Below are 285,488 nucleotides of genomic sequence, written 5' to 3' on the forward strand. Positions count from 1 at the left end.
TTGATTGGAATATGAATGCTAATGGAAGTATGAATATTTTCACAGGACAATGATATAAATGGAACTTTAACACTTTTTTAAGTGTTACAGTGATATTTCGTTGGCCTCCGTATTAGCGCATTGCGCCGAACGCGGATAGCATGATGTTGTAGTCGCAAGGGAGCAATTGATTCGAATAGACGTATTGTACCGTACCGCATCGTATTGTATTTCAAACTTAAAGAAATCTCTATAAATAAGTACAATAATAAGCACGTAATTAATTTTCTTAATGAAAATGATATTTTAATTTATTCTTGTATCAACAGCCTGGAAACTCGTGAAACCATAGTCTCGGTTCATAAATTAATATCTATAATCTAAACATTACATGAATTGGTAACGCATACGTAAGAGACCCCGTGTGTTGTAGCGTGGGGTCATAGAACCCCCGTTGGAGGCGCCAGAGACCTCGCGTGGTGAGAGCGCGGGATCATAGAACCCCCGGTGGAGGCGCCAGAGGCCCCTAGTGGGGAGAATGTGGTGTGACAGAACCCCCACAGGTGGCGCCAGAGACCCCGTGAGTTGAGACCGTGGGGTCCTGGAACCCCCGGGGGTGGCGCCATTGCTCCGTCGGGTAAGATCGTGGGGTCATAGAGCCCCCAGTGGAGGCGCCAGGAACCCCGTGTGGTGAGATTTTAGGATCATAGATCTTCCGATGCACGCCGTATACAGTGAAGAAATAATTAGAAACAATGTAGAATAATGAATAATTTAATGATTATAAATTATAATCTACATGTTACCTAGAAAATCATTCTTTTAGAATTTCTTGTTTTTTCTACTGATTTTTACTAACACAAATAGTAACGTAATTCATCGGAAAATCATATTGAATACGTTTTTCTGTTTTTGATACTAGGTAATGTAACAACTAGTGGTGCTAAAGTAACATACGAAATACCGCTCTGTTCATAAAGTAGAAGTAAGTTAATAAAGTCCTCCAATTGGATAAGGGAGTACTAAGTTCGTGTAAATCAAAGATCCCACATCTGAAGATCAATAAATTGCGAGAGTGGCGCAGTCTAAGATTACCCGACTATTTAGAGTGTTAAAAAGTCGTTATAAATATCAGCCGACTGTTCATTAACGAGATATTGCACGCCATCTTCATCGCCAGACGGCACAAATGCGTGCATCTTGTAAATAAAGAAAAGAAACAGTTACGATACAATCGCTACACGCGGTACTGCCACCGTCGATCTATTTTTGAACGATAATTCTTTTCCCTTTCCTCTCGGTATTGTGCGATTAACAGAAGAAAATAGCCGTGCAAGGTACAAAAGTTTATTGCACAACGTCTTTCCTCATTGGGACGCCATTTTGGTTTCCAGCAACTTTCGAATTATAGAAAAATTTTTATTGAGCATAGTGTTACACGTTACAATAGTAATAATAATTAATAATAATCATGGTGAGAGAGTAATGATAATCAATGATATACCTTTCTTTTCAACAAATAAAAACTATCACGTTGTGTTACGCTTAATAAACGGTACTGTTACAAACTTCTGATTTGTATCGGCTTGACTAGCATATTAGAAGCATTTAACGTTACTGTTAAATTGTAATGAATTAGAGGAGGATCGAAAGCACGTTTAATGCAGAAAAGGGGCAGGTGGAAGGGGGGTGGGAGGGTGGAGGAGGGGGTAAATTACGATATACAGGTATTAAAAATCGCTTTCGTAATAAATTAGGTACGATAGAAGAAATGTACATTCAATAGATCGCTAATATCATTATTACACGTAATGTATCGAGGGCTACAACATCGTTTTCGTGACAATAACATACAAGGCTGATTTGTACGAGTTTTCAGTAGTAAAATATTTCGTTCCTCTCTCTTTCTTTCTCTCTCTCTCTCTCTCTTTCTCCCACTCTTTCTACTCTCTTTGATTACTTTTTTTTTCATTCTCACCCCGTCGAAAAACACTCGCTGTCGTCATTTTAATTAGTTTCACGCTCGTCTGAGAATTATTCCACAGCCTTTAAAAGATTGGTGACCAAATCAGCCTTGGCAGACACACACACCCGGGAACGGGGGGAGTACAAAGCGACAACGCGCGCAAGGAAACGTCCGACAGATATTAAAATATGTGTACAACTTCCAATAAATATGCGACGTCCGCCTTAAAGTACTGATTGCTTATCCAGTAATCCGCCGCGTTTCGTACAAAGTACTTAAAATAGAGTACCTAAACTAGTCTTTCGTGCTCCGAATCTAATTTAATTTGTATCAAGGAGTCTCCTACCAGTTACTCGGGTTATACTTCTTTAGGTTACAGCTAGCAAAAAGGGAACACCCGAATATGACTGTCGTTTTCTTTCAAGATGTTCAGTATTTTCGATGAAGGAGGTGCAAGAATAACAATTATATACTTTTATATCCTGTGTATTCTCTTCTTAAAGAATACTGAATCCTTTCGTTGTCTTTGCAACACTAATTTGGTTTAGCGTCTATATGACGTGGTTCTCCGATTTGAACTCAGATTTCAATTGATGGTAGGATTATTCATTTCAGAGATCGCAGACATTCAGGTGTTCCATTTCCGGCGGTCTCCCTTTCGAAAACGTACAATGGTTTCTCGGCGATAAGTTAGTCTCGAGAACATCCCACGATTCCTCGGATGAAAATTACCATCGTTTTCTGTATCCAAAAGAATCGTGCGTCTATCCTCGACACAAACCTCGCTCTCCTCTATTAATCTGGTTTTATCAGCCTCGTCAGAGTTCCACGAAATATCGAATACTGAATAACATACGATTTTCCTTACACCAATCGCGGGGAACGTGTTTCGAAACGATTTCAGTGCCAATAAATGAACCGATTGCACGAAACGGAGTCCCGTTCGGCCGAGCCGACAGTTCTTAGCACCTGCTAGAGAGTGAATTAAATCCGACTGAATGTTAATGTGGGGGGGGGGGGGGGGGGGGATGACTCGATAATCGATCCTTTAAGTCGGAGCGAATCAATTTAAACGAGAAACTTTCCTGGTTCGTTCACCAACAGTCGAAGAAAAGTCTTTTTGTAAATTTGGAAAAATGTTCGAATAAAAAAGCGACCAACTCCACGACGAATAAATAATACGATTCTAGATTCGATATCTAATCTCTCCTTTTATAAAACTTTGGTCACTCTTAAGTACTACTATTAATTCCCAATAAAAAAGAATGCATCTGTTTCTTCTCCGACAGCTGTCTAAGAATGAATCACGAGGATCTGCGTATTATCGTGAACACGCAGATGGGGTACGGAGCTACGTGCAATCGTGTGAGCCTAGAGAAGAATTCGCAATATCGTGCAGCAACGAAACTAACAACGGCAGTAGAAAAAACAATGTAAATAAAACACACACAAAGGTGCTTCAAACTCTGTTAGTTTCGTTACTATATTCTCACTATTCTCATAGAGAACGACATGGTTAACGCTATAATATGTGGTCTCGTGTTACGAGACCCATTAAGAACTGGTTCTCGGCCAGGCAATCTTGGCGTCGATTCGCTTGTAAGCGAAAAGGCAGTGAGAAAGCTCTTGGGGGCATTCGTGGTCACCGAGCAAGGTTTCTGTAACAGAAAACAATCGAAACGCGTCGATGGGCATTGTTGTACAAACGATATAAAATACTTGTACGGCACCGTGATTGAACAATTCATGACGATTCTTACCTTCTCCTTGGACCAACTTGAACAGACCGTAATCCTGGGGATTGGTACACCTTATCTTGTGCGCGAGAATGCGACAGATTTCTCTGGTGTTCATGTTTGGCCGTACAGGGAGGGTTCTGGTGTTCAGGGATCCGTGTAGTTCATCTGGCACTAAGATTCGTAGTACGGATGAACAGTCCGGCGTTCCGCATCCCTGAAGTAAAGTGACAATTTCATGGACAAATTCTACCCTATATATTACCTAGCAAATGATTCTTCTATAATTTGTTTTTTCTCCTACAGCTTGTTAAAAACACAAATACCAATTTAAATCATTTTCAAATCATACCGAATGTTTTTCTTTCTTTAAATAAAGATCACAGTGAACAAATTCATTGAATATAAAAAAATTACGTGATTCTGCGATCGCTGTTAGTGATTTTACACACCATCTCTACTACCCAAGCATTACAGAGATTGCATATACTAACGTTCAACGTGGACATGGTTCCCTGGCTAGACTTGAACGTCTTCAACACGTGAACCGCGCTAGAGAGCGTCGGCAGGTAGTAACCTCCCTCGCCAGTGAGGAGAGAGGGATGAAGAAGACCCCACATGTATTCCGCCTCCACTTCCGCGTCCACGACCTTCCCGCGGACCAGGACCCAGACGAGAAGAGGTAGAAGATCGTCCGCGCCCAGCGTCACGTGTCTTCCAGAATTCGCATGTTTCACCTGAAAAGTTATCGAAACAAGAACATTACCAAATATCCATAGACAACAGGCAATCACCAAGATTCTAAGGAGACTTACGGAGTTGAAGATGGCAGAAATGGCCGCTAGCAGGTTCTCCAGCTTGTCCAGGGGCGAGTCTGCTTTCTGGAGTCTGTCTATGTACTTCAGAATCCGATCCAGGCTTAAATCTGACGGGGGTATGATCTTTGGCTGCAAGCAAAGATATTGATTTATCAAAATTTCCCCAGGAATTCAATGGTAACAATCGTAAAACTGATAAATAATTTTGTGAACCATGAAAAATTCTTACAAAGCGGTGAATTTCAAAACGAACAGGTACGAAGCAATCTTTCGCTGGTGCAAATTCGCATTAGTATGGTATCTGAGGGTTAATATCGTAACTATTCCCATTGAAAGCTCCCAAGACCCTACCTAGAAACCCAAACAAACACACCGCCACTGGTGGAAATGCTCCCAAGTGGGGTCTACGAATAGCGTATAACAAAAACCGTCCCCAATAATCGTTTCATCGAATAGCTACTAACTCGAACACCGAGATCTTGAACGTGCTTCCCCTGGGCGTGCTGGATGCTTTCGGCGAGCGTCTGCAGCGATCCAGTGGTCGCGTAGTGATCGACGAAGAGTCTGTAAACGTGTTCCCTGAGCGGTCTGACTACCAGGCCCATCATCACGCCTTCCAGGATCGCGTCCAGGTTCAGAAACTCGTTCGCCTTCAGTTTCACCCGTTCCTTCTCCACTTCTTTCTCGAACTCCCTCTCGCCGTGCTTCACCAGGTAGTTCTTCATCCCCGACATGAACTGTCGCATGTTCCTCATGACCACATGTGGGCTGGCTTCTTTGCCCTCCTTCGTGCACTGGATGAAGTTGTCGATGTTCTGGGAGAAGGTGGTGGTCTTGTCGGCCGCGAGTTGAAGAGCGTAGGTCCTTATCGTGGACCCAGTCCCGGTGTTGTCGCGATTTCGAAGGGCTTGCAACCTTGGCGGAGCTGTAACGACAAAGAGATTGGATTCAGGGAGTTAAATCGGTATGAATTTGATACCGGTATTGTGCCATCAAGGCTATACCGAAACCGATATATTACCGAAAAACCGAAATAGGCTGATATAGAGTTATATAGGGCGAAGGTATAACCGAAAATACCGGTATAATATCGGTATTTTACGTTTCGGTAGAAGTCCCTGATTGGATTTGACATGCTACAGACAGGCTAGATGATTTGGTTCTTGGCGTTTCATCCCTCCAGCGACCGGAAGTGTGATAGGTACGATCCTGGAGATGAGATAGGACTATGTGTGAAGTACAATACTGAATGGTAGTTTCGTGATTCGATGATTGAGAACGTTTTTTAACCTGATATCTGCGTAAACACCCTGTCGTGTACCGACACACCTTATCTTATCAATAAAGTGAACTACTATTGGCACATGGGCGTCTAAAATAGACGAAGTGCATTAAAAACAGTGGGAACGAACGTTATCTGTATACACACCGGCTATGATAGTTCTTTGATTTTACTGTTCGTTATCGGGAAGCATCCGTTCGATAATTTTTCAAGGAAAATCATCGATAAAAACTTCGTGGGAACGATATGGAAGACTAGTCGTTGGGAGATTGTATATGCAGAATTTTTCATTGCACTTCAAGTGTCTGTTATTACGATTGGAAATTGGAATTTTTATTAATGGGACCGGAGCTTACGTTTAAAGACCTCAACACTGTTCTGTAGCTTTCTGCAGATGCATCGAAACCACCGTCCTATCTTCCGAAAGATGCCCCTAGTCTTCATAGAGAAGCTCCCTCGGATCTTCTGGCAGGGGACCTCCACCGAGCAATTGATCATTTTGCGCACGCAATCACGTCTTTTCAATTAATCGAATCTTCTTCGGTATATAACCTAATCTAGTTACTGACAGCAATACTGTTCGAGTTTAGTTAAAATTCGTCCGATATCGTTGAGAAAACATCAAAGATCCAGCTTCGTCCTCAAATCCAGACCTCCGTTACGTACAACTAAACAGTCTTTTAATATTTATCATTTCGACCAAAATGAAGTCTTTGGAAAAATAATATTCAAATCTCGTTGCCTCGATTCGTATCAGTCTTATATACCTCTCTCTCTCTCTCTCTCGATCAACAAGGTTTACAAATTAAAAATAAAAGAATTAAAGCTTCTGTCCGCCAAGAATCTTTACGATCGTCCATCAGCTAATTCTTGGGTCACTCGGATAAAAGTCGAAGTTTCCTTATTTTTCGTTTATTTTCTTCGGAACACACAGTCCAGAAAACGACTCGCCAATTATCCTTCCCGAGACACGAAGTGAATTTCCTCGCCAAAGTACCAGTGGAGAGATCTCACCGAGACTTATCTGGAAGAGTGCTTCACCCAGGGATTCCACGAGCTCTCGCGAGCTTATCGAGTGAATTCCGCATAAAATTATTGACGACGTTCACCCGACCAGGGCTCCCAGACGTCTTCAAGAGCCGACCGTTGCTTTATCTTGGCGACCGTGGAATCTTACGGCCAGATAGACGGTCCCTTCCACGAGAAAACTTTCTTCCATAGGGACGTTTCCAATCCACGATTTCACGCGCAGAAGATCCTCGAACGAGGGTGACATTGGATCGAACACAGGCTGAACAATTTCACAAAGTCAGATACTAGTTATTCGGAACTGGAATCACTAAATTCGGGAACTAGGATCCTCGGAGCAAAGAAAAATTCGTTAAAAACGTTATCACTCGTAATACCGTTCCACTGATCGTTTATTGGGTCAAATAGCCTTGGAATTTTCTTCCGTCCAATGGATCTTCCTCCACTCGTGACAAACTCGATTGGAACGCCGGTTGTCGAGCACACTTGCTCAAATAACAGGGGTAAAACAAAGCTTGCCGAGAGATTCAACTAGATACTTCCGCGTTCGATAAATTGCCCGACGAATTCACGATGACATTGTCTCTCGTGGAATTCCTTGTCGATTTGTCAGAAAAGTCCAGCTGCAATAAAGTCACTCGAACAAAAATATCTGTCGACTATGTCAAACTCTGACAGTCACATTCACTTTTCACTCGAGCAATCGTTCTGTCAACTGTCGGCCCGATTCTGACAGTCACTTCCACTTTTCAAATCGAGCAATCTGTTCTGTCAACTGTATGGTAGATTCGTCGACGTTCCGTTTTTCGTAAGAACTAGCGAGGGGACCGTCACAACTCGAACTGTTCCGACGAGCGAGCCAGGCCCAATAGAGAGCCTCTGCGAGGCTGCACCGACGATAGACTGGCAGACACTGAGGGATCGCGGTCGCCGCTATCGGGAAAGGTAGACCGGGAATACGATTCTATCGAGAAGCCTCTTTGTCGCTGGTGCATTTCTGTGTGACCAGACTCGAGGGGAGGTAACGCTGTTTGCGTTTGACCGTCGCGAACGTTCGCAATTCCTAGGCTTTGCGATTGGGGAATGGGGCCTTTCCCAACCCTAACCTCGCCCCCTGGGCCCCAGGTCACAAATTTATTTGAAAAAGGCCGCCCAGGGATTCCTCGAAAGGGAATACTCTAACTATCGAGTGACATTAATATTTTTAAGTAATTTCTTTGAAAAATAGAGTTAGACCAGTGAAGAATTTGGACGCCTATATGACAAACAGATGGAAAGAGATAAATTATAAAATAAAAAAGCGACATTAGCCAACAGACCTAACAATGGTGAAAAAATTTTCATCACGCCATAAGTGGTGTTTGTAGACAGTACCCGAGCCAGCAAATTAGCCCATAAAATTGTATTCAGATTGCTAATATAATAATAAAATAAAAAGAAAATTGAATCATTTGTTTTCAACCCTCTTGATCTTCTCGGATTCCCTCTTCGACCACATCAAAGATTATGCACTTTGAATCCTCTTTATCTGCAGTTCTATCTCCGAGCAATATTTTGACGTCTACAATCCTTTGTTCGGTTCTATCTTCACCCCAATAGCGCGGTTGCACTTTCAACCCCTACTCTCTCTCTCCCCCTCGACCTCCTCTATCGGCTCCCCTCCACTTTTTGTCACGTTAAAAGAAAAGAGAAGAAGACAAGAGGTCTCGATAAAAGTACGAACAGCTCAGATAAAGAGTTCATCGGTGGTGGATCGTTCACACCGTACAAGATGATTACAGTAGCTTCCGTTCCCTGGCACAGAGGCAATTTGTAAAAGAATAATCTCCGCCGGATATCTCTCGCGGTATCGCTACAGTGGACACGTGAACAGCCTGGTGGAATGCGTGTCTCACGTTGAGATTAGAACCGAATGCACCGGGGGAGACACTAATCCAGCTGCGGAGAGAATGCACTCTCCCCTTTGTAGATGTTACTTAACTCAAGACTGGCCTTCTAGGCTGATTACTTCACTTGTAAACACCTCTTTAAAAATTAATTTCGATCAATTTCGATTCCACTGTAGAACTTTCAACGTTATTACACGAAAAGTTACGATCTCCTCGACGAGATCATGTTCTGATTTAACATACCATCGACAAAGTGTTCAGGTGCTCGAGTTTTCTTCCGATAGAACGTTTTCCTATAGAATAGAACACCGAGAATCGGTAATCTATCCTCTAAAGGGGGGAAACTTCACGATTTGCATGCGCCGGACGTAAGAAACTATTTGGCCGGCTCGTTACAAGTTCTCCAGAGGGGGTGGGAAGTTCAGACTATGCGGAGGTTTCTGGGAACTCAGGAATATATGACGGACGAGGCAGCCTATAAAGCGTACGGTAATGGCCAGCTTTGCCAACAAATTGGAATAGTTTACGAGGTTTTCGTCGTTTGAATATTAAACTCTGTGTGGATGTCGGTTGCGCGCTTTGTTGCCCCCGGGGCGCGTTCACTGTGCTTTCGAGGGTTGAACTATCAATAGGGATGAATTTGATGCCTGATCCGTAATCACGTACGCCATATTGGAATTTCTTAACCGTGAAAAAAATTTCTTTTAGAAAAATTGGATAGGATTCAAAATTAATCCAGTAGAATCCCTTCCTCTCATTTAATTATATTTGTTTGGAAGGTATTGTCAGATTCCTCCGATGGGCTTTCGTAATCAAGAGGTGAAGTGTAATATAAAACCAGAATGTAGTTAACTAAATTTAAAATGCCCCAGAAATGGCATAAACGCGTAGAAAATAATGGAGAATATTTTCAAGACTAGACTATTTTGTTTTCTTTGTAAATAAACGACAAATCTATAAAAAAAAAGAGGGCCACGAATTAATTTCTACACCAAATACATCTTGTATAACCGCGTATTATAAACAATAACCAAAAATCTATAGTACAGTTATATTTTACCTACAGGAATAAATGTTACGACGCGATTAAAGATAAAGACAAAGGAATGCATTCGTTGAGGAAGATTTACAAATATTTTGTCCGGATATAATTACTGACAAAATATCTAAAAGTGACCACTGAGACATGTATGTCGTAATCAGGACCGTTATTGCATTTGCGATGAAATAACCGCGTGATTTAATAATATCGATGAGCTATATTCAGCAGATAATTTCCCCGTAAAAACGACGAACGAGGCTACGATATCGGGGATCGATCGAAGTGTAGAACGCTAATGAATCCCACTGGTGAAACCTTTTACGAGAGACGCAATGATAAACCACGTCGTGCAACGATAATACAATCGTTTCCGTAGCGCGTGTCGCCGTTAATACGTCATCTGCGAACGAGACAAAACAATTGGCTGTACGAAACGATTAACGCGCGTGCCGTTTCTTGTTACATCTCGAGAGCCTTTTGTGTGTTTTTCGGACGGCTCGACGATTCGTTGTCTCGCCACGCTTCCGTTCCACCCCTCGTTTTCCGTTCCTCAGAACGGGACAAAGAAAGAAAACTGTCTACAGAAAGAAGTAGGGGGAAGAGTAGGTCAGAATTTCTTGCTCGTTTATTGCACTGGGTTTTACAACCTCCCGAAGGTCTCTGCGTTAAAAGAAACGTTACGTCGATGGGGTGCTCGGTTGAAGAGAGTTTTCTGGAAAACGGGAATGCGCGAAAATAAAAGATTTAGTAGTGATTTAGTAGATTATTGCGGATCCTTTATGCAGATATCAATCTTTATAGATTTATTCCCAAAAACTGGGATTGGACAGAAATTTCGTTACTGCATTGACGATTCTACGAGGTTCCACGTGAAATGAAAATTATATTAAAATTTATTGAACTTGTTGATGTACTGAATTGTAGACAGATCGAGTATGATATAAATGCATAAAATCCGATGTCTAGTCATTTTTTCTCAAGGTAGATTCACTATACGGAAAATGGCAGATTTGAGTGATATTGGAGGAAAGACAACGATTCCATCGATACATTCTTTTCTCATCTATCCATAGAATTTACTATCCTCGCGATTAAACGTATCGTACACGAAGAAAGAGAGTAAGCAGCGATTATAGTAATACCGAGCCGAAACGCATCACCAGTGACGAATCGAATAATCGTAAAATCGGAGCACGGAAACCGTGACCGTATTTTATTACGCGTCGATCTTTCGTCTGGAACGAGGTCGCGCGATCGTCCGTCCGTCCGTCGATTCTATCCGATCCAAATCGTTTTTCTCCGCGGCGTATATTTCTCCGACGCAGATCGCGATTTCTTTTCTCCCCTATCGTAACAACGATGATTGTCGAGGGAGCTGCGCGCGAGCGTGCCAGGATGACCTTCTCGGGTGCAGTTTCCGATATATGCACACTCGACGCATGTGGCGATGCATTTAACGCTGTTTAATCGTGTAAATGACTCACTCACGAGTACAATAATTGTCGATAACAGTGGTGTTACGTTCCACACTGACAATAAGTTTCCACACTAAGATCGGCCGATCCATTCACGATCGGCAATTTTCAAGATCGAACATATATTTTCTGTTTTGTCTTCGAACGAAGCTAACTACAAATGACAACTAATTACACGAAGATCTTCGGAACAACAAGATAATACATCGCTCAATGAATATTGAGACTTATCGTGGTCGTTACGATCGTAGAGCATCCAAAATGGCGGGACTGTGGTGTACAAAATCGATCGCAGAAGATTGTAAATAATTTTCTTAGAGGGAAACTGGTAATTATTGCTTGGTTCTTTTTGAAATTATTATTGTTAGAAATCGGTCGTTTAGTTAAAAAGAAATTTTTACAGCGCCCAATCAATGAAATTTGACGAGGGAGGTTAGGTTCACTCCGATAAACCGATCGGCCGAAAAAAAGGTGTCAACTTGTTTTTCACCCTTGGCCGCCACGTGGTGCGAACGACTCACACTCCGCCTCGCGGCATTTGCATTACTTATCGGCCGTGAACTTTATTGTATAAGCCAGCTGTGGTGCAACACATTTAATTGAAGCGTTCGTCGGAGGCCCCATCCGTCTTCGCCGATTATTACCCGATCCGCGACCGTTCGTCTACCCTTGCTCTTTTGTGCGCTCGCGCGATAACAGTTGATGAACGTAATGCCCCGAGATTGAGAAATATTTCTCGCGAACCATAACGAGAACGATATAGAAATATCGATGATAAATTGGCAACTATAATACTGTGTATTTACAAGGAAAAATTTTCTGATATTTCTTAACACGTTAGGCGTCATTGGATAACAAAAAATAACATTGCTTTTGGACACTGTGTACAAAAATCGGAATTTTAATGAAGGACACAGTATCCAAACTAATATATGGGCCCATTAGGCCAGAATGTATTGTATTCGTATGGATACAAATGGCGCTAAACCCTTTAACGTTTTCAGTAGAGAAATTCAAGTATGCCCTCAAAAAATAAATAGACAAATAAAAAAATGAATCAAAAAATGGGTCTGTTGATTATCGTTATTTTCGACTTCAAAATAACTGGGTACAACGTATATGTCAGTCTCATAATTTTGAAATAACGATTTAAGGGTCTGGCCGTTAAAGAGTAATAAATTGGAACACTTTCCAACATCCATTTTGAGATCCTCCTCCATTGTCACTTCGAAATTCGATCGAACGGGGTGCTTATACGCAATAATAATAACAAAAATACTTACAGAGGAGGGGGTCCAGCCGCTCCTTGAAGCTCTTGTTCCTCTTCATCCTCTCCACGTCGCTTTCGTCCGTCTCGAGCGGCGTCTCCCACTCGGAGGAATCGTAGGATTGTTCTTTTCGCGAGTCCGCGGCGTCCTCCCTCTCGTTTCTCTTCTCGACGTTATCGTACGAGGAGTTTCTGTCGCTGTACAGGGACTCGGACGTGTCCGGTGGTTTCAGCAGCTGTGGGTACCTGTCGAACACACGCAGAAATATCACCTAATTATCGTTGTATGTCATCGTTGACATAAATCGTTTTTAATATCTTTCTTTCCTAATTCGTGATCTCGATTTAATTCTTTTCGACTTCTTGTATCTTTCTTGGACTGTTTAAACATGCAGAAATTTAGAAAGAAAGACCAAGAACGGAGGATCAGATACTTGTGGCTCATGGTAGATTGCATTTTAACTATTATAATTACGTTCCCTATACTTATGATTTAATAAATTAAGGTTGTCGAGTGCGCGATGTTTTCTAGTACAGCTTAATAAATTAAGTTACGAATACAGAAAAGAATCTACCCCAGTGACTGTATGATTTTCAATGGAAAGATCACGAAAACTGACATGTTATTTAAGATGGCGGATTGTCAGGCTACTCACCGTTGGAGAATGATACTCTGAACGGTCAAAGTGTTGCCAACAACGTCACTGTCGCATTCCTCGTCCGGAAACTTTCTGGCCACGTTATCGCCTTCGTAATCCGCATCACAGTCGTAATCTGGCTCGCAGTCCTCTCCCTCGTTTCCTGGAGAAGATAATCGCTCGATATTATCGGTCGTATCGCGGTATTTTGGCAGTTATCATTTTTACGCAGCTCCGAAAGATGGTTTGAACTCATTCACGAACTGATAACCGATAGAAGCTATGACACATAAAACTTTAATACATTTAAGGCAATCAACAATGGTAATTATAACTAATCGATGTGGGGCAAGAAATATTTTATAATATTCCTTCTGTTGCTCTTGTGTTTGGACCTCTGACGGATGTGCTTATTAAGATTTACGAATGTCGAAGTATATCATTCTTCATGACTTATCCGAAAAGATCTTGACCTACCAATAAACTCCCAGCTAGAATCCACAGCCCAGGAGGTATCGTTGAACACCTTGGTCCTGATCTTTGGTGGTTGCACGGGTTTCGCTCTCGGGATCTTCTTCACCTCTTTTGTGCTGAGTCGTTTAGCTAGATTGTCCACGGAGGACGATATCAGAGGCGTCTTGTCCTCCGTCTCCTCCGTTTCTTCCCAATCGATCGGATGAAGTTGATTCGAGTTAGCCCCGATCGGTGTCTGTAGCCAACCTGGCTCGCTGTGACGATATTTGTTCGTGGCTGGGTTGTTCCTGGGCCGTCTTCTTGGTATTATTGCTGCGCTTTGGGCGATGGCGTCCGCTGGTTCCGCGTAGAACGGACTACCTTGCTTCGACTCCGGTGTTAAGGGACTGTTGCTCTCGGACTTTGCCAGCATCAGTCCAAGCTTGTTCCTCGGTGGTGTTATTGTGCTTGGGCTGTTCAACGAGTTCGCGCTGCCTGCGCAGAGAACAATGTACAAACTGAATAATTTCTAAAACTGACAGGAAACGCGGACTAAGATTCTTTGAGTACTTGAGGGGTCAACACTTGGGGGATCAGTACTTGGAAGTCCCTCTTTTCCCTACGTTCCCACACTACCATTTAGGAATACATTAAAGTTTCACAAGTAATGTACAGATTTCGGACAGCTGATTCGAGAGTTGCGATGCAGTAAACCCGACAAGACTATATAAAAACCAGATTTCAGTTTCGAAATCGAACACTTACAAACTCGAGACAACAGGTCCGGTCTCCTCCCCATTCCAGTCTCCTCGGGCGTCCCGTGTCCCGGTTCACCAGCCTTCGATTCCTGAACAGGCTTGAAGCTGCTGAACTCTGGGCTGGTCATCTCCTTGTAGCTGAGTTTCTCATTGCCGTTCGACTTGTCGTTCCTCAGTATCATCCTGTCGTTCCTGACGATCAGCTCGTTCGTCGGCAACAATCGATCGTTGTAGTTCCTCTCGGGCTGGTTCACCGTCTGTCGGTCCAGCGGCATCAGCCGATCGTTCGAGTTCCTCAATCGTTCCAATGGATTCGTGGTCGCCGCGTCGTTCCTCGCTAGCTTGTCGTTCGGCGACCAGGTCGAGTGATTCGACTGGTCGGTCGTGTTCCAGATGTCCTCGTAGTCCGAAATCTTGTCGCCTGGCGAGCTACGGTAGTAGGACTCCAAGATGTCCGATTCTTGGTAATGTTGGGAATTCTTGCGGGCCTCACGGTCACGTCTCCGTTTCGATTTGCTGGTGCTCGACGGGGTCGTCGGTGAGAGAACGTTTGGCGTTTTGGCGCCGGTGTTCGGGACTAGCTTCGACATCGGTGATAGAACCGGGGTCGTTGGCGACAACGGGGACTTCACGGAGAAGTTCGACGTCAGGGACTTGTTCGATGTCGCGCTTTGGGGACTCAGCAGAGAGGTGTTCTGGTCCGACGGTGTGTTCTGTTGTTTGGAGGAGAAGAAACGAATTTGTTATAGGGGATATCTGGTAGAAAGTGAAAACGATACTGATATATTCTGTGTATTCCTCTTCATTTAATTGAGGGGCTCAGTGAAAAAGGGGCATACGCCACATTTACGTTTTTAGGTTTTTGTAGCATCAACAAGCTCTAGCCTTATCTTTCCTGAAAGTAGTTGTCGCGTAAATTTATAGCACAGAAAATCATCGATGAGCGTTCGAAAGCTCTTCGACATTGAGTGTTCAGACGACCTCTCCACCATTGAGGGGATCTTCGTGGAACCAGTCAAGCGCTCACTGGTGGGATGACGTCTGAACATTCATCGATGATTGACTGCATTGTGGTTTGGGCCCGTCTACCACTAAACCCCTGAATTTTCTATCCTTATTCATACTGTATTCCTATCGAAAAAGGTGATACAGGGGGAATATCCAATCAAACTTCTAATCCGTAATCAAAGAAATCACCTGTGAACTACTAATGTCAGTCGACTGGCTGACATTGAAGGTAACTGTGGTGGAAACCGTGAAGTTGTTCTGCATATGTCCCATCCCCGGTTTGGCCCATCTCGGCGGCGGCGGTGGCGGTGTCTTCACGTTCTGCCCAATCGCGTGATTCTCCCCGATGATGTTCCTGATCTCGGGCAACACAGGCGAATTCGTGCAGGAGAGATTGTTGAAGGTCGAGACGTTATGGAGGAAATTCGATGTATTGGTGGCGACTGAGGAGAATCTAGTCCTGGACAGTTCGACTATCGTGGATTTCGATGTCTCCGGGATGCTTTTCGCCTCGAAATTGATCTTCGATGTGTCCTGGACTGGGCTCAACACGTTGTTCTCCACGTTGTGGACCACAGGTGACGGGCAACGAACGCTTTGCACCAGATTAGGCGAGATCAACTTCTGAGAGAGCTTTTCACTCGGGGACATTTTGTCGTTTTTTATGTCCATCGGTTCGTTGAACGTCGTCAGATTGAGAGTGTTCGGAGGGGTTGGACGCGGCTGACGGGGCAACGAGGACGCGAACGTCGACGTCGTGAGAGCGGTGGTCGGTGACGAGCTTCCTGGAAATAAAAATACGAAATTATTTTCGTCCCAGGGGCTTGTAACGTGGTTCTTGATTGATGGAGGATTCATCGAGCGTTGTTTTGAAAGGAAGTCCCGTTAATTTATCTCCCGCGCTCGGAGACATGACGAACAAGACCGGATGTATCAAATGGACAGTAAAGATAACAACGACTGCAGTTTTGTTTCGTTGTATTTACACGTAGAATCGCTAGTTTAATTGGGACAAGCTATGCAGAAACCTGCTAACCATCAAAATGACAAAAAACTCTTACATTATACACTTATTAAAACTAAGCCATAGAAAGTTTAAAATACAATTAAAATCAATTATAGAAAATTTGCAATAATATTAATTACATTAGTCATTGTTAAGTAAGCCTGTAAAACAACAACAAGAAATGAAATATACTCAATAGACATAAAGCTGCTATTTAAAAAAAATTAAATTCTTCAAATTAAATTTACTTCATTTTAGATCATTGAGGATTGGTAGCTTTCTGCATAACTTTTCTCAGTTATGACTTACGTGTATCGTGCGACGATATCGGCGCAAGATTTAGCACAATGCTCTCCGTCGTCGGTGTATGGTGGTTGTTGTTATTATTGCTATGGTTATTGTTACCTGGAAATGATGAATTATTTATTAAAATCAATTAATAACGGATGTAGAAACGGGAAAATCGATTAGACACATCGTTGGTCCAATTGAACTTACCGCCACGGAAGCTGCTCAAGCTCGACGTGTTGCTGCTGCTGCTTTCCGGCGGTCTCGGGTTCGCCATCGGGTATCTCCAGAACTCCTGGCCCAACAACGCCAGCGAGGAGAGCTGTTGCCTATTCTTGGCATCCCGCATCGCCCTTGGCAGTGTCAATTGGACCGGCAATTCGTCACTGCTTGCCCAGAGAGGAAAACAAACGGATCGAGATGAATCTTTCACGCTCCGTAAAAAACAAATTTTCACATTTGCTTAACCTTTTGGGGGACGAATTTATTAAGACCACAAGGATTTCTTTTAATTCTTTGGCTGTATTAAATTGAAATATATTTATAAATATTAACGACAATCGAGTGATAGAATATCCTTTTTTTGTTGGTGAATTTTCCACTGAATATTTATTTACAATTTTGAAGTGACGTTTGAATGAAAGGAAAACTAAACGTACACATACGTGTCAATATCCTTAAAAGATTAACCCGTAACCGGTATCGTGGGGTCTAGCAGATTCCAGCAGAATTTCTTTTTTACGTCACATTTATTTTTGCGGTATTGTTGCTTTCAACTTTCCTGTCCACATCCTAGTTCCCACGTAAACGATAAATGAAAAGAAACAGCTCGAAATAGCTCGTATTATCAGGTCGGTGTTGGTTATTAACGATAACGCGGCCCAAAGCGGTAAAACCGCCAGAACGCTCCTCATGAATCATTAATCGAGCCGGTTAAAAGGAAAAACGGGCGCGTCGATTATCACGAAAACCGAGGCTTAATGGCGCGAACGTGGCTTTCCAGTGCTCCCATTAGCCGCCTAAATTATCTCGGGACACGATCGAGAGCCGACTTTCACCCGACAGGTTTCGTTCGCGGGGCTGCTCCCGCGAATCGACTTCCACCGTATGCTGCCTCGTGAATTCGATAAGTTATGCAACGCGCGCAAGAGATCGCCGCAGGTCTAATCCTCCAGCGACTTGGTTTGATCGGTGTGTAATTTCACTCCCCGATAAGAAAAACCGAATCTTCTGGCGAGACGACTAAATCGAGTCTTGTCGTCGAGGTACATTATACAGTATTTCTATAAAGAAATTCAATTATGCATGTTACACGTTAAATCTTTGAGCGGAGGTTTCACCCCTTTGAACCGAATATCCGCAGATGTAAAAAATTAAGCGTTATTTACAAGGGAAGGCACGGAAGTGTCGCCCTCTGATTTTGATGAAACTTCGTATGTCTGTTAAGCAGTCAAAAATAAGGGATACGTATTTTTTTTTATCGCCTGAGACGCGACTTTAAGGGATGAAACCACCCCTCGAAGTTTCTACCCGAAAATACTATCTTGAAAACCAGAGGAGACACATGAAAACTTCTAATGGACGAGGTTTGTGGTTTTTTATGTAGAATAATATAGGGGATTACTTAAAAAGGGAGGAAAATTCAATGGTCAGGATAATCGAAGCTTATACAAGTGGGAAGAGGGTGATCTTGGCGGCCTTGAGCAGTCAAATTGATTTCGTTTCTACTCTATGTCGGATGATCTCGATGTAAGGAGAAGAGATGAACCACGTAAAAAGGCCACTCACCAGCACTGGGAATAGTGGGCGATCAGCGAGGGGATGTTGTCGAACCTGTTCTCGCTGGTCTCCAAGCTCAGCTTCCCCTTGTTGGCTTGGATCAGGTAGTGCTCGATGTACGGTCCCTTACCTGGCGGCAGCCTCACGGACAGGGCCATCGTGTCGCTCTGGCTCGATTGCCTAACGACGAAGTTCTGTGAACAGAACACACAGAATACACTTCAGCTCTTTTGCAGGTACTTCGAAATACCTGTTCAACTTAATTTAACAATTTACTGAGTTTCAAAATCGAAAATTATCATTTTCTGACTTGGGACAAAGTTACCGAGTCAAATTTACCCCGAAACTTACGGTATATCTCAAACTCCAGACTTTGAGGACAGTAACGAAGCGAAATGTCTGTTCCCTGAGCCCACTTTCCACGGTTCAAGCGCGGATAGCGGCGGAAACGAAAGAAGAAACGTAGAGTCATATCGCCCCATAAATTTCCGCGGGCATAAATCCTCGTTTCCAGACGACAGAGAGAGAGAGAACGAGTCCTTGTAGGACGGCCCGTTGAAAAAAGAGCAAAAAAAAACAGGGATAATACGAAGATCTCCCAGAGAAGCCACGGTGAAACTGCAACACAATAAAACACGATTGTGTAATTCTTTGGCGTTTCTCTAGGAAATCCGTAATCAGAGGCACCTCTGTGTCGATCCCGTTTTCCACGCGTTGCTCGTCGCCGTCAACAGAGAAAGAGAGAGAGAGAGAGAGAGAGATAGACAGACTTGGGAATCGGCTAAAAAGACAAAAGAAACAAAAGTCAGTGGCAAAAGAAAGGCAGGAAACGGCCGTGGCTCACTTGGGAACCGGCTAAAAAGACAAAAGAAACAAAAGTCAGTGGCAAAAGAAAGGCAGGAAACGGCCGTGGCTCTTTACGCTCCACTTTGCGGCCGCGAATTCATCCCCACAGCGCATCTTCCGCGTCCCTCCTCGCGGATCTCTTTCTTTTCCGGGGGAGGGACAAAACACCCTCTAGGTCCATTCAAGCCGAGTTCACTTTAATCGTTGGAATGGACTGTCTCCCTCCTCTTTTTGTCTATGTTCGGTACAATGTATTTATTCTCGGGGTGGAAGTTCCGGTGTCTAACCACCATCCCCTTTTTCCATCACGGAACTACTTCCCTTTGTAGATCCATTTCTCTATGATTCCTCGAGGCACACTTTCATTTTACACGATTATTGAAGTAATAACCAAAACTGAATATGGATTTATCTTCTATCACCCTGTACTACCTGAACATATAGTAGAGTCTCGATAACTGTTGGGAAGGATCTCTACGTTAAATGCTTCCTGCGTCATCTTTACAATTGGACGATTCCCCTCAGGAAGCTCGGCTCGAAATTCCGTGTTTATGAAGTGACAATTCACAAAGCGCAGAGATCTTTTGCCCCTCTACGATAATTGCTTCAAAGCGGCGTGAATCGAAGATTTACTGTATTTTCGTTATTTTACTAGAAAGTATGGAAATGTCTCGGTCGATGAGTTCATTGGGATTCAAAGCCACACCACCATTGGACTGTGTGTTTTCAACCCCTTCATTCGCAATCACCAACCCCGTGTTGTCGACGCCAGAGGGGAGGTGGAAGGGGTGTGTCTCGACTACGGTGGAGTAATTGCGAGAGGCATTGTTTTTCGACCGTGCAATTCGTCCGTGGCCGCCGATGAGACAGGGGGGGGGGGAGGGGGATGAAAGGGCGAGCGGAACGATTAACAAAGCTGGAAAACAATGAGCCAACGGGAAAACAATGCTGCCACAATGCCACGGCTCGTTCCAAGTCCTCCCCCCCCTAGCTGATTACGGAACCACCCTTTTCCGCACCCCCCGACGCCATCAGGTTTTCCTTGTTCGGGTAGGAAAAAAAAAATGTTCGGTGAGAAAGTAGCTTCCGATTGGAACACTCGTAGGTCGATATTGGTCGGGACTTTCCTCTTGGGATGGTTCGGAGCTGGATACCTTTGATCTATCGGTTGAAAGGATGCTAGTGGTCTGATTACTTTTAATACGTTGATTCATAATCATCGTGAACTCTGGTCCCATACCTTTAGCCGATAGTGTATATCGTTAAAGAATATTTCACGATAATTTAACCGCTGAATTTACACGGAACAGTAATAAACTGATTATTTTTAAATTAAAATCTTGTGTATGGAAGATCATAGCTCCTGCTGTCGTAGTTTTTTATTTAAGATTGTTACCAGCACTCTGAGCAGGGTAATGGGTGAATTGGGACAAGATCCCAATCAATCTGCTCCTCGGTGAACAGGCTCCTTGACCCGATCTCGATTCTCCATTTTCCTCGTTGCAACGTTATCTTCTAGCATTCTTGACCCCGGCTTCATATTTTCATAAATCTTCTATCCACGCTTGATCTCATTCTCAAGCTCCTCCGTCGATTCTGATAGTCTCGAAAGAAAAAACGTCCCGACCCTTGCTTCCACGATGAAGTAGCCTTGATTGCATCGGGATACAATTTTCTAGTGGATCTTGACCTCGCGCGTTCTCGTGAAAGTCTAATGGTGATCTCGTTTTGAAAGTGATCCTCGTATCGTCTTGACACGGACTTCGAATAATTGAAAAACGGTCTTCGAATAATTAAAACATGATTTTCGTCGCTGTTGCTATTTATATACGACGTAAACGAAATAAAACAGAGATTTCTATCTTGGATACGTACAGGAAGGAATATCGACGGAAGCAACGGTATTATTTCACCGACGTTGTTACGGAGACAGATGGGACCGATATTGCGGAGTACTCGGAGAACTAAACGACGTCGTCGGAAACAAAGAAACTTTTTAACAAGAACCGATCAAACTTCTCCATCTGAGAGCTGCCTCCGCTTCCCGGCTACGAGCATTGTTTCCACGGAGCGGTTGAATCTTTCGTTTATCTACCAATGCATCTGGCACACGACGAACAATCGAGAGGAGCTCCGTGCATGGTCTTATCTAATGCGAGGATAATGGCCGGTCGAGGGTACTGTTCCCAGATGGAAAATCGTGTCAATGTCTGCTGACATGCCCCTAATCGTCATTGGGAATCTACAGTCGTCCCAGAAGCGCTGCTTTTCGATGTTCCATCGGCGAAGATTCGGAAAAACAAAGTGAATGCAACATACAGTATTGTTCTTATTCCTTTGTGTTAGAAATTTTTGAAATTTCAGTTCCTTGTACAATTTTTGCAGTGTAAATTCAACTTTCAATACATTTACATTTGATTTTATTTTCATACAGAAGCTTAAGAAAACAATTTTGTAGAATACCTTGATTTGAAAAAGGTTGACTTTGATTTGTAAAAGGGTAAATGTCTCTGCAAAAGGTTGAATTTGATTTGCAACGGGGTGAATTTCACCTGCAAATTTTCATTTGCAAGCAAGGTGACTTCGAAGTGCAAAATCTGTATTGAAATAGCACAATTCAAAACCTATTTAACAAAGCAATTTTATATCACAAGATTCACATAAGTGGAGTCTACAAGTTCCACCATTTCAATCATCCTACAATTTTCAACAACTCGGATAAAATAAAAGAAAGTGATATAATACGTCTCTGTCGGAAGTCATTCCACGCTCTTTTGTCTCCCCGAGTATGAATAAATTCCCGAACGACTACTTTCTCCCGGCGTTTTCGCGTTCAGAGACTAATACATAGTTACAGCGCTTTTTGCGACCGAACACGATGGGCACCGGGACAATTAGCGTTCTAGTTACGCCATTAGATGGTATCGCACCGACCGGCGGATCAACCGTGGGCCAAGGTATCTCCCGGTGCATCGGCCATTTGGCAACCACCAGCAGCGTGCACTGGCTTAATATGCAGTAAATGCAAACGGCAGACGTTGGCCCTTTCCCCCTGCCACCCCATCCCTCTCCAACGACGAAATGTACGTCGGCTTCGACTTCTGGCGGGGTTCCAGACCGCGACCCCGCTGAAAATACGCATAACAAGTGGCATTGTTAGCATGCTGCCTCGTAAAAGTCCGCCCCCGTGCCGGGCCGGTTGGTTTTTCGCGAGATTTAAACGTTTCTTCGGCGGCGTGCCACTCGTATTTGTCGCCAGACGGGTGACAAAGTGGTTTTGTCGTGTACCCTGACACGACAGACTTGCTGGCCCACATTTCGTTTTTAAGCCTTGTTTGATACCCGAATGATTGACTGATTCGAGAGAATCATAATTGATCGGAATGTTAATTCCTTTAGAGGCTCTTTTCTGAAGGTGAAAACAGGGGAAAAGATTCGTTGATATTTATTACTAGACTGCGGATTTTAGTACAAAATTATATTTTATAAAGTGATTCATAAAAACGAGAGCAAATGCAGGAATTGTGTTCACATATTAAGTATCTTATTTGGTTCAAAATAAAATAGAAAATTCGTTGTATCTGATGAAAGTTTGGCCTTTCACTGTATTCTATAGGGCTCTGTAAAGTTCAATGATTTCATATTTCACTGATAAGCTTTTAAATGGCATATCGAAATCTTCTATTTTGTAATTTATAAGACGTAGTCATCACGAGGCTACAATGCTAACGAAAGGGTTAATTCGATTTTACCTCAGATCAAGTTCAACTCATGGAATTAGTGGTAGAACAATTTCTTGAACAGTGCACGTGGATCAAAGGTTCGATTTTGTATATTCATGTAAATATCTACGTGTCTTTCGATTGCAGATGAATTCTTCCCACAGAAAGCAGAATATTAATGCTTAAAATATGAAATACAGAATGGAAACAGACATGTCTTACCTCGAACCGAGATCACAGAGGTTTTAATATAAAAAGGTCCTGATAAAGCGACAAAACGTTTCCAACGAATCGCCCCTCTCTTCCCTTCCCTCATTTGTCCCCGTGGGGAACAATGTAGATAGAAAATATTCGAGGAATCAGACGCTGATCAAAGGCGTCGGAAAAGCCCCTGCGCACGCCGGGGGTGGTTTTTCCCGGTGAAAACCGCCGGTCGGACAATCCGCTCGCGCAATATTTCATATTCTTTGTCTCCTCGCGGCGGCCGATTCAACGGCGGTGCTGGGCTTTTCCCTTCGCGGGCTCTACTTGAACAGCTTCTTCAGACGGTATTTATTACCTGGATGGCAATTGTTCCCCGTCTTTGCCCCTGCATTGCGAATGCAAAAACACCCCTGCAATAATGGCTCGTCGCCGCTGTAAATTTCGCGCCGTTGGGGAATTTTCGAAGGTGAATTGATCCGGAATATCCTTCAAGAGATTTCCAATGGTGCAATTTAAGGTAGAGGCTATTGACCATCGAACAATAAAAGTAAATGTCCGATCTATGTGGATCCGAATGGATTTTCTGTAATTTGTATCTTTGTAGTAATTTCAATATATCTTTTTAAAAAAAATTTTTAAAGTAAATCGTGTAAACAGAAATGTTTATGACATGCATTTTTAAACGTAAAGATATTTTTTTTACGAGGAAAAGGTTCGTCGACGAGCCTTTTCAAGGAAAATCCACCGAGAAATTTTCCGCAACGATAGCCCCTTTAGCCATCGACCAGGTCTATTTCCGCGGAAAACTTGCCGGTCGACCCGTGGAGAGATTTTCTTACGCCTAATCGATTCGTTTAAAGTGCACCACTCACCCCTTCCTCTTTGCCTTGCAACAAGTGGAAAGCGCCGGCCCTTTGGATGCCAGGAAGGAACCAGATCGGATGCGATCGTATAAGCCTCTCGATCAGAGTGATGTCGCAGGCGACCTCGCTGCCAGAATCTTCCGTGGAGCTCGAAGATCCACCCGAGGTCGCCGAGCCCTCCGAGGAGAGCGACTCCTCGCTCTGAAAAGGAACATTCTGTGGTTAATAAAGGCGAATAAAATAACACTCTATACAGTAATTTACAAAAACAGAATTAAAAATAAAGACTATAAGTTTACTGCGTGTAGAATTAAATGAAAAATGCAGGATGAGTCACTAAGAACTGCTATCTAAAACAACTCGTTATCTATTGGTTGTATAAAACGTTTTTTTGATACAACCAATAGTTATTTTAGATAGTACCCAAATACATTTCAAATACGCCTTTAAGTTACAAATGCATAAACTCCGCAGTCTATTAATGAATAACTACTCCATAATTAAATCAGAAAGAAAAGATCAGTCGTTTCATCACTGTGAACAGAGACAAATCAGCATAATTTCAGATCCTACTGCCTCGTTATTTACTCCTGGTTCAACTCGCTGCTTTCAAAAACCAGCGCACCATTTTTAACCAAGAATACTAAGAACCATTCAACGACTCGAGTGAAAGGAACCGGGGCAAAAAGAGGAGAGGAGGAACGATCGGACGAAGAGGAGGATTAAAAAATACATCTGGACACGGTAGGGAGAGCAGCACGAGCGTGGAGGCAAAAGGAAAGTAAAAAAAGGGAAGGGGGAGAATGGACAGTAAAGTCGAGAGCCCGATTAAACGACGGCTAAATAAACGATGGCCGGGCATTGGCTGCAAATTGAGATAACCGGCGAAAGACCGTTCTCTCGCCACGGCTCCCTGGCACGACGGTATAATGCTGCATTAGAGTGTATTGTATGACGACCGGCTAGAGGATTTACACCCTCAGAATTGCGGCTTAAGGGAGCCAAGAGAAATTTCCATATTCCTGGCGAGGGGCACCTGCCGAGCCCCGCGACTTTTGTCCACTGGTTCCCGATTACACCGACGGAATTGGCCGTCTAAACGTTTTATATCAGAACAGAAGAACACGATTCTGGGATTACTTTAGCTGTATCTGGAAGGTAATTGCTCCTGAACGTCCTTGACAGATGTATCGTTGTACAACTTGCTTGATCAAATCTTTCTAACGAAGACCAGTAACTGTAGGTGTAATTGAGAACCGTGATATTACAAGTATGATTCCTACAATATCCAGGTAGTTCTAGATATTATAGAATTTTGTTAAAAATTCCATAAAAAATGTTCAATTCCATTATGCATTGGGTCACTGTAAAACCTTCTTGATCAATTTATTTTAATAGAACCCAGTAATTATGTAATTGAAGAAGTGATGTTACAGGTAGGTATGTTTCCTACAATAGTTAGTTTGATTTCAATATTATAGAATATTCTTCAAAATTTCTTAATAGAACATTTAACTCGATTATGTATAGGACCACTGTAAAACAATGATTCATTTAAAGCACCGAATCCCCTGTCAATCACGAGTGTGTTTAAAAAAAAAATCCTTCATCAGAGCCACCCCTGGCTTCTTTTCACCGATTCAGCCCTTCGACGAACATCAACGACGATTTCGTCAGGGATAATCAAGCCCGATTAGTCCAAGAGCAAAAGCGTTTCGCATGCATTTCCACTCGTATAGGTCATTCTGATCGATGCTGACCGATCGTCGAGCCATGCTTTTTTCTCCCCCTCGGTAGTCAGTCCTTCTTTTCAATTTTTTACCGCGATTCGTCAACGTCCGTTTCCTGTCGGTGAAAACCTGGACCCCTCTCGCGCTTTTTCACCCCCCCCCCAGGGTATTTAGAGGGATATATACGGATTATTCGGATCGGAGAGCCTCGATCGACGCACCCGTTTGATTTACTGCCGCTCATCGACTGGCGCGAGTTCAACGGTTCTCGGATCCGTTTATCGATTATTTTGCGTAGATTACTGGGGCAGTTTCAGAGATTTAACGAGGGTTGTAGTGATTTTCTTAGGGGAACAGGTCGAGTTATTCGGTTTCTGGTATCGCGCTTTTCGTGAATAAAGGTACTGATCCCGGAAATAATTGCGAGGCTGAAGTTGAAATTGACTTTCGAGGGGTGAAAACACTTCGAACGAGTGTTTCGCGCTCGTGATTTTCCGGCAAGTGGCTTTTCTCGGGACTCTGTGCTTGGCATCGTTTGTGGAACTCGATTGCTAACGGAATTGGCTTCGTTTATTCATCAGACTCGAGGACAATGATACAACCTGAGGATCTGAGTTGGCATTTGGTAAAAATCAAATAAAAATTGTCATTTCTCGTGAAGATGTCTACTATCTCACATCGAAGTCGAGGAAAGGTTTCAAAAATAACGAGGACTGCGATTAATCTCTGTAAAATTAAGCAGAACTTACGTATCCATCCTCAATTTATATTTTCTAATTTCCCTTGGGGGTGAATTTCCTCGTCGACCCCCTAAACAATTGGAAGACACCAAAGACAATTTAAACAGTGGGTTGAAATCAAAGTGTCGCAGAGTATCGTCACGATCGGGTGACGTTTTCAATTTTTACTTCCCCATTTCTCCGCGGGGGTGAAAGAGGACGGTTGGCCCGGATGGCGAGGGGGTTGAAGAGAGTCCGCGAAAAGGGGTTTGCCGCGTGCTGGCGTTTCGAGTGTAATTTAATTTGAAATGCAGACTGACACACAACGGCGTTTCGGGTTAAACGGATTAAACGAGGACGTGCGACGCGTGCTGAACACCCTTGCAGCTAATTGCGAATCCCTTAATTGCTCGTCGCGAAAAGTATTCCCCGTGGCGGTCACGATTTTTGGACGATTCGACCGTTCGTCGGCAGTTTTCGAATCATTCATTACGGAAGAAGTGACACGAATCGATAATAGAAACCAGCGTGTAAAGAATTAATTTGGCAATGGAAAAGGGTGTAACTGAACCTCTACTTGGAAAGTTTCAATGTAGTACAGACTGTAATTTAACTTTTAGAGAATCCTTTGATACAGAAGGATAAAGTATAATAAACATTCATTGAATTTGATTCAGCTCCTTATTATGTTAAATTAGAAACATCTGAGCATACTATAAAAGTATAAATACATAAAAGCTGTAGTATAATAATGAACATTTTGCTTCTGTGATAATTAAACCGAACAGTTTCTGATTATATCACCGACAGAAATATCACACGTATTGTGTAATAATTCGTGAAACCCAGACCTAACACTCTAATAAAAACTTCAAAGTCGATTTTCTCGAAATAGCGTTTTGGCGTATGTGCGATATCTCAATTCTTTAACCATGTTCAGGCTAAATTGACAATTGTCCAACGGTCGAGAAAATAACTGAAAGTTTATCGATTTACGTGTTACGGAAATAAAATGTTAATAATATCCGTACCTTGTACGGCAAGCCACAAGCAGTCACCCGTACCTTTTTCATGGCTGACACTTACTAAAAAAATAAAATAAAACGTTCGAAAGTAATCTTGTCTGACTCACCTGTACATGATGTAGCTGCGTAAGCTGATGATGCTGCAGCGGATTTGGCGGAGGCGTGCTCGGTGAGCTGACAACCTGAACGGTTCCGTGCTGTTGCAGGTACGGTTCCAGGAAGACATCGCTCCTGCAACAGTGAAATCGGACATTTTGATTAGCGAAACGTCCACCGCCCCCTGTTCGAATCAACTTGGTGAATTGTTCGGCGTTTCACAATAACCGTGCCACGTGACGAATCCCTGTTTTTCAGGCACAATAATGTGCAGCGTAAAAAAATCATATTTCGTGACGTGATTAGATAACGAGACAGTCGGACAACCAGGTTATAGGATCCGTGACGGAAAAGAATAACGCGACAGTCAACGGTACAGGAAATTGCGTGCTTCCCATCGTTATTCTCCCAGTTGGATTAGTGCTTTCACTGGAGCAAATAATATTCATAGTCTCCTGCAAACTTCATAAATTTCGTACTTGGAATTAGAGATTCCTCAAACGGAAAATTCCTTCATTAAAAAAAAACTGATTGTATGTGTAAACCCCTAAATATAATAAATCTGACCAAGGTGCATAAAAGACAGTAAACCTAATTGTATTAAAGTCCCCATTCTGCTCAAGCCTCAATTTCATTAACCCTCAAACACCACACTAGTGCGAAATTGCACCAGCGAAACATCGTTTCGTTTGTCCATATTGAGATTTACCATTTCTTTATAACAAATGTTCATAGTTAAAAAAAATTATTTCTCACTTTTACAATTATTAGCATTAAATTTCTAAGAAAATTTTACCCTAAAAAATATATTATGAATTCAATTCGCGTTTATTCTCTTTAATCATAAAAAATTCAAAATTAGTAGATATTTGTACTAACTTTATTTTCCTAATCCAACTCAGGAAATACCATCCCCTATCTACTGGTCAGAATAAATACGATTAAGGATCTATGCACAGCTATTTACGTGTTTTGGACTCTGCAAACGTGTCTTTCTATCGGCTATTCTTCCCCACTTCAGTTTCTTCCGTGTAATTTCCCACGAATACAGGTGAGCCGAGGGAACTGATTCAGAGGGCGAGGGAAGAAGGAAAGGCTCGCGAAAAAACATCCCACACCATCATCGGTTCGGCGTTACGGACGAAAGCCGCAGACTCTCGTTACCTACGCTCGGCTGCAGGACCGCTCTTATACAGGTAATCGCTTAGAAACTCGCAGATAAATCCTCTGCGGCGTTGCCTGGACCAGCTCCATCTTCGAGGGGACAACGTACGCTTTTGTAAACGGACCACCCCCGGTGTAATTTCCGTCAAGTTCTCTCGGTGAAACTCCCTTATTGTGAGAGCAACTTTCGTAATTGATTCCATGGATCCTTAGGGAAGATGATGGTTGGAGTGCAATTTCGGAAGACTGGGCAAAAGGTTCCTTTTCGTGACTGTTAACGATCTCGGATTTTCAACCCCCAGGGTCTTCCTCTTGGATCACTTGGACTTTGAAAAGAAGAAACTTTGAACATGGACATTCCGAATATGAACTTTTGAACACTGTCATTTTAGTTTTTATATCAATTATTGATATTCTGGATAAGAATACTCACTCCTAGAATTCTCAAGAATCAAACGAGACGTTAGTGAATTTTCATCTAAGTACGCTGGGTTTCGAGGACTTCCACTACCAAAAAATCTCCTAATTCTCTTTCTGTAGATTCTGACTGATTAGTTTTCGTTGAAAATTGGTCAACGCTGGTCCTCGAATGTCTCCAAAACCTCGAACGAGAGAGCTCCGAATATTTCCGTTCCCAACTCTCTTCCAGCCGCTTAATTAAATCGATAGTGGCCGCGGAACGGAAACAGAGCGCCGCTTGCCACCGAGAACTTCGAGCAGTCAATTAACTCGCGGCGGAAAATTAGTCAGTGACGGTCCCCGGCTACTGGGCGGGATATCGCGACCGGGGAAAATCGATACGTCGCGACGTAACAAATCGTCCCTTGATGCGCGACGTGGCGCACACTCGGGAAGGAAGAAGGACGTGAAACATCGGCCGTGGACACGTCAACACCGTTTGCCCCGTGGATGATTTATGCCGCGCTTTCGTCCAAGTCGAGAGCTTTTTAATTGCGACCGAGCGGAGACACGATCGCCGGCTGAACAGCTCGAGGCGTTTGGGGGGTGAGTTTGGGGACAGAGTTGACTAGACTGCGATATACTTCGTCAGACTTCGCCCTTTTACCTCGAGAAGTTGATTGAGAGTGTAATTAATGAATGCAGAACACTTCTGCATTCACTTAGCTGAATTTTAATTTGATTAAAAGTTTAAATACACGTCCCTAGCACTGTAATCCGTAAACACACGTTTTTTGCAAATATAGTATGAAAATTGGTGAGTTAAGACTGGTATTACCAGCTTTAAATGTATACTAAATTAAATTGAATAATATATCAATATGTACAACATATAACTAGACTGCGAATGTTTATGCGAATTCGCAATTTCGCAATTTCTTCTGTACAAGATGTCCTGTTATCTTGTTATTAGTTCTTATGATCTCGTTAACATAAATCCCGATGAAAGCATCTTTACGATTTTAGTAAATTGTAAAACAGGAAATTTGATATCTGTCATTTTGCTGTGTTCGGTGGTTTCTAGTGTAAAGTGCTTAAATAACTTGAACTGACTTCATCAAATCAGTCTCTCGAAATTAATCAAAAGCTCATTAACCATTCCCGTCAACCCTTCCGGCAAACGTTGCACACAACACCGTCGAAGAAATTTCAATCATAAAAGAGCTACACCGTACCGAAATTCAAACTTCCTCGAATCTCCAAAGCGACCAGAAACTCCACGGAAACCTCATCAACCCCTGAAACGACCCCCGTGTATACTGGAGGGGGATGGCGGACACAAACGCAGCTTCCGACGTGCGGATCAGGTCCGAGACAGGCCGTCCAACTGTCAAACGCAGGGGACAATAGTGTGTGCAGGACGTGTACGGGATGGTGGTGGCCACCGACTTTGCATACGTCAACATCCCTTTTCCCCATGCAACCCCCGTATACGATATACTCAAGCGGCCACGATCGCGACAAAGTTTCCTCGAAATAATAGTGGCCCGTTGCGCTCGCTGCTATTAGCTTCATAAATTAATTGCCTTCTATTCATAGATTTGTTGTTTATGTACAAAAAAAATGAAACAACAAAATACAGTCTAGTTTTGAAAATATTTCCTCTCGAAAAAATCATAGCCGGTTTGAGTCGATAATTAATTGTGTTTAATTATTGATGGTTTTTGGATACAATGTTTAAAAAAGCAATTTAAACATTGTAAAATGGTTTTTAATTATTGATAATGGTTGTGCCACGAATTACTTTGTACACCTTAATAAATGGAATACGTACAACCACGACAATTATTCCGCCGTTGTCCACGCAATTACAGTTGCGAACGCACCAGAAACCTGGCCCCGTTCTGAATCGACGAATATTTGACGGTGACTTGTGGAAACGAAAGGGGAGAATTTGTTTAATAATAAGAGAGGAAAGAGAAATCTGGAACGCAGGCCTTCACGAGTAGTCTTCGTCGCGAAAGAGGTCATTAGGGAACTTTTCGGCAACGGGGGTACCTCTAATGAGATCGTTAATTAAGTCTACCCCGTAGCTCTGGATAGACCTCGAATCGTTTTACACGAGCATGGATTATCGGTATAATTAGCGGATACCCACGGAGTCGTTAATTTCGTGATGCAACAACACCTCCGTCGCGGGTTGTTAAGTAATGTTTTCTCAGTGCAGTTGGAGGGAGTATCGACCTGGTCTGCGTTGGCACCGATCGGGTCCCCGTATCGCGAAATTATCTTACAAATTGTTATGTAAAGTAATTGCTGAGAACCAGACACATTCCTGTTGACTTGAATATCAATTCAAACTGTCGCGAATTTAGTATAATACACTTTCTGTCATCCTCCTTTTTGCAGGTTCTTGGAAGTACACATGAAATACACCATCCGTTGGTACCGTCAGTGCCAGACTCTTTTTCATTTTATTTTCTTTTTATATTCTTCTTCTATTACCTTGAAATATATATATTTAGCACAGTTCCCCTTCAACACGGTCTATAGAAATCGATAACTCAGTATCACTGCGATCACGTACGTGAAAAGAATTTTATTCCCTGCAGAAGAAGAGACGCGACAATAGAGGCATTGAAATATAGAGGAACCTCAGCCGCCCTCTTTATCGGGTTTCAGACTACAATCTTCCCAGAACAATACATCAAATAGAAACAATACCTTCATTCTGAAACTTTCGAAATAAAACACCATCGAGACAGGGGAATATAGAGGGTGCGTCACGCATCGATTAAACAGTGATCCAAATAAGCGGAATCCACTGCATATGCATGAAGTGGAGTCATAGAAAAAACAGACATTACCATACCATTCAATTATTCCGTCTATATTTTTACTCTACCTGTTAACAAATAGCTCATTACCTATTACTTGTATCAAAAAATTTCAACTGTAATGAATTATATAACATTTTTAACGTAACGAGTTCTTTTAGACAGTAGTTCATATTGACTCACTCCATAGAACCCATCTCAACTGCATAACGCATCCTGTTATCACTAGCTACTAACAAACTATTCGATGCAGTCAATTTTCTGCACGCCAAAGACGGTTCTGCATCACGATTATGATCGGAAAAGAGACACATAAAATGGGAGGGAGATCGGGATCCACGGCGTCAAATTGCCACCGTGTCCAGCCGAAAATAACAAAGGGCCAGCCAGCCGGAAGTTACGTTCCTGATTCGCGAACGACGAGAACGGGTCGTCGTCTGCAAGGATCGGACCACCGGGGGTTGCCATGACGACTGGGGAGGTTCTCAACACGTGGTCCGGCGGGTGGCTTGCAAGGGGTAAAAGAGATTTTTACGTATTAACGAGGCAGCCTTGCATCAGGAGGGATGCGTTCCTCCTACTCGAGGAACGCATTCTCAAAGGATCGCCCCGTGTGTCTGAAGCCTCAAAGGAGCACACGACGAAGACTCCTACCTCCCCCCACGTCTTCCATTCATTCTGCTCGCTTTCTTCACGAGTCTCACCGTCTGAAGATGATAATTCGCTGCAGTCTCTCTCCGGGGGAGAGGATAATTGTTGCACTGTCTGGCGTTATTGGCCTTCCAGCATTTTATTCCGTGGATTGTTGCTCCGCTAGACTTGAAATTCTCGCGTCCCTGGGCACCTTCGCCGACTTCTTTTTCGTCTGTTTGAAGATAATGAGCAGTTCTTTTTCGCAGTTCCTCGCTCGGGCAAACGAGAGGAACTTGGAGTTAATTGGATACAATTTTGCGCTTTTATTTTTATATGGGAAGTTAGTTGCTAGGACCGTTGACTCTCAGAATTCTATTCCTTTTATTGGGTCGTTCGGAAAGTTTGTAGTGTTTTGAACTCAGTGTCTTTGTTACCTTTTTATCGAGGATATGTTAATTTTGTAAAATTACTCTGTCGTGTTTGGAGATTCTTGGTTATGCCGTTGGTAGACCCGATCCTCCGGGTCTGACCAAATATCATTTCGGTTCCATTCACCGATTCGATTCCCCTTGACGCTGATATTGAACCGCGGCCAATAGGGACTCGCATTCTTGCGACACCTTGAACCGAAGCCAAGCGGAGCGGTCGTAGACATCACGAATACTGAGAATGAAACCTCTAGCTTCTTCCATTCGTGTTTAATACTTGAATACCAGTCGAGTAATTTCTTCTACCAAGGGTGTAGTGATTTAATTAATCAGAAAAGGGGTGAAAGATGCACGAGGGGATGCATTTTTCTCGGGCAAGCATTCAACTGACTGTTCTCTGAAGTCTGAGAAGGTAATAGCAGAGAAGTTGAAAGAAATTTCCAGGATCAAAAAGACTCTCCCTTTTTTCTTTGCGCCCCTTGCGCGTAAAAAGGGGGAGGATTAGTGACGGTCGAGACAACGACGATCCTCGTTGGGAATTAACGTCGAGGATGGGTGTCGTAACTTCGAGTAAATATTTACAGGAAGTAATTCGTCTTAAGAAATCGGAGTCATTTAAACAATTTATCATCGACAACAGAATCTTCCAAATCTGCATGCTATATCGACTTTCTGATGCTCCGCTTCGTCTTCATACTTCTCATCATGGGAAAGGGATGACTCGTAAATTTATCCACAAACTTTTACGATCACTTTGATCTCCTCGTTTTTCGAATAGGAATATGTATTTAAATGTTTTCTCTATTCACCCTTCGCCGTATTTCCGGAAACCAGAGATGCTTTCAGTATTTTAATGACAAGACTCCGCCTCGTACCGTTTCGAACCGGAAGAAAGAATCGAGCCACGGCTTATTCCGAGCAAACGATCAAAACGATCAAACGTAGAGACGCTGCGGAACGTTCACGAGCGGAATAACGCCCCGCTCGTAAAAGGAAACGTCGAGCATCGTCGAATACTATCCTCCCCGTTCAATGAGCGTGTTTTCCGCCCGGTTCTTCGCGGTCATATTTCGGTGTGGACGAGGGAGAGGAGCCCTTTCACGCTTTACACCGATCTTTAACCCTGTAACTGCCGCCCATTTGGTTCCTTCCTCTCATGAAACGACGTTCCAGGAGTCAACATCTTCGTGACGCCGAGGATCGAGCGTAAATATAGAATCGAGACTCGTAATCGACGTTGCAAGGGATGTTCGACACCGATTCGATTCTTCAGAAGATCGATTCCTTTGGGTAACACGTCACTGCCATTAAAGAAAGAGGAAAATATTATTCTACCAAGAACTAATGAATTATACTTTAGGTTTTTCTGAAGAATATACTGGGGGATTTTCTGAAGAATTGAATGAGAATCGAACATTCCTACCTTGCAATAATTATAAATAGAAATACAGAGGTGGTGAAGTGTATCGATCTCCTGTTAATACTTTGCACACGAAATTTCCTAATTCCCCATATATTCCGTCTCTTCAGGGGGGCAGTAGAATGCAAAGGGTTAATTTTATATGAATATTAATCTTCCACTGATTTCATTCGATTCTTTTCTTCCCTATGGCCTTGTACCTATTCCTTCCTTCAACGTAAGGACATTACCTGAGTCAATGGTAGGTGCACACGTGTACATACGTATTTTTCCGGTCAGCGATCATCGTAATCGACAAGGTTTCCAATCGCGTCGAGCGTGAAACCGCCTCTCGTGACTCGACTCAGTTAGCCCCGTAGGTTTCGTGCTTTTTCGGAGGATCCGTGTGTCCGAAACCGTGAATTATACCTCGGTCGATTGTTTCGTATTGATTAAATGGAACTCGAGAACTCTTCTTAAAAAAGAATATTAAAAAAAACCGGAAAGTATGTATGGATGCCGAATTGCCACAAGCACGTTATATTAAAATCTTCAACCCATTAACAGTCGAATAAAATAACGAATTGTGATAAAAAAATGTATACTTTAATATATAATACTAATAATTGAATATATACTGTATGCTTTTTTACTACAATAAAGCTAAACTACTTCTATCCATGATAAAAAAAAGTAAAATGTTTTACAGGTATCTTTATAATAATAACGTCGTGTATGATAAATGCGGCGTGCCCGAGTCTCACTCGGGATAAACTGTTAATGCGTTAAGAATACTGCAACGCTGAGTAATTGCATCTGTTTAAACCAGTAACTGGGAATACTTTATGAACAAAGTGAACGTTTCTCCATGATTAAATCACTCTTGAAAGGGGATTCTGTCTCTTTTACACCGGTCCGTTGCGCAAGTTTCTCCGGATAAAAATGAATTATCATCGTCATCAGGGAACCACGTCTCGATGGAGACGAAGACATTCCGAGTTCCCCCTTTACGCATCGTCTTAAGCAAATTCCCCCATAACAATAGCCATCAGTTCAGCTTAGGTCCATCTCGCGGATTACGGTCAACGGAATATTTCCAGGGTGGCTTCACGCACGCGGAAGAAAACGGGAGATCCTCCACGAAGAGAGAACGAGAATAACCATAATCCTCGCTATGGTTTACTATGGGCTTCCATTTGCAGTGTCGCGTGCGCAAGACGGAACAAAGTCGGACGAACCGAGAAACTTTCTTATTAGTGGAACTTCCTAACCGAGTTATCAGCACCGTTCGAAATCACGTGGCTACACGGTGGAGATTAAATCGGCCGGAAGCGGCGTCCTCCTTCCGAGGAGCAGAACCGGATATTGCCGGAAGTCAGGTCCTCCTTCCTCTCACGAGGATAATTAATTCTCCTCGCGACGAGTGAAACGACGTCGTAACCGTTTTTCAGAAAATTTCGAACGTTTGGTGGTAACAAGTCTTCAGGAAATTTCAAACGTTTCGCTGAACGTAATTTCGCTCGACTGAACTTTCACGTGTGTTGAAAAGGCTGTTGAACCGAGACAGATCATCCTTTAAAGACCATGAATGAAGGAAGACACGTGGTAAGACACTACCGTGGATATATTGTATAAAAACAGATTAAACATCAAATAAAGAATGTCTTTTAAAAACTACGTAAATATACAGTGTTCCACGATAAGTGCTTGAAATGTTGATACAGAGGAAACTGAGAGATAAGAGGATACGAGACGAGCAGAACAAATGTTGTTTTCGACGTTCTCTGCATTTCGTTGGTTATTTTCGTTACCCTCTGTGGCGGAGAAAAATGTTGTGTAATTTTTTTCTCTAGACTGGCCAGGTATGAGCACACTTTTTTACGGTTACACGTAAATATTTTCCGTCCATGCTTACGAATTCGTGGGGGAATGTTACCTTCGGGGAAATCCATTTTCCAGGGACGTAATTTCACGAGGAAACCATTGTGAAGTAAACGAAGAGGGATTTTATCGCGGTGAGAAGAATAATTCCAGAAATTTCGTAGAAAATTAAGAGAACCGTTCGCGACACATCGAGGAAACGGGGATGCATCTCAGCCGAAAATTTGCTGTCTGGTAGCGACGACTACGAAGAAAACTTATCTCGACGGCGTCGACGTAATGATCCTGTCAAGCTCCATCGCGCTCGGAAGAAACAGAACCGTTCCCGAGGAAAGCACTCTCTTACATTAAGACTAATAGGATGCTTCCCCGTCGCTTTTTCCTAGTCTCGACAAACAACAAAGCTAGGGGAACGGAGAGACGCGTCTTTCTTCGAGGAAAATTGCGCCAGTTAACGGTTAAATGCATCGCGTGAAATTAAACGGAAATTGAAGAAGAAGTTCGGAACGATGATCCGGAATTGGCACTGCGATAGATCGAATTAATGGAACTTTTCATCGTGAATCTAGAAAGAGGAGGAAATAAATCGTTTGTGGCAAAATTTTGGCTACTTGGACTTATTGACTTATTACAAAGGTAAAAGGCAAGGAGACAAGAAAGCCAGAGATTAGTAAACCATGAAAAACTGAACCCATTATCGTAACATTTAACTCGCAATTTTTTTTCAGTGTATTTACATTATAGAATCCTGGTTTTCATTTTCTGGCTTTGAATTTTGAAGAAACTGAAGTACTTATAGCACTATGATACACCAATTTTTCTTTCGTGAATCAAGGAAATTTTGTTGGTGTAATTTTCTCATGTAGTGGGTTTCTATAATATGGTCTCTAGTATTATAGTGCATTTTTATACTTCGACAAAATAATATAAGTTATTTTACTTACGGTTTTTACTAAAAAATAGCTCAAAGTTGCACGAAGACAACATTTTGATACACAATCAAATGATTTCTTCGATAACATTTATATTCACTTAATAAAAAAGACTTCCATAAAAGTCGCCCTATTTCACTGCTTGGAACTTAACTTCTTTTATCTTCAAAAAAAGGTGCTTGCATTTCAATCTTTCCAATGTAGGGAATAAAAAATGTCGCAAGTGTTAGCTGCCCCCGAAGACCAAAATGGCGTCGAAAGCCAGAATAATAGACGAAATTAGACCTCGACGGTGTTTAGACGCGGAAAGTGGCCAGGCGAGTGTCGGTACGCAGGTAAACGGACGGAGATCAGGAAAGGAAGGTGCAAGAGAACGGAGGGAGAAGGAAGGAAGGAAGGAAGGAAAAGGGTTCCTCCGAAGGCAGCCAAAGTGCGACTCCCGTGGCAAGGCAACCTTATCCGGTTTCCCGGCGGGCGAGCGAAACCGAAGCCAAAGAGCGACCTCTTGGGTTACAACGGCGGGAGCAAGCAAAGTGGGTTTAAGTTACTCAATGTAACACGCGACACTTTGCTAAGTACCTTCTACGCTCTGTTTCGAGCGTACAACGGTGACGTCACCCGTTATATGTATGTGTACATGTCCGCCTACGAATTCGAGAGGGTGGTCCACGGGGTGTGGCCAAACAATGGGAAAGCTCGAGAGAGAATTCATAAATACATTTTTTTTCCCTCCTTCGTCCATCGAGTTCTTCGTTTCTTGATCTCGTCCCACCCTGTTTCTGTTACTTTTTCAAAGATAGATCGTATATTACCTCGCCCGAGGCTGAGAATTATATAGTTGGATCGTTTCTTCTTTCCAACAATCTCTTTGGACGTTGATAGGAATTAAAGAGCTTGGAAGTTAATCTTTTTTAAAATTCACGACTGGAGCCGCCGTCGAATTTAATCCCCGAGCATCCATCAAGACAAGGGTAGTTCTAGTTGGACCGTTTTAAAGGTTCGAAAAATCCAATTCTTGTTGAAGTGAGAAAATTTCCGAAAATTCGTCTAAAATGAAGGGAGATGTTGGTTGATCTTCGACTGTATTTATTTTCACGGGCTTTGCGACTGGTAGGAGGGAGGTTTAATAAACTCGGAGAGCAACGAGTGATATTCCATTCGCGAAATTGGCCGGCTGAGAACGTGCCGGGCAAATATAGTAATTAAAGGGTACATAATTGCGGAACTACGGAAAGGTCGTTGATCAAAGGTGAATCGTTCGCCCTTTCTGTCCCTCTGACGTCACACCGCCGCGTATATTGGGCTTCCCTGTAAAACATTCCACAGAGAATCCTGCACGAAGGGCTCACGGAAACTGCCGTTCGTAGCTCTGGTTTCTAGTTCCAATTTAATCGCAGTCGTTCAAAACTTTCGAGTATTTTTTTTTTTTGAAATAAAACACTCGAATCTCTGTTTCGAAAACACGATATAAAATAGAATTTTCTGAGGTTCCACGAGGTCCAAAGATCCCATAGACGACCCTTCTCGCGTCGATGATTCCCGTCCGAACCCAGAAACTCGATTTTCCCCCCGACGTGAATGGCTTCTTGGTGTATACATCGACGTGACTGCGTCGAGATGTACTTCTACCGTCCCGAGTATCGTCTATTTGTCACGAGAGCTGGCTTTATCCTCTCTAGAGTGTCCTGGAACGGACGAGGAATTCATTTTTCCTGCTTCGTTCTGGACATCCAGGAGTTTAGGACTCGAGGGAAATTATGAAGTTCTTCGTGGACGACATTTCACTCTTATCATTAATTCTAATGATCAATCCCTAATTCTAATGATCAATAGGGGATCCAGGTCTGGGTTAGGTTTTCTCTCTTATTTAGATACTTCGCCTTAGTAAGAGTTGGGTTTACTGGGTTAATGTAGAAAACGAAAAATATAATTTCAAGGATGTTGTAGTCAATTTGTACAGTATGTGAAGATGTGAGAAGCCCGAGTAACTTAAGAACCATCTATTTAGGGGCATAATAAAATTAAATTATTTAGTTTTCATTTAGATGATAACCAAACTGGGAATAATATGAGTGTGAGCACCAACAGTGTCAATTGGAACATGAAATAGGAGTGTTAGTCAATAACAGGTTGCCTTCTGAAAAGACAGAGTCAATCTTTAGACTGATAACGAAGCAAGAACCTGCTCCTTAGCCAGACAATCCCTTTTAATTGATCCCTCTGGTCAGCCAGCAGCGTCCCTTTCACGCAAAGACAGTTTCTCGCGAATCAGGACCACAGCGAAATTAACCGATTCGTCGAGCTTGTACCGGCGTGTGCAAACGTCGCTTTGTATCATGGACCCGTTATCAAAGCGACTCACAATACCCTATCCTGGTCCGTCTTTGACGACGCCAGTCGGGGACCTGGGGATTCGATGGATTCCGCGACGTTTCAAAGGACACCAGTCGATATTCATCGCGAAAGGAGGATATCTTGCCGTCTCCCCGGAGGATTTCGGGGAGACTCCGTTTCTCAACGGTGCAAAGGGCTTCCTCCTCCCACTCATCGCTTCGAGCCGAGAATCCGTCGATCTTAGGGCTCGCCTTGATATTATTATCCCTTTCGGCTGCGAGTATGCGGTGGCGTTCATGCGAATCCGCGGTTCGAGGGAGGAAAATAATTTTATTTAAAGATAGATGTCGCCTGAACGAGTCGTGTTCTCGTTGGCCTTTTGTGGGGGTTTTGATGTGGAATGGATTTTTCACGAGTCAGACATCCCTTTTCTCCCGTCTTAACAGAACTAATGAAGATGAAAATATGCAAGTTGAATAGCCTGTTGAAAACCAAAATAAAATCTAGTTTCTAAAATACTCCCGATCACATTCTAGATATTTACGTCATTTCTCTAACAGTTGGCAAATCCCCTCTCGAAAAAAAGATGGCGATTTTGAATCAATAATAAATTGTGGGGGCCACGAATTAATTTGTACACTTAATACAAGGTCTTCTGTGTTTCTATTCAAAGGAACAAGAAAACAAATGTATATTTTCAAGTTTCATCGAGGGTTTGGAGGTTCAAATGGCATATTAGAGGACACAGTGGCAATTGAGAGCCACTGAGCCAGACGTCAGCCGCTCGATTTTCGTCGTGGGCTGATTCTTCCCGGAGCCTTTTCCTATCGTCCGTCCGTGTCACAGTTTCCCGGTGATTATCGGGGCGCGGAAAATGAAAGGAAAAGTCGATAGCGATCGCCGCCGCAGGATTAAACGTTCCTCCTGGCCCCGTGGTCCCGTAACATTAGACCGAAAGTGGCGTATCGTGTTTCGCGTGGTTTCCTCGATTTACTCGCGGCGATGAGGTCGAGAGGAGCTTTCTGCCTCGGCACGCTTCGCTGCGAGAACGAAACACGGTGTATTCCCTCGATTCTTCCGTACGATAAGCCGAAAATTGATTCGATCGTATCGTGGGTACTAGACTGATTCACGGATACAAGACTGTCCGTGAACCGTAGTATACAGGGTGAACCACGAATCGTGATCAGTAGAGATTATTCTGTTATTAGTAGCAGTTCGATCGAAAATGTTTTTATCAGGTATAGCATGGTTTCAAGAGAGCTTTAACGTGATTACAGCAAATTTTTAGTCAACTCTTTTTTTTATGATTTGCAAGGTCACCTTCAAGCTTAAAAAAAATTCAATTACAAACAAAAGTAACACATGTTATTTTATGATACTTGTCGAATTCGTCTTGAAATCTTCTAACGGATAGACGTAATAAAATTATAGGTATATTTGCAAAAAATTGAAGGTGACCTTTAAAAATCGTGAAAAAAAAAGAGTTGAAAAATCTGATCGACGAACAAAAAGTGAAATACACGAACGGAACGATTGGTCGAGTGCACAACTGGTATTAAGTTGTTGTTCGATTGTTTCGATGCACGATACACCGTGGGAGAACGCTGTGACGTGTCCACTTCTTGGACTGCCAAGGATTGTTATGTAAGTGGAACAGTGTGTACAAGTACCGTAAATGGAACGCAATGTGTTTTATGCATTTGTAATATTCTTGAAGTTGGTACTGTGAAAGTTTGATAGAGACACGATCGACGATCGGACGGTCCTGTGTGATTTCATTCGTCGAGAGGATGCTGTTCTCGGCGTTCCTTTCATCATCTCCGACTTTCCCAGAGCGAAGAAAAGCGCACGTGCACGTGCATATTCGCGTGTTTCACGCGCCGTGGGCACGCACCTCGAGTGGGCCGCATTAGAGCGAACACGGTGTGGTCGCTGTCAACTCGACGGGGTCGTAAGTGGCATTAACGCGACCCTTTTCGACGTACCCTTCGCCCCCTTGATTTCATCGAGCACCGTTTCATTGTTACGTGTATGTATACATACACTGGCACGCGATTCTTCTATTCGTCGGGAACATAATAGATCCTTGGTGTACACCGGTAGTGCATCGAGAAGGGTGGCATCGACGTACAAAGGTCGATAGAAATCGATTTTTTGATATGTTCGTATTCGAACGATTTCAAGTTCTCGGACTTCGATCTTGAAGATTTTCGATCAACATTAAAAGAAATAGAATGGAGCTCAAGAGATGGGTAAATTGATTCTCTAGATAAAGAGCTTTGAATAAGGCGTAGAAGACAACAATTTATTCACGATTAAACGTGAAATTACAATTTTTGTAACAGATAGCGTGCATCAACGGCATTTCGATCATATTTCGGACGTGGGAGAGACGATAACTGGCACGCGCACGAGTTAATGATAAGATAGGCGGGTTTACGCGCTAATTATTGATCAAGTGAGCTCACGCGATGATTAGACACGAGACAAAAGGTTTCCCGTTTTGAAATCGTGGATGAGGCATTCCGTTTGCGAAACGTCCGTGTGTTTGTAATCGACAGCGTGATAGATTGGTACGCTTTCGATGCTAAAATTAACTAGCTTACAGTCACTGATAAGTTTCAACTATTATACTATTTATTGTACTATCTATTTTTATTTTACTATTATAAAGTTTCGTTGCCACGTCTAAAAAAAAGTGGTTCGACGATTAAAATAGAAGTATGATTAACCCTTTTGGTACCGATTTATTTGAGAAAAATGTTGCTTAACAAATGCATGACGAGTTTCAGGTGTTAAAGAATTCACTGTTTTAATTGATTCAGACGATCTATTCGTCTGAAGAATTGGCAATAATAAAGAATTCGAGGAAGTTCCAATTTGGCGGAATCACTCTCTGGATAAACGTTAACGGGACAGGTTGACTATTCGAGGATTCCCGCGAAGTGACTAAAACCAGCCGGGTTTCTGGGGATCACGTTTTAGTCGGAAGTGCAAACAGAGGCGTTCAGAGTCTCATCGCGGCTCAATGAATCATACAGTGATATATCTATGTAACTGCGTATATGTGTCCAACGTGTACGAGAAATTGCAGCGTGACGAGGTCGATGCTCATGTTGCCGTCATCTTTACACGCGACGATAATACTGTTAATAATACTAACAGACATAAACAGTAACCATTCAAACGTTAATTAATTCAAGAGTTAATACAAATCTTTATCTCTTAGTATCACTGTTGTTAAATAGACTAAATTGAAAGTATGTGTGAGATCCATTACACGACATAGTCAAAATTTTCAGAAAGAAGAGTACAAATTTTACTTCCCTTTGGACACAACGAAACCTTTAATAAAGGAAACAAATTCCTGACATGATTTCAATTCAGTAAATTAATCTACAAAAATCAGAATTTGCATAAAAATCTGCAGTTGTTTAGATGATCAAAGAGGACGAATCACTTTTTTTTTATTTTTTATTCGTTATTGGGGACTCTTCATCCAGATAATGAATTTGCCCATCTCTGCTCTCAAAGGCACATCCTCTCGCGCCAAAATCGTTTCCCCACCCCTTCTCGGGGGCATCGACGCGCGCGTAAAATCGCGAATGCAAATAAACGCGTCGTCTCTGTCAAAGGGGCTCTCCGGCACAGTGAAGGAAGCCAAAGGGCCGTAAGTGGAATTTAAGCGAGCCCTTTCCCTGCCATTCGACGAGGCATCGCGTCTTTGATGCAACCAGCCTCGTTACCGTTTTTCCGCGTTTTACGCGCCTTTCGTCCTGGAAAAAAATACAGCTTTGAGAGCCACACCGGATAGAGAGAGCCAACCGATCGTGTTCGAGCGGCCCGCGTTGAATTAATTAATTCAGCCACCCCCTTCCACCCCCCCAGTCTGGCTCCTTGCCACCCTCTGTCGACGCTTTTCAACAGTTGAACAGAGGACAGTTTTCAGGACACATCTGCGAGAGGAAAGCTCGAGGGGGCATGTGTTTCGCAGATTCGAACACGCTTTCTCTCTCGAGCACGTACACAGGGTGTCCCACGCAACACTTACTACGATTTTTCAAGCATTTCCGGTGATGCCGAACAAGTGTTTTAAATAAAAATTGATCAGTTTTTAATCGGCTATATGTTACAAAACCTAGTGACCTTGAAATGATCTTGAATTTAGAAATGTGGAATCAATGAACGGAAAAAAAAATGTGACGTGTTTCAAATAAAAAATGTGTAATACCATTTTTAAAAAAATGAAGGTCACCTTGATCTTTTATCCAAAAAGATTGTCTGAAAAATGTTTTGTTGTAACATTTAGCAGATTAAAAATTTATCGACTTTTGTTTAGAATACTTTTTCGTCAGATCACCGGAAGTGCTTGAAAAATCGTGATAAGTATTACGTGGGACACCCTGTACAGCTTTGTTCGTCTGAGATTTGGTGAACACGTGGCACGGTGATTGCCCCAACGTTTTAGTAGCTTACACCCCCCGTCGGGGTTCCTTCAGGGACGTTTCTGGTCATTCTCCGAGGAAAGGTTCATTGTTCTTTACCTTGAATCCCATCCGGAGTGTTTCACGGAGACTTTCGCTTTTTTCTCTCGTCTTAGGGGATTCTTAGCCCACGTGTGCAGGGGGTGTGGAGAACAAAAAAAAAAGGGACGTATACGGGTCCCGGACCCTGTGATCTTTGTTTCTTTGGCTGATGTTCGGAAAGGTGAAGACTGTGAATGAAGATTGACTTATGGGATTCTCGTCCTGTTAACCCTCATCCGTCCCTTGGGTCAATTTGACACGCTTGTCTTCTACGAAATTATGTTATTCCGTTGTGTCCAGGTAAATTTAGTCGAGGCTCACTTAATCTTTAAAAAAAGAATTTGCATATTTTATTATTTATCTCTTCATGACATTAACCCTCTAGCGGTAAGGCTCGGGTCGTATGCGACCCAAGAGTTGTAGTTCCCCTTATGCTGTGCCCACTTTATTTTTCTATTACTTTTTTTTATTATTCTCGTTGAAAAATATTTGTTATTATTTAGTAAACGTTTAACACTTATATTTACAAACATAAAAGTTCAAGAAAATAACTTAAGAAATAAATAATAAACAACACACCCTTCCCAATTATGACCTTAATAGCCACTTTACTATTCGGGGGTTAATTTTTGGATGAACTGATCGGTTATTATTATTTGATTCACTACTATTATTAAGGAACAGTGCAGTTGTTTCTAGAATTTAATATTTCAATGTTCTCCTTCAGTTTAATAGAAACATTCCATCCACCCCGTTCGCGGTCGGACAGAGTATATCGATCGAGAGGGGGGTAAATCGGCGAGGAAGCACGACGAACGAACTGTCACCGCGGGGGGAAATCGATTTTAATCAGCGGTTAATATGAAATATGATACCAAAGTGGCCGACCGCGCGAAGCCCTTCGGTTTATTCTTACGTAAGCCTCTTAGCCGTAATCCGCTTGGGCCTCTGCGAATAGACCCCGGACGAGATTCATTATTTCCTTTTTTCTTCCTTCTCCTCTTTTTTTTTGGACGGGGACTACGATTCCGTTCGAGGATCGTGGCTTCGGTGTAATAGGGCTCCTCGAGAGTGGATCCCAATTAGAGGGGTGGTTCCACTGCGAAAATAAAACTCGAGCGACCATTTCCGAAAATTGCTTTCCACGCTAATCAATCCAAATACATACTATTCATTTCCATTCAATTTACAACTTCATCACTTTCAATCTAAACAGGTAATGAAATTTAACCTTCCTTCTTTCTCTAGAGTCTCGTAAACATCCAAATTAGAATTGTAAAAATTTAAATTGCACGTCTAAAAAAAGGGTGGCTAATACAGAGGGACTAAGTCTACATCTCAAGTATCAACGTAAATACATTTACTCTACGAAATTAAAACCGTAGGTATACATATACACTCTCTGATTACAATATTCAAGCTTCATCAAGAATTCTACCGAAAAAAAAGAGACAAAAAGCAGAGGGGTGTGTGGCGGGATAAATGTATAAAAAAAACACGACGCGTACAGGAGGGGCGGGGGGTTGAAACGCGACGCGCGTCGTCGCGAAAATTTCCATTTCCGGCGTTCCCCATCCGGTCCATGGTGGTCGTGTGGTGCCAGCGGCGGGATCAATAAACGCAGGTGCCGGGAACGAGGACTGCAACGAGCCCGCGATCCATAGAGTGTGCGACTGGCATCGATTAATAATTAACAAGCGGTTTCGCGGCTACGCAATCCGAGTCCGAGCTTTCCTTAACGGGTTAGAGACAGCTTGAAAATCATATGTGTAACTTTGTGAATTTTTTTCTGGAAACACAATAAACTGGAAATCAGTTGCAAAGCATATAATATATATGTATATGCATAATTGCACAAAATCCGACTCGATATTATAAGGGTTCAGGATATATGTATAGGTACACACAAAAAGTGACAGAGGAAGCTTGCAGCAATTGGAGAAAAGTTTACCTTTTGACGCCGATCTCCGCGTAACGGCCCCTCGTAGCCCGAGTGGCCACGCTCCTCCCGCTCCCCGGATTCGTGTACAGCGTCAATATGTTGCTGTTAATGTTGTTCAAAATCGGCGGCAGCATTATTGCGACCTCCGAACGGCACTATGCATTTCACGGGGACAAATCACACACAAAAGACTTCCTCCTCCCCTTTTCCTTCCTCTTTTCCTCGTCACTGATACGGACCCTCGATCCGTATCGTTTTTCCGCTCGACTCTCTGAGATCTAGGAAGAACGATTTCAGTTGCAGACATCCACGTGGTTGCCGTGCCTCGTGACTTCCGGAGGAGGATTACCGTCTTTGGAGATCCGTCGATTTTTCCGTTTGCACGTCGTCGAAGCTTTCGATCGGATGTTTTCTTTTTTTTAATTGTTATTGTTTAGGTGAGGATGAGTTCGGAGAGCCTTCGATTGCTGCGATCAAGATTCTACGCTACTGTAGCTTGATTCTACTTCTATTAGAGTGTCCCAGAATATAGTGTGCATTTTGAAGTCAATGTTAAGTGCAAAGTAAAGTCTATCGTCGAGATAGATTTCATTGTGATCTGTAGACTGTGGAAGTTTATGCAACTGCACACTTTTACGGAAGTAATTTATACAAAAGAAAATCAAAGAATCGTATCGATATTATTTAGGATTCTATCAGGATCCAAATGATGTTAAAATTATATTACGATTAATTGTACCTTTTAATTCAGTAAGCTTTAAATAAATTGCATAAAATCCGCTGTCTAGTGATCTGTGATTATCTGTTCTCGTTCTGTAATTAATGGTGGGACAACTACTGGGCTATGAAATATATTCTAGGACATTCTAATCGTTCAAATTCTACTTCTACTTCTAAGGAATTAAATACTTCAAGTCTTCTAGAGAAATCTGTACTACCAAGAGTAATCTGTACTACCAAGAATAATTTGTACTACCAAAAGTAACAAGTAATATTATTTAAGGTGTATATTACGAATATAAAGTGTATCAATTCTAAAGTGCCTGTGCATCGTGACCTCCATTCTATCTGCAACCACCCGGAAAATTCAAAGATCACCCTGTATACTCCAAAATCTTAAGTAAAAACGAACAAAAGTCGCCTCGAATCGACGGTATTCGTCGCAAGGGCAGCTTTCGGGGCGCAATAAAACCGTAAATCGTTTCTCGAACGAGACCAGGGCGTGCTAATACGAGAACCTGAAGAATTATAGCCGCGTCATAAATGACTTAATGGCCTGATAATTTATTATCGACAATTCTGTTTCGCACCCTAGGCGCGCACGCGCAATCGTTGGGAGGGATGTGATAGAAAATCGGCGTGAAATATCGCGCGAACTTCTGGCAGAATTAGTTTCGGGGTGAAACATGTGGCAATTATTTGTTGCCTTCCACTTGGCGAATGACAAGCGAAGAACGCAAAGTGTCAGGAAATAATTGCAATTCCGTACTTTTCTAATAAATCTGACCTATTCTGTACACTATTACTATATCATCTTTACCGACTAATGCAACAAACAGGCTACTCCCTTTATTCATTAATACCAGAACTATCGACGGTAAACGTATACCTACACTAATGACCAAAAGTATGAAACTAGGTCTAATAAATAAAAAAAGAGAAAAATATTATTCTAAAAAGATTCGATGAAATGAATGTGTTAAAACTAATTGATAATAATTTGTATTTGTAACTTTTATTATATCGTAAACGCAATAATAAGTTCCTGTTCTATCACTCGTGTGAAAAATTATTAGATCTTATAAATTTGGAAATTATCTAAAGTTACGAAATAACTAATTTCTTAATTCCTATATTGCAATGGAAGTTGCGAAAGATCCGAGTCAATGCACTGTTGTAACACTTCGATCATCGTCAAAAGAATGTACTGACCAAGTCATTTTGACAGCTTTGATAGTCGTCTAGCGTTAAAAATAACCAAGAATTCACGATCGTTCGTTCCATGCCAAAGAATTTTAACCGCTTCCAGAGAGACATGCAATCAAACCCAGCGGCGTTTAGATTCGAGATGGCCCAAGGATCCATCAGCTCCAATTGCGAGAAGAAAAAAAAAGGGGTTTCTCGTCGTCTCGAAATTTAACGGCAGGGGGATATATAGGAGCTGTACCATCGGAGTTCTGGCGGGATATAAACGAAGGGACCAATGGCCGTGGAACGCGCGTTATTACCGATAGCGGCGGAGATGATGAAGAAAAAAAAAAAGGAAGGAACGGCGGGGGCACACGCGATTTCAGAAACGCCTTCGATATTGGACCGACGAAAAATGGCCGGTGATGCGATGAGGTAAGAGAGACGAGAGAAACCAACCGTCTGTTCCACGGGTCATCGATCCTTAAGCGCTATTTGCTACCGAACGGTCGAGATTTCCGACTCCGTATCAAAGTTTTTTCTGCATTCCACCGTCGAGGGGGGACCAGACTTTCTCTGTTATTAGGGGACCCGATGGGGGATACGACCACTGGACGCGGGAATTATGTTTTGTAACAAATGGACGTACGGTGAGAGGGACGATAGAGTGTTTTTCCATTGGTCTGTGGGGAGGAAATTGGAATTCGTTCGTTCGAATTCAAGTTTTTGTATGGGAACCCCGAAATATAACTGTGCTATTCAAATTTGAAAGGTGAATATTTTATTTATATTTGGTAACTATAATCTAATCTTCATCCGAGATTAATTGGCGGTTAACCCTGCCATTCCCACAATATTTAAACAATGCCAAAGAAATATTTTCTTGTATTTTTGTGTATATTACGTGACAAAATATTTGAAAGGAATTAGAGTTTTCTAAGTTTCTGCTGTATTTGTTACAATGCTCAACACACGAGTTCCATCGAAAGAAAGAAACATGGGAAGAAACTATTTATAGTATACTCACAGATACGAAAAAATACACGATACTAAGATTTCATTTCGTAATTCAGAATACCTACGTAGACATATGGCAACAATGGGAACGAAAGGGTTACTGATTATTTTCTGGTGTCAAGTCGATGTTAGCGTTTCTACGAACCTCACCTATCTGTTATTGGATGTAAGTATCGAGTGTACCAACGAGTAGTTCCAAACTACTAGGTTTTCCCTCGACAGAGAAATTATCGAAACCAAACCAGATGCCAGAATTTCTCCGAATTCATCGACAGAGTACTCGAAATCGAACCACAATTTGCATCGCTGAGTGTTTGCCAGTAGCCACTGGTTACACGCTATCAACCTCCCTAAATCCTCCGTTATCGAGGCGATACATCGAATGTCGCGATTTAATATTAATGCCAACACGCGAGAGAGACCTCGTACAACGGCAACGATTCGCCAGATCGATCGCAATTAAGCCGTGTGTACGTGACACGTTGTTTCGCGGCCGATTCAGCGTGAACCGCAACAGTTCAAAGGCTGAAACGCCTACCCATCCCTCTCCACCCCACGACGACCTTTGTTTATCACCTGATCCCCGTGATTTTCAATCGACGCGCAACCTGTTCCCGTCGAAACGACGGAGACCCAGCTCACCGGATGTAACGGAGATAGGCGGACGGGTTTGTTGTTTCAATGCGTAACGATGGAGAAGATAATGGTGAAATCACGACAACTCTGATACTGGAAAGTTTGCGAATTTAGACGGTTAAACTAGACGGTTGGCTAGAGAAACCTAGAACGCACTTTGATGTTTGAATTGGAGTAGGTTGAAATTGAACTGTCGCAGTTCGAAATTTGAATTTCCGTGGTTGGTGGTTCAATTCGAGTGATTGGAGTTGACTTGCAGATCCTTCGAAATTTGAAATTCAAAAGACAGTTGGTTGACAGGAACTAGTTCAAACAAATTATTTTTTTAAATATTGTGAATTATAATATATATTTAAACTGGAAATTTAGAACTATCGAGTATGATTTAACAAAGGAGTAACCTGTGAATGAAATTGATGTCACACGCGACAAAGGAGTCCAAAGGGTTAAAGCCCAACAATTCCTAAAAGAATGTACAATTCGATCACATTAAATCATCAACTTTCCTACTTCACTATTTCAACAACCCATCCTCTTTCAAAATCTTCCAAGACATCGAGAGTTTCTCTTTTCTACGTCTCTCCAGCATCATACCTCAAGACATCATAGTTAATTCTGAAGGAGTATCTCTACTCGTTCAGTAATTGCCCTCGCCCAGATATCCGACCAAAAGATCTAAAATCGTTCATTCACGAAAAGACCACGACGTGTTCCACACAGTTCCCTTTCGTATATTTCGAAACTCTGCTGGTGTCCCTCTCTACTCTCGTTGGAAACAATTTTCGACAAGGAAACGATTAAACGAAATTGGGGGAGAGGCCCCTGTTGGCCACGCTTCAATCTCGAGAACGACGGGCTCTAGGAGACCCTAGAATCCACGGTGATGATCATAACCCGTGATCGAGACACGTCCCATTAGGGAGACTCGATCTCGGGTGCATTAAACGGGACGAATGCTGGATCCTCGTACAATAAACCGACCATAAAATCGTAACGGTACGAGCGATCTCGTTGTTTCTCCACCGTCGTTGTTACTCTCTTCTTCTCTCGATCGTTTCTCAAGAGAGAGAGAGAATTTACGAGGTTGATCTTTATGCACAGGTTCGCCCCGCGAAGTTATGCAACGCCGTGACACGTAACGAGCGTCAAAATGCAAGCGGTAGGAAACTGGAGCAACTGAGTCGTGTCAAAATCAAAGTCTCGACACGACGCCGCACGACTGTGCAGAAATTCCTCTGAGCTTTGAAAACAACTTCGCGAGAATTTACCTCGCGTTGAATGGAAACGGATGAAGATTCGAGTGTCGAGTGTTTCAAAAACCGAATTTTTTTTTCTTGTATTCTAGTGGAAACTATCTCGTAAAATAAATAAATAAATGATTAGTTAAATACTTGGTAGTTTATTCGCGATATTATAATTCCTCTACTGTATCTTCAAAATCCTAAAACTACAAAAAGGCCTTCTTCAAAGCGCCATTGATTTTCTCGTTTAACTGTCCATTAATAAGATATGAATACAATCTGTAATTAGATCATTAGAGGTTTCGTTTCTGGTAATAAAGCAATTCGTGACTGTAATTGCCAAAGAGTATATAATTTTATATTGCAAAACGTACGTGTTTAACATCAAGTGACGACGTTAATACGATGTTCAGAGAATGAAAAGAATTTCCAGTTACGAAACAAGGCTCAAGGATCCTTTCAAAGCTGTCGATCCATATATCGATTCCTCCTTTCTTCCGTCCGTATTCATACCCGAGACAATAATTTATCGTTCTCGGGATAAAATTCATTTCTCATGCGCCACCGTTTCAAGAAAGACACGCACACAGCCGGCTTCTCAAGAAAAACTTTTCCCACGTCACGGCACGCGATGAAAGAATCGCGCTCTCTCGATCGTCCTAGAATCGCGTGGATTATACACCGAATCATCGTGAGCCTGGTTTTTCGAAGGAGTTTTCTAAAATTTCTTCAACCAGTTGGTCGCATTTGGTAGCGAAACAATACAAACACGAATAATACACTTTGCACAATTGAACTGAATAAATTTCTCTACAAATGTTCATTTTGTACCTCACAACAAATAGGATTGTTATTTTTCCTTAATCTTTTGTGGACGCATTAAAAACTTGGTCTGTCAATTAACAAAAATCCCTCGACATTCCGTAAAATAATGGAATAAATTAAAACAAAAAAAATCGAATTAAAGAGAATAATCTAAATTCTTACTTTGCTCGCCCGAATCTCAAGATTTCTCGTCACGTTCGCAATCGATCTCGGTTTTTCACGTGCAAGGAGAGCGATTTGCAAGTTCTTGGGAAACTTCCGGCAAAGATCCATTGTCGTTCGTGGTTCTAATAAAGCGTGACGCGAAGATATTCCGCTCGATTACGTGGAGACTCGGGGGTGATCAATCGGCGAGAGGTATTTTTCGGAGAAAGTTCGATTCGACGCGATTTTACTAGACTCCCTCTGAGTCACCATTTCTCTTGCAAAGCAAATCAGTATTACCGGCTAGACTCACCTTGGTTTTGTCACTAACACGTTTCCATAATTCATCGCGAAGCAGACAGACTGTCGCGATAAGGCGAATTCCGCTTAATGCACTTCCAGCCGATTATCAATACGATAATATTACATTACTTGAGTGACACACACACACATCGAGTTGCACAATTGTCTTATCTTCAACTATAAACGACACGTCAGACATCTGTAGACCAAACGTGAACACGATTTCGTTCAAATGCTAGAGCAGAGTTGGGCAAAATGTAATCTAATTACAAAATCTAAATCGCAATTACAATGTAATTGCATTGTAAATGTGATTTGGGTTTTGTAATCAGATTACATTTTGCCCAACTCTGTGATACGGTATGTGTCCTAATTACGGTGGCTTTAAGTCAGTTTGCGTTGACAAGAAGTTCTATGAAATCACCGAAAGCGTGATGCATATATTTTAATAAATACTTATAACATTACAACAGGTTAAAATTGTCGTTTTTTACGTGATGCATACACCCTACTAATATAATAACTCACTAATTTAAATACGTGTCTGGCAAAATCACCAATTGGAACACGTGTGCAGCACAATCACTAATTCCATTTTTCCATCGTGTGTATTCAGTTTCTCCCGTCGAACTGGATCACTTTGCCGGATCGAACAAACAAGGGACGTTGAGTCGCGGTCGTAGACGATGAAGAAACGTCGAGGAAACGCGTATCACGGTGGGGAAATCCGCGAATAATCGCGTTTATTGAAGTCGGAACGGGATCGTACGATCGACTGGGGAACGACGCGGACGAGCATTGATCCCGGACCCTCTCGAAGCCGGGGAACTCGCGGTTGCACCACCCACGACGACGTCGAAGAAACGACTTATCGTTATCTGTCTCTGTGATAAGTGACGACGTGCAGTGCAGTGCGACGTCACTGATAAACGTCGTCGAATCGAACGAAAATCGCGAAACAATTCTGTAGCATTTCGAAAGGGGCATCTGTGGGCCGTTCAACGAAACGAGTCCAGTGAACATAACAATAAAAAAATTCGTGTGCTAAGCTCTGGTAGTGGCTGGCAACTGCCTGTTTCACCTGATTGGTCACTACCTGATCTTTGTTTATAGTTACTAAGTCGACTCTTTGGGTCAGGTATAGATCTCCCTTTTCGGTGTTTTTGATCGATGACTTTGACAACCGGGGGTATTGTGAATGAAGAGGGTTCGTCATTCATTTGTCTATTGTTATATTCTTCAAAGGCAATGTAGAGATTTAATAATTATTCTGATTGGAAACACAACTTTAAATTGACAATGTCATGTAGGGTAAATCAATGAATGAACGCTAAAACGATTTTGCTCTATCGAGTAGTAATAATGACGATAATATTTCATTACACATTGAAATACATGATAAGATGAAGTGAGTAAGGAATACAAGAAATTGATATAATGATACAGGTAAAAATAACTCTGCTGGACAATTATAGTTTAAATAGAACGGAGCACGATTGAAATTAGAAACAAGTCGACTGTAGACCGTAGTGTTGTTCGCGGAGTTTCTTGTGTTCGAAAAGGCTTCGTAACAAGCGGTTAACAACGGTCGCTTATCACCGCCGGTTGCAGCCGACCGATAGTGTCACTAACAGGGGAGATTATCGGTCTCTCCGACAACAGAATCAGATAATTCGTAATACTACTTCCTCGGAGATACCTTTAACACAGTCCACGAACGCATCTCGAAGTCTCTCTTACCAGATAAAAACTGCCCAATGTATTTTCTAGTATCCCAAGAATAATCCCTCATGGATCCATTCCCATTCATCAAGAGTGCGAACTCTCGCTAACGACCAGAGATTTCTATCGACAGGCCTTCTCGATGCTCGCTGCGAAATGATTGACTACTTTCTAGTTTAATCCTTAATTTAATTGCCCCCGTTCCGGAATTCCGATTTATAACACGGGCGTGGATAGAAATCTATCCATCAGCCATAAGACCATCATTAACGATTTCTACGAATAGCCTTTGACGTTTCTGGCACGATCATCGCGGAGACCATTGGTCGCGGTTTAGTTACACCGATCTCATTGCGGTTCAGATGTTTTATGAATGATGATCTACTTTCTAATCACTCCTGAATCCCAGCTATTAACTGAAAAATGAATTAATTAACATATATTTCCATTCATGGATCTATAGGCAAACTCTCGCTAGTTAAAGAATATTCCTGTTAATAGTGTTTAATATTCTACCTACTCCAATTTTATTGTGACTGACCTGTAAATAACAATTCCGATTGAACTGTCCCCCAAACTTGATAGTCCTGAAAATTGATAGTCCTTGCTGTGTCCTAATATTATACATTCTTCCTCGAATGTTCAACTACTTTCCATATACTCCAATTTTATCCCCAACTAACACCTCCAACAGAATCCTCACCAATCTATTCAGATTCCTCTCAAACCTACCCAAAACCTATTCTCATTGATAACGATCGCAAACAACAAGTCCCTGTTCTCTATCCTCACCCCATGGTCACGAATAAATCGACCACTGTCGCCGGCTCGTGGTGAATCCTTACCAATGACCCGGCTTCCTGACTCGTTCGCTCCGATCGGTAAGCCCACTACGTTGTCGCGAGACCATCATCGGAATAGGAAGATCAATCCTCTCTCGATGACAGGCCGTGACGTCACTGGTCACGATCGCAACGTTCTCGACGACGTTCGACAATCTCCTCCTCCGGAAGACTGAGATCTCGTTTAATTGAACACGGCGAACCGAAACTTTCACTTCCGGTGTCCACCAAACCGTTAAAACTCACCAATACTACCAGTAGATCGGGACAAAACACTTCGACTCGGACGATGTGATCGGTTGGTATTGCGCACACACGCGAGAAAATCGCACGAAATAACAGGGAATACACCACAAAACCGACGGCGAACGGCGCCGTGACGCCAGTCGGCGACGCACTGCCACCCGGCGTCGCGACGATACGTACAGGGACGCAACTGCCTGCCGGTGCTAGCGAGAGGAGACACCTAACCAGCCGTCGGCTTCGTAGTCACGGAGGTGGGGGATGGGTTAGGGAGAGATAGGCGCCTGCGCGTTCACCACTACCGCCTGTTTCCTTCTACGAGAGCCAAGCCATTGTACATCGAACTGTACCTTTCTAATTCTTTTTTTCTTTCGAAAAAATATGAACTAACATAGTAAATTCGTTTAAAGTTCTATGCTAGTGTGACGAACTGTAACTTTTAAAAAATACATTGTTTTTACTTTATAAAAATATAGCATACTTTACAAATATTATTTAGTAAATATATATATTATTCAAATTGATAAGTTCAATAGTTGTTCTTTAAAACATTCCCCAAAATTGCCTTGTTATATAGCCGCCACATTAGCATTGCCTCTTAATCGTTTTATGGGTTGTTTAACCTAAAAATCGTCTCAATTTGGTATACAATATTAACATTTCTTGCATTAAAAAAAATAGTTTTACACATTAAATATGAAGAATTAATTGATAACTAGGTAAAATCTGCGAGCAATTCCAGTGTTCATCTAACTGTCACCTCAAAGATTAAAGTAATTTTTATGTACTTTAACAATTCATTTTGTACAATAGATATAGGTTGAATATATAAGAATCGTGTTATGGGAACAATAAGAGTTACGATATGTGTAACTGTAATTCAAATTCCTGTTCCCTGTTTTACACCTACGGTCGCTACAACTGCAGAAAAATCTTCGTTAAATCCACTTGAAAGTTTCAGGCGATTAAATAAACATTTTTTCGTAATTCCTCGATATTAATATTCATCATTAAGAAAACGAAAGTGTGATTACGATGAAAGTTCCTCTCTGGAAGTGTGAACGTTGGAAGCGCAACGAAAGTTTGTTTTCTTCTCACAAAATGGAATCCAAGAGAAGTTTCGCGAGACCGCAGAGAACGTCAGGAACGTTCTTCCGGCGTTGTTTTCCGCGACGGAAGCGCTGAAAACCACGTCGATACCGGTGTTTATCCGCTGGTCGTGTCGACAAACGTTTATTATCGCGCGTAGTATTTTCACTTTAATGCCACGGGAAAGCAAAAAGGCTTCTCAACGACCGCGGAAAATACGCTGCATCGAGCGATGGGAATCGCGGTGTCGGAACGCAATCGGACCGGAGGTGTAAAGTAAGACTGGCCTGTAGCGGCGGCCCGTAATGGAAATCGGATGCTGCGCTACTTAATACTCGTGCAACTGAAGCGAACTGCCACCTTTGTGGTGGTGCTTGAGCCAATTTAACTGAATCGCCTAGATTACCTTGTCTCGAGAGTACATATAGTGAAATTAATTTCAGATGAAGTCTTCCTCGAGTTATGAACATTTAATCGACTACTCCAAAGGTCTCTATTACTATTAAAAATTGCTTTAGGGTACCGAGTTAAGGTAACGGTTACAGCACAAGTTTCAGGTCAAATTCTAGTTTTAACATATCTTTTTAAAAATATGTAATACGAACAACGTGATATACTCATATTTAGGATACATTGCTTCTTCAGATTTGGTGGTATTAAAAATTTTCCTGCACAAAAATAATCTCTTCTCCTATTTCCAAACTTTTGGCAGCCATTGTAAATAGACGGGGGGATGTTAATGCAAGTAGACATTTTCTCCACTAATTTACAGGAATGCTCAGGTCGTCTGTAAAAGGTTCTGATAGACCAAAAATTTTCTTTGTTCCTATCACATTCTTTATATCAGTGTCTTTTGGGAATTACTGTGCGCTGTAACTGCATGGACATCCACAGTCCAAGAATAAATTAAGCAAACCATGGCATACTTTAATCCTTCACTTTCAGTTTCTCCAAAAAAAAAAAAAAAAAAATAATAACCAAGAAATCCCTGCAAAGGTAAATTACACGGCGGAGTCAGCTTCCAAACAACCTTCAGCCGTTCCATTATTCCCCAGAATGATTAAAGTCACCGCATAAAAGAAACCACCCACACTCGTCCAGTGTCCAAAAAAGGCGTCCGTACAATAGACGCAGTCGGTTTCTCCCTCCCAGCTATTATCTATCATTCCTAGATCCACTCTCGCGAAACCGCAGAGCAGCTCTCGGTATCGCTACGACGGCCACGCGCGTTCAAGTACAAGTGAAAAAGGAAAGGTCCGATCGAGAGGAGCGGTAAGCTCGCGCTTACAGCGTTCATCGGACGTGTATACGACATAAAACCTGTTACATAACCCGACACCAAGCCCGCGGTTTCTCGAACCACACCTCGGCACGAGAGTCAGACCGCCGATGCCAAAGCTTCGACGGGGATCGTTACGCCTGTGGATCGACGGGATCCACGCGGGGATATTCTTCCTTGCGTCCGATGGACCGGTTTCCTGAGTCCCGTCGCGGGAGATCCAGGTTTCTCGAACGTTTCGACTGTGTTCGGTCTGCGTTCAGATAATTATCGAGCTGATATAGAAATTTAGGAAAAGATTCTGCGTTTTATAAAGGGTTAAATCGTGGAACAGCAATTGTTTAAACGTCGTATAATATCATTCATGTTAGTCTGAATAGTACACTATGGCAAAAAGTATGTGCGCTAGAGAAAAATTGTCGAAATTTAATGTACCATACTTTCTTAATCGTGAAAATTTGTTTAAACGAAAAGCAAGTTAAAATTTTATTTAACTTGATAGAAAAATATAGATTTTATTGAAGTAATTTACAAAAGCTGAAGTTTAGTAAATTCACATTTACCTTAATTAAGATTCTATTAGGCTTTAACCCCTTCGCACCGGTGGACGAGATATCTCGCCACGTGATTTCGTTAATGATATGCTTTGGACGATCTCGTGAAAGCATATCATGAACAAAATCACGTGGCGAGATATCTCGTCCACCGGTGCGAAGGGGTTAAACAATATGAAAACATCAACTGCAATTTATTAAACTTTCCAATGCACTGAGTTTAATGGACACAGCATTATTCACGACGAAGGGTACGTGGTCCTAAATATTAAACGATATTACCGAACAAGCTGAATTTTCGGGGACACCCGGTGCATCGATTAAAATTCCAGCAGCGGCGTGTTCCAAAGTCGGTCAGGAAAAGTCGACCGAGGAAATTCATTAACGTGCGCGGACGAATGCATTAAACAGCCGCGAGTTATCTCGTAAAGCGGAGCGGTTAAGTATCCGGCTCCCGGTGCATACTTATATCCAACGTCTCTGGTTTCTCACCGTATTCGTAAAATCAAGGACCTTGGACTGCGTCTTGTAGCTTGAGTCAATTGCCAGGCGACACTTACTCCTACGACTGGCTTTTTGCGTTCACGGGTGGAGGCGAACACTGTTCCCGAGGGACGTTTCAATTCGTCTGACCGAGATATCGTGCCTGAAGATCGTATGGAGCAACGTGAGACGCCGGGGAAATCATCGTGACAGACGGTTAACCTTCAGGAATGCTCGGTGGTTTTCTGGTGAAACGTCCATTTCGCGTGGAAATGCCCAAGATTGCATCCAACGTGAAGGATCTATAGGTGATGCTTCAAGAAACACTGTGAAGAGGGACCGAAGTCGACACGATAGGATCGTAATTTCTGTAACCTAGTTCTATTCAGATGTTCTTCGATCTTACTTCTTGAGATCTTCAGTTTGCAGACATCAAGGAATATTTCCTAATACAGTAAATCATCGATGAGTGGTCGAAGGCTCCTGAGTCTCCAGACGTCATCCCCACCACTGGAGTTCCTCCGTGGAACCAGTCAGGTGCTCCCAGTGGTGGGGGATGACGTCCGAACACTCGTCGATGATTTACTGTACCCCTTCCTCTAATATTTCAGATATTGTGTAGCGATCGAAATTCATTTGTGATGGCTTCAAGAATGATTCTAGATTTCCTTGAGTTAAAATTGAAGGATAAGTAATGTTCTAGTAGGTATTCGATGGTCACTCAACGTTATCCTTACCATAATGGATCCATAGCAGAAAACGTGATACTAGGAATTGAAACGTGTACTGATCCACCATAACTGCAGCTTGATAGACCCCAAAGTCTCAAACATCCTGAACCATTCGGTGCTAATCCAACGCGTTCGACTCAACAACAATCAATTACATAGATAGACAATGGTAGCACATAAAACGTGGCCTAAGAAGATTCACGGTTCCCATGATATTTCTCGTGCACCAGCTCACGAGGCCCCGGCGATAAACTTTTTCCCATCGAAACGATCGAAGTTTCTTCCCGTTTCGTGTATTTTTTTTGTTGCGTCGACAAACTCCTCCGCCGTCTCTCTTCTCTTCTCCCCCGTACGTTGGTATCCCAGGATCGCTTTTTCCAAAGGGCCTTCTCCACCCCGTCTTCACGGGGTCTAGGCACCGGGAGGGACGACGAAAAGTGGCGCTCCATCGCGGCAGTAAAATCCTCGCCGTTTCGCCACAAATCTCTTCCGCCACCTTTCCTTGCTTTTTCTTCCGCGAGGCTGGTGCCCTTTTACAGCCACTCGCCTAATACACTGCGCGCCCCTTTCTTTCTTCCCGTGGAGACTACGACCATGATCTGTATAGATCATTCTAGGTCAGACGACGGTCCACGTGGAACGAATGTCTGAAGTTTCTTCCAATTCGTTGGATCTCAATAAAAATTTCTTTCGAACCTCGATCCCCCGTTGTTCGAACAAGAATGGTCGATTGCTGGGTGCAAAAGATGAATTTCTATGATTAATTTTCTAAGTCCCTTTAGAACATCGCTGCTAATGACGGGGGGCAATAACGATGAAGACGAATTATCGAAGGGAGGCCAACGGTTCAGCGAAATGATACTTAATTAATTCATTAAACGACGTTCTCCACGGTGGCCGAGATACTCGCTCCCCTACCACCGGTTTTCATGATGCTTCGCCGGAGATTCCCCACGTGTAGTCGGAGCGTAGCTCGCAGACACGGTTCCCGGGAAAAGAGATACGTCCCACGGGAACCGAACTGAGACGCGGGATACAGCTATGCTATTAAGCCCACGGGATAAGACCTGGCACTTCACTCTGTACGCCTGCTAATTAAATTATTCCGGAAACGCACCGAGCCCAGTTCTAAAGGCACCACGCGCAATAACCCGTCGCGTTGGTATGGTTACTAGTCGACCGTGGTGCTCTTGATGGAACAGGACGATTGTGTCGCTGACTCGACTCTTTTTACTTTAGAATTATAATATTAAAGCTTGGTTCACATTAGCGATCAGGGTACGGCCAGATCACGTCAAGTTAGGCACTGGTCAATATCACTCACACGTGATCCAATGGGAGCGTTCACAGAGTACAGAGAACTTAGGTCCGCGTCGGAGCATTCATGGCAAGGTGGAAAGGTTTTTTCTTGAGATTTTTGCAATTTTTTAATATTATTTATAAATAGTTTAGCAAATACTAACAAGATGCATTTTATTACATATTGTATTTATTGAGAAAAAATCTCTGAACTTTTTCGGCCGTTAAAGTAGAATTACCCCTTAAGTCTGGTACACAGTTTTTCATGAAAGCTGTGAGACGAGTTTTCTGTTTCCTTCATATTATTAAGCCTGGTGCACATTTGGTATTTCAACTTTCAGAAAATTGACAACCTATTTCAGATATTCTATCTATATTCCCAAGAACGATTTATCAAAAATTGATTTCGAGGTACGGAAACGATCTTAAGAAGACTCGAGGAAGATGGACGTTCGTTCGAAGCCAAATCGGCCATCTCGAGGCAGGGCATTACTGACGAATACCCAGTCGATCCTTCAGCGTCGTATTCGCGACAATTGGCAACGGCAGCTCCCAGCCAGACGACTCCGTCTGGCGCGGTTTTATATCGGCCCGTATCTGCCGAACAATTTGTTGTCTGCCAGTTTCGCCCATTTTCCGTCTCCCACGCTCGCTATCCGTCATATCTGGAGCTTCGTCTCTGTCAAATTCCGACTCCCTGGAACCGCAGATGTTCCCCCCGCGAACAAGTAGTTCGAGGAAGGAAGCGAAAGGGAACAAGATTCCGTTTCCGGAAATCACGTCACGTACGTGCTCGCGCCCCCCTTACGTCTTTGGTCTTTTCTGATTGCTTTTCGAATCTGAAAGACGGCGTTCCTCGGGCATTGAAAATTGGGATCGGTGGATTTTTGTTCCGGTGAATGTGTTCGTTAACCGTGTTCCTTTCATCGATTTTCGGGATCCTCGCGACGGGGATAAATTCTGCAGGATTTTCTTTCGATAGAAATGAGTGTTGAAATTGGCAGATTGAACTGGATCTTTGTTAATTAAGCATTTATTGAATGCATATTTAGTAATTAGAAGTAAGGAATCAACCGTTGGGACGTTAAGAGAGACAGAATGTAGAGTGAGTTTTCCATGAATGAGATAGTTTAATGAAGTTCTTAAGAATGTATAGGATGGCCCTATAATATACGATCGAATCGTAGATATTTAAGCCAGATTCACACCAGCGGTCACAGGTACGGTCCGATCACGATCAATCTGAATTTAGACTATATCTTTCTTATTAGATTACGTGTGATTAACTAAGACCGCTGCCTGATTTGACGTGATCTGACCGTACCCCGACCACTAGTGTGAATCTGGCTTTATTCCACTTTCCAGATCGCTATAGAGTTATCCAGTTTTATGATATCCATGATTAAACTAAATTGATAGCCTCCTGTGAGATGATCGTACAGAGGAAATCCATGATTGTCGGAGCAGACAGACGAGATTGTAAATAGCCGTTTCACGTCGCAACGATAAGTTTCCTACGCAGCACACAGCGGAACGTTAATTACTTGCACCGTTAGCGCGATTACAAGGTGCAAATTGTTTCGTGTTTCTTTTTTGGCTGCACTCGCGTAGTCCCTTTCCGTTTCCTGCCGTGAGTGGGGGTAGAAATTTCTATTCCAGAATTCTCGGCAGCTATATTCTAACAATGACTGCAGTTGAATAACTCTTTTTTAACCTTCAGAATTATTTTGTCGATAATGATACTTTTTCACTTTCTATTTCCAAACAGAATTCTATATATAGTCACATTTAACCCTTTAACGCCCAGACCTTTCAATCGTTATTTATAAATTATTAAACTGACATATATGTTGTGTCTTGTTATTTTGAAGTCGAACATATCGATATCAAGACAAACTATTTAAAAAAATTATTTTATTTATTTTTAACCCTTTAATGCTCAAACATCTCTTTCGGGGGAAGGTAATTATTTCTCCTGATTAGTTAACTCAAAGATGGTTCCGATATTTGCACCTCGTCTGTATTTTCACGACAAAAGCCCCATATGATTTTCTAAATGTAACGTATACGTCATACTGAGCATTAAGGGGTTCAAATAAAATTTTATTCAACCACAGTACGGGCCACAAACTGAATTCGATTTTCGATCTCATAATGGAAAAGATTCCCAACGGTTCACTCTAAATTCGTGTCTACGTCTGTGCTTCAAGATTAAACGTTCCTCCCAACGGTTACACATTCATGTAAACCGAGAGAGAGGGAAAGAGAAAGCCGCTCATTCCCTCGAAAACTCGCCCCATTATCTCCCCCGGCCAAAGACATAATTCATTACAGCACCGTCTCGTTCCAACGGTCGCTGGGGGTGTGGTGTCCGAGCTATAAGCGCGCATTTCCCAAATTGTTTAGAAAACTACGCCCTGGCGAAGTATTTTGCATATTCGGTCGTCTCGCGAGGGGGAAGACCCGGTTGCAGGGGTGATTACTCAACGGCAACCGGCTCGCGCTGCGTTATAATTCTCCTTCTCCTACCCCCAAAACCCTTTCCGCCCGTCCCCTCGGGGACAATCGCGGCCCGCCGAGCGGAAAAAGGGGGAAAGTCGCGACTGGAAAAACTCCACCCTGGGAAACCGAGCGTCCACCATCCTTCCTCGATCGCCTCGCCCACCGTCCTCTGAACTTTCGCTGCTCGATTTCCGTGACTGTGACTGATTCACGCAAATGTGTATCGAACATTTTTTTCTATTGTAAATATTCAGTTGTTCGATTGCGCACTGGGTGTTTGTAGCAGCATTCTAATACCAACACTCGTCGTTAAATTTCTTGTCGGTGTCTTATGTCATTTATTATCTCTAAAACCACTACACCACGGACTTCTTGGATTTCTAAGTTAAACGAACTGTGTAGAATCGATAACCGTGCTGCTTGTCACGGTTTTAAAATCCGCCGTCTACCAACATCTACTGCAGATTTCCAAATTGTTCCTCCAGAAGATTCCTCTGGTACTATTATACAAGAAAATCCTAGCAACCGAAGAAGATACCATAAGAAAAGAAAACTCGACAGTCCAGTTTTCTCCTTCGACTTCCCGATCCTAAATTCTCATAAGGACGAAGGATTTTTATCTCTACCAAAAACAAAAAATACACGACTTGGTCAGACGTCTCCGCCATAATCCAGGGAATATACACACCATCGTTGCGATGAACCAGCATATGCCCATCCCACGTTTCTGGAAAGCTCCATGGAAAGTTTGAAAAAGTTCCATCGAAATTTCCGTCCGAACACCTGAGCTCACGAAAGTTGTCCGCAATTTTCACCACAGAGTTACCGCCCCCCCCGTAGAGCCTCGTCCTGGATGTACACGCTCGAGACGAAGGACGAACGACGCTTTTGCACACGCACAAAACAGCCCTTCGTTCGATCGTTCTGCGCGCCTTTCCCGCCCAGACGATTTTTTACGATCGCAATCTCGACGTTGCGTAGTCGATCGTTAAATGGACGGTTCTCTGATGGAACGACGAACCAGGACCGCGTGTTTAACGGGCACTTTATCGGTCGGTTTTGTTGCCCCGCGAGGGTGCACAGAGGGTAGAAGAAGGTAAATGATAGTCAAAGTACCTCACGGAAGGGAGAATCGAGACTTTTATGGCGTCTCCGATGAATATTTTAGTGACTTTCAATGGCATGATCGAGACTTATGGAATTGTGATTGCAAGCAATTAGTCGGAGGGGAGTGGAAGAATCTGCAGTCGAAAATTTAGGATTTAGGGTATCTTCGATTATTAAAATACTATTTTTATTATATGTTTGGAAATAAAGGACGACCGTGTTTCTACATACTAGTGATAAACTATTGGTCCAGATTATTTCTGACTTCTGAGACTTCCTAAATTTAAATTAACATCAGTGTATAATGCATAGAAGAAATTATCTCGATTTCATACCAAAATTCAAATCACCTAATTTGTAAACTATCGATACGTTAATGGGCATACAGTACTTTCCAAGAGGTCTTTCAACTCCCAAATGGAGACAGAATCCTACAAACAGCCTTCCACATCTGCCATCGTCGTTGCAACGGTCGTTTTCCGTTCAATTGTCCGCAGTCCGTTTTGCACCACGCGAGAGCGGGACCGCTAAGCAATTCCTTATTTCGCCACACGAAATTCGCGGCGGAACTCTCTGGCTTCGAAGCATTAAAGGCGAAACTTTTAATTAAAAAGTAACCATCGACGACGACGCACGGTACGCCGCGGCTTGCCTCGAGCAATTTGCGACGATATAAAAGTTCCAGTCGGTCGTTTCTGAATCGGCGGAAGCGACGAGGGTCTGTTTCCAACCCCTTATCCTCCTTTCTCCTTTCCTTCCTCGCTGGGAGAAACATGGATTGGCGAAACAGGCCGACATTACGAAAGAATTCTCATTCGACGATCCGAAGAAACAACTCGTGAAACGCGTGACGATAACAACGAATAAATATTAGAGGAGGTGGTAATAGCACGAAAAATAATGATCTCGCATCATGTATTTCTATATTTCGACGACGTGAAACGACAAACAAATTAATTACCTGTTTCACTGTTCTCGCACATTCTACTTCCGCTCCTTAAATCAATATACCCAACGGAAAATCAGTAAATATATTTCTTTATAGAGATACACAAATGGTCCAATCTAGGAGCCGGTCCAATATAGGCAACTCTTCCCGACATCGAAATGACTTGAAACTGATCTCACACAGGAGCTTTTTTGCCAACAAAACGGCCACCAATCGCGGCCATAAATGCACAGAGAGCAGATACCGAAATAAAATCACGAGAATGTCGTAGAGGAGGAGGTATACTCCAGCTACGGGAGTGCAGGGTGGTAAAAGAAGTCTGTCGAAAATGAAGAATATGCTAATGGTGGGGGAGCCGTGTGTCTCGTTGAATGTGTACGCCGGTCGTAAAAGGAAGACGAGAGAGGCCCTTCTTGCTGGCCACTCGAAGAAAAGTATCTCCCTGGCCACCGCGTACACCGTCTTCTTTTTTTCTCCTTTCCCTTCCCGTTTGGAACAGGTTGTGGAGATCAGGCCTGGAACCGTGCAGGGCCCTTTAAAAAGAATCCATCGCGAGCATCCTCTCCACCGCCGCCAGCGCGATACCTTTCGTTGATTTAACTACGTCGACGGTGCTAATGTCATTGGAGACTGTGTGACGAATAATCGACCACAGAATTTCCCTTTGTCCTGATAGAAGTCTGGATCCTGATCCGTATAACGTCGAAACAGATCGGAAGCTTGGGGCTCGAGGAGATTGTTCACATTTTTCTGGCCGAAAACTTATGGATACTTCCACAATTTGATGTTGTAGCTAGTACATTAACGATGTTAACGATTCCGATGAAATGAATAAACAAAAAAATAAAGCAATGTACCGAAGAATAAAGTTCAGTCAGAGTTTGTAGTAACGAAGTAATTACATACAGTCCAAAATATATCATTTTCACGAAATATTATATCGTCATCGTACAGGCCAGGTGTCCCAATACTTTTGAACGTTAGTGTATGTAGATCACAGTTGGACCAAAGCACCTTTGATTCAGGGATCTTCCTAAGCTATAATCTTCCCCTAGACCGCTATCGGATCCCATCAAGCTATGATCGAAGCTTTCCAATCCCATACCTCGCCGTATTCCACTCGAGTTCCCCGGAACCGTACAGATTCGTTTCACCAACGATCCGTGGTACATCAGGAATCAATTCCGCGCGTCGCTACAGGAATAGCAACGCGCGCAAAGGTCGCTGTAAATCTCCCGTGTTCCCGCGGTGGCTGCAGGACGAGAGGCCACTAATGAAAGAGAAAAGGAATTTATCGGCGGTATAAATTGTCCCCGGATGTCGGACATCCGGCGGCGTTCGCGATCGATCGCCGGTTCCCTGCGCTCGCCTCTCGCAAGGGAGAACGAACTTGGGAGAGGAGAGACCAAAAAAAAAAAAAGATGGAAGAAGTACGAACAAAAAAAAAAAAAAGGAATAGATGGAACCCATGGTCCTTTATTGGTTTTCCTTCGACGACCGTGAGCGCAGCACGTCGTAGCCAAGCAGCTCCTTTTAATTAGGCGATCCGGGATCCAGCCGAAAGATCGACGCGTGGCTAGCTACCCCGTGGCCAACCCGTTCGTATATATGCCCCGTTTCACTGCCATAACGAGCCCTCGTTAGGGAGCCTCGATGAGATCAACTGTTCTATTTGCCCACTGACAAACGACCGTTCTTCCCTGTTTGCGGTCTCGCTGGAACACCCGATCGAACTGTTTACCGCGGCCTCCGAGAGGCATGGTTTGCACGCTCGACGACGTGGACCCAACCAGCTTTTCTTGGGAAGCACCACTGTTCGAGTACTCTCTATCTCTACAAGAGTGATTGGATTACGCTCGACAGAGGATGCAATCGCTGCTTGAATTGACCGTCCCGTTCACGGGGCTGTGAGTCAATTTTGATTCTACTTTACGTCGAGTGCCGTGATATCTACGAGAGCTGTAACTGCTCATTTGTAAGAACATCATATATTTAGTAGACTAGGCACTCAGATTTGGTAAAAATGTAACTTTTCTTTGTAATGAATACAAATTGTGACTAGTACTTTTGGGTAATATTTGTTTTGGTAATATTGTACAATTTTTGTTGTATAATGTATACGACGTTACACAGACGTCTGATGTGTAAGCGTTTTTCCTGTGATTGCAGAAAAAAGGAGGTTCGAATCGATTTCAACAAAATTAAGCACATCTGAAACATGTCTAGTTAAGAACTGAACCTACGCATATCTCTGTAAGAACTCTTGTTTTAACGGAAAAAAATAGCCCTGTTTTTCCAGTGAAAAGTCACGCTTTTTTTAAAATCGTTTTACAGACGCCATTTTTATAATTTTGTTTTTTCTTCTTCAATATGTACAGTGTAGAATGGCGGTCTATAGACTGCCAAATTTTCCAGGATATTCCATAATCCAATTTTTTACAGCCACGATCACTGCAAAAGAGATTCCAGGACATATGCTTGTACATCAGACGACTGTAGCGCCGTTACTATTTACAGGATGAGTGAATAAGACCTACAGACTCTTCGCGATTATCGTCTCGACATGTACAACCACAACCTGTACAGCAATATACGATTGTCACCTTATTATATTCTCCTAGGTTCAGCGAGACATGTGTTTTAGTGCCGTTTTCGACGAGGGGTCGCACACTGGCGACGATAATTTCAACGAAATGAAAGCAGCGACGCAGACAGAACGAAATCATCCGACACAACGTCGTGCAATAAAATAGCGAACAGATCGACGAAATAACCGGGTACAATGAAACGATAAAAGCCTCGTAAAATCTCACGTTGTAAGGACGTTCGAAGAAAATCCACGAATGCACCGCGCTGCAATAACCTGCAGCAACGTTTCTCCAGCCGGGCGCTCTGTACAAAGTTATTTCTGTCCCCCATCAGAAGGATCGCCAAGAGATTCGGTGCAACGATCAAGCTTCTCGCCATTTTAGGCGGTTCCACGGGCCGTTCGTGCGTTGTATCGGCGGTCCCCCCAGTCGTACGAAACTCATTCGCCGTGAACTTCGGCGCGTCGTTCGATATCGTTGCGCGACATCTCGAAAAATTCAATTTGAAATTCAGGTCGCTCGATTATTTCTCGCGCGTGGATATTGAAACCGAGGCGCACCCGTATAAAAGCCGAAGGGCGAATTATATTACCACATATACAAGGTGAACCACGAATCGTGATCAGTAGAGATTACTCTGTTATTAGCAATCCGATTGAAAATGTTTTTATCAGGTACAGTATGGTTTCAAGAGAGCATTAACGTGATTATAGCAAATTTTTTGTCAACTCTTTTTTTTTTCATGATTTTTCAAGATCACGTACGCGTTCCGATGTTGAGCTTTTGCCTACTGTATGTAAACATTTCGTTCTGTACATTGGAACACATCTAATGATATCTACCGATCACGATTCGTGGTTCACCCTGTATCTATATCGGACTGGCAGCATATGCGAGACACGACAAACGAGTTTTGCATTGAGTCGCGACACAGCGTTTAAAAAGAATACGTCACCCTCGCGAGATGACGGTATTCTTAGGTGAAAGTCGTAAAAAGACAAAGAAAGTGGGTTACGACGGCGGGTTCGCGCTCACTTTTCAAACGGTAGGGCAGGCCCTTTAATAATAACTTCGGGTTACAATGAAAAGGGAACGTCTGAATGGGGTTCCAGGCGTGTTCGAGAGGACGCTCAAGGAGGAGGAAGCTCCTCGGGGTCGCTTGGTTAATTGACAAAAACTTTCGAGTTGTTGCATTGCAAGATGTTCTTGGGGAATTCAAAGACTGAACATTTCGTCGCGAGAAGTGAAACATTCATAAATCATAGTGCAAGGGGTTAATAGTCTACTGGTCAGTAAAGTGTTAAGATCGACGAGTTCAGTTCCCGAATGTACTCTGTTATGACTGATAGAAAACACTTCGAAAATATTTAATAATAAAATTCCAAATATTCTTTTCCGTAAATAAATCAGCTTTCAAGAATATCCTTATTTATCCCTACTTTATTTCCAACAGCTATTTTCCCTCACCCTGTCCTTTATGCCCACTCAATATTGTCTTGTTATAACGAGCACTATTATCGCCGTTAGAACTGTCATTATTCTAGAGAAACAAACACTGCCAAGGTTGCCTCGTAGTGCTCCGAAACCGCCACACGCTTCGTCTATTTCGGTCACCAGTGAACTCCTTTCTTTCAGCCCCGACCGCTGAAGACGTTTGATGTATCGTTCTATTCTTCTCGAAGACGCCGCTGGTACGACCGTGTTTTTCGGTCGGACGATGCATCCGCGCGTAGAAAATAGCCGGAGGGAGGGGTGCGAGACAAGGGAACGGTCGGATAAAACCGGCCGAATTTATTCGTGGTCACGAGCAGCACGCGGTGGTTGGTCCCCGAGACGTCTAGTCTTCGAAAGAGGATTCCCTCTCCTCCCTCCCCTCTCTAGGGCCGAGATTGCGCCGCGACGAATTTAATAATTCTCTCGGTCCACCCCCTCCCATCCGAGCCCTCGATTCGGTTGCTTAAATATGCAGCGAACGATTCCTGAATGCGAAATCCCCACGAAGAAATCCTCCGTCACAACCCCCGGCGAGAAGAATCGACGACACTCTCGGTCTTTTCACCGAGAACGAACCCCACTAACCACCCCCCTTCGGACTCGATTATCCTGGAGATTAATCGGTGAAAATTAAATCCACCTCCCCCAATTACGGCTCGCTCCGCGCTCCTAGAAGTTCGTATTAATTATGGAACCGGTAATTGTCAATCGACGCCGAGTCGGTTTTCTAGGGGGATGAAGACAAGTTTCGGGGTTGCGTGGGATCGACTGACACGCTGTCATGGATGATAGAGTCGTGTGCTTAATTAATTTTGTGAGTAGTCTGTTGATATATAACGTGGAACTAGTAAAATTGTTGGTGGTTGAAAGGGAAGGTGTCGAGAGGGAGCTATACCTAGCAGACCCTACTGGTGGAATTAATACACATTAGGCTACAAATATGTATGTATAACAGAAACCGACGATGGATTCCGTAGCTCCACGGAAGGTATTTACTCAGCAGCCCTCTAAAGCACAGTAAATCCTTTATGAAAGTTCGAACACTCATCGAGGATTTACTGTACCTATCGCTACAAAATGTTTTGGTGTAACTTCAATATGGACCATCCATCCTTACGTTCCCCCCACAATAGGTAGCTCACCTGATGATGTGCTGATTGGTGGACTGCAGCAGTATGGTGGTGTACTTTGTGATCAGCATCTTTCCAGGCTGGATAGTCTCCCAACGGAGTAATCGACGGAACGACGACCGAAGGGAGCAACGCGCTCGGTCGAGTCACTGGTCTGATTCACGGACAGCCGGGTAACATGAAACTCTTCGTCGTCGGTGACGACGTCCGGAGACGCGGCGGCGGCAACGGCGACGGCGTAGCCGCACTCGTTTCGCATAAATCGCGGTGCCTACGAAAATCGAGCAAAACTGTCCGCGAACCGCTCGACCGCGTGGATGCCACGAAAATTCTTCCGGCTATATTTAGCGGTCATATTCCCAGCGCACAAAGCGATCCGAACGGTTTTGCGTTCGGTTCTTTTCGGACACGTTCACGCGCTTCGGCTGTTTGCAATGTAAAACCGTTGACGTCACCGCGGCTGCTCACGGTGTTTCTCGGCTGCTGTAGGTCTGGGATCAACATCAACGCTTGAATGACCCTCTTGCTGTGTAAAATCTTCGTTTTCTGAATTTCCGGGCAAGAAACTTTGCCTCTAGATCGAAACTGTAGCCTTCTGAGGTTTTCTATTTAGGATACTCTGGTGAGAGATGACGTTCGTTGCTATCTTCAAGTCTTTATATCTATCTATTAGAATTTTAATCGGCAACTCCGTCGACTTGGTATCAAGTTCTCCGATTAACTTCTAATCTCAGCAGATGGACTTGAGAAACGCAGACCCCAACTCCATGAATTGTGTTCTCTAGCGGACCAGAGTTTTGCCGTCCTCTGCCCGTTGACATTCCAAGCAAAGAGGTCTCCCGTCCTCCTCTTTAAAGACACATATCACAAGGTTTACGACACAAACTGACGTCAGCCAGCTCCGACGAGCGATCTTCACTCTCTCTCTCTCTCCGGCTTGCCACGCGTCTTTCGGGGCGACTGGCGCTTATCAACGTCAAGCTTTATTGTTCCTCGCCTTTGTTGATCTTTTTGGACCTGAGCAGCTGCTCCCAGGAAACGGAAAGATGTTGAAGCATTCGTGTCAGGTGTACCCGGCCCGATGCTTTCACCCTTCTCCCCCCTCTGGTTCAAGTTGAGGACGTCGCTCAAGGTTTTGCCAGCGCGTGTGTGTTTACCAGCACGGTTGACTGATAGCGGCAGGTGCAACGATCGCGCTGACTACTCGCTCGATCGTTGGGGAACGGTCAAAGTGGCGCCACGGTTCGTTCTATTATTACGTGGACGCTGAATTTCGACGTCTTACCTCGCGAGATCTCGGCTTGATCCTGGTCAGGGAAGCCGGATGGACTCGAGGGGGGAGAGATCGTCGAACGGAGCTCGATTTATTTATGTTTTATCTTCGATCAGCCTCCGTCCAACTGGCTATAATCCTCCGGCGATTTATTCTTTACAATGTACACTCACCTTGAAAATTCTATGGTGAGCTCTTTGAAAATATTTTCAATGAAAACCACCTCCGATGAATCATTGGTAGCTCCGTCTCTGGGACTGCTTTGATTGATTTCTCGGCTGAACCAAGGAATCGCAATCGCGTCACTTCCAAGATCTTTCTGATCAACTTGTTCGGTGAATCGTGGTGTCACTGATCGTTTTTATTCAAGGATTCTGGTCACTGAAGTGGTACAACCTTGAAATTGGTGGGAACAAAGTCTGGTACCAGTTGGAATTTTTTAGATCGTAGACTTAGACAGTACCCTGACGATGAATCCTTTCACAGTCCACAAAATCCTCTTTGAATCTTCCCGAAATACACTCCTTTACCAGTAACACCACAAAATCGTTCACTTTCCCACTGGTATCTGGCGATGATCGTCAGTCACTCTATTTTCCGTGATTCACCCATGCCTTCCATCGGGCGAACACTTAAGTAAATGCTCGACAAGGATTATCAATCCGTCTAATAAGAATAATTGAACGATCAAGATCAGACGATCACTGTACCACGGATTTCCACTCGAAAGCCTCTCCAACCACCACCAGCAGGTGGCCACTAACTACGCTCTAAGTGGCTCCGACAGGAGCCGCTGCCAGTACGCGTCTGCCAGCTCGCTCGGAAGTGATCTATTCAATAAGCATTCCTCCAGCGACGCGCTTAATCGGTGTCAACGAAGGACAGGCGACGCGCGAACGATAAACAACAGTTCCCCGGACCACGAGACGTTGGTTTATCGATGACGCAGAGATCTTCTAGAAACCTCTCGGACCATCACGAGGACTGGAATAGGCTTGACGATCGCACGAAAACTGTCGCCCGTGGACAATACATCTCTAACGACCTCGAGTGAAGTGGGACCTCTAGAGATGACCCCAAGTATCGTCGACTTCTATCTGGTCCCGTGAACGGTGAACGACTCTCTCGATCCACCAGTGTGGCTTCGATCACGACGGCAATTCACGTTATCGATCCCACAAGATCGGTTGACCAGCCAGACACACCAGGGTTCTTTTCGTCTGCATGAGCTTTTCTCACGAGGATACTCCTCCGCGCGGGAAACGATCGAGATTTCGTTACCTACGGACGAACCACGGCGAGAGAATTCGTTCAGAAATCACACGACCACCGTCCCTGGGCTCGCGTCTCGCCGCCGCGAATTGATTTCATGCTCGATCGCGCCCGAGTCTGGGTCATCCGCGGTAACTTTCGAACACGCTCCAGCCCCCGGAGAACACGCAGGATCGTGGGGGGCATTCTAGCGTGCACTGGGGAACGCTCGAGACGCCATTCCCGGTGATCATCTCGCTCTGGGCATCGTCGAGGAATTGGAGTAGGTACAGACACACGCACACAGACACACTGTTCGAACGTCTGGCTGCGATATACCCTGGATACGTAATTTTTTTGTTCTCTATGCTTTCACACTTGGAGGCCTTCCTGTTGCTCTCGTATCTCCATCTAGAGAAGGATTAATCAATTACCACGTAGGTATCTCGCTTCAGCGTCCATCGCTGTCTACTTCACAAAGAAACCCAGAACAGCTCCGATTAACTTCACAAAGATCTATATCCTATGTCCATTCTCACACACCAAGGATGCCCATATTCTAGTTCGTATGAAGCTCCTTCCCGTCAAACTGGACCAGGCGTATTCTCCGAGGATCCAGGAAGACCTCCACTCACGTCACCTGGACACTCGCACACAAGAAACTCGCGAATCTTCCAGGTGTCTTCCCGTGAACGGATCTCTAATTCGAGAAGTCAGGTGACCTTGACCCAGGCGGATTATTGCTCTCGTGGAATCACACACTCGGAGGAGATCGACCCGAATAATCCTCGAGTCGATCCTTCCCGTTGGGACCGATGGTACCGCGCGCGCAGGATTATTTATAGACAGTCCAGACAAAGAGAATTCGAATGTGCTGCCTGGCTGCCGGTCGCGAATGGACTGGGGCCTCCGAGCTCAGCTTAAACACTATAGCCGAGGCTGCACTGCGTGGACTTTAGCTTGCACACACACACACATACACACACACGGGGGCCTTCGTTTGTGCACCGCCTATAGTCCTACCAGCCTGTAGGGAGAGACTGTAGGTATGTATACCGAGAATATATCCGCGGCGGTGGGCCTCGATCCTGGGCTCGAGGAGAGTTTCGAGAGAATGACGCGCGGAGCGGGACACGAAGAGTTCCTTCGTTCGCGGCTCGGTGTGTCTCGAGGGGGCCACGTGTACGAGCTTGGTGCACGCCCGGCGCTCTGCGACTGTGTGCCAGGGGGGGACTTCACTCGCGAGTGCGCACCACGAAGAGTCACACTACGGAGGGCACGTATGCACACACCGCGAGACGCCTACTCGTGTCGTCTGGCCAGGTGAGGGAGAAGGGGCCAGTGGTGATTTCGTGAGACTCGATCTGGAGGGAACATCGAGATTCCAGGGGTATTTTCGTTCGAGGTGTGGATTTTTCACAGGATTTCTTGGGTATTGGATCTAGTGGGAGAGTTACGACATCTTCGTACCGCGATACACTCGTACTTTTAGCGTTCGAATGGTTCCACGTGTGTACGAGTGAGTTGAAACTGTGGTCTGTGCAGTTTACCTTAATGCCTTCAAGACCGAGGACACTACCTACAGTCCCTGGATAATGAACTCTTTCAGACCAGAGACGAATACATTTATGCTTCGGGGAACGATCGTCGTCACGGACGGTTATCTTGGAGTGGATAAATGTTTTTTTAACGCTGGAACTAACAGAGCAATCGAAGTGACTGGCGTGGTACACGCTTTGGTGACGATGATTATAATGTTACGGAAGAATTTCTCGGATGGTTTACAGGTCTTATTGTAACATGAAAATGAAGGAATTGGTTTAAAAATTGGAATTTTTTCTTGGGAAGCTTCCAGCTTCTAGTGTTAATCTTTTTTTCTACAGAATTATAAAATCACTTGTATAGTTCTTATGTATAGTTATAGTGTGTATAGTTCTTTTTAGTGTGAAGTAATATACAGATTGTCCCACAATTTGTGCAAAGTTCAAGGAAAGTCTTGAAATTCCGTGGCGACACTTACGTGGGACACCCTGCAGACTGAAAGTCGTCTCCTCAGATCGATCTCAATCGACTACAAAAACTAACGAAAAGTGTGGAGTACGATCTGCTCGTTAAATTAAGTTTTTTTTTCCAATCAGGAAATCCCTAAATAGCGCTTGCTGTTACACGAATACCAAAATTACCTAATTTGTCCCCGTTCATCGAACAGGTCTCGCGGATAACCGACGATATTTATTTTCCCCTGGTGGTGAAACGACCGGTTATTAATCGCGCGATTTTCCCCCCTCTGGCCGCAACACGTTTGTCCAACGTGGTCGGTTTTAATGCCGAGAAATTGAAACCGAGCTCGCCTAAGAAGCTTACGATAAATTACGCGTATTACGCACCGTTCGTCGTGCGGCTGGAATTTTAACGAACCGAGGCGAGCTTCGCGGGCACCGCATCGGTTGATCGAAACGGTGGATCACGATGATCATTTTAGAACTCGCGAAAAACCGTTCTTCCATTTGTTCAGAATTATTCTTAACTACCGATTATGCTGGCGCCTGTAATCACACATTTACGCTGTCTGGATAATCGTGTCCAGGTTTCTCCTACTTTTCCCTTTTCTATACCGTCGATATCGGTGGCCGGTGTGAAATTAGATTAATCGTGGACTTGCGGCGAAAGGTGGCAGCAATTTGTCTGGTATGGGAGACACTTCCTCCCTGAGACCTGTAGGTAAACGAGATACGACTTGAATAATCGGGAGACAGACTGATCGAAGGAGTGATGTCAAATTAATATTGTCGTGCGATATTTCTTTGTCGTGGAAATTGCCACTCAATCGTCTAGTGATAACTGTTCTGCGTTTGGAAGATTGGGAAATGTATCGAGAAGATCTTATAGCGGACGAAATTCGGATAATTCATTTACCGTTTCAAGCAATTTGGAGCAATGCCTCTGCGCTGCAATTCTTTAGAACGATTCCCGCGGAAATGAAGTTCTCTCCGAGCATACTATAAAGTGTAATTAGTGGTCGTTCTACGGCAACGCAAAAAAGAAGCGAAACCGGATGACGACGTTTCGAAACTGCAACGCGTAGATAAACAGTTTGCCCATTGAACGCCGAGCGATCCGAGAACAGAGCGGGCTGCGTTTGGTACTTCTGTTATTCGTCGAGATCGATGCTATTCGAGAAGTCAGAAATAGAAACTGCTGCTTGTTGCTTCGCAATATCACGTACGGGGAAAAAATGGTGAATGGAAAAGTACCGGTGCTGCATCTGCTCTTTTCTCGCTGAAAGATTCACGTTGATCAATAATGACCCTTTACTAATAATACGTGGCAATTGTGCAAGCTTCTAAAGAAACCAATATTCTATAATATTATAGAAATAAGTGAATAATAAAATATTAAGACATTTATTAATCTGAAGAACTACGATCAAACATTTCAATCACTTCAAACATTTCTATCAGTTCAAACATTCTAAACACTTCAAACATGTCAAGTAGCTCAAACATTTCAAAACAGGTTGAAAACGTTTGAAGTGACTAAAAAGTTTGATTGGACTACAATCGTCTCGTCACGACCAAACTTCATTTGGACCGTACAAACTTCTCATAGTCAAAAAAATGTGTGGACCAGCGACTGTGGGTAGGTATTGTCATAAAACACAAAAGAATCGTAAAAGGTTTTCAATGAAAAAAAAATCGTCCTCGTTCAGACGATTTTTCAGCCAATAACGCGCCCGTATCAGTGTAACGCGCGAGAGCACTGGAAAAAAGCGGCAACGCCCGACGATTTAATAGGCGATGAAGCCGCGCGCTGCGATTGAGAGCGAAAAAGGGGGACGCGGAGACAATCGAGTCAACGAGCGGACGGTCCAGGCAAATCAACGCGTTTTCGTTCACGCTAATGCGGCTATCTGGCCGTTGCAAGCGGATCCACGCGAGATCGTCGAAGTCGTGAATTTACCGCTCGAGTAGTTCGAGTAATCCCGAAAAATGCGCCGACCGTGGTAAATAACTGGTATATACGAGACACGAATCGTTTCGCATGATGGCTAATACACTGGAATCGGCCGTGCAAGGTGGAATCGCGTTTTTTGGTAGTACTAAATAATATTTGTAAAGTATGCTATATAATATACTGGAATGGGCCGTGCAAGGTGGAATCGCGTTTTTTGGTAGTACTAAATAATATTTGTAAAGTATGCTATATTTTAATAAAGTAAAAACAAAGTATTTTTTAAAAGTTACAGTTCGTTTGTGAGAGCGTCTTAACGAAATTTCCTGTCCATGGCGGCCATAGTATAATAGACTCTTGTCGTTGTGTGAAATAAGAAAAACAAATATTTTCTTAATTTGTATGTGTGTGGCTATAGCCCGTATCAGAATAATTTAAAAAGTTTGAGAAATAAAAAAATGGCGCCTTCCCAAACACGAGGTTTAATTTACTTGCATAAAAATGGCTGGTTTTTTAACCTGCTAATTTGTAATTTTTAATATATCGAAAAACTCATGGTACATGCTAGAATGACACATCTGGTCAATTAGTTTTTAAGTTATCATGGCCGCCTATCCCAGGCCATATAAAATACCTTCCTCTTCCTCAAAAAAATTGTTGCAAATTGCAAAAAAAAAAAATCCGATTTTCTAAAATCGTCACACTAGCATAGCCCCTTAATATGCTCGCGGGCGATGTCTCTCCACGTCTCTGCGTCGCGATCTGTCACGCCTCCGCGTTGATCCCTCTTTCACGCGAATAAAAAACAAAACGACGGAGGAATCGGTGGTCCACGTACGTATTTACACCTGAAAATATGGATCGAGTGTCACGACGAGGCCGTCGGTCCCATAAACGTAGCCGATCGGGGATGATTCATCGGTGCGTGATCGGCGTTCGAAAATTAATATTCTCAAAGTTTGCTACGATGCGATGTCCAACGTCGTTCTTGGGTATCCGGAAGAAGAAGTGTCAAGGTGATCGACAGGAAATTTAATGCACAGTGCATACAACTTTGGAACACCGTCTGGAGTTTTGGAATATTCAAGGCTTTTTTTGTGAATACAGAGAACCGGTTCTCTCCTTTCGATATTTCTGCGATGAACGTTTACCTTCTTAGGGATTTCGTCTTCGAACAAAGAACTCTTGTTTGCATAAATATTTTCGAACGTGAAATGAACTGCTTATGGTTCGAAGGACACGCTTAAATGAATTTTAAGTGTAGTATTTGTAATACAGGGCATGGCATAATTATAAAACTAGCCTAAAATTTGCAATTTTTCTGTATTGTGGTTAAAATAGAAACGAACCAAGTATGCCATATCTGAAATCATGTTGAGAAATAGTGTTCCTCTAGGAATGGATAGATTATATTCCCTAGAAAAGAAATGATTCGTTTTTATTTTAACCATAATACACAAGAATTGAAAATTGTAGGGTCGTTTTATAGTTACGCGACGCAGTGTATTAAAGCAACAGTGATCACTAAAGTAGAAAAGAGAACTTAGAAATCAACCAAAGACAATTCTTTTGTTAAGTACTCTGGAGTAAAGTGCTCGTACAAATTGGGAACTATTAGAGCCAGGTAGATTTTACTACGCAATAAATTTATTATCGCTTATAACGGAACTACCAAATGGAGAGAGGGACGAGCTACACCGAGCGGAGCATCCGAGAGCTTCAGTTCCTCTCTGTTCTTCGTATTAAAAACACGTTCGCCAGTCGTGTTCCCTCATTGTATGCTAACGACGCGCGATTTACGATGCAATTTGCACCACCGTGTATACTCCTACGATTAATTCACCTCCTCCGATATTACGCAATTACGCTTCGTTTGTCCTTTCATTCATTATTGGTCGACGGGCCCTGAAAGCTTGTACGTCGATGAGATTTTCAGAGGAAGTCGAGACGTATCAAACACGCACATACACATCGTTAGCTTTTTACCGGGACGTCTGATCGCGTCTGGATACGACCACTTGCCGTTCCAAGAAGGATATTTTCCACGATGAACCTGTTTCGATTTCTCTACTAGCCGCGGTTCTATTTAAAGACAATGGCCAACCGTGAACCCCGCGTCACGCTTCTCCCTCTGATCAATTATACTTTAATTGCCTGTCTCGATGAGTGGACATCTGCTGCGGATTACCAACTTCGTGACTGCTCCGCACTGGAGTACCCTTGTCTCGACGTTCACTGCATTGGATGACTTTATCTGAATAACAGTTATAACTAGACTGCCGGTCTTAAACGATCTTGGCGAACGACAGTACCCGAGGCGTGATACATTAACACCTAGAACTACCGAACCTGTCACTATGACGGATCGCAGATTTCTTATTTTACGATTAGTGAAATTATGATAGCACTTTTGGCGGAATTTATGCTGACTTTTAAGTCCTGGCCGACTTTAACTATGGAGACGGATATTCCATGATAAAACCGGTAGACCATTCAATAATTTATAAATGACGATAAAATTACCCTATATGTGTGGTGAAATTTTTGAAAAAACTTGCCCAATTCTAAACAATACATCGATGAACCCGTCTTATATTGATTGACCCGATCCACTTCTTCCTCGAGATCTCAGTCGACGAAGGACTCGAGGGACAGGTCCCTGGAAACCGTTCCGACTTCAGGATCCTCCCAATAATCCATCCCCCACGAATTTCTCCAGTTTCTTTTTTACCAGACCGGCGGCCGTCCTTCGTTTTTCAACTTCCTGTCCCGGGTACGTCGATAGAGCAACCAAGAGGGGGGAAGAGGATGTGGCTCTCACTCTCTCGATTTCTCCAAAGCGTGGCCAACGCTTTTGAATCGGACCTCGCGTCCCGGGCATCTTCCTTCGTCGATAAGTGAATTCCTTTCGCCGAAGGGAAAATCCAATTAGGAGGAAAACCCGCGGCCTGAATAAACGTCCCGGCCTCTTCGTTTATAAACCGTTCGCGGAGCGACGTGAGCCGCGAAGACGTCTGGCTTTTCAATGAGGAGTCATTGTCGCCGGCTGACGATCAGATCTATAGGGTGTCTCGAGAAATTACTACTATTTTTTGTAATAGGAGACCTTGTAAACCTTGTAATACAGATGATTTGGGTAATTTAAAGTAGCTTAAATTTTCGACTAGTTCTTTGGATCCCCAAGGGTACCATATTTCATCTTGAGTCCTCCTATGCCTAACTCTACAGAGTGTCGCCAAAAAATACTACCTACACCGAGAAACCAATACGGTATTGTGTAAACTTTGTGATACGGATGATTTCAATAATTTAAAAATGGCTTAAACTTAATTTTCATCGACAGAATGATTGATTTCGACTACCTAGTTCTTTAGATCCCCCAGGGCACCATCTCTCATCTTGAGCGCCTCGCGAACATTACTCCCCAAAAATTCCCAATCAACATTCACAACTGGACTCGTTGTCCCTGGGACGAAGCACCTTCGCGCTTCCTCATGGTCAGAAACAATTCGCGTTTCTGGGACCAGTCGCGGGAAAATAAATCGCGTTAGATCCCCGAGCGTGGCAGGTCTGGCCGGTCTGATGGAAAAGAAGAATCGAGGAAAGGGAAACCGTCGTCGTCGAGAGGAAGAGTCTCCTCCTCAACGTGGTCTCGGGGGGTGGCACATCGAGGCGGCCCCCGGTGCGCCTCTAATTGCTTTCTCGGGACGATTAGCGAACAAAGAAGGCACAGTGGGACGACGACGACGACGGCTATTTGTGGAAACCGGCCAACTGCACGAGCGGTTTTACGCTCCCCGACCTTCACTCGCGCCGACAGCGAAACTCGGAGAACGGCTCCCGGTTACTCGCGAAGGTTGCGCGCACACACCCCTCCTCGTCGTCTCTTCGTCCTCTTCCGTTCGATTTTTCATCCGGTGAAGCCTGTTCCATCGGAGGCAACGTCGACGGTAGAACAATCCGCCTGGGATACGGTCTCTGTTTCCCGTCGACGTTGGGAAGGTTGACCGGTATATCCTCCGTCGATCGATCGGCCGCGGTTCGACGCCTTCCGATTCAGGGAGAAAGATAAAGCGATTCGATCGGGAGTCGTTGACTCCTCCTCGCCGAATAGGGTAACAAGGATGATCGTTCGATCGGTTTTTCTCGTAAGGTAAACTGGATTCGGAAGCAAGACGGTTTTTGTTACCTTTTTTAAGGCTTTCAGAGCGGTACACGGGTATACACTGCGTGGGATAATTATGAAAGCACTCGAAAATTTTCCATTCTTCTGTATTGTGGTTGGAATACAAACGAACCAAGTATGTCATCTCTGAAATCGTGGTGAGAAGTGATGTTTCTGCAGAAAAGTATAGATTGTATTTCATAGAAAAAATAGTGGTTTGTTTTTATTTGAACCACAATACGTAAGGATTGAAAATGTTAGGGTGGTTTGGTTGTTATGCCAGGCAGTGTAGGTGAACGCTTTTCGTGCACGACAGGAATGTAAATTTTATGCGTTTATAGCACGACGGGTGGTCGTGGAAAGAATGTAAAAATGTAATGACTGTTATTAACAAATAAAAAATGATTTATAAGAAACTGGTTTCGTATAAAATAAACATGTCATTTTTAATGAAAGATTGACTTACGCTAATTGGCTTCTAAACCCTCCATATAACGACAGGTTGTTCGGCAACAACTGCCAATGAAAGTTATCTAAAAATCAGGGAGACGTCAGCCTATGAGAATAATTACCCTTTGATCGTCAACGTTGGAATTTCAATAATACAACCGCGGGGCGATGATCCAACGATCGCCTTTTCCTCGTTAACTCAATTTCCCGCGGTCTCGTGGTCGACGCGGTTCCGTCTCGATTCGAATCATCTAATCCGCGCTGGTCTCAAAGAACCCACTCATATTAACTCATTAAGGGCTAATGAGCTTGCGGCGATTCTGTTGCGTCGGCGCTGCCTCTGAGCATTTCGATCTGCCGTTGCCAAGTCGAACGGAAAACAACGGAGCTCTTGCAAATACACGGCTTGCAACGCGGTAAGACGTAACAATTTCGTAGACTTAACACTAGAAGTACCGACGATAAACGTATATTTCTTTATATCTGATCAATAAGCATGATAAACTTTTGAAAATATAAAAAGTCAGTAATTTTAACAACTTTGGTAGTTCTAGTGTTAAATAACTAAAGTTTCATCACGTTTGACAACTTTATCTGCCTATTAATGTGTATCATTCTTTCTACTCAGACTGATTGAAAGGAATTGTTTCTGTTAAAAATACTGTCACGATACCATGTCCTGCACAATTTCTCTTAATCTACATCGTTCCTTCAGTTGTCGGTTCTCTCCAATTGCCAGAGTTTAAAACGGAACGATGTGTGCTCTTTTTTTGAAAGAGCTTCAATTCTTCTTCTCGGACGATCGTGCACGGGTTCTCGAGGAAGAACCGTGGCGACGTAAGCGGCTATTTATAAACCACCGTGGAATAATTAGCTGGCTGGAGCCGAGTGTACGCTTAACGATTATTCCCCCCGCGGCCTAATTAATTGATGTACATTCGTATTTAGCGAATCGTCCACCGTGGTTATATCTCGTGTGACGAATCTCCTCGATCGCGGTGCAACGTTGGTAAAACAGTACTACCGAAACTGTACAGAAACAGTTGACAGAAGAGAAAAAAATTCCCAAAAAACTTTTTTTTTTTGGCCTCCTGAACATGACCCCTTAATATGTTAAAGAAAAATGGGAGACCCTGATGCAGACACAATGTTTCAAAGGGAATTAGTTTCGATTTATCGAATTTATATTCCCATCGTAGGAGTCCTCGATTTCTGTACGTTCCACAGTTCCCAGGGCCGCGGAGCGTCGGTGCGCGCTCAATTTCCGCCGGTAATTCGCATTTCCATTCTAATCGAGGCCGGTTCGCGTCATCGGGATCGGCGTCGTGTGTGTATGTACCTACCCCGCTAATAAGAGGTCGCGGCGATTAATCTCTCGTTTTTCGCGGCATCGAGAGCCCCGTGATTACGGGGGGGCCCCTACACGTTATTACAACGCTCGATCCCACCCTCCATAAATTCGACGCGGGATCCCGCCGCGCGGCGCCATTATGAGCGGGAAACCTCTTTCTTTTTTTTTTTACCCACCTCGATCGAGAGGGACGGAAGAGAGAGAGAAGGGTTTATTGCGAGGATCCAACCCTCGAACGGGTATTAAACCACTCGTCGCGGCGGAATTTCCTGTATAAACAATGGAAAAAACGTGTACGGCACGAGGAAGAAGAGTAAATAGAACGATCGGTGTTTCACGAGAAAACGCGGCTGCGCAACTGCGCTGAGTGGAGAGAGATTCAATCGAAAGAATTACACGGTACAGTGATGCAGGGACTGTTCAGGATCGGCTGTGCAGTTCGATCGTTCAATGGAGCCCATCTGGATTTGCTCTTTTAATGTTTGGATGTTCTTTTTCTTTAACAGACACTATCGATCCTGACTCGCGTACGTCAATTTTTCTCGGGATATTTCACGCACGAAAGAACTGCGACGAATCATTTCTGCATCCCCACATTCGTTCTACCCCCAATGATTAATTTTTTCCATAAGTCTCAATAAGATAGTGCTATTCAAACTTTTACAATCGATACCACGAATTCCACTGACAAACGGGAACAGACATCGGTAGAGAGCCGCGTAAGATGTTCCAGTAGCGGGACAGGAAGCGTTTAAAATGGACTCCGGGGTGATTCTATTACAGTGCACGTTCGCGATAGGTTGAAATGCCGTACGTGGAAGAGTACCTTTCGGTTTTATACGGACGATAAAGGACGATAAATATTACGGCCAATGACGTCTGCCTCTGCGGTCGCCGGAGTCGATGGGTTCCATTTGCGATGCCCCGCTCGTAAAATTAATTGTCCGTTTCTCTCTCTCCCTCCTCAATCCGGATACCCCTCTGTTCCATTCACCGTTGGCGGGAGAGAGCTTTCATTAGCCGGCCGTTTAAACCGACGAAGAAACCCCGAGCTACAATTCCGCGGATCAGATAGGGGCTAATAGGGACTTGAATTCACGGGAGATCGCCTCAACCGAGTCGTTTTCACTCGCTTGGACTGAATACGCCCCGGCTGGGGAAGCAGCGAAAGCGGACTGCATTAGAGAAGCTTTTATTGCCGCGGTGAAAGAACAAGTAAAAAAAAAAAAAAAAGAAAAGGAATTAAAGAAGAAGAAGAAAAAAGAGAGGCTCACGCCATATTGTTGCATTGAACAGCCACCATTAACTGGAACTGCTGCTCCATTTTTTCCTGTGGATTGTTGGACACGGTCTGTTGAGAAACAGAGACTGAATGCTCAACGTTAGGCGCCAGGTAATCGCTGCTAGGTACGTGATCCTAGTAACAACACACTGAAAACCACTGTGCCCGCACGTTCATTTGATTCCCGTTTTGTTTTCTTTCGGGGCTCCCGTGAATGCGCGATAAGCAGGCCTAGTTCGTTTACGACTTAACATTATTGGTCATTTAACCTGAAATATGGGGTATACTGTAAATCTTCGATGAGTGTTTCAAGGCTCCTCGGCACTGAACCATAATTTTTCATAATTAATATGCTCCCCAGACAATAGTGGGTTTCATTGCCATTTTTCCTAAATTTTCAAATTAATAATCTACAGTAGTATAGTATGTACCGATACACTAGAATATTATATTTATATGGCTCTTGAACATTGAAAAATGTATCAAAAGTATTGTAACTGGAATTTATTCTCAAAGATCACGTCCACCCCTGTTCTAGATAATAAATCCACCCCTTCTCTGTTTTCATATTTTCGCGAGCTAAGAATAAAAACCGCGAATAATTTTCCGATCGGTAGATTGCGTCCGCAACTGTGGACACTCGTAAACTTTCTACCCACTTCTCTGCAAAGTGTCCACTGAATAAAGAACACACCAGACCGCTCGCAGGTCTCTCGACATCGAGAATTAACGTCGCAGACATATCTCTCCACCCTCCCACCTTGCGACTACGACGACGATTTCCCATCCCCTGCCGTTTTCGTCAGGATCGTGGCCGCACGCGTTACCTCGCGCCTTAATGCACGCTGAATTATTTACAACGCGAGGCCGCGAGCAACGCGGCGTTACAACGTCGCGCGCGTCTTTCTCATCAGCAATCCTCCTGGGAAAGGTTCTCTGGCGCAGGTAGATATATACCCACGGCTCCCACTCCGAACACAACGGATTATCCACACCTTGGGGCCATGATATACAATCTCCATAAATCGACGGGTAAGCGCCACCTTTTTCCACGCTTTCGCCCTACCCGCGAACGCAGTGTCTTGTAAGATTCATGCAACTCTGAGGCCACGACACACTCTTCCCTCGATAATCCACCACCCCGAGGATCTACCACCCTTTCGTGAAATATTGGAAATTGACGTATTCACGTGTATCCAAAGAACAGATCCTGGGTATACAGTTCTTAGTCTCGTCAATGTCTTCGATAGGTTTGACAATAAGTCCTGGAGGAACAGTGGAGGTCCTCTATTTGGACCACCTTCTCTAATGCAGCTAGCTTCATTGAGAGATCGAACAACACAGTGATACTAGTGTGTGACTTGTAGGGCTCCACTAATATACTGAAAAAAAGATTTTTTTAATTGGTCAAAAAATGAACAATTAAAGAACTGTTAGGAGGGAACTCCAGTTTGTGTTAAAGTGGTGGGTATTGTTGATGTTGTTACGGTATTCCATTATCTCTAAAGTTTCTCGGTATTTTCCGGGAGACTATCATCTGGTACTTTATAAATAATGGAAGACTCGTTGCCTGTGGCCATCGCGAGGGTGTCAGTTGCAGAGAGGTTGCATCCAGAGATGGACACCCTAAAACGTTACTTCTCGACGCGGTTTCGAGCGTATAAATCGCAAGATAGAACGCAAGGAGGTATCACAATAGAAGGGGAATGGAATTCCAGCAGCGAGGGACTTGAAGCTTGCCTCGAGACCGTCGTATTGCGGAGAGATTTTAATCAGACTCCCGGCGCTGGGAGCAGGAAACGGAGCAACGTCTCTCCTCGCTTCGAAAAAGGGCTGCCAGGGATCTACGTTTTTTTTTTCACGCGACAAAGGGAGCATCGCGTGCCGTCCCCGGACGACAATGCTCCCGGGCTGGAGGGATGGGAAGAGGCGCACGTGCTATTGTCCCGGCGTTATGAGGTGAAAAATGAAAGATAACGATTTCGCGGTGTCTTCCTGGCGATAACGTTTTCGGTCGCTGCGCAGTTCCCTTCGTATTCCGGCGCCCTTAATCCTCTGCCCGCCACCCCTTCCGCACCTTCGGAGGAATCCACGGCGAGGCAGCCTAGGGGTTCGCCAAACGGTCCCCTCGTAAATTCGAGGGACGACATTTTTTTCTATATTAAGGGAGCGAAAAAATCGTCGTACGGGAACGAGAAACCGTCGGGACATTAAGGGAAGATGGCTCTCGGAGGGATGAAACACGGGGATTGGAAATTCGGATCGTAGAGGGTTTCTGTTTAAAAATCGTTCGCGACTTTTCGGTGCAATTTGAACTTCTGGTCTCGTTCGTGTCGACCGTAGAACACATAACGTATAGGGGGTGGGGTGCGGGGGAAGTCTTCTAAAAACGAATGAAAAAAACTTTCACTATACACACGTCACGGTACTTTCTACCGTGAACTATAACCGGAAAATATAACCGTTTAACTATGGGTTAAGTATACATTCACGAAACTGATCGTCCAAAGGCAACAGAAATATGACAACAACACTAAAATAATAATAACAGTAAGTAATAAATAATTTCCCCATCACCATCAACACTATTCGAATCACTGTCCATTTCACTGTCACCACTTTCACCATTCGTACCAATATACAAAAATATTTCTTCATCGTCCATCAACAATATCCGTACTTACTCGAAGGGTTAAACACAACGAACCAGCCAAACAATCTACCTTCACAAATAAACAAGATATTTAACCGAACCACCGTTACTCATTTAAACCCCGCCGATATCTACCGTTGAATTCCACCCTCCCCCGACAATCTTCACCCTTTCATCAGTCAAGAACACCGTCCACGTCGAGCGTGCAGCAACAGTTTCCTCGTCGTTGTCGATTATGTCCCGAATTATCAGCCGCGCTCCATGTCCCGCTATCAGAGGCCGACCGGATCGATCCCCCAGCGCAGCCTGCAGCCTATCTAGTCCCTTGCAATATAGACACTATCGGCTCGGCCCGATACAATATCGTGATCCACACGTCGCCCCGTGGACCGTGTAGCCGCCACAGGGGGTGAGGTGGTCGACGATGGACCGCGGGGAGGGGAAGGGGGAGCTGCAACGAGAACGTCGCAACCCCCGATGGAGCTATTGTGACCGGTGACAAAGACACGCACTTCATGCACCTCGAGTTAGGAGGTGGCGGCGGATGCCGAGAGCCAGAAGGAGGTCGGGGGACCGAATAAAGAGAGAAGGAGGAACGGTGAACACCCCTTCTGGGAGCAACCCTCTCGCATTGTAAAACGCAGAGATCGATTTTCCCGGCGCGGCGGCGGCGTCGCCCGAGCGCTTTTGTAAATGGTGTAAATTGAGCGGGAAAGACGGACGGAACGGAAAACGGGGGCGCCTCCAGGCGGTTCAAGAAAGTGCATTAGTGCGACGAAATAGTGACGGTGGGGATCGAGGGAGATCCGCGCCTTCCACACCCCCGGACAGGCTTTCCCTGGCGAACGGTGCTGCTCGAGACGATTACGTTTCCTGTGACGTGTTTCGTGTGCCTTGCCTGGGCGTTTTCGAGTACGATACTTCTGGGGGAGTTCAGAAAATGTGGAGTACACGTTTCGAGGAGTATTTCTAGTCTTCTGAACTGTTTTTAGCTGCTAGAAGTTTCCGAAGAATATTTAAATCGACGGGGATTAGAATATTTCAGCGAGTTGTTGGAATGGAGGCGACGGTCGATTCGGTTCGAGGGAACGGATTTTACGAATCGAACCGTCACGAGCTCTCTTATTCTCCCTTTTCGCGGTGAAAATAACTTTCACACCTGCCGGTGAGAGTGTCCGCGATTACGTGTGCCCGGTTGTTACGCGTGATCAAGATCGAGTACCGCTATTGATCATCCGAGCGTCTAGATCGTTATTTATGCGGCGAACTTTCGCACGTCTCCGACTCGATTTACATACTTTCGGAGCGCGTCGTTGACAAAGTGCATTTATAACGTTGCGGTCGCTCTTACACGCGTTTACAATGCTATTAATAAAGCAGCCGCGTAATATTCACTGCACACACATTGCAATACTGTTAACCTTTTAACTCTCAGTATTGCACCGGTGCAACAGTCATTTTAAAAATGCGTGAAATTCTGGCACCAGTAAATATGAAACTTTCGTCAGCGAGGATCTGTAGTTCCACCGACACGAAGAACACCTCAACGTTTTCGGTTGAGAAATTCAAGTGATGCCTCGAAAAATAAATAAGAAAATAATAGGTCGGTTTACTATCATTACTTTCGACTTTAAAATTATAACATACAATATTTATATATCAATCTTTTAATTTTAAAGTCCTAAACCTCCACAGGAATCAAACAGAAATTCGTATCTCCCGTTGTTTAAAGAACAAAATTCATATTTTATCCAGGCTTCGTTAATTCTGTTCTACACACACACACACTCACAACGAACACAAAAAAACCCACAGTCCATAGATTACAGGGGAATACAATATTATAATATTACAAATCAGAGTAAGAGATCGCTCGAGCGTTGCACCGTGAAACAAGGTTATCCCAGCGGGGAAACGCTTATTCAGGCTTCGTTGGTGCACGAGTCGTTAAAATCACTCGGCGAGGAGGTTCCGTTACGTACCCACCCGTCTCTCCAGCCACGCACGGCGCCCGTTTAACGGTGCATAAAGTGTCTTCGGGAACGCACAATTTATAATTATTATCGGCCGATCCGCGGAAAGGAAACGGCCGCAAATATTGATTTATAAAACGTAACTGGAATATTTTCGATCCCCGCCTCTTCGGAACGGGCATTAACGTGGATTCAGGGTCTCCGGGTATCCAGGCGGTTAATAGCCGCTATCCGGCCGTCGAGGAATCGCCGATAACTTTTCTTTACGCGGTGGTTCACGTCGGTTTTCGTTCGGGTCCAGGAATCACGGAATTATAGTAACGCCCAGCATGCAGCGGATTTATCGGTTGCGTGGCGCGAGTCACGGGGTCTCGAGGGTTTTTTTTTTGCCCACAAGAAAAGGAGTATACGAAGAAGGTATGTGAATTATTCCTGTGCTTTGGTCCATTAGCTTGGTATATCATAAACTGAGTCTGAATCCGATCAATTTGATTGATTCGCGTGAATGGCGGCGTTTCATTACGTTCTATTTATACTCGCAGTACACATAAGGCACGGTTAATTTAATGAAAAATATCATTGGTGCCTCTAATAAGTATTAGGTCGAGTCACGAATGACTTTCGTTATGGACACTAAAACAATGACTAAATAACGATTCAACGGCAATGGTCATAGGACTCATTATTAGGTCGAGTCACGAATGATAACTTTCGTTATGGACACTAAAACAATGACTAAATAACGATTCAACGGCAATGGTCATAGGACTCAGCTAAACTGAACATCGATAATTCAGTTTAGACGTAATTTAGAATATTGCATAGATTCATATTAATTGTTAAAGTGCTTCGAATAGGCGTAAATTTAAAAAAAAACCAAGGCAGAAGTTATACATATTACAAAAACTGGCATTAAACAGAGATTTCTTTACCCTACTAGAAATTCTATTAGGTCCCAAGTAAAATGTAGACCTCATGGAACTTCATTAAACTTACTTTTGTACATATTGAGTTTTCAATCATCACACAAACTATAAACGCATCAAATCTGCAGTCTACTATTAATACACTATTGAAAGATATCAATGCCACATTTGAAATTCAAAAATTTAGAAATATAATTACTAGTTATATAGAAGTATGATCGAAGAATCACCTTTTTCTCCTAGGATCCAGAAGACCCAATACCACGTCGCACAGGACCAGCATCCTCGATGATTTTCTTCCTCTTTCTATCGTTATTCACTCGTCTATCAACCCCCTGAATCGATCGACACACCAGATTCGTTGCACTCCCGAGGAACAGACGCGATCATCGAGACGAGGGATCACGGATCCGCGTACGAAAGGTGTTTCTCGCGATCGACGACACGCGACTGGACAATGCACCGTCGGGTACACTGCACTCGGCCACTGACGGTCTAACATTAGACAAAAACAGAAATAGACGATAATTTGCAAATCGGTGGGAGGATAAGACGACGAGGGGGGAGAGAGGAGGGGGTAAGGCGAGGGACGGAAAACGAGCGAACCCGCTGGATGTGGGCCAAAAGAACGACCCGTGGCAGAGGGGGAGGGGCACCTTACGAGGGACACGTGATTTCGGGAAAAGCCGCGATTATTATTATTATTTCGCGACGTCTTACGCGGAACACCAGACCAGTTCCCGTAAATGTTAATTGTCGAGAAGAAACGCGGACTCAGGTGACAGCTGATTCATTAACCATTAATTACTCTTCTGCGTTATCAGAGGATTCGAAACAATCAAGTTCTTGTTAACCCCTGCTGTTCTCCTCATTAATTTTTCGCGTTTTTATCCCTTCGAATAAAATTATTTCAAACTCTGAAGTGTATTGTTCTTAAAAAATGTTTCTTCTATCTTCGAAATAATACACGAGCAATGGATGCAAAATTTAAGTACGTTGACTGCTAAAAAGAAATATTTAATAACATAGCGCCTACCTATTGACATATATGTATAATCTTCATTTCGGATCTTATGAACATGAGGGGAACAGCAGGGTTAATTAGATCGGGAATTCGACGCAATAGAAAATTATCAGTTTATGGCTTGTGTATTTTTGCATACCTATGTAGACTTTCCAAAATTCAAAGAATTTCAAACAGGCCGTTCGAAAGTTCTGAAACAATGAATACAATAATAATTTTGAGAACAATTTTTATTTTTTAAATGATACTTTAAACCCAATATTTATTTAATTCGTCAAGTCTCCACACAATTCTGCTCGAATACGGTCCAAATCCACTCATGTGGGGTTAAAACAGTACCTCGATGGTTTACGTTCGCGAATTATTCATTTCATCGAAGCATCATCGTTCAAACTACAGCTTTCGTGCGTCCCTCGCCAGCGTTGCGGTTTGTATCGAGCTTGTAAAACCGTGTCAGAGGTCCGTGGTATCGTAAATTTTTGCAGCGGTCTCGTAAAACCGAGAAAAAAACGAGTCCCGCGAATGAAGAGCGAATCGTAACGCGATTTATCGTTCTCCCCGCGCGCCCCTCTTCGGCTCATTCAATTATTCACGAGGGGTTGAATTGAAACTCGGCGAGGGCCTATTAGCCTTTTGAGAACCGGATTTCCCAAACCCTCGGAAACAATGATATAAAATCCAGCGGACCGTTGCCGTCGCTTTGAAACCGAATTAAAAAAAAAAGATTCGAAGAACACAGAGAATTCGCTGTTTATTTTGTGATCATTGAAACGTGACGGTCTTCAATTTCGCCGTTCTTTTAAGACAGAGGTAACGGAGGGTGAGTGTCTTCAGAGAAGTTTTAAGACTTTTTATACGAAATAATTAGTCTAGCATAAATTTCTACGTTTACTAGGAATATCGTGCTGATAACCCTCTTCCTAGGATTTTCCACAACTACGATGACATCTTGTTTAATCTAACAATTTTGGTAAACAGACAAAAATTGCTACACATTTTTTCCGTGAATGGGATTCTCCTTGGCCGCGTGAATAGATCGGAAATTGTTGAATTACTAAATTGTTATGTACCACCTCAAAACACTCGTTATGATCAACTTGGTTGTTTCGACCGTGCTTTGAGGTTGATCGACGATTTTTCTAACTCTGTCAACATGTTCAGTCAGTATCGTTTATTTTCATTTTTATGCAAGTGCTTCTTCCCTTATGGTAACTTGTCTACTAAAGGGTATTATCCAGTTAATAAATAAATAACAGAGTATAAATAAAGGTCCGATGAAACAAAAAGGATAAGAGAACAAGGAAGACACCGTTCTGTCGAGAGTGAATCACTCTTGGCCACCTCGTTTCGACGTCCGTTCGGGGGACGCGCGACGAACGGTCGTCATCTTGTGGTGGAAAAAAAAAGAAAAAAAAAAGTAATGTCCCGTGCAAGACGACGCCCGGCGCCGACCGACTGTTTATTTTACCGCGGTTCGAATCGTACCGGCCAATGCACCGTGAATCGCGATTAATCCTTTCCACGGGGCAATTAACAGGGTCGACGACACGGGACAACTTTTTTCGCTGCCCGCGTTGCTCGACGGCTTGAAACTGGCAGCCAACGCGACAACAAGAATAAAACGAACACAGACGACAGGGTTAAAGTGGACTGTTGTTGATTCTACGGCTAATATTTGACTTTCCAAAAGAATCCTCTTGGAACTTTCGTGATGTTTGAATTATATTTGAACATTTTATTTGCTCGTGTACGTGGAATGTATATGGGTCTAGCCCTACGTTCTTTTAATAGGGGATGGACACCCTAAGAATTCGATCTGAATAATTTTGAACGCTTTATGTGCTCGTGGACGTCGAATATATAAGGACGTATATGGATCTTTTATCCCTACGAACTTTTAATAGGGGATGGACTCCGTTAGAACGTGATAGCATAGAAATAATTACAATAAATTATTATTATTGAAGGCAGAGATTTTTAATGTTTCTTTCTACGAAAATAAATATAACTGGTTGGAAGATACTGGTTAATGAATCTTTCCACCAGCACCGAGATTAATGACCCTGGCGTATTTAAAGGCGCGTATAAAAGAAACAACAGCACGAACCATCATCTAAAAAAATGCGTCGCTTTATGGGTGAGGAAACAGCGAATTAAATGACACTTTTACAACCAGATACGCGAGCATGAATATTGCCGAACGGGAGATCAAAGGTTTTAACTTCGAACATCGTTACTCGCTATCATAACAAGCACTATATTCCGTAATGTTGATTCAAGCCGTTTATCTTCGGTTTTATAGCCGAAGCTATAACTACTATCGTTGCCGATACTTCGAACAATGTTTCTTTAACCTGGGCGTGGAAAAGAATAATCAGAGTACATTAAACCACATTTAATTACTAATCAGCGATTTCTCATTCCGTGGGATGCTTAATGACGTTTCGTAGCAGCTGCAAGTTCCGTCCATCAGCCCAAATTTCATATTAATCGCCGCATTAACATTAATCCCTGCATTCGGAACGCAATCGACGTTACGAGCGCATCCCCCTCGTGAATTCATCGCGTTTGCAACTTTGTTGTACACAGAAATTTTCCCAACGGAGGAACAAATATTCGTTAAAATAGGCGAAAATGAATTCGCGAAATTACGTCGACAAACTCCAGAAGAAGTTCAATGCACCTCTTATACGACTATTAATTCGCGAAAATACAAATTCCCAAAATAATCCCCACAAACTTCAAAGGTTCGAATTTTCCGTTCGCAATGTCCTTGGTTCCCAAAACCCACGAAAACTCTGCTTTCCCCAAAAAATTACACGCTGAATCAGCTCGCAAAAGCACTCCTGGAATCGTTCTCCGAAACTCGGCCAACTCACGTCGCAAGGGAAAAATAAAAGCGTCCACTCATTCCGGCAAATTATCGCGCGGCTAATTACGAGCTCGTTAACACGCGTCGGTATTAATTACCGGGACTTTCTCGGGAAAGCTAAGCGCGTCTCGAGTTTTCGTGTTTGGCCTCTCGGACACACGCTTTATCGTCGATAATTGGCCGAAGCCGAGGCCCGGGTTCGAGCTGATTCCGCGAGCAACCGAGACAATACCGATTGGATCGAGCCCTCGTATTGTTCCCGGCGATTGTACGAACTTTTGGGGGATTTTGTTTCGAGGTAAAAGATGGAGACCGTTTCGAAAGGGGGAAAAACTCGGTTGTTCGTTCGATCGTTGCAAGCACGTTCGTTCGCGATCGAAACCGGCCGTGCGTTCACGTGGCACACGGTATGCAAACGAATACTAATTTGCACCGGTGAACAGGATAACGGGACTGGGTATACGTGTCCACCGGGTCCTGCCGCTCCGATTTTTCAATCGGCGAACGGTTTCGGGGCCCTTGGTGACCAACGATGAAACTACGATTTGTTTGCTTTAATTCAGCACTCGGACAAACATTTTCTTTTCTGCGTGAATCACAGAGGTGCATTGTGCTTCGTGCACTCGGACCAGTTTTGAGGATTTGGAAAACCAGTTTTTCCATAGGGTATTTGGAAAACACTGTGGTACATACAGGGTGATAAAAAAAGAGGTTCGATACTTATAGAGATTATAGTAATCACTAAGGAGTAAGAAATGTTTAATTAACGTTGGTTCTAAAAGTAATCCTTTCTCTGTAAAATCAACTTTTATTATTTATTAGCGTAAGTACTACTTTTTTTTATCGCCCTGTATAGACTGCATCCTCGATAAGTATTATCGAGTATAAGCAGTAAATGTTAAGCACTACGTAATCGCTGGAAGTCTGAAATAAATATTGTTTAAGAGATATGAAAGCTAAATGGTCGACGTTTATGCTGATATGAAGCCATACACGTGGCTTGAAATATATCATTTTTGCGGAACCTCGCATGTTCTTCATACAGACCAGGTGTCCCAACAGTTATGGAACGGTCGCGGACGTTTGAGTTTGATTCTGTGAAACTTAATCTTGAACATACTCGAAAAACTAATTAAGAAATTGGTAATATTTTTAAATTAATAATTAAAGAACTAATTAATGTCCTATAAATTCTCTAAGAGTTCCAATATCTGTAATAGAGGAAGTGGCTGTAATCTCTGTTATAGTTTGTCTAGACAGGTTAATTGTTTCCCAACAGTTTTATCACAGTCTTAAAAGGTGTAATAAAAATAATATTTACACAAGAAATCTATCGATGATAAGTTACGATACTGTGCAAATTCTGTCTTCAATTCTTAATCAAGGTATATCTTCGACCAATACCGGTTCAAACGAATTCCTTTCGGAGCTACAGAATTAAGCGGGCTCTCCCGGAGGAGAAACTTCTTCCCGGGGAACAATAAACGGGCCGGGCTAAGAAAAAGGGGAACGTCAGATAAGAAGTTGAAACGCGTATCCGAATGGAATATTAAGTTAAATGGGAAACTCAGTGGTCTGCGAGGCTCGAGTTCCAGGCCATTCCGCGTCTACTAGCGTCCTTAAAATCCTCTTCTGCTTTTCTTCTCGAGCTCATAATGTCCACTTGGATCTTAGAGGAATTAATTTATATGGAACTTCAAGTCGGATTCGACTGGCATCCAATCTCTTTAATAATATATTTATTCCAAGTTACATACACGATCGGTCGATAAATCTCTCCCGACTTCAACGTTATTCCATCAAACAGATTGAGCCTAGTGTTCGGAAAATCGCACGTGCCCGGACGTTCATATTTTCGTGTCAATCGGAAGCGTAATCGGACGTCGCATCGAATCAGTCATCGTCGAACGCCTCTTTCAGCCCACGCAATCGACAAAGCTTGTCCGTGCAATTAGAATCACAGATACGCGAAATTCGTTCGAAACAATGCGTTCTCGACCGATTGGACAATCGATAATCGGATAATCATTGGACCGAATGCTGTTCGGTGAATCTGTTGCGATTATTCTCTCATAAATGTCTTTATCGGCGCTCGAATGAAAAAAACGTTCAAAACATCGGTCGAAAATTTGAATTGTAAGTTAAAGGAACGTTTTTCAAATACTCGCATATACAGGGTGTCTTACCCGATTTTAACATCTTGATTTTCTCGCTATTGTTACTCGTAGCAAAAAATGTTTCAGCGGAGGCTTGAATGGTATCGAGTGGAGCATATTCTGTTTAAAATTGATCGACGAGAGTAGGCGGAAACGAAGCGAACGAGCGACGAAACGGTTCCAATAATCCCAACAGTCGTGCGCGCACGTCCGCGTCAAGTTTTGACGTCCTCGAAACGCAGAACGGCATTCGATTCGATTCAATTCCATCCGGAGTGTCGTCTGCAGCCTGTGTGCACCTGTTGCGAGATAGACGGCCACCGAAATAATGGCTGGGCCCCTCGAACAACTGACACGACCGGGGACGCGAGTAATCGCGTATCGAGGAAGCCACTTTACGGCTTGCTCGCGGATTCAAATAAACAATATTCTCCTTTGTGTGCTCGTGTTCCCCCTAGACGATTGTTAATTATTATCGCGAACGACTGTCGCCTCGGACGACGAGTCTATAATTGGAACGAAATCAAGTGGACCCTCGGGAACTATGTATTCCATATACCCGCGATTCTGGTTGACTGTTTCGTTACCGTTGATTTGGCTCGTGATTCTCCATGCGTACGGTATCCCATTTTACTATTAATTATTGAACCGTGTATTACGTTATTACTAATATTACTGGTAGCAATCCTAGAACTGTTATTTATCCCTTGAACACCCAGTGTTGCACCGGTAGAACATTCATTGTAATTAAGAATCTTCTTGAAGTTTTTGTATCAGGTGAGTCTGAGCTGAGAAATTACTTGCTCCATGGAGATGATATGTACCTTATGTACCGAGGAAAAAATCCTTGAATTGAGTTTCAATGTTTGGGCAGTCAAAGTAGAGTAACACCTTTACAAGTTCACTACCACAGGGAAAAAAGTCGTCTGTAGCCAGACACTTTTTTTTATAATAGAAGCTATTAGACATCGTATAAGAACGGTATTTAAATATCTAATTCAGCCTCTTTGCAATGTATATACGTGTCCCTATATTTTGATGACGTGGCAATCAAAGTGTTAACTTAAATATCTGATCCACTTATTCCATGATTTCAAGATAGTTTGAAGCTGCCTTTCTCTGTAACACCAGGTGTTGCAAAGCGAATAAATGTCGTGAAAGTTGCAAAAATATGTGCAAAACCGACTCTGTCGGAGGATCGTATATACCAAAGTGCCATTATTTTCGTGTGGTAAATCACCGACGAAGCGGTGGACCAATCGCAGGACACCAGGCCAGATCGAATCAGGCTTTCGATCGTCGAACCCTCTGCGTGAGCGGCGATACCGTGGCGATGCCCGTACAAACGCTGACAAATTCGCCAATTTGTTTCCACCGTTGAAATCGCGAAATTTCGTGCACACACCACGAAAGGGACATCATTTTTCCCGTCCCCCCTCCCGGGCCTGGAGCGAGGCGACAGAGGAATTTTGGGGATGGCATCAGGTGTTTCGGGGACGAAGACGATTTCGGTGTAAATTGCAGAATTACAAATTAGGGTCGAGGGCATCGGCCCCTTCCACGTGGATAACGAGGCGATTTGATACCATTGGCAGCTGACACGCTCGAATAGAAATTCTCTGAATACCCCCCGGTGAATGATTGTAAAACGACGGAAGATACTCCGAAACACATTCGTCCCGCATCTGACTGAACGAATAACGACAAAATGGCGGTGGCCGGCTTGTTCGTCGCGCACAGGCGTATTAGTATTCCCGGGCACGACGCCACAGCGTCAAATTACGAATGCAATTTATTTTGTAAATTAGACGGCAACAACGGACGAAACGGTTTGCACGTGTGCGATCGATGATAAAACCGTGGACAGCGATGAGAGGCGAAGCAATATCGAATCAATAGCTGCCGCTCGGATAAATGGATTGGGTACACTAATGAGTAACTATCTTCCTTTTTTGGTTATTAAATCATTGTGTTATCCGATCAAAGTAAAAACTACATTTTTATTTGAATAATATATTATTCGTTGGTACACGGAAAAAATGTTTTAACGATAGGTACTCAATAATTACGTTCTTTGTTTCTTCTTGAAAAATTCAATCTACGTTACAACTTGATCGAATCACTAGTGTATCGTGCCAGAAATAACGTTTTCCGAACGGAGAAGTGCATCGTAGCCGCTGTTTAACGATGCAAAGATTACCAGCCAGTTCCGGATGCGTTCGAACGAAGCAGGGTGCCCTACCGTGGGAGGCGAGAAATTAAATTCACCGAAAGTAAATCGAGTTTACCCGCACTCTCCCCCGGTACCAAAGGGACTAACGAACCAAAAAATCACGTTGCCGCGCGTCCGCCAAGAAGAAGAGGAGAAGAAGGGCTCGTCGACTGGCTAAGGAGGCCCTCTCTCGTGGTTCCATGGTACACGGACAATTTAAATGGAAATCCTGATTTGAATGGCTAACAGAAGGAAAACCTTGATTTCGACCGGCAGAAAACCTTTGCATTCTGTTCGCGATACCCAAAATGTCTGCTTCCAACCCCTTCGAGCACCCTTCGACCCTTTTCTGAAAGATCTCACCTACGAGTTCAGACGAAGATCAAGTATTTTAGGAACAATGTATTTTTTAATTAACAATATCACTGTACTCCAAAGAGTTTGGGCTGTTGCATCCGAATTCGGAGAAAAATTAATTGAGGAGTTGGGTTGGTACAGTTCATATTAGATACCATAATATTTATACAAGAAGGGATTAGTTATTTGAAGCTGATAGCGATATTACATATACCTGTGATTCGAAATGTTACACAAAGAGTTCGATTCACAAGTGCACGAAGGCAGTGTGTGAACGGACCTTAAAGGAAAACGGTTCGTTTCCTGTTGGGCAAGTCGGTGTGCATAATTCAAGGGTGGGCCGGTATCGATTGAACCGCTTTTCTCCGCTGCACCGTTTCCGTTCCAGCTTCCCGTTGAGAGAAGCAAGAAAATCGACGGAAAAGTCGAGAGAAGAGAGAGAGAGTGGGGTAGAACAGTTGAAAGATTCACGAGTGTCCTGCACGAGGAACGGAGTTTGTCAAGTATTCTCGAGGAAGGTGGAGAATTAGCGAAACACCGAGGCAAGAAAGTGGAAATGTTTCTCGAGTTTCTTTTCCCCGGGACAGTTCTTTTCGAACATTCTATGGGGATGTACACGACAGGGAATTCGAATCGAATATACAGAACGGAATACTTTTTGAATTATTAAATACACCCAGTATAATATTTTCGACTGATCGCAGAGTTGTCAACGATCTTTTATCTAAATTAATGTTGAATTAAAAATTCTCCTTTATAATTAATTCTTTACTGTATACTATGTTGCTGTATCTGCTTGCATTTTTACTTTTACTTAATTGTTATGTATGCACGCTGGGTAACACCTGTATAATAACTAAATAAATCATATATATTGTAACCATATTATTTACTTTAAAACTCTACGAATCGTTGAATGCAATTAGATTCCCTGCTTCCCCATACGCTCGTCGCTGGCCCTGATTCACGAACCACCAAAGAGGCATTACAGTATTTAATCAGTATCATTCCTGACGCCCCTGCGAGAGGGTCGCGTGTGAATTCAAGTGGAACGATAGCGTCGATAACTCATCTTTTTACTTACACCGCATCTTTCCCCTTCGAGGAACATTTTTTTCCCCTTTGCTTCCGTGCCGTTGGTAGAGAAGAAAAGGCCGGGTTCTCCGTTGTGTGGAATTTTTCGCGCACGCGAGCGATTTTCCGCCGCGACGCGTGTCCCCGCGCCATAACGTGTTCCGGTTCGATCGAAGGAGAACCGGGATAGAGAAAAGTGGGCGTGGGGGTGAGAAAAGAGAAAAAATAAAATTGCCTGTGGGTGGCAACGTAAAAGAGCCGGGCACGGATGAGATCGACCCTCTGGATTAGTTCGACCATCGGGCATTCCGCTAATCGTGTTCGAACCTCCAGAGGAACTAGCTGCTGGACCGACAAAGTGTAATCATCCCAATTAGGTTTCCCAGTGGTTCCTTCGCTTCTATTTGCTCCAGGCGAACCTGGTTATCGAAAGTGACCGGTTCATACTTTTTTCATAGGACTTGGAGAATCGATTCACCTGTGTTCTCTTTGTACTACCTGGATTATCGTGGAAAATTTGGATTCACCTGTGACTCATCGCTTGAATCATTGCATAGATTCTGGTTATTGAAATTACTAAAGTTATCGAAGATTTAACTTCTACACTCTGGCAATGACGGTAATTGGGTATACTTCGCCTACAAGACCAACTCTTGGGATATTCACCTATCTGCCCCAATAATCGTGAACCCTAATCATTAGAATTTCTAAAGTTATTGAAGTTTTAACATCTACAGCTTGGTGGTCACGGAAGTTCGGTACTTTGGTTACAAGTTCGACTCTTGAGATATTCACCTATATCCATTCCAACGACCAAGCATCCTAATCATTTGAATTTCCAAACTTACATTCTACAGCTTGATAATCATGATGGGTACTTAGCTTACAACATCAACACTTGGGATGTCCACCTATGCATCCCTATAATAGTCAACAATTCGGTACGAACCCCGTGACTATTCGCAAACCCTCCGAGAACACTCTGTATAAGCTAATTAGCGTTCTTTAATCGGCAAACATCGGTAAACACCGGTGTCCGTAGGCCATCCAGACTAGGTCCACCGGTAGCGAGTAAATAGAGGCAATCAGCGAATCGCCGTGGCAACCGTCGGCGGTAACGCTGAAAGATACAAGTAAATTTGCATATTCATCGATCATCCGCGGGGGCCCAGAGTCAATGTAGTATTAACATTCAAGCGGTTCCCAACGAACTCACTTTGTCCTCTATCCTGAAACCCTCGCGGGTCTGAGAGGTAGCCAGCCGCGAAGATTAATGGACCGTCCTTGCCAGATAACTGACAAAAGATTCACTTTCGAGCGTTCAGGCTGCATTAACCGCGCGGGGAGACTTTGGGGCTCTAGTACGACCGCCATAAATTCCTCGTCCCCTCTCGGTCGTGTGTACTGGGATACCCTGAAGCATCATGGCCTGAACCCTGGTTTTGCAGACCAACGAGGGGGACCCAGGATTCCGGACCAGATTCCGCCACGGATCCCATCGAATTCGTATAAATTCGACCCGACCAGACCCGCCGCGCGAGTTCCCGCGGTGAATCGACTGGAGTGGCCTGGCTCTGACTGGTCCTTGCTCCCTTCGAACCGAAGGTGATCTTTGCACTATGCTGATAAATTTTGTACTTCGACAAGTAATGTCCATTCGACGAGCAGAGTCGGTGGAAAGAAAGAAAATAGGCCACGAGACAGGCCTAGATATCAACTGGTCCTTGTCCCTGGACCAACTGAATGGTCATCATTAGCCTGAGGATTTTATGCATTTATCAGTGTGCGTGATTGTTTGGAATTACACGTGAGTATTTAATGGAATTCTATGAGAAAGTAAAATCTTGAGAGTGAAGTAGTAAAAGAATTCGTACGGTAAGGGGTTAAATACAAAAAGCAATTGCCAACGTTGACAATACTGAATGTCTCTGTAGCGGAGACACCAGAGTTACGAAACAAATGATGGAAGTCTCCGTAGCGGAGAGAACGGAGCGTTAAGGGTTACAATTATTAGCAACTGTTGTGGATGAGAAGTTCAAGTGTTCCCAGACAGAGTGGACTTCATTCGACAATCAAGGTTCATCGCGGAAAGGTAGCCGAGGGTCGGACGTATTCACCGGTGTTACGGTCTCTGAGTTATGTTAATCCCCCGTAATTCGCTCGTAGCGCAGCTCCTGCTAGCCAGATTCGCCTGCTTTAATGTCCACGCTCCATCACGCAGCGCGTAGTCCGCAACCTTGGGTGCTTAGGTGTGCAGTTCCACGGACCGCAAGGAAACAACCCGTAGGTTCTCTTCCTGCACGCCGGTTATATCTATTTGCGTGCGTAACCACGCCTACGAGTATTCATCTTGCGGAATCTTCGGCTCGTAGGGGGATCGTCCCCGTGGAATTTATGGGAGAGCCGTGGGGCTCTGCGGCTGACAGTTTTAGAAGGCTGCCTGGAAGAAGACCTTAGACGCCATCGAGACACCGGCTTCAACGGAGTTTCTTGGTGGTTTTGGGCTCTGCGGGGATGAGTGGCTCGATCTTGTTCGGTTATTATGAAGCCTGGGTTTCGGGTACAACCTTCAGTTTACCGCGAATAACGATGATATTCTAAAAATCATTTCTCTTTTCGGCAGCACGTGTACCGGGTGAACCACGAATCGTGATCAATAGATATCATTAGATGTGTTCCAATGTACAGAACGAAATGTTTATAAACAGTAGGCAAATACTCTTTGTAATATTACAGTTCGAATATTTCTTTAATCTTTTCTCGACGCAGATGAAAAAGAAAGTAACACATGTTATGTTATGATACTTAGCGAATTCGTCGTGAAATCCTCTAATAGATAGGCGTAAACGACAAATCTCGAAAATTTTCGAAAGTTCATACGATTGTTAGTTAATATACCGATTGCTATTTAATTTGGCACTTGACTCGGAGAGAGAATGATAATTTGGCTCCAGAACCAGGAAAGGTTGCTTATACCTGATTAAAACAGTTAAAATGATTAGAAAGAAGGTGGTCTAACATCTTCCTTGGGATTGATATTTGTGAGGAAAACGTATTGATAAAATTTTCATGGCTTCAACGAACTGTCAGATCGAATTTTGAGAGGATCACCCGGTATATGCCTGATCCGCCATCCACCTCATTCAATTTTACCCGTCCACTCGTACCTTTCGCGATGCTACGGCGATACCACGATGGTTATTCACCGTTCCCCGGCACCATATTCGCAACATCTGACATCTTTGCGCGATTCGTGCGTGAAACGAGGCAACACCTGGCGCTGACGCGCGCCGGAAATGAACCAATTGTCAGATTTCTGAAGACAAGAGGGCTAAACACGATGCGTGGCCCTCCTAGTCGTAGAGAATAATTTCGAACTGCCTTTCCACACGGTTCTCCAAACACAACATATGTAATTATCTTTTTCCAATCTGTAAATATTACAAGTATGACGTCTCCCCTGAATGTACCGTATTACAAGCGGAAGATTCCGGTCCCCGATATCTCTTTCTTCCCTCGCACAATTTCTCCAAAGTGTCCAGCACACCGAAAGATCAACCATCCATTCATAACTTTTCAAGCGAATCCAGCTTGAATTCTCCAAACTTTCCACCTATAACGTTACACCCGCAGACTCTCTCGACTCTCGATTCAAAGGAGTCAAACTACTCCCGTTTCAGAACGACCAGAGAACTCGTGACGGACGTGTGTCTAGGCCAGCGTTCCATCCTGGTTCGGATTAAAAATCGTGCAGTACAGTTCTCTATAAAGCTAGACGTTCAGTGAAAGTAGCAGTCGCGAGGAAAATTCATCCAGTCCAGGGAGAAAGGAGAACGAGTTTGTCATACTCCTCCCGCGGGAAGAAACGGTCGATCGAAGCGGCGCGCGCGATAGGGTAGACGCGGAACGAACGACGATCGAATTATCGGGGGAAACTCGATACAAGAGAGAGAGCGTAGGAGGCACCGCGGGGGATTCCCCCGGGTCGGTTTCTCCGGCTGCCACCGGATATCCCCCTGATTTCTGACGACTAACGCGAGTCTGATGTTTGCGAGGGTGAGCCCACGTACCCAGCAACCCTTATCCGAGTACTGCCTCCCCCCCACGTATCGTTAGCCATAGACAAAGGGTGTGTCGCCGAAATACGTGGGCCCAGGGCGACGCTAATTCCGTCGATAATAGATTTCACCCCCGTGGCCGTTCGCGGGATTTTCCTCCGACTTTTGCTGGTCTAACAAGGGATTCCTTTCGTTTTATGGGCTTTCATTCGAGTCTATGGGGTGCGCGACGTTTCTGGTATCTTGTCGGATACCAGGGGGCGAGAAAGCTGGTCATCGATTGTATTGCAAAGGGTTTTCTAATAAGAATGATATGATTTGGAAGTGAAATGGCAACCATTTTTAAAATGTTATAGCTGTCACTAGTTGTTATTTGTGTTTAGTATACTCCGCGCAATTTATCATGGCTAAATACACCATCGCAGATCCATGCGTCTCTGTTGGTACGGATCGATTAATAAGGGGGTCTGGCTGAAGACCACCGGGGTAATACAATAGTTAGGGTGCCAATAAGTCACCCATTTACAGGGAACGTGTCCGAAACCGTCGTACTCGAGGACCGTCTGACACTCACCTGCACCAGTCGCGATGATTAACGACACGCGGACCAATTATCAAGATCGAACGCCCGATCGTTATCGATCGTAAGTGCGACCGAAGGACACCAAGGGGGAGAGAATGGGAATCCGGGTGGAACACGTAGTCGCCGGAGGGAACCTCCCCCCTTCCCTGTGTATCCAATTTATGGGTCTACATCGATTACGATACCCCTCAACCGTGGTGGCCGACACGGATGATTATCTTAATGATTATGTAGACAACGCGCGCGTCCCGACGAGCGACGCCTGAATTAACGAGATCGGGGGGGAAAGAGAGAAAAAAAGGGTTCGCGATAATAAATTGGAATCCAGACGAGGTCTAGCGACCATCGCACCGTGTCGACCAGTCAATGTGGTTCGTTCATGAACTCGGAGGAAGGCGGTGGAAAGAAACTTCCTATTTGCTTTAGGAAAATCGAGATGAAGGTCATTTATGAGCATTGTAATAGAATTTTGTAATCGAGCTTTTTGATTGACTTGATTGACACGATTGAGCGAATTGGTAAACACCTTCAATATCTTACTTGATTGTGAAGATACACAAAAATATGAGGGAAAGTATTATTTGGTTAGGAGGAGCAAATACTATGATAAGCAAAAATTTTTCTCAAGGTCATACTTATTGAAATTTGAGGGTCATCGATATTTCTTTTAAAATCAAAAGCAAGCAAGATATTAAAGGTGTACAGTAGTATAGTATGCACCAATATTAAAAAATTTTATTTCTGTGGCTCTTGAACATTCAAAGATGTATGAAAAGTATTATACATGGCTCGTATTCCATTACTATTCTATAGTAGGCATTGATACAGGCATGATTGGGGTATATAAGAACGACTCAATCTCGATTAAATTATTAAATTGCTCCGAACTATATATAGCACTCTTTAAGAATTCCCTCCTTCATCAACATCCTCTCCATCACTACTTCCCTTATACCCCATATATCCTCCAAAATCGTTTCTTTGTAGCGACAAAATGGAAATTAAAGCACACTATCTACATATAAATACAATGAATATCAAATCACGGATCATAATTCAAACTCGAAAGACTCGTTACCCAGACACGGTGTAATCGTTGCCAGTCCAGTTTTCCGATTTTTTTACAGACGAACTAATTACACATCGAGTACGGCGAACCCTCATGGACAGCCTTGCGCGCGTATAATCGACGAGATTTTTTCCGCGCCACTGGACGTTCCCCGGCTACGAAATCTCTTTCCACGCGTATTATTGACCGACGACCACGCGTACATACATGTTTCTCGGACGGTACGTGATCCACGAATGTTACGCGAGCTTTTGCCCATTAAACGCCGTTCTGGTCCGCGGAGGATTTCGCAATGGGGGTAAATCCGATTTTAATGCCACTGGACGGAGGTATCAGGGGCGTGTGCAGACAGACAGAGAGAAAGAGAGAAAAATAGTTCGTTCCTTGGCGGACAACGTGGATGTTCTCAGATCCGCATTAGATTCGCGTTAGACCGGACGAAATCGTTAGAGGGGATACGGAAGAGGATGCTGGAAGCATCTTAGACGCTGCAAAAAGAGTGTTTACGGGCTAGTGGATCGATTTCTTTGCGTCGTAAGAAGGGAGAAGAACGGTGGGTACAATGTAATGGATATCGGATCGATTGGGAAGGTGTCTGACTGTAATCAGACGAGATCGTGAAGCACTCACACGTTCGTAGGAGTACTTTCTATTACTATCTTGATTTTGTATTAGCGTAAATATTAACTACTATGCTTTTATATTCTGTGGACAATATGTACTCCCTATTATCGATATTTTTGTAATGGTTTCACCTCAATTTCATATTGCCTGAAGGCTATATATTCGATCTATTTAATAATCTCTTATCCAACTCTCATCGAGTCTTTACTGTACAAATGTTCGAACTTGTATTCCGATGTTGCTCTGTATATTTATTGTACGATCCTCCTATCGAAAAATGATTTTGTCAGACAAAATTCTTACACCGATCCAACAAAATCTAGTTATAAAATGTATCGTATTATACCTTTCAAGAAAATAATTCACCTACAATTTCGATAAAATTAAAAATAGCTACCAAAATAGACCGAAAACGAGAGGGGATCCAATCGATCAAGTTACCAACCACTTTTTCGACTGATATACGCCCCTGTCACGGGTTGATAGCCGCACGCGAGCCTCCGCCGTTTAATCCAGCCGTAACGAGCGAAGAGACGACGCGAGTAATTTGGACAATCAATTATCTCCGATGACTTATGCGGCTCGATTAACGGCGAACCCGTGGAAATTGGTCCGAGACGCGTCAATTACAACACGCTGGTGTTGCTCGCACTCGACTTGGTGAAGACAACTGCTGGAGAAACTAAAAACAGGAAGAGGCTGGGTTCGTGGGAGAGGAACCAAAAAGAACGGCGATATTTCAACCGGGAGAGGGGTGGGGGTGAACTTTTTAGCGAGATTACCGGCCGATAATAATTCAACCGCGGGGCTGCGGCCTGGGGGACGGAATTTCATTTCAATTCCACGCTTCCCACCCCTTGCGGTGCCCGTGTTCTAGGGGCTGTAAGTGACAGTGGCGTGGGACCGAAAATCTGGCCGGGACGTCGAAAATCATGGATCGGAAACGGTAGTTTCGGATTTTCGGGGATCACCGAGCTCGCGAACGATCGAACAAAACCAGTCCTGAATTCAATCCGGAGTCCCGTGTTTTTATGGGAATTCTGAAGAGACGAGACAACTTTCGATTCGTGATACAATTATTGAATCCTTTAACACTTTGTCCGACACGTGAACCAAATATGGATTGACTTGTACATTGCAAAGATTATTTACCTCCCTAACTGCATTTGTCTACTGCAGTAGATGGTTACTTCATCGCTTTAGTGACAATATGTGGAACATTTTTTTGCCAATCGACAGTACGAAACTTCTTTAAATGACATCCAAACATATGAAAAAATCAAATTACATCCATTCGACGAGTCCCCATTAAGTGCAATATTTAAATGCATTTAAAACGTTTATTGATACAACCAATAGGTAATGAGTTATTGTAGATAATTATTTTTATTAACTTACCCTGTATTTGCGACGATTTATGACATAAAAAACAAAATAAAGTGTGTCTGGCTACGTACGGTTTTTTTCACTGTGGCAGTCAACGTGTTAAGTGGTATTTTTTTTCCTATTTATTTGTCTAACAATCTTTGCACCTCACTGCGTCCTAATGTCTGCATTGATGAAAATTAGATTGTTTAAAGAATAGTTAACACTGCGTAAAAAGTTCCGCAATACAAATTAGAGAGTCTATTAAATCCAGTAAAAATTATGCGACACATATTTACGAAAACTCCGAGTTTCATGTACGAGTCTGCGAACCTTAGAATTACCAAAAACACCCTCATCTCCCAAGGATTGCACCGAACAACCCCTTCACCTCTTCTCTCGCGCAATCATTACGCAGCCTCGTAAAAGCATTCCCTCCTCGACAAACAATTTCCACTACTCAACCTCATTTTGCATTATCAACTGTCTCGTCGTCGTACAAAAAATTACCCAACCGTTTCCACACCACGCTAGTGAAATATCCAACGGAATAACTCGTTCCCTGTCCAAAGGGCCGAAACAGTTGATCGCGAGGCGAAAGGATAAAACAAAAAGACGAGAATGGCGAAGGGGCGAACGAAAGCGGACAGGGAGAACATTTCCGGCGTTGCTCTCTCTCTCTCTCTCTCGACACCGGGGAAACAAGTCTGGGGGATGGAGTGTGTGCGATGAGAAAAATGGAAATTTCATTCGCGTCAACAGCGAACGATACACGGCCCTGGGAGCAGCGTAACTCGACGCGCACATGTCGTTATCGGGCCGCGAATACTCCCGGTATCGGGTTGATCCTCTTTTTACATCGTTTTTCGCGCCCTCGTCTACGCCCCAGCGACCTGCGTTGGCTCTCGGAAATTTCTCCCGAGCCTTGAATAAAAAATAATTCGAGCGTGCAGTGGAAGCCCACGTCTCTCGCCTGACGAGGGAATTACGCTCTCCACCGAGGCAACGCTTGCGAAAAAAAAAAGCTTCGAATTCTAAGCAGGATGCTCGCCCGGCTTCCGATGAAAGCGGACTGAATTGGACCTTTGATTCCGCGAACTTTTCACCGGGCGAAGTCGTTGGAATATCAACGGCTCCGCGAGACGTTACGCATCATCGTTCTTCGTTGGTCCGCGAATCGAGGAACTGGAGCGTGGTTCGAACTTCTGGGATTTTTATTTCCGTTACGGAAAAATAGTCTAGCCGAGTTTCATACGGAAATCGGGAGAACGTGGATGGTATAAAATACAGATTCACGAGGGATTTATCAGAAAGCTGTAACGAGAACAGTGAATGCTGTGGAATACCAGAGTTGGGCAGAATTTTATTCGAGTAATCGTATCGTATAGTTTAAGTTTTTTCTGTTGGATGCATACACTCTTGAAAATAATATTTATTTTTAATTTCCCTGTTTTTCTGACATCCTAGACATAACTATATGCAACAATGTTTTTTTTTTGTTTGAAAGAAATAATTCAGGTCGTCAAGTCTTAAAAATGGTGAAACACTTTTTTTATCGTTTATTCGTTACTCGAGACCCTTTACCCAGATAATGAATTTCCCATTTCTGTAGAATAAAACGCAGAAAATGGGTAGGTACAAAAGGTATGTTTTTGACAATTTAATTGTACCTCTAATAGCAGAATATTCCTGTAGAGCGTGAAAAATTTCGTCGAGCTGTACGGGACATCGGAACGAGGTGGATGAAATTTTGGTAACGAGCTAGGGCTGTTAGAGACAAAAACTGCTCGTTACGCGAATGCAGATATTAGGAGAGCCCTTGCAGCCTGCGAGGATGATCCTGGGTGGCAAGAAACGACAGGCAGCTGGCAGACGAAAGCTATTACGCATAATATTATAGCGGCTTGATCCCGGACACATGCCGCGAATTGGCTCGTTTGTACGCGGAAATGCTAATCCCGCATCGTATTTATTGTCCGTGCCCCGTTCGGTCGTTTAATTTTCCGCGATTGCTCCGTCTCTTTCTTCGCGAGACGAGTACCATACCAGACGAAGATTGATGCGAAAGATTTCCTGCGCGAGAATTCTTGCCGGGAAACTATTCGAATTAGAAGGGGGGCGACTGATAAACGTGAGTCGAAGGAAACTTTTGTCATTAAAGACCGTTCGTTAATTTCTATGTCTGTGTATCTCGTTCACAGTTTTTACGAGAAATACATAGAGAGACGACAGTATTCCAACGATTAACAATAGAACTACCGAAGATGAATGTGTTTCTATTTCTATCACGTTGGTAAAAGGGGCAGCTTGTTAAAAATACGTAAATCTTTAAATTAACGAACTACTTCACTTATATACACTGTATGGCATAACCATAAACCTATCCTGAAATTTACATTCCTTATCTATTGTGGTTAAAATAAAAACGAACTACTTGTTTTCTAGGGAATATAGATAATCTATTCTTTTTTGGAGAAAAATTATTTCTCAATAGGATTGCAGACATGGCATACTTGGTACATTATTTTAACCATAATAAATAAGAATTGAAAATTTTAGGATGGTGGTATAATTATACCACGCAAGGTATTGCAATTAAAGCTGCAAAGAATCTCTGAAAATGTACTGTCACGACACTTATAAATAATTTCTACGAAAGTCCACGGAACAGTCATGTCAACTGCTTATTAAATTTATTCTAGAATTAATTTACAATCGTCGACAAGCCAAGCGTAAGAGAACTAAATTGAAAGAGAGTGCTCGAGTTAACGGGATGATTCATTTTGTTCTCGCTTCGAGACTCGAAACGATCTGTTGAATCACATTCGAGAGCATTAGTAATCGCTACGCTTTGTACTGGTAATATGTACAACTAATACGATCCGGGGAACAAACGGTGATTACGTTTCACTGTTCCGCGAGAGATCGAGCACACACAGAGAGTCGATTTAATATTCGAGAACAAACAGAGGACCGGAAGCGGAGGTACAAGCGCACGCGAACCGTTTCTCGATTAACAATTCCGAGACAGCCAGGCGCGAAATAAAACGATGAAGACGGTATAAATCGCGCTGAACGAGCCCCGGCCACGCAATAACGTCGAAAGTTAGACGCGCAGCATTTAATCCGACGAGGCGGCCCGTTACCACGGTGTGTCCCATATACCATCGCGGATATTGTAGGCGAGGTCCCCCTCCACCCCCACATAGATCACCAGGAAAGCCCTTACGATATGGAAATTATTCCGCGTGCGGTGAGGCCACGAGGCGTCCGGGAAGATTTCCATCATAAATTACGGGAATTCGTGATTTAACCGTGGTCACGCGAAAGGGGTGACTCCACCCAACGATGCTCGTTCGATGGTGTCACCCTCCTGGTTCGAGAGACTTCGACCAATCGACTACACGTTGCTCGATAGTAAAAGTATCTACCCATCGTATGATTCACGGTATACTAATAAAAAATGAGACTTTAATAATCAGACTTTGTTGTTCGTTTGAACGTTCTCAAGCTATCTTTCTGTCTCTCTCTCTCTCGGAACATTATCGAGGGCGATTGCAGGGAATCTATCGAATCGATCGATCCAGCCAGCCCTGCTCTTGACCTCGAGAGAAGACGAGGAGAAATAAGAAGTACTCACCGGTCGTCGGAATTCGGGGTCGTGCAGAGCTCGCTCAGCATGCAGTCCAAATCGGTCGCCAGGGAATTAAGCAGCTGAAAGAGAGACGGAAAGGGGTTAGGGCTATCGGGGCACAGCACTTCGCTTCGCAGAGTGTACATCAATCGCCTTTTACGCTTTAATGAATACACGCCCCGAGCGGCCCCCACGGAAAATATCTGTCACCGTGACAGCAATTCGAAATGTACTTCCAATGGAACTCGAAGAAAACAATCGTAGGTCTTATCGTAGCTATTCGGATTTAAATAAAATGTGTATTAAACTGAAGCTACTAATTCTTGCGTAAATTAGTCGGCAGTCAACGTGTTAAGCTAAATCAAAAGGAACTTCAACTCAGAACACAATTATTCGTCGTTCAGAAACCATTTAACGCACAACATCTCGATTGAACCATAAATTACAGTTAACAGAGCCTTTCCTCCGAATTAACGGAACACGTTAAACTACAAAATCGTATCATTCTCCGCTAATCGAAAATTACGCAACGAGAAGCGCAGCTATTAAACATCGAACAGCACGAATTTAATTTAATTTTCCACCGGAACTCCGTGCCATTAACGGAACACTGCCGCGTCAACTCGTGGAATTAGTATATCGCGATACCAGCGTGTCAGCCACCTGCAATTAAGTTAATCCTTAATTGGACGAGTTACAGGTACAAACGCCTCGTAAAATCGTTCACGAAAGCACGACCAATCTCGCGGTAACTGATTCGTCGAGGGGTAGCATGTCGTAACATCGACGTTTCCGACTGGAGAATTCAAACAAGCCTGAAATCCTTTCGACAGAAAAGCACCAAGAGATCATACGAAGTTGAGAAAGTTTTCGTTAGAATTGTCCGAGGAACCCGAAGAATCCATGGGTTCAGGAAGTTTAGGAGACTTCGTTTTGAAAGAATCGACTGAAAGTTGACTGGGGAAGTAGTAACGACACCATTCTGAAGTAAAGTAGCCCTACTGTATCTGGATACCGAGGAGAAAAACATTTTCACTTCGGGAAATTTTCAAGAAATCGTCGAGAATTTTGCTTGCTTCATGGCCTTCGTTGTAAAGAAAACCACCCCCTTTGAAAACTTAGTCACATTTTTATGTGAACCAAATCTGACATGGATAGGCGAATACTTATGAGAGGTAGGTGATCCAGACTTTTTCCAACGATAAACGTGGAACAATAGCAAAGGTTACAGGTAAAAATTGGAGGAACTACGGTGTGACTCTGGTCCATGGAAATTCATATCCTGTCTCATTCCACTGAATCATGAAGTCTTTTACAGTCCAGACGTCTCCCAGAGGTTTATGAGCGTGGTTTAAACCTGCAGGTCTAGCCGGTGCAAGGTCCACATCCATCCAAGATGAAAAATATATTACCAAATTTCATATTCCTTTGCGAGGGAACGGTGGTGGTTTCTCCGAAAGAAGCGGAAAGGTTTCCTGTACCATCGAAGAAGAAATGAAGTTTGCACGAGAGCATCCCTCCCGTCCCTGGGATACGTCACCCTGTCTCTCTCTCCTGTACACCGAATGCCTCCTCTATTTGCATTGCATCATGGAATCGGAGCCCGGAAAATTAGAAGGTTTCCATCCGGAGGCACTTTCGCAAAGTCAATATTGAACGTGGAGGAAGACGTCCGATAAAGTTCCCGCGCAACACCGGAACGGTTATAGGCCGTAGGAACGGGGGTGGAATTTGTTTATTGCAAATCCAATTTACGACTTCGTGACTCGGTTTGGGTATTGTTCAATACTCCAATAGCCATTGGTTCCCTATAATTTCTGTAAACTGAAAATATCTTCTGATAAAAACCATCAGAAAGTAGTTATAAATAAACTGCGGATTTTATGCATTTATAGCCTACAGGGGTCTGTAAAATACACTAAAGAACAAAACTTTCATCGGATCCAATAAGCTTTCTAGTGTATGCGGAATCCAATATGATACTTGAGCAAGAAAAGAAATTCCTACATTTATTCTACTCTGTATGAATTGTTTTAGAAAATATCATTTTGCACGAAAATCCGCAGTCTAGTTATGAATATTAATGGGTTTCAAACGAAATGAGTACTAGATAAAGTTTGTGCAAAACTAGTGGATCAATCACAAATACGTCTGCCAACATTCTAAATACAAATTCGGTATTGAAACAAAATGTTTTCTCGCCTAATATTATGCTGACCCATTTGCGAATCACCCTAGATTCTTCTTCCACCGAAGTAATCCTGAATCAACCAATCTGTCACCGGGAGCCAGGGTTGTGAATATCAAAGGGTGCCTCGAACCAGTCAGGATTAAAGATATCAAAAATACTACTCTTTCAGCACGTTAATTACAGTCGTAATTAGAGGAGGAAGACTCCTCGTCGTGGTCGGTTTTAATCCCATCGGACTGGCTAACAATTTACGGTCGGTGAGGTTCTCGTTTATGAAAAAAGTCCACCAACGCTCAGACGGGGGTGTTATTTTTGATGGTGATCCCCCCGGTCGAGAGGGGATTTTTGTAATAAAGTAACTTCCCTCCTCGTCTCGAATCCACCCGAGGAACAGGTCTCGAGGAGCTGCGCTCGCATTTGTATGTGTGTAGGGGAACGTGGGTGAATCTGTAAGCTCGTCGAGCTTACGTCTTATCACGTAACGCCTTGACATTAATACGGGATTATGCAATAGTGATGTCGAGAACGAACTCGTGAGTCATCCACCATGGGACCGGATACGTTTTCTCGAGTCACGTTTTCTAAATAAATACAACTTCGCAAACTACGTCTCTAGGGATAAAATGAACCGTTCGAATAATTTATAGGATCTAAGAGTATCGCTTGCAACGAACAAATTAAATATCACAGTTTTCTCTTGCTTTAATAAGAACCTGTGACAAACGTTGTATCTTTGACATTCAGATAACGCTTTCGAAGAAGTAAAAACACGAATAAGTTAGAAATTGAAGAACAATAATGGGATTGAAAGAATAGAACTACAACTGGGCCAGAAATGGCTAGAAAGTAGTAGAAGGGTTAATCATCGACTAAACTGGACAATCGAGTTCCTCGGTGACGGGATCAATTGTCAGAGCTCCAAAGCGATTCATCTGCAAACAAGGTTTCCAGTTCCACTCCGAAATTGAGCAGATCACAGTGATGGAATCGGACAAGAGTAGGAAAAAGTAAAAAAAGGAACACGCGTCGAGACTCACAAAATACAATGACACGTCCTGGTTACCTGTCAACGGAGACACGGCTGACGGAGGGGAGGATATGAAAATTTCAGAAACAGTCTGAGATTCGACATGAGGGTACCCGTGTCACAACGAGTCTCGATACTCGTATCGACAGATTGCGGTCCGCGACGCGGAGGGTTCGGGCGGTGGCAGCGGGAGGGTGAATTGCAATTACATTCTCACGATGACCCTTTAAGGTCGAGGCATCCCCGTCACGAGGGTTCCCGTGGTATTTAAATTGCGCTCGAAAATGTGCGTTACAGCGCTTCCTAACGCGTTATTGCCTCGCGTAATATCAGCCAATTCGGTAGCTACTCTATAAGATACGCATCGAGTCAGTTATTTTTTTTTTTTCCAAAATTCGTGTTTCCAATTGTAGTAAGTTAAGGGAAATGTTTTTACAATCTATTGTTCGTATTTATTATGTGGTGAAATATTTTTTCTATCCCCTAATTAAGATTCTATATCTATTACTATCCCATTTTATCCCCAGGTAGCTGAATTAGATAAAGAAGGAACAACTGGCGAGGCATTACCGTGGTCCAGAACATCAATTCTTCGGTTGGCTTGGAACGGCAGAAGAAAAAGGTGTATACCATAACTCGTGCCTCGAGCACCCATTGCGCCACCCTTTTCACCGGTGGAACAACTCCCATTCACGGCTTTAATTACGCACGGTCATTGTGCAATACCGTATTAATGCCGACAGAGACGCTCGAGTGGAATTACATAAATAATGAACGGAAGCAAGTTCGGTTTCGTGAGTGTATCGCGCAATGGGCCGCTGAGGGACGCCAAACAGAGAGTTCGGCGGAGTTCTGAGATGGCAGAGTGAAAGAGATGAAACGAGAGGGTTGTAAATAATTTCGTTTAAATCGAGTCGAAGCGGAAGGGTGTATATGTATATGTATACGAGGAGCAAGAACGAAGGAGGAGAGGATTGTTAGCAATCGATCGGAACCACTTGTAACTTTCAGAAACGATCGAGAGTCTCGAAACTGAGAAACTCCACTTGGCGGGGTGGAGAAGTTTCAGGAACAATCACCTCGTCGTGTTGTAGCAACTTCGAGAAGTCTAGAATAAATTCTGGACAATAAAATCTTAGTGAATCATTATAACTAGGGGCCACGAAGAAACGAAGCAGAGGAAAGTGAAGCTTCTGGAGTTTATCGTTTGGATTAATGTTGATGATTAGACTGTGGTTTTTATTATAGCCTCTATAGGGGTCTGTGAAATACAATAAAAGGAAAAACTTTTCTCAGATCCAACGATTTTTCTATTTTATTCTGAACCCAATAAAGTATAAATCGTATAAGATACTTATAAGAAGAAAGAAATTCCTATCTTTGCTTTTAAATTCATGAATTACTTTAGAAAATATCAATTTCCATAAAAATCTGCAATCTAATGATGACGATCGATAGACATACTGGTATACATACGATTAAATAACTGATTATTTCAATTTCGAGTCGACAAATACATTCGTGTAAGCAAGATTCGCGGATATTCGGTTCGAACACGGAACCTCATGTATATTCGGCGTGAGTCACCCGCTCAACGAAGCATGGAACCCCATAGGACGCCGGGTAGATGTTCCGACAGTCGAACCTTTGCCGGCAAAGCCGATGGAAATCGATGGATTCGGTAAACCAACGGAGAGAACCGAGATGGAACTTGAAACTACGTGGGCGAACCCTTCGATCGTTACCACTGGAAAATTAATTAAATTTCTACAAGTGGCAGAGACTACGTTACACTAACAATGACGACACTCATAACTAGCCCAAATTTGACAAACCTACTCACCAGTATAGGGACACTTATCGAATATGCAGTAAAAATATTACAAAAAATTACTGAAAGTCTGATATAAGTTACTGATGTTAGAAAAAAATGTGTCAGACCAACTTACATGGTATCGAGGAGCACATAATTCAATATAAATAGTTTTTTATGGCCTGTTTTATATGCCTCACCCTGTATAACACTACACTTTCATCATGCAGATCAGGTTTTCCAATACTTACAAGCGGTGGTCTACCTAAATGAATATTCCTCAAGATAAACAGAAAACGTAATTAACCTAATAAATGCTTCCGTCCTAATCTTCCATCCTAACGCATAATCGCAGAAAGATGAAAACAGCTACCAGGGCCAAAGATCCACTGCCGTAGATCCCAAAGATAAATCGTGCACCCTATCAACCTCGTCCCATCGCAGAAAGATCAAAACAGCTACCAGGGCCAAAGATCCACTGCCGTAGATCCCAAAGATAAATCGTGCACCCTATCTAACCGCAGAGACAGAATTGGCACACAACAGGAGATGAAAATGGAGTTCAACGTCCAGCCACGAAAAATGTAATTCATCCGCGGGGGGCAAATCTTCCCCACCGCGAGAATACCTCGCTAGCTGCCGGTGGATTTAATTAAACAAAGGACAGAAATTGAATTAAACGCGTCGACAACGGTACAACGTGTTGCGCGACGTCGAGGACAGGCAGCCGGTGCTGATTGGATCTAATCCGTTTAATTCGGGGAATGAGTTTCAGCGGGCTATTTTAATTCGTCGCGTCGCGTTCGTTCTTCTTCTTGTTCCTCCTCCGCGGTAGCGACAGGGGATGGGGTGGATTGGATATCGTCCACCCTTTTCCGTGTGTGCTCGCGGCTTAACGATCGCAGGGGATGAGGTATCCTCCAGGGCGTTTGTCGCTGCAACACACCGTCGTTATTAGGAATTCCCGACGATGCAGCACGCCTTTGTGCCCGACAACATTCGGTTGCAAGTTGCAAGGGTAATGTGAACGGAGGAGAATGGCAGTTTGTTGAAAGCATACCAAGGATGGATTTGTGACTGCGGCTTCGAGAGGGGTTCGAGACTCTGGAGATTGAAAGTATCGCGAGATAGAGCCTTTCTCAGACGGGTACTCAGCGTCTGGTTTCCGGGGACATGTTCATTCGTCTCTTTTACTGTCAGCTCAGAGGAGATGGAAGATAGCCTGCTGGCGCGTCAAAACGGGACTGTATTGGAATTTATTAAGATTCCCTCGGAAAATCGCAACGTCCTCGTGGTACCCTCGATCTTCCACTGTCAGCAGAGATTTCTAATCTTTCGTCCTTAGATTCTTATCGGAAGTATACAGGGTGAGGCTCCTAAAACCTTTGCACCGGAATATCTTGGCTGTTACTGGCGATAGAAAGAAATGTGTCAAATCAAACTTGCGTGAGAGAAAGGGAAATTCCTTATTTTCGGAAAAATCTTAATAAATTCCCCGTGATATCGCGAAGCACGATCGTGGCGCGAGAAAACCGTGCGAGGAGGTAAAACGACGATCGATGTAGAAAGAGGAATGCATAAGTAAGCAATACAGAGCCACCCCCCAGTGCAGGGCGCATTGTCATTCAGAGGGGTGTACGCGGATGGAGGCTATCTTAAATGAAGATCACCGGAGCTTAGACTGGAAAAATAAAAAAAGGTGGACACGTGAATCGCGATCTTGGTCAGGGACGCACCGAAAATCGTTCCTGCATCTTTCATAGAGGCCGAGGGAGCCAGGCGCGAGTTGAAAAAGCCTTCCGGGGGGACTAACTCGGCCACACGAGCGACCTTGCCCGGAGACACGTTCAAGTTTTATCCTTGCTTCGGAAATAGCTGGCCTGACACGGATCGGATGTTCCTTTTGCCGCGAATGCTTCTTCAGTTTCGTGTTACCGTGGTGTTTATGAAAACATTTCCAGACCCGTCCATGGTCAGCTGGTCGCGGAGCTTTCATTGTCACGGACAAAGGCTCGAGTGCAGGGTGAAACACGGATGGAAATAATTAATGTGTACGGGATATAGCGCGAAATTCGAAGCTCGGGAATGAAAAGCGAGGGGTGAGTGAAAGGAATCACGGACAAAGGCTCGAGTGCAGGGTGAAACACGGATGGAAATAATTAATGTGTACGGGATATAACGAGGACAACGAAAAAGAAGTGACTATGGAGAATAAACAGTAGAAATGTTGGGTGATTTAAACTGACAGAATTTACATTTCTCTGGTCCTCAGTTTGTTTAATTTCGACATGATAATGAATTATAACCTGGACAAACAATTTTGCATTAACAAACTAGGGTCGTGTATGTGACGGAATTGGAACAGTATCTTTAGATGTCTTCAGTTCCTAAGCATCGGCCTCGTAACACCAACGGCCGTATAAAGCTTACAGCCACTAGGGCTTCAATTGATTCACACTATTGTACATTGGGCTTAATAACGTCGCTAGGAGACTGTCTTTCCGGCAGAGGCGGGCAAAGGAGAACAGAGTCATTCAGATCGCCGGTCGAGATAGCCCCCGGCAATATATGCCCCGCGACCCGTTCAATGGGTCTGTTAGCTTGCATAAGGCGGCCATATACACGAATCACCTCATATTTTACTACGGTATACGTTGCCTTCTACGTGGAGAACACACGCGGGGACAAAGAAGGACCCCGTGTCCCAGAGGTACCCAGTGGGCAGGACTTTGCGTAGGGAACCATCAGGCCACTGTCGACTAGCGCTGTGGAGGACATAGTCAATTAATCTTCGATCCATCAGGGGAGAATCAACGGTGTTCAATACTGGTGAACAGTACTGGCAACTGTTTTCGGTCGAGAAACAAACTTCACTCTAAGTCGGAACTTGGATAAGTCTATTATTATCCTATAATCGTATTATCCTCCATTATCCTAACTTTGCCTAGTCAAGAGAGATACTATATAAGCTACGTGTTGACTAAGTTCGTCTAAACAATATTCCTTGTACAATGTACCCTTCGGAAACACCTGCATTTACACTAACACCAATTGGTGAAAATGAGAAATAATCAGAAGTCCATTTCCTCTAGCAGACGTACTGCTAGGAGGTCTAGGAATGCATAAATATGCACAATCTAGATATGACAAACGTAGCCCAAGTTCTTCACTGTTCTTACTCCATTTTTCAAAAACATTTAGTTGATACGTGCGTCTCATTGGTGCAAAAATTGCCAAAGTTTTTTTTCCATACTAGTTGTATCTCCGAATACTACCAACAATTAAAAATTAATACTGATAATACTATAAAATTTTGTTAAATATTGTTATACATAACTATTCAATAGATAACATTATAGTGTGTTTGATTATTCCTCAATTTTCTTCCTCCTAAAATATTAACTTCGTAAACATTAACCTCAGTTTTCTCAATTCAGAAACTAATGTAGACAGAACACATAAGAACTAGAGCGACGAAAAGTCGAAACAGTCGTTCGAACAGAAAGGCTCCCAAGTTCTGAACACCAATCCAACCAGCCATACCCATGAACTCCTAAATTCCAATACCATCGTGAGTGTCCAGACAGAACGAAGCATTCCTGAAATTCATCCTGCTCATCGAACCAATCGCTATCTGTCGAGAGGACAAGTACCTTTGCGTCTTTATCAGCGCTCCAATATCGACTCGCCGGCGAACGTGGACAAAAGGAGGCTCTATCTGGCCGCATTTATAGCACAAGCACGACTCGACTCGGTTGTTTTCACCGCGCGAATGTTTATAGCGTCGGCGGCCAGCGCGATGGAGCCACGGAGGAGGGGGGCACGACAACGATTAGGCACCCGCAAACGACAATTAAACGGGCTTCGGAGCCGGCAGCTCGTTACCGTAATGGACCGTGCACGCACATAATGCAACCGACCGACAAATGAACCACGAATACGCGCGTCCGGTTAGGCGACGTGCGTCTCCCGCAAAAGTCGAATGTCCACTGCCGCTGTAAGAATTCATTTAATAGGGACACGACGGGCGGAAACGGGGAACGTACCGGGTGTCGCGGAAGAAACAACGGTACACCACTGCTTCGACGATTGCTCGTTCGATACACCTTCCACTTTTGGATATCGTTTATGCTCTACTTAGTCGCTGTATTTTGTTTGTTATTAACTCTTTAACGCCCAGACCCTGAAATGGGTATTTTATAAGTAGACTTTTATAAAATAAAAAATTCGGAGGAAGATTCGAGGATAGCCTTACGGATGACAGAGTTGGTTCATCGCAAAAAAAAACGAAAGAGAGAAAGAACACTGTCCAAACACTCGGATCTAGAGCCGAAAGCTAACACAATCCTGCCGGAGGCAGTGGGCCGCGGGGGCCACTCGACAAACACAATAAAACCCCGAAACAAAAAGCAACATTTCCCCCTCCCGGGTACACGCGACAAAGGAACCGTCAGATGGCCCTTCCCAGCGTACGACTTGTATAATTTCACCGTTCACCTGCGGGTCCGAAAACTGAAACTATCGGCGCACAGAGTGTGTACAGCGACAGCTGCGACTCGCTCGCTCGATCGGAGAATGTTACGGTGTTTCCCGTGTTCAACATTTATTTACCAGCCTCTGTGTGTGAGAGCCAGCCGGGGATGATAAGGCAACGAGAGAAAGGATACTCGTACACGCGTATCTTCGTGCACCAGTCAGCACGAACGAAGAGACATACAGATGTGGGGAAAGAAAAAGAGTGGTTCGACACGCCTGTGAGATCTCTCTGAGCACGCGATGCGAATATCGATCGCATTTACGATCGTTTTACGGAAGTCAATATCACTCGTAACGCTGGTATCACTGGAATGTTAATTTAGAAAAATTTATTTACTATTTTTTTAAGATCGCTTTGGTCTGCAATACCGTTTCGTTATTTCTGTTCAAATTACTTCTTAAGATTGACACCACCGCGCTCGATTTCGTCACGTGGGATACGTGTCGGGATAGGTAACACACTCTTGCACCAACGACACAGGTGAGTGAACTGAAACTTTAACACGAATGTGCAGCCACGTTATGGGTCGCGTGTACACTTGTGGCCGGGAATCGATACGTGCCACCGACCCACCGTTCAATTTCCATAGCAACATCTGATCCAAACAAACATGATTTTGTGGCACTTTGACCGGCGAAAGTGAGTCGGGGCGATTAGACGACGTTGCTGGGAAACTGGGAAATTTCTATATGTACCTGGTTGTACAGATGGATAGGATTTTCGAGAGTGTTCCGTTTACTTTATCGAATTGGACGCTGAATTTAGTGGTGGTACCTTCCAATCTTTCCAGAAAGTATGTAGGAAAAATGCGTAGGTGAATATCTTAGATACAAGTACATGCCTTAAATTCACGAAATGAAATTGGTGGTCCTTTGACGACAAGCAATTAATAAATTCCACAAATTCCATGCCGCCGAAAAAAAGAAATATTTCCCAACGCAAGTAGCTTCAGAGCCCCAAAAGTAAGCTAGTATAACGATAAAGAAAAAAAAAAAGGTAGCCAGATATCTCGAGAGGACGCGTGCAATTTCTCCCAGACTTTCTCGAGGAGAATTCGCGATTCTCGGCTCGCCCCGAGGGTGAAACCACCCCCATTAAGGCCGGTCTGCTTTAAGTCGTCGTATTAAAGGACCGTTCTCCACGAACCGCCACGTGCCCCCGAGAAAAGAAGCAGCAAAAAAAAGAAAATATATAATCCCAGAAAACGATTGCACAGGCCCGTACGTTCATGGTGGTTTCGACTTTTAGCGGGCGCCCTTCCGAATAATTTAGCATCGTTTTAACTTGATTGAACGAAGGATTTATCGCCGTGGTTTCGCCCGCGTTTCCTCGTCCGACTTTATTCCACGTGGATGGACCCACGGCCCCGATGAGGATCAGAGCCTCGGTCTGAAACTTTAACGCCGCCGTATTTTTTTCAGCCCTCTTTTTTCTCTCTGTGTGGTTCCGTCGATCGATGCCGCGACCGAGCAGCGATCGCGAGATTCAAGTCGCTCGAGTGTGCGATGTACTCCCGTCGCGAATCGATTCTCGAGGAATTAACCGGGGGTTCGATGACCCATTGAACTACCGACTAAAAATAAATACGATGCCGATGGTTACTGTTTTATGGATAGATATTCACTGAGCAGACTTTTATTTGATAATGAAGATTGGATCTTCGAAAGGGGAATAGCAGCCAGAGATGGGCGCAATTTTATTCGAATAATTCATAGGGAAAAACAACCGTAGATTAGAATTTATTTGACCTTTAAATAATTAATGAAGTTAAATAATTATTTGCCAAGTATCTACTCATTCAAGAATATCACTTTAATTATGAAAATTGGAATTTCCACGTTTAGTCGATGAAAAATTGATACTTTTCTATCGTTTATTCGTTATTCTAAACTTTGTATCTAGATAATGAATTTGCCCATCTCTGGTGAGGTTTGACAAAATTTCGTGAAATGGTAGCTTGTACCGTATGTGGAACGAGTAATGGGCCTCTGTTTATGGAACATTGTTCATTTCACGTTCCTCTGCCTGTCTCTTAGCTAACGTAAATATCAGGTGAACTGGAGGATTAACGTGTATTTTCGAGATGGCTGTGTTTCAAGGGGAAACTGGAAATTACGTTCGTTCCTCTTGGTAGACTGTGGAATTTCGTGCGAGTTCAAGGTTTTGTCGAGTGATTTATAGAGAAGGGAATAATCGAAACTGTGTATCTTCTATTAAGGACTTTGATATGAATTCAGATCATTATTCAGTAGCGAGAAATACATTCTATCAACTTTAATTGATGTATTTTCTTTTTGAGAACGTTCTGTCACGGTCAATTATGTGTAATTGTCGTGACTCGTCGTTCGGCCGAAATCGGATCAATTAACGCTGCCATATCCGTCCTGGGGAATGAAAGGAAACGACCAATTTCCTTCGACAGAAACCAGATCGGTCGAGCCAGAGAGACACGAAACGATTTCCCGTGTCGTGGAGACGGTTGATCCGATGATTAATTCAATTAACAACGACTACACCGATCGGCTTTCGCACTTCGAGAGATCACCAGACAGGGCCTTAAGCCTCCATTTGCATACCGGTTGATCCTCCGTCAACCAGCGGAAGCCGTTTTCGTCCTTGGAAGTACATATCCTCTTCCATCGCGTCTATGTACAGGGTGACGGAAAGTAATTTCCTTCGGGGAAGCTAAAATCAACTGTCTAAACTGAACACGAATTTGGAATCACTTTGTGATTTAAGTAGAATGATTTAGATAAAATTCAAGCAACTTGAAATGAATTAGAAAACAATTAGAATCAGAAGGAATTTTATTACACACCTGATTCTAGCGAAGATAGTAACTTTTGATTAGAGTGGCATTTATTACAAAGCTACAAATTGTAGCAAGTGAAGGAAAGTTTAGTGAATGAGCGAAGGAACACCACAAATTCGTCTGTCCCTCTCGGTCAATGAGAAAGAGAAGAAGAAAACGCGTGAAACTACCATTCCCTGATTAAAAGTTCCAACAATACGAGCCTCGAAACGATGCTTCCTCGACACCGGGACGCTCATCGATTCGGCCTCATCGAGGCATCCTCTCAGACACTGTTTCCGGCGTCTAGAAAGTTTCCTCTCGGACAACTGTCGATACACTTTCGATCCTCCGAGTTTACCACGTCGAAGGACATCTTGGTCGCAATTAACCGAACCCTTTCAGGCTTCGGCAAACCGTAACTACTTCCGAAAGTTAGTCCTCTTCCATTAAAACAGGCCAAGAAAACAACAATCCCCTACACTGTGAAATTTTCCAAAGAATTTCTTGAAGATTAACCCTTTCAAACTTGGCGGGTCACATTTGTGTACATGAAGTTTCTACGCTGATATTATTTCGGTGAGGATGAATACTTCGGAAATTCAAACACGTTCTGCTCAAAAAATACAGTACAATTCCATCGACCATTTGGTCGAGGATTCAGTGCAGAAACTGTAAAGTGCATTTGTGTCTCCAAGGGGAAAGAAACTGTTTCTTAAAATTTCACACAAAGCCTTATGTAAGTACAGTGTGTTGCAGATCCACATTTTTCTTAGAAATTTTAATTCTTTCATGCTCTTCCATTTGTGCTCTCTTAGGTGTCACGCGATATACTAGAGTCTCAATGTACACACGTGTGTCCATTTAATATTTACAAAACTATGGAACATGTAAACATTCTTTTAAGCAAAATATCATCCAGTCTACTGAGCTAAAATGTGTAATCAAATATTGTTTTTACTCTTAAAAGAAAAATCAGGTCTGAAAGGGTTAAAGGAAAGTCGTGCTCTGAAAAATACACATAGGCCACCTCTATGAAATATTCTACGGTCAACCCTCTCGCGTATTTCCGTGGGGGGAACAAAGGAACCATCTGTTCTTATCCGTGCGCGCGCGCAAAGTTACAGAGTAGTGTTTTTAAGCCGCCGAGGGTACCTAATCGCGGTCCATAAGGGTGAACGACGCGGGATGGACTTCGTGCTCTCGCATAATCGTCCAGACAGCTCGGTCCATTCAAACTCCGGTTAATTGCGTCGCTCGAGGACGCGGGGGAGTGTCTATACTTTGCCTAATCGTTCGTCGAGAATTAACACTTCTGATGATTCTCGGGGAGCGCCTGGACCTGAACAGGCCACGAACGGTAACAGGAATCTAAAATGATCTACGTAAATATGCGATCAGAAATTAATAATTAACACATTACCTAGCTGCTGCTATTTAATAGATTTAATAGATCTAAATTCCATAATAATGAACGATCTCCGATAAAAGGAATCTTTGTCAGTAGATCCAACGAAGCGATTTCGACGAATACATATTTCCAGAGGCACGGCTATGAATAGTACCGACGAACTCGAGTTCATCGTCAGTCGACACCTTCAAATTCGAGGAAATTTTTTTTTACGACGAATCGCGAACGATTCCGATTTTAACGGAAACGCGTGCCTCCTCTCGTCGCGAGCATCCTCTTCTCCATCGCGAGCATCTTTCACGGCAACAACTTTCTCGGTAGATATCGAGCGGGAGAGCAACGCGCGAGTGGAATTTTATAAAACGACGGAGAAATATCCGTCATCGAACCCGCCCCGCTCCAGTGGAACCCGAAAGGTATGCAAAAGGGGGGCAAGAAAAAGTGAAGTATCGTCGGTGGGTTGGAGGGTCGACAGGAGAAACGCCAAGTCGGCGGGATCCCGTTTAATGCAAATTTTCGCTCATGCACCAGGGGCGATATCGCCGCCGCCGTTCGAGAATTAATGCTCGCGGTGTTTCCTTTTCATTTCCGGCCCCGTCGCCCGCCGCGATTTTCAAAATGTGATGGATGACCGAAATTCCCGGCCCGCGACACGAATCCCCCTCTCTGTTTCCGAGACACCAGAGGGCATTTCGTCTCGGTGACGTTTTCATTTTTTTTTTTCACCCGTTTCGAAACAAGGCACCCTGGAAACACGACTCTTCTTCTGGTTACGTGTGCAATTAACTACAGGTTGAGACCTTTTTAGGTTCATAATGAGTTACGTTTATATTCTCATCGACGATCCAACGTTTTTCATTTACAGCTGCTGTTGTTACGTGTGCTATACATTCAAGAATTTCAGGACCTATCATCCGTCCAGTGAAGGATTTAACCCTTTAATTATGGCTGTCGTCAATAGACGACAACAGAACCTTCCGACTGATAAGACTAATTTAAGTTAAGTGCCTTTTTACAGTCGAAAAAGGAAGATCACTGATTTACCGATACGAGAAAGTCAAATCAGACATCATTTTTACGAAAAATTTCTCATTCGCAAGAATATCATGAACCCAAAATTATTCGCTGTGCAATTTCTTCGCCTGACAAAGCATCAATTCACAGACATCATCCCCTGAACGCGTCCTAAATTTCAATCTCGGTCGTGCAATCCACGGGGTCCGAGAAAGGTGTCGTAATCTCCGGGAAAAACCTCGAGCAGTTTCACACAGGGCCCGCCTTATCTCTGTCCAAATAACTTCTGATACGAGGATAACCAACGTAACCCTTGTCCTTATCACGAGAAGGTGTCCACGGATATCGCTGGGAATTGTGCCGTCGCGGGACAACGGCCCGGTCATTTTACCAGCGACCATCCAGAGAAGGAACCTACGCGAGCACATACATACAGGGTGAGTCAAGAAGAACTATCTAAAATAACTCGTTACCCATTGATTGTATCAAACAACGTTTAAATGAATTATGTAGCATATTAAGGGACGCATTGGATGGATGCAATTTCTTTTTTTGATATCTTATTTTTTTTTAGATATCAAGGTGACCTTGAGTTATTCAAGGTCAATGCAATTTTGTTTAATACCACGTTACTGTTGATGGCAGGACGAATTCAGCGACCTGTAGCATGATGGTATTAAAACAAAAATGCACTGACCTTGAAAACACTCAAGGTCACCTTGATATCTCGAAGAAAAATAAGATATGACGAAATCGAAATGCTACATATTTGATTAAAATGTTTTTAATACAGTCAATAGGTAACAAGTTATTTTAGATAGTAGTTCTTATTAACTCACCCTGTATTATGTGTATTCAAAGACGTAAAGGGTGGCCCACAAGGGCAGCGTCACGTATCCCGCCAAGGGATGTGACGTCATTTGTCACCGTAGGCACCGCGCAGAGGGAAATTTTTTATACGGTGGAAGGGACATTTTTTTCTGTCTTTCTCTTCACCCCACGCTCGCCGTTATTATCGTACATGCTTTGATTATCCACGCGTGTGTGTCCCGCGGTCTCCTTTCTTCCCGATTCTTTGCCCAGGCGACACGACGATTCATATTCGTCCGTGTCTACGAGCGCGGAATTTAAATCGACATGATACTCCGATTCCGTCACGGGAATTCATTTCTTATCGGGATGATCCGTATGGGGAACAGTTCTCTGATTTGTGATGTCGCTCTGTTATCCTTTTCATTTTGGAGGGGGGGGGGGCTCGTTCTGATTCAGATCGAGGCTGAGATAAATTAAAATAGCAAGAGAGAGTATTGCAGGTACACGAATTTTTAGTTATATCTGCTTTTAGGTTTATCCAGATCGTGAATTTTTATACAGCATGGAATGCGGTAACAAGAAAAAGTCTAGAATCCGTGGAATACGTGTCTGGTGGAACAGTTACGAGAAACGTTTAATTGGTCTGAATTGGACGAGCTGGAAGTTTCAGCCGTTAGATGTTCTCGGAGACGATCGGGTGGAATGACGTTCGCAGGCGGGAAGTAATGTCTAATTATTTGTAACGTCCCTCCCGATAGACATTTTCTCCCACGGAACGTACACTTATTTTATGACATCCCTCGGTTACCTCTAATCATCCCGTAATCACTACTTCTATCTCTACAATCATCCGCCTAATTGCTAAAATTGAAAATCTACGTTCCGTTCTTGAAGAGTTTAAGCGGTGACTATTTCGTAACAACGAGACACGTTTCTGTATCACAAAAATTTACGGTAAACAAAACCATTTCGATGGTTCACTCACCATGAGGTAGCTGGAAGCATTGCTGCCGGTCGATTCCCTCTTCCGCGGAGACCCGAAGTCCCTCTGTACCAACGAGGTCATCTTTTTGTCATATTAGTCATCCAAGCACGATACACCGACAATTAATTAAGGAAACCCCGTGAGAGCGGACACCCTAATTAACCACGACCCAACGAGCACGGACGTGTACGTACACTTATATACATATATATACATATATCACTGAGAACCCGAAAAATTGGATTCTCTCACTGGAACTCGTCACGCGACACAGAATACCGTATCTGTAACAGAAAACGAAAACACTAATTACTAGACTGCGGATCTTTCTGCATAGCATACAAGAGTATGTTGTTGAAATCAATATCAGACAAAACTTCCATTATGTTTAATACAATATTTATTTTATTCTGAACCTGATAAGCACCCTAAAAGAAAAGAAGAAATTTCTATTTTTAATACTGTCTCTGTAAATTATGTAACAAAATATTATTTCGCATAAAGATCCACAGTCTACTAATTACCCCTGATGAATGAAGTCCTCGTTGAATAGTAACTGGACCAGAACAATATAAAGACGTTAAAAAAAACGCAAGTAGGTACACAAATAGTTACACACAAGCTTCGTTATTTGACACTACCATTGGCCCGTTCTCGAAAGCACTAAAGTGTTTGCGTGTAATGCGTTGAAACCACCGTCTCCGGGACCCTTTTTACCGTGGGGTCCGGCACACCGGCAAATTTTCTCCTGTCGAATTTTTCGGCAGTAATTTGCGGCGATATTTCATCGGTTTCACGTGTGCAGCCCCGGGGATTTAAATCGTAAGCCCCGCTAAAGCGTCGGCTCACGGGGGCCTCGTCGCCGTTAAACTGCACGCGGCGGCCCTCCGTAGCTTGTTTCAGGATCTTCGGATTTACGAGCGCGGATTAAACCCCCGGTGAATACGGCGCGAAAGACATCGCGAGAAATTGCGCGCGCGAGCGAACCGTTTATTCAGCGGCCGCAGAGCCTCGAGACAATAATTTCGTCTAAAGGGAATCGAGACAGGGCCAGTCGGGCCCGTGAATGATGCGTTTCCAGGATCTGGAATTTTGTTTCGTCCATCGTTCGCGGCAAACTGACACAGAAATGATTTTTAGATTCTTTCAGGTGCAGCTGAGAAGCTTTGAATCTTGTCTAGAAATAGACGATGCAACGTTAAATGACTGGTTTGAAGAAGATTCCATTGTCTTTAATTGAAAGATCGATTGTATTAGACTTGTTGATTTTTGGGAATAGAGAACTGATATTAGGATAGGTACTTTTTGAGTGCAGAACAGGACCACAAAGGGAGAAGAAGCTCTACAGCAGAGAACAGTATAAAAAAACATAATAAAGTATATACCTCAAAGAAACAAATTATTCTTGGATTCCGATTTCCGTAACCCACAATCCACAAAAATCTATATCTGCATAAAAATCTGCAATTCGTAACCTTGCAGTTGATGCGACGTAAAATGCACAACAAGAACTGACTTATTACACCCTCCATTTCTAGAGTACTACGGTCAAGTAGCATTCGATATCACGGAACTTAAGAACGAGAAACATGGTCCAAGCTTAAAGGGTTAAGCTCTGGAAGCCCCAGTACACGTAGGCACAAGGTAATTCCTATAGAAACGAAGTAAATCTTCTTTTCCCTCGCGGCTGGAACGGTCGATTATTCCTTGTATCTGTTTATCTATTTAGTTGGCACACAAATCACAGAACGACGACACGAATCGCAGCACGCACGATAACAGGAAGAAGGGTCAGTTCGCTGAAATTTCACTTCCTAATCGTTTATTTTCGCGGGGTAAAGACAAGAAACGAATGAACCAGCGGTTCTCGGTGTTATCTACCATAATTTCGGGGCTTATCTCCGCGCGGACAGAAAGTGTCAAACTGGTGGGCAATAAATCCCCCTTTATCTTAACGAGCCCTCGAGAGGAGGCGATCTCTCGAAAAATCGATGCGGAATCCCAAGCATTATTGTAAAATATACACGTCGGTGTGAATGTCACGGGGAATGAATTAAAAAAGAAAAAGAAAGAGTCTCGTTTCTCGTTCATTGACTCGATAAATGTTACTTTATCATCGTTTCCTTTTTCCCGTATGGGCGATTCGAGTGAATTATTCATCGGGCGGCCCGTTGCGCAAAACCACGTTGGTTGTGTTTGCGTTACGTCGACCGTGCCACCACGCTCTTCTGCCCATACAAGCTTTCTTACAGCTGTCTGATGTCATCAGCGAAGATCGTTCGCGACGATTTCGCAAGTCGATTTTAATCGAGACCAATCAGGGCAATGACTGCCGGCTACCAATGAAGAATAACGTTGAACCGCCTCCTCTCCATGGGAACGCTAAAATTAATGGTTTATTCGCGGGTGGAAATCGTCGAAGAATGGGGCGAATGGTAAAATGCGACCGAACAAATGGTTCTTCCGATGAAACTTTAATGGTAAGTAGCACAAGCACGTTGAGTTTCAAAAAGTTAAATCTATTGAAGCTATCTATAGCAGGGGTGGGCAAATTCTTCGATAATAAGAGCCACATATAACTTGTCTGCCACATGTAACTGTTGCTTAGCAATATATTAAGTTAGTTACTGTAATCACCACTATCGTACAGAAATTGCAGTTAGTGGTCCAACCTAGACGATGGTCTAAATTTGGAAACGTTCCTCTAATACTTCTATCGTTTCGGCAACCGCACAGAGTATGTTTGGGAGCCGTAGTTTATATATTACTTTATAATTCTTTATATTCCTATCGTATAGATGATTCTGCAAAGCTTAATCATCCGTTCGAACCGAGTAACAATGTTCTAATAATTCATCAAAAGTTACACGACTATTTATATGTCCAAAGCTCCAACGACAGGAGCAGAACAATATATTCGCCCGTGTTGCACTCCAATTTCTTTCCCAAAATACACATCCACGTAGCTACCGTTCACCGCGGCCATTTTGGTTCCTCCGGGACCGAAGAAAGCATGGGGCTAGGCGGGGCGAGACCGCGGTAAAAAATTCGGCACAGACGTCGTGTAATTAAATAAATAAACCGGGCTGACGGTAACGCGAATACCTGTGCTCGACTTTTACGACGTGGAATGTCGGTTTACGTCCCCAACAGTGACATAACAGGACCGGGTACGGGTTCGGCCCCATGGGGGTCAAGGCGAGCCATGAATGTCGATGGCTTGATTAAAGCCGCGGAACTTCGATTGTCCGCCGCGAATATTCTCGTCGTCCATGGGGCATTATGAATTTTCGATGGGACGCCCGTCGTAAATTCGCGTCAAGAGTCGGGAGTTAGTGTTGAGGGCCCCCCTTGAATGTAACGGGTGATCGGTGGAAAAAAGAGAGAGCTCTTGTTGGATTGATATTACGAGACGAGGACAGATCCCGCGGGGACAGCGATACCGTTTCGAATTTATGGGGTCGATCACGTTTCTAATCGTGTCTAATGAGTTACAGGCAACCTGGGAATTCATTCACGGGGATAATTTGTCGACACTGTTGAGAGATTTAAACACGGTACTCGTGTCCCTCTATGTCTGATTAGCGTAATTGTAGAAGGGAATATATGTATGTACAGGATGTTCCATTTAAATCGATCGAGAAAAATATAAAAGGTTTTTAAAATCGGAACTTTCGATTGCTTTTCTTTTTTCGTATTGCTAGGAGACAGGTTAATTATCGTAGTTATTTATTAGGTACATATTATTACTGTGGCTATTACTCGGAGTAATCTGAGAAATTAAATTTTCCATTAATGGAATGGAATGGAGCGAAAATCACCCCCCTGTGTAGAGTGTATATCGGTACATTCATGTTTAACGTAGTTTACCTTTATCCATAGCCACTCGATGCTCCATGACTGAGCTTCTTGGCCTCTAAATTCAATTCATCGTCTACGGTGGATCGAACACGAGGGGAAGGTACCACCCCACTGTCCCGACAAGAAGCGCAGGGCAAATTCTTGCGTGAAAATCTTGCCAACAATGCGGCAAATTATGGACCTGTACATGCGTCGGATGTCGAGGGGCTTCTCTCTGTACGAGGAAATATAATTAAGGGGATATTAAATTCACGGCGGGCAATTCAATCTTCCGTTTTAATATGTCGCATTAACATGTAGAGTTACGAGTTAATAGAAATTTATGTAACGTTAAATTGTCCCGTGAATTCGTGTTGAGGGTTCAAAGCAACACTTCCGTCGACAATTAAATAACTGTCTTTAGATTCTATCAAGAAACATAAATGCAACTGTCTGTCAACATTCTATTATCATTATCTTTGTGACACATTACTATTATGTACAGAGATTTCAGAGATTATAAATATAAAGTCCCAGAATTTTACGAGTCAAAAAGATCAGCAGTACGAAAAACGAGATTAATTCGTCGACAAACATTAACATAAAACCATGCGATCAATAAAAATGGAAGTCTTTTCGCATTAGGTGCTCCCATGGAAATGAACCAAGAGGAAAAGTCGAGAATCCCCCCCACAGAGAGGGTGAAAATTGAACCATTCTAATAAACTTTGAAACTTGTCGTCGACCCTCGCGCGACGAACACAACGTCGAGCCTAGGATTCAATTTCGGCCCTTTTAGCGTCCGCCCGCCATTAAGAATGAGATTCGACGCGAAACTTTCGGCGGCGGAACTACTCGGGACGATGGGATGGGCCGGAGGGGGCTCATATTTTTCGTTATTGGGAACAAAGTCGCGTCACGATCGTAAGGCTTGACGGGGAAATTGCACGGTGACGTGTACGCCCGGATTTATCGTGCTTCGCCTCGACCAAGGAAGGGAAAAGGGATTCCTATTTGGTAGAAGAGATTCCCCCCAACACGCTCTCGAAGAAACACGCGTTTCGGGGAGTGCTCGAGACTCGACTGTTTCTTTGTTTCTCGACATCGTGATCGCAATATTGAGATATCCGAATTTGTATTATGAAATTTTATTAATACGCTAAAAGTACACTGAATACAGTAAAATTTTCAGTAAATAAGCACAACTATGATATTGCAGTTTCAGTCACCGAAACGAGGAACAAGACGGTCCTTTCTCCCAGGAGAAGTCATCCCATCTCGAAACCATCACTGTTTTTACCAGTCAGAAGGGGGAGGGGACTGCAAAGCGACGTCTACCGAGGGTTTAATAAAGCCGAGAGGAGAGCAGGTGTCACGGGCAAAACGTAAAAACGTCAAAAGTAATAAGCCTCGGAGAAGCTCTCCCCGGAAAAGCCGACGCCGCCGCCGCCACCCCTGTATATTTCGCGTTCGGTTTCATTCCCGCGAACAAAGCTGCAGACGATAGAACTGTCGATCAATCCTCCTGTCGTGGAGACGTAATCTCAACATTTTTGCGTCGTTAGAAATTCGTCGAGGCTCCACGGAGGGCTGAATGCGAATTCGAAACGATTCAGGAGGGATGAGGGGGTGTAGTTTCAAAAAAACGTACAGCATTAAAATCACGACTCTGCGTTTAACCGATATCCATAGAAGAGTTGAGCATAATTTTATTCGAATGATACATAGTGAAAAACAGCAATACCTAAGGGCGTCATCCTGAGCTATATTAAATAATTGTTTGTCAAATTTCGACTTATTCAAGAAGTATTATTTTATTATAAAAAATGGAATTTCGACGCTTAAACGATTAAAAATAATGAAGTACTTTTCTTTATCTTTTAGATAATTAATTTACTCATCTCTGATGCATAGTCGCTTAAAAGGAAGAAATATTCCCTAGAAGGGTAAAATTATTGTTAAAAAAAATCATCATGAAACAATTTACAAGATTTCGGGTCAATTTCGTCGCTGTATAATGCAAGGAAAGATTAGATCGTCCTAGCAACGCGGAGGAAACGGTACGACAGAATCACGATCCTCGATCACCGTTGGAAATTAGACTTAAATTGGCTCAACGGTCCAGCCCGCATGCCCGTATGCCTCTCGCCGTAGACGAGCCTTGACACGCGTCTCTTCTTCCTTCGATTCGCGTCACTTTCAAAAAAGAAAAAAACCTTTGAGAGAAACTTCGATGAAGAGTGAAAGTATCCCACTCTGGGAACCGTTTTCCTTGACAGTTATCGATAATCGAGAATTACTGCGAGGTACTCGTCACTTCGGACATTGTCCTCGAATCACTTCTGAATGAAACGTTTCACGGTAGTTTCTAGAAGATTGGATACTTTTTTCGGTACTTTCCAAGGAGACTGAAGATGGAACCGAAGATAAAAAAATTGCGTGACAAATTTTGTTCCAGAAATCGTTGTGATTCGATAAAGAGGCGACAAGGAGACTGTAATGTACGACGAGATCGAGGGTCCCTATCGTGGCACTGTACGAGAGCACTCGAGGCTCTCGTGGCAAGCGTCGATGTAAATTACCATTAATGAAACGAAACGTAACGGTGCAGCATCTAAATTGAGGCGATACGGCTTCTTTATCGCGCCACAGGGAAAGGAAGAGAGAGAGAGGGAGCACAGACCGTGGCCTGCCGGAGAGGACGGATGGAGGTCTAAGTAGGCAGAGGCGAGAGTGTTGGTGCCCCGTGGAACGATAAGTTAGCGAGCAACAAGCCCGAACAGACTTTAAAAAAGACCAGCGGTACCCCGCCGTTTTACGCGTGTACAAGACGATCCAGGAAAAAAAATAGGAGGGGGATCAACCGGAAATTTATGGGGACTCGTAAAGATGGACGAAAAGAATGGCCCTCGTCGGTTAACACGTGTCCTCGAATCAACGAACCGTAAAACAAATTGAGACTACCTTCAGTTCTCCGATCCGATCGTCCTTTCTAACCCGTTTCAATTAAAATGTGCAAAGTCTATGGTTCCTTATCTACAGGGTGATACGGAAATTCGATTGGAACGAGGATATAAAAGAATTCAAAAATACTCAAGGTATGTACCTACGGTGGCCAAAGTGTAGCTCTTCTAGACAATCTAGACCCTTACTGTAGCTTCAATATACTTTTATAGTATCTTTTTAAAAACTTGACACATAGTATAATACATAGACGTATACACGGATGGATTGTAAGCATAACTCACAATTTAATACCATTCCAATAGAAGATGCGACTCTTGAGTATTTCTAATTGGCGATATATGACCCCTATCCTGACAACATTTGACCACCACTGGTATACGGGGTGGCCCACGAAACGTGATCAGCTTAGATTATTCTACCGTTGGCTGTTCGATCGAAAATTTTGGAAAGTAGATTTTCCAGTTAAAAAGCACACCCTGTATAATCGAACCGAGGACTATAGTAACGTTACAAACATTTTTTATAATACCCTCCATCTTACCGGACCAATGTCTTCAGAATAACATTACATAACTATTCCTGAAAAAATCCGAATAATTATCGATGCTCTGCTGTTATTTGAATTTTATCACTTACTCAGTCTCTTCGCAGACCTGTTATATTAGACCCCAAGGTGACAGACACGATTTCGTGGGCCGAACCGGTGCCCAAATACATTACCAAGGAGCTCTCGTATCCTCGACACGACTTTCCCCCCCGTCTTCCTCGTTCGAAATCATCGTCGTGGGAGGATATTTCAGGCGTTTCTTCGCACGGTCGTTGTGGCTTCACTTCCCCGTTCGTCGTTTATACTTATCGAAAATGCGTATCAGTATTCCGCGGTGGCCGAAGACGAGGCACGATTTATTATTTCGTGGTGCCGCGAGAGAGCAATCAACGTAATTACACGCCCGGTGGGAAACGGGAAGCGCACGGCTAACTGTAATTACTCGAGAGTCCACGATAAATAAACACGATACAGATCACGCGCAGGATTCACGAATTCGAGGGTGAATTTTCGAAGAGGACCAACGGGCACACACCAGGCCGTAGTTCTCGGTTTGTTTCGTTTTCCAGGCGAAGTAGGAGAATTCCGTGGACGCATCCAGCGTAGTTCCTGTACGCTGAATGAATCGTTCCCTTTCGTTCGTCGCCGCGAGCAAAAACGGAGCCGTGGCAACACCTTCGAATTTATACGAGCAACGACTGTGATGGCCGATGGGCGATCAGAAGCTCTGTTCTACATGTGTCCTTGAAAAAAATCTTACTGAAACGATTATATTTCGATTTATTCGCGAGTGTGGTTCCTTTGATTCGGTAAGTGGTTACGTTCGAATAACAGCAGATCATTGGAAATTATTCTGATTTTTTAGGAATAATTATGAAATGTTGTTCTGATGACATTGGACCGGTAAAATGGAGGGTATTATAAACAATTGTTGTTAAAAAATACCTCACATCCCGATAGAGTAACTAATAAATCGACTAGTCCAAATTATGTTAAGAGTCACAACTCGAATGAAAATTGTAACAATCTCATTGACTTTTTCAGTGGTTCTATTGACTACTTTAAGGCATCCCCAGATAGAGTACTAAGAACACTAAAAATTTCCTATGGCGACTAATTCCATACTGTATAATATATTGATGTAACTGTTTCTAATCTTATTTTCATTAATTGTTATACATATATACTGGATTTATACCCGTTCAATTACTAAATAAATAAATAAACAATAATCAAAGAATTCCACCTTGAACAAGAATAGAAAAATACAAGTTACTGGATAAAAGATAAAAATGTGCTAGGTACTTATTAATATTTTAAACCATGTTTATACAAGTGTATACCACAAAGTAAACTCTGCTAAAGACTTAAAAGGAAATGCATGGAAAAATAAGCGACAATCATTAGAGTGGCGACTACGTACCCAGACACGTGGCCGAAACGCAAACACTCTAAGTGGCGGGGCCCTCTAATCCTTCGAATGTGCCACGTGTCACCCGCGTAACTACGCAAAGAAGCGCCCTCCTCCACCCCCTTCGCCGAGCGGTGGGAACAACGTGTCTTGTCCTCTCGTGCGTTCGTTCACGCGGAGACGCGATGAGCACCAGTTTTCGATAAAGGGACGACACACAAGTTGCGTGACACAACTCACTCACGACGACTTTACTCGACCACGGACACCGAGACACTAAACCGTACCAGCCGCAGTCCTTGCCCTCGAAAAACGTGTTCAGGTGCCTCTGCACCTCTGTCCACAACGTAAACAAAGAGGCCTGTTTGCGATTGACATTCCTTGTCTCGCCGTTGGAGAATGGTTTCTTGTGTGTCACCTGGTGAGTAATTGGCCGGGCCAGGTAATTCCCCTTTATCCGCGGGTAACGGAGGATCGGTTTCAAACGCGATCGCCTTTCCGTTCAAAAATACATACACACAGGGGTCTGGAGATGGGTCGAACTCGTCAACCGGAAGAAAAGATGAAATGGTCCATTCTATTTTTTTTTAATGTTAGAAAATTGTATTATTATATCAATTCGAGTGGATAGTATGTCTAGATAATTAGATGTTTTTCTATTTCTCGTATGGATTTATTCGAATGAAATTTAGGCCATCTCTAGGCTAGAGGCACCGAGCAATGAATAGATAGCAAAGAGAACGTTTAGTGTTTCGATGAACAATTGCAAGTTTAAACTGAGTATGTATGTGGTATTAACGATGTAATTGCTGAATTGATGTCGAGTGTAATGGGATATCGAAACGATATCACGAATTGCCGCACGTCGATCACGAGTTAAATTCAGCGAGACGCGACGAGAGGACGACGACCAGAGAAAGACTCCAGCACCACTGGTTGTAGCATTAACATCATCATCGCCATCAACCTCCTCTTCGTCACCACCACCACCGCCAACCATTACCACCAGCACCGCCACCAGCCACTGACAACCCGTGTGCCCTTAAAACCCGTCGACTTTCACGGAGAGCCCGCGCGCCTTACAGCCTACTCGAGCGTAAACAGTATAATAATTTGTTGTTTCGTGGTTGTTAACTCTCGCACGCGTAGATGAGATCATGTTTGCGTGTGCGTGTGCTCGTTCCTGCAGATTGTTCCCACTACAATGGACAGTATTTCGCGCGACTTATGTTGGTTGAAATGATAGTTTCAATGGATAATAATAATTCGTTAAAAAGGGAATTGCGTTAAGTGGATAAAAATATGTCTTGACTGCTTATTGTTTTACAAATCTATTTCAACTTGGTCCTTTCTTTCTTTAAGCATGATTACGGAATAGAGTAATTTATAAACGTAATAATGTGTAGTTACGAATTAGGAATAAAATATGGAATTATAGTCCATCAGTGACAATCGTGATTAACGTCATTAAATGTGTTCGCTCGAAATGAATACAGTTTTAAAAATCTCACAGGTTATATAAAGTATTCTCTGTTTCTAAAATGACTAAAGAAGAACTGAAACCTTCAACTTTTACTCCGAAAAGAAAATGACACATACCAGATAAGAAGAAATAAAAATTCCAATATAAACGAATAAGAACTTGCCTCGTCTCTATACACTGTACCTTGTCACGTTTTCGAGTAAAATCTTATTTAGTGTTAATGTATTCCAAATTACAGACGTAAATTATATATCGCATTATTTACGACCTTGCAATTATGTTACATAAAAACAGTGCAACGATACTGGTTGCAATTATTACCTCGTGTTGTACTCTGCGCATAAAAATTGCTTCTGAAATTAGCAGCAAATGTTATTTCCACCGCGGCGAAAGATTAACGTCTATAGTATTAACGGGATTACAAGCGATTGTTGCCGAAATTTTCGTCGGAACGAAATTTCCGTGCCGCAGTTCGTAACGAGATTCAATGCGGATAACAACCGCGTGAACATTAAAAATACAGAGGGCAGAGGGGGAAGAAAGATGCGGAGGCGCGTGTTTCGTACCGGCGCTGAATCATCCGGCGAAAATATACCGAGTGTACGTTTTGTACAGTCGCGGCGAGTACGTCTTCATTAAAAGAAAAATAGAAGGCAGGAAGGAACGGAACGGAGTTCCAGGCTGTTTATTAATAAACGAGACCGCGGTGAAAGCGTTTGCTCCGAAGCCATCACCGTATCTCCCGTGCAACGAGGAGACGAAATTGTCCGTAGGTATTCTCCTAAATCCATCACCGTCCAATAAATAACGAGAATTAATCGAATTAATTCAATACTTTCAAAGAAAAAAGTATTTTAATCGAAGACACTCGTGTCGAATTATTATTCTTATTACATACTTTATCAAATTATGCTTCTCTTGAAATTATTGTTGACTAAAAATCTACAGAATATCGGAGGATTTAAAGATCGACGAAAGAATCGCAAGAATTTCCTTCCGGGAGGATGTAATAGAAATTCTTAGACGTTACCTCGTAAAATGTATTATTCCAGGACAAAACACGAATTGTGGGAAGAATCTTGAAGATTAAAAAAACATACCGACAAATCTTCGAATGGTATCGCCAATTAACTGCAACGAACTACATATATGTATAATTATATTCGCTGCTTCCGTTAGACCGTCTTTGTTCGGTCGTTCGCGAGAGCATTTTTATAATTAAGGAAATTACAGTATTCTCGGTACACACACACACGCTCCCATATCGAATCAGCATTATGTTTCTTAAAAACAACATTTCTGAAATCCTGCATGCGATCGCGAAATCATCTTCCGAAATGTCCCGAAAATCAACGTTTCCAGACATTGTTTCTCGACATCTCTCGAACGACATTATCGTAAATTTTATTATAGTGCAGTGACAGACCATTACATCGTATAGTTATTACCTGTCGTTCAGGAGCTCGTCATTGTTACGTAATTGGTTATTGAAACTGCGACACAAAATTGTCCAGAGCTAATCATAGGCATCGTATAATGAAATACGTAATGACCAGTGTCTTATAAATTGGTATTAAAGCATTCGGAATGGAAAAACATAAAACAACTTTTACGTTTAGTTTCGTCGTCATCCAAATCATAGAGACGATGTTAAAGTCAGCCCTTCGACGCGATATCTGGAACGATGAAAGCCAGTTATAATGTCGTTACGGCTCGACATTCGGCGGCAATTAAATCAAAAAACGAGCCGGACTCCCGCTAATTGCCCGGTGTCAGGCTTCATTACGATCCACCTTTGTTCTTCCCCCGGTTCAATCCCCTTTGTTTGAGTTAAGCGTCATTGATTGGTCGTAATATGCAAGGATTCCATGCTACTCGCTAATGCGATCAGAGTGCCTCCGCGAGGCTCCGAGTGGCTAGGGATAAATAAATCTCAGAATCTTAAATTTCCTTATGACGATCATTACAATAATGATGGAAATTTTACTTTGACTAATTGTAGCTGTAACAGAAACATTAATAACGAAACAGAGTTCAATTTTACATGAAGTGATCATTAAGTACTCGTTAGTACTTGTGCAGAATGTACTTATTTCGTCAATTCACGAAGGTATTACAATAGAATCGTTATGGTTGTTATTCCATTATTAATTACAGAACACCCAGTACACCTTCTACGCGGCGAAATACTTTATATCATTCACACTCCATGTTTCGTTATTCCATAAATCATAAATTCATCCAGAAAACTGTCGTTCATTCTGTCGAATACGAGCAGTAATGTAGTTTAATAAATTAAAATTACGTTAAACCAGTATATAACTGTACTCAAAGTCGTGTTTAAATTCGAATAGACGCAGAGGCTCGTTCGACGTTTCAAGTGGAGTTTATTAAACCATTAAAACGGGCTGGAGAGGATCGTCGGCTGCCGTGAAAAATCGTAGGGAAAAGGGGAACACGCTCGGAGGTAGAAAACTGTACGATGATTATTTTGAGTAGCGCTACGATTTCAGTTTGTTTATCGTCAAATGGACGTGGACCGAGCTCGAAACCCAGGAAACGGATACGATTATGCCACGCGTCTCTGTGTGCACGCGGTCTCATACACACGGAGCAAGAAGTAAAAACAGCAAAGAGCGATACGAGTCGAAATCGTCTTTTTTTTCGCCGACTCCGTTTCCTATTCCGGCTGTGGAAAATATTCAGCTTGGCGGAAATTCACGCTCGAAGCGATACGTCCACGAATATGAAATTAAAATAATCCGTATCCCGAGCCTACCTACGGCGACGTGTATGTACGGTTTAATTGCTCAACATTTTCTTTTTATACAAAAGCCCTGGGCTCGGATTCCGAGCTCTCCCTCATCGTGACGTCCGTTTTGCATCATCGGACTCCAGCCAAGGAGCCTGGATTTTTTAAGCAATTTGCTTTAAATTTCCCGCAGAAAGTAAGTTCCTTCGAATCGGCGCGGGTTGAGAAGCTAATTCGAGCGACGGGTCCGAAGACACCGGGGTTTTAATTGAACGGTAATTAGCATCACAAAGGGCGGCCTTTAATCGCGACAGGTCACGCGATTAATTTATTAGGCGGACGGGAGAAGTTTCCGCCCGTCCACGAGAACGCGTTTCACGTCCGAACTGTTCATTTACTTCGCGTTTTTACGAGCTACGGTTTACGGGCCCCGCCGCCATTCTGACAACGGAACGGTTGCAACATTGTGCCGAAGAGCGTAAAACGTGTGTATGTGTATGGAAAGACGATGACTCTTCGAAATACAAACGCGTTTGATCATTTCTTAGCGAATTGTTCCTATTTTAATATTTATTCTCTATGATATTGAGCAGAAATAGTCGTACCCATGGCGCATTTCGTTTCTTTGTCTCTAATTAAAAGCTCGTAAGCAAACTCACGATGTTATTCATAGTACAGACTCCTCTCGATTATCGTCCCGAAATCAGGTCCGCACTGGGACAATAATCGTATACGGAGAAATGTTTCGGACCCTCGTAAATTCGTTTTTTGCCCGAAGCCTCGGCAACAAACATGGCAAAAAAACTGAACAATAATCGTGTAGAATAAGCCAGACGATAAAATCAAGAGAAGTCTGTATCTATTTTACCATACCAAAGCCGAGAGACAAAAGTTAGCTCGATCTTAACGAAACGATATCATACTTAACTAGAAATATAAGTTACGTTTATTCGCATAATAATGACTTCCAATAACGATCATCTAGTTTGTGCCAGCTAAACAGACTTAAATCTCACGTAATACTAAAAAAAAGAAAAAATAACAGACTAGGAAGGATGAGATCGGCTATATCCTACACCGATAACATCTTCCATCCAATTTGATGCGTCCGCGGCCGCACGATTATTCCGAGGCTGTATTATTGTAATTCTCGACGAAAGACCGGCTTATCGACAAGATGTTCGTTACGCAAGATCCTCGAGCTGCCGCGAGACGCAAGCTCGCTTATTATCGCTAATTAAAGGCGTTTAATTAGACCAACCGGGCGGGGGTCACGTTATTCTCATACTTCGTTCGCTGCCCTTCCTACTTTCCACGATTCCCCGCGAATGTTTTGTTGGCCCTATCGTTCCCGTTTTCCCCCCGTTTTTTTTCTACCTTGTGCCCCAACAAGATTTTCCTTCCGTGTTACCCCTCCATGGATCAGGATGAAGGTCATAGTTGCGTCGAACACGAGCTGAGATTGTCGGCTCGTTAACGGGCAAGGAAATAGAGGATCAAGGGGAAGTGAGAGAGGAATCGGTTTTCTTTGTTGTTTCAACCCTTCCGCGGACACGAAGGAACTTCAACGACAAAGCCGTTATGCTTCTTGGGGAGCATTTTCGCCTCTTCTAATTTGCCCGGGTCTCCTGTGAAGCAGGTAATAGGATTTCGTAAATGGTGGGCGGTTCGATGCGCAGCGTCGTTTGGGCGGTAACTTCAAAAAGTAACGGGAAGCAGGATCCTTGTCTAACAGTGGGGCGAAATCTAACGAATTGAGAGGACTTTCACAGTATCATTATTAGTTACTTTACGTTTGTCTTGTAAGATCATATTCATTTCTTCGGGTGTTTTGGATTCACTCGTGAACGTGATCTTCAGTCGAATTTCACGCAATCGGCGATAATTCACGTCGACTAAAAATACACTCGGCAATAACGGGGTTTCGTCACGAGGCGACATCGTGTGGAACCCGAAGAATTCGATCGCGCAACAGACCGGGCTTCCTTCACCCACATCTGGCTCCTGCGTGCCCGTTTTCCAACGATACAATCCGCGAAATCGTGATGTCGACTTTCGCTGTTATCGGAGATCCTTGGACGCGTATCGATTCGAACGTGTTCATCCTTCGCCGGGTAACCTATTTCACCGAGATCGAAACCGTATACAAAAACGTCGCTCAAAATGGTCCCAAAGCGACGCACACGATAGAATCGAATGTTAATCTACGGAGAGACGAATCAAAAGGTATCCCAGAGACAACCATAAATCGTCTAATTCTAAAAAACAAAAACAAGGAGACAAAAAACAAAGAATTGGCTCGACCCTCACGAACCCCAGGTCCATTTCGGATAAGAAGGAATAAGGGTGGAATCCGGTTGATCGTGACAAAAGCTCTTCAAGACGAAAGAAGAAGAGCACGAGTGGGTCCCCTTTGGATGGACGATAGACGATCAGGTGGAAATTAATCGCGTGGAGACGACGTGGGACGATCGAGACGGAAGAAAGGGAGACAGAAAAAAATGTAATTATCGAGCCGACGTTGAGTGGCCCTCGGACTAATGGCGACGTCGTGGAGGGTCGGTATCTGGGCAGATGGTCCTGTTTTAAGGGTGTCTCTCGAGATACAAGGGTTCGACATTCACGCGAGTCACAACCAGCGTTCGCGGATGGAAGTCCAGGACGGAAACGAGCAAACGTTCACGAACTTGCTTCTCTGTTCGTTATAACGCACGAAACCGCGGGCCAAAGGGACGATCTGGCTCCGAAGACACGCACCGGATCGCACGGGCAGGTAATATAAACTGTGTGTATCGGTTGCTCGAAAGCGAATCCAGTCGGCAGTTTCGTGCTTAAATGATTTACACGTTCGTTACGCCTCCGCCACGTGATACGACGAAGATTGCGCGCGCGTATGGTTCAGGATGAGTATTCTATCTAACGGAGAACAGTTTGTCGCGCAGACGTGCCCACAAGTTAAGTAGAAATGGGACATATGTATACGATAATACAGGATGATACGGAGGGTCCGTTGAATTAACGATGAAACTCTTAACCCTTTCGTTTTCACTGCTGTCGTATGATTAAGTATTTTAAATTATGAAATAAAATATTAGTATCATGTATTTTTTCGTATCTATGAATATATATGAATATGTATAAAAATCGTTTTCTTTTCTCTTAAAACGAAAATTCAGGCGTTATAGGGTTAGGATTACATCTATTCGGATGGAATTCGAGAAAATACGACCGCCAGTAATCCGCGAAACTTTAATTGCACGATTCCTATTCCGGAAGTAAGCGGGTGGTTCATATAACGATACATAAAATCAGCTAACTTGTCATCGGGGCCGAAAAACACCGGTTTCCATCGTAATTTCGTTGCGAACGTCCAGTCATCGACATGCAAATGACCAACCGTGGGGTTTTATAAGGCCGAGGACCGAACAAAAACACGCAGATCTTTGCACTTTTAGTCCCGGTTTTCTGATTCCGGTCGCGAAACTCGAGAAAGATGGGCTCGTCGCAGTTGTTCGTTGGAATTTCGTTAGTAATCGCGGCGTTGACCCCTGTGGAAAGTGTAAGTTACGTGAACGAATCGATCGTACGAAACGTGAATGGATCGATCGAAAAAAGTAGATTCGTTTCTAGGATTTGGTGTCGTTATTAATTTTGTCGATCCGTAGGCCGTCAGTCAGGAACAAATGGAGAAAATTGCCAAGAGTATGCGGAACGCATGTCTGCAAAAGATCGACACGACCGAAGGTAATATTAAACAATTTTAATTTAATCATAGTATAACGCGGTGCAATTTTTCGCCATTGATCCATAGAGTCTTAAGGTCATTAGAGATATCAATAGATCCTCTTTTCAATCGTTAACAAATATTCTGTGTATTTTTTTATATAAGCTAGGAAAACATAGAAATTGATTGGCATTCTTGTGCACACTTTCAGAGCTAGTCGCAGGAATAAAAAGGGGAGAATTCCCGGACGATCCTAATCTCGAGTGTTACACGCACTGTATCATGAAGACGATGAGAAGCGTAAGATTAATATAATTCTAATACACGGAAAACATTAACGCGTATTAATTATTAATCAACCATCGTGTGAGTTAACGACACTCGTCGATATGTTTGCTGTTCAGTTCAAAAACAATGAAATCGACTTCAAGATGGTAATGAAACAAATAGACGCGTCGATGCCCCCTGACATGGCGCCACGAGTGAAGGCCGCGGTGAGGCTGTGCAAAAACAGAGGTAAGACCTGTGATTTCGATAACTTATATGTGTATAATAAACGTAGTAGAAAAATAGTCGAGTCCATACTCAACCACCCGAAATCACTGTTGCACAGAGTACGACACTGAACCGTGCAAAATGACCTACCAATACACGAAATGCGTCTACGAAGCGGACCCAGAAGTGTTTTTCTTTCCGTAAGCGAACGAATGTGCAACCAAACAGTCGCTACACGAAATCGTTTTCAGAAAACAAGAACCTCACGGAAGAACCAACCGAACGATAACCATATTAGCTTTGTACATTTATTTTTATGAAATACAAATAAACGTATTATGATAGAAGTACGATCGTGCTTGATTGAAGTGACGTTTCGAATGATTCGACACCACTCGAGGCCGCGGATCTTTTCGTTGAAAAATAGAGATGAAGCGAAAAATAGAATTAATCTCCATATAATCATTCTCATCTACGATTCACTGATCGAAGAAGAACCACTGCGGTATATTCGAATATACTCGAAATACGAAAATTGTAATGTGCTTCCATGAAATGTGAACAAACATGTACGAAAAATTACAATGATGCCCCCTTAACTTCTTCTCACAAAATCGCGAACGGAACGATTACGACCCCTCCGACCAACGATATTCAACCTCGACCTCGATAAAGAACGATAATACGATTCGTCGTTCGGAATAACAGGTATCTTAACAGAATCGATCCGTGGAGTCACATCGGGCGGTGAACGCAATCCTTGCATAATCATTGCGCGGTCCCGATGCAACTTATTACGTACGGCTGGTCGTCGCTCCTCCTTTTCCGGCGCGGCAGCTGTTAACCTCCCGGGAATTGTTTACAAAAGTGGAGGTTGCGGGCGAACTCTAATCGCACGGTTGATACACGGTAATCACAGGGCCCACCTGTGTGTGTGTGTGTGTGTCACCGGAGACACAAAAATTGTTCGTTCTCCTACTGCTCTGCTGGCCCATCGCGACAGAGTATAAAAGGGTACGGTTCCTTGTTTCGCGTTCGATTTTCATCGAGGGTGAACGGAGCCGAGGATGTGTACCATAGTTTCTGATCTATTCGACGACAGAGCGATCCTGTGACACCGTTCAGCCAGGTATAGCACTTGGGGATTAACCAAAATTAATTACAAGGTACCCAATACAGCGAATCGTAAAGTCTGTAAATCCTCGATGAGTGTTCGAAGGCTCCTCGACATTGAACATTTAATATTTTATAAACTAGTGGCCACATGTGGCTTCTCAATTCCTAGCTTAATCACTGGCGTAAACCTCATTAGAAAGTCAGCGTTACACAGGTGAGACCTCTCCTTGTCGGTGTCCAGGAGCGTTCGAACACTCATCAAGGATTTACTGTATCCTGTTTTATCAGTACATTGCGGATTTTATGCATTTATAGCACTTACGATTGTGTAGTCGACTAGTTGTAGTCATACATACGATTGTGTAGTCGAAAGTCTGATAAAGTTGAAGGTTTGTATTTTCTTTTGAATCTAGTAAAATAATAAATATACCAAAGAAACTTTGATTTGATTCCAGTTTCTGTCAATTGGGCAACGCAAATCTATATTTGCATAAACATCCGTAGTGCTCACAATTTCCATAACTTCTCTTCTTTATTGCACGGTTTCGTTATAATTTTGTTTTTGACGTATGTACATGTTGCCTCAATTCTTCTCTAATGGTATTCAATAAGCATAACTCTAAGTTACAAGTTACTTTTGCATACCTGCTTCCAACGTGTTTCAGTCGTTTCTGTTTATAGCACGCAAGTGCGTATCAGGATTTGCAGAGCTAGACGAAAAGAAGAAGAAGAAGTAGACACGATCCAGGTGGGAATAGCCGAGAGTTAACATGAAGAGCCTTAGCATTTGCCTCGCAGTGGCTGTGACGGTCGTCCTTATGGCCGTACAGGACGCGGAGTGTGTGAGTTCAATTCGATCATTCTCGATCCCGCGAATGAGGCGTTTCAAGTGACCGGTCTTTGCATTCGTAGAAAAAAATGACCATAGAGGAGGCCAAGAAATCGATCAAGAATCTGAGGAAAGTCTGCGCGAAGAAGACCGACGCCCCTAAAGGTACATCGACACGAGACTTACGTCCAATACTGGCGAACGATATTTATCATAGATCACCCCCCTTCCCCTTGCTGTGTTATCGTATTGTTGTTGCGTTACTGAATGTGTCGCAAAGTAGAGTAACTGTTGGAAAGATTCACATTTTTATAAGAAGCTTCATCGAATCCCATCGATTAAGAATGATTTCACTTGCGCAGAACTTCTGGACGGTCAACACAAAGGCGAGTTTCCAAAGGACGAGAGGCTGATGTGCTACATGAGATGTATATTGACTACGACCAAAGCGGTTAGCAACGATACATTTTTTACGACATTGTGAATTAATTGTATTCGAAAACACCGGTGCACTCAATTAACTTCGCTTCGGTGAATATATTCCGCAGCTGAGAACTGAATTGTTCATATGTTCTGCTTTCAGATGAAGAACGACGAGATCCAGTACGAATTTTTCGCGAAGAACTCCCGCCTCCTGATGGTGGACGAGGTTGCACCGCGAGTCGATCACACGATCGAAGTCTGCCGACCACTAGGTATTTCCATATCACTCGACTGCGGATTTGTATGCAAAATGACATTTTATAAAGTAACTCATAAAGACAGAAACCGAATTAGAAATTTTCTTCTTCCCTCAAGTATATTATTAGATTCAAAATGAAATAAAAAAACTCGGTTCATCTGTCGAAAGTTTTGTCTTTTCTTGTATTTCACAGAGCTCTACAACCTATAAATGCATAAAATACGTAGTCTATATATCACACACACACGCGTGTACAGGATCGATACGAAACGATTTTCGTATCACGGTTTCAAGAGACCTTCAATACCGGAACGTCTAAATTTACTTTTCAGTGACCGCCACTGAGGGATGCGAGGTCGCGTGGCAATTCGGGAAATGCATTTTCGACACGGATCCCGAGGTAATCTTATGTCACGCCCAATCATCACGATCACAGCGCGGATGTAAATCATGTGGCGTTTTGTTTGGTGCACAAAAGTCGCAAATACAATAGTATATGGTATCGAAGAGTTACGTTGCACGTGTGCGAATCGAACTGAACAGAATCGAAAGATTGCAAGAATGTAACAACTATTGTCTGAAAAACAATGGTGAAACATACAATCGCAAGATTGCATTCAGTCGGCAACAATCCGCATCGTTCGTATATACCGAATCATTTGTGTCATAATTACAGACTCTTCTCGATTATCGTCCCGAACTCAGGTCCCCGCCAGAATAATAATCTTATAGGGAAAAATGCTTCAGACCATCGTAAATTTGTTTTTTTTTGTCCGAAGTCCGAGCCTCGGCAGCAAAAGCGGAGGGGCAATAAAGTATGCACTTGACAGGTTCCAATGCCTCCCCCCCCCCCCAGGGGGGGAAAAAAATAATCGTGTAGAACAAGCCAGATGATAATCGACAGGAGTCTGTACTGTGCATTCAGTGAAAGCATGTTTATGGTTATGATTCGAATAAACGTTTCAAGAGAAAAATTGAAGATTTAGAGATTGCAATCTAAAGATGTGTCATGAAATAATTAACGCGTTTCTTTGCGAATCTTCCAGTATACCCTATGGTAGGATAGAACTGAATTAAGTTTAAGTTAAATCTTGGACGCTATCCCATCATTCCCTTTACCTTAATCATTTTATTTCAACTTAATTTTCGAGGATATAATATTATTTTTTTTCTGTTGCAGCTGTACCTAGCTCCATGAATGATTCTCAGGAAAAAATTCTGCGTGCCAATTCGCAGAGTGATCATGTGACCGAGACGGAGTCTCCGTCCTTTCGCCATCCACATTCTCAACATCATCGTCGTCGTCGTCGTCGTCGTAATCAAGACGAAGCCATGGGCTGCCGAAACAAAACTAAACCGAACTGTAGAAGAGTTTAAACACACGATTCAACGATCGACGACAAACTATAATCGAAACCTTCGAATCAAGGCTACAGGCTGTTAACGCAACCCCTATGGTTGCTTTACGATGAATGAGCAATCGATTTGTAAGCACAGAATAATAAATTTTGATTAACTGTGTTCCCAAATACTACAGTATCCATTGTATAAAATTAACAATCATAATTAATACTCTTTTCTTAAATTTTCACACCCCTGAACCTTATTGTCCGTGTACTTTTTTGAATTTTCCAAGAATTCGTCTCTCATTTTTTCCAGCGATATTCTATGGCTGTTCCATCGTCAAATGTACTCACATATATTTTTTGTTAGTTCGTATTGTTCTATTGTATCGACAACTATCCATTGTCCCTTCCAATAAAGTAGACTAAGAATAATCGATACGAAAATGACAATATTACGGGAACAGGATGACATGTTACGTATTCGTATAACAATTGTTATTAAACGATGGTTTGTTGAAATGTTTCTGAATTTATTCTAATCAAATATATTAGATGTACCTACTTATTGTCAATTCAGTATGTTTTCCAGGCAATTTAAATATTATTTTATTTTTGTCTATCGCCAAACTATTACCTCCTCTCAAGAATAATAAATCACTCGTTAGCACACCTAATATCAACTACGATTGAAGGAGCCTCCAGTTTTGCTCGTATAAATTTCAACGCATACTATTTTTGATTTTATTTGAACGATCGTCCGACACGTTTCACCGATTTAGCAATCATATACAAAAGTTTCCCACGCTACGTCGCATTTGCCTGATTAATTTTTTATTCCATCGCGACCGTGAGTCAGCCGGCGCTACGAGACAAATTCACAGACAACTGGTTGAATCGGTGAAATATTTTGATCGGCGGCCATCCTGGAACCGGTTTCCACGGGACTCGAGTTAGATTTAATCCCGTCGTAACTTCAATAATACTGAAATTAATTCGACCGGAGGCCACGGATCGAGAAGAAAAATTCAGTCCGGTTTTCATGCGTCACCGTCGCGGTTCCACGATACACGCGAACTGGTTTACAATCTCTCTCTCTAATTAGAAGCCGTTCGATTTATCGTCTGGACAATTACATACGTAAATAGATTTTTCGCAGCCAACTGTGTAGCGAACCCTTTGACGTACAACGTAATAGCAGGACACGAACTTTCATGGAGCACAAAAGAGCAAAAACTGTGAAAACGATTAACCAACGTAGACTATGTATAGATAAATGATCGTCTGATTAGTTTTGATAATTTCAACAGATTGCATACATCGCGTAATTCACGATTTAGTACTGATAATATTTCTGATTTCGTTATGTTCTGAGATCGTATATGTAAGGTGATTATGTTCATAATACATTTCAGGTGTGGAATATACACAAAGATAAGTGATCGATACTCCACGAAAAAATCAACAGCAGGTGTAGAGCGTAAGTATCTAGTAGGCTTCGGCCGACTCGTGTTATTTCATGATCGCACTAATTGTCTAAAGATTAAGCATGCCAGTGGCAAGAACTTGGCAATGCACTTAACAACGCTGCGACTGCACGCGATAAATACAGCAGGGATACACGATTCGATGAAACAATCAGACAGGCAAAGTTCGAGGATTTTTCGCAGACATCGTTTCACGGATTACGACATCGTCATGTAAAACAATAGTTATACATGAAGAGAATTAAGAAATCATACAAAACTTTCTTTTCGTATCTTTCGAGCAGAACCTGACGGTTCTTCCACGATCAGATTTAATAACTGCCCCGCTGAATAATAAAAATTATGAGAATAACACGGACACTAATTATGTCAATTTATACGACAACAATTATTTTCTTGGTTTATAGGACGGTAAAACACGATACAGTATCTCGTGGTTCTCAGAACGTGATCAATCAAGAGCAATTTTCGCGAAAGAATCGGAGACGGACGACGCGAATTGGTTATTCTACAGAGGCTGCAATTAAAACGTGTTATGTAAAAATCAGATAGCCAGAGCAATTATTTCTCTTCCTGTTATTTCGCAATAGGATCTAACACCTACGGTTCGACAGATTTCCACGCCATATAAATGTCGTGTTCAGGCATCGACAGGCATCAGTTAGTTTCTGGTTATTCCTGACGACGTGTGAAATTTCAAGACGATCGAGAATGAAGTCTCTATTGGTGATCTGCACTGTCTTCCTTTTCGCGGTGAGTAGAGGAACACAAAAACTGATACGTCGCTCGATGTTCAACTTCGAAATCGCCCGCGGCTTCCATTTAACGCTTCACCCGTCGACTTTTTCGTAAAGATCTGTTTGTTTTTATTTCATATAAAAAGACTGGTTAATAACAGTGTCAGTAGAAACGTATTAATAAGACGTTCGATGTTAAGGAAATCGAATCGAGTGACGAATACATTGAGTGAATCCTCTTGAAATTCTTCTGAGATAATACAAACGGCTGAAAGAAAGATTGATTTGTTTTTTCCCTTGAAATAAAAGAAAATGATATGCATTCCACAAGATTTTGATTGTTACAAAATGACATTGTGTAGAGATCGTTTGAAGTGTAATGCACATTCTAGGCAGTGGTGCGAAGTGACACGGAGGAGGAAAAGAAGATAGCGGAACTTATAAACGAACACGTAGGATCGTGCACTGAGGAATTACAGTTACCACGTACGTTTTAATCGTTCAATTGAGTCGCGCAGCCCTTTCGTTTTCCTTTTCCAAATCTATTCCCGATCTCGAAAGACACTTTACGACTGCACATCGATCTACCGTGCGTTCTGCGTCACTAGAAATATGCCTACTATTATTAAACGAATTATGCACATTTTTAGCCGAGTGGTCGACGTGGGATGACACCAAATTGAGCGGCGAGAACAAAGATAAAGCTGCTTGCTTGCTGGCCTGCATAATGAAACGAATGGGGGTTGTAAGTAAAATTTCCCATGAACATGTGAACCTTTGTACAATTCTGAATTTCCTTGAAATAAAAGAAAATGAAGTGCATCTTCCGAATATATAGTATATAAATATAAATAAATAAATTTATTTTCAGATGGACGGTACTCAGGTGGTGATGGAAAAGTTGCAAGAAACGTTGAAAATCGTGTACACAGATGACGATAAATTGGCCGAAAAAACAAAGGTGATGGCGTCCTGCGTCGAGGAAGGTGAGGGTTTGGTTATTAGGTAACGGTAATATCGATGAGACTGAATCTAAATCCACTTACTATATTCGCAGTGAAAGACATAACCAACGAATGCGAAGTCGCGTCGGCTTTCATGGCTTGCACTCACAAGGAGTAAGAAGATACAACGTGTCCTTTTGGAACATCGAGTTTTACAAAATCGAGGGTGTATGGGAGAAATCCTTATATAATTGTATAAATTTAACTGTGCTTTAAAGCAAATAATAACTAGATGAAAATACAATTGTTGTGAACCACTGATAAATCACCCTTATATCCATCGCAACCTCCTTTTCGACATGCAATTTCTGTAGATAATTAATTGCCACCTGAAGGAATTTTTTGTCTACTAAACTGTACAAGATTCTCTGGCAAAAATAACACGTTGCATGGATCCTACTTTGACAAATTATTTAGCATTCTATATTTTTCCTTGAAATTTTCGAAACAATAGTTCTAGATTTCCGAAAATTGTTGGTTAAACCATTCTGGATTTATTACACAACGCATAATATCTTTTTAATTAATCCCGATGTAGACCGCAACGTGTTTCAAGGTTCACTTAAAGACTAGAGAATAGAAAAATATAATTGAGATGTTCCAACCGGTGATTACGGATTTTTTTGCAAGAAATACGAAAGGCCGAGCCTGTCAATCACGATATATTTTTTGCTATTGCACACACGGTATAAGTATCGCGATCGATGCTTGAGAAACCTCTGTTCGTCGAGAATATTATCCATCTGCGGGAATTCCTGTCAACTCAACATGAAGAGTACTCTGGTCGCTGTGTTCCTCTTGTTCGCTGCAGTAAGTACGAAATTGCACGGCTCTGTATTGAAAATTGAACTAATAATCTCTTCGTTAACATTCAAGTTTGCCAGCGCGGATCATGCTGATCTCTACCTGGAACCTATGAAGGATCAAATTCTAACGTGCGGAAAGGAAAATGGTTTCACCGAGCGTAAGAAATAAATCTTGCTTTGGTTTTTTTTATAACGTTATAATTAAAATCTGAGAGATATTCCATTTTAATTGAAATGCTTCAGAGACTCCGCGAGAGATCTTCGACAAGGACGCCGCAATGGGCTTGGACAAAGCTACGTGTCATCGTGCTTGCACGATGAAACTACTGAACATAGTATGTCTGTAAATTGAAAGTTGAACAATTGTTCAGGTGAGAAAATTTTACGAACCCGCTGTAATTTCTGTTCCATGAATTCAAGCTGAAAGATTCGAAGATAGACGCGGACAAACTGAACAATGTCATCAAGATGGTGCACGCCGACCAACCGGAAGTGGTTCAGAAGTTGCAAAAATCTGGGGCCGAATGCATCGAAAAAGGTGAATAAAATAATTGCATACATAGAGGAAAAAAAAAATGAATCATTAAATACGAAGAATATGATTCCATGATTGATCCTGTCCTCAGTGAAACCTGTATCGGACGAATGCAAAATGGCGTATGCCTTCGTCGACTGTTTCCTGGACAAACACTAGAAGTAAATCAGAGGTGATCGGCGTAGGTGTTCACTACGCCACAGTAAGAAATAGAAATAAACACAATTTCCACAATATAACAGACATCAGAACTGGACAATCATTCAATCAAACTGAATATTAAGAATCAGTGAATCGTAGGAAACTTTGAAGTCTAATTAACGAGGTTCTCCAATCTTTGTCGTATAGCTATTTAAATTATCATTAACTAAACGAAACCGAGGTGGACCCTCTCTGAATTTCTCGTTCGTTCGTGACTTCCCACGAAGAAGGACAAGAAGCTAAACTATCGTGAGGAGTGATTTTTCGCTCGGTACCCATCGCCCCCGAGAATAATTACAGGTGTCGCGGGTTACGATGTCGTCTTAATGCCACCGTTTCGATCCCATAACTTCCATAAACTGGCTCGTTTCGTGATTACAAACAATCATTTCTCGTGACAAATCCGACACGTAGCCGGCGGTAATGAGAACGTTTCGGGTGTACTTGGTTGTGTCTTACGTAAATCGGGTAAATCGAGGGAATTATCTCGTTTCCTGCTGTACACTGTCAGCCCGTGACACCTGCCGTTGCGTTTCCTATATAAATGTCGTCTCGGGGGAACAGCGATCAACAGTCGACGAAACTATTCTGGGAAATATCTGCCTTGCGTGTCAGAGTCGATCGAACCCCGATAAATATCGCTTGAAACCATGAAGACCATCCTCGCTATGACATGCCTGTTGGCCGCTGCGGTAAGTGCTCGACAATTCAGATCTGGCGTCTACGAGAATATACATACATTGCATTTCGATGAATCGTGTAAATGCTATAAATGCATCGAATCTGCTTGTCCAGTGAGAACAAATAGATGCAGAGAGCAAAAAAAATTAATTACACTACTTTTATTCCCTGGTGTAACTTTGGTCACATGTGGCGAAAATTTATCGTTCCGATCGAAATCGTATCGTTGATCCTACATATAGATACTATGAAATCAACGGGGGATTTTTAATAAAGTTACAAAAGAGTCACATCACTTGTTCACGATTATAATTTCGCTTATTTATGAATTCAATGCACTCGCCATTTGAAAATACTTATGGAATTTCATTTCCAGACGGCCGTGCGCGGTTTGGATCAAGATAGCATCATACCCAAATACATGGAATACCTGATGCCGGACATGAAGCCATGCGCGGAAGAATTCCATGTAACAGAAGGTGAAGTAATTTTATCCATACACTAAACGCCAAATAAGACTATAACTGTAGCTGGAATGAGCACCAGAGGTCTCTCTAACATGGGCGATAGAATTTGTCTAATACACCGGGTGACATAATGAAGTATTTCTCGAGACACGAATACTTACGAATTGGCACGTTTGTACTTCACAGTCACTCGATGTGTAATGCCACACAAGGCATAATGATGCTCAATTGTTTAAGACGTTGGTAATTAAAGTAACCGAGAGGAATATGCGCAAACAAGATCGAAATTATTCATTTCGGAGGTATGGTCTTATTTGGCGTTTAGTGTACGCACTTTTATACGTAAACCGATTGTTCTTTTGTTACGAATGAGCCGACCGTCAGAATAAATCGAGACAGTACGACAATCTGATAATCGTTGAAATTTCTTGGTTCTAGAACAAGTTACGGCCATTCAAAAAGGAGGCGGAGGAATGGACATGAAACAGTTGGGTTGCATGAAGGCGTGCGTCATGAAACGATTCGGCGTAGTAAGTGAATTTTCGAAAATATAGCACGAAACAGGAGCCCTTTTCTGTAGATCGTAATAACCTAAATGTCCCATAGACTCGGCTTCCTCTAGGGGAAAAAGCAATTTAGAGGTAAAGGCCTTCGACCGCTCGATAAATTTATTTCAAATACTGAAATAAATGTTAAACCAAATATTAATTTGGCATAAATTTCAGTAACCGAGTGTTAACCCTTTTTTTCGTCATCAGATACAAGGGACTGACTTTCATCTGGAGCCAATAAACAAGATGATTGAAACCGTACACGCTGATAAACCTGAAGACATCGTAATTGTGAAGAAGATCGCGACCGACTGCCTTGATGACAGTAAGTAACAGTCTAAAGTTATGTGTCCACTCGAGAGCCTTATTCTCGGGAGAAAAACTAGTTGTTATGCGTTCGACGAGAACTGTATCACTCCGATAGTTTCATTTCTGAAAATGTTGCCGCAGAAGACTATTTATTTATAGTCTAAAGAAACAAAAGAACGACACATCTTTTTATAAATTTCTTAATACTCGAGCAACTGATTGAGTTTTGCTCTTCGTAGATCGCAGATCGTTTTTTCCGATGTCAAGTCGATACCCGCACAGAACTCGATCTGAGTTTCAAGATGTCTCGGTCGTACATGTAAAAAGTTTACAGTAGGATTGCTCAATCGGTTGCTCGAGAGTGAAAATATTTATTAATACGTTCCTCTTAACGCGACGCACGCTTTTTCATTACAGTCAAGGGTGAGACTGACGAATGCAACATTGGCAACCTGTACACCGATTGCTACATAAAAAAGCTCTTCGCATAAGATGGAGCAGCAAGGATTTCCCATAGGAGATCTTTAACTTGTAATCGTTCGGAATTAATCCCGTATATTATATTCAATAAAATGATCTAGGTAATCGATCGTCGCAGATTCTTTTCACCTCCCTTTTTACGAAGCAACTGTTTCTCTTGTTCTTCTTTTATAACATTTCTCTGACCCTTTTCAAGAAAGCTCTTTCAATAAAATGTGCAACTTGCGAGCGAAGTGTTGCTCGAACCGATCGTAAAACATCGTCGGACCTTTTAGAAGCCTTCCATTAATAAAAATGAGATTAAGGAGGCGGACGATCCGGGGCCACTTACACAGACACCGGAGATCCCGCTTATGAATAAACAAAGCGACGTTAACGCGTTATGAATAATTAAGCTGCACTCGGGACCACGGCACACAGCATGCATTTTAACGCAGGACGATCTAATGCTTCGACCACCCGGTATAACATCGACACCTATCGATGTAAATACATTTACGCAAAAAATCTATCAGCTCGAATATTCCTCTACAACATACAGATCTCGAAAAATAAGGAATGATATACACGTACAAAAATAAAATTCGTAGAAAACTCGAGATTCAAAGAGTGGGCAAACAAAGCTTTGCCTATATTAAACTTCTGTCATTTCTAAAAACAAAACAAATCCGTATAATACTGTTTAAAAAATGACCGTACATTAGAAAGATACGCGAAAGGGAATAATACCGATAAATTGCAAAAATTCACACAGAATTTATGGCTGTAATAATAATAGATCCTCCCTTGATGCAACATCTACACCCCTGTTCCATTAAAAAAAGTTCCACCATTTGTAAAAAAAAAATCCGTATAATCTATTTAAAAAAATGACCCGACAGTAGACAGATACGCGAAAAGAAACGATACCGATAAATTGCAGAAGTTCAAACGGGATTCATGGCTGTAATAACAGTGGATCCTCCCTCGGTGCATCGTCCATGTTGCTGTTCTATAAAAATAGAAACAAAAACCGTCGTTTTATCGGTGTTCGGTTCCGTAAATGGTAGTTTCGTCGTGCCAATCGATGCACACGGTACACCGTAAACTTGTCCTCCGTTTATGACACGGTCCCGAGACGCCGCGAACTTTAACACCAGCGAAGACGAGGCCAGGGATCGCGTTAGCGTACGCGACTCACGTTGCGAGGCGGTATAATGTACCCCCGACCGTAATGGTACGAAGTTGCCTCGCATATACACACCATGGAATAAAGTTACGGGGGCGACTTTACGCGGCGGGACGCGCGGCAAACGCCTGAGAGACACTTTTGCAAATGGTCGGCTTTGCGAGCGATTACAGACGGCTGTCTACATTTCCGATGGAACTGCCGGCGAACCAGACGGAATGTTAAGCGATCCGTGGATCCACGGAGAAAAAGAGACCGGGACGGTGGATGTTTAAAACGGGACTACGTACCGGGTGTCACGAGGATATTAGGTGTACAAATTAATTTCTCCCACGATTAATTATGGATTCAAAACCACCATTATTGTTTTCAGTTGGATTTTGCCAACTGCCCGAGAATTGGCGTACATGTGTAGAAAATAATGGGGAATATTTTCAGGACAAGACTGTATTTTTGTTTGTTGTAAATAAAGAATAACGTTTATGAAAAGAAGGCCACGAATTAATTTGTATACCTAATAATAGCGAAATGACTTTCAGGAATTAATTTAGGCACTTGAATTGACAGAGACGCTATGGATACTGGCGATCAAGGAACGATCGCGGAACCGTTGATTAAACAATATCGTCGTCTGTACGATTGAGCCATTGTCGTCAACCCGTCACTGGTCTCTGTCGTTCGGGCGGAGTTAGTTTTTCGCTGACTAATTTCCCGCCGAACATCGCATGCAAAACAACAGTAACACGAATTTGTTTAAAATCTGATCCGTCGAGGAGAAATATAAAGCCCGGTGGCTCGCGACGATTCGTTACAGTTTGCAAAATATTCGCGAGGACACGCGGTTTCTGTCTCTTTCACAACTCTGTATTACACTGGAAGCGATGAAGAGCGTTCTGGTTCTCCTTTGTGTTCTCGTCAGCACCGTGAGTACATAAGAAACATCGTATATTTTGAACGTAGACGTATGTCATACTCTGTATTAATTTACATAATTCACGTAACAAACGCATGCAAATCTAATTGTGCCAGACGATTCTGTATAACGTGTGTGGTATGAAACATGAATAATGATTCGTGAATGATCTGGCATTCGATGATTTAGGTAGCGATCGGAGAACACAGTATACAACGATTGGCGAGTTTTCTGGATATATCGAAGGATCAACTCGATGAATGTACACAGGAACATAAATTGGGGGAAAGTACGTACTGCGCTTATGTTATCATTACTGATAGTTTTGAGTACTATGAAGCTCGAATTAATGAAATTTAATGTGTACTAAAGGTACCTGTGCTTGGTCCATATGAATCCCTAACTATAGTATCTAAATGAATGGAATCGATCATTGTGTTCTTTACGTTACGATTTCATGCCTCTAGTCTGAAGCTCGCTGTACATTTTGTAAACATTCAGATTGCGATCACTCTTCAGAAAATAAGAAAAATTTGAGATTGACCGTTCGAAAGTTGTAAAACGAACACAATCCTAATGTTAACATTACTCGTTTTTGAAAGCATAAATTAGACTTGTACAATTATTTAGAAGCACTTACTGTATGCACTGCATTTCTTGTAGTCGATATGTCAAAGATTCAAAAGCTTATCCGCAATGAACATCTGAACGATAATGAGAAGAAATTGTTAAACACGTTGAGTTGCTTCGTGGCCTGCATTTTCGAGAAATCGAACATCGTAAGTATACTTCGTGATTCGATTTTTAATTAATCGTTTACATTTTTTTTTTTTAGTAAATGAAAAGATATTCAGGATTCTAAAAAATTATGTAACTGTTGCAGATGCAGAACGATAAAATTCAACTGGACAGTTTATTGCAAGTAGCCGAAAAGAACAATATCCCTATGAGTCCTGAGTTAAAAGGAGAGTTCAGCAAATGTGTCGATAACGGTAAGCTCCGTGAAAAATTTATGAAATTGTTTTAAAAGAAGCATAATTCGTCGTATGAATTATGAGCATTCTCAGAAGTTACTGAATAAACAATAATATTTACTGTTCGATTACGGTTGAAACAAAATACAATCGTGCGGATACAGCATTATTATCTCGTTTCTGTTCCAAATCGAGAATCGTTTTAGTCGTAACCGATAAGCGTGCTAATTATTTTAAACATTTCAGCGAAAGTGGATTCTGATAAATGCGATGTGGCTCGCGCCTTCACCTTGTGCATGCTGCGACAGATACGTCACGGTTGAACGATTGTTCAATGACTGATAAAATCATTGAAGAATTGTAACATCAAGACAACGAATTAGGAAGTCAAGACACCTTGGTCAACAACAAAACAGCACCTTTCGCTACTGATTAATTGATATTTCAATAAAAAAATGTAATAAAACCACATATTTTTATTACTATTCACAATATTCGTATTGTTTATAGTCTATAGTATCAGGCTTCGAGTAATTATGTAAGAATTGCATTGAATTATTCAGCTATAGAAGAGTGATATTGTTAATACTTTCATTTCTTTTCTGTAAAGATATATGAATGCGGATAAACTGGATCGTATTTTACCAAATCTTTTGTAATTAAAGTACAGGCTCTATCTAAATGTTTTCTCGGAAATAAACGAACATATTTTGATTTGTTACTACTGCGTACCAATTCTCTAGAATGTCACTACAATGACCTAGAAATGTTCAGCTATTTTTACATACACTAACGCAGCTTCGAAGAATCCTATATTTTTCATGTATAGTTTCCAACGAAGATCGATGAAAAACAGATTGAACTTTTCTACTGAAATTTTCCACCGTCTTCCAAAGAATTCGCTTCATGGAATTGAAGCAAAACAAATATGCTTGGTTTACGCATAATCAATTTATATCACCCGAAATGTCTGTAAAAAATGTTGACAACGGTGAATCGCAAGCACACGAAGGTAAAGAATGGAAATTACGACTACTTCGTAGGACCAATTTCCTTCAGAATCTAACATTATTCTTACGATAACTGCAATTGAAAAATGATGATCTGCGAACGCAACAACCGCCACGAGACATAATCTTGTATCTTTGACCTGCATTCAATGGGTATAAATGAAGCGATCCAATCGTTAGATGTCAGTTGATCGAATCAGTTTCGTAGTGTCAACGATAAATCAACGGAAGTCATGCGGTACCTGGAGCTGCTCACGTTCACCGTATTCGCGGTGGTAAGTATCATCTTAATCGTTCGAACCGTTGAAATACTTGTTATGCAATGAATATATTCGTAATCTGTCTTTCTGCTAATAATGTCAATAAGTATGGCAACGTTTCGTCTGCGTCTTAACTACGCTCTTATTCTACAATGAACGTTTTCATTTTGTTTCTTGTCTATTCAATAGCAGGAGGGGACGAGATTAATCGATAGATTTATCAAGTTTGCCGCCTGCAAAACTACTTTCCGTTAAACGGTTTGTGAAACATGATTATTTCAGGTGTCTGTACAAGCATCAAATTATAGGAACGAAATGGACGTGGGTTTAGCTCGCCTCTTCTCGATCACGGTGGCCGAAGCCGAATCGTGCCTTCGTGACACGGGAACAACGGAGGGTAAACTTTCTTATTGTCTTAAGGAAATCATTAAATATAAGTGGTAGAAAAAATATTGTGCGATGAATATATTGTAACATTGGATCTTCGATAGCGAAGCCTATTGTGCCATTGTTAATTATTACAAGACCCCCTATCCGCGGGGGATTGGTTCCAAGGCCTTTCGCGGATACCAAAATCTAAACATCGACATGTAAATTAGGTTATCGCAGGGGAAATACTTATTAGAGATAGATTACATATTTAAATGCAATTTGTTCGAGCCGCCATCAATCGCGGAAAAGTGAAACCTCGGATATTGAATCCGCGGATACGGCGGTCCTACTTTACAAAGTAATTTAAAATAGATAAACGGGATTTATCTTTGCTTCGCAGACGATATGAGAAATTTGCAACGTCTTGTTACGAAAGAATTAACTGAAAGAATTGATCAAGAAGGCGTGAAAAGAGCCAGCCGCGCCTTGGTGTGCTGTGCTCAGTTAGAAGGAACGGTGAGTCTCTATCGCGTGTATTCGAGTAAAGAGATGCGAAAGCAAGATTTAATTGCTTTTCGATCGACGATTACAGATGGTGGGACCGAAGATTCAAATGTCGAAAGTCCACGTAATCATTGATAACATGGGTGTACCACCAGAAGTGAAGTTGCCGCTACTCAGAATTATGACCGAATGCAACAACGAAGGTAATTAACATGAATTACACCTCGAGGCACAAAAGTATTGGCGCATTTTACACATTATATTTTCGCATATAACAATTATTGTTTCAGTGACACAAATCACCGTAGAGACCGACGTGATGGTGGAATTTCTAAAGTGTACGGTGGCTAAGTGCCGAGTTATCTTCGATTCCGAAGTTTAAGAAATGTACCTATTCAAGAAACGATCTTTTTACATGTAACGATTTGTTAATCGCTAAATAAATTGTGTTTTCTTCATTAATTATACAGCACGAACGAATTTTCATGTAAATATATCCCGTATGAATGAAATCACGGTTACAATTATAAACATTACTTGCGATAACTGCAATTGAAAAATGATGTTCTGCGAACGTAACAACGACCACGTGACATAATCTTGTATCTTTGACCTGCATTCATTGGATATAAATGAAGCGATCCAATCGTTAGATGTCAGTTGATCGAATCAGTTTCCCAGTGTCAACGGTAAATCAACGAAAGTCATGCGGTACCTGGAGCTGCTCATGTTCACCGTACTCGCGGTGGTAAGTACACTCAACTTACTGCCTGGACCACGTTCATGGTGCCATGAATGATTCGGTGAACGATGGTATCGTCTCAATAAATCGTTCGAACCGTTGAAATACTTGTTATGCAATGAATACATTCGTAATCTGTCTTTCTGCTAAAAATCTGAATAAATATGGAAACGTTTCGACTTCGTCTTAACTACGCTCTTATTCTACAATGAACGTTTTCATTTTGTTTCTTGTCTATTCAATAGCAGGAGCGGACGAGATTAATCGATAAATTTTTCAAGTTTTCCGCTTGCAAAACTACTTTCTGTTAAACAGTTTGTGAAACATGATTATTTTAGGTGTCTGTACAAGCATCAAATACTAGGACCGAACTGGACGTGGGGTTAGCTCGCCTCTTCTCGATTACGGTGGATGAAGCCAAATCGTGCCTTCGTGAAACAGGAGCAACGGAGGGTAAACCTTTTTATTGTCTTGAAGAAATCATTAAATATAAGTGGTAGAAAAAATATTTTGTGATTGATATAGTGTAAAATTAGATCTTCGATAGCGAAGCCTATTGTGCCACTGTTAATTACTGTAAGAAAGTGAAACCTCGCATATTGAATCCGCGGATACGGGGGTCCTACTTTATAAACTATTTTAAACTAGATAAAACTTATCACAAAATAGATAAACGGTATTTATCTTTGCTTCGCAGACGATATGGGAAATCTGGAACAAGTTGTTACGAAAGAAGTAACTGAGAAAATTGATTCAAAAGGCGTGAAAAGAGCCAGCCGCGCCTTGGTGTGCTGTGCTCAGTTACAAGGAACGGTGAGTCGTCTCGTCTCTGTCGCGTGTATTCGAGTAAAGAGATGCGAAAGCAAGATTTAATTGCTTTCCGATCGACGATTACAGATGGTGGGACCGAAGATTCAAATGTCGAAAATCCATCAAGTCATTGATACCATGGGTGTACCACCAGAAGTGAGGACGCCGTTACTCAGAATTATGAACGAATGCAGCAGCGAAGGTAATTAACATTAATTACACTTCGAGGCACAAAAGTATTAGCGCATTCTACACATTATACGTATATAGCGTAATCGTATCGTATACAAGCTGTACTATTCACTTTTTCCATTTCGTTGCGATTTTTAATAACTAGACCGCAGATTTTATGTACTTGTAAACCATAGAGCTCTGTGAAATACAATGAAAGACAAAACTTTCATCGGATGTAACGAGATCCTTTTGTATTCTTAATCCAATGAGATATTTTAGAGAAAAAGGAAATTTTTATTTTTCCTCTTGTCCTTATAAATCATTTTATAAAATGTTATTTTGCATAAAAATCCACAGTCTAATAATAACTGACTCAAATAAGAAATGATCGCGATGCTTTGACCGGGATCTTAGAGACACAAATCCTGCGTTAGGACTTTTGTTCCTCCCTTGTCGTGTCAGGTGTCGATAGAAGAGAGTGAACGAATGAAACGATCGAATTAATAAATTATAATTATTGTTTCAGTGACACAAATCACCGATGAAACCGACGTGGTAGTGGAATTTCTAAAGTGTATGGTGACTAAGTGCCGAATTGTCTTCGGTTCCGGAGATTAGGAAATGTACCTATTCAAGAAACAATCTTTTTATATGTAACGATTTGTTAATCACTAATTAAAGTGTGTTTTCTTCATTAATTATAAAGCACGAACGAATTTTCATGTAAATATATCCCGTATGAATGAAACCACGGCTGCAATTATAAACATTTACGTGAGATCGTATTGTAGATAATCAATGTACACTTTGTCGGCGAGCGAACGTGTTCAGGTGAAAAAACGTAAGTTACCGATTATATTTGCCTACATTATAACCGTCGTCCTGCATCGAGCATTCGTAATTATAAATTGCAGAGCAGAAATTTCATGGACTCATAATGGGGAGAAGTGCAAATTTCAAACGCAATTATTGAAAAATATTTCGATACATTCTATGAATAATTGACTACCCAATTGTTGCATCCTATTGATCGACGGAAAATTGGTTATCGGTTACTAATGCTATAATATTCACGAACGTGATAGTCTATTCGATTACATTTTTCATCTCTTCGAATTTTGAAGGTGGATTGCGATTTCTGCAGTGTCATTTTCTTTTCAATTAATTCTGCAAACTAACGATGACACCATGGCAGTGCAATTATTTTTCTGCTAGTGTTAGGCAGTGCATCAAGCAAAACTCCCAAGAGTGCAGTGAATAATTGTTAAAAAAAAAAGAGAGAAGAATAAAAGATACTATCACAAAGACCTAACGAAGACTTTATTGACGTTAAACGAAAACGATCGATCACCTACATAGTTTTCATAATATTCCGAGCACTGGAAGACTCCTAAACGCACCAGACTTAAATGAACGATTCCACGGAGTAATCCGAGTAATGGTTACAATGTTTCCGGAAAATTAAATTACATAAACCATTATCACTCATCGATTGAGCCTGGTACGTGCAGCTGTCGAGTATAAATACCGAGTTCGAAACGTCACCGAGTCAGTCGAAAGAATCACATTCAGCGAAGCTCATCCTAACTACACCTTGTATTTGAGTACACTCAGGGACCATCACCATGAAAATCACCGCGATCCTCCTCTGCGCTTTGAGCTTTGTGTGTTACACGGTAAATCTACTTGTCTACTTCTTACTCAACTTCTATTTGCAATTCAACTATTTTTTACATTAATGTTACTGGTGTGAACATAAGAATTCATTTCAACTAAATTATCGATTAATCATAATTTCATTTAGATGGTTCAAGCTGACGAAGTTATGCCACCTTCGTGCCTGGAGCAAGCGGGAGTGCAGATAGGTCAGTACGAATCACCATTAAAATGAATTAAGACCGTTTCAACGCCTGATACATGTATCATGAATATTTTTCTACCATTTCATTAGTCGATATACCGGCACTGTTGCGCGATCAGACCGAAGAGGGGAGCAGGAAGCGTGCTTGCATCGCAGCTTGCTACCTGCAGAAGATGGGCCTGGTTCGTAACACGTTAAACTTCTTAAAGCTTAGACTTTATAGAACGAAAATAAATTATAATAAAGAAAAGAGTTTCTTTCGTTTTTTTTTTTTTTAAGTCTCATCCAAATCAGAATTGAATCACCATGAATCTAAATATTTCAGATGAATGGCAACGCCATAAACCTGGAACTTATCGACGCCAGGATCGACAAGATAATGCAAAACAGCGACGAGAAAGAGAATTTGCGTCAGAGTATCCACGAATGTGTTGCAAATGGTAAACTGAATGGACAAATCACTATAAGTCGATAAATATGCTCTGATCGACATATTATTACGCTCACTCTAAATTCTTTTAAACAGCCGCCCAGGAAGACGAGTGCATGGTGGCCCAGATGTTCATGAAATGCGGAATAGATCGCCTTCGACTTCCTCTTCATAATCTACTGGATAAGTTTTACCAATGAGGATCAGTTTTGGAAAGCGCGTTTTTCGGTACAACTGAAATTTTGTTAACTTCACAATATCGAAAATTAGTATAACTTAGTTGCAACGTGTACAATAAACGTTACAAGTATAATTCAAGCTCGAGTTTTACTTTCTTTCTGCGTGCGCTACGGCCCAAAATTCAGGACCAGGTCTGCTAATTAAAGAAAGAGAAAAATATTCTACAAAGATTTGATAGAAGTAATCCTGAAGTAATCCTAAGTACTGATCCCATACTTTTGTCCAGTAGTATATGTATGTCTACATTCTACGCGTGAAAATAACACTTCGAATAAGCAGAATGATTGTTCATACAAGATTAATGCATCTGCTTGCTTGGATTAGTATACAAAGTATCATTTTCCACATTAAAATCAGCTAACACAATTCCTAAAGAGATGCTGTAGAAAAAAGTAAGAAAGATAAGTCTGTTTTAGTCCAATTAGTTGCTGTTAATAATCTACGTGATTAAACACGCGAGTAACGAATTAACAAAAGAACCTACACCATTAAAAATACAACAGATCCATCAGTGCCTCTCCGCTGTATCGGCGGTGAATATGAATTGTAGTTGCTTGCCGATCGTTCGTTTCGCGGGCTGACACGATGCACCGGTGTCGGACAAAAGGTTTAGCCGTTTTGACGACGCCTCGTTTGCATTAAGTGGCTTTATCTGATGCTCGTTCCCCTCCCCAATCTGCATTTGACTTTGTAATTTCATTTACGTCGAATCCCGTATTCTCCGTCCAGGCTCTCTCCAGGTTTCCCGGGGCCGGTTCTGACCGATCCTCGATATTCGCTGCCGTTCACGTCGACGACCACTGATTGCAATTCGGATTTACGAGACCCTTCATCGATCAACCGAACTTCGAGACCAAGACAATCCCGTTCCGAGCACGCCTGGCCTCCTTAGACAATCGCGGAGCAGAGTTGAACTAGCACGAAGACCCGCATGGGATAGATTAATCTATCGATCGGTCCATCCGAACGCGAAAGCCTGTATTGATGGAGACCTGGTCAGTTGGAACATCCAAGGTTCAAAGAATTTTAACTCTAAACCTACCGAACCCTTGAAAAAAGCAAGGAATCAGAACGGCAAAACCAGTCGTTTGACCGATCGTGGTAGATTTAGTGTTAGTAGCAAGCTCGAACAAGGTAAACGTTAGAATATCGTGAAGTTTCGCTAATTCGGTGATTAACGGTGATTTAGAAAACGGTAGTCGGTGCAAATAATTACATACGTTAATGCTCGTCACCTTCGGAGACCAGAACTAAAAATCCTACATTCGTGTATTCTCATGGACAGATTATATAATTCTTTATTTTTCCGCGAGCGTTTGCAAAATAATACGGACTCCAGAGAGGGGCCAGGGAGGGTGGTATGAGTCGTGTCGATTCAGTTTGCGACGATTAAAATGTTGAACAATGGCGGTGTCAGCGCGAGATCGGAGATGGCGATAGTCGAGCGATCAAGCGACTTCCTTCGACGGAAAATATGTTGGTCACGATCTCTTGATTCGCGCCATCCTTCTGTTTTCACGCTGTCGAACATGGGTTTTCGATCGACGTTATTTAAGATACGCTTTCCCTCCTGACGCTCCAAATAAGCTGGAAAATCGGTTTAGATCCTTGTTTGCGACGTTAACGTTTAGTCGTTAGCTCGCGGGCCGCGGCAACCGACGGATAACTCTGTTACGATAATTCAATCGAATTGTCTGGCTCTATAAAGGCTTCCGACCATATACATATACAGCACCGTGCAAAAATATTGGACCGTTTACGATGGCTACGGGATATTAAAAACGATCTAACACTGGTGCGACGCTGTCTCGGCGAAGATTCATTGGCGATAGTTTTATTCCGCGACAATACAATGGTCTGAGATGTACGGCGAGTGTAGCGACAGAAGAAGGTCAAGTATAGCAAGTTCTTAAGGTTTCGAAGAAAGGAAGAATTAACACGTTGACTGCCCACAGTGAAAAAGGCCGTACGTAACCAGACCCACTTTATTTGGTGTTCTCAGTCATAAATCGTCGAAAATAAACGCGTTTATTTAACTCTTATACGGATTTCGAAATTTAGGTGGTTTTCGAGAACCATTACATCTGGAACCGGGAAGTGCAAAGAAATTTGCTTTGCAACATTTAAAAACTTTATCAAATAATGAAGGATTACATAATCTTTCAAGTAATTATATCAACACGCATGAAAGCGTGTTTACTTTAACACTAGAACTACCAAGGAAGTAAAAATGACTTGTCAATACAATCTTACAAGGACGATTAAACTTTTGCACCTTTTATTACGATATGAAAGGGGAGAAATTAACAATTTCTAAATTTCTAAATTTTCAAAAGTTTTTCACGTTTATCCACCGATCGAAGCACATGACAGTCGAAGTGTTGAAGAAGGGGAAGCAAAGCAAATTACAGCTGCGCTCAATTGATTACGGAGCTTAACCTTTATTGTTCGAATAGCTCCGATACCGCGGATCTGATCGAACGTGTCCGGAAATGCGGTTAATATAACTCCGCGGCGCATGTCCCCTAGTCGGGAATCAGCCTGGACAATAACCACGAAGACCCAAGGACCCCGCTGGAATTCCAGAATTCCGCGATGAAATTAGCATCGCTCGAATTCCAACCCGATAAGTTATGGGGACCAGGGAACGAAAGGTCTTTCTATTAAGGCGCCTTACAACGGCGATTCACGTGCAAGATAGCGGACTAGAACATCGAATAATTCGGAAATTATCGATCATAGCTTCGTGTCTGGATCTCTCTTATCATCGATCAAGATCCATTAATCAGAAATCGTGGGATTTTGGAATTTCCAAAATTTTTTTGAAATTCGAATTAACTTGTACAAGTCGTCGATCGAACTGAATCTTTTACACGATATCATATTATTCCACGATTAATATTTCAATTACTATGCAACACTTGCACTTATTTACCCAGAAACAAATTCTTCCTCTGGAATATCGAGATTCGAAACTGTCGAAGAACGAAAGATCCTCTGTCCATCGCATGGATCGTATTCGTTGCCGCCGGAATTTTTTCCAATTTTCAGACACGCCCGACACGGCAATGAAACACCACGAGAACCACAGGCTACACGTGCATCGGAAGGCCGTTGCACTGGTGGTGGTAGAACGCAGTCGCGAGTGCACCGGCTTACGTGATATAGAACGGCGTGGAACGGAGGTATTTCGCTTGCACACACCAGCCCCTATACATTATGCATATATTACGCTCGGTACCGTGTACGTGTGTACACCACGCTCCCGTGCATACGCAGCGTGATGTACAGGGTGTACCAGGTGTCGTGCTGCATTATTTACTATGAGAGTGAACAACGGATACAAGACACCGTGGACGGTAATGAACTGGAAATAAGAACGACTATCATCAAGGATTCCGAACACTTTGGTTCAGGGTTTCTTCCTTTTCGTTCTTTTTCTCATCGAGTCCCATCCAGGAGACTCTTCATATTTTTTGTTTCATTCTCAGGTAGGTACATATATTACCACAGACATGTGCGTGGATGACGTTATGGTTATAATATTTGTATATACGTCGACCTGATACTTAATATGTATTTCTGTGTCTCTTTAACTCTCGAAAGGAGGGTGTTATGGGGCAGACGCGGTAGACGGAATGCAGGGTCATTTTGACACGTAGAAGAATTTTCATTGTACAGAGGTTTCAAGAATTCTGCATAGAATTTTATAGATATATTTTCAAATTCATACACTGCGTGGCATAACTATAAAACTGTAGTAAAATTTGTAATTCTTACGTATTGTGCTTATAATGAAAACGAAGCATGTGTGCCATATCTGAAATCTTGTTGAGAAATATCAGACATTCCGTGTATTAAAATAATAACGATTATTCTTTATCACATTCGACGCTGTGTACAATTATTCGCACGCCTCTGTAAGCTTAACAATACGTAACGTCATAGACACGAACGAGGCCCCGGCTCGTTTAGAAGAGGGCTAGAAACGGGCCGAGTTCCCTGTGAAAATGGCGTCTAATAAACCTAACTGCCGTAAAGGCGAAGATCATCCTCAAAACTCCGTGCGACGCGTCGCTCGCCGCGAAATTTCCCCCATAATAATTTGCCCGTGCTACGATTACGAGCGATCGTAAAATTAAGAGGAGAGAGGGAGAGACCTGAAATTTTGGCCGCTGGTTCTCGACCTTTGTCGAAACGTTGCCTTTACGGAACGACGTCGCGACCCCCTTGGACCGTTTTGTCGAGGGGTCAAACGAAGACTGGGGTGGAGAACGGCGAAACACGCTCGACGTGAAAATTTGTCGAAAACTTTTCGCGTTCAGAATTCCTTTTATGTCTCACGGACGTAATATCGTACGCGACGTACCTCGCGTGAAACAATTTTCCAGCTGTCCTGTGACAAAATTTTTTTGATATGCTATATGTGTGATCTTAAACAATTTTGGAATGCTTCGACTCTACGGGCAGGAAGTGCCACCGGAAATACACGTCGTGCGTGTGTTATCACTGTATTATCACTGTCTACGTCCACACAGATATCGAAAACATTTCAGTGAACATCATTATACCTTCAGTCGCCCTTTTGGAATATAATACAGTTCACTGAACTTGCGTTTTGGAAGAAAAATTGTTGATTTTACTATTCGTATTGCACACGCGGGACACGCCTGAGAGCAGACGATGGGTTTCCTCCCATCGCTTTGTGCATGAGGTATATACGCCTATGGTGGTCCACGCGCCTAAAATCGATTCAGAGAGACACAGACAGGGCATAGACCTCCATCCCTAGGGTGGATTCGCCGTAACTTCCTGAAACTGCGTATTTTCATCTTTCGTTTTACAAGCTATCTAAATGGAGCCTGACGAGAACAACAGATTCGATATTCTTGACCTTTCTGATTATTCGCTCGTGAATCTGTCGTTGCATACTGTTTAATAGACTTTTATACATCGGAAAAGGATTCACGTGACGGTGCGCCCCAAAACCGTCTTCCAATCATGTGACTTGTCCAGGGTGATTAAAGTCGAATTCGAAATTTAACACCGGTGCGACAAGCAGTTACACCGACTTTACGACCGTGTCCTTAATGTTTTATGCACGATTTTTTCTTTTCAGTGGTCGCTCTCTGGTGCCGATGATAATACAAACGCGACAGAACGGACCTGGACTGTCGTGTTTCGTGTTTTCGTTTTCTTGCGCGTGCACCGCTGTTGCTCGTTCGTTCAATAATAAACGATGTCGAAACGAGACTTGTGCAACGAGAATCGCGACACGGAACGGCATTTCGAGGACAATTGTATAAACGATTTCGTTCGTTACTTGTTGATCAATTCGCGACTTCTGTTTGCGATTTCGAAAGATATTCGTACGCTGTATCAAATTGTACAGAGTGTGCATCTATTAATGGTATCCTATATAATAAGTTTTTTTTTTATTTCCTCCAGAGACAGACAACAGACCGACGACACCTCCAATGCTCACAATTATCGTTTCAGGTGTAGAGTTCAATGGTTTTCACAAGCTTCGGCCAGCTAATATTTCTAGTTCAGACGAAACTGACAGTCCGGCAGGAACGTGTGTAACGGCCTTAATCCTTCGACACGGTGGTTAAAGGTTCGCTGTACGTCGAACGACCACTTACTTTTATAACCGCGTTTTATCGTTTTACGATACGTCGCCATTATGCCGTGCACCCTCCGGCCCCTGTTCGCCACACTTCGTTAGCGAGCCGCTCTCGCCAACTTTCGAACTATCGCTTTTAAATCGAAATGGCGGAACGGAAATTGATACGAATAACGTCGCAAATTATTACGCCGAGGAAGGCAAGGCTAGACGAGTCGAAAAAATTGGAAATAATTCACTATTTTTTGCTAAAAAGGGACGCAAGTGGTAGTCGCCTCCTGGTTCTTTTTTTTTTTTTTAGATGTAATGTTGTTTTTTTAGATGAATTATTCCTTTTCCTGCTGTCCTAAGAATTGGCTACAAGTACATGGTATAGTTTAACGAGATATTTAATCTTAGAATTGTATGTACGTTGTGGAGTTGAATGTTTGTTGTGTTAACGGACCATTTAAACAGAGAAGATTGTCCCGTATCGATGTAATTTATTAGGAGAGAAAATGTGAAATTTCTTTTGGAAATTTTTGCCAATCTTTGACGATGCAAAAAAAAAAAGATGCAGATAAATTCGTTAATGGAGCAGGTCAACACCGGTAGGCACACATACTGGATAAGGTATATCTTATCCGACCTACCTGAGTCGTTGACATCCAACCCTATCTCTCTTATCGCTCTCGCAACGCTTGTATTTCACGGTACTGCATTCGCGGAGAACAATTGCACTATTGTCGCCAGAAGGTCCATATTATCCACGTTCGTTTGAAAAATTTGACTACTAAATAAAGAATGCCTTACATAGCTCGATTCGTATCGAATCACCCATCGATGAAAAATCGAAGAACAGAGGACTTATGAAAATACATGTTATTGAAAAGCCATCTAGCGGCGATCACACGAAGCGACACGGCATTATAGTGCTGTACAAAAGATCGAAAATTCTTGGAAATAAAGACATTCCAATGCAATTATGCATATACATTTGAACACTTTCCTTATCCCCGTTATACGTGTGTATAAAATTTCGTAATTATAGATGCCCTGACAACAGTTTTGAGTCGGCCTATAAAGGCCGCGAGACGTTGGATCGTTCAAACGCGCCAAATGCGTGAAACTCGCGTAGGTTCCGACTTTTTTCGCGCCACCCACGTATAGAAACGGGTTTCCTTTGAACGCGTGCGAATGCCAGGCCATTCACTTTATCGAGGTTCTAAAGATTACTGACATTGTTAATTATTCTACTCCACATTGTAGAGAAATAAAAAGACAACGGAAATACCTATGTTACATTTGGGTAACCTTTGCACTCCCGATAAAATATGCTTTTTATACTAAAAAATGTTGATAAGTATGAAACTGTAGAATAAAATCGGTGGCATGAAGATATTTCGTCTGTCAGCATTGAATTTGTTTGATAATGAATCTTATGATATCCGATGACATCTAGAAAGACGACGGTCACGTGACACATTTCGGGCGGGTCCATTTGATACCATTTAAAAGTTCAGAAATCACCTCGCAACTTTGATGGAACATTCTTTTCATACGATGTATATTCAATTATTTGCAGTGCACGTAGCGTGAAGCAAATACACACGAGAAGTTTAGCAAAACATGATCGTGTCACTGATATCACTCGCGCACCGTGAGAAGTTATCGGAGTTTGAAGCTTTGACTGTCAAACGGTAGAGCGTCTGTGACTCGCACTCCCAAGGCAATATGAATAATCCGATCGCAAAAACGATGAATAAACCTGTACTATGCCTGTACTTCTCGCGACACGACAATACAACTCTCGTGGCTAGCGAGAAACGTTTATCGGTTACATTGACTCATACATAAAGTCGTATTCGGTGTCACAGAACACGTGTCATGGCGATTTGTTACTATATACTCATTACTTTTCCTTTGTTTGTCAAAAATACTACAAGGAGTATAAAATACGATAAACAATAAGTCGATCCAATACCACAGAACCACACCTCGGAGAACGTCATCTTAGGAAATCGGTTGTATCACTGTTAACTTTTTAATAGAAAATAGTATTTTCAAAATGCCACACAAGAACCCGAAAGAACAACAGTTACGTAAATCACGTTCTCTCGCGCACATGTCACTGGTTGATGTTAAACAGCGAATAGTTTTTATAAATCGTGTTAAGCAGTATAATAGTGGTGTAACATGCTATCGAGTATCGGTACTGTATAAATAATAAATAAGACATACCTCTAACGCTCCCTTGTCGTCTCTTGAATACGGTGCGTTTCACGCTTCATAAATCACTTCCTGAGTACACGCACTCTTACAGTAAAGTATAATAACACTTTCCGTTAAACAACAAATCAAGATAGATTTGTAAGACGTGTCCGGGGAATGGAAACACGTATAAATAAACGTGCAACAACACAGTATTAAAAACTCACGCGAAAACTCGACGGTCCGCAACACCTGTTGCGTTGTAAAGCATAAACTGGAATGCGTGACACAAATTTCATTGGTCCAACCACCATTCACACATGTGCTGCCATCTCGTAGAAGACATTGTTACCACGGCATGCAACTGCAACAGAGTAACGCTCGTTTATTGCAGCGGTATAGAAACGCCCCTCCCACACACGTACCACAGACGACATATAAGAATAGACCTAATAGCTTATGGGACTTGGTGTCCCACGAAAATCACGCTGATAAAACAAGACATTTAAAAAGTAACATTAATAAAATGTCCATTAACGGTGCATTTAGAATAAATTGTCTTGTAGTTAAGTGGAAAAAATATATACTTTTCCGTTTCATGTTTCATGACTGTCATATTTATCCCTGAACCTTAAACAGAAGCATCGGATATTTTTATTCCCGTCAAATCATATAGATCACGCAATATGAATAGAATATATAACACTTCATTGTGCTAATAATACTCAGAATTCATACTTTATTAACTAAGTGTCGCTGCATACAACCACGGCCTTTGATTTTGCACAGCGAGAGGATCACCCTATATTACCGTCAACATTATTTTTTTTTTGACATATCCAACTCATAAAGTTAACACCTATCGGCACATTCCGATGAGGTGAAACCTAAGCAGATCAAAATAAAGTTCACGAGATCGATGAATCTTTTCTACCACGTATAAGATCATGTATAAAATAAAATAAAATAAATGAAACTTGCAGTCCTATATTACCAGTACATACATGTATGTTTATTTTACTTAACCAATGTTACTATGTACCTATTCTGAAACAAGCCCAATTTCCATGACCTACATTGTCCAGTTTTGTGAGTCCTGTTGTACTAAAAGGTATATGCCAACTATTTCCATGCTTCTGAGCACCACTGTTGAAGTAGTAATTAAGATCGCTTTGACATCTGTGTACCTCTGTCAATTTGACTGTGCCATTCTTCCCAAGCACACATATATATTGCTGCGTATATTGCCATTTCTTAAAAAGGGTACTTAAATGTCCGTCGTGGAGGGCGTACCTATGTTGGCGCATAAAGTCCCTGGATACAATGATGGTATTCTTTCCACTTGTTAGTGATGCATATAACATAAATGGATCATCGTTTGACCTATAATGTTCAAACAGTATTATTTACCCTGCAGATGAAAAGTACTTTACATATAGACTGTTGTATTACATACACATTTTCCACAAAGAAAAATGTTGCTTTTTTTGCTGCAGCTTGGATAAAAGGCAAGCTTCGTAAATGATGTCGGCCAATCGCAAGTACCTTCTTGTTTTGTTTCTTAAAATATTCAAGGATTCGAAACAACTAAAAAACATTTAAGTTAGTTTAGAACTTGAATAGCTTAAAGACTAACTTACAAGAATAATATTTAATACTTAGTACACAATACACATATATATGTATATTAAATATAAAATTTCTTACAGCGTCCTTGTTATATTCTTTGTTTTGTGGCCTCATGCACAAAATATTTAATACATCGAGAACAACATCATATGGTTTCGTTGCCTGTATGAATTTCATAAAATTGTTCAGTTCTGCTGGAACAGTATTCTGATATTGCCTGTCAATAAATAATTTTTCCAATAAAGAATGTGACAAAATATTGAAATCTTCTTCTGTTAATGATGGGCCTGATAATTTTTGTCGACATGCCATACATACTGACCTATAAAATGAGGCATAAATACCTTTTAAAAAATGAAATTGACAAGACACACACGACTAATTACAAATATTACATACGATCTTATGTTTGTTATCTGTGCAGTCCAACCAAGTTGATTACATGTATCTATAAATTCATTTATTGTATCTATAGAGGCTACATTCCCACATTTACTCCATAATGAGAATAATTTTTCTACATTTGTATTAAAAGTTTGCTTATCCTTCAAACAATATTTTAAATAAGCTGAGCATACATAATGTTGAAGTCCGGAACTCTTCTGACAACAAATAATCAAATATTTAAACATGAGCTCTATATTCCCTTGATCTAATAAACACTTTATTAATGCACTATATCCCAAGATAAGGAATTCTGATGTATCCTCCTTTTCAAAAGTATTTATAATTTCAATAGATTCCTCCCACTCGCCTACTTTACACAAGGCTGTTATACAAGCTTCAGCTAGATTTCCACTCAATGTTTTATACTCTTGCCTAAGTTCTTTGTACACTTGCAAAACATATTCCCTCTCTGCTTCTGTAATTGGACCATTTTTGTAATTATACAAAGATAAGAATCTTTCAGTAGTTATTATGGAAGGTTTATAACAATTCTGTAGAAATTTATAAAATGATATTCCTGCATTACTGAATTTTTCAGTACAGCACATATTCATGATGAAAGTATCAGCGATATGTGATTCATAGTTTGTCAACTTCATAATATCTTTCTGTAGTACTTTACATGCTTCCATTGATATATCAGGCTTTGATAATAAATTTTCATATTGACTTCTGCATTGCTCGACAAATTTTAACTTCATCTGTGTTCGTAAAGTGATATACATATTTTTAGAAGCAAACCGTTGTGTCTGATGGAGGTACAAACACATAAATTTCTTTAAGAGTGCCATTTAGTAATTAAATATTTCACAGAAAAATCTTCATTCATAAAATAATTCAACATATAAGGTAAGTTTGATTATTTTTAATTAATCTCCAATTGCTTTTAACTACAATTATCTGTTTTAAGCCCTTGCAGATGTTTCTATTGTTTTTCTATCAATCCTTTATTCTTACTTGTTTATTTGTTTGATGTGTTACGTGCTAACCTTACACCCCTTAGCATGCTTGGTAAAGAAATAATGATTTATATACATATATCAGGGAGCAATTCTCTCACTGTTATAATATCATACAATGAGCTTTTTGTTCTTGTCAATGGTATCGGATTAGTTTGTCAAAGCTTATCATACACCAAAAATTGCCACATTTTTTCTATAATATTATCTTAATAAACAAAATGAAATAGTTATCTGGCGCCATCTACAGCAATACATTAAAACTGCTAGTCACTTAGTAAAATTATCTAGTCGTAAGATGGCACCAAAGAATCATTATACGTACAGCTTTTTTAACCGAAGAATAGTTTGCGCGGAATATTAATATTTCTTAACAATTTTCATCTGAAAAAATTGCATAAAGAAGAATAAATGAAACTACTGTTCAATCACACGTGCATTATAAAAAATAGTCCAGTAACTTTGAGTGCTCAAGATCTTCGAAAATCGTTTGAATCAGACGAATCCGTCTGACAACTTCAAATATTAGCAAAGTAAATATGAATTAAGAATTTCAGTACCGGCCATTGTTAATACACAATATACCTATTCAAATAATTTAATCGTAATTTCTGTGATTTTTCTGTTACAATGTTGAGATATTCATGCAAAGAACACAAGACTGTTCCTGATATACAATTACAAATGTGATCTAAAGTGGCTAGTTTGTTTTGATGTAGATTTTAGCAATGACAACATTATTTCGAAAATTTATTCGAAGAAATAAAGCAGCTTCCAAGATAAGGGAACTATGATTACCGTTCTTTCGACTGGAAAATCCATGTTTCGACGACGAGCATTATCTGCTCGTTGTAACGGCAGTGCAGCTTGACTGGCGCTTGCTCGCGATGGCCAAGCACCTCCGAACTAACTCATAAAGAGAACTGATAAAACCAGATATCGTTCAGTCTCGATCCTCGCGTTTGTACATCTCGGTTCGATCGTGCGTCCCAGTTTTCGCGTGATCCGTACCGAGCGTGCCACAAGATTCCGACAAGCGAAATCCCAACGATTGGTATAGTGAGACACAGCGAGGAAAAGAAAGAGAAGGGGCAGGTATCGTTTTCACGACAGGTGACACGAAGAAGCAGGGAATTATAAACGAGGCGAGTCGATGAACTGCAGTGAACAAAATGTTCGACCGATCTATATAGTGACGATTTTAAATGAAAGTCTCTAGCGAGTAAGATCTTCGGTGTAATTCATGGCCTTTCGTCAGTGATATGGAGTTACGTGAATGGCGCTATCGTGAGAACTGATTTAATCCCAACTTATACATTTCACTACTGTTATTAACGTCGTGGAAACATTTCGGTACTGTCGTGACGAAGTAATGGCACAAAAGCAAGCGAAACTGTTATCTGGCTATATGAATGTTTAGTAAAGAATAAAAGATAGAAGAGCTTACGTATGAAGTACATATTTGTTCAATGAAAGATTAAGCTTAAATTGCACCAGAATAGTTGCGAATACGTTATTATGAATAAACAGCAAATAAGTTTTTAACTTTAAACGATAATTCATTGGGACAATTGTTATGATGAAATTGTTTTCGTTGCTCGAAAGAATGTATAGATTAAAGAATTTTAATACGAACGATACCCCAGGTCCAAATAATGAATACAATTTCGTATGCAGTCGTTGTTCTTCTTTCACGCAATCTCGTGACGGTAGCCTTCAGTCTTTTCAATGTCGCGTCCATGAGTGACTAAAAATCTGCTTTATTGAACTGCACGTGGACGCTTAGGGTTGCAATACAAATATGCGACATCCAACGAATCATATAACTGACGACACATGCTAACTTGTTGTCTTCGATAGATTCGAATACGTTTTATATATACTATTCATTAACAATTCTGCAAAAGTGAGCGAGATCAACCGAAATGTTAAGAAAAACTGGAATGGACCCCCCTCGAACCGTGCTCCTCTTTAGCCCGCAATAAATTTCGATCGCCATTTCACAACATTATTAATGATTTCAGCATAGCTATCAATTCCACGGAGTTATCTGGCCGGTTCCATTAATGTCGTCCACATTATGTTCGCGTATCTATTTTTCCAGAAATCCTGGATTAATTACACTAATTGATACATTGTTGTTAATTGAAATTTCCTCTTGTTTACGTAACTCGGTATTAACCAAGCGTGACATATTTTTAGTGTAATCTTGTTTGAATGGTCATTGACGATGAAAACGACGCCTCGACACGAATAAAATAAAAACTCTCTTTCACCCGCGATACTAATTGTGTTCGTCTCTGTAAAACGCGATCACGATTATTAATGGTAAAATCGGCTTTTCGTCGCTGGTTAATACAATCAGTGCAATGCTTGAAACCGCGTCAAGCATTGCACAAGCAAGAATGAAATTTATTATTTCATATCACATTCGAGTCTCGCTTATCATTCGTGAGGTACCCCATACGGCTCTCGTGAAAGCCGCAAAAAAACGAACGAGATAGCCGATTCGCAGAGTTGCTACAAAACTGACTTGCACGTTAGAGGCATCGGGCTAGTTGTAAATAAAAATCCAGCGTAATCGTGATTCGAACACATTGTTTACGCGTGCAAGATAACCCGAACGATGTGAAGAGACATCACGCGAATAACCGTTTGCTTGGGTACAATGTAAAACTGCAGTTGTATATACGAGCGTGTAATAATTGTAGAGGAAATCTCGATTTACAAAGAAAAATTATAAGTTCGATACCTTCTGTCATTGTATCGCAATGTTTAGAAAGCTATTACATCCATTGCGTCTTTTTTTTTCAGGGTATCGTGATACCGAAATCGCGTGAAACCCGATCCTCCATGGAGAATTACACCTCGGACTCCAGCGATTCGGATTCCAGCGTGAAGACACTGGATCTGTCCTATCTGATGCTGGATACACATGTGTTGCACGATCATTTCGTGAACGCGAAACGGCCGGAGCACGTGGACACGTTGCTGCTTCACCGGAACCGCCTGACCAGCATTCCACGGAGCATCGTCAGATTCACAAACTTGAACTCGTTGTCGATATCGAACTGCAGATTGCGTCAACTGCCGGACTTTCTCGGTGACTGCCCCTTGTCCTGCCTCGTAGCCAAACAGAACAATCTAACGAACGACTCCCTGCCCAAGAGTTTCGAGAACCTGTCGGGTCTTCGTGAGCTGAACCTCAGCGGGAACCGACTGACAGACTTTCCGGAGCAAGTGCTAGAGCTCACGGAGATTAAGTACCTTTACTTGGGGGGCAATCAAATCAATGAGATCAGCAAGGATGTTTGGAAGTTGCAAAGGTACAAATTGAGTCCCGTTTTGTGCTTTTAACACTTTCACGGCCACGTCACCAAAATATGGTACACATACACCCACGAGCAAGCTCGGCTTTCACTAGGAGAAAACGTGGCGTAAGAGAAAAGCCTCCTACCACTTGGTAAATTTATTTCAAGTACTGAAAGAAATGTTAAATCGAATATTAATTAGGCATAAATTTCAATAATTCCCGATACCAAATTTTAGGAGGCGCTTCCCCTTCGCCACTTTTTCCTTTAGCGGAAGCCGACTTTGCTCGTGAGGGTACATGCAAAAGGGGCTGGATTATTTAAATACCGTTACAAAATTTTTCCGTAAAGTTAATATCGCTGTATAATTTAAAACAAGACCAACAGTCTCTATTAACTAAACGCATATATTTTCGACGATGTTGCGACTTGAAAAACGAAATGAAGTGTGTCTGGCTACTACAGCCTTTTTTTTCGTCTATTCCGAAGAGTAGATAATGGAATGTATACTTTTATCGCAAATAAATTCATAACGTTTGACGTTCATCTCGGCCCACTGACGAAACCCTGTAAGTCAGTGTACTTGATCGTAGTTCACTGAAACTATCGCAAAATTTACTTTCTATAGGCAAATATTTTCTCAGATAATACGCGCACCCGTTTGTTTCCGTAATCAGCTTGTTTGCGCAGCGTGTCTGAACCAACAATGTCTGGCGAAACTACGGTAACATCTAGTAAATTTTCGTATCTGCTTTTAGATTGCACGTACTGTCGATGGGAGGCAACCGATTGACGGAAGTGCCATCGACGCTGGGCCAGCTGAAGTCGCTGCAAGCGTTGGTGCTCTGCGACAACATGTTGGACACTTTGCCAAGTTCCATAGCAAACTTAACTAGCCTGAAATCGTTGCTGCTTCACAAGAACAGACTTAGGACACTGCCTACCGAGATCATCAGGTTAAAGTGTTTAACCGAGGTAGCTCTTCATTGAAAAGTATAGGATCGTTTAAACTGTCAAATTATTTCAGTACGCCCTATATATTCTTATGTGCGTTAGAACGATGTTGAAATCGCAGCTTGCTTAATCAACAAAAAAAAGATGACTTATCAGAGTTATCAGTTAAAGTTTCAATTATTCACAGTATTGGTATAATTTGATCGTTTAAACGAAGACCGTTCTGTATACGAGTATCCAGCTGATAAACGCTGACATTCCGTATTTCTTCCTTCAGTTATCCCTCAGGGACAATCCCCTTGTAGTCAGATTCGTCTCGGACATGACGCACAATCCTCCGTCTCTCCTTGAACTTGCCGCCAGGGTGATCAAGACCAGCGACATTCAGTATGACGGGGAAACTATACCGAGAAACCTGGTGGAATATCTAAATAGCGGTCACTGTTGCGTCAATCCGAAGTGTAAAGGTCAGCGTCTAGTATCCGTTCAAAGTTCAACGCCGCTATCGGTGCAACGACAGCCGATACGTACGCCTGATCGTGCGTTTGTATAAATTCCGACCGACATTTTTTCTTGCAGGTGTCTTCTTCAACAATCGTGTGGAACACGTCAAGTTTGTCGATTTCTGTGGCAAGTACCGTTTGCCCTTGCTGCAGTACCTTTGCAGCAGAAAGTGCATAGAGTCTCGTGATGGGGACGAGGTGGTCAGCGGCGCGATGATCAGAAAAGTACTCCTTGGCTGATCCTCGATTGGAGTCTCCTATATCGACGAGCTCATCGTTCATCGAGGATTCGAGTCGGTCGATTAGTGGACCAAGTATTCAGGCTTCTATCCGTTCATTAGGTTCCTCGATGAATTGTTCTTTCGTGAAATTGCGTCCTGTCCTCTGGATTGAGCTGGTTTAAGGATCTCGCTAATGGTTCATAGTCGAGACTATATTCTCGCGTGACAGGAAGTAAGTTTTTTCAGAATCTCAATTTGAATTGATACATTGCTGGATCCGAGTAGATCTATCGATAGTGGGAGTGTGAATTTAGGCTCAAAGGGCTTATAAGATCTCGCGTGAAAAAGATCCTGTTGACATCGAAATCAATTAGCGACGCGATACTGGCATCGAATAACGCGTGTTTTGCGTATTTACTCTTTATATTCGATAAAATAAATATGTTTCCTAAAGTTCATTGTGTACGTACTTACGGTTCTTCCTGTACGGGTGGTCATCGCGAATGAAATCGCAGTCCGTTAACATTATCGTTTTATTGTTAAATAAACCACAAAATGTACAATAATAATATTATCATATAGAGCCTCGCAAATGGAGGCGATCGATCCTCGCTTAAACACATATCCATTAATATTCTACAATTACCATATCGACTATCGTGTGTTTTGTGTGTGACCGTGTGAAACTAAACACATCCGAGAAAACGTAGCGAAAAAACGGAACGATAGAAAGTATGTATATATATATATATATTCGCTACTTTTTTTCTCTTTCTCTCTCTTTTCTTTCGTTAATTCTCGCCTCTTTTAAATCGCCATACAGTGTCGCCGTGTTAATTACCTATACATACATATACATATTCCATATATATATATATATATATACGCTCTGTATTTATACATTACATACATATATATGTGTGTACATGCTTTCGGTTTTGTTTCTCGGTTCCTCCAATCTTTCGCTCCCTCTCTTTTTCTCTTTTTTTTTCCATTACTATGTATCTCGAAACGAGTCCGAGGGCGTAATTTTCTTTCTTACACGCATACAGGCGCTCCGTCATCTAAGCTCACACACGCGATCTCAGCCACTCGCACACGAGCACACAGAAACAGGAAACGCGTTTGTTCCCCTCTCCTTTCCTCAGCCTCATCGAATCAGCGTAAATTATTTTATAGAAGTGTGTGTTCACGGTAGTAACTAACGCTACTCCTCATTCTCTCTCTGTATATTTCTTACTTAATCTTCCTCTTCTTTCTCCCTCTCCTCCTCCTCCTTCGCCGTTGCTTTTTTTTTCTTAATCTTTTTTTTCTTATATCTTTAACTGCGTCGTAAATATCTTCTTTACGTATTACTATGTATATTAACACAATTTTCCCTAGTATCATACAGTCGTAAGTAACGGCAACCCTCTCGGTATAGCGTGTACAGTTGGCGAACAGTGCTGTCGATGATTAATTCGTGTGTAATGGACGTCTTGTTTTGTTAAAAATGGAGATATTCCAGCCCCGTGAAAGTCGATGGTGTTTTAGTTGTCTCGAAACAGGACACGTAGCTTGGGTTCCCCGCAGTCATCGATTAATAATTAGTGGTAAGTGCACGGCTTGGCGGCTGCGAACGATCGTTGTCACTTGATTCAAGCACGTTAACGCTGATTGATTATAGTCAACCGCTTTGCGTCGAAGTTACTCCGGTAGCTGTTGACTAGATTCAACTGGTGGCTCTCAAGTAAGCGTGCAGCGATGACTATAGTCGACTCGCAGTCTCTAAGGTGAAACACTCCGAAAGGCCATCAACCATAGTCATACAAGCTCGAGGAAGCGTCCGATAGTCGACAAATAGGTACCGTGAGCGAAAAAGATGGTGTACACAAGTCGGTCATCGACTGTGGTTGTGTCGAAGAAGTGACTATGATCGACAGATAGAGAGAAGAGTATAGTCGATGAGTCGCAGACTCGGGGATATAGTCCAACTGTGTGCAGTCTATGTATCGATTTCAACGGACGATTATAGTCGACGATAATTCAGAAGAACAATATATAGTCGGTTATTGATGGACCGTTAATTATAATCGACCCACCAGCTTAAGTAAGCACTCAATCGTCGACTACACTCTTCTCGCGGGGTTTAATTAAAGGACCTTGTATTATATAATCCATAGCCATACCGAAAGGGGCAGAGATCCTCCACTCCACAGACAATGTCGTCATCTCGTCTGTATCGTCACCGTACTATAGTTAATAGAACAAATATAGTGACTTCTTCAAGCTACCGTTCCACGGTTCGATCAACAGTTGGATGTTGTATCGTTTCGGGTAGTCAGCGATCAATTAAATTTATTGGAATGATAAGTAATAACGATACAATATACCCTTTTGCAAACGTATGTACTAAAGCGATAACGTTCTCCGATTTCTCCATTCTTTATCCAAGGGACAATATTCTTACCATCGATCGATTTCATTCTTCTTTCTCGTATGTTCGATAAATATCTTAATTATTACCGTTCGAAGTAGGTCTCGTATAAGGCGATTCCTAAATGTTTACCGTTCAGCGAAGCGCTGCCGTCCTAGATAGATTTTTCAACAAGTCACTATATTTATTTTCAAAGGAGTGTACGGGTTCTCTTCCTGTCGCAAGTGGGGGCTACAGGTCTCCTATCCGTCCACCTGCTGCTTCTGCTCCGTCTCTTCTTCCTCGTCCTTCTTTTCCGGGTTCCCCTGCTCTGGTTCTTCATCCTGTTTGTCCTCCACTTTCTCCTTCTCCTGCCTCGACGATTCCTCCTTCGCGTCTGTGCTTAGCACACTGTCCCCACATTCGCATTCTTTTACCGTGTTTTGTCTCGCGTCTGAACCAAGAAAAGCAAAATCTCTAATAGAGGGCCGTGACAGTCCGGGGTAGGGGGGAGGGGGTTAAAGAGGAGATCGTGTAGAAATGATGTCAGGTGCGCTAACTCGTCCGGGCGGGATTTTGATTCACGCCGGTGAAGGTACCGCGCGATGATGATGTAAGAATGAGCCATCGAAGGGGGTGGGACCGATCGGTCGGGATCGGGTTGGCACGATCTCGTGTTTGGTGAAACTTGATCTTGTGTTTGTCCCCCATGCCTCGTGGAACCCCCGCGTGTCGCTTATACGAGGCGTCACACGATGATACCGAATTTTCATGACGAGATTATGGCTGGCGAACTGCTTAATGCTGAGGACAAGGGGTTGTGCTATGAAGTTCATATATGGTGTGTCTATGTTCGGTTTTGTTCCAATCGAATCTGAGCACTGCCTGTGACACACATGTGGCTCGAATAGTGCCCCCCCCCCCCCCCAGTTACGAGAACCGTGGAGAACAATATCTTCGACTTGATCGAACCGATTCCCCCCCAAAAGAAATATTTCTGAAGAGGATGTCCGTAGGCATTGTCCTAAGCATGTACTTAATTAACCTTTGTTTTAATAGGAACGGAGGTTCTGTACGAAACCGTGATTTCGAAGAAATGTTTACTAGATCTAATTGTGCTGGACCTGACACGTCCTGACATTACGGTTACACACAGTAGTGTAATTAGTGTACGATCGCGGACGGTACGGTAACACCTCCGAAACTGCACGCTAATTCGGGACACAGGTGTGCATATTCTTGGGATCGTAATACTTCTGGTTATAGTGGATTATTCGCTGTAACTATTTGTTGAGGTAAGTAATCAGGATGTGTTGAGTTCAAAGTTACCGATACATTTGGTTTTGGAGTTTTCAATGAAAATCAGGCCAAACCTGGCCATGCGGAGGTGTTACACACCGTGCCTCGATCGTGTTCCACCACCTGTCGTTCGTTTCTTAACATAATTTCTATGACTTAGGAAAATAGTGGAACTGCCTTAAGTATTGGTCGTCTGCGACGTTATTCTTCGACGTCTCGTCGACTCGGCTCCCCACCTTCTTTACGTAGAGGTAAGACACGCGTGTAAACGTGACAAAGTACGGACAGAATCGCTAGTGGTGCAAAAGTAAAAAGCTTATAAAAATTCGAACATTTTTGTTGGTAGCGTCCCCTAAAATAGTCTTCATCGAGAAGTAACGAGAACGCGTCGGTCTTCGTTCACCAAACATTCGTCCTTCGTGTTCCGTTTCTAACCGTGAAAAATGGTGCACACGCTGAACCACGCGAGAAACTGATTTATTTCGTTTCGCCGTTTTTTCGATAAACACACGCACCGGTTTTCGATTGATCGAAATTGCTAGAACGCGCGTCGACCGAATCTTAAGCCTACGCCTCGAGCTAAACATATATATGTGTATATAACGTGACTTATCACGATTAGGTATCGAAGATAATGATCGAGAAGTATGCAACGTCGAACTATCGTACAGAGTTAGGATAAACGTCTAAGCATCGCCTACGCGGTCCTCCTTTTCTCGATCTTGTCGCAAATAAGACAACCACGTACGCGCTGACGGAAATAGTCACGTGTATCAAAATCGGATGATCTCGCTAAATCGATTCTCTTGATAGAGGGTTCGTAGAAACGAGGAAAAGCGTGTATAAAAAACCGCTTCGAATTGACTCGAATTAGTGGATGAACGTCGATCAAACTTGAAAAGTCCTCCGTTTCGATTGGAACGTGTCCAGTATGTCGTGTAGTATAGTAGAGACTGGAGATTTTGATTTGTTCAGAACTTTTCAGATTAGGAAGATTTGTCTCGATTCGGACCATAATGTACAGGACGTCCAAGATTACAGTGATATAATTTTCTTTGGTAAAACATCGAGACACTCTGTATTATCAAAAACTTCAAACATTTTTCGCCTATTTGAGATTTAGAAAAGATAAAAAAAATAATATGTGGGAAACAGTGACCGTGAACAAATAAATTCTCCCGTCTCTACTATAGTGGTTTGGTAGACGAACAATCGGAGAAATTTCCAAAGGTGGCGGAAGTGCCTCGCAATCGTCAATGAAAATCGTCCAATAGGGATTTACATCGTTAACCCGGTACTTTAATTCTCCATATAATTCACTACCTACAATAGCGAAATAGACTCGACTATAACAAACGTAGGAAGAACGGTAAAAAATGAGATTATTCAGCGAGTATACAGCAAGCGTCGATACAAGTAAACCTGCAGAATCGTGATCTTTACTTTAATACGAAATTTAATTGCGTCTGACGATCGTTTGTCGTAAAAAACGACAATACACGTACGTATATGTTGAAACTAGAAGAGACAAAGGAATCGAAGTTATACGTAAACAACTGTATATCCCGCTCTCAGATCGACCAATTTCAATTATTCGGTTTATTCCTTTTTTTTTATTAAAGAATTTCGTATTAAATTAATCACTCTTATAATTTAAAAACATACGTCGCAGTCGAAATATCATAAAGTAGCTCGCAACGCAACGAACTTACAAGACACGCACCTGTGAATCATTTAAATATTTGTCGCTGTTGTTTTACGATACCGTCGACCAAGAACAATACAAATCAAAATAATCGTAACGATAAACTACAATTCGAGTACTTCTACGAGCGTACGATCGGACACACACTGCCCTGATATTATACTTTCGCCGTGTTCGTTCGACGTTATAGCTCGAACAGAACGTTTCTTTCGTAGTAGCAAACAGTTAGTGGTCCATCTCGGGGTTGCCGTAAAACCGGCAGAAAAGGGTAGATTTTTGGTGAAGAGAAACAGCTACTTAAGAACGTCGTGAGTAGCTCGGACGAATCTATCTAATCCGTAATGGGACAGTGGTTTTTCAGTGAGGTTCTAATCTCTGTGTCATTTGATCTATAACTATACAGTCGTAGAAAAGTACAGTGGTGCCTCGAAAGATGCTTCAACATTATCCCTATCGATCATTACCTCTACCGATTGGAGCAAGAAAGCCATCGATCTATCTCCCGAGACCTCAAAAAACGTTTTTCGACTGCCTCGTCCCGCAAATACTTTTCGAGGCACCATTGCATCACCATTTGTTTCAGCCATCCTCGTCTCGAATGAGTCGATCAAATGCAAAAGTGATTCATGGCCGAACGAATGAGAAAGCACTCTCCTAACATAGTCTCGCTCGAACCGGTACAACGTGTTTAAATACTCTGCAATTTTACGTATATACATATGCACACACACGCATACATATATGCATATATATACATATTAAATTAGTTTATTAATCTTTCTTTACAGAATTATTACATTTTATTCACTAGATGCATCGAAAAGAGTGCGACATGATGTAATAAAGGTAAAAGAAACAAAAAGAACGTAATGATGGTTTTCTTTCGTTCTCTTTTGCAATGGTATAACGGCGGTGATGATGTGTGGTGTTCAGGTAAAACGACGAGCATTATAGTGTTCAAATAATCAATAGTGTTCTTTTCCCCCTTCATCCTTCCCTCTGATCAATTTTTCCATTTCTCTCTGTATAACAATGCAGCAATGTTACTCGTTAACCGCTATTAAGACTTTCAATATTTTACACGGGCTCTTCCCACACGGTTTTCCGTCTATTCTCTGTTAAACGTCCGTTTCTGGTCGAGTAGTGTTCGAACTTCGGAAGAATAGAAACGAGAACGCAAGAAAAGCTTTAAAAAAAAGGGGGAATCGATCCACGAGACATTTCTCACGGGAGCGATTCGCCTATCTTTTTTTTTCGCCTCGTTACGTTTGTGTTCATCTTAACTGCGACTATACACACAGATTTTTGGCCAATCTCGACCTGCTCAAGATTTTCACACCAAGCGTGCGGTTGAATGTACAAAATTAGCGGAGAGAATTGTACAAAGTCACTGGCGATCGTCTGGACGCCGGGCATCATCGAGATTGAAAAATTCATAAGTATGAATCTTTTGAAATCTCTTTCGTTCGTTCGCGGTATCTTTCTTTGTCTAGATTATTCACAGCTAAATTCGGGACTTTTTTTATTCCATTTTATCTTGGAATTTACCACATGTTCTATCGGCCTGAAAATATCGAAAGAAGCGATATTAGTTGAATGTAATTAGTCGAACGTTCGCGTCTCTTAAACAACGGCTGTGTCCACCCTGTACAAACGTTCGCGTTAAGTCTCGGTCGCAACGAACAGTTGACTAACACGATACAAGACACATCAAGCCAGCTGTACAGTCGTGGCCAGCACACGGAAAATTTAAACATTAAATCTTTCAATCGCGAGTTCCGTCTGTACAGAATACATTCCATCGAATTTTCAATTTTCTTTTCTCGCAAATATAACCATTATGAACAGCTCGCCTGATGTTCCACTGTTACAAGCGATCCGTAAAGGTTCGAAAATAAATAACGTATTCCACGCGTTTCGAGGGATCGGGGGTGGGGGGGAGAGGGGGTGGATGGTGTATACAGGCATGAAAATGCCGAACAAATAAATGTTCCATGATCCGTCAGCTTAGCCAAACTCTTGGTCGTTCGAGCCGGTATGTAAAACGTAACAAAAAGAAAAAAAGAGAGAAAACGTTCCCGGTTTGCATATGGATCGTGTTTCAGAACCGTATCAAAAAACTTATTACACTCTCCCCTTTTCGGGGGCCGGCAGGACAAAGAAATAATAAATTGACGTAATTTCTCCTAGTAATGAGGTACATTACTAAAAAAAAAAGAAGTGGTTAATTTTTAAAACTTAAGTTGTATCATCAACATTCATAAAACTCTAAAACGAATTCCTAAGACCTCTCACACACTCTTTAACTCGCGCGTTCTCTTTCTCTCTGTGTCTATCGCTTTTTTTTTCTTTTACTATCGTCTCTTTTTCTCGTTCCCCTGAACTCTCGTCGTCCTTTCCGTAAAAAAGGAACTGAATCGATCCTAGACATCTTCGTTTTGTCGGCGAGCAGCCTTCCTTCATGTATCTCTTGCGACGCAATGATATGTAGATGTGTACGAGTGGGCTAGTCACGCAATGTCCCGAAGGTCCAGCTGCACAGGGTCGTCTCGCCGTTAACGCGTAATTGTACAAATAGTCATTCGTACGTATTCCTGTTGTATGTGTGTACGTTCAAACCTCGAGGTTCACACGGTTCACCAGGGGAAACAAAACCCGTGGTTTTGGTTCTTCTGGCGAACAGTACAGTATTCTTTTCTTGTTTGTTACCTCGATACAAAAGTTCTACAACTCCGATACCCTACCCCCCCCCTTTTTTTCATCTTCGAGGGAATTCGAGCTGAGAGGCGTGTTACAAGACCGTCGACAAAAGGTCGATTTCAGGAACACAAATATGGCTCTTCCCTCTCGTTTGGATGATGCTCGTTCGAGTGATCAAACGGGAATAACATACAAGGAAAGAATACTGTATACAGAGGAAGATCACACCGGAAGTGAGGCCCCGCATGACTGTTACTTCGTGCGTACAGTATGCATGCAACGAGAAAGAATCGTTTCGTTTTACTCTGTAGTCGCGTACAAATCTGGCATAGACGAATAACAGTTAAAACATAGTCGAATCGCATCGAAAAAAAAGAAAAAAACAAAATACACTGTGTAAGTACAGATGAGGTATACGATAGACCCAATTACTTTATAGAAATTTGCGTTACCGAGTATAAACCATCGAAGTACAATTGATTTCTGGATTCATCAGGATGAACAATCTATTTTGTAGAAGATTTACTAACTATATAGACAGTATGAAAATGAAGGAACTTACCATCGTCCTTGTGTATATATGGCTTGAGGAACCATTGCGTTAGGTCCATCCTACACCTCGTCCGCGGTAATGTGTACATGTGTGTTGCTTAAAAAATAAATCCCTCCGCTAAATTGCGTAGAAGTTCGTCGCGTAGGGTGAAAAATTTTGGTAAACCCGAGTTTAGAAAAGGTTTTTGCTTCCAAAGATACGTAACAATCGTAGATACCTCGTAAGAATAACGCTAGGTATTTGAACTGCGTGATTAGGGGCTGAGACCAGCGAGTCAAATCATCGAAGTACGACTGGGGATAGGCACGAATATAGACGACTTTTTGGTGATTTTTTTTTTATCGTATCTCGACAACGGAAGCATCCCCCCTCTGCATTTTATTTTTATTTTAATCCTCTAGGTTGTCTTTCGTCGTGCTGATGTACGCAGCATGTCTTTCGCATCGCGAAATTTGTCCTACGATAAATAGAGATTGTGCACGCAAATACCTCGTGTGTGTTCATGTATGTACGACGTGTGTGTAGGTGATCACGCCGAGACTTCTCTCTGCCCGTTTATGTTTCTTTTCGTATCGCGTATTACTTCCCTGTTCATCCGACAATGTTCGAATCTGAACGCAATTAAAAAGAAAAACCGTCTGTCTTTACACCGAATGTTCCACCTACAGGCTATTTCGCTCGGGACGAAACACGGACCGGTATTATAATAATACAATCGTCGTTTTATCGTTCGAATGTACGCACGGTAAAAAAAAAACGCAAGTTTTCAGTCTTGGCGAGTGAAATGTCTTGCGAGCCGAGAGTGTAGCGATTATCATCATAAGTTTATCCGTCGATTTACATCGGCACCCATTAAGCAGGTTTTCGCAGTGTTTGTGTGTATATGTGTGTATGTGTGTTTCTTTTAATAAAATGACGACGCAAGCGACGTTAACGCGCTACTAGACATTATAGATTACACATTTTCAACTAGAAAACTTCGCATTTTTTTTTATAGCAATTATCATTTAAAGAGGTTACGGGCCAGTTTCCTATAATATATATACATTGAATTCAACTTGGCAATATGGTGGCAATCAAGCGTTCGCGCGCCACTGGAGTCGTATTCATAGCTAACCCCGTTACATGGGAAATCATTGTTTAATCTTCATTTAATATATCCAAGCGAACAAAGCTCGAAGACCAATCCGTATCGCCATTGCATTGAGTTCAATTTACAACGGGGGCGTAATTCGGGGGGGGGGGACATCCTCCTCAGAAGACAATCTTTCTTTCTTTCTTTCTTTCGTTCTGTTCATCTCGCCACCGTTAAAAGGCTAGGCTCTAAACGTGAATTCTTTCTCTCTCAGTTTTTTTGTAACGTTTTTAAAAAATAAAGCAGCTTAAGCCATATTCGATTGGCTGGGGTCTGTATTCTGTGTAGTGGAGGGTGTGTTGGTGTTGACGTTATTATCACTAGAGTTACCGCTAGCCCCCGCGGCAGCACTCGTGGCTTCCGATTGGCCTCCAGGATTGTCCGAAGACTGCATGTACTTCGGTATTAGGACCGAGTTCAGAGCTGGCTGAATTCGCAACTCTTGCTCTGTAAAGTCGAACAACGGCGGCAGCTCCCGGCCGTTTGGTAACCGTGTGCCCTGTTCCCGCAACTCGTTGAAGAACGAATGGGCACACGCCTGCAGCGGTGTCATCCGTAACGACGGCGTGTACTCTAAGAGCCGAGCGACCAGTTCCATCGCTTCCGGGGGCGTACGTGCCCTGAACACCTGAAATCATTGGGGTGGTAACGTCAGAACGCGGATACAACAAAACGATCTATGCGGCTGAATAGAAACTAGCATGGCAACACACGACTGTCGTAGTCCTGTGAGAAAGCGGTAAAACGGTAGCAACACTTTCTGTGTAAGGTCTGTTTGAAATTTTATACAATCAGTGTATTAGACATTGTGACGGGTCACTGAGGATGCTCTTTACGATCTGTCCCTCGTACTCTGAACGAACGTTATATTACTCACAAAAAGTAAATCCTTTAGTTGTATTATGGGGGCGTACTCTGGTGGGTTACGTGAAAAAGAAAAACTGACATCTATTATTTCGATACTTTGTGGAGTTTTAGCGTACGAAAGCGTGTCAGGGAATTGATGAATTTTTAATTATTAGACAACACGAGACAATCCTCTTTAATCAGAGATCGTGGAAACAATCACCGTTATATTAGTAACACGAGATGTTTAGGCCCGGTGTAATGTTTACTGGAAAAAATCTGGCAATAAGCCACCCATCTGTATCTACTATTTTTCAGAAAAGATTTATAGAATATATCATACGTTTCACAACCGACAACTGTAACAGGAATCATTTAGCCACGAAGATACTTGCATGAAGAACAAAAACATGTCAAAACGGTGGAACAGTAAACGTAAGTGTGTGCGATCGCAAACGTTCAGGCAATCGTTCGTCATTCTTACAACAACGGATCAAGAATTGAGGTTGCACCGAGTTCGTTTAGACACTGGAAAATACAGATTTCGATTACCACCAGAACATTAGAGTAAGTGATACGGCGACAGTTTGAGTAAATCACAACATGTTTTATAAACAATTCACGGTTAGTAACGTTAGAGCGAAGTGATAAATGACGATACGTGTAAGATATACAAAGATAGAGAGAAAAATAGAATGAAGAAAAAATGGATACTACATGATCTGGCAAAGGTGCACGCCGAATGATTTATGTGTATGATGTAAGATCGAATGAAGGTATCTTTATTTCGGTTGGTCATCCTCCGTTCGACGGATCGATTAGCGGTAATTGGGCATATATCCTATATGACCGTTCAGATGCTGAAAAGTTGGTTACGATTGGTTAGTACGATGGGCCAATAGAGAAATATAAAAAGAAAAAATAAATACAGGAATAATTCGCCAGCCATATAATGTAAGAAACATCGTGTTGTTCAACAGGGGACCACTTACTCTAATCTTTTGGTGCTCCGTGGAACACTTTAGTCCACTCATTCGCTGAAGCATAAACTGTAACCACGAGTACATGTATTGATGAAATGTGATTATAGCGACAGGTGTAGCAAGACCGTGTTTAGTTAGAAGGAACAAGAGACTGCATAGAGCCCATTTACCCTCGGAACAACTTCTCTCTGTTCTCATGCAATCACGGTTACCAGTTAACTCTAACACGCTAAGGGCTGCGTTAAGTTTCATAGGCCACTTTGGCGAGAGAGCTTCGGGATACCCTGTAAAACTTAACACGGCCCCCGTTTTCATTCTGACGCCTCTTGCACGGCTGTTCTTTAGTCACGAGAACGATGAGAAACGTGTATAGGAATAGAAATCAGAAAACGATCTAGCCGGCCACAAATTGGAAAGATACATAGACCGTGTGTTTTAGACAGCCGAACACATCGTGTGTGATGTGTTTGTGTGTCACCAGTGGCTATTCTTATTACGTGTTACTTATACTTTCTGTCTACAAGTGAACGAATTTAAATAGGCTACCTTTTGCCAAGGATGCGACTTAATCTGTGGGAATTTGAATTCGGTATAGTTCGGGTTCATCTCACGTATCTGATCCCGGGTCGGTGTGCCTAAAACCTTGATGATCTCTACCAGCTGATCTACACCGCTGTCGCCGGGGAATATCGGCTGGCCAAGCAACAATTCAGCGAGTACGCAACCTGCGCTCCACACGTCTGCCGGAGAAAAAACGGAATTTCTTCATTATATAATGTAAGTTTGACAGTGCCCATACGTATGGAAACGTACCAATTTTTGTAGTGTAGTCAATAGCACCAAAGATTAGTTCGGGCGCGCGATAGTAGCGACTGCATATGTAAGACACGTTAGGCTCCCCTTTGATCAAATGCTTGGCCGAGCCGAAGTCGCAGAGTTTCAGAACGCCGGTCTCCGGGTCCAACAATAGATTCTGTGGCTTGATGTCCCTGTGACAGATCCCCAGGGAATGTATGTACGCCAGGGAACGGAACAGTTGATACATGTACAGCTGGAACAACGAAAAACCATACACACGTTTCCCGTTAATTTATTCGTGAAACTTGCGATTCGGAATCAATTGTCCGTTCCACGACTGCGTTTCCCGCCTCTGATATAGAATAGCTTCTGAATGGTGGGATAGCTTCGGACGGTCAATTGATTTTGCTCCGACAGGTATTTAAATTGATGGTGTATCTTCGTACAGAGACATTTTCGCTTACCTTGATGAAACTGATCGGTATCGTCTGCTTGCTTTTGTTATAATGTCGAGCGACTTTGTACACAGTTTCGGGTATGTATTCCAGGACTAGATTGAGATAAACCTCGTCCTTCTAAAAGAAATTTGCGGGGGCGACGATTATAAAACGGTCCAAGTAAGTGCATCGGGTAAAGGTGTGTTTGTGTGTGTCGTCTCAAAGGCACATCGTTGTAAAGCAAAACAATGCGTATAGCGCTTGTTCCGGCATGGAAATCGATATTAGTGTGAACTTTTTTATCGGGTAGTTCATGCGCAGTGTACCTTTGAACCGTATGCACACTGTTCCAGAAGATATTCTTCTATAACTAGCGAAGCTGCGTTAGCTACTAGGACTCAGATTATCGAGATCTATATGTTATTCATCATCGAGATATCGTTAATATAAGTGTCGTGTGTGATTTACATTTCATTGCTTTGTTTCTTTCTTTATACACAATCGTTTCTATTTGTGAAGCAGAACTGCCTAAGTGTTCTCAAAAAGGACTCTCTCAAACTACTGGGTACGCTTGTCACTTACGTCCACATGAAAAACTGGATTAGTTGCGTTTAAGATGTTCTACAAAAATAACACAACAATGCCGCATGCATTAAACTAATACGTTACACTCGGAATTAGAACTTATAGAATTCATTGCAAAGAGAGATTCTGAATTTTCGTTACTTGAAAGGGCGTGAACTTTCACCTATGAGTTGAAAAAAAATGAAAATAAGGAGGTGGAAAAGTGATAAAAATAAATAAATAAAGAAGAAATAAAATCATTATTTTATCTCAACAAATCCCATAGACGGTGTACTCATTAGCGAGATTAAATGAAAAGAAAATCGATTCCTTCTTTCCGAATTACGAGACACCCTCTGTAACTGTAAGAATAAACTAACAAATTGCATTCCCGAGTTGTTGGTATATAAACTATCGAGTCGGTTCAATCGAATCGATGAAACTAGGATAGTTACCTTATCACCACTAGAGTAGAAGAAATATTTTAGCTTCACGATGTTGCAGTGCTCAAGACGCCGCATGATTTGCAATTCTCTGTTCTATAAATAACACAGAAAGCCAATTAGTATACCTGGTCTGTAACGATTGATCTTATCATGCGCTTTAAAAAAAAATTTTATTCAGGTGCCATCAAATTTTATATAATCGAGAGAGAGAGAGAGAGAAAGAGAGAAAGAGAGACGTGAATCTGGCAAACAATATTTTTCGTGTCGTGTTACCTTAAACCGTTTGTCTTGGAGAACCTTCTTGATGGCGACCATCTCTCCCGTATCACAGAGTTTCGCTTGGTAGACAACGCCGAAGCTGCCATTGCCGATCACTTTTGTGTCTGTGTAGGCGACCTCTTGGGGACGGTCTGGACCAGCACCGGGGGTAGCCACCACGGTTGTCACTTTGCTGCCATCCTTGCCTGCATTGTGCATCGCACCACCCATAGAAACAATCGAAAAGCACGACGCTACAGTACAGCGAATGCAACAGGGTTAAATATTCTAGATGCGTTAAGAAGCTTATAGAAGCATTAAAGGGTATATTACAAAGTGGCACAGAGGACGTAAAAAAAATCTTTAGCTACTTTACAGCTACCCTTAACCTACCCCTCTTATTATGGCGTTGAAATTATGTTTATACTTCATATCTGAATTTGTCATTCACACAGTTTAGAGCATTCTAAATTCACTTGAATAAATAATCTATAATCTCCATGGTTCATCGAATCAAAATGTTCCACAGAACTTGGGGATTTTAAAAAGAAAATTCTCAGGAATCGCAATTCAATGTAACAAAACAGGTAATAATTACCCGACTGGTAATACGAGATGATTCATCCGATCGAGGCAGTACAAGAGATCGATTCTCAAGAAAAATTACTACAAAGCACCGGTTACATAACCCCGCCGAGGGATAGATTTCGCTCAAGACGTGCAAAATTTACAAGCCCCTAAACGGAAACGCTTCTCGGGATGGATAAATTGTAAGAAACTCTCATTGTATCACCGAAGAAGAAACCTGAAAATAGCACGTTGATCCAGCAGCGCATTTCCGACAACGGGGTGTTGTATATCGTGTACCAGGTTTGCACGGACGTGTTCTTAGACGCGTGTAATTCTATTGCTAGCTGCTCGAACGCGCTGTTACAAGAGGGATAACCTTGATAAGATGCAACGACGGATAATACGAGGTCCGGGCATTTGCGGACCGGTTTTCTCATTGAACCTCGGCTGAAAATAACCGACGCTGCGGCCATATATTTCACGCCTCTAATAATCCGTTGCTAGAAAGAGAGACAGAGACGGAGAGAGTGGGCCTGTGGCCACCAGCACACGATGTATGTATCGAGGGAACCGAAAATTCGCCGGGGCACGAGGCGATGTACGGCGCCCGACCAGGGATAACAAAAAACACGTTGCCTTCTCGCCGATCGACGCGAGGCACCGCGGCAACAACACGGTTTTACTGTCACTCGATGGATCACTGGAACGTGCGCAACCGACAATGAGATTCCACCTGGAACGTGGTCCGCTTTTAGACATATCGAAAACATCTTCCTTCTCCCGACTAACCTCTCTCTTAGTGTCGTCTTGCAGTTTCTGCCGTGAAATTCGCGCGAATGTGGCGAACAGGCTACAGGTCTTTTTTGTTTTTTTTGTTTTTTTTTTTAGATTGAATTTGGTTATGTGAATTTTTATGTTCGAGAGCTACTACTAGGCTACCTAGTGTTACGGACCCAGTTCTTGATCAGAACCCAATTACTGATCAGTTTAGTGTATAGATGACCATATAAGTTTAGCATAATAAATATTTATTCCAAAAAATGACTAAATATTTATTACCTATTTTGAAACTTATACATAAAATTTGATAACTCTGACTGAGATACAGTTATGTATATGATTTAGGTGATCAGAAATTGCTCGACGAGAAGAGGGTGGATTTTCCGTGAAAGTGATTCGATTCGCGAAATGTTAGGGGCTATCGTTTATGGGAGCACTGCGGCTGGGATAAAGGTCGAGATCCTCTGATGCGCGCGTAACGCGGGTAAAAAGGGAGAACGACGGGAAAGTGCATATCCGGAGAGCCTGAGTTTGCCTGCGCTTTTTGTTGCACGCTGGATTTAGCCGGCTCGGGTCCAAGCGACGCTTTTGCCAGAGATCGCCGCCGTTTGACCTAGTTTTCGGTTTCTCTGCACCCCCCTAAGGACCTCCTCAATCTCCACCAGAAACAGAAGAGGGAGGGTGGAAATGTCAACGAATACTCGGTGCGTTTTATGATAATTCGTTGAGAAAACACGGGAACTTTACATACTCTGCTACCTACTACGTATATCGTGGGTAAACTGATACAGTCGTCTGGTTAACAGAAACATTAACTACTTAACACGTATTCCTTTACGAACGATGCTATTTTCAAAGTATACATATATTCAATGTTTTCCGGATCATTAATTTTTGAAACCGGAGGATTTGTAAGAAAATGTCTGGCTCATCGAAAGACAGAGATAACCTAACTCCATACTCTATGGGTCAAAGATGTATCAAAGGATTAATTCCACAGTAATCGCAACAAGGAGTATAGTACAACTAAATCTACAGAAGAGAGTAATGTATAGAAGATCGCCTGTCGGTCAAAGGGAGTCGTCGACATCTATTCGAACTTTTACTTACGTCGACGAAGTAACACCGTTAGCAAGAAAACCAATACTTCTCGATTCTGTCATCGATAGGCGAACGGTTAACGTCCTCTACTGTTACACGCTCTAGCGGCCGTATATATTATTTAAATGACATTAAAAGGAATACTTTCGCAATAACCGTTCTCCAGGCGTTTGTGAAACAGCGCTATACATAGCTCGATTGTGCAGAAACGGAATACTATCGAGCGACTTCTGCCGGGCATATAAATATTTGAACAGTTGTACGGAACTTCGCCGGCATAATTCTTCGGCGGAAAGTTCTTCGGTGCTTCGCCTGCCGTGTAAACTTTCGGAATCGCCTTCCGTTCCACGGAGTAACGATCCTGGATTCAGTCTTCTCTTCTATCGCGAAGTACGATGAATCTCGACCAAAGACTTCAGCATGTGGAATATATTTTGACGTTCGAGAAATTGGTTCCTTTATTTGATCGAAACAAGGAAATTAGAAATGGGTTCTATTGAACTTCATAAAGACTAGTCAGATTTCCGGGACTCGATATAAGCTTTTGTTAACCTCATGCACGAGTGCTACGATGGTCAACGGCGGTGAATACAAATACACAATACCAGTGTGCACCACGGGTCGTGACAATTGATCGTGAGCAAGTGCAAGCTACTTGAAGCACGAGTATAAACCTCTCGACTGTGCCTTTCGCTCCCTTTTTTTTTCTCTCAATCTCCATTTCCACGTTGCACGTCAGGTTGACGCAGCTCTTGACGTATGAAAAAATATATTTGCGTGGGTCGAGGCGTACAACAAAAATAAATATGAATAACAACGGATAAATGTCACCGGGTCGTGTATTGCTTCTCGCTGAATAGTCCTTCTTTGCCACCGACGCCACTTGTGTTTCTAACCTTTTCTACGTAAATGGCAGAACGCCTCGTCGAAGTACAAAGAGAATATGACCGTAAACAATACAAAAACAAATATACCTAACACACTTAATTACAGTTTAAGAAGCACAAAGTGTTGATACCAGTCGAAGACCAATAACTTATCAGTTCTATACTATTAACATAAAAATCAGTCGCTCTAATTTTAATTCCAAAAAATTCCATTAATATCGAAGTACTATGATATAAAGCGCAGTGTTTGGTTCTTCCTCTATATCCCTTCATAATTTTACCCCGATGTCCTACGACCGATCGACACCCAAAACGGTCGCCAGCCAACCGAAGACACTCACGTTTTTTATTTCCTAGCCTCCGCAAGAACTTGCAGAACTTTTTGTACGCGGTGTTCGCATCTTTGCTGCTCAACTCCATCGCGCTTTTCGCTCTCTCGTTCTTCGGCTGCCCCGAAGGACAGAATTTCGGATACCGCCAATGCTGGCAAGGTTCTGACCAGTCTAAAGTGCTGGCCGGTGCCATGACGATTCTTGAACTCCACGAGAACCGTACCAAGAACACGACACACTACACTGCCTTGTTTGTTGGCAACGTTCGCCTCATCGAACGATTTAACACACCCGTGGCAAGCACACGTTTCGCGGAAACTTCGACGGCTCCAGTCTCGCGGAAAAATGTACTCGAAACCGGTCTGGTTTATACGCGTTCGACGTTTGCAAACATTTAAAGACACTCGAAGAAAGGTCACCAATAGGAACACCGATGGGGCACACTCGAAAGTATCGCCGAATTCGGAAACACAATCGAACCTTTCCGTTTCACGTGGAAAACGATCGCTTGAATCCCAATGTTCCCGAGCTAACCAAGCGAAAGGAAACGGCACGTTTATAGGGATACTAGACCCGACATGTGTACACGGTGGCCAGTGTGCCACGAATTACTAATAACTCGCTGACGCGACTCGAGATCCGGCGGATTACGTGCCACTCTGGAAAATCGTGGCGGTAAAGGGTACACCATTGTTCATTCCACGGTTCTGAGACAGCGTATGCAAGCCGCCGTTAGAAGGACTAAGTTCACGATCACAGAATCTAACTTCTCGAGATTAACGTAACTGAGAACAGTATTATCACCTTCAGGCTTAATCGTATCGAAGATATCTGGCTAAGATTGAGGTTCAATCTTCGATCACGTCAACATCAAAGCTTTCACTGTGGCTGGATAAATATGTTCACAGAATGTTCACCGTTGATCACTGATTCCGAAGAGTACTCCTCGTCTATTAAATTCGGGAGATCTTCAAACACCAAATGTCTTTTTAATTCTCGTGGATGATTGGAAAAGCTTTCCTCGTCGATCGGAATTCTAATTTCTACGTCGAATACCTATTGAATGTTTCACAGACTGCGTGATTAATCGGAGATTCTCTCTCCTCGTCGATCGAAACAGTCCGAATCATCTTTCGGCAACAAGGACCGATAGCAAGTTGGCGCAACGATCGCGTGACCGGCTGTGTGTTTCGAGGCCGGAGAAACGTGCTCCTTGTGTGTGAACCGGTCTCGAGATGTTTTACGCTCCGAAATCACGCGATACCACCAGCGGATTGATGATCGTCTATCCCGGGGCTGCTGCTGCGTGTCGTCGACGACGACGAGGATTCGCGGCACGTTCCACGCAGCTACGTCGCCAGAGACGTTGTCGTTCGGCGGCGTCTCGGCACGCGACTAAACCGAACGCGCCGCCAATCGCCATTGCTCGCGGAAGAATCAGCTTCCGAGAGATAGGAAGGAGGGAGGGAGGGGGAGGTAGGGAGCAACCGGAGGGGGAGGGGAATGTTGCGGATGTAGCCGTGAAAGTAAACATCCAAACGAGTCGATTTTCACGTCAACTTTTATGACCACATACTTGTTTTTTTTTTTTTAAAATATATATACACACACGAAAAACACGAGGCCACGCGTACTTCGTCGTGTGCCCCCTTTGTTTCCGATTTCGAAAATATTGACACGTTGTTTCTTTAAATTCCTTGCTACGTGTTTCAGTCAGCTGATCGGGATTCACGAAAATTCGTCGATTAACGTTGCGAAGGTAAGGATTTGATCCACGATGAAACGAATAACTGGGAATTTTTTAATGGGATAAGAAGCCAGTTGCGATTCGATTTGCGTGCAGCAATAAACGCTGGACGTAGTCCACGCGACGCGGGAGGATTATTCACGATAAAATCTATTTATAGTGGACCGCGAATCGTCAACGACAAGACACACTGTGTGTCGGTTTAAAGTAGAACGTGCCAGTTTTGCAAAGTAGAATCTACGATGGTTAAGAAGCGTGCTCTCGTGTGTTGTTTTTTTTTCCAAGGATGTATGTAATATTACGGGGAGGAGGGCCGGATATCGCCGCGGAGAGCTGTACACGTTTCGCGGCTCGATCGCGATACGGAACAATTTAAATGGAGCGCGCATTGCTTCTATTAATAGAACGATCGAGGAATTGAAATGTCGCTCGAGGTGAAACAAGGGATATATACAGTTGAACGGTACGCTCCAAAATAAATGATAACCCCGCGACCGTTTGTTGATCGGTGGCCCCTTACGGCTACTCGTTTGTGGCTTAACAATGTTCCTCCCATAATCACTTTTTTTTTCGTTTAGCTACTAGAGCAAACTGGATTCAGATACCCGAAACTGGATCAATTGTTTGTCCGCCACCGGGGTGAATCGATCGCGTTGTTTGCCTCGCGAGAACCTACGAAATCCCCGAGCAAGACAAAGAAAGATCTTTTCGAACACAACGCGTTCAGCCTGGAAGTGAAACGGTTCGTCTTGTGACGCACACTTTTATCAGCGAATCTTGCTAATTTGCAAATTGAGATCGGCTCGAAGAAGACTCGAAGGTTGCTGCATAATGTCAACAGACATCGACTTGAAAGAACGTCGATACTACGGAAAATATCGCTAGTAATTTCCTCCTGGTTCGACTCTTCTACGTCAACGTTATTTAAATTGTTGAAGGCAGACTTTCGTAGGCGTTGAAATTTTAATTATGAAAGAACTTTTTTGGACAGCCGTTGTGTATCGACTTCTCAGAGGCGTATTTTCGGAGCGAGTACACCTTGAAACCCACCACCCCTGCCGAAGTTTCTACGGTTGATGTATCTTTATTGGTCCCTGACACGCTAATTCGCCAAAAACGAGATCGCAAAGTCGCGCTTCGCAGCGCGCGGTTTTCCGACGCGGCACACCAAACGAACGGAGAGGGACCGCGACAGCATGAATATCGGCAGTGTTTGAACGCCGGTTAGAGCACTCGCTATATTTAGCCGTAATAAGGAGATAACAGTCTCCGGCGGGGGCACACGGATTACACGTGAGACGTGTTCGAGTCGTTGAAAATATCGCGATAACTTGGAAAAGAAAAGAAAAAAAATATGTCGGAAAAGTTGTACACGCAACAGGCGGTGTCTGTCGCCCGAGGTTGCTCTGTCCGCTTTAAAAAACCACGAGAACGCCCGGAAAACGAACGGGAACCGGGTTTTTGTACAAGACCTTTCAGCGTACGGTGCTTCTGCTATCTTGTTCCCGGAATGTAGATGCTAATGGGACCTCTGAATGCCAGGATTCAGGATACCGATGTTAGGTAAGACAGCCAAGACCTGGTTGACAAAAGAGTCAGTCCTATTTTACACGATGAAAATAACGGAGAGGAATCCGATCCACTCGGATAATAGAGGACACTGAAGAAACTCGTGGATCATTCAAGTGTATCGAAAAGAATTCACGTAATATATCTTCGGGTGTAATAACTTATGCAGGAAATATCAGTTTTAAAAATTTCAGTATCGTCCATTTTGCGGATCAATTGGTATACTGCACGGTATTATCTTCGTACAGTCTTAAAAAGATCTATGGAGTTAATGTTCCGTACAATGACGCACGCAAATATCGATAATCGCTGCTGCGTTTCGAAATAGCTACAAATATCACTGTTAGAGGAAGAAATTATTCTTTGCACGAGCTTCGTGGAACTGCTTTTGGACAATACTTTACTTATCTACCTTGGAAAATTGAGGAGAATCGCTTTCATCTGTGTTGACATTGACCGATTTTCCAAAAAACGATGTCAAACGATTATTCGTTATTTCGTATAGACACTCCAGCCAGCGATAACGCCACGGATTTCGTGGAACAGTTTTGTCCAAGACGAAGCAATCGATCTCGTCCTCGCATTTCGAAAACGTCGAAACGATAAAAAAAAATTAATCGTTTAACGAATCGACCGACGAACATACGATGGAACTTATCGGTGTGTATCGGTCGACATGGTCGGATCGTCCATAAATTCGCTATTTCTGTAGAAGAAAATTCACCTGTTCAATAATTTTATGCGGACAACTCCACTTCGATCGTGTAACACGGGGAGTAAATGGATCGTTTATGCTGATCGGTGGAACGTGAAATTTACGATCCGGCTATGGTCGTTTCGCCGTATTTATGGTCCTCCGTTGATGCATAGATCACCCATTAACGTAGTTCGCAGGGCTTCGAAGGTGCCTTACGGAAGAACAGAGTGTACTTCACGAGTTGATAGACGATTTTCGAATCGGGTTTAGTGCTCACAGAGCCCACTCAATTTTTGTTTAATCGGCAGAAAACATACCGAGTCGACATCGATGATGTAAACTCTGCTTGTTTTCATTCAGATCCAGCTGCATGTTAATATCGACAAAAATAAAAATGCTATCCAAATAATTGTATCGGAACACCTCGAATTTAAAACTATGCAGAATATGTTTGACAAGCTTAAATTTAGAATGGACTTGGGCCGAATAACGAGGCGAAATCGTGTCATTTTCTCCCCAGACATAGAGAATTCCACGAGCACGCGTACCTGCGGGGCATGAAAAAGCTCGGAATCGAATTATGAGCAGGCTGCGCAGCTGATCGACCATATAAATAGATCGATCGTACATTGAACGGTTATTCCCGTGGTACCGATACACTTCGACTGGCACACGACGGACGTAGAAAATGATCCGAGGCAAGACCTGCTCTGACGATCGACCCGTTTATCGTGCTCCTATTTTCTCCAATTTTCCAAGCGCAGCCGATTGCTCGACCGATGAAGTACCCCTTTCAGGAAATATTGCGCGACTCGACTATTCCACGAACACCGAGATGCAGCGTAGCAATTGATCACCAGGGACCACCCAAGTTCGTTTCTCTGATACTATAGAGCCGGTTATAATTAAAATTTATTCCCATTCATCGTCCTTAAGTATCTGAGCATTAGAATCCCAACCCATCGAACGATCCGCAAGCCTGATACCCACTGCGATCGCAAACTGTTCCATCGGGGGCAAGATCGAAGATTTGAACTTTCCGGCAGGTCGAGTCCTCTAGAGCGAAACGGTTAATGGGATCCTATTAATAACGATTCAGAAAGAGTTTTATCGCTTTTATCTCGAACAGCGACAAATAAGATCTCCTCACCATGTGACAGAGACAAATGTTGCAAGGTAAACATGTGACGTTCGCGGCGAATGGAAAAATGTGGAACGAACCGATGTGTACATTTTCGCGGAACAATTTTTTTCCAAGATTTCAACGGAGCCCACGAATTCGACTCGTCCGAAATCCCTGTGGCCCAATGATCCCGCGGGGAGATAGAGTCACGATTCCAAGAGCGAACGAACACCGAAAATTCTTCCGTTCTTTCTCGACGAACAAGGCCCCGCGTAGTTTCGTCGGGTCTTTTGTCCCGCGAGCAGGTTTCGAGTAACGGTGGGAGAGAAGAGGGAGATAGGTGGATGGAAGAGCTAGACACAGCTGCTCTACGCGGAACAAAATTTTAGGGCAGCGGCGAGTTCGTTCACACGAATCTAGATTCGGGATAATGTCGTCATCGTGGCAGGTTGGTACGGTTCTGGCTGGGTTCCAGGTCTCTTCGTCGGGAGGGGTAAGGAACAAGAAAGAGGCGTAGGGGAGGGCTCGTAGACAAGCGTCTCAAAGGGTACTCGCGGTAATTAATCGACGTTTGAATTAAGGGTACAAATTGACCGGCCTGGCGGAATCGCGACACGCTTTGAGAATAATCCTAGCTGGGACCAGGTTCTTGTTTCTTTTTTTTTCGAAGGCTCGCGGAAGTTGACGCAAAAGACGGTTGTCCGGCGCGCGTGCTCGAAAAGTCTTTGTGCTCCAATTAGTAATCGCTAATGAACGTTCGAGCCTGACATAGACGGCTGAGCCTTAATGACACGGCAACAGTCGCTTGATCCGTTATATTCCTGTCAGGGTATGCTGTCGGTGTTACGGTAAATGGCTCAGAAAATTCGAAAAATTTCTGTACGGTCATTCGAAAGCTGGGTAGACACACTGGTGTCCAGAAATGGGGCGAACGTAAAATTTGAAAAAGGTGAAACGTTCGGGTCCTGTGCAGTTACTGCGTTTCGATAGAAGCTGAGAGGCACCTAATAGTTTGAAAATAGGAGGTATTGCACGTGTATCGGACAGTCAAGAAAGCTAAATCGATCCCAGCTTCGGAACACACGTGCCCGTAATCAAATGGCCATGTACTGTCGAAGCCTTGACTCTTTTTTTTTTCTCTCTTTCGAGACATGGAAGTGATCTTGAGGGGAGATCTAATCAGAGCCATATTAGATAACTCGACGGAGGACGCAGTAATGAATTGTATCGAGTCGTGTATCGTGCAGCAAGGGAACGTGTTGCCAAGAGAGTATCGATATCGGAGCGGCGGGTATCGCGGGCGCGACGAAGCGCACGCGAAATGTCGTGACAACGCGGTCTCCCGTCGAAAGAAGATCAAGGCCCTGATGTTTTAAGGGTGATGACCAGTCACGAGGAGAATTAAGATCTTTGATCCTTGTACACGTGCAACCGTAACGAGCTGGAAAAAAATCCCGTTTCAATCTTATCCCCGTATGTTACACGGTTCTCTCGAGGGGGAGAAACAGACGCCTCGGGGATACGTGTTTAATAATAGGCCATTACGGGCAAGAGTAAAGCGAAATTACGGTGTTTTCATATAATCAATAACTCGGATTCTCTCAGGGTCAGCAGCGGTGGGTTGCCGCAACCACGTATCCTCTGCAAACGATCATCCTCGCTGGAAGTTTCTCGGAATTAACGTGGATCGCCGTGACGCAGATCGCACGCGGTTTACATGCACGTTCAGCTATCTCCCCGATAGCCAGGAAGTGTAAGTGGGACAACTCCTTCTCGGCCATTATGCTTTTTGTAACAAGTAATTAGTACGTGAAAGAACGGCTTGTACGAAGACTGGTTCAAAGCCGAAACTGTAATAGATAGTGTAAGTTAGGAAAACGATCAGCTGGATCGTATCCACTGGATCCTCGATTGTGTTTAAAACGTATATATTTGCTACTCCAATTGATTCTCACTTTGTTTACCTGAGACGGAAAGTATCAAGACACCGAACCAATACATTTCGATAAGTAGCTACGAGTTCTAAGAAGAAGACGATTCTTGGAGCACTAGATCATCCGTAGCCTAAATTATCTACGGCGCAAAGTTCGGAGCAGTCACGGCACCGATCAAACAAACCATCACGAATCGAAACCGATTATTCCCGGGAAACAGAAGATAACTCTTCTCCGAACAATACACGCCAGACCCAGTGACGTCAAGGATTCCATTCTGTGAGAGGTTTCTCTAAGATCACACGGGAAAGCCTGTCCCGTCGATCAGAAACGTGTTGCATTACAAAATCGAAGAAGCTCTCGATCTCAGACGCTAGTCGCATCGTTCCCATGAAAGGTACCGTGTGTCGGTCGAAACGAAAATTCACGGATGTTTTTGGGCACGGGCGAACGGAAACACGCGTCAACGGAAGTTGACGCAAGATGCACCGTCGAGCTGGCTTTTGTCTACGTGACATTCGTAACACGTCTTTCACTCCGACCGACATGCTCGATATGGACGACAGGACGTGGAAAGTGGTTGGTATCACCATGGAACGCGTTGTTACGTAACCGATCGAACAAAATTCCATCGTCCTTAATCGTCGACGCATTGACAAGGAGCGACGGAACGGAAGATCTACGGGTGTTCCGTGAAACCGAGGAGATCGCGTGGCGACGCGAACGATTAAACGAGTAACGAAGCGCGAAGGATTCCTGCGAATTCGCGGTTAGTACGACAGATTGAGAATTTTCCGGGAGGTTTTCCACGTGTGAACATCAGATACTTGGTGCCTCGCACCGATGTGATAATCAAGAATCAATGTACGGTGCAAAATATTCAGGGTGGTCCAATAAGAATTAGCACTCGAATATCTCCGTTGTTTTCAGAGATAGGAAAAAACTTTATTAACAAAAGTTTCTCAGTATAGAGGGGGCTATAATATGACAGTAATGAAATATAAAAGTATATAATTTCAGTTGAAAAAATGAAGGTAACCTTGAAGTCTCCGAAATTCCTCCACGTGCAAAAAAATTATTACTGTGAATTTGTGTATTTTTAAAAAGGTATAAGTGTTCATTCATTGTTTCGTTTTCCCTATAATTTTTAACAATCGAAGACGCACTTCACGCGATTGTCGATCTGCCATCTCGTCTACGAAACGATGCTCGAGACGGTAGATAGGCTAGGTGAGTCAACGACGTACTAATTTCTGAATCACTCGACTATAAAATCATACCACTTGCCAGATCTCGAATTTATATAACACATTTGTCAATCTGTGTTACGTCGTGATTTGTTCGGAGCTGAGGAGAACCGCATTGGCCAAAGAGGTAGATTTATTTGTTGGCACCGTATCCGATACACGTTTATAAAATCATCCAATCCGAGAAAAAATGGCTGTTCTCAGTGACGAGTCGTGGTTGGCCCTCGATCAAACGCGTCTAAATTCAGCGACGTCACCTCTGACGTTTTCGACCGAAGGCGGCTAATAATTCTCTGCAAGAATGACGTCACTGTGGCCGAGGATCTTCGGATGCTGCCAATTCTCCGATCGACCAACGTACCTTCAAATGTTCACTACACGATGAACACATGGCAGTGGTTCAAACATCAAGGAAATGTTCGCGTTTCAATGCAGCTATCTTTGATACACGCGGTTTAAAACGGGATACTCTTTGGTTCGATCTTTCAACGATGAACGCGAGACATATGTGTCTCATATTCGGAGAATATTAGCTTTTGACATCATTTTCGTTATGACGGTATTCATTGACTGGACTTTGTGCTGTCAAACACGAATTCGAAAAGAAAAAGAAAGAATGCAACAGTAAGATGGATATTTAAGTTGAGACGTAAGGAACAAGTTTTAGCAAAGCGATGTATCAAAAGAAAAATTGTATAAATTTTACGCTTGTTCAATTTACTCTATCTTACGTGGTGAGTTTGAGAAATGCTAAAATATATTGGTCCAACTTTTACCGGGACTTCCAGAATAAAGAACGTTTCGGTTCCAGTCACGGGAATGGTTGAAAAATTTGCCAGTAAAACAGTCACTTTTGAGAAAACGTATCTTTTCCGCGTAGAGATCAAAGGAACGGTTGGGAGCCCCTTTGTTCTTAGAGGAACCGATCTCACCTTGCTGTCTGGAACGGGAAAAGTGCCAAATGGCTTTTTAGAATGAGGCCTCGGGACAAGAGAGACAGGTAACAAAACGTTCTCCAAAACGTCGACGGCAATTAATACGCTGAACTCCGAGAATAGTTTGAGGATGAACAAAAATAAAGGAGGGGCCTATATCGTCTCTACAAATTTCTCACGTTATTTTCTTACCGCTGCTGACTGCAACGTTGCATTAACTTTAATAACAGCTTTATCGATGTAAATAAGAGCCGCTGATTCATCGTGCGTGACACAGTTTAGTTTCTATGTCAACACAGTTCGCTGCGCCTGAACAGTGCTTTACAAGGATGTAAATTCCTTCTAATCGACATACATTTAATAAAAAATCAGAGAATTTAATGGATTATCCTATAAATGTGATTTCAGATTTAGACGCCAGTTCGAAAGAATTGTTCGAAGTGAGTGCGGAAGGCGGATCGGTTCTCCGATGGAGAAATCGCCTCTTTATGAGTTATTCGTTCTCTCGATCGCTGTTGGCAACGGAACACCGGCAAAAATCGCGATAACGCCATAACTATTAATAGAAACGAACCAGTTGTTTTCCCCACGGCTATACTTGCAAAAATAACTCGCGTTCCTTTCGACATCCGAGCTCGGGCGCGAATAATTGTCGTATCAGCGCGATCGCGATCGTGCGACCGTATCGAACGTAGGCTCACGGGCGCGTTTTTCTTTTGACGCAAGCGAGAAGAATAGGAAAGCAAAGCGTCCTCGTCAGCTTCTTCGATCAGGCTCTCGTTTAGAAAAAACTTCCGCACGAATAAGCTATTTCGATGTGTAACAGCTTGTTGAGAGATAACGAAAAAAAAAAAAAAAAAAAAAAAGAAAAAGCGCAAACACCTGCCAAAATCAATTTTTCAACGCTGGATCTGGATTGCTCCGGGATTTTCTTACTGTCATTGTTGAATGAAGTTCTAAGCATCTAAGACAATTGATTGTAGGAAATGTGGTAAATTCACTCATAATCATAATAGTCCGGGAGCCAGTGAACTTTTTTTTTACGTCATTTGATTACGGCTGAAAATTATTTTGGTAATAGTTTAAGTACTAAAAAGTGACAAAACATTTGTCTGGATGCCCACCCACGCTGCTAAAATTACTACGTCTATGCTTATCCCAGTCACGAATTTCTATATTTTTTGTTATTTACTATTACTAAAATAAGTTTCAACTGTAATCAAATGACGAAAGGGTAATGTAATTTTTTTTACAACTTTGACACTATAATGTCGCCAAACGCAGCCTGTCCAAGCTGCCAGACTACGATTTTCTCATTTCTGACTAAGTTAACGAAAGGCTCACAAATTTTCAACTGTAATCAAATGACGTAAGAAAAAAGTTCACTGGCTCCCGGGCTATAAGTTCGAGATCCAAGTCTTCATTCACGATGAACTTTTTCCATTTTACCGATCAATGTTTCAAAATGAACAATTTCAATCCACTTCTTTACCGACGAACAGTTCGATCGATCAGAGATCAGAGGAGATAGAAGAGCGTACGGTTCGAGCAATCAGCAGCAGAGATCGCCATCATACAAGCTGCGCGCGGGATAATGGAGTATGTTAATTGCGATAAAGAGTCACGTGTTCGCGCGTGTACGTCACTCGAGCGCCATTCACTACGTTACTAGCGAGCGAAAATTGATCCTCGAGTACTAGGATTCATTCGTATTCGTTTCTCAAATAGCACGTTCTATATAATTCTCATAAATATGTATCGGTATGGTAAACGCATGTTTTGCCGGCCCCAGTGTATACGCGATAAGGGAATTTAGTGGCGCGAATTTTAATTATTTCGCGTTATCGCGATACCACGTGCTCGACCTAATGTCGCGTTGACCTGACCGTTTTTATCGGTTGGTTCAAATTAAAAGATTGTTGTATTTGATAAGGACGAACGATTCTAATAATTTTCCGTTATCGTGCACTATCGTCGCGGTTCCAGCTAGGATTTTCCCGTGGTAATTTCATTATTGACGTACTCCGGCGCTTCCATAATTGTCGCTGATACACGCGTATACCAATCTCGATTACACAAGTGTACTCGCGATAATACACGGATTCGTTTGAAAACCTCCGAAGGGCATCATTCTCCGCGATTACATTTGTTCGTCAAACACTGGTTCTTCGATCGAGTGTTCTTGGAATCATATCATTCCCAACTTATCTGGGATGACATAAAAAACTTTCGAACGCTATTCACAAGTCGCCCGAGCTAGAATTTTATCACGGTAATCGGAATGTACTTTAATAATCGCAGCATCGACTCCATAAATATTCCTCGATCGACGAATTCACAGAATTTCGTGACCAATCTAGCAATAACGACCGGGAATTACCTTTTTAGCGCGTTTAGTCGGTTCTTGGCTGAATTGAGCGTGCATTAGAAGCGTCTAGACGACTCCCTGATGAGTACGTACGCTGAAGTGCTTCTAGGACATCATCGACATCTCGCGCTAGGACAAAGAACGTGTTCCAGTCCCGTTAAAAGATCTTCAGACATATCATACATAAAATCAATTTTCTCTGTTCAAGGAATAATTTGTTAAATAAAGCAACTGGGTTCAGTTACTCAATTGATGCAGATAAATATACAGAAGATGGCAAGGTGTTGTCCACCAAATCCGTGTTCAAAACACGAACGTCGATGGGATTGCCAGAATCCAATTGCACCGGCCAATCAGAGTGTGGTATCGACTCGGTACCAGTCGGACGGGACGCGCGCTTACTAACCGCCTCGAAAGCATCGAGCTTTCCTCCTTTAGTCCCTGTCCAATCGGCGGTGTCACTCTCTTACGCCCACGAAAGGTGAGTTACTTTCGATCACCCTACCGCTATGTCAAGACACACCACGTATAAGGATTCCGGGGGATTACCCGACAGTTTAGAGGATACCTGTCACGGCGGTCCGTCACGTAGACGAAGAAGAAACAGTCGCAGGACGAGTGTTGACACACGACACGAGCGAACACACGCAGAGCCTCGATATTCTCGTTGTCACGTGCATACAGGCGCTCACGTGTCGGAACCTTCGCTTCAAGCCCAACGGGGCTGTCGTCACCGCCTGTCTAGAGCTGTCGGACCCGTTCGATACGTTCGTGGAGGACTTGGTTAACGGATTTAAAGGTGGTACCACCTTGATTAATCGTACCAGGAGAATCCTAGGTGTAGAAATTGAAGTATCCTCTGAATACCAACATGTCTTGGATGACTTGAAATATCTGCTATCAACGTTCATACAGTCACACAAGCCCAAAGATAGGTCTTATGCATCTACTTCGCTAATAAAGTTCTCACCTATCACTTTTTCAAAACTTGAAATCTAATTTTCACGTGATCCACAGGCTTAACAACGTTATGATTCACCAAGAGATACTACACATCGAAGATAGAAGAACTGTAACGTAGATCTCGGCCAGACGGATAGACGTTACAGAAAATCATTTCAGAGATAGCAGGTGCTCACCGTGGGTGGGGTCGATACATCAGCGGAGCCGCAATTGAGTTCGTTATTGATCGATAAGAACGGCCGAGGCCGGGAGATTAATTCGGAACGATTCGCCGGTAATGGATCAACGGGGGATAATGGTATTGCAGTCGGGAGAGGATTCACCGGGCCTCGGATCGTGGATACAGTCGACGTTGCATGAATGGAGAAAGGTGAACGCGTTTTCACCAAGGACAGCCTGTGGTGCAACGGGGACGGACGGGACGTGTTTCGGATCGCGAAACGCGGAGAACAGCTGATCCCTCGTCGACGATGACAGATCAATGAAACACAGAACAGATGTTCGCCATACTCTTGTGCCTCCGGTTCGCGAGAACATGGAGAGAGAAGTCTGCGGAAGAAGCACGCGACTTCTCGCACGCGCCTCGTATGACCTCCCAACAACAAGTTCGAGGATGATATCGTACCAAGATGCTCCGGAGAGGTTCGTCGCGATGCTCTCCATATACACATATACACTTCTTCCAAGCAAGGTCTATTTTCCGCCTCTGTTTAAAGTCTTCGGACGACACGTGCTCGACATCTGGATGCACCGCAATCGCGGTAACCCGCTTAAAATAGAGGAAGATTCCTGAAGAACTCGGGGGAACCTCCGGGAGGGACACACAAGCAGGAAAGTCGGAATCGTAGAAGTATTCTTTTTTTTTTCACTGTCCAGAGAGGATAAATTATTAATGCGTAAGCTGGTCGTGCACACATCTTGAGAAGGGTAGAGCAATTAATGTACAGGCTGTTACAGAAGTTCGAAGAGTGGAACGATGGGTATTTCTTCTCGCTTTCATCTAGTAGAAGTTATCTGAATCATACTATGTGAAGAATAACTGCATAAGACAGATGTCTTGTGCTTCTATAAACGTGGTCTTGAAATCGTATGTATTTAAATTTGAATCAGGAATCGGTACTAGTGTAGTTTGTCGAGACACAGGGGAGTCACGGTATCGATTACCCTCCCCCAAATGGTCGAAGAGAAAGGGTGCGACACGAGATTCCTCGCTGTCATTCGCGTGTTCTGCTTTACTAACCGAGAGCCACAGTTATTTTGTGGCTGGGGGCGCCACTCGACGCAAGAAAGTGGCGCCGCGCGTCTCGCGAGCATTCATTTGATAAACCATCGGACGTAGGCGCAAAATCGTGTCGTGCCATCACTCCTTCTTGGGCAGGCGTTCAGCCTTTCTCCTCGAACGACTAACCAAGAATAACGACTAATCGATGCACTTGCTCGTTGGAAAACTCCAATCGATATGTACCAACCTAAAAGAGGAAAAAAACCGATGTATTATTCGGTTAGGTCGAAACAATTGAGTGAAATTTCTAATCGCGCCGTCAGTTTTCCAGCAATATTCCCGATAGTTCGCTCAACTCTGACCTTGGCAGAGTTACTGTCAAGGTCGTCAGGCCAGTACCTGCTGTCAGAAATAGAAGACCAAGTACAACACGAAACAATAGTTCCCGAACAGCTGCCACCCTAGCCCGGGAACTTCCGTCACTTCGTCAAATCGAATTCCACGGCCTGATTCTGCACCAAGTGTCAGGCGCGCTTCTGCCTGCGGAAATTGATCGCGGAACTTTAACGGCTGCCATTTAGAATGTAACGCGATTGAGATCGAGTCCACCGTTTCTGTAATCCTTCGACAGCCCCGCTTGAATTTCCGTGAACTTGAAAGCTTCGAAGAGTGTATTCTGGTTCTATCCTTAGAGTGTGATCTACTGAAAACGGAATATTGTAATACTTGAACAAACTTAAACTTGATGATCTATGACACGTACAGACATTTCCGAACGCCCTACTCACGAATATTTTTAACTTCTGCTTCGACAACAGGAGCAACGAGGTGAAACGTTTGTATTCCATTCTTCGTTAACGTCTTGAACAGAGAACGTTGGCAGGCAGGATAAAGGATTTACGTGGAAAGATCAATGTTTCAAGGACACCTGCGAAAAGAAGGATCAATAGAATGCCACCTGGCGGCGAAACCAGACACCATCACCACACCTAATGCGTTCGCCATCCTGCAAGCATAGTCATCTTTTCGAGTTCCAAACACTCTGAACCATATACGGGTACAAGGGTATACTGGGTATATACACGGTCAATTAAATCGCTAAATGGATTACTCTCTAATTAGCGTAATGAATGTATTTAGAGAGCTTCATTAGTTATGAAAGTATCCGTAATGGATGACCATGTACGTACGATCGCCCCGCATCATTAAAAATCCTAAGGTCAGACCAGCGGCGCTCGTCAAATGGAGACCTCTTTATGTTGGCGGAATGCGTCACGGAGTGAAAAAGACAAGTCGTCTCGGTACGACCAATAAGCGGTCGTTTTCCAACGCAAACAGAAATCAACAAAACACATGGAAAACCGTGGACAGATAAAATGCCAACGGCGAACAGAAGCACCTAGTGCAGTTAATATCTCCCACTGATACTAACGAAACGCAAACAGCGCGCGCGTTGTGTGCCGAGCAAACAGCGGATTTTCATTCGAAACTGAAAACATCGAGACATTCTGTCGTACATACATGTTTGCGATTTCGTTGTTTAATGGGGGGTGGTGGTGTTACCGCCTCTTCGAGGCAGCATTTGAAACAGACAAAAAAGAAAAGAAAAGGAGGTTCGAGTGGTAAATAACACAGGTCCCAAAAGAGATCAAACGACTTTCCCGTCGATTCAGTGAACAGGGAACAGAACAGTCGAGCTTTGTGTGCCGGTTAATTCACCACGGCGGCATCGATCCAAAGAGAGTAATGCATTGAAACCCTTCCTTCCGTGGACCAACGGAGGCGCGCGGGCGTCAAAGAATAACCCCACGGGCCGACACGCGCGCTGCCCAAGTAGGAGCAGTGTCACGAGCGTCCCTTTATCTCGCCGAGCCATTATCATTCTTGCCCATCCTTTGTTCCCCACCTCCTCTTCACCGCCTGTCTGTGCCATCCACTTTTCTCCGCTGGTATTTCCGGGGTCACAGTAACACCTGGGCAAAGTGTGTTACCCGCGGTGGAAGAACTAGGAACGGTGGAGAGCATCAACGAGATTCACCACCGTCTCCCGTCGAGAGACACTGTTAACGCAACATCGCTGCTCTGCTGACCTTGGGACCAGAAAAACAACCCGTGATCCGGCGATGGTTGCTTGGCCTGCTACCAGAATCCACGTTATTAATTTCCGAAAATACGCCGCTGATTCGCGTTCATTATCCTTCAGAGGTGGAATAAGTGTTGCTGACTGGTGGGCGGAGAGAAACTTTGAGAATGCTAGCCGATCTGGAAACTGTGAGGGATCTTTTGCAAGAAGCAGAGTCTGACGACTTGAAGATATGTTCATGTATAACTTCTTTTAATTTCGTTGATTGGTCTGAAGTGAATATCTATGAAAAGGTAATGGTAGGACACTGTGTGCATTGTGCGAAGAGGTTCCATGTGTTCTTTTATGGATGATACCCTAAGATAAGAACAATGGAGGATATTTTTTATTCAGGATCCTAGGTGGAGTCTTCGTGTTCTTGTAGAGTTTACTGTTCCAAGTCGAGATTGTCTTCGTTTATCTCTCAGTTAATTAATTTATCGAGTATACTCTCGATAGCTCGTAAAAAGTTTATTATATAATGACGTCTGTATCGGCGCAGATAGAAACATGCTACGTTTTTTTTCTCGCCACATGCACCGGTTATGCGCGGGTCGAATAATTCTGTTCCGCGGTGACGAGAGTTCCGATTGCGATTATATTTAATTCGCAAATGCGCTCGTCACGCGTTTTAATTATCGATAAGAAGACCGGTCGAAGTTGAAAGCGAACAAATATTAAACTGGTTTCGACGCATCGCATTTCTGACCCTGCTTTCGATTGTCGATTGCAATTGTGGTGAATACGAATGCATACACAATTCAAACTATTAAATTCAGTTACGCAAAAGCTCGTGGTTTTCTAAAAAACAAAATTTGGGGAGGAAAAATGCCTCGAACAAGTTTCAAAAGTGTGTTCTTTTTATGTAAATTCGAACGCTAATCTGTCGATCGTTAATCTGTTGTTCGTTGCGCAGCGGTATAAAGTTCAACGATGAAAATCTGTTTCCAATGAGTCAGTGGCACGAGATTCGATCTCTCTAGCTCTGGAACAAAGAGAAACACAGTTCTTCGGAACAAATAAATTCCTTTTTACTTCAACTTCGCCCACAGTATGTACTGGTTCTGTGACCGATGACGGAGAAAGCGTTAAGGAAACCCCAGACCGATCGAAGAATGTGGGAGTTAATCGTCGAAAGGACCCAACGATGGTGGCTACCACGGGTCGAAGAGGAAAAGGGACGAACGAAGGGAAAAGTACTACATACTCGGAACCAGCATCGCGAGTTAACGAAGTAAAGTGACTACAATTTGACACCGTGAACTCGTCGTTGCTTTCGGATCTGACAGCGCGCAGTTACACGCGGCGGGGGTACACCCAGGGTGAATTGTGGTGCATCTGGCAGACGATCAAAAACTGACCAAGAGATACGGAAAGCAGCTCGCGTTTTCGAAATTAATCGGAAGCGTAACTTCCAGGAAGCATAGCCAAGTGCTCGGTTGCGACCGCGGTCGAGGTATCGTGGAAAATAAAGTGGTCCGACGCGGCGCTGTACAGAGATAAGTCCCCGAGATAAGGAGTAGGTCCCGTACAACGATACAAAGAATCACCACGATGAATATTTATGCACCGTAGTATACGTGGACAAGCCGATAAATGCCGTCTAATGGAGAGAACTTCAATAAACGTATTCCTTACCAGCCGTGCCCGGTGTATAACTTCAGGTTTCGTTTAAAAATACGGGACTTGGCCATACAGGATGAGCTTGTAACATCGACGTCTATTTAAAGATGCATAAGCTTAGGGGCGTTGCAGTTTCGAAGTAGAAGTGTGTCGGAATTGGAAAAACATAAAAGAGCTCGAGAACATTAAAGTTTCATTGGATGAAATTCTTGTGGTCGGACTGTATATTGATCAGCGAATTGGAGCGTCTTTTCGTTTCGATTCAGTCCGAGTATTCACTCAGTTCCGGATCCCCACGACAGTTCCATCGTTGTTAATTAGGGCATTCTGCGCATAAAGTAGAATACGCGGCTGGAGTAGAATTGTAGTACCCTCGTCGTAAAAGTCTAATTCAACTTTATTGGCAATTTCTTTCCCGTATAAAACACGCGGAAATTCTCCCTCCTGGCAGGGAATTTCTTATTAGAACGCGATCGAGACGCAATAACGTCTCGGACTCTCTGTATCGAACATGTCAATCTCGGCCGTGGAACGATATCCGCGGTGCTGCGCAAACGATGAGACAAATATCATCGATCGTTCGCGAAGAATGCCGCTTATCGATTCTTTTTTTCGAAAAATTCGACGATCGTATCGCTAGACTCAGCGTAAACAGTGGATCGCAGTGGTACACTTCGGATCTCTTGCGACGAGAGTTTCATCAGTCGTTTACATGCAGTTAATGTGTTGATCGAATTTCTGTGGCAAGTCCAGCCTTATATTTACAGGAAGTGTAGTATTGGAAGTATGAAAGTAGACGGAGAAACGCCAATGAGTTTGTAATTTAAAAGCTATTACCGAGAGTAATTACTTTTTAACAGCGGGCATTTCAATGGCCAGCGATCATCATCCCCTTTGATCATTCGCACCGTGTATTTGATTGTTCGTTCGCAGACGTCGATGTTGTGAAATTATTTTTCTGATTTGTCCAATTCGTAGAGGATTCGTAGAGTGTTCCGAGAACTTTCTGGAAACTAACGGACACCTTCGATCGGGATGAACTTGATTCGGAGTCAGAACCACCCCCCACCGCAAGGACAATCGATCCTTCGGCCGCGAAGAGAATACGGGCACCACACCATTGTCTCCGTTCTGCCTGGCAACCACGAGATATTGATACGTAATTCCTTCATCAGCCACCACGCGAGATTATTTATAAATCCGATCGGTCGCCATTATTCTCGTCGAACGGTTCTCGGAAAGTTGTCGAATAATTATCGTTACCCGATCCGGTCTGATCGTTATTTAATGAGCCACGATTTTCGGTTTGAAGTCCCCCGGCAGAACTTTTCGATCATGGTGAAGTTACTCTGTCGGTTCGCTTGAACTACGGGGCTCGTGATAATCGAGGCTCGAAGTTCACGCGTATACGGAGGGCTCAATTCCCTCGATCACCAAGATCACAACGGAGAGGGAACAGTTGAATCGTGAAATTCGCGTGTCGTTGAAAACGGTTTCAATATCGTGCAGGCATATTGACCCAGATCAGCGACACGTGAGCAGGTAATGTGATCGACCTTTTTGCAACACAAACAGCCGCAAAGGTAACAACGAGAAAGGCTGATTCGTCGTCGAAGAACCGAGACGGAAGGTAAACGACGATGGCAAGGATCAACTCCTCGACGGCACTGTTTAAAAAGCTTCTGAATAATACACTCGATGTACCGCGGAACTGGGTCGGTCTGTATCCGTTACGATTATTCGAGACGGGCAGAATATGAGAAAGAAGAAGATCCAAGATCGTATAATCCCCTCCTTATAGCCATTGCATACGTTTTGCAGACAGTTTAAATGAACTCGAGTTCCCAAAGGAAGGCTGATCGTTCATAATACACCAATGAATCATTGTCTAACAATTTACGCCCTCCTATCCTTTCCAACGGTATAATTTCTACCCACGTTTTGGAACATCCTCTATCTTTGGAAGAATCGTTCGATCGATCATCGCTCGTGCAAACGTAACGAAAACGTCCAGGTGAAGGGGAGCAAGAAGAGAAGTCGTCCAGCTCGAAATTCCTCGATACACTTTCTGCTTCTTGCGTGCGGAACCGACAGAAGCGTGGATCCACAACGCATGCGTAGTTTTTCTAAAGATAGGGTTCGATTAACGCGCGCTGTTGATGACACTATTTTCGCCCCATGCACGCGGTTGACATCGCGGAAGTGGCCGACGGAGTCCGTGCGGGGATAATTTAAAATTTTTATTAAAGCCCGCGGGAAGGGGGAACGCCCGATGACAGCCGTTCGGCGGAGAAATTTTCATTTTATTTTCGCTTTTGTTCGCGGCCGGAGTCGTGCGAACGACGCGTGTCAACGCGACGCTAGGATATTGACCCAGTTTCCTAAGCGAGCGTGCCATGCCACCCATGAATGTGTCATGCGATCATTTCGAGCTGCGATGCACCCGCAGCCCCGCCGAGGGGTATGAATTTTTTAAATCAACGGGACCAGTCGCGACATTTTCCCGCCGTTTCTCGACACGAAATGCGGGTTGTGGTTCATCCTGTTCGTCGGAAACAGCGCTACAAAAAGACACCGGGTCCCTATTTTTCCCTGAAACTAACGAAACAGACGAGAAGCATAAAAAACAGTGTCTCTAATTTGTCGAGTCGAGGAACCACTTCAACTTACGAGTGTTTAGAGAGACAGTGCATCTAATGTCCACGTCTGAATGGGTGCCTTTGTTCGAACAGTTCAACAAAGATTGTTTCGCGAAGCAAGTGATACTTGCACACCAAGAAAATAACGACTTCTGTGTCATTCGTTGATTCAATAACAATTTTCTGTTTGTGTACTCTCACGACTTTCAACATTTTTGCTGATTCCAAAGAGATCCACCGTAAGTTCATTTCGAAAAGTAACACGACACAAAGGTATATCGTTAACGTAATTAATCCTGAATCCAAACGGTAATGGCAGGTGACTCGATAAATGTCATCTCCGGCAGACAATTCGTTTATGTAATTATGTAAATTGATTAGATAACAAAGTTCTATATAGTGGGACATGGAGGAAGATCGAAGTTAATCCTATTCCCGTGGTTTAATCCCGGTGGCGTTCCTCGACGAAGGCGACGAATTTTCAACGCTGGCAGAAAAATTACGTGCCAGCTGAATATTGATTAACGCGCGTCGAGCGCGTGGATCGAACGCCCGCCAAAAATCCGATGCGCGTAAGGCAGCCTGATTCAACGCGCGTCGATATCAATATGCCCTGCCGATTGACAAGAACACGAACCCCCCTGAAGGCTCTTTATTTCGAGCGCTGAGATATAAACGCGCGCTCGCGGCTAGTTTTAAAAATCAACGGCTGTCGACCGTGATTTTTTTGTCCGCGGCATTGAACAATAGCGCGTTAATCGTCCGAACGACCGATACGAGCGTTAAGAACATTTATTTAAATTGTATCTAAGCGTCCTTCGCCCGCGAGATATTGGCTGTGCATCGATAACACACTACTGACAAACATTTTCACCTCTTGGAATTTATGCACGAGCGAGAACGCATTATTTTGATTTTCTGCAATTTAATCTTCTGCGCCTGATTCTATTAATCGAATTATTATTTCGCTTTTCTATTAATATCCACAGCTGGTATAACAAATTCTGTCATTGTCTTCAGCATAAATGAAGCTAAGAATTTCTACCGAAGAATCATATGATCTTGAAATTTCAGGTTCTATGGAGGCGTCGGAAGAGGAATTAGACCTAGTTCCGATTTTACGAATATCGAATGGAAGTTGGCAACCTACCGGTGATCCGAGTTTATATTTCCCTCCAGTTGTTGTAGATTCTGTTATTGTGCCTCGGGAACAGAGAAGGTATACCTGAAATTCGAAAGGGACTCGAAGGGCGTATCCCAAATTTCAGGCATATGATATTCCCCTGATTGTTCAACGCTATAACGATATCGCAACCACGTAACTTGTTTTCGAAGAATGTTACAGTCAACGGAATATTTCTGCATGTAGAAACTGTATAAAGGTCTTGTCCTAATGCATATGCAATTAAATTGCTTGTATACGTATTTATAATTAGATATTTTATGTATGTCCAGAGAGCAAGAAATCTTTATGTTTCATTGGTTACTTGAAACTTTTAATGAAATTTGAAGTGCCGTGAAAAATATTTGTTCCAATGGAGACAAGATGAGCCTGAATTGCAGAATTGTTTAAATTTGCAAATAATTATTCCGAAATGGTAGAAATAGAAGAATAAGACTTCAAATCTGCATTGGTAAAACAATGCATTTTATGTTAATAAATATTGCACTGAATTCAAACTGAATCTGTGATTAAACTTTTGATAAGATTTCTCTATAAATCTGTAAATAAATAACTAGTGGTTTATCTAAATGACTACTGAAGATTCAAATGACATTCAAAAGCTTCAGTGCTTTGATAAAGAGATACTTTATTAATAGGACTAACGCTTGCATAAGTTAATTGCCTGATGAAGAAAGTTCCATTCTTCTAGATCTTTCATTACTCTTCATATTTTTATATAAAGCAAGAACTACTAATGAAAGGGGACTTATTTCAAATTGATTGTTCTAAACTGTCTGTTTCTTACTAATGTATAATGCTGTAAAGTGAGTTTTTCTCATACTTTATCTCTCCTATGAACCAATGTGAAAACAAGTAGGTTTCCAAGATGATAAGAATCTTTAACTTTTTATTATACAAGAATTTGGTGTGACTCAATTGAACATAGACTAATTGCCGATAATAGTTCTATAATGTTCTCTTAAAGTGCTGCTCCAAAGTTAACTCTACTCATAGATGTTGCAACTCTCTTGAGGTAACATACTTAATGCCACTTTCAAACTTTTCATCTATAATTAATAGAAAATCTCAACACTTGTTATGTATAAAGTATAAAGTTCACAATCATGCAATCAACATAGATGACATGCCACAACTTGACTAAAGTTAAGATTGTCAGACAAACTGTTACACCTTACTCGGTAACTCTGTACTTCATAAACGTACTCATGCAATCTTTAACACACTACGTAACCCAGATGCCCAATTGGTTAACAAAAAAAAGTAACAATCTCTGAGTGTAGCGGTATCGGCCGAATACAATGTTTACCGTTCGTTGTTCACTGTCATATCGTTACGCACAGGTTCTTCCGAATATTTCATCCTGACAAATCGACGGCACTGACAAGAACGTTCAAGAGAAAACTGCGTAACGACGATTACTGGTAGGTAGGACCGTGAAGCACCGCGTTCTGGTCGGCGAGCAGCGTCGCGTTTTCACAACGTCAGACCGGAGTAACATCGCGAGCCGAGCACATCCACGATACGCGTATCGCGTAAACATCGAATTCAGCAGAAGCCGCTAAAATAGAGAATCCCGAAGGTTGATCTAAGCAGCAGCATCGGGTGAAAAGAATGATCCCCCCTACCCTCTTCCTCGGGCACCCGCTCCATCGCCTTCCCAAGAGTAACCCAGGCACTCGCACGCAGACGCACAGCTCTGCATTCGGAGACAGACAGGCGAACGAGCGAGTTGGCGAGAGAAAGAGCGCGGCAAGAGGGGAATAAAAGAGGAAGGGAAGAGGAAGAGGGGGATATTCTGCGAGAGAGAGGGGACTGGCGAGAAGAAGTACAAGATGAAGAGGGGCAAGGTGCGGGGATAAGCGTGGAAGGGGGAGAAGTCCGAGTAAAAGCTGTGGCTAGAGGTTAAGGCACGTCCTACGGTACTCACTGCTGATCTTCATGCCACCCATGGGCGGATTCGCGGGCAGCTTGTTGCCCTCAGCGAAGGAGGTGGTCCTTGGTCGGCCGCTCATCCTGAAAATTTCTTCACCGGCTCCTCCACCTCCACCTGACACCGAGGTCTGGAGTATGCCGCTTCTGCTTCCGCTGGCCGCCGCCTCGGCTGGCCGTGCCACTTCCTCCTCCTCCTCTTCGCGAACGCCTCACGTGAAGATAGCCAGCAACGCGTCGTGGTCGTCGTCGTCGTCGTCGTCGTTCTCGACACCACCTCGGACATCAATGACAGCACGAATGATAATCACATCGCACGCACGCATACACGTCCGCACGGTTAGGTTCTTCTATATTACGCCACGGCCGTGCTCGATCGACGGATGAAGGGAGAGAAAGAGAGTAAAACGGACAGACGCGGGGAGAAAGAGAGAGAAAGAGATAGAAACAGGGTGTGCGAGAGAGAGAGAGAGAAGGGAGGAAGGGCGGGAGAGGGAGTAGGAGGGACAGAAAGGAGGGAAGAGCAACGAGCGACCAAAGCGCGCGCAAGATCGAGAAAGAAGGAACTATGGAGAACCGTGGACAAGGATGACAACTGTGATACGAGTGATCACAGAGACGATAATACGGGGAAAACAGGAGCCGTGAAAATTTTCTTCACACTTTCGACACTTCCTTCCGAATATACGTTCGCTCCCGTTGACGATGGTGGTCGCTGGCGACGGTAGCGACTCTCACGAGCAACGTCCGTAGTGATGGAACAGCGCACACCGGGGTTATATACACTCCGTTTACACCAAGCACGTTCGCGCGACAGGCTTGCCGCCCGATACGTTTCACACGATGCTCTTTCTCTTGTTCCAGCAATGTCCACCGGCGGCTACGATATACCGCGCCGGTGGTGTCCAACTACGCGAATTGACACAATTTACAACAATCTTTCGTATTGGTCGTTGCTGTCAGGGAGTATCACGGATCGAGAAGCGCGCTTCTACTACCTAATAACCTGAACGAAGGCGCGGAGTGTTGCGGAGAGCTATGCTGTGAGGGGAGGCGGGGGTCGACGTTTTCGGAATGGTTCGTACGCGCTCGCCAGTGGAGGTACACCGCCGCACTTGGTAGCTTTCCTATATAGTGTAACTCCACGATGATCTGGCTGACGGGTCGGATTTCTTCGTTGTTGCGAACCTATATACCTCACCGTATCTTCTATGGGACCGACAACACAATGAATTTCAATGTTCTCGACAACGCCTCCGTTCGTTGCGTTGTTACGCCGTTGTTACTCTCGGCACACCACCACTCGCGCTCTCCAGCTTTCTTCCTCCACTCGTCTTCTCTTTTTCGGCCTAACGGCGTAGTCGGTCCTCCGTCTCTATCCACCTCTTTCTTTCTTTCTTCCTTCCTTTCTCTCCCACTGTTCGCTCTTCTGTCTTCTCTCACTCTTACGCTCGTGCGCTTTCGGAGGGTGCGGGGGAAGCGCTACCGCCTCACCTCCACCACTGCCGCTCTTTCTCACTCGCTCTATCTCTCTCGTTATACTTTGAATCTCGTCACTACTCGTCACTCTTTCTCGCGCTTCTCGACTTCTCAGGCCCGACGTTGTCGACTTGCCAGGCTTGTGCACAACATTTTGCCGCGATCGGGCGCTAAGCTACGCGAAGTAACGTTCGAAAACCCTGCTGACGCCGACGTGGACGTTTTCTTCGTCGTCGTCGTCCGTGTCGTCGTTGTTCGAGGGGAGGTCGTCGTCGCCGTCGCTGTTCACCTCTGCTTTCGACGACCGTGAAATCACTATGCAAATGCAGCAACGCCTCGCACCTTAGCACCGGGAAATGGATTGAGGCGCGAGCTTGAACTACGCGACAAAATTGATCCTCGACGATCAACGACGACTTCTCTTCCTCGTCGAGCACGGGAACACCACACCAGCTACGAATTTTTCGAAGCCTCCTCAGACATTGACCCGTTCGGGCGAGATCGGGCCACTCGAGTGTCGGCGGACATTGCCGAAAGTGACGTCAGCAATACCCCGCCCTGCCCCTTACCCAGCGAACGATCGTATGGCAAGTGGGATGGCGCGTTGTTCGCTTAATACACTGCCATCTCGTGTTCATTTTTGAAATTAACCGAGACTGCCGCCAAATTTAAAAGTGCATTGCACATGATTGACACTTCTAACTAATGAGATAGCATGAGTTCATTTTCATTGTAATGTTTATATACTGTTGATTAAAATAACTGTCTATATCACCACAGATACTAGGAAGGTACTAGACTGATACCGATATCTGATTGGTAGAGTACAATGACTAGTGTATTCTACCAATCAAAAAGACTGGCGAGTTTCAAACATTTATGGTGTTATTGACACATGGACTAGTATTTTATTCGTTTTCATATGTTTATCATATGTTTTACAATATATGAAGACTACAAATACATTTGTATATTTAATTACGAAAACTGTTGCGTGTATTAGCAGTTGTTAGGTTTAATCTGAGGGCAATAATCAAGAAGTAATTATTTATTTTATTCATATTTTTACATTGGATCGTACAAGATTTTTGAATAATTATTTTATGTTTTTTACGTATTTGCTTTACTGTCTCAACTACATTTTATTTGAATTTACAATTCAATTGACTCACGTATTCAGTTTCAGCGATTGTAGCGCTACCTACTCAATTTTTCGTTCCGTTACGTTTCCATTTTAAAACGTGTAGAGTTTATTTCGTTGTGCAATATTTGTATTGTATATTTTTCATAGTGCATATAAACGGGATTAGGTAATTTCATTAAGTTCAATTAGTATCCCGAAGGGTGACACTTTGTTATTTCGATGTATTTTCCACAACTGCTGGTAAACAATCGAATTTATTTTTGTGTCAGTTACATTCGCTTTCATACGGAAAGCTACTTCAAATTTCACTTTGCCAGTTATTAAATTTTCTTGCTAAACTATTTTCTTTACAGTTACTATCAATCTACCATATACCAGTTATCAAAATTTAATCATTATAGGTTCCTTTTAGTAGCAATGCTATGTTTATTTTTTAATTACAATTTAACAAATTTTCGTCAAGTATGGTAGCCATTTTCAACTTAGTTCAGTAAGTTCACACATTATTTCTTATACAGAAAAAATGGCTACTCTTTCTTGAATTAGTAAAAAACATCAGAATCTGTATTCGTGAATAACCCTTCGTGATAATTCTCTAAAACAATGGGTGGTTTAATAATTTCATTAACACATACATTCCCCCAACGGTTATGTAAACGGAACGGTTGGAATTGGTTACCGGGTTAATGAAATAATAACCATTAGAGAAATGATAACTAACTGCAAAATTAGCGTAATATTGTGCGCCGGTAATTTCCGCAACGATAATCAGTGTTTAGTCAGTGATAAAACCGTTCTCTACTGTAACATATATCGGTTTAAGTGGTGTCGGTGGTGTTATGGTGGGGACCTGTGTTAGCGGCGCTGTCCACGAAACGTCATCAGATCTGTACAGCCATCTGGCGGCCATTTTCGGTAAGTAGCATCACGCGGAGAAGAGACTCCCCACTCTCAATCCTTTGGCAGTCACCAAAGCGCGGGCTAAGGTTCAAGTTGCATTTTAGATGCGAACCAATGCACATCGTTTTCGGTTTGTGGTCATGAGCTGCGTATCGTGAAACTCGAACACTTCCACGGAGATTAAATCCAGTTGTGCCCATTGTGATCGATCGGTGTGGACTCCAGCGGTCCGGACTCCGGTAAGTTTTTCTTTAAAACTTTCTGAATCACGTCGCGTCATTTGACCGCATCAAACTACAAGACTGACAAGTGCGTTGACACTCGGTTCGTGTCAATATACTCTCATTGTTATATTTTACCGTGACAAGTAATGATATTTTAATAGAATATTTCGGCATTTTATTCGCCGTATAATAGTGGCACGCTTTCGATTAACCCATCGTTCCGTTAAATTGCACGTGGAATTGAAACACGGAGGCGAAGTACATCCGGCATTATGTGATTGCTTCAAAGGAGGGCGAATCATGTAATTCGTATTAACGTTCACTTTCCACGGAGACAACGGAAATTAGAGCAATGACACGACCAAGCGTCAACGAGTGACTTGCACCCACATGTCGATGCCCTTGCCAGGTCGAACTGCGACATTTTTTTCATGCTTCATTGAAAGTTAAATCCTTACTTGATGTATCGAAGTAATAGTAACCTAGTTCATCGGTCTAATGTGTTATTTACAACATTTGTTCATAATTAAACATTCATATACTAACTAGACTATTTATGCTTGGTACATGGGATAAATGGTAAAATCATAATACATTTACCTACATGATTTTCAAAATTTTTTTTTCTTGCTTCGAATTTCCAAACCACAGATTGTATTATAATATCCATGCTACATCCGTTGAGGGTTAACTAGTCAGAGTTTATCGTCCTCTAAGACGAAACTAAGAGACTGCGAACTTCCGGAAACTCGAATTAACAACTTGTCATCGGCGCTACATTTGTCCCTTAATAACCGGTTGTATTTAATTATCCACGATAATGTTGCTCATCCAACGCAAGATTATCGCAGATATAAAGCCATAAATTCACGCATACTCGTTGCCGCCGTGCCGGTTCACCGGATCGGGAAAGTCACGTAGCCGCCGTTAGCTAGCCTCCTACACGTACGCGCGGACGCTCGTTAAAAAGGATTAATATAAACGATTACGTTATCAAACGGTCGGGGTGTGAAAGGTATTACAACACAGCGCAGCGCGACAGTGTCGTTGTTGTCGTCGTGAAGTTCGTGTAGCTTTATCCGCTCGCATTATCTTGCCTCGGCCAAATTGTTTTAGCGACGAAAAGTTCGCCGGAAGTTCTCATCGAGAGAGGGACGGTGCTCGGCGTTAACTGTTCGCGTAGAGAAGAGGCTGCACGAGACTCGGCCACATTAATAGTGCACAAACCGGGAAAGTTTTACCTCGGTCGAAATGGGATGGATGCGTCGAAAAATTAGCGGTTAATCATGCTACACGGCGTTTCAACCGTAGATATGGCTCCCTAACCGTGTGCATCCGCCAGGAATCGAAAATGCTCATTCAATCTGCATGATCCCGACCAACTATTGGCACTAAATTACCATTCGAATTGATTCGCGTTTCGACGCCATATAACCGCCGTATTACCGGCGGCCATCGATGGTCCGCGATTTATTTGGAAATCGCAACAATGCCGTTTTCGCTACACTCCAGCCGGTCTCGGGCGTAAGGCCGGTTGCCTACTGCCAATGGGACGCGGTTAAAGGCCGGTACACATTGGGGAAATACGGTATAGTGACACTGTATCGAGCGACTGTTTGGTCAACGTCCCGGGCTTGCTACCAAATGCAACGTTTCTGAACAATATGTTGAATCGGTCTCTATAGGTTTCATATTAAAATATTTCTGGTGTGCCTGGTATTATACAATTCCGTTTGGTGTACACCTGGAAATACTTGAAAGAACACTTTAAAGTATTCATTAAAGAAGTGGAAAAAGGAAACCATTGTTGAAGTTTTCTCGTTTAAGTCGCATTCTTTTACAAACATATCAGGGTTTTAAGTGATCCCTAAGGGGCAAGACATTTTATATGTATAGACGTTTTGTTAACCCGTTAACTTTATATCCACAACATCAACGAGTATAAACGGTTTATTTATGCCGCGAAAAGTGTAAAGAATAGAACGCTATTATTGCAGAATTATAATGATTTCAGTATGTATAGACGTGACTATTTATTATTTAAATGAGTTAAAGTGCGAAAAAAAAAGACATTATCGACGTCGACGTTCTCACGGTTCTGGTGACGTGACAGTGACGGAAAACGCGCTAAAAAAGTCTTCGTCGGCCACGCGACGATTTATGCACGGCCGATTCGGAACGGTGCAGTAGCATTCGTCCGCGGTTTCATGTAAATCGCGCGGATTCCTGACGATTCAATTACACGGGTTCCGGACGGTGGGCCCCGCGCCGGTCCTTTTTCCATTCATTTTCCCCTTTAGCGCGCATGCATTAAAAACCGTGCGCGTTCGTCTCGTACCCGCGCTAATCTCGTAACGTCGTCCTGGTGCGCTCGCGCGCGTGTGTGTTTGCATGAGAACGGGGGCGAAAAGCTACGATGAAAACGCGCCAGCGAAATCGGAAGGGCGATACACTCCGCCCTAATTTCTTTTCTTCGCCCGCTGTTCTCTATGGAATTATACTACGCGTGCATTGTGTTACAGTGATTCTTATAGGGAGTATAATTCAGTCACCGGTGAAAATGTAATTCGTGCCCCAGATTGCGTTTCTGAACATTACTCCGTGATGGAACGTAAGTTTGGAGATAGAGGATCGAGATTCACTTGATTTATTATTGTTACTACGTGATCAGATTAGTGTTCGTAAATTGGAATTTAAACAAACTAAATTGTCCTTTCGAGTATTCCCTTCCAGGTCAAGTTCTATACGTTGCATCGAAATCAATGCGATAGAGGTACTTAGAGTGTTTTCTCGAAGGGTTCCCACAGCTTGGAAAATATTTTCTTTTCTATTGCACCCCTGAACTTTATATCCTATCGCCTTTATATCGCATCCTCCATCGACCACATATTTCCTCCCTATCTCCCGATATCTTTTTTCTGCCGACGATTCTAGCAGGCACAGTCTCGTCATAAAAGAGTTTTCTCGGGGTATTGCCACGTCAAATTGCATCAGTATCTCGTCTCCCTATACGTCGCTGCACAATGGGAAGACGAGAGTCGAACAAAGAGTAAAATAAAGAGAGAGAGAGAGATATAGAGGAGGATTAGTGAGGAAGAAGGAGGAAAACGAGTGGCTTTTCGGGTGACGCGCCTTCCAGTCTCGCATTTTCGCACCCTAACGAGATTTCAACGGCCACTTTAGGGTGCTGTGAAAATCCTTTCAATCGACCAAGAGCGTATTGTTAGGCAGCGTCTCGCTGGATCGTCACGATCGTGGACTCGATTTGTTTCTTTTTATTTCATTATTCGCGTCACTTTCTGAAATCGAAATTCGTCGATCTGGAATGCGTCACAATGGATCACCTTTCACGAGAACCATGCCCACTCGAGAAAAAGAAAATCTCGTAAAACGGTCTCCCGTTAATAAACGCAAATGGAGAAGATTTATTACATCGAAAATTTGAATCTACGTTCGCCGTTAAATTGCGATCCGCTCCCTCAGTAAAGTCCGAAAGTCTTAAGCGGCGGCCCCTCCCCCCTATTTCATATCAACCCCATCTTTGAAAATGATTCGATGGCCAGCCTTTGAAATTGCTGGGGCATGAGTGTGCACATTTATTTGCGCTCCGTAATCGGGAGCCCTTATTCCCTAACGAGGGCGGGGATATCTTACGCGATTGCTGGTTCGATCGGGCTGAAATCGAGTGAGATAAAAAGAAAAGAATCTGAATTGGAAAAACGTGCGCCGAAGTTTTAAAGCGTTTCTCCCCTGAGAAGAAATGTCTACCATTTTAATAAGATACTTTTGACGAACCTCTTTCTTTTTGTCCTCCCTTTCTGTCAACACTTCTTTTTTCTCCATCGGTTTTCTAATCGCTCCCTTGGGGATACGCGTAACGCGGGACAGTGTTAATGGAATCTTACGGGTGAAACCGAGCGCGGAAAGTTACACGGAACTTTTTTGTCGTAATCACAGACTCCCACAGAGTGTAATCAAATAAACCCTTCCATTCACGAGAATATGTATTTGTACAGCCTGTGTCGTGCTCCTCCCTCCGGAAACTTTGTTAAAAACTGTAACCAGCCGGCCACTTTCATTGGTACCTGGTTATTTGCAACCGACCGTTGTTCCGGACGGGGTGTACTTTGGTCTTCTAAAGTCAATGTACGATATTGTGTCCGCGGTTACATCGGGCTCAAGAAACTCGCAACACGTAGAAATACGCACGCTTTTTACTCGGTGTATGTACGTGGTTCCGGCGGGTACGTAGCGTGGTAAGTTACATATTGTTCGTACGGGCTCCTCTCTGCCTCGAACAGGTATTATTATTTTTTTCTGTCTCACCGTATCACGACGGTATTTAGTGTGAAACTTTTTGCACGTATTGTCGAGATTATATTTCTTTGCTTTCTTGGCCGGAGTTGAAACTGCAACGCCCTTACTTTTCCCTTTTAGTCGTTTAATCAGGACTACAATCTCGGATCGCTAATCAAATCTATTGTTCTTAGCTTTTAACGAACATAACCTAGGTAATTCGTTCGTTAATTTAATTATTAAACGTACAAAATATGTATGTCGGGGTTACCGTTCCGTTTAATTCCGAATAATTCTATAACTCGTGCAAATTTACTGCACCTCGATGATTTCAATGCCAAGTTTTTACATCGACCATGTTTGGATTTTCCATAGTTTTCCATTGTCAACGCGTTGAATGTGTATACACGCAGCCGACTCTACGCTTTTCATTATCTGTCACTAGCTACGGTTCGCCGAGGTTGAACGTTCGCAAAAACGTCGCGGAACGTGCCCAGGTCTCGACGAACGTGTGTATAAATCGCGTCTCCCAATTTTTTTTCGGGTCGTCGACGAACGGGGTTACACGGCGAAAGGCGGAGGCGTGGACCCAGAAAAAAAGGCCGATTGACCGGCAAACCATTGAACACGAACAAATTTTTTCCCGTCCCTCGCCTGGTGGATGCCGTGGTTCTTTCTTCGGCAGACTGGGGGGATGAAATCATTCGATAGAACGGACGAAACGACGAAACGGACAGTCCGTTTGCCGCCATTTCGGCGGGTGGTACGTGTGACTGAATTCATTGAACCGGGCTGCATTCGGTATCGAAACACGTCGCTGCCGCGAGGTTGTTGTTTCCATGACTGACGGAACACAACGGCGAATTAATCCCACAGCAAAGTGGTGACCGCCATAAAATGGAATAATCGCCGGCGACAAATAGCTCGGAACTGTCTAACGCTTGTCAATCGATCGGTTTACAGACGAGACGTTAGTTGGAAGTCAGGAACGTGATCTATAGACATTACTGGTAACACTTTATCGGTTTGGATGTTCAAAGTTTCGATGAATTATCTCGTCGTTTCACCCAAGAGTTTCAGAAGGAAATGAGCTGTCATGCTGAATGTATATCAAAATAACTATTTTGCCATTTAAGTCTTTAAGGAGAGTTAATAAATGATTGTTCTGTCGGTACATTTTTGATGTTGGATTAGGTATTCAAATGGGAAGCTATGTACGCGTAACGATTCGGATATCATTTATCGATAAGTGCATTAATTTTTTATCACCTCTCTGCACGAAAATTAGGCCACGACTTTATCACGTTTCACGCATTCGAAAAGCGGCCGGCGTAATGGGGATATCGTGATCTGATTTTCAATGCTTATGGAATTAACGTTTCGCGTGTCAATAATTCGATCGCTCGTGGCCGGCCACGCGGAAGCTTCCCAATAGATTATTTGATAATGGTTTTCTATCAATTCCGTCGCTCGTAAATCGTGAATCCGGCTGTACGCGCGTAAACAGCGGTTGAGCTGCACGTTGCCCAAGGAATGCGTTTCATAATCTGTTTTCTCTGACAACCGACAACGAAACGATCGTGTAAAACTATGTCAATCTTTACAGACGCATACAACCAACAGGATTCGTTTTATTTATTCACAAATTATTTATATTGCTTACAAGAGACATAATATCGAGAGATATTACTATAAAAGAAAATCAATACTTTCCAAGCTAGATATCTTCAAAAAGAAATAGAAAGCAGAGATAAAATAACGACAGTTCGATAAGCAGTAGGGTTCGCCTAGGTATACGCTCGCATCCTTTAAATTTTATTATCTTCTTATCCCAACACTTTTTACTCGTGCGAGAAAGCGGGAAGTAATGCACGTTGGGTCTGAAAAAGAAGTGGAGGAAGCGCCGATGAAATATCGCCCGATTCAGCTACCAAAGGGAGGGGTGGCGACCCTGTAAGATGTATTATTTCGCGGGAGGAAAGACTGCAACAAATACAAAACATCGGGTAGAACAACTGCTCGCATTCGCGATTAAACGTTCAACGGACCTCCAGCCTGTGCAAACAAACCAGCACGGAATTCTTTTTTCGGCCATTCGTGTAACTTTGACGTTCTCCCAAATCCCTTTGAAACAGCAAGTACAATGAAGCGTTTAATGAACGCTTAAAATATACACGACGGCGTAAGGGAAGCGCGGTGATTAGCATTCGTGAACGAATTCGACCGTCTTAATTAGGTTCGCCTTGTCGCCGTTGTCGTACTCCTGACGTTTTCATTGTCGGGGATCCGTCGTTGGAAAAGAACGAGGCGTAAAAACCGGCTGGACATGTCGTTCTTCTGACCCCTTCGACCCGTTTCTCCTCTATCTTCCTCCCATCCCCGTTGCACTACTTGCCCATCTGCGTCGTTTCTCCCTCCGACGACGACGCGACGCCTCGTTTTCTGGGACCGTCGCTCTCGCCACGGTTAGATCGCGTTTGTATCAATCAACCGGCGACGTGAAAAATGATTTCGACGCTGGCACACGCGACGTTTTAAACGTTGATTCATACAGGCCGGCCATGGCCGAAGAATACGCGGTGGCTCGAAAAAGGGGAAATACGCGGAGCTGGTTTAGCTAGAACGGGGGGACATTTTTCATAACGATCGATGAATGTATACGTTTTCTGATACGGGGCTTCTGGGATTCACTGTTTTCAGATTGTCGTTTCCATTTACGACTACAACACAAGATTCGTTACAGTCTTCCAATCCATTCGATTTCACCTGGAAAACTTACTTGGAAAATTTCGCCGTGTGACTGATTACTCCATTGTCGGCGACGGAACGAATTCCAATTTCCTCGCGACGTTGGAAAGTTTTTTATTTTGCCCGCAATCTTGCGCATTTCTACGCGAAATTTTGATTGGCCGGGAGACGAGCGGATAGTTGACGTGGAAGTGGGAAAACTTTTCCACTTTACACTTCGCGGAGCGTGCCCGCGATTTTTGTCGACACTCGTCGCGTAGGTACCGTACACTTCTCTTTATAAATATTCACGTTCGCCGCGTGGATAATCGCAAAGTGCACCCCGGGGAATTTTATTGAACAATTCTCTGTTTAACGGGTTTCATAGAGGGTCGACGATTAACTTAATTCCGTTTAGGGGTAAACGGGGGTTCTTGTTACGGGAACACCAGGCTTGAAACGACAGAGACTTTTCTTGGAAAATGTTTAGCGTTATTCGTACGAGGATCGCCTCGAGTGGACGGGTTTGCGGTTTGTGATCGCGTGCTTTCTCGCATTCCAGGACTTCTCAGACTTTTAAATCGCGCTGGGGAGGTCGGGGTACGAAATGGCGAAGCGGTTTCGATTTAAACTGCCTGCCCCTGCATAAAATCCGTTCCAGCAATTTTCATGAATTTGTAGACGGCGCTGCGATATGCATCTACCCTGCTCGTGTGCGAATTGAACAGTTACATTTCCAGCTTGAAGTGTAAATTCTGTAACTTGATACTGTTAACGAACCTCTTTTTACTGTAAACGGAATCATTGCCTGACGAGTATTCAACGTTTCTTTTACATAGAAATGATGCTGAATATTTGCTTAGCCATTTTTTATACACTTTGCGTAGTAGCTTGAGAAGATGTTCCAGCAATGTTTATTTTAAACGTTGAACGTGTCCGAACGTTGGTATCAGGGATTTCCGGGCGTTTCGACTGTTAACGAATTTTATTCAGTTCCCGTTTAGAACGGCAGGAAGATAGGGCGAAAGATATACCTGGTCACGTTCGCACCTGCCTTTGCCTGAAATTTCGGAAAATGCCGTTTCGCACGGCAGAGAAGCACCGGCCGCGGACAGGTAGATGCACGGACACAGTTCAGTTTGCATATCCTCGCTCGTAAATCTTGTCTGCCTTTCGGAGAATTTACATTCCATTGCTGTCTCGGCAATCGTAAAATTTCCCTGGAACAGGTGTATACGTGCTCCCGCGGTATTAAGATTTCTTCCCGTGAAGCGTGCCGCGAATTCATCCTTTTCTTTTGGTCCATCCACGTCTTACTTACTTGTCCTTTATTATATTTATTTCCTACTTTTGTCTTCCTAGAATTTTGTCTGTCGTTGATCGAGCCTCAGCGGTGTCTCTTCGTTTCATTTCCAGCACTTTTCGTAGGAAGTTCTTATTTCTAGTAGGAACACATTGCCGTTTCCATCGAGTGCACCGCGCGTAATCGAATTTCACACAACAGAGACACAAAAAGGACACGTTCCTCCGACTTGAAGGCTCGTCGAGGACTTTCGAGCGCACCGTACGCGATGCAAAATCGAATTGGTCAATCATGATCCTTGCGTAGTCCGCATAATTTGCCGGAGGGGGGCCTCGCTCGATTGGCTGATTCGATTATTCGTATCGCATTGTACCGGATGCGAGTGTATCATCCGTCAATTGGAAGCCAATGTACCGCGTTAATGTAACATGGGATTCTCTTACTCCGTTAATTTCACATATAAACACGTGTATTCGCCGCGAAATCTGTTCGAATTACACCTGGAACCGTGAGGATACCGCGAAGTGGCGCGACATTTCAAAGTGGATAGAATTCAGGTGAAAAATGAGAGGGCCAGAGAATGCTAAGTGTGCCGGAACCGTGTCGCTGTTAAATTTTTATTTTCAAACCGGAGAATCGTTGAAGTCTCCCGAAACTCGATTACCACGATTCACACCGGCTTCCACCAATCTTCCGAGTGAAAATTCGCGCTAACTCGATCTGCATTCGGAGCAAAGCGAACCGTTTTAAACACGACCGTCAAACTGTTGGGAGATTGTATTACCGGACATTTCGTCCGCGGAGAATTCGTTAGCGTTTTCAAAACGGCTGGCCAGCGTGAAACTTTATTATCCGGAATGTTTTTTTTTTTAAAGACGTTCTTGTTCGAGCTTTTAAAAATAAAACGCCTGTGTACGTCGTTAAAGCTGAACGCGTTTCACAGACGCCGACGTTTACCCCGACCTCTCGTCCGTCGAAATGATGTATGATAATGAGAGCGAAATGTTCGCCGATACGTTTGCAAGTTTCACCAGCAAAAACCGACGAGAAGGGCGGGACCACGTGAAGTGGGCGAATTTCCGAAATTCAGTTGTCCAACCGAGAAACGAGGGATGGAAACTTGCGGGGAACACTCGACGGGAGTAGTGTCACCGCCGTTGTTCGTATTTCCGCTGACGTAACGCCGCGTCTGGAACTCTTAAAATCGATCGCGAAACCGGCAGCGCACTTTCGCCATCCGCCGTACTTTGAATCGTAAAGCAGATTTATGTGGCGAACGGAGGGGGCTGACGCGTACTACGGGCCAAAAATATCATTACCTGTTATAAAATTGTTACGATACCCTCGTCGTCGGTTGAACGAAATTTTTTCCGAAACACAGAACGGATAAAACGTACAGGGGTGTACCGTGGATTATTTAGGCGGAATTTATTAACAGGGAGAGAAATTTAATCGAATAAACTGTATTCAACGGTGGGTTGATTATTTTTATGAAATTCAAGTAATCCTATTTTATCGCGTGCATTAATAAAATAAGCTGACTCGGTTACGTATTTTAGTCAGGTTTTGCGTGAATTGTACTCATATTACAGAATCAAAATGTATATATTTTGTATGATTTTTCATATAAATCTGTGGTAGACTGCTTTTCAAGGAATACTCTACATCCCCTCGGGTGGTAATTCTAAATTTTTTAATCGAAGACACGAGAGTGTAATGTATCGCTGCAGCGTTATTAAAATTTATTATTCATACACGACTGAGAGGGGGAAGCTTCCGGGTATTTCGGCACGATTAATATTTTACCCGACCGGGAACATTTTCGAAATGTTGCATCGCGATACGATTTGGTTGTTCGCGCGTTAACAAAACTGTGTTCGGATCGAGCGATTAAAAGTGCACGTTAGAGCGAGAAATGCTTTAGAATCTGCAATTAGAAGGAGTAGTTTTACTGCATGCATTACACGAAACAGGTCCTTTACAGCGACCAAAGTATTTGTAATTTTAACTGTGGATTATCAATTTCATTTTAAATATCAGACGAACGAATAACTTTTGCATACGTTACAAAATTTTTCATCGTTCTCCCGTTAGGTTAACACTATTCCTTCGAAAGATCATAGAGTCCTTTTGTCGCGAATATAATCCCAAGAGACTTTTACACCGGTATCGGTGGCGGCTGTAACCTAGGTCGGGTGGATTATGCGCAGCGCTTCAAAGGCTCGACGCTTAACCCCTTATTTCTTTTTTTAGTTTTCTTCAAGGATGTCTTTAGAGTTTCGCCAAGGAATCTTTTTGTGCTTCTTGTGAAGTTCGAGCCGGTTGAACTCGAGGCGAACCGTGCTCATTGTTCCGCCAGTATAAAGATCGCTGGCTGGGTGAAAGACTCGATAACACAGATTTATCGATGTACTCTTTTGGATTACCGACAAGCTTACAACCGAAGTTTGTTGTTCAGCGTGGAGGATTATTAAGGAAAGTTGTAACCGGTTGAACCCTTCTTTTGTTCTAATTTATTCTTCCACTTGTTAGGGATAGACCGAAGTTATAATTACGGCTGTGTTTAAAGATAACTTACCGGTCGGCCCTGTCACTGTTAATATTGTACGTTTCGCGAAACAAGACACGCGAAATACGATCGCGGGCTGCGTTGTAACCTGTCAAGTGTTACCCTAAGCTCCCGGCGTTCCCCCTAATCTAGCAAATCACTCTGTTCCAACACGGCGATTCTCCGATGCATGGAGTTGAAATGAACCTCAAGGGGAAACGGCCATGAGTAACGTATGAAGATGAGGGATCCGTAAAATTTCGGGAATATATGACTGGCAGGGGAACAACAGAAAATCGTTCGCCGAGAACGGAATCGAATCTACCCCTGTTCTACAGTAGGAATTTACGCGGTCAGCCGTGTAATTCGAGAAGGGCCAGGGAAATGTTCCAAAAGCTGTTTACACAATCTCTTACCTTCGTAAATTGTTTCTATTTTTTCCTTACAGTTTATAGTTCAAATATCTATGAGACGTCTGTCTTTGACGTGCCACTCACTCGAGTAGTTTCTCGAAAACCAGGAAATACGGTTGACTTTGGTCGAGGTAGCATTACAAGAAACGACAGAATTCTGTAATTCATTTTCCCCATCGACTCTTCGAGAGGCACATTTCCCGCAGGCCAGCTGAAGAATTCGCTGATGAAGAAACGTACGCCGCCGCGTATTTCCCGAGAAAAGGACCCGTGACTCGCGAGTCCGCTTAGCCGTTTGCACAGGCGACTCTTGTTGGCCCCGGCCCGACGGTCCTCGAAAATCCCTGAAACGACTTTCGAGAGAGCCAGAGGCACTGGAACGATGTGAATCGATCAGACGACCTAGAGGACGCCTAGGCTGAAGTAAAAGCAGAGGAGGAACGAGTGAGAAAAAGAATAAACCGTTCTTCGGGAGAAAGAAAGGGCGAAATAAGGGACGGACCTGAGGGCTCCGTGAGCGTATTCAAATTGAATCAACGGTGGAGTGGCTCCATTAATTAGCGCGAAATTGAATTAATGCGTCGATCGCGCTCGTAGGCAACGTGCCCGCGAGAGACCTCAATGACGCTCGAATTAAACATTCATTCGGCCGAAAATGGGACCGACGAAGGACGTCGATCTAGCTCGATGAACCGGCAGAGCGATCCAGAGCGAGATAGAGGACACGCACAGCCCTGTGACTGTGTTACAAAAGTCAAGTGCACGGGGAACCACTCGTGGCCCACTGGACGAAAACCATTGTTGCGCCAACACAGATGTTCAGAAGAGTCGAGGCCCCATATGGTCGTTCCACTGTCCACCGAATTGACTCCCGAAGCATCATCTTCGTCTATTAAATACAGCATGAACCCGCTTTACTAAATGTGGACCCATGCGGGAAGTGGGGGTCTTCAGAACTTATGAAGAGGAGGTCTTTGAGCTAGTATCTTAATTCTTCGACGTTGCTCGTTTACGATTCTTTCCTCTTTACAATCCTCTACAAACTTTTCCACAATTTTTTATTTGAACGAGAGTTACGGCGGTAGTTAAACAATCTTAAGACATCTTCTGGTAAGCAGCGAAATCTCGAGAGTTCTCGAGTACATTTCGTGAGATTATTACGATCCGGAGTGTTCAAAAGTTTATGAACTCTTTGAAACTCGTATGTCACGAAACAATTACAGATTTTATATTGTCTTTGAAAATATCCGCGGAAACATTTCCTTGACAGTGGTCTCGACACTTTCTCTTCGTTAACACTTCCCCAAATACTTCAGGGTACTTCGATTTTCGTCAGAAACGAGTCACAACATCAAACAGATTTAAGATCCACCTTGTGCACGGTCTACAAGCTAAATTTCTCAGTTAGAATTCTCATTTTTCCTAGACATCCCTCCGATTTTCGATTTTGGTTAAAAAAGTCTTAAACGTTTCACCTAATGAACGATTGTACAATGTTAGTACAAACATTGATGAGGATCCCAGAATTTTTCCAGATTCTTTGAAGGCATAAAACAGTAAAAAAACTTGGTTTGGTAATAACAAGCCCAGTTTACCTACGGAGGGTTAATTCAGGTGGCGGTAGTTATTGCCAGACCAGCCTAGCATTTGCCCTGTCCTCTATTTAGGCTCGTGATATCGATGTGTACTGCACGCAGTACGTTGAGTCCACCTTAAGGAGCGAGCAATAAAGGAGCTGCAGAGCGTTCCGATAGAATTTATCGTGGCTGGGGTATAGAAGGGGGAGGACCCTGGTAGGTCGAAAATTCCGTTTCGCCCAAGAACGCGGTGCAATTCCATCGCATACCTGATTACAAATTCTGCGAAGTTGCCGGTTATGAACGTCGTGCAACTTGCAATTTCGGCGCTCGAGAAACTTAGGGACGGGACCACCGAGAGACGGACAGAGGAGAGGAGGGTTCTGCCCTGGATTAGGCTTTGGTTTTGAACGCGTCGCCCCTTGTGATCGTCCGTAGAAGAGATCTTAAATCCTACGATCCAGACTTTCGGCCGTGTGTCCTCCACCCACCCTCCAAGGTGGATAGAACGGGAATTAAGATAAGCCGAATCTGATTTCCCCGTAATCTTTTCTCCTTGTCGTACGTCTAAAGGGTTGTCGAGGACTCGGCCCGTAGATAGGGGCGCATCGGCCTCTGCTCTTCTCGCATTTCCAATTCCATCTCTCGCGTTTCGCCCGTTCGTCGTTTCGTCCGTCCCGATGCATCGGCGTGTAAATATCATGGTACCAGGGTTCACGTGTCCTCCTTTTCCCACTCCTTCTCCTCCCTCCCAAGGGGAATCTTATTCCCTGGCTGTTTTTCGAGAGAAGAGATAGATCCGTTGTCGGGCCTGGGAATCGAATTATACAGGGTGTTGGGAACACGGAAAGATTCCTCGTGGAAAACGTGAACCGATATTCGACACCTCTTCTTTCCTTTTAAGGGATATTCGGTGGGTGACACGGGCGCCAGGTGTAGATCGAAAAATATTTTTCATTTGTTGTACATGGTCGGATTTTCTGTCGGCCAACAGGTAGGGAAAAAAAGTGTGATCGACGACGAAGTTCCTCATCCGGAGGACGTGGTTCGTTCGGACTCCATGTATAAAACTGTCGCATTTCGACACGTGGAAACGAAAAGACGCATCGCTCGGACAACCAAAGATACATATTTCAAAACTGGGGACACTTTGCCCACGACTGGTTTGTTTTTACCTTCAACGCGTAACTTTGTCTATCTGTATGACCTATATCTGCATATTTACTGCACGCGGAGAAAGAGCCTCGTTTCGTACTGCGAATACGCTGACAGACTTCGTGTGTTACGAACTGGTAGAGTATTTCAACGGGTTCATATGTTGTATGACCTCTCGTCGGCTTGCAGCATGTCCAAACCGGGGGATGGCGTGACCCATAGATCGGTAAGATTAGTACTATACGCTGTGTATTCGCGTGCCGATGATGGTAGTGGATTATTATTGTCAGTCATAAACAGGAGTTGCATAATTATTAGTAATTAATATTTAATCTCATGATCGAGTATTTTATATATATACACACATCCATTAGATGAATTGTTTCCGATTGGCCGAAACTCCGAGCAACGTTCGTATTGGTTCGGAGCACGCGTCCAGGCGATCTTGATTGGATCGAAATGCATGCAGATTCGCCGCGTGTATGGAAAGCTCGTCCATCCCTGAAAATTGGTTCTTTCATACGCGATCGGCAGGAGGAAATTCCGAATGTCCGTGGCTTTGGCTAGCCCAGAGTACTTTTAAGCTACTCGAAGGGATTGCTGGGCCACTCTACCCTCCCTTCCCGCCCTTTGCGGGATTACCGGTCTGCATACAGGTGTATTTTGAATCATATCGTGTACAGGTATCCAACGGCGTGTTTCTGCATACCGCGCACCTCTCGAAAAGATTATTACGTACGTACATTCATCGAACTCACGTTAGACCCGTACCAGAGCTCGCTCCTCCACTGGCCGCAGAATTATTGAGCACTTCAGCGCGCCGCGTGGATGTATTTTTCATGCCCCGCTTCTCGTTCCCGTGACGTGATAAAACACGACAAGTGGATGGATGAACAAACGGATAACGTCGTTGACCGTCCCACGACACAGAGAGACAGTATGTTGTAGTTCTTCCTGTAAATTTTATCATTTGGCTTGTAATACTTAATTATGTATTTTTTCTAAACTCTTCACGATTAGAGGTGAAGTTATGGTAGAGTTCAATGAATTTATGATATACACTACCGGCCAAAAGTATGGTACCAGTTGTAATAATTAAAGAAATAGGAATATTTTATTCTACAAGGATTTGATGAAAGTAATATGCGAAAACTGATTGTAAATAATTTGTACATGTTTCTGATTTCGTAACATTTATTATATCGTAACGGAATATTGTAAAATTGTGCCACCAGTCATGAACTCTAGTCTCATATTTTTGGCCGGTTGTGTATTACTAATTTTCACCTGTGCGATACACATGTTCTGTTTGCTCTGATCACGATTCAGTTACCTTATCAACGAAACACAGGGCCCATGGAAATGCCTGAATTCCATTGAAATCTATTCCCGAACGTCGTCGTTCGACTGCATAAAATTAATGCATCAAACGCCCGGGGCCGATGTGTATACACGGCGAACGTAACACCGGGATTAACCGTATTTACATTACTTTATAGCGTTCCACAATTAACTTATATGCCCTGATACTCCATTTATCATCGGCTAAACGATCGATTCGCCCGATTGCGAACGAAACGAAAATGAATGTCCTCCGGCAATTAACGAGCATGACCGATTGTTCCGTACGTCTTTTCCTGCCGCGGAATCGATACAGCCACGGGTCGAGAAGGGATCGATTGATCGTCGGGAGCTTTGGAGAACGACGGGAGAACGGCGCGATGTACAATCGGCCAAGCATGCGGCGTATACACGTAGATATGGGATTGTCAACAGAGATATTATTTTCGTCCTTGCACATTAGCTTGCAATTTCGATATTGCGAAATGATTTCATGCCGGACACGCGATTCCCATTACAAACACGGAACCGTTGTACGCGGCGTTGTTCGAACGGACTCGAAATAATTTTCCCGCGAACGGATGTCGCAAATTTACGCGTGAAATGAACGCGCGTGACGCTCAATATCCAATGAAAAATGAAAACGTATTCTCGACCGGGTGCATGGGATTCTCGTTAACTCGTCGCGCAGTCATTCGAGGGGCCACCGATATTGCGGCGGCTGTTTCCGTTTAAAGCTCGATTAATAACTTTTATATATGTTTAATGGATATTTTTGAAAATATCCGTCCACGTATCTCTGCGTATCGATGATCATTTTACATTCTTGAATTTCGTTTCGCTTCGATACTTATGAGTTTTTAACCGATTTAAAAAATGGTACTTTTTCCAATATGAATATTTTGCTGTCTCACGCATGAAAAACTTGGTGATATTCATGCACCATCGATTGAACAATAGTAAATTTACAAGGAATCCCATGCGCCGGACACGAGCAATGACATTAACAACCGGATCGAGTGTACTCGCTCTCAGCAAGAAACGGGGAGGGTATCAATTTTCCAGGGAGGCTAATATAATTGAGACATACTGTGTACACAAGCACGAATCACCACGAGGGAGTCTCTCCTAAGGCTAATAAATCGTGCATAATTCAAGCCCCTTACTCGGCCTGCAATGCGCCGATACTTTTGAATAATGTAACCTGCCTCCGAATAGGGTTGCCCGTCGTGGCGTGGCATGCGCTTAAATACTCCGCCCCGGTTTGTACCGTCTGACAGCGCGGAGGCCTGGAAAACGCGGACGGAATTGATTCGCCACGCTTTACGCCGACTTATTCCACTCGGTTGTATTTTACGCGTATTCAAGACGATTGACGACGACCGATTGCCGCGACTACAGCGTGAGAACTTTCCGACGAACGATTGCCGAGCCTTGTCTTGACGAGTCATTCCCCAGAAACATGTGTAAAATTTTCTGTCTTTAACAAAAAACATTATATTTCAATACGATTCAGACATATACTTGGTTCGTTTTATTTTAACCACAATTATTACTCGTAGGAAAAAATGTTTCAGCGGAGGCTTGAATGGTATCGAGCGGAGCATATTCTAATGTTATTAGTTTTTTCGTGAGTGGACGCGTAAAGGTCATATAAAGGTCAACTTGGTTTTTTTACATGGAATGAGGTATTTTTTAATACATAATCGATGCAGCTGGACATTTATTATAACAAAAGTACTAACCTATGTATGTCGAAAAGTTAGTAGTTCAGGAGATATTTCAATTTAAATAATTCTAAAATACACTCACCAAAAAACTAGTAACATCAGAATATGCTCCACTCGATACCATTCAAGCCTCCGCTGAAACATTCTTTGCTACGAGTAACAATAGCGAGAAAATCAAACTGTAAATATCGGGTGAGACACCCTGTATAAGTCTGAATACTGTACGACGACGGATAATAGAGCGATGCACCAGACAACGTTCGTCTCGAGCAGCCACTTCCACGGCATCTTCGGACCTTAAATCCACCAGGATCGGTCGAAGTTTACCACCGTGGCTCCTGCCCGTAATAAACACAGTCTACGGGGTGGCAGAGGGTGTACAGTTTCGCATTAATCCCCGCTCCAATGAAGTGTTCACCGCGAGTGGCGAAGTTTTATGGTGGTAGTCGGTAGATCAATTTCCGGGCGGAGCATGCATGTCGCATGCAAATAAGCGGAAAACACCACGGTCAGCGGGTTCCAAAGTTTATCCATATATACCCAACGGGCGAAACTTCGATTCGTTCTCATAAGCGTCCGAAAAAGTTTTACCAGGATTCGGTAATCCGCGACACGCGAGCTCTCCGACGATTTTCGCTACGTGAGACCCTCCCCTATCGTCATTTTCATGGTTAGACGCGAGAACCGATGCTCCGTACGTAGCAAGGAAAGTCGCGCGCCAGCTCGATCCAGCGAATTAAAGTTTCAAGGGGCGAAGTTTCGAGACCACCCGGCTGACGGAACCTGCAAATTCTATCGGAGTCATGTAGGAAACAGGGATTCGAGTTTGTGTTCGGATCTGAGAAATTTCGGGACTTCCGTCAGGATCGATCGGACAACATCCGCCGACATCTAGCCACTCTACGGAATTATTAACGCTGCATTAGATTATGCGGCGAGTACTTGAACTTGTGGACGAGATTTTGTGAGATCGAAGGATTTTGGAATCTTCGCTGACATGGTTGTTGTATACTGTTTAATAGATTTTGATAATGAAAGTTGTGGATATCCTGTCTTACGGTCTCGTTTAGCGTGGGTATTGTCGTCGAAATTAATGGGAGTGGTACTAAACAAAATGCATTGGCCTTGAAAGAACTCAAGGTCGACTTGAAATTCAGAAGCTGCGCAGTTCGGAAATTGTATTTCGTTTTGAGAATTCCGGGAGCATTGGGTGAGAAGGCACTGGACCTGAACGGTCCAGACCAATTTCATTGCCGATAAAAATTTGTAGAACCGAGGCTTTCGCGGCTGATGTCGATATTTGGATTTACTGCGGTTTCCAACTGGGAGCGGCATCCATTATTTGCGAATCGAGACCCTTGCGCCCCGGGTATCTCTATGCGGAATGTTATCCGTAACAATAAGCGCGAGCACAAATATGGGCTTTGTGGAACAAGTATCGAGTTCTGTCTTTTTTTCGTGTATGGACGTTACCGATCAAAAATGTTTTATCACATGTTCGACTAAAAGAGAACTGGAACTTTTCAATAGTAGAAATACGAATAGTTTTTTATCCCTCGTAATCCGTGAATACTAGAAATAATCTGAAAAATTTCAGATTATTTCTGAAACACAAATTTCATACAAACATGTTACTATCTTCCATATATTGCACAAAAGCGTAGTTATTTAATCTAACCGTATCATTAATTTTGCAGTATAATTTGCAACACCATCATTAATTTCGTAATTCTATTCATATAATTAAAATAATTAAATTTGTAAATTTACTCCAATCATTCATATAGAACCAGCATTGTCTCATTACCATTCAATTTTCTTCGTTAATGAAACATAATGTGGTATCCAAATGGTATACCTGTCTGCCCATGGACCACCATCCACTAGTTTCTCCAGCATCACCAAGATGCAATCTAACCATTCCATCGGAACAATTCCAGTCGGACAACCGTGGTATTTCAAAGAAAAGGGTTACAAACTTGCTCCCTAAGCCAGTGAAGTTCAAAACAGGATTTACAGTGCACAAAACGCGCATCCAAGCAATATTCTTCCAAGGAATCATTCACGAGTACCCCTTTACTGGACCCTTTTCTGCCCGACTCGAATTCCCCATCAGATTCCAATCACCTGTCCCTATTCTCGCGACCACCCAGTAGAGTCACCCGACGCCGCACGGAGATGGTAGGATAAAAAGGATCATCTAATTCGCCCGGTAGAAATTGAAAGGGTCTCGTAATCGTAACACGAAAGTAGGTCGTATCGGCCCGAGTAGCAGCATCCAGCAGCCGGTCATCGAAGTAGCCGAGCGAGCGTTTGGTTCCTCGAATAGGGGTTGCGAATAGGTGAGAGCGGGGTATCCTCGCGGGGGATTCGCGTTAGCTCCGGCGCATATACGCGGACACATACATAAATGCATTATTCAGCCAGCCAGGCGGGCGGGCACGGGCTGGGCCAACGGCTGTGTATGTGTGCGTGTGGGTACTGCATTTGCGTTACTTCCACAAGATTAAACTTGCATGCGACGCGAGGCTATGAAGTATAGTCGCAGACGGCACGGTCGACATGCGACTTGCTCTCGGACAAAGCCGAGACTGGTTTGCCCTAGCACCCTATGTCCTCGTTCCCGTCGCGCCACCTCTTTTTCGTCCCTACGTTTCCCGCGTTTTCGCCACGACGTTCTCTCCCACTTTCTCCCGCTACACCCTCCACCCCTCCCTCTCAGCAGCCGCACAGACAAATTTCGATTTTATTACGCACCGCGTTTACACCATCCGTTACAAGCAGAAGGGAGAAATCCGGAGGGAGTCGCGTTCGGCTGGATTTCGGCCGGCTTCCTCTTTTATTTTCTTCGTTTTTTTTATTCCCCCCACCACCAATGCAACATTTTCACAAGCTGCTGGGATTTTTCCCGGTGTTGTTGTTTAGCCGCTATAGAGCATGCGGTTTCAACCCCTGGACCGGATCATGTACCGTTTCTTTCTCGTACTCCCACGGTTTTTTGTCCCCTGATATTTCGGTGGACGTTGATTGATTCCACCGCGAGACCGATGTTGTTTACGTCGATTTTCGACGTTCGATACCGTCTGTGATGGCTGTGATGGCCTTTAAAAAAAAGGGAAATTCGTGTACTGGTCGTGTCGAAAGATCTGGTAATGAGAAATGGGGTTGATACTTTTTCGATGAGACGCTTTGGTGTTATTATATTTTGTTTTGGTTTGAATTACAAGAGAAGGATTATTTTTGAGATTTTTTCGTGGTTCAAATAAAAGACACGTTTCAGAATATTGAGATTCGTATGTGGGTTGCACACGATAGCTACCGTCGCATTTTCTTCTTACAACTTGCACGCTCTTAAGTGCTGTCTTCTAGGAATGATGGATGACCTGGGTGGATCCATATCTTAACTTACTCCTTTCGACGGGAATCTTAGACCGCTTCTGACTATCGAACGTGGCTGTCTCAGACTAGTGGAATGCGTATCTAATTAAAACGGTTGTTCAGGGAATTATCGAACTGTTTACAAAGTGAGCAAGTTCAATCGTGGGTTCATGTATGAAACTATTGCGCGGAAAGGTTTAAATAATACGAAGAAGTTTTTTAATCTACGGCTTTCATCCACCTACAAAGGCAGCCCGGGCTCCAAAGTTGGGTCTTAATAATGAAATAAGTCTCGAGATTTTGTACTCCACCAAAGTGGCCGACTTTTGCAATCAGTGTTATTGCACGGTACTGAAGCGAGAAGATGTTGTAATCTGTTGAACAGCTTTTTTAGAGATCTATCCGTAGCTTTATTTTCGATAAAAACGACAAAAAGGCGAAGGAACTGTTTTTATATTGTCCAAGGGCTAGTACAATAAAATAAGTGGTATGAGACAAAATGATCTAGGAAGGGGATGGGGGTGGCTGTATCATATACTGATTTAAAATACTTCAAACGATATTAGCAAAGGGAATTACCTAAACTAGGAATTTTCTAAAAGGAAAATAAAGACTGACGTGTATAAAAATCCTGAACTAAGGGTCGATCATGTCCCGAAAGGGATGGGGAAACGGGCTCGCGCTGTTTATACGACTCTTTTATTCGCTCCTCGGGGTAACTAACGGGCCGTGGCTGGCGGAGGGGATCTATTCAAGAAAGATCTCCACGAGACTTAACGCCCGCGGGAAGTGTGGAATTTTAAGCGAGCTCTTAAATTTACCCGCCACCTCGCGGATAAGGCCCTGCTGGGTTATCGAGTTATCGAGTTACGCCCGCGAATATAACGCTTACAACGGGACGGTCTTGAGGATGGAAGAAGTTTCCGGGGGTGGAGTATTGCAGGATGATTCACCCCTAGGTTTAAAATGTAGGCGGCCTGGAATACGGGGAGATGCTCTTGAGGGGGAGACGCTCAAGGACGAAGTTTCGGCGGATGAGGTTTATCGAAGTTGCGTTTATTGAATCGTACCGTCATTGTTTACTTTTGAGTGGCTATGGAGTTATTGTCGAGAGTGATTTTTTAACTTCGAGGACAGCCCGTCTGAATAGATCCTTCGATATCCTCCTAATGACCAATAGTGGGGATAGTATGGATACTTATGCACAACACACATTCGTTCACATATTTTCGAAACAATAATTAATTCTAAAGATTTTTTTGCTATCCCATATTTTCATAGTCTTTACTTTTATTATCCTTTTCTGATAAATTTTCTTTCATTTCCAAATGAAATTCGTAGTTTGGTAAGCGATTTGATGAAATAAATGACAGTCTTTCGTGAACAAGTTCGTGTCATTGTGTAAGTGACAATAATTGTTAAAGGTATTTCTGATGTCGAGCAATTATACGAAACAACGTGTCCTTTATCATTTCATATTTTTGTACCCATTCTGGGTTGGTCAGAGGCTCGACAGAATTAATATCCGCACGGCAATGCGATCGAATTATATAGAATAGGGATCCCGATTGACGGAAATAGTTTCGCGTGGTTTCAATGGCGTGCTAAGGAATGATTGAAGTTCGTTGGGATACTCGGACCGGTCGGTTAATTAAGTTTAAATTGTCGAGAGGCGAATGGCAAGTCTCTCGGAGGCGGAGGAGGTGTCATAAAATTTCTTGGTCGTCCAATGCAAGCAGCGCTCAATTATTCCAACTATAACTAAATATTAGCGGGGGCAATACGTAAAGTGCATTTCAAATAACAACGTCGTATAAGTGACATAAGATAGATTTATACGAAACCATCATAGAAAGCATTTATATGCAGTAAAAGTAACCCTTAAAATTCTTCCAAACTGTTTCTTTCTGGGTCGAATAATTACCAAGATGTTGGCTCAAAAATATTCACTCCAATCCTTTATTTCCAACTTTCTTGACGCTTCGAATATTTTCATCGTAGCTACTTTCGATCAAAATTTCATTAAAATCGATCTCTCTTCGTTTTTCTAGAAGATAGCGGGGGAAAAGGCAGGAAAATCTGAGTTTCAGTGAAATCGAATCAGATCAGTTCGTAAGCTTTCTTTTCCATTAAATCCCCCGGTGTTTCGGAACGACTTCCTCCAGACTGGCCCGGTCGTCGCCGTAATGTTGCCAAAATCGCGTTAATTGCGATTTCGCGAGTTGCCAGCGTCACGCGGCACGTGCCAAAAATCCTTTCAGCTCCTCCTTTTTTTTCCCGATCTATTGATTCTGGCACTTGCAGCGCGCGACGAATGCCCCGCTGCCCAACAATGATCCCTTTCTCGTTCTTTTTTTCCGCGGCTTCTTTCCACTGACGGAGTCGCAATTATAAGCAGCGACCGGAACACACTCGAGAATGCGCGCCGCCCTGGCGAAGCTTTTGTACGCTCGGCCACGTGCGTGCTCCAACGAGAGTCGTGCAATTATTCGGGCTGCGATCGGGCCGACATACTCGAGAATTAAAGGGAGGGTCGATACTAGCCATCCAATAACAACGATTAAGGGCCGGCAGGAAGCGAATGTTCGTGGGTTAAAGCAAAGCGAAATGTTTGTGAAACGTGAAGTGAAACGAAGTCCGTAACATTGTCCGTAACATTGCTGAAAGTTTTCTTATCGGTTCGCCACGTTTTCCGTCACATTGTTTTCTCGATAGCGGCACAGAAACGCCCACATGATCTATTCACTGGAAAAAAGTTCCTTCACCTTCTCGTTCACGGAAACTCACGACACTATGATTATTATTGTTCCTTTCTTTTTCTTCTTCTTCCCTTCTCTTTGATGAGGGTTGGTACACTTCTGACAAGATGGCAGCGCGTTACTTCTATAACTAATGAAATCATATCGAGGCTCGGAGACCGGGTTGTCGTTCCAATATCGCCGGTTAATTTCGTTATCGCGCCTATTTAAAGGCCTCGACGAAGAATTTTAGCATTTCAGGTCTCATTAGGCGATTCCCCCTCTCTCAATTCAATGGAGGAATTTGAACGACGCGTACCTACCCGGCGCAGCACATCCGCGTCCAATTACCGGAAAAATGATCAGAAGTTATTGAGGAATCCGATGGAAATGTCTGTCAAATAGATCTGCTGGTCTTTTTTTCTCTTCTATTAATACCTTCGCGTCGCTCGGAGAACGAGGGAAATGTCTTCCGACTCGTTTCATCGGAACGCCTTCCTTGAACGTGCATTTTTTAATATGTTCATTAATCACCTACAGGGTGGACCAATTAAATGGAATCACATACACAGAGTGGACTACGAAACGTGATCAGTTTGAATTATTCTACCGCTAGCTATTCTATCGAAAATATTTTTGCATGCTTAACCATCCGTGCAGACGTTATAAATAGAACTTAAGGTGATCTTGAAAACCCTGAGCAAAAAAGGTTGACAAACAATTTGGTATAATCATCTTAAAGCTCTCCTTGGATCATATTATATTAGCTACACAAATTTTTCAATCGAACAGCTAGCCTTAGAATAATCTAACCTGATCTCGTTTCCCGATCCACCCTGCAAATCTGCTTATATAAACAAGGCAGATATATAAGTTATCCCAGTTAACTGGTCTACGCTATAAATTAGTAATAATCAACTGTTCTCAATCAATACAACGATTCATACCCATAGTCCCTTGCTTACACTAGAACGCACTACGCACTGACTTCGTTCGACAGTCATAATTCATACGAAATCTGTTTCCCGAAAGTCGAATCCTACACTGTCTAAGCAGACCCCTCCTAGAAATTTTCGTCTTTTCCGTTTCCCGTCTCGCGACAGGGCTGCTCTCTTTCTCTCCATTTATCATCGGGACCAACCCTTGTTTCGCGTGACTCCAAGACGGGTCGACGCACAATCGTCACACTGTCGTTTTAACGATCGTTAAAATTAATGACGCGCGAACCGTAAAGAGGGCGAGAGGAGGAATGAGGGGTAGGTCCACGCGGCGTGTCGCCAGGAAAAGGAGAGAGAGAGCAGATGAAATACTCAGTGATCGCTCGAGGAAGACGGGTCCTGACGTTTTTCCAGCGACAGGCGACTGAGTCTGCAGAGCTTGCGCTGGCCAGCCCCGTCCGAATCGGTGCGAATCGGGGGTTGCAGAGGTCGAGGAGGGCCAGTGGAAACGGTTCACGGTGGATTGGGATGCGGCCGGCCCATAAGTCACCGTCAACGGATTCATCGATCGACGGAAGTTTTGGCCGGCGACGATCTTTACCCCCCACCCCTTAGGACGTCAGTGTATATCTTTTCCCAACTTGCGATGATCGTGTGCACGCGTCGTGACGCCATTCTCGACGACACTCCGCTCCCCTGCTACCCCCCTGGTAACTTGGCCGTGCGTGACGGGTTCATCCACGACGTTTTCTCGACGTTACCCCCGAACCACCACGCACGATCGGGCACAATGGACTCGGGCGTTGGGAAGGGTATCCTCCTCGGTATTATTAGGAGTTAACAAGATGTGAATCGATCGGAGATTGATGACCACCACCGGGGCCGATACATCAACGCGCTTCCGGGGAGCCTTTAGAAATCGGCGGATGGGTCGTGTGTTGACAATGAGTACGGAGTAAATCGTGTCCAGCCGATTTTAGATAGCTGCAGGGTGAGAGCGCTGCGGATGGCTTTGCCTCCGATGTAACAGGAAATTGAGCACTGAGTGGTATTATAGAGTTAAGTGTAAGTGGATATTCGATGATCTATTTAGTAGCGTGTCTAATTACTGTTTTGTCCTCTCGTGGAAGGATATACGTATGTATATTTTAGGTAACAACGGAATTATGGGAGATAGTCGAACAAGAAATCGTGTGGACGTACGATTTTTTCTTCTGTACAGGGCGAAACTAAACGGTTCAGTTTTCTGGTAATTTAAAAAGAACCGATACGCTCGGTGTAAGATTAGCGACGTACTAATTTCACTCTCGCTGCTTAATGATTCATAATTGGGTCGTAGAGATTTCAATCGTATCAAGCTGGATCGGTAAAAAGAAATTGCCCGGGGAACGATAACGTCGAGTCCTGTCCGCAATGGGGAATCGATACGCCGATAACAATAATTAAATTTTATGAAACCGGACCGATAGTTATCCACTTACCGGAAGCAGCCGGGAAAAGCCCTCGTACGATCGTTATCGCCGGACAAAAGTGGTAACCCGGCGAACAGGACGTTAACGAATTTTATGGCGGGAGGGTGACAAATCCTGACGTCATCGTGGGAAACGGAAATAGAAATTAGGGAACTCATGGCTCCCCCGCGACGACGATCCTATTCTTCACCAGAGTTTATCGAAAGCTCACAATTTTCAAGTCTCGTGGGAATTTGGTAACAATTTATTATAATAATAATTTGATAATTACCGAAATGCGAGTCGAACGAACGTTTTTTTGGACACTGTTGCGACTTAACGCAATCAGACATCTTCCAACGAGTTCAGCGGTGTTAATTTACCAATAAGCAGCGGCAAATCGTGAGTTTATCGCGAGTACGCTCGATTAGACACATTTCTGCTGGTTTACGAGTGACCGAGTGACGACACTGGGTGCCAACGACTCTAATGTACACGTATCTTCTCCGTATACCCGGAGGCTGATATTCGTTTCACGGACGACCAAAGTGGATTCCCGATTTATTAGATCGCCCGCAGCGGTGTCCGCGACATTATTGCCCGCGCAAGAAAAGTCCGCGTCAACTTGGTCGGAAAGAAACCTAAGACTCCGAGCGCATTCGTGTATTGCGGTGAAAAAAGTTTAATAACCGTTCGAATAAAGTTTCCTCCAACTCTGGTGTACAGCTGATGGATTTTTGTTCGATTTATAATCGAAGAATGAAAGTTTTCGGTCTTCATAGTCTTTCAGACGGTTTTGTTTATTCTCTGTAAATGATCGAAGTTTTTTTTTGTCGGAGGTGCAGCACACGCATTTTACTGCCATTACACGACAAAAAAAAGGGAGAAAAAAATACGCGGTCTCTTCGATGTTGGTGGAATCCCCACGAGTATACGTGTACCTACCGCGACTTTTTCCGTGCCGCGCCTGTACACGCTCGTTTGGCTGGTGGATGATATAACAGCTTGCGGAACAGTTTGGAAGTTGATAAAACGCTCAACCACGGGCTAGGACGTTCGTTACAACGTTCGTTTATCGCGCGGCTGTGCAACACATTCACGTTTCCCCGTGTGCACGTCGGATTCCATTTCGGCGGACGAACGGGAATGGAAGTATTCACGGAGCTCCGGTAAATCTAATTAATATTCATAGATATAATTTGATGTCACGCGCGAACCGAGATTGTCGTATTCGCGGGGATTATAACTGGATGGCTTCCAAACGCTGTCGCAAGCAACAAACTGAGTTATTGTTTGGCATCTTCCGGGGAAAGAACGCGAATATTTCTTGTTTCGTTGGAAATTGGAGGAACGATTTATCGATATGACATTATAAATCACGAACAGTACCATGTTCACTGACTAATACAAGTAGAAATGGTGAATCATGATCAGACACTGTAACGGCTAAATTCAAAGCAATCCCCTTTCTGGTTGCACCACCAGTTCGACAAGAGGAAACGCCCTTCGAACGTTTCACGTGAACGGTAATCTCGATAAATTATTTTCCTATCTCTCGTAATCGACCCACTTAAAGTTTTCACGCCGCGGAGTCCGCCCACGGGATAACAATTTTCAACTTCACCCATTTTTACAGCTGCCACCGCGCGTTGCTCGATAATTAGCCCGCGTAAAGTTCGATCTAGATGCGGCCGTAAAAGTAAAGGGAAGTCCGTCCTTGATTTTGCTTGTTCCGCGAACTTTATCCATAAATTATCGAAACAAACTATCTTCTTCTTTTGTACCAGGAGCTCGAACGAGTCCACTCGACGTTATTGCGAGGCACTTTGAACACCGAGGACGGTCCCGGGGGTTGCTTCAGAGGCAGTCAACGTTCGGTGAGTGATGATGGAAAATTCATTATACAAAATTATCTATTTTTCACTACGATTACCACGTAATACTGTCAGAAATGATATCGCTACGGAACGATGTACCGATTCAATTAAACGACAAATTTGTCAACAGCAATTTGGATACTGTTAATCGATACCGAAATCACGTTACAAGTGTTTGGATATTAATCTGACAGTGAACGGGGACAAATTCGTAGAGAATGTTGCGTGGATGTTTCGTACACATCGAGAACCGACCCTCTCCATGCGTGTAATTGGTCTGGAAAGCAGACAACAGAAAAATCAAAGGGGGGCGTGTCAGACGGTGCCCACGATTTTTCGTTCGTCGATTTTTATCGAGTTACAAAAGGAGAAATTAACGCGGGAGCCGACACGAAAGCTTAGAAATTCGATTTCCGTCGGTCGCCAGATGTTTCGCCTGCCGCGCGGCCGCAGACTTTTTCCCTGATTGCGTCCGCTTTTCCACTATGTCGCCGGCCCGGAGGAAACAATAATAAAAGCGAATCGCAAAATTATGGCTCTTTTTCAGAGTTGGGGAAAAATCAAACGCACTCGAACGATGCATGGATCAGATGAAAATGTACTCATCCGTGTGGAGGAAGTATCACCTTTGGTTTATAATGATTGATCTGTAGCTGAAGCTCGTGAAGTAGTAATGAATTCGGTAACGTCGAATCAAACTTCTGGAAAAGTTGATAAAGAGAGGTTTACAGGTGTGACTTTTTAATAAGATTTAACACAGCGATAGAGCTTGGAATTCGGAAGTCAATGATATTTATTTCAGCCGCATATGCCCATTATTATATGAGATATTTAATATTGAAGTTGTAGCCTATATACAAGGTGTTTCCAAACTGGTAGTACAACCCGAGGGGATGTAATTCTACATGTAGAAATAAGTCGAAAATGTGGAATGAAATTTTCTCGTGGGATGCTTCGTTAAATAATCAATTTTCGAAATTCATCTAAGACGTATATATGAACTCGTGTTGACAGTAACTAGAAACGGAATATAATGAACAGACGCGTTAACCAAGTCCTATTCAACTGCACGCTCGACCAGCAGATTTTTAAATTCGATTGTCCCGAAAACAAAGCTTAATACGAACAAAATTTTATTCCACATTTTTGGTTTATTTTTGCATGTGAAATTACATTCTGTTGGATTGTACCACCAGTTTGGAAACACCATTATACAGCCTACAAATTTAATATTGAATATCTCATATATTAATAGACATATGCGGCTTCAGAATTCCAAGTTCTATCGCTGTGTTAAATCTCATTAAAAAGTCAGCGTTGTGGGAGTCTCCCAAATCGATTAAATTCCACATAACTTCGTTCTAATATTTATCGAAGAGGCGAATCTGTGTTTGGGATGAATCCATTCAAAATTCATAGTACCTACATACAAAATACATTTTCACCGTGTCTGTTCTATCAACCGATTCTATTTGTCTAACCTTTATTGAATATGATTTTCGTCGCTACGGCATTCGCTGCATGAAGTCAATTCCATCAAAACAGATCAATTGGTAACTCTATTAGTACTTCCATCACGAAGAATTTATTCATTGTTCGTCGAATAGATCCAAAAGTCTGATCAAACGAAAAACTCGCAACTGAGATTTACACTCGGGGGGTGAAAAAGAGTATTAAACTTCCCAGAAGTTGTTCGGCGCAAGCTGCGCTCTACCGCGCGACACAAATTCACCAGCCGCCCCACGGGGTCCAGGAATTATAAATTAAAACGGAGAGGGCGTAAAAGCATAAAACGGTGTCGCACTCGAACGATCCACGGTTTTCGGAGTCAAACGATCCACGTCCGCTGTGGGGAGCCAGCAGCCTCTCTCTGGAAAAACTATGCGGTTTCCCGCGGGTCGCCGCTGCCTTTTCCCGGCGTTCGTTCACCGTTGATTGGAAATGTTTGTCTCCTCCCGCGAATCGTTTGGTCGACCAGCCTGAAAACCTCTCGAGCCCGCCGCCGTCGCCGTAGAAAAACTTTTTCTCCGGGAACGCTTCGATCACTCGCAGGAAGCTCGCCAACTCTTGGCTTCGGGCTTATTGGAAATTTCAGGCTGAAAGCTCGTGGACGTGGAACGCGCGCGGCGAATCAGAGGCACGAGGCAAGCAGCCACCCTTCTGCCCCGCCTATCCGAGAAAAACCCAGAAAGCTTACGGATGTTTGAACCTATTCGCGGGAGTTGCAAAAGGGAGGGGAGCCTGCTTTCCGACGCGGCCGCGAGAAACGTGCTCGAATTTTCTTCGTAAGCGTTTTTGTTCCCCGCGATTTGGATTCCCTGTAACTGGCCCAGTGATTGAACGACGGCCTGACCCGTAATTACGTCGCCGTGCTACATCCGACGATTTCACGGCTAGCTCACACAGATATTGCCGGCTCGTTTTCGATAAAACGAACGGTTACAATCAGAAGTTCTACCCGGTGTTCTTGACGGTGTAGGAAACGGAACAGGATGTATTTCGAATATTCAGGATGATTATTTCGAAACTGAGAAAAATTTATCGAGAAGGGATGATTAAAATAATACGGAGAATCTATAAATCGAAATTGTTGGAAAGTTTTCACACCTAATTGTTGTTTCAGAAGTCTGCGAACAAATGTGCGTCACTGTACTTCCAATTTCTGTGTGCAAAGAAACTTAGGAGTATTTAAGTACAGTAAAGAGTTTATGAGAGTTTGAAACTCGGGTTCTCTTCAAAACTTTCACGGTGCATCGTGAATCGCTTCAACACTTCACAAATTTGTTGTTTGCCCGAAGCTAGGCTCGGCAACAAAAGCAGTGGGGAAAGGGAGTGCAATAAATTTTGTCCCCCCTCTAAAGTAATTATTGTCTCCCCACCCCAGTCATGGGAAGGAAGTAGAAACTCTCACGAGGAACTTCTTACACAACTCTCATCGTGTCGTTACTGTATTTTGTTTCGATTGTTGCGCTGCCATTAACCTTTTAGAAGACAGTGGCGAGGAATTAGAGTGTTAGGTGTGAAAGCTGGTAAGAGAATGTAGGGAATTAAAGATGGGGATGTTTGTAGCAGGTGCAAATTATAGGTAGAGTTTGGTTGAATTGAAAGTTAGGTGCGAATGAAGAGGTCGGGTGTTGTGTTTATGAGCTCGAGTGGTTGGGACGAGTAGATGACTTTTAGGGTTGCGTGGCGGAACCTTTTTCTGGTAATGAAAGAAGAGTGTCAGTTTAGGATGGGAGGGGTCTATGGGGAAAGCGTGAGGAAGTGAGAAAGGGCAGGCAGAAAGAGGTTAGAGTTTAGAAAGTGAACAGAGTTTTATATAAGACGTTTGTTGTGAGATTCAAGAGAGTACATTTAAATGTATTCATTGATTTCGTTTACGTGGCATTGCAACTTTTTATCTCCATATCTTGCAGAAATCTAAAATTGAAGGGGGGAATATTAGGTATCCTTTCTTTTCTCCTTTTTACAATAGTGTACATATGTTCCAACATCTACCCTTTAGAAATTTCTGAAAAAGGATATATTAAATTTGAGTGTATCGATCATTAAGCTTTGAAGTTTATAGTTGAAGTATTGGATATTGCGTAATACCGAAAGGTCTACGGCTCACTTGGTCCCAGCATGATCGATAATTGTCCACTCGCGGCGAGTCCATCCGAAAGATTACTGCTTACAAGACCGGTCCTTTCGTGGCCTCAAAAGCTTCGACAATCGGCGTGGTACTTCGCCATCTGCGTCTCTGGAGTTCCATGCAGAAACATGGTCCGTTTCCAGGTTTCTCTGCCAAGTCCTGAGAAACTTTCAATTGCTTCCGCTGGAAAGTGTTACATTTTTCGACGTACATACGTACATATAGGTAGCACGTTTCGAAAGCGAACTTTCGAAATCCGTAAGTGAACGAACTTGGTCGCGAGGATCGCTTCGGCTGTAACACGGCTGACCTTCGTTCTACTAGAAATCGATGCGCGAAAAGCTGTGTCGAAGCTCGTCTGAAAATCAAATCTCGAATCAGCGAACCCTTCGTTGGAAATGAAAACCCCGCGAACATGCTCGGGAACGCGCGAACACGCTTGCCCAACGACTCCGAAAATGAATCAGAACCCACCCTCCCCCGAAAAACTTGCAAAACTACATTTCCATATTCATGGGGAGGCCGAATTTCGGTTCATTCGGACGCGTTGCACGAGCGTGTTACTGTCTCATCGGCTGTAAATCAGGCAAAGAAACAGACCGAAATACCGGCTCCAACGCGATATCAGTGTGATTCAGGTTTTCGTAATGAATTATTACGTCTGTGGGAGAGTTCCGTGGTTTTTCGCGTTGTCGGCCACGGAGATAATAGTGGCTGCGTTAATCTTTGATGGTAACGTAACTTATCCCTCTTTTTCTACAGAAGTGCTGTGGAATTGTTGTAACTTTATTTATGAACTGCAAATCGAGCAGCTGTGACCAGTTATTTAATATCATCAAGGCTTCAACAATGTATGTCAGGCCTTTTTTTTTATGGTCCTTCTAAAGAGACCTATCAGTTCGATCTCGAGAGGGGAACATTACGGTACGCCTGTCGTCGAGTTACGATCGTATTATCCGCCACCAGGCAGGAAATCAACATAAAGTTCCCGCTATAGATGGGTCGCTCTAATTTTCCATTAGGTTGTTCGGTATGCAAATACCACGGTACGGAGGCTCGATGCCGCGCCGCGTCGTTATGGGAAAAATATATAGTAACGCTCGGATAATAATAGCCGCGATATCGTAATGGCTGATGAACACACTTCCACGTGTCACGAGATCGTTACGAGACTAAAAGCCTCTCGTCGAGTGGGTGGAGTTCAGGTTGTCGCAGATTCCACCGAGAACCGCTTAATGGTCCCTCATTCTTTTCTTTACAATAATCAATCATACAATCGAAGTTGCTTCAAAGGATTTCGAGACACGGTTCACGGAATCGTCCAACAGCGGAGGATACACGAGTCTCTACCGGAAATGAGGTTCCAGTAAGCGTCGAACTCGTCTCAAGGTAATTAATCGTCGGAAATTGACACTTCTGAGATGACGTTATTTTCACGGAAAGATACTTTATAAATAGCGCACCTTTTTTTCAAGATTATACTTGAATGACGCTCGCGAAACGAATACGGAATGTTCTTTTACGTTCGGCAGTAAATTGTACATTCGTAGGCGATAAAATTATAAGAAGTTTATTGGCCTCCTAAATTATTAGATCCTTCCCGTAACCGGTTACGTGAGCCAAATAAAAGTTTCGTACGCGGGAACGACGGAGAAGTACCTGTCAGAGGTAAAATCGTGATAAAATAATTCGATCCCCCGCCTCCCCCATTCGCGTTCGAAGGGGTGAGAAGATTAGTAATGGCCACTAAATTTTACCTTGTATCCACGCTTTATTCCTCTGGCCCAGGCACTCACACGTGTACCCTCTTTACTTGAAATAATAAACAAGCCCCTCGAATCGCCTCGTTTCGCTTGTTCCGAAGCAGTGGCAGCATTAGACCTGGAGTCACTTCCTTCGAGAGGAATTTAACCCCCTTATCATTGCGTGCTGTGCCAGCGGCATGGTAAATTTTATACCGCAAAGTTTCCCCGACGGTCGTGTTAACGCGATACCGGAGCCACGTCTGTTCAGGAATTGCAAATTAATTCGGATAATCGCGTGAATTTTATCCGCTGGGAAAACGGAACGAATCTAAGTTTTGGATTCAACGAATCACCGGGTATCGCGATGTCAGAGAATATTTTTTATTTCTTGCGTAGGTTTGGATTAGGTTGGAAATCATTTTTTTTTTAGATATATATTATTTATAGGAACTTTTTTTAGGTTGGAACTTGTTTGTAAATTTTCTTGTTCCAGCCAGCCCTATCCCCCTTTTCCGTTCGTTTTATCCCCATGTCCGGGTGAAATCGAAACGCCCTATGTACCTGCAGGCCTCGTACTCTTGCGCCCTTTCTCTGCCCACGCACTCACGCACGCAACTACGCACGCACGGGGCTGACATTCACAGGCGTAGAAAGGAAGAGCATGTTCTCGAGAAGGAATCCTAGGACTGGTGGCCTCGAGCCAAAAGAATCGGATCGCTAGGGTGATACGTTCGACCCACAGAATAGTGGGAAGGGTTGAAAGACATGCGTGCTGCGGGCTGGGGAAAGTGGGGTGGTTTTTTCGGTGCGTATAATTCTAGAAACGTGAAATGAGAGCCTTCACCTGGTTTTTAATTACAGTTCATTCCACCCTTTTCAGCTGCGACAGATGGCACATATTACTAGATACAAAATATTAAAAGTAAATTTTTTTTATACTAGATAGTTCCACGTTTTCAACATTTCGATAGATAAACCAGTAGGTACTAAGGAATTCCGACTATTTGAATCTGTTCGGGGACAAAATAGTTCAGATAATGTGAACGTTCGTGAAACGAGAGTTTCAGTGGTTTCGGTTGTTCCTGGCAAGACCACGTATGGTCCGAACAGCAATCCTCGATGATCACTTTCGTGGGAACGGGATCGCCACACGGAAGTAGTTCTAAAAACACGAGCTTTAATTGCAAGTTTTAGTTCTGATAATTATACGAAACTGGGAATAATTTAGTCTCTTACAAAACGAAACGTTCGTTGACCCAGTTCTGTAGCCTCCCTCGCCGAGACTTAATCTATGCTGTTAAAAAATTGATTTTTAATTCTCCAGGATTCTAATTACTCATCTGTCGCCTCTTATTTTTCCTGTAATGTACTTAAAAATCCATTTTTCATTCTAAAAGAGACCGCCCGAGCGACACGTGCCGACTGTGCCAGCAATCTTATTTGTCTATCCGATAGATACGGGCTGTCATATAGGGGGTGTAGAGTTGTGTATGAGGGGGTGGTGTTTGGGGGCGAGTCAGGGGTCGACAGCGAAAAAAAATCAATTTGTCCTAACGTGACATCCTTTGAGATCACTTAGCAGGAATTTCGCGAGACGGACGAATCCCCTCCTAAAGCCCCTCCCCCCTTTTCTCCTTAATGGGCCGCGGGAAGAGGGTGCAGAGCCCCCGGTTCCGTCGAAGTGGGGTGGCAGGAGGGGTCTCGGAACCGACTAATGTCTTTGTCATGTTGACTGTCGACAAATCGCCCTTTGAACAGTTCACCGTAACCCTCCAGGTTCATATCCAGAGGGTCGCTGACGCACCCCCCAGCGTACCTTGCTCGCTTTCCGCTTACGTCACTGTCCTGATACACTCCGTGCTAACTAGTCTCACGATAAACTGGTGGATAAATGGACGAAAGATGGCGAAGACAGGGGAACTATTCGGTGCACCCAGAGACTCACGCCTTCATCAGATTCATTGCACTTTGGTGGGGCAGATCGGTGAAGTATGAGCAATAACGTCGACTAAAAATGTTAAATTGATCTTTCGTTGATCCGAGAATGGGCTAGATATCTAACAGATCCGAGATAATGGAACTTATCTCCGTTTCCTCGTTCACGACCTCGTATCATTACTCCATTCCCCTTTCCCAAGGACGCGACGGTATCTAAAATAATCCTGGAACAGAATGGGCTTGCTTCCCGGTTCGGTAGCAATCGCCTGGCTTTGGAATTCGGAGCGAGCACGGGTAGGAGATCGCCCATTTCACGGGTTTTAAACACCCGCCCCGGTTGCAGCGGGAAGAAAAAACTCCGGATCTCTGGTACCTCCCATTGGCCTTCCGCTGATTTCCTGGGCGGGAGTTTCGTGGAGGAATCGTGGCAGATGCGCTCGATACCATTATGTCCACCGGGGAACCGTCTGTTCTGTCACGCGAGAAACGCATACGTTTTTATTAAGTAAAACAAATAAAGTGTCAGTTTTAAGAACACTGGCAGTAATTTAGATTTTCTGTTATTTTTTAAATATTTCTGTGAAACAGGATCTCACCGAATACTCGCCGAAACACGCTTAATTCGCGTTATCGAGAGAAATTTTTAGATAATTTATCGCCGAATGTATTAAATGCATACTCGGCGGGATCTGGTTAGTGGATTAATTCAGTTTGTCGCATTCTATTCGATGCGATTATGAAAATTCGCGTATCCCAGCGGCGCGCAAACCCCGTCACGTCGAATCGATTTATGTAATCTCCGCTATTATTGTATATAATTCGCCCGGCACGATCGTCGTTGAACCGTGGAGGATCGATAGCAGCAGCCCTCACCCGAAAAACAGTCCGCGTGCTGGAGATCGCGCGATGGGTATCTCGAGTGATTAACAGTTTCAAGTTGTCGGGAAGAGTAATCGCAGCGCGGTTAGTAACGCCGGTGCTAACGAAACCGCGCTCGAGATTGCCTGCGTTTTAAATACGAATGAAGATCTTGGGCTTGATGAAGCCTTATCCGTCCTCGTTGAGTACCAGAGAATTGCGTTCGATTTATCTTCTTGGTGTCAGAAACCAGAAGTTTCAAATCTTTCTGACCAACTAAGTAATGATCGACACGCTGTTGACACAAAGTTCTTACGTATTAGAAGGTTGCTGAATTTAGACCACTAAAATATTTTTTATTTTGGGCTGCTAAAGTGTGAAAATGATTAAGTTACCGTAAGAACTATAAAAAAATTATTACGTAGATATCAGCATAATTTGAAAAATTTCTTAGAGAAGAGCTATTGTTCCAATGTTATTTGCACAATCATTTGCAATTTTCAGTACAAAGGTGAATAATTTAAATAGTACTGTTTTTGAAATTTTCCATTTACTTTCATTTACTACTTACTTTACAAACAATTGTAGAACATTCGGTTTGATGTTAAAATATTTAATTCTCAACTGTTACGGCTTCGTTTACCTATCATACATAGGCAACGGTTCAAATTCGGCAACATCCCCTAAATTTTTATAGTACTGCTACTATTAGAGGGAAGATCATAACTGAAACAAGGACTTTAATCGTGGGAATGAAGAAACAAAAAACAATGTAGAACGATGAAGAAATGAATCGATGGAACCTTTTCTTTTCAAGAATATTCCGTACGATTTACATCGCTCGGTTGCGGACTAGTGAAGGACCTTATAACAGAGTCAAGGGATACGGGAATAGAGTTCAAAGAGAATTCCCCGTATTATGTAAACGGTGGTCGTGTCCCAGGAAAGAATTTCGCTTCGATGCTCGATTGAAGAGGTTCGGACTCGGCTCTCGTCGTTCGCCGGGTAATATACGTATTGAAATGAAAACCATCGAGCGTATTTATATATTTAAATCGGACGATCCCATTCATTTTTCATAGCACGTTTAGTTGCGCGGTGCAAGTGCGTCCGCGATGCTGATAGTTCTGCTCGTGAATTTTTCACGTCGTTTTAACGGCCGCTCGATGGAATATCGACGACCTTTAAGTGCCCTTTACCGTTTGCCAGGCAGCCGCCACCGCGAGCCTATGCGCCCTCGAGTGTCGTTGGATGACCTTTGGAGGACCCTTTTCCAATTTTTGCCCTTTGCCTCGGGACAAACGTCTGCGTTCAACCGAGGGGAAATCGGTTGTTATGAGTCTGGGCGCCTTTTCCTGTGGCCGGTTCCATTTCGCTTCTTCGTTACGTCTTTGTCACTGTCCTCACCATATATCCAACATGAACAAATATAGTAACTCTGAATGAAGTCCTGAACTTTCCTTCTTTCTATACCGTACAAACCTCCGAGCGCCAATCTGATATACACAAAACATAAATGAAACGTCAACAGAAAGTTCCCAATTCTTGCCGGCCTTCGATAACTGGAAAGTAAATTTCCACATTTCCGTGGATACCGATTTAGAACATTTAAGTGTGTTTCGTAATCGTTCGGTCATCTCTCAATCTTCATTGACCACTCGGTTATCCACGTTTCTGTACGCTGACACGTGGCAAATATAACCTCGTTGATCGGTATCAGCTACGACGTCGTTCACCCCCGCTATTCTTGCCACTTTAACAGCACTGGAATAAAGACTCGCGGACGATCATCAACTTTGCAATGTTGCAGGTCGCGTGACAGTGGAATTTAGATCGATTTAAATGTGGAATTATCATGGTGTCGCCTGTTTAGACGTAGTTCGGCGCTCCCGCTGGTAATTGTACGTTTACGTAAAAGCATTACGAAGGGGGTGAGTCACCCTTACTTTCTATAAATGATTCGCGTATGAATCGTAGCACGCGACGTAAACGTACGTGAGTTGATTCCTTCTTTTTTTTTTGCCCCCCAATTATGACACTGTTCTTGCGATGGGGTCTGCGATAACAGGCAGAGAGAAAGAGACAGAGAGGACATTTAATGTTAGGCCAGGTGTTTGATATTGTCTACCTGGTGCGTTGTACTCGTTGCTGCGACCGTTGAAATGGTTTACGGTCCGCTGACACACATGGGATAGAATGGACACTATATGTACAGTATTTGAAAATTGACACCGAGAAGAAAGCATTGAAGAGAACAATGAGTGAATTCAGTGAGACCCGTTTTATGTGTCCTTTATTTCTCCAGGTTGTCAATGGTGGACAGAAGATAAGAATGATAAAAATACCGCTACGGCTTTAAAAAGTATAAGAGTAAAAGAGAACGCCAAATAAGAGGAAGAATGTAATAGTAATAATGCAAAGAGCAATATTAAGTCTGTAACTACAAAAATAATTCTCTTCTCAAAGGATTCTCTTCGAAAGAAGTCCAAGATATCGAATTGTACCTATGTACAACAGTTCGAAGAGGACCATTCTTTTCTTTACAAACGAAAAAAAAAGAAGGATACTTCAGGACGATACTTCTCCTCTGTCACTCTCGCAAAGAAGAGAGGAGATCTCACCGTCGAGGAACATCTTTGAGAACGTTCTCGCCCTCTTCTGTACAGAAAGCTCCGGTTCCACCTCCACACAAAAGCTACGAGTCAAACTACGAAACATGCTTCCGCCCTTAATTACCTATAGTCGGATTCGCCTAACTTTCCCGTCGCTAACAGCTTTAAGAAAACTTCCGCCCGTGTAAGAATTCCTTTCAGCGTCGTCGGGTGTCGACGGAGTTTCCCGGCTAAACAAAAAAACAGCAAAAAAAGACGAAAAAGCAAGATGAAGGGTGGAGAGGGAGGAACGTGAACTGTCGAATATTATCGTCCAGAATGCATCGTGGCACTTGACGGGGAACTCGCAAGTTCCGTGTTTCCCCCCCTGTTTCGGCTGACAGCGAAACCCAATGAACGATCGACCGCGAAATTCAAGTTTCCTCTTCGAGGCTCCCCAGCCCACGTCAAGCTAAGTAGAAATTTAATTACCGCCCAGCGCGAATGTTATATACCTTTGCCCGCAGCATTTTCCGCCGGTGAGGGGCTAATCCGTCGACACAAAGCTTGCGCTGCGTCTCTCGCCTCTCGACGCCCCCGTCGATACATAATTAACCCCGCGCGAAACCGCGCGAGTCGAAGTTTGTCGCCGGCAAATACACGCGCGGCTCTCAAATAAACCACCACCGCCACCGAAGCTTGACCCTTCAGGTAAAAAGCCTGGGGTTCCCCTAACTTGGACGAATTATTTCGGACCCAACGTTGATTAATTCACGCGAGATGATACCATATTCCGGGTGCGTGACACGCACACGTGCGTCCGTGATCGCGTGTTTCGTGCGTGACAAACAGAAGGATTATCATGGGAGGGAGGGGTCTACACTACGAGAGGACAATGCAGAACCGTAACTCCTTTCGCCGTCCATTAGCCATTAAAACACGGCTCGCCCTTACGGAATCGCTGCCACGAAACCTGGCTGGGTTTTATTATTATACATTGTGGAATTTTGTCCTGGGATAGTTTTTAACGCGAATTTTACTGGCTTCTTTTTGGCGGTCGTCAAACAAAGTATGTTGTGCGCTGCTTTGGTAATAATTACTAGGTTAGGATTAATGGAAATGTTCGTCAGTGTACTGGTTGCGCGAGCGGATTACCTACCTGAAATTTCCGAGTAACACCGTTTATCTACTGTTTGGATGTGATATTAAGAATAAATGTAGTTAGCAGGTTACTGACTACGAGAATATTAAGGTGAACACTAATGAGATTGTTTTACACTAGATTTAGTCGTTGGAACAAGCGACAGATTGCTTTTAATGGCTGTAACGATTGAATACACAGTTTGCTTGCATAATTTATCATAATCAGGTTTCCATTATAGAAACAGGAAAGACCACGCTGCGCGATTAATCGTGCGACAGCAATCGTTCACGGTGACGAGTAACAGCAAAATTAAAAAAAAGAAACGTTAATTACTTTCTGATAGCTGATCGCTGGAAACAATGCCATTGACGAACAATGGTGGTAATTAATGTTTATTGGGTAATCAGCTATTAGGGATTCCACGAATAATATCTCGGCACGCGAATCTGCTCTACTAATTACAAATGTGACATTCTACTGCGATAACTGACACGGAGATGGGGGCTGGGAGAGACGTAATTAGTGGCGTGGATCCGTCGTTAGTAGCCTGAAATTGTATCGAAAGCGTCGAAATAGAACCGAAGCCGGAATAAGGTCCAGTATCTAATTATGAACGCTGTCCGATCTTTCGAGATTCTTGTTATACATCGTTTATCCTCGATTACAATTAATAACGGGGAATCCTAATAATAAATTTTAATTCATCGATAATCCGAAACGGCACTCCGTTCGAACGTGGTCTAAATATAAATACCTGTCGGTGACAGAGCTCGTCTCCTCCCCCTCGCGAAGATCGTTTGAAAAATGATGCAAGATCGAGGGGGATCGAGGTTCTCGATGACGTGACTTCCTGTCTGCGGCTCCCGGGGGCTAATTGATGGGCGGACGAAACCAGCCGTTTCGCCAAGCGTCGTTTCGTCGTTATCCCGTTTTATTAGCTGTCGTCGCCTTGAAAAAAACCGAGAAGAACATCCCCGGTCGAATATCGAGCGACCCGAATCGCGGGTGCATCGTGATTCAACGTGGAACGAGCACGAAAGGGACTTAATTTCCGGACGTTCGGTTAAGCGGCTGGCCTTTTACCTCTCTTCGTGCGCTATTCCTGCGTTACCACGCGTCGTTACTCGATCAGCATAAATAGGACCGAATGAATTAATTGATCCTGGCTTGTGACCCTCCGTCGGTTGTTGTCGTGGCGCAAGCAAGTCTGATCGGTACTGATTTCAATTTCGATTTAAAGAGGAAGCCGCCGAATGCGTGCAACGTTGAAATCACAGGCTTGCATACGGTGATTGACATTTCGATAGAGTTTCTTTATACACTGAAACGTGGAAATGTTTGCAATGATTCAAGTGAACGATGTTTTAGAGGTGGGTACTCTAGATCGTGTCTAACGTTAAGGGAAAGACCGTTACTCAACAGCACGTTGCCAGAGAACGAGAAGAAAGAGAATTAAAGTCGTCCTTTTACCGTTCGTTTCGTCGAACAGGAATAAATCACGTATCGCGCGATCCGGGAGCATTGATCGGTTTTCTCATTTCGGAAATGGAATACATCTGAAACAGGAAAAGTGTACAATCGGAATAAATTCTGAAAGAATGGAACCGGCTTTTGTTAACGCCCCGTGCGCGCTGCGTCGTTTTTCTTCGCTGAATTCCCCCACCCACCGGCAACGTGACTATTTATTAAAGTGAAAGCGGAAATCGATGCAGTTACTACCGTCCGAGATTAATTGTTGCCCGATACCCGTTATTTCCGGTAGAATTTTTCCACGAAGAAGCGACTGATCGATCACTGTCTTCGCTGGCTAATTCTCCACCGTGGGACGGGCTTGGTACCGACTAAAATGTTGTTTCTTGTACTCGTTTAATCCACTCCTATTTCATAGGTAAGAACTCGAGGATTATATCATAGAATAAAAAGTGTTCCTGGAACCTTCTACTTTCGTGTTAAAATATATTATAGCAGATTCTTGGATTACGCAGTGTACATAAAAAAAGTAAGTCGTAAATACGGTCGAGTCGTCGATGAACATTTATCGAGAATAGAATTCGGCGATGGTTGATGCTCGTTCGAGTAATTCCCTCGAAATCGAAGTGGTTACAGTCTAACTTTTATCCGAGCGAGAACACACAACGAAAGAATATAGCCGTACACCGAACTCAGGAACTTCGATAAATGTCCCTTAACACGTGTGTATCCGTAACCCTACGAGAAGTACCCGGGGGAAGGAAAACAATTTCGAAATCGATGATAGGAGTAGCCTCGAGAGAACTAGTTGGAAGAACAACCGGTAATTAGGTGAAGAAACTGAACGCTCAAGGATTCCCATTAATATAGGTACGAACTCCGTGGAAATTCGGTTACGATCTCGCTGAAGTCGTTCCTGTCTCTTCCTCGCACCTGCTAGACTCGCTACGCAAGGTGGGTTTATCGATTATCCCCTGTTTATTAAAGCGTTCTAATAGAATCGAGGTCTCCGTGTTCGCTGTTACATTGTTAGGGGAAGCAAGGGAGGGATGGGAAATGGAAACTTAGCGTCTTAATAACACCAGGCTTCTCAGGGTAGCTAGGTTAATAAACATATTTCAACGACCGGTTAAATGAGCCGGTAGTTGAAGTTATTCCCCCGTAATTACGCGCTGAACCGTGGCAAGGGAGGGGGGAAATCTACACGGGGGTAGGTAATAGTCAGCTCGAGTGCAGGAGTTCGCGGATTTTCCGCGTCGGGAACCGAGGCGATGCAACGCAGCGTCGAGAGGAGTTTTTGAATTCGCGGCCGGTGAATGGGGCGGCCGCAATCCACCGGGAACAATGAAGAAAACGCCAAAGAGGTATTTGATAAGGCCACGTGCCAGTTAATTACCGGTCTCAGAGGCGACCGGTGACACTGCGCGCGCGCACTCGCTCGCGGCTGACGCAGTTCCATATACGACAATAATTTTCCAGGGTGTGCACCGGTGGCTAATCCACTTCATCCGATCTCTGAATAACCCAGACCGTGGTAATTAACTTGCCGTTCTCGTTGTAACGAATAAACAACATCGTCGAGCGCGCAGCCCACGATGTTGTAGTCTGTTTCCATTCCCACGTGTCATTAAATCCTAGCCGTTGGATGTTTCTCAGCGCGCATTTGAGGAAACATGAGTTTCGAAGAAACTGAACCCGTATCTTTATCTTGCATAAGTTTTTTTCCCGCGGATTTCAGGATTTAGCAAAAATATTTTTTAAAACAAAATTTTTTAATTAGATTTTATAAAGGAAAATGAATGAGAAAAATAGATTTTACCCATTTTCACCCGTTTAGTGGTTGAATTTTCAAAAACTCTTTCTTAGTGGATGCTTACGTCCTAAGGGGAAACTACCTCTAAAACTTTATGTTCCTATTGTGGATTAAACGGTAAGAGCTGGTCGTTGATGAATCAGTCAGTCAATCAGGACTTCTTCTAATTAGATATGTATAGATTAGCATTGTCTGCGAAACATATTGTGTTCGTTCGAAAAGTAAGAACAATGTGCTGAACGCAGGATTTTTAATAAGACAGAAGCTATAAGCAAGTGTAAAGAATAGTGGCGAAAATCTCAGGTTATCCACGATGGAAAAGTTTTCTCGCGTGGGGGAAAACTCTGAGAGAAATAAGTGGACACGCCGGATGAACAAGACTGACACGTAACGTGTGTAACGAAGACAAAGGAGTCCCGTCTCGTAGAGCCAATTTTCGCGGGCGTCGGCCGGATTGCTGGAAAATGGAACAGAATCACATTTAATTAACCGGAGTCTCGCCGATGAAACATGACGACTGATCATCGGTTATCGATATATCGACGGTGTCGAGAGGCGATCGACGAAATCATAGTTGCTTTGTGTTTAATCCAAGTGGAAAGCACGTTCGGGTCGATGGATCGCGTTTGTTCAAAACGTGGGTTAATAACACGGCTGTTCGTTCGCGAGTAGAATATTTATAACGATAGTATAAATCACGAAAGTAATTAAGGAGCTCCGGTGTTTTATGGTCCGGCGGTGGTTGCCGCTAGTAAAGGAACTTTTCAACAAATTTCGTTTCAATTTATTCTTGAAGAGAGCATCGCGAAGTTTCGTCGAACTTCGTTTCCTTCCGAAAAGTTACCCTCCCGTTGTAAGGAAAAAAATTCAAAGGAGTTATCAAAGGAACGAGATTAGGAATCTTTTTTAGGAGAGTTTCTAATAGCAAATTACTATCTGCTCTCTAGATCGTTGAACAAGTAACCAACTATTACGAAGAATTCGATTTGAATGTAATAAATTATTTAGTAGGGATCAACGTCTTCCCATACAGTGGATAGTATTTGTGCACTCAGGCTACTTATAACAAATGAATGGTATAAAATTATTCATAAAGAGATGGTACAGTAAAACTTGAACGATCAGACGGTTCTATTTTCCGTCCGTCAGTCGTTCTGTTGCAAAAATAGTCGGTTTCAGAAGCTAAACGCCCTGACGGTCTACAAGTCGTATTAAACTTTCATAATTCGCCATCGACCCCTATAGTTTCACCCAAGTGTTCAAAGATTCATGGCCCATTCCCCTGGTTCGCCGACGACCTGGCTGTCATCACCCTCGACGCCGGAAAACCTTCCAGCCGATCACGCAATCGTGATCGACAATGTTATTCCCCCCCCCCTTTTTTTTACGATATCTCGCTATGTTATTTTGCATACAAATGATTCCCTGTTTTTCTGCAAATCGTCGTCGTACAACTTCGGTTATTTTGTCCTTCGTGTAGGAAGACAGTTATGCATTTTGTGAAACATCCTGAGAGGGACGCTATGATGGATTCCTATTTGGATTCCATATATGGATCTATAAAGAAATATATACCTCGAAAAAATTATATAAAAAGCAATTATTAATTTTAAGTTTCTATAACAACTTCGCAAAACTTTACTCATTTATAAAAAAATAAATGAAAAGTTTGTAAAGTTGTCTTTCTGAGAAAATGTATTTTCTCGTTATCATTCGAAACAGACTTATGATGATTCCCCGAAGTCGATTATTCCTCCGACAATCGAACGACGCATGAGCAATTAGAACTACGTCCCCCGGCCATGGCAGTTCCTCCCAGCAAGCCAATACTTTTAATTTTCTTCTTTTTCCTCCCTTGAAAAGTTGAAAACTTTCGCGAACCGGTGCCGTTCCGACCACGTAAAGTTTCCCCTCGGCTGTCCCCTGCTGGTCATTCATCTATGGATTACCATTCGTCTCCAACCTCGACATAATTCTGCGATCATAGCTCAACGATCTCTTAAAAGTATAGTCCACCGATTCATTACTATGAATGAAAGATATCAAAATTCACTTGTACATTCATTCGTTGATTTTGATCCCTATTAAAATTCCTACGAAAACTGCACGATCACTTCGCCCAGCAACAACGCGTCTCATTGAGAGGCATCCTATTCGCACAGTTATTAAATTCAAGGTGTGTTAATCAGCCTGTCATTCCTCCTACTTCCCTTTCATCGCATATTTCGAGCATTCGTGCAAAAAAATCTCCGTCGATTCTTTCAACGCATCTCCTCTCTTTGCCCGTCGCGAATCCGTTCGTTCCGCGTTATCTCCGACCAGGTTCCTCGTCTAGGTAATAGAGATTCACCATGATCCCTTCGGCGAGAATTCACCCGTGTTTCGTCGAGCACGCGTCTAATCGTCACGCTGGGAAATTACAACGAATTTCCCGGCCGGCCGTAATTTACGCCGCTCGAGTACACGACATTCCAACCCTTTATGGCGCGCGCCATCCATTGAATGTCAAATGAGAAGGGGTCACTCACCTAGAAACGTCCTCGATTTTCCAGCTCCTCGCCGACGAGACATCTCCGACCGAGATATATCCACCGTAAATTTTTCCCCGTTACCTCCACTTTAACATCAGTTCTCTTGTGGTCTTTGGATTTACTAATAGAAATTGTGGGAGTAATGATTTAATTAAAGATTTAAGTAACGATAAATCAGCCGATTTCCTTACTGTTCGGATGTAACTGAGCGTGTGTGAATCGAACCTTAGTACATAAAATCGTCCTACAACCTGGGACCACGGACACCTTTTATGTATAAGATAGAAGGAGCAATAGCTGGAAAATGGTACCACGGTTTAATGAGATCTAGCGTCCCATGAGCGTATCTCCCTTTCGTGGTGGTAAGGAACAGACTCGTGAGTGCAAAATGAAGGAAATCCTTTTTCAACCGTACCACACGACGACCATGTTCTCCGGTGTCTCGAGGCGACGAAAAGTTGATCTAGATAATGGTCCGTGAAAAATATCCAAGGAACGGATTTTTTTTCCCGTCCCAGTTCGACGCTCGATGATGAATCGCACGCGGATAGATGCCTGCGTCGAGGAACAGACATGTTCCGCGATAAATTACACGCGAGATCGCGTTCTCGATCGATCCTATCGGTTCTCGAAACGAGTTTGCCGTTTCGCCACGGTGTAAACGCGTTTCCGATAACGTCGGAATTAATAGAAATCGATGGGAACCCGCATTCATTAGCAATATATCGCTGTTAAACAGACAAGCAGCGTGTACGGTCTATTTGACATTGTGCTGTATGAAAAAAATTCCGAAAATATGTAAGACATAATTATATCAAGGTGTAATTATATTGGAATATCTTTCGTTACACGGCTCGTTTCACCGAGATCATATTCCCCAGAAAAGCTTCGAGGAACGGTCCAGTCCGCTGGAAGACGTTCAGATTTTATTATCAGGCTCGCGTTAATTGCCGTGGGCTGCTCGGCCGCGTAGACGTGACACAATGCTCCTTCGTATTCTTGACTTTTTCCAGTTAATTCTGTTTACCTCTCCTCTCTTGTGGTCGACTGCGTGGGGTAGTATTGATCTAGGTACATACCCCCTTCTCGGCGTATCTCACGTGGGGGGGGGGGGGGGGGGAACACGGCGCGCCCCGCAGCAATCCGATGAAAAATTCTTCTCGTTACCGAAAAATCTGCAGGAACCTTCCCTTCCCGGCTGGCGGGATTTCAGAAGTTGGTGGTTCTAATGTTTGAACAAAGTCTGGGACTAGGGGGGCTAAAAGCATTCGATGCCACAAACGATACTGAGACTTCTCTCGATCGTACAGCTTACGGTGCATATTTATACAAGGATCTGGACGTTGAAACGAAATTTTTAATTTGACTTATTTGACGGAAGAACCCTTTCATAAAAAAGAAATTGTGGTAATTAACAAAATTAGTTACAAAAAAATAAATTAGTTGCAATTAACAATGAATACGTAATAATCCTTAATAAAAGTTACGAAATCAGTACGTATACAAATCATTTCTAATTAGTTTAAACACATTACTTTTCTCAAATCTTTGTAGCATAATATTTGTCCTTTTTTTTTAATTATCAGACATGGTCCCATACTTCTGGCATGTAGCGTACGTGCCACGAATATTTAGATGACGTGGTAGTCAAAGTGTTAGCTCGTCCCCTGAACGTAATCATAGATTTAGATCCAAATAACGTCAGAGCCTGCATTTCCTTAACGCGAGAGTGCATCAGGATCCGGGAACCGTGTCGCTCGTTCGACGAAGCGCCGTGGTATTCCCGTGGGTCGTGTGAATTCCGAAATTCTGGGGGCCCGAAAAAGGCGAGAGAGAAATCTGTACCGCAGGAAAACAGAATGGCTCGGAGGTGGGTGCGCGGTGACGCGCGAAGAGAGCACGGGCCAGCATATTTTCATTTCAGCCGAGGATCTTCGTTTTTCTCGATCATCTGCAACGAGACGTCCGAGGCTCGCGAAAAGAGAGAAGAGGTTTCCCTGGAAAGTGGAGTTACCCAACCATAAATCGGCCTCCGAGACCCCTGCTAACTCTAAGTAGCCAGGAAGACTCCGTCGACCCGAACTGTGGTCGTCGTCAGCCGCGTAAAAATGAAGAAAGTTAAATAAAATTTCTGCATGGTAATTCGAGCGGACTCGGATTGCATGGGAAACGTCTGATCTTCTTCTTTTGTGGACGTTCGGTGTCAGAGAAACTGGCTTCCGCACTTTGCTAATTTTCTTGGGTAAGTGAGATCATCGTACGGGCTTAGGATCCAGGAAAAATCCAACTGGGAATAGGATTCGAGGAATAAAACGTTGTAGAACGTAACTTTATAAATCCCTCCCCGTCGATTTATTTCGGTTTTCGGACTTGCAATTATTTAATCTTGAACACAGTTTGTCTGTAACTTCGTGGTTAAATATTTATTCATATATGGCAGTGGGAGGACAGATATTTATCTGCTTATCGGGAAGCAAAGCCAGCGGACCGTATTAAAATAACATGTAACGAGAACATTGAGAATTTGTGGATTGTGGACGGTGTACATTCGGGTTAATAATTATTCATAATGCCACGGTATTAACGTGGATTCGTTTGAATAAAAAATGAACTTCATTATATACGATAGCGTACAGGACAGGCATTTTTAATTATTAATGCATGTTCGGAGGGAACTGAATTTTTTGAAAAGCGAAAAGGGAGTTTTTGTCGCAAAAAAAAACCGTTGAATCGAATTTCCGTGGAAACATGATCACCGCGGGCCGCATAATTCAAAGTAAAGCCTGATTCGTTCTTTGTCTGGTGGTCACAAATCTGGAGAGAGAAAATTTTTCTGCAAGTGCGAAATATTTCACAGTGGAGAATTACACCAATATAATTTAATGAAGATTAATAGTAAAAGAATGTTTTTTTGAAATAGAATACTTTACTAGCTTCCTTTCGAAAATAAAGGAATATTTGTTTATAAGTAAAATAAATGTCTACTGAGAGATTACAGTTAACCGGCTTTGGAGGAATGAAAATAATCTGAGTAGTACCCAAGACTCTCTGAATCTTGAAATGCATTTCTTCGTACAATTCCGCATAACTTGCGACTATCAACGCCTTGGATTTTCGAAACGGCGAAGACACTTGAAATTCCCCGCCCTCCTCTTCGGAATACCATATTCAGTTCGGCTAATTGGAATTTAATTTCATCGTCACGGAGACATTAATCAACGCGAAAAGATGCAAGTTGAATTTTAAAAATACGCCGCATACAAATTCGGCAATTCATCATCCGCTGACGACCATACTTATAAATGTATTACGCCGAGGTTTCACTTGGATATCGTATAAAGACAAATCGTAGCGAGAACACTCAGTACGAAGAGTTAAATACGAATTTGATATATTTACACAAGACTAAATAATTTATTCAATCTCAATCTAACGATCGATTCAGAGGAGAAAATATATAAATTAGTCTACTATATATTATTCCCACATAAGGAATCACAATCTGTTGGTTACTTATTAATCGACCCACAACTTTATTCAGGTAACGGTTAATAAGACATATAAATACGACAGCATCGATATATAGTAAATTTTCGATGAGCGATCGAAGGCTCCTCAGCACTGAACATTAAATGTTTCATAAAATAAGACTGAAACAAATATCATTGGCCTCAAAATTCGAAACTCTATCACTGTGCTAAATTTCCTTAAAAAGTCAGCATTACACCTGGGGACCTCCTCTTGTCAGTACCAAGGAGCCTTCGAACAATCATCGATCATTTACTGTAGTAGCAGAAATATTTATCAACTTCCAAATGGATCAAACTCGGCTCCCGATTACACGGGTAACATACAAAAACCGTGAATATATCGACAATTTTTTCCGCCAGTTAATTTGACGAAGGTTTGCAATCGTTACCATACCTGATACATGATTCACGGTGAAAATGGTTGAGTTTTACACCCGCTTTCATCGTAGTTCACCGCGTAATGCAAGAGTAATCGACGACGGTACGAGGGAAAATCTGCGAGAACCCGGGCAATTTTATTTTATCGCGCGTCATTTGTTATCGCATTGTGTTGCTTATATCCCGGAAATCGACGAGGGAACCCTCTGGTGCCTGGCATAGGGCGACGTCGGGCGTTATGCAGATGAAAGCAACGGGTAGGAATCGGGCGTGTTCCCGTTCGACAAATCATAAATCGAAACTCGTTACGACCGCGAACTGGAAAAAGGCGGACGAGGGAAATAACTTTCCGTTCGCTGCGACCCGCGGGGGGTGGAAAAAAAGGCAGAAACAGCCGTTCGTCGGGGGTGGCCACCCCTCGTGGAAAAGGGAATTTCAGAAGTCGTTTTGGAATTTGGGTCTCGTAAACAGGAACGAAACCGCGCACGGGCGTTGTTTCACTGATATTTGGCGGTTTCTCTCAGCATCGGATGCATTATCGCTTTAAAAATTGACTGGTCGTAACGGGACGGTTTTTCAACGGAACAGAATTTTTCAGAAAGACTATCTGCTTGTATTTTTCGGATATGATTGTTCTAGCACGACTTTTGACTTTTCACAAATCGCGTTCCCATACAGTGTCAAATACTTAAAAGTTTGTTATTTGCTTCGTTTTTGTTGGGCCCAATCTTTGTAAGTTTTTCATTGGAATTTACTCGTAGGTTGATATGCTCATACGAACCGATCGAGTGAAATTTTGATCAGTGTATTCACTTTGAGAAGAATTTATCCAGTTTGAATCCTCATTTGCGAACCGAAGCATTGGAAGCTTCGAATTGCGTCGGCGACGTCGGCACGTAATAACGGTGCGACGCTCGCACTGGCGCCGGACTATCAACGCAGGATTAATCCTGATGAATTGCCGAACGAGATTGCGTTGGTTTGCGCGTATCCACAGGACGCGCGAGTTTGGCCTCGAAAGCTGGTTCAGCGCATAAGAGGCGCGTCCGCCGTATTCGGTCGCGCTAATTAAATGGATGCTCAACTGTTATGGACGATTCATTGTGGACTACCATTTCGGGACTCGGAGGATCTCTGCTGGCCTATGAGAGGATAATGCACGGATCTATGCTAGGACATCTGTATTACGAAGAGTCTTTCCATTCCGTGCAACTGGATTAACTGTAATTCTATCGAGAGTCTCCATGTTACATTATTATATATATATTTCGAACAGTTTGTTTATGAAATGAATAATTTTTCTGAATACCTCGAGATTATTATCTTGTTTCGTATCGATAGAATTACAGCGGGCAATATCGAGGGTGTACTGTTTCAATCGTGGTTTCGTTTATGCAGCACGGCCAAAGGAAAGTTCCTTAGTATTCGACACGTTTATTACCAACGTTCCGTTGTTGCCAGCAAACCGGAAATTTCGGGACGATAATTATTTCGAACAAACTGTTACACGCGCCCTGAACAAAGGGACATATTTACATTCTAATTAGGAAATTACCGTTTGAAGTGTACCGTGTGCATTCTCCTGCGATTGTGTAACCCTCTCGTATTCTCGCGAGGCAAAGACGTTGTTCAACGCGACCCTTCATGTTTCTTTTATTGCTGTTGCTTGACGCAGTTCTCGTTACCACGCAACCCTTCGCGCTATCTCCGTGATCAATTATAATTCCTGAATTTCATCCGAAGCCTCTCTCCTTTAATTGTGCTCTTAGAAACGGCTGGTAAACAGACGTTCTACGGAACTTTCGCAAACGCACAATTTATTCGGCTTCCCGTAAAATAATAACGAAACTCGAGATACAACACGATACAAATTTATACAACGTTAATTAAAACGCTTCGACCAACCTCCCCTTCCTTGGATCGAGTAATTTAACAGGCGAACGATTTTACATTTCGCGAATGATAATAAAGCCGTGGAAAACACGAGTTTCCGTACGACGAAGAATGATAAAAGACTCTAGACTCCGGTACCATTTAACGGTCCCCGTCCCTCTGTGATTCTTTATGCGAGTTTCCCATTGAAACAACGTATCGAATCGAGCCAGCACGTTATACGCTGGCCAACTGTCCGCCGGAGACTGTGTCCACTGGGTCGAAAAATATTTTTCCTCTAGATACAAGCCCTCCGAACGGAGTATTTTCCCTGCAAACATGCAACTCGGACCGGCCAGATACTCGTGGGAACGATTAGCTGACGTTTGACAGTGGCGTATATAGAGAACCGACTGGAAAGCGACACGTTAGATTCCGTTAATGAGCACGGATCCCTCGACCGGGAAATTAATGGAACGCGCTTGCTTTCTCTGATTAAATATGTACGTTTCGGACGTGACGCTGCCTCGAAATTACGCTGGGTCTTTTCGAAAATGTTCGAGTTGATCTCTTCTATTTTTCTAGCGAAACGAAGTCTTTACACTATCATGGAAAATTAATTCCGTTCCCGTTTAATTCGACGAAGCATGAAACTTTCGAAGAACAGAACTACGAGCTGTTTTTGTCGGTTTTGCCATTCGAAAGTAATTTCTTCCGGGGAGAATGAACTTAATGCTTTATAGGATGGAGATATACCGTCTATGGATCAGAGAAATAAACCATGAAATGTGGTTATTGCGCAACGAGAACGGTTTCCGCGCCATTTTCTCTTCAGATTTTCCGTTTGTCGAGTTTAAACGCATTTGTTACGTAAAACTGCTTGTTGTTCTTACCGCCTGGAAATTCATCCAGTAGACTGGACCTACCTGGCGGTTTTTAAGATTTGCTCGCGAGTAAATCGGACATCCCATATGTTTTTTCCGTATTATCAAGAAAGTCGATAGAATTAATAAACTGATTAATGTTTGAGTTTCTCGACGGTACAATATACGATTAATTTAAAATAAACTCAGAGATTTTTGGAAATGCGTTCACAAACAAAACCAGCCTTTTCCCTTGGAGGTATTACCAACCCCCAATGATGTCTCGTCGTATTTCTTCGCCTTTATTTCCGATTCGATCAGCAGGAGAGACGACGAAGCAACCGATAGAAATAATATGAGAATCAATTCCAGCATTGGCTGTCGTCGGTTCGTCGTCTAGGCGCTCTTCCCGTGAATAGAAAATCAATTTAGCCTCCGTTGATTTTATTTCTCCTTGTCGTTCCACCGAAGGCGTTTCACGGACTAATTGTTCTCGATCGGTGTTCGAACAAATGCTTTCCACAGAACGGGTTGCACGATTCAACGTCAGTGTTCATTGCTCAATATGCTGTTGGCGTGACATTGTTGAATTTTAACAGACCTTTTAACGATTAGCCCTTTAACGCCCGGCGTGACGTATACGTCACATCTAAAAAACTATATTTCCGCGAATTTTGTCGTGAAAATATACATGAGCACCATTTTCAAGTTAACTACTCGTGAGAAATAATTTTTTTCCCTGAAAGAGATGTTTGGGCGTTAAAGGGTTAGAAGCGGATAAAACAAAAATTAGACAAATAGGTTGATTTAATATTTTCGACTTCAAAATAATAAGATACAACATGTATATCAGTCTCGTAATTTTGAAATCACGATTTAAATGTCTGGGTGTTAAAGGGTTAATTGACCGATTCGATGTCAGTTCGATAGTTTTTAAGCGATCGAAAATATTCTTCTCCAGTTATCTACGATGTTTCACGGAAATAAAATTGCTACCACGTAAATATGCAAAGAATAAAATACGAAAATAAACGGAGCTCAACGGCGGTGCTACTTCCGCTTTAACCAGCCAGGCCACCGACGGACGCTTAATTATCAGCCTTATCGCGTTCTGTCTCTCTGCCCGTGAAACTTCCTTGAGATCAACGGCTTTCCAGGGAATCTCACTCGGAGTTAATCGCGGCCCGATCTAATTAGTGACGTGACGACGACAACGACGACGCTGCATAACCAGAACTGTAGCTCGTCAACACCAACGAACAGTTGGTATTTCGTCTCTGACCGCAAGCACGCGTGCGATGGACACTGCCGTCTCCCATTGGTCGATCGTTTTTGCCTGTGAAATACGTCAAGTCGGATTATTTCGCTAAAATCGTTAATAAATACTCGACCGGAAGAATCTACGCTTTTTGTTGTACAAATTGATTTCATCGCGATGTTGATCGAACGAAAGAGAGTCGAGAAATAATTTTAGAAAATAATGATAATTATAATTAGGTTCCAAAGTGTTATCGTTTGATTTATTTTCTAAGAAACCAGATTCCAAGACAACTAAGCAAATGCACTCCAGAATAATTCCGAATTATTCAAAGATATTTTTCCTGCTCTTTATGCCAGCCCATGGAATTCATGATACCAGTTTTACGATTGCTTTCCACTGTCTTCGCCACGGATTTACGATTGTTTTCCTCACGGATACTACTAGGCGACCGTTCCCCCGTGCCGATGTTCCTCCATTCACTATTCCCGACAAAATATTGCGAATTGCATTTCCAATAACAAACGACCGGTAATATCAGCCCGCGACCGTGCAGATATCCCTGCGAACGCGAAGACAGCCTGTCGCCAGTACACAGATCCGACTTCGATCGTAGACGGGCGACGTGCAATTTATCTAATTAGAAATGACGGGCGGATGTGATCACTCGCGTTCTCTAGAATGTCTACGTTTCGATAATAATCCTGACGACACCATCTATGATCGCTGTCGCTCGGGCGAAAATTCAACATTCTTGTTCGGATAATTTCTTGCTGTTGACTGAACTGGAAGGGAAAAGTTGGAAAATTCAGTATCAGATTTATATACTTTCATCCAGCGATTTAAGAAGTTATTTTCTCATTAGAAAACATCCTGCACAGAAGTTTAAACGTACACGATAAATGAAGAACGAGTCAAATATTCTTCTAAAAAGATTTGATCACAGTAATGTACTAAAACTGCTTGGAAATGATTTTGTACATGCATTGATTCCGTAAGTTTTTTTATATCGTAACAGAATAGTAATCACTCTGGTGAAGAAAGCCGCTAGGGTGCTTTCTGTGCAATCTTCTAGGTAAATTTTCTGTATATAGCTTTTTAGCCAGGTCGCAAGGATGATTGTTTAATCTTGTTTTGTACTGAAACAGAGAACATCGGTCATCGAGTACCATCATCAACGACAAGTGAAGCTAGAATCGTTTTGCTAGTTCGACGATTCAGCATCGATTGTCGAACGTTCTCCTCGATCCTGGAAGAAAGACCCACGCAATAAGATATTATTAGCTCGTCCGCGCGGAAACGTTCGAGTTACAGGAACGATTTTGTTCGTCGAACCGTAAATCGGTCGGAGCTTCGGACGAGATCTACGTAAACTCCGGAACACGAGCTACGGATGCGGAAGAAGACCCCTTCTCGAAAAGGGCGGTGCACGAGAGAAAACCGAGTGTAGCCCGCATTATTTGCGATCACGATTTTGCAACGGTCTGACATACGAACTTCTTAAAAGTCCCTGGAAATAGTGCATTGTTTCTGTCTTCCATTCCTGATTTGCTGGAATGTCCGATAAGTTGTCCCGTTGACTCATTTATCCTGTGGATCGTGGGATGATTCAGTGGATGATTTTTGTAAACCATTGTTTTAAACATACGGCCTTCTATAATCAAGGTGAAACGAGGGAAACAAAGAGGAGAGGTGAATTTAAAATCACAGAGATAGATGCAGAACGAAGATACTGGTGCATTTGTGCATCAGATCGGTCAAGTCTGAAAGAATCAACATCAAGAGGCTGACCGCGCTGAAATCAGTAATCCAACTTTAAAGCCGCTCTCTCATTAAGTTGAAGTAGGAACGGTGTAATTACAATACTGTTCGCTGATACGCTACCGTGGTTTGCGCGAGGCAAACAACAGCGGGGCAAACCACGTCTCAGAACTGGAGAGAGGAGTTTCCAGCGTGGCCTGGAATCAATGTTTTTGCATAATTCAACCGTAATGCTCGATCTGCCGTGCGCGTGTGTCCCTTCGATACCCTTAGAACGACGGGGACTCAAAGTTGAGGTCTGAAATATTAACGCAGCCTTGTCCTTGTCTGCCAGCTGTCCTTCAGCAGGGCTTTGATTTTTGCGCTGCCCGAGATAGGGTACGGACCAGAGCTTATCGCTCTTTCCGAGGGATGATGAACTTCCTTTCACAGTTGGGTTTCGTCTTTTTCTCCCGTTGGTCCGATGGAATTCTCGTTCCGAGGGCAATCATTAGCAACACGGGGTGGGAATAAACAGAGCTGGATGAAAGACCATGAAGGTTTTTGTCGGAACGATTAAAAAAGAAACGATTGCAAATAATTTGAAGTTACAGATTTTTCACGATATCAAATATGTTTCATGATTCCAACAAATAATCAATTACGGTCAAGATCGAACCTTATAAAATGGAACGAGTGCTAACAATTCGACCATTTTCTCAGCTGAAAAGCCCGTGAAGTAACGAAACTCTCGGACTTTGTATTATTTAAATTCTTGTTTCTCAAGCAACACAGCTTCGCCAGCTCGATAGAATCTGTAATCGCTTTACAGCGGTGTAACCAGCTTCCCTTGTTACAAGTCCTTACCCAAGAGAGTGGCATTCCCCGGAAAGCTTCGAGATTGACGCGTAAACGACTCGTTTACAAGCTAGTTTACGCCAGGATTACCCGATGGTCTCTCCGTTATTCCTTCGATATTTCGCCGTCGTTTTCGGAATTGTCGGGGAAGTTTAACGACGCCTTCTCTGTGCACCACGCCAGTCAGACTTGTTAATCCCCGTGGTCCGATGGCGAAAATGCAAGACGTTCCCCCCTCTCTCGAGAAACGGAAACTTTCGACGCTCCTGCGAGTGTACACTTATTCTCGGCTCCGGGTTAATTAGCGCGTCAACCTAGTCGACACGGATGTCGACCGGAGTAACGTTATCAGCTTTTCAGTCGGACTCACAGTCTGTACAATTAGAGACGACACGAATTCCAAGGAAACGTGCTTTTGTTGTTCCCCTTTTCATCGTTACGTGAGATAAGCCATGAAGATAGAGCCAATTGTATCACTACTGATCGAATGATAACATTTTCATTTGTTTACATAAATAAATACCTTAAGAAATTGCCCAATTGATAATATTCAATACATAATATCATCGAGAATTGTTATTTATCTGCTGATGTTCACAAGGTAGCTGAAAATAAAATCACAATCATTAAAAACGAAAGAATAACCCCTAAACGCATGAAGACGCTATAAACTGACTGTAACTATTGGTGTCCTGCAATTCACCTCTCTTTTTTAGTCTGCCCATTTTTCCAGTAACATGGAAGCACAACAACACGAAAGAAACAATTATCCCATCTTGCCCCACTATCCCTTACAAATGATTATGAATGTATCGTGCAGTTAGTTTCCCGACACCACGAATCCAATTACTTTCCTTCGTCTGTAATCACCTCGAATTCAATCCTCCGTGTATTGTTCACAACCCTTTCGTTGCCTTTCCATCGACTGGCTCGCATTAAGCCTGCAGAATATTCAATTATTCGTCGCGAGTGCAGAGCAACGGGGCGCGGAACACCCGTAGAACGGCGGAATTGACCTTACGGCTGCTGATGGATTCGGGGTGAAAAAGCCGGTACACCTTGAGCCGATTACACAGGCGTGTTACGCGATCGATCTTCGTTCTAAGTACCCCAACAATGGAGAAGTCATTTCCGTTTTTTACTGTAATTATGCGCCGAGCGGCCGCCGCGTTGCTTTTAATTTCAGCCGCGTGTCATTACCCCGTGCCCGCCTTTGTGGCCGAGCGGTTGTTCGGTGGGCCGCGCGGACCGATTGAATTTTTCATAAGACTGGTAATAAGAAGCATTACACAGGTTTCCCCACCGACATAATGTATGCGGTACTATTAGTTACTCGAACGAGAGGGAGGTAGAAAAAAGAAAAAAAAATGAAAAGTAAGGAATGCAAAATATCGTGCGCGGATATAACCGACCATATTTCACCTACGAGTAATGGTCTCGATTGGACTAATGCTTTCGGGGACTTGTCCCATTCGAGGCTTGATTCGTCGATAAATTAATTCACTCGTAAAAACAATGCTCCTCCCATCACGGCCTTTGAACCGCGAAGTATCGCGGGCAGATCTTGAATTGATATTTTTTTTTTCTTTTTTTATAACTGTTATTCAATTTAGATTCATGATTTCCGTCCGGTTATTTATTACCGCGGTCGAGTTTATCGCGGTGTGTCGGTTTTTACAACGTTTCCCCGTGATTTATCCGCGTGTGTGCGACGCATCTATGCGAGTATCGATCCTCGTCCTTTATAGGACAACATTCCAGAAAGACCGCAATATTACCTTGTTCTATGGCACCTCGATGGAAGTTGAACGCCTATCTTCGATATATTGGCGCGACGGTTCGGCAAACAACGATTCCGAGGAGTGGAAACGTGTATCATCTTTGTTTTATGGTGCTCCGCGCGATCCGAATGCGTTAAACATTACAGCGTTCCAAAGAGTTTATTCAGCCAATCTTTTATACGCTTTACTGCATAGATTTTTACGTATCATAGTGGTCCATGGAGTACCTGACAAACTTCTGTCTTTGGGTGATTAAATAGACCCGGGGTGTCCAAAAAAAGGGTCAAAGACTTTAGGTTCTTGTAGTAGTCGCCGAGTGGAGTGAAAAAGGTGTAATGAACATATAGCAAATGTTTATTTGACAACCCTGTATAATTCCGCGTGTTTATGTACATACCGTCTCCGTGTTTTATCGTCACATCTGTCTCGACACTCGACCAATTATTGTCGTATTAACATACACGATTCCAATGAAAATTCTTCGCACATTTCCGAAAGCAAACACCAGGTTCCGCAGGCACGTAATGCACGTCATTCGGTCCTATTAATCACACCCGTAACCCAGATCAAGCGAACTGTACATAAAGTATTATAATATAATAGCTACACGAGCTCGGTGTGCTGAGAGTATTTGCGCCGACTCGGCATTTGTATCTCATCGGGGATGCAAATTGTCGGTGGCCTCGGCTGGCGATTGATATGTATATCCCAGTCTGTTATTCGATAAACTATTTTCCGCCAAACGATAACCGGCAACACACACAGTGGGACGGAATGTGTAAATCTCTGGACATCCAATTTTCTTCTAAACGACCAATCATATCTTTATACAAATTTTTTAAAATTGTGTGAAACATAAATTCAACGCGTTACGCCATTTCTCCATTTATTTACACCTTCCTAAAGTAGTTATATCAACAAAAACTTGAACATTTCTTTAAAGGATAAAATCTCCAAAACTAATCGTCGAATTCTGGATTTCTGAATGATGGTAAGTAGCCAAATATACGTGTAATAACATGGCACAAATGAAAAAAATTTTTTCGAATTCAAATAGATGATTTGATTCAAAGAATAGCTGCCTTAAAAAGTGTACGCACACATAGTTGAAAAATTCGGTTTTAAGCAATTTAAAAAAACATTCTCTTTGTAACTCCTTTTCCGTAATGTCCAAGGATTATATTTAGGTGGATAAAAAAAAGAAAATTCGAAACTAAAATTTTCGTCCATGTCGCAGTTTTTACACGGTTCGTCCCGCCGTGTGGCGCCGTGCCGGCCGAATTTCCGTTCGGTTTCCCTTGTTCTTCGGCCAGGAGTTAATACCCGTGTCGCACGCAACCGCCGAAAATTCCCGGAGCCTCGTAAAAAACAAATATCAAGGCCCATTTACGAAGTGGAGGGGGAGGAGAGGGTACGGAACGCTAGTTTGCCCGGGCGAATTCATTTGTCACGCGTTTCGTGTATTTGTCTTCGTACCGGTTATTAATTACCCTTGCCGAGTGGAGCACGTACAAATATTGGCTTGCACGGAATACGCTCGAAAGTCATTATACAACGGCCTGGGACACGGCCACCAGGGGGAAGCGCGGTTTTCAATGTAACCGGTTCCATGACCGCGGTTTATTTGTATGTATTTTACGATCGCTGTGTACTGGGCTTTTCACGATTTTCAACGTTTCACGCGCCCCCGTCGCTAATCGTCCCGTTTGTTTCAGGTAAGTTTCGAGTTCTGTTCCACACAATCTTCTTTTTTTTTATTTAAAGAATTAGCGTCGCATTGACATCTGGGTCATTAGCGACGAGCACTGTTAGTTAGTGATATTTAGATGGAATCGTACAGGTGTTTATTACTTTGGATAAACTTGAGGAGATTCTCAACATTCTTAGTATTATGGAAGAACTACTTTAGGGATTTGAGAAGTTTGCCCTGATTTCGCGAAGTTTCGGTTTCTTTACAAAATACCAATATCTGTTCAATGGTAAGAGGATGTTGGCACGAGTGGGCCACACAATCTTATTTCCTGTAGAAAACATCGCCGTTATTTAACAAAAATCCTCGATGAGTCCCAGCTTCCGCAATCTCTCGAAAGATCCTTCTCACCTGCCAGACACTATAATTCCCTCCTCGAAACGCGTGAAGTCACGATTTCTGTCCATCCAATAATAGACCGTTGTAAATCGCACGGTTCCGTCGACGCGAACAAAGATTCAAGGTAACATCCTGCAAACATTAATCCGGGTGAAATGTTACCCCGTCACGGTTCGATGTACCCTTAAATGAACATCTGACGGCTATCGAGTAGCGGATAAACGAAAAGGCAGAACGTTCGTGCGTGTTTGTATGTGGGGGGGGGGGGGGG

At 43.0% G+C, this 285,488-nt stretch overlaps 12 protein-coding genes across 14 annotated transcripts; 9 read left to right on the forward strand and 3 right to left on the reverse strand.

The window, feature by feature from the left end:
- Nucleotides 1–3,499: 3,499 nt before the first annotated feature.
- Nucleotides 3,500–127,148, reverse strand: LOC107191799 (protein sprint). The gene is made up of 17 exons (XM_015580913.1): nt 127,068–127,148; nt 110,492–110,565; nt 27,630–27,753; nt 24,058–24,249; nt 18,423–18,607; nt 16,845–17,020; nt 16,656–16,751; nt 15,530–16,125; nt 14,310–15,045; nt 13,599–14,069; nt 13,140–13,284; nt 12,500–12,729; nt 4,964–5,424; nt 4,497–4,628; nt 4,176–4,418; nt 3,706–3,898; nt 3,500–3,603 (listed from the first exon to the last, which is right to left on the reverse strand). Exons 1-17 carry the CDS (start codon nt 127,146–127,148, stop codon nt 3,500–3,502), a joined length of 4,239 nt encoding a protein of 1,412 aa, XP_015436399.1.
- A 16,370-nt stretch (nt 127,149–143,518) lies between these two features.
- LOC107191803 (general odorant-binding protein 72-like) lies at nt 143,519–144,612 on the forward strand. Its single transcript, XM_015580919.1, has 5 exons — nt 143,519–143,626; nt 143,733–143,811; nt 144,003–144,091; nt 144,196–144,307; nt 144,405–144,612. Exons 1-5 carry the CDS (start codon nt 143,561–143,563, stop codon nt 144,488–144,490), a joined length of 432 nt encoding a protein of 143 aa, XP_015436405.1. The 5' UTR covers nt 143,519–143,560; the 3' UTR covers nt 144,491–144,612.
- Nucleotides 144,613–145,435: 823 nt separating this feature from the next.
- Nucleotides 145,436–148,504, forward strand: LOC107191802. 2 transcript variants are annotated; one of them, XM_015580917.1, is made up of 7 exons: nt 145,436–145,452; nt 146,068–146,244; nt 146,315–146,396; nt 146,594–146,682; nt 146,815–146,926; nt 147,246–147,313; nt 148,094–148,504. In XM_015580917.1, exons 2-7 carry the CDS (start codon nt 146,173–146,175, stop codon nt 148,109–148,111), a joined length of 441 nt encoding a protein of 146 aa, XP_015436403.1. In that variant the 5' UTR covers nt 145,436–145,452; nt 146,068–146,172; the 3' UTR covers nt 148,112–148,504. The 2 variants fall into 2 exon arrangements, with proteins under 2 accessions (XP_015436403.1, XP_015436404.1); XM_015580918.1 differs by having other exon boundaries at nt 146,084–146,244.
- A 1,905-nt stretch (nt 148,505–150,409) lies between these two features.
- LOC107191806 lies at nt 150,410–151,728 on the forward strand. Its single transcript, XM_015580922.1, has 5 exons — nt 150,410–150,496; nt 150,873–150,966; nt 151,131–151,225; nt 151,352–151,466; nt 151,538–151,728. The coding sequence occupies exons 1-5, from the start codon at nt 150,455–150,457 to the stop codon at nt 151,600–151,602; spliced, it is 411 nt and encodes a 136-aa protein (XP_015436408.1). The 5' UTR covers nt 150,410–150,454; the 3' UTR covers nt 151,603–151,728.
- Nucleotides 151,729–152,217: 489 nt separating this feature from the next.
- On the forward strand, nt 152,218–153,043 carry LOC107191807. The gene is made up of 5 exons (XM_015580923.1): nt 152,218–152,294; nt 152,361–152,448; nt 152,534–152,625; nt 152,711–152,828; nt 152,917–153,043. The coding sequence occupies exons 1-5, from the start codon at nt 152,253–152,255 to the stop codon at nt 152,982–152,984; spliced, it is 408 nt and encodes a 135-aa protein (XP_015436409.1). The 5' UTR covers nt 152,218–152,252; the 3' UTR covers nt 152,985–153,043.
- Nucleotides 153,044–153,542: 499 nt separating this feature from the next.
- Nucleotides 153,543–155,608, forward strand: LOC107191804. The gene is made up of 5 exons (XM_015580920.1): nt 153,543–153,718; nt 154,084–154,186; nt 154,613–154,704; nt 154,933–155,050; nt 155,452–155,608. The coding sequence occupies exons 1-5, from the start codon at nt 153,677–153,679 to the stop codon at nt 155,523–155,525; spliced, it is 429 nt and encodes a 142-aa protein (XP_015436406.1). The 5' UTR covers nt 153,543–153,676; the 3' UTR covers nt 155,526–155,608.
- Nucleotides 155,609–159,779: 4,171 nt separating this feature from the next.
- On the forward strand, nt 159,780–161,180 carry LOC107191800. The gene is made up of 5 exons (XM_015580914.1): nt 159,780–159,854; nt 160,122–160,236; nt 160,612–160,727; nt 160,804–160,918; nt 161,006–161,180. Exons 1-5 carry the CDS (start codon nt 159,813–159,815, stop codon nt 161,095–161,097), a joined length of 480 nt encoding a protein of 159 aa, XP_015436400.1. The 5' UTR covers nt 159,780–159,812; the 3' UTR covers nt 161,098–161,180.
- A 208-nt stretch (nt 161,181–161,388) lies between these two features.
- On the forward strand, nt 161,389–163,149 carry LOC107191801 (pheromone-binding protein Gp-9-like). Its single transcript, XM_015580915.1, has 5 exons — nt 161,389–161,463; nt 161,796–161,910; nt 162,155–162,270; nt 162,355–162,469; nt 162,968–163,149. The coding sequence occupies exons 1-5, from the start codon at nt 161,422–161,424 to the stop codon at nt 163,057–163,059; spliced, it is 480 nt and encodes a 159-aa protein (XP_015436401.1). The 5' UTR covers nt 161,389–161,421; the 3' UTR covers nt 163,060–163,149.
- A 479-nt stretch (nt 163,150–163,628) lies between these two features.
- Nucleotides 163,629–165,031, forward strand: LOC107191805. Its single transcript, XM_015580921.1, has 5 exons — nt 163,629–164,117; nt 164,246–164,306; nt 164,393–164,484; nt 164,628–164,742; nt 164,829–165,031. Exons 1-5 carry the CDS (start codon nt 164,067–164,069, stop codon nt 164,930–164,932), a joined length of 423 nt encoding a protein of 140 aa, XP_015436407.1. The 5' UTR covers nt 163,629–164,066; the 3' UTR covers nt 164,933–165,031.
- An 8,579-nt stretch (nt 165,032–173,610) lies between these two features.
- On the reverse strand, nt 173,611–175,565 carry LOC107191548. The gene is made up of 5 exons (XM_015580610.1): nt 174,817–175,565; nt 174,496–174,739; nt 174,245–174,375; nt 173,831–174,171; nt 173,611–173,675 (listed from the first exon to the last, which is right to left on the reverse strand). Exons 1-5 carry the CDS (start codon nt 175,563–175,565, stop codon nt 173,641–173,643), a joined length of 1,500 nt encoding a protein of 499 aa, XP_015436096.1. The 3' UTR covers nt 173,611–173,640.
- A 3,084-nt stretch (nt 175,566–178,649) lies between these two features.
- Nucleotides 178,650–180,880, forward strand: LOC107191745 (leucine-rich repeat-containing protein 58). Its single transcript, XM_015580846.1, has 4 exons — nt 178,650–179,149; nt 179,893–180,109; nt 180,366–180,555; nt 180,668–180,880. The coding sequence occupies exons 1-4, from the start codon at nt 178,677–178,679 to the stop codon at nt 180,829–180,831; spliced, it is 1,044 nt and encodes a 347-aa protein (XP_015436332.1). The 5' UTR covers nt 178,650–178,676; the 3' UTR covers nt 180,832–180,880.
- Nucleotides 180,881–181,571: 691 nt separating this feature from the next.
- On the reverse strand, nt 181,572–223,866 carry LOC107191782 (glycogen synthase kinase-3 beta-like). Of its 2 annotated transcripts, none has more exons than XM_015580889.1 (8): nt 221,904–223,866; nt 194,947–195,137; nt 194,683–194,766; nt 193,691–193,801; nt 193,242–193,479; nt 192,975–193,168; nt 190,930–191,227; nt 181,572–183,661 (listed from the first exon to the last, which is right to left on the reverse strand). In XM_015580889.1, the coding sequence occupies exons 1-8, from the start codon at nt 221,986–221,988 to the stop codon at nt 183,471–183,473; spliced, it is 1,392 nt and encodes a 463-aa protein (XP_015436375.1). In that variant the 5' UTR covers nt 221,989–223,866; the 3' UTR covers nt 181,572–183,470. The 2 variants fall into 2 exon arrangements, with proteins under 2 accessions (XP_015436375.1, XP_015436374.1); XM_015580888.1 differs by lacking the exon at nt 221,904–223,866 and adding an exon at nt 198,611–199,123.
- Nucleotides 223,867–285,488: the final 61,622 nt, after the last annotated feature.

Source organism: Dufourea novaeangliae, unplaced genomic scaffold, assembly GCF_001272555.1.
Source record: "Dufourea novaeangliae isolate 0120121106 unplaced genomic scaffold, ASM127255v1 scaffold228, whole genome shotgun sequence".
In the NCBI taxonomy this organism is placed as follows: Eukaryota; Metazoa; Arthropoda; class Insecta; order Hymenoptera; family Halictidae; genus Dufourea; species Dufourea novaeangliae.

Coding starts and splice junctions, on each gene's coding strand:
- LOC107191799 (XM_015580913.1), bottom strand. CDS start 127,148: ATGACCTCGTTGGTACAGAGGGACTTCGGGTCTCCGCGGAAGAGGGAA. Junction 110,566..127,067: donor ATGCTTCCAGCTACCTCATG/GTGAGTGAACCA, acceptor TCTCTCTTTCAG/CTGCTTAATTCCCTGGCGAC. Junction 16,752..16,844: donor CTTGAGCAGCTTCCGTGGCG/GTAAGTTCAATT, acceptor CATCATTTCCAG/GTAACAATAACCATAGCAAT.
- LOC107191803 (XM_015580919.1), top strand. CDS start 143,561: ATGGGCTCGTCGCAGTTGTTCGTTGGAATTTCGTTAGTAATCGCGGCG. Junction 143,627..143,732: donor CGTTGACCCCTGTGGAAAGT/GTAAGTTACGTG, acceptor GTCGATCCGTAG/GCCGTCAGTCAGGAACAAAT. Junction 144,092..144,195: donor TCATGAAGACGATGAGAAGC/GTAAGATTAATA, acceptor TTTGCTGTTCAG/TTCAAAAACAATGAAATCGA.
- LOC107191802 (XM_015580917.1), top strand. CDS start 146,173: ATGAAGAGCCTTAGCATTTGCCTCGCAGTGGCTGTGACGGTCGTCCTT. Junction 146,245..146,314: donor CCGTACAGGACGCGGAGTGT/GTGAGTTCAATT, acceptor TTGCATTCGTAG/AAAAAAATGACCATAGAGGA. Junction 146,397..146,593: donor GAAGACCGACGCCCCTAAAG/GTACATCGACAC, acceptor TCACTTGCGCAG/AACTTCTGGACGGTCAACAC.
- LOC107191806 (XM_015580922.1), top strand. CDS start 150,455: ATGAAGTCTCTATTGGTGATCTGCACTGTCTTCCTTTTCGCG. Junction 150,497..150,872: donor GCACTGTCTTCCTTTTCGCG/GTGAGTAGAGGA, acceptor TGCACATTCTAG/GCAGTGGTGCGAAGTGACAC. Junction 151,467..151,537: donor GGCGTCCTGCGTCGAGGAAG/GTGAGGGTTTGG, acceptor CTATATTCGCAG/TGAAAGACATAACCAACGAA.
- LOC107191807 (XM_015580923.1), top strand. CDS start 152,253: ATGAAGAGTACTCTGGTCGCTGTGTTCCTCTTGTTCGCTGCA. Junction 152,295..152,360: donor TGTTCCTCTTGTTCGCTGCA/GTAAGTACGAAA, acceptor TTAACATTCAAG/TTTGCCAGCGCGGATCATGC. Junction 152,449..152,533: donor GGAAAATGGTTTCACCGAGC/GTAAGAAATAAA, acceptor GAAATGCTTCAG/AGACTCCGCGAGAGATCTTC.
- LOC107191804 (XM_015580920.1), top strand. CDS start 153,677: ATGAAGACCATCCTCGCTATGACATGCCTGTTGGCCGCTGCG. Junction 154,187..154,612: donor AGAATTCCATGTAACAGAAG/GTGAAGTAATTT, acceptor TCTTGGTTCTAG/AACAAGTTACGGCCATTCAA. Junction 155,051..155,451: donor GACCGACTGCCTTGATGACA/GTAAGTAACAGT, acceptor TTTTCATTACAG/TCAAGGGTGAGACTGACGAA.
- LOC107191800 (XM_015580914.1), top strand. CDS start 159,813: ATGCGGTACCTGGAGCTGCTCACGTTCACCGTATTCGCGGTG. Junction 160,728..160,803: donor GTGCTCAGTTAGAAGGAACG/GTGAGTCTCTAT, acceptor CGACGATTACAG/ATGGTGGGACCGAAGATTCA. Junction 160,919..161,005: donor GACCGAATGCAACAACGAAG/GTAATTAACATG, acceptor TTATTGTTTCAG/TGACACAAATCACCGTAGAG.
- LOC107191801 (XM_015580915.1), top strand. CDS start 161,422: ATGCGGTACCTGGAGCTGCTCATGTTCACCGTACTCGCGGTG. Junction 161,911..162,154: donor TGAAACAGGAGCAACGGAGG/GTAAACCTTTTT, acceptor TTTGCTTCGCAG/ACGATATGGGAAATCTGGAA. Junction 162,470..162,967: donor GAACGAATGCAGCAGCGAAG/GTAATTAACATT, acceptor TTATTGTTTCAG/TGACACAAATCACCGATGAA.
- LOC107191805 (XM_015580921.1), top strand. CDS start 164,067: ATGAAAATCACCGCGATCCTCCTCTGCGCTTTGAGCTTTGTGTGTTAC. Junction 164,118..164,245: donor TGAGCTTTGTGTGTTACACG/GTAAATCTACTT, acceptor AATTTCATTTAG/ATGGTTCAAGCTGACGAAGT. Junction 164,307..164,392: donor GCAAGCGGGAGTGCAGATAG/GTCAGTACGAAT, acceptor CCATTTCATTAG/TCGATATACCGGCACTGTTG.
- LOC107191548 (XM_015580610.1), bottom strand. CDS start 175,565: ATGAAGTTAAAATTTGTCGAGCAATGCAGAAGTCAATATGAAAATTTA. Junction 174,376..174,495: donor AAGAATATAACAAGGACGCT/GTAAGAAATTTT, acceptor AATGTTTTTTAG/TTGTTTCGAATCCTTGAATA. Junction 173,676..173,830: donor TTGGGCTTGTTTCAGAATAG/GTACATAGTAAC, acceptor TGATCTGCTTAG/GTTTCACCTCATCGGAATGT.
- LOC107191745 (XM_015580846.1), top strand. CDS start 178,677: ATGGAGAATTACACCTCGGACTCCAGCGATTCGGATTCCAGCGTGAAG. Junction 179,150..179,892: donor GATGTTTGGAAGTTGCAAAG/GTACAAATTGAG, acceptor ATCTGCTTTTAG/ATTGCACGTACTGTCGATGG. Junction 180,110..180,365: donor GGTTAAAGTGTTTAACCGAG/GTAGCTCTTCAT, acceptor TTCTTCCTTCAG/TTATCCCTCAGGGACAATCC.
- LOC107191782 (XM_015580888.1), bottom strand. CDS start 198,794: ATGGCACCGGCCAGCACTTTAGACTGGTCAGAACCTTGCCAGCATTGG. Junction 193,802..194,682: donor TCTACTCTAGTGGTGATAAG/GTAACTATCCTA, acceptor AATTTCTTTTAG/AAGGACGAGGTTTATCTCAA. Junction 191,228..192,974: donor AGTCGCATCCTTGGCAAAAG/GTAGCCTATTTA, acceptor CAATGATTTCAG/GTGTTCAGGGCACGTACGCC.